This window comes from Ochotona princeps, chromosome 12 (genome assembly GCF_030435755.1).
Source record: "Ochotona princeps isolate mOchPri1 chromosome 12, mOchPri1.hap1, whole genome shotgun sequence".
In the NCBI taxonomy this organism is placed as follows: domain Eukaryota; kingdom Metazoa; phylum Chordata; class Mammalia; order Lagomorpha; family Ochotonidae; genus Ochotona; species Ochotona princeps.
Window position 1 is genome coordinate 10991075 of NC_080843.1, and position 288358 is coordinate 11279432.

The following is a 288358-nucleotide window of genomic DNA, read 5'->3' on the forward strand; positions in this document are numbered from 1 at the left end:
GAATAATTTGTAAAGTGAGCATCCTGAAAGGATTGCTTTCAGAAGCAGGTTGGGCTCAAGGGCCTTAAAGAAGGACAGAGTCAAACGTTCACAAGTAGAAGTAGAAAGCAAGTGAGGAGGAGCAGGAAAGTGGAAGACAAGTAGGAAAACAGTTCTTGCTTGCTTTGTTTGTTATAATAGCTGTTACTGACATGCGTTATGTAAAAGCAGATGGAATTTCAATGCATAAGTATTAATAGATCAATAATATATAAAGATCGTCTTTTGGTAAATAAAAGTATTTTCTCTAGATACCTTTTTTGTACCTTGCTGCAGATAAAAATCTTTTCAATAAAAACCCTTTAAGAAACAATAAGGTACAGATTATTGAAGAGTTGTGACAAGAAAAAACTCCTCATGGATGTGCCAAATGTGAAAGTATAGAAGCAGTGGCAAGTATTGCTAATAAAATTCAGAAGTTTATTAGGTACATGTACTTTCTGAGTAAATATGAGTGTAATAGTTTTTCTAATGCTCTGTTTTAATATTTAAAATTTTATGTATTTGAAAAACAGATTTACAGAGCAAGAGGGAAAAGGCAGAAAAAGAAAGATCTTCCATATGCTAGTTCATTCCCCAAATTGGCCACACTGACCACAGCTGAGTCATTCCGAATCCAGGAGCCAGGAGCTCAGTGTGGGTGCAGGGATCTCAACACTGGAGCCATCCTCCAATGCCTTCCCAAGTGCATTAGCAGAGAGCTGGATGGGGAGTGGAGCAGCCAGGATACAAAACAGCATCCACATGGGCTGCCTGAGATGCTGAGTAGTATTCCATGGAGTAGATGAACCATAGCTTTCTTATCCAATCCTCTGTTGATGGGCATTTTGGTTGCTTCCATGTTTTTGCAATTACTGATTGTGCTGCTATGAACATAGGAGTGCATGTTGGTTTCTCATAAAACAAGTGTTCTGGATATATTCCTAGGAGTGCTATTGCTGGATCATACGGTATGTTGAATTTGAGTTGTTTGAATGTTCTCCATACTGATTTCCATAGAGGCTGGACCAGCCTGCAGCCCCACCAGCAGTGGAGAAGGGTTCCCTTATACCCGCAACCTCGCCAGCAAGTGTTGTTGGTGCTTTTATTCATGTGGGCCAGTCTTACTGGTGTCAGGTGGTACCTCATTGATGTTTTAATTTGGATTTCCCTTATTGCCAGGGAACTTGAGCATTTTTTCATATGTTTATTTGCCATTTGGGTTTGTTCCTTTGTGAGTGTCTGCCCATTTCCCGTGCCCATTTCTTGAGTGGCTTGTTTGTTTTGACATTTTGGTTGTTTTGTAGCTCTTTGTATATACTGGAGATTAGCCCTGTGTCACCTATGTCGTGCGCGAAGATCTTCTCCCATTCTGTGGGTTGCTTTTTTACTTTGTTGATTGTTTCCCTTGCTGTACAGAAACTTCTTAGTTTGATGAGGTCCCAATTGTTTATTTTGGCCTTGATTGCTATTGCCTTTGGTGTCCTTTTTAGGAAGTCAGGACCTACCCCTAGATCTTGCAGAGTATTTCCAACATTTTCTTCCAAAAGTTTAAAGGTTTCTGGATGTAGGTTTAGATCTGTTATCCATTTAGATTTGATCTTAGTGTATGGTGAGAGATGTGGGTCTATCTTTTTGTTTCTGCAGGAAATCAGTCAGTTGTCCCAACAGCATTTATTGAACAGACCTTCCCATTTGCCTGGATTGTCGTTTGTCTTTTTGTCAAAGATTATGTGGCTGTATCTGTGTGGGTTCCTTTCTGGTGTTTCTATTCTGCTCCACTGATCTTCCTCTCTATCTCTGTGCCAGTACCAGGCTGTTTTGATAACCACTGCCCTATAGTATGTCCAGAAGTCTGGAACTGTGATTCCCCCTGCTAACTTCCTGTTCTTCAGGATGGTTCTAGCTATTCGTGGTTTTTTGTGTTTCCAGATGAACTTTTGAATCATTGTTTCCAGTTCCATGAAGAATGTTTTGGGCAATTTGATTGGGATTGCGTTGAATGTATATATTGCTTTTGGCAGTATAGACATTTTAATGATATTGACTTTAACCTATCCAGGAGCATGGGATGTTACTCCATCTTTCGAGGTCTTGTTCAATTTCTTTTTTAAGTAGTTTGTAGTTTTCTTCAAATAGGTCTCCTACATTTTTGGTTAGATTTATTCCCAGATACTTCATACTTTTCTCTGTTATTTTGAATGGTATCTTGCTGGTTAGATCTTTTTCCATCTTGGGGCTGTTCGCATACACTATGGCTTTTGATTTTTGTTCATTAATTTTGTACCCTGCCACTCTACCAAACTCTCGTATAAGTTCTAGCAGTCTCTGTATTGAATCTCTTGGCTCTTCTACATAAAGAATCATGTCATCTGTGAATAGTGAAAGCTTGACTTCTTCATTTCCCATTTGGATTCCTCTGATTTCTTTTTCTTGTCTTATGGCCTCTGCGAGAACCTCTAGCACTATGTTGAATAGTAGTGGAGAAAGTGAACATCCCTGTCTTGTTCCAGATCTCAGTGGGAAGGGTTCCAGTTTTTCTCCATTCAGTATGATGCTGGCGTTGGGTTTTTCATATATTGCATTGATTATGTTGTGGATTGTTCCTTCTATGCCTACTTTGGTTAGGGTTTTTAGCAGGAAGTGGTGTTGGATTTTGTCGAAAGCTTTTTCTGCATCTATTGATACTATCATGTGATTCTTATTTTTCAGTTTTTGGAAGTGGTGTATTACATTTTTGGATTTGCGAATGTTGAACCATCCCTGCATTCCAGGGATGAATCCTACTTGATCTGGATGAATGACCTGTCGGATGTGTTTTTGAATTCTATTGACTAGGATTTTGTTGAGAATCTTAGCATCAATGTTCATCAAAGAGAGGTCTGTAGTTTTCCTTTTCTGTTAGTTCTCTGTCTGGTTTTGGGATTAAGGTAATGTTGGCTTCATAGAATGAGTTTGGAAGGGTTGCTTCCTTTTCAATTGTTTTGAAGAGATTGTAGAGGATTGGGGTTAGCTCTGTTTGGAATGTTTTGTAGAATTCTGTAGTGAAGCCGTCTGGGCCTGGGCTTTTCTTTGTTGGGAGATCTTTAATCACTGATTCAATCTCTGCTTCAGTTATGGGTTTGTTCAGGTCGTTTGTTGCCTCTGGGCTAAGTTTTGGCAGGTGGTAGAAGTCTAAGAATTTTTCCATTTCTTGGTGGTCTTCTGATTTGTTGGAGTACAGTGCTTTGTAGTAATTTCTAATTATGGCCTTAATGGATGCGGTGTCTGTTGTTATGTTGCCTTTTTCATCTTTGATGCTGTTAATTCTTGCTTTCTCTTGTTTTTTCTTTGTCAGTCGGGCCAGTAGGGTGTCTATTTTGTTTATCTTCTCAAAAAACCAGCTTTTTGATTCATTGATTTTGTGTATCTTTTTTTAATTTCTATCTGATTAATTTCCTCCCTTGTTTTGATGATTTCTTGTTTCCTACTGTGTGTGGGGCTCTTCTGCTGTTGTTTTTCCAATTCCTGGAGGTGTGTGGTTAGTTCCTGTATTTGGCGCCTCTCTTGGGCCTTGACATGAGCTCCAGTTGCGATGAGTTTACCCTGTAGCACTGCTTTGGCAGTGTCCCACAAATTTTGGAATGTTGTGTCAGAGTTTTCATTGGTTTCCATAAATTTTTTGATCTCATCTTTAATTTCTTCTCTGATCCATTGCTTGTTTAATAGCATATTGTTCAGTCTCCAAGAGTTTCTGTGTTTCCTGGGGCATTTTGAATTGCTGATTTCCAGTTTCATTCCGTGGTGGTCTGAGAGGGCACATGGTATGATTCCTATCTTTTTGAAGTTATTTAGATTTGCTTTGTGTCCTATCATGTGGTCGATCCTGGAGAAGGTGCCATGCACTGCTGAAAAAAATGTATAATCTGTGGCCTTAGGGTAAAAAGTTCTATAAATGTCTACCAAGTCCAGTTGTTCTATTGTTTGTATGAGTTCTGTTGTTTCTTTGTTGAGTTTTTGTTTTGTTGATCTGTCTATTGTTGTTAGTGGGGTGTTAAGATCACCCACAATTATTGTGTGCATATCTATGTCTCCCCTTAAGTCTGTAAGTAACTGCTTCACGTAGCTAGGCGTGTTGGGATTTGGTGCATATATGTTCATGATGGTAATTACTTCCTGATGGATCAATCCCTTCACCACTATATAATGACCTTCCCTGTCCTTTTTGATGCTTGTAAGATTGAAGCCTATATCATCTGAAATTAAGACAGCTACCCCAGCCTTTTTTTCCTCGTCCATTGGCGTGATGTATCTTTTTCCACCCTTTCACTTTCAGCTTCTTGGAGTCTTTTCTGGTTAGATGTGTCTCTTGTAGGCAACAGATAGTTGGGTCCTGTTTGATGATCCATTCCGTTAATCTATGCCTTTTGATTGGTGAGTTTAGGCCATTTGTGTTAAGAGTTAAAATTGAGAGGTTGCGATTTCGCCCTGCCATACATATGTGTTTTTGTGGGTGTTGATATCTGTGTAATTGCCCCTCCTTGTGTGGACTTTAGTGGGGAGACCTTCCTGTTTGCCATCTTTGCTTATGATTCGTCTCCTTTTTTTCTGGATTTAGTGCATTTCTAAGGAGATTTTGTAGAGCTGGTTTTGTGCAGGCATATTCTTCTAATTTCTCTTTGCTATGGAAGTATTTGATTTCGTTCTCAAATACTAGTGAGATCTTTGCTGGGTACATTATTCTTGGTTGACAGTTGTTCTGATTCAGGATTTGGAAGATCTTTGTCCATTCTCTTCTTGCTTGTAAAGTCTCTTCAGAGAAGTCAGCAGTGATTCTGATTGGTTTTCCCTGTTATGTGATCTTTTCTCTGCTTCGTACTTGTCTCAGGATTCTTTCTTTGTCTTCGTTGGAGTGGAACTTGAGCACCATATGTCTGGGTGAATATCTCTTTGGGTCATATCTGCTGGGAGTCCTCTGACAATCCTGGATTTGGGCAGGGTTCATGTTCCAAGTGTTTTGGAAGTTTTCCTGTATAATTTCGTCAAGTACCATTTGCATTCCTGACTCTCTTTCCGCTCCTTCAGGAAGGCCAATAATCCTAATATTCGATTTCCTGAGGTTGTCTTTCATTTCTTGTATGGTCTTTTTTTTTAAAGAGTTTTACATATCAGTTTATTTTCTTTTTTAATTATTTTTAATTCATTAATTACATTGTATTATGTGACACAGTTTCATAGGTACTTGGATTCTCCCCACCCCTCCCTAAACCCTCCCACCATGGTGGATTCCTCCATCTTGTTGCATAACCACAGTTCAAGTTCAGTTGAGATTCCCCCATTGCAAGCATATACCAAACATAGAGTCCAGCATCTTATTGTCCAGTCTTGTATGGTCTTATTGGCTTTGTTCAGACTTGTCTCTAGCTGTTTATTGAGCTGGGTATGTTCATTTTGCGTGTCTTCTGTTTCAGAGATCCTCTCTTCTGCTGTATTTATTCTGTTGGTTAGGCTCTCAATTTTGTGCTCTAAGTCAAGGATTTTACTTTTCATTTGTTGTATTTCTGTGACTATGTGGTTCTTGAATTCCTTGAGTTCCTCCCAATTCTTCTCATTGTCTCTGACAGATTTTAACATTATTTTTTTGAATTCCTTGCCTGGTAGATCTTCCATGTCTTCATCTCGCATATCCGAAATAGACATTGGCCTTTGATCCTTTGTTGGTGGGGTGCTGGCTCTCTCATCTGGATCATTACCTTTTCTGGTACTTCTTCCCATTGTGTTAGTGTTTCTTTTTGAGGGACCCAGGCACCAGTGTGCTGAGGGGTCTCCAAGCGCTATCCTGCAGAGATCGGAGCCTGCAGGTGTGGAGTAGCAGGGTGCGGGAATTTTCAAGGTACTTTTGGTGTGTCTCTAGTACACTAGACTTCAGGGCGCCACTTCCAAGGCCCAGCGGATTCAAAGCGCACTCTCAGCTTGTCCCCTACACATATGCGACCACAGGGCGTGGGGGAGTGAAGGCACCCTCTGTGTGCGCTCCCTGTGTGCGGGATCACAGGGCACGGAGGATTCTAGGTGCTTTCTTGGTGTGTCCCCAGTGCCAGCCACTGCAGGGCGTGGAGGTTCCAGGTGCTCTCTGGGAACACCTCCTGCACGCGGGTCTGCAGTACCCTCCTGGTATGTCTCCCAAGCGCAGGACTGTAGGGCATGGGGTGTTCCAGGTGCTCTCTGGAAGCGCCTCTTGCGCAGGTCCGCCCACCCCAGCAGCGTGGGACCTCCCACCCCAGCGCTCGCAGGGGACCACCCACCCCAGCGCTCGCATGGGACTGCCCAGCCCAGAGGCGTGCGCGGGTTCCTGTGGATCAGTACCACCCAGCTGTTTGCCAGTCCGCAAGGCACGGGGGAGCATTCAGTGTGCCTTCTGCCCTTCTCCTCAGTGCACAGGACCGCTGTGCATCACCTCCAAGACACAGTTTTGGCAGTTTCAAAGCACTTGTCCTGTGTTCCCAGATGCTGGAATCTCCGGGGGGGGGGAGGGGGAGGGATGGGGAGATGAGCACCGAGGATGTTCAGGCTCTGTGCGTGCCCCTGGAGGGTTAACTCCGGGAGCCTCAACCCACTGCCACCCCCACCCAGCTCACTCAAACCTCAGGTTCCTGCAGTTTGCCTCTGTCGCTGGCGAGGACCTACTCCGCTGGTGCGGCTCCTGGTGGGTGCAGTGGGTGCGGCGGGTGCTGCAGCCGCAGAGTCTGTGGTGGGTGTGGAGGCTGTTGGCGGTTTCTGTGGCTCCTGCATCTTCTGCGTCTCCTGCGGCTGCGGCTCCTGGCGGCTTCACCCAAACGTGACTCAGCAGGTCTGGAGCAGAATGCCGTCTTCCCTGCCTTTTGTTTTATTTTGTTTTGTTTTTTTCCTGGTTGCTCTTCTGAGTTGTGTGGATTTTTTTGGCTCCACAATGTCCAGGGAACTTCACGCTCCTCTCCCTGTAGCTCTACACTGCTCCACTTACGCTTTTTGTGGCATTCTATCCCTCTCTGTCTGTGAGCTCCCTCACAACCATCCTCCTATGTCGGCCATCTTGCTACTCCCAGTGATACTTATTTCAAGCTACAGGGCTGGCACCTCTAATACCGTTTTCTATACAAATGTTAAAATAGTTTTAAAAGGTTAAGCTACTCTGACCGTTGCGGCCACTTGGGGAATGAACCAATGGAGGAAGTTCTTTCTTTCTGTCTCTCCTTCTGTCTGTGGATCTGATTGTCCAGTGAAAATAGATAACTCCTAGGGTCTGGTGCAGTAGCCTAGTGGCTAATGTCCTTGCCTTGCACATGCCAGGATCCCTTATGGGCCCCAGTTTGTATTCTAGTGGCCCCACTTGCCATCCAACTCTTTACTTGTGGTATGGGAAAGCAGTTGAGGATGGTCCAAGGCCTTGGGACCCTGCACCTGTGTTGGAAACCTTGAGGAAGCTCCTGGCTTCAGATCAGCTCAGCTCCAGCCGTTATGGCCACTTGGCGAGTTAATCATAAGACGGAAATTCTTCCTTTCTGTCTCTCTTCCTCTCTGTATATCTGACTTTCCATTAAAAATATCTTTTTTAAAAAGTAGATAAATCTTTAAAAAGTGAAGCTACAATAGGCATATGAACATGTTTTTTTTCCTGGCAATGGCATTGACTACGTAACTCTTTGTGACCCCAAGGGTAATCCTTAGCGAGCTTGTGTCTCACCAGCAGTAGGATGTTAGCACAGTCTTCTGCAGAGCCTGGGGAAAGAGGCCATGATGCGTTCATTTCTGTTTTACCAGCACTTGGTCTTCATACCAATCACTAGCTTCTTAAACGTGATTCAAATATTCTCTGATGTTGACAAGATTGCAGCAATTTTCCAAAATTTGAAGTTGCACACCTCACCTGATTCCCTCACATTGTCTTCTGTTTCTCATACTGTGTTCAACCAGGGTTTAGTGGTGCCTCTGAAGGACAGAACAGGTCACCCATGGCAGGCTCGTATCCAAGTGCTATGTCGATGACAATATTTATCCAAAAATCAATTTCCCTCCTTAACAGAGCAGCATGTCATCTTTTATTATTATCCTAGTTAATGCTTCTCATACAGCCTCACAAAATATTAACTACTTAATGAATAATTAATCACACTCAAATGGCTGCACTAGTTGAAAAAAGATCTTATTGGTTTAGTCAAAGTGCAGTGGCTCTGATGGGAAGCTAATCATGGTCCTCATTTAAATGAGAGAAGTTGGGGAGACACGTCAGATGCAGCCAGTCTGTTTTTGTTGTTGTGTCTGGATGCCTACAAGGTTAAAACTATCCCATAATGCGTGCTGCCTTAACAATATTTTGTTGGAGACTGGTATTTGTTTAAAAATATTTTCGTCATTTTTCCCTACAAACTAATGTTTCCAACGAAAAAGATTGTACAACATATGTAGATTGTCCTGTAAATATTTATCTGCCAACATAATTACAGGAACAGCCATCACTCCAAGATTGAAACTGCACACCGAGAGAGAAAAGAGCTAACTAGACAATTTATGGTATGGTAAGGGTAAGAGTGTGATGAACTTTTTTATATTGAAGTTGTAGAATTTTGAAGTGTTCAGTATTCTGTGTGTTGGGACAAGAGGTTGTCTTCAGCCTAGTGTTGCTTCTTCTGGGTCTAAGGCAGGACAGAAGCCTAGTCTGAGGTTGCGCCCTGGTTCAGTGAATCAGCTGTGGGTGGAAATGAGTGTGTCACACTCCTCATACGCTGGCTCCCCTAGAAAGAAGAGCAAAGGGTGTGAAGTCAGCAGATCACTGCCAGCCTTCTAGATAACACTCCTTTCTTTTATCCATTGGGTTCCAGAAAGGACTAAAATACATTTTATAAATACAACCAATGTAAATGAAAGTGAGAAAACTTTAAAAGTATAAATTACAATGCTCTGTGTTGTTAAATATCTAAGAGTCAAGATCACTACAAGAAACCTTAACCATTCCACAAAGAAGTTTTGATGGGGTCTGTGTTCCACGTTGAAGTTCATTTCTGTGAACAGTTTTTACTATGACCTTCACATTTTATCTTGCTGTGTATATGCCTGTATATGTGTGTGTGTGTAGGGCGTGGATAATGCATAACCCATCTCCAGCCCCCATGTGCACACAGCACTCTGATCAATCAACAATTTGAGAAAGGAAGTTTGGGTATGATTATAATACATAAAAGCCTCTTGATGATTCTGATTTTCTACTAGGTTGAAAAGATTATTTTCACGTAAAAATGATGTGTAATATTAGTGCTGATCCTGAATCTTTCTACTGAGTATAGTGAAAATGGTGATCTACCTCATATCCAGAATTTAGCTCAAATTCTTCTTCCCCATGTGTTCCCACAATGGGGCCCTTGGCATGACCCTCATGAATTATGCAATCTCATCTGCTCCCATATAGAAGTTTTAGAAACATGGTTGAGTATGCTAAAATGGCACTACAACCTACTCAGAACATGATGCTTCTAGGTACCCATATGCCCAGCTTATTTCCGAATATGTTTGAGAAAGATAGAAAATACATGTTCCTGAAGTAAAGACCAACAGTAAAAATGCATGCAACTATTGATAGCCAAGTGTAGGTTCCTTTGCGGGTTGTTGTCAGGCTCCAGAGGACACAGAAATCCAGAGTTACGAGTGTTTGAACTAGAAAGTAAGAAAAAGCTATGCTGGGAAAGTCTACAGAAAAATCTCCAAGGACGAGGTAGATTCTTAGGCAGAGGAGAGCAGCGATGTTTCAGAGGTGGTAGTTCACTTCATGGCTGAAACAGTTCCTCTGTGTGAGGAAGTACAGTTGCATTTTCTAATTTTTGACACATGAGGTCTCTCCTCCGCCCAAGCTTACATGAAGACTTCTTTTAATTTAATATCAGTGAGTTTCTGTTAGTTAAAAATCATATTCTGTTGGAAAGAGTTCTACACTTTCTTTACATTTATATTGGAAGTGAACTGTATCCTACTGTCATTATTTTAGCACTGATTATAAATTATGTCCAAGTACGCAGCACCTAATTGCATATAGCTGATGACAATGGCTTCTGGAGTTGCATGATGGTGTTAGAGGGTCCTGCCAGACTCTCTGGAGGAGACAATTTGTCCTTTGTTTTTTTTGTAAAAATGGAAATTTGGTTCCTCGTGCATTTTTAATAACAGCATGCAGCACAAAAGCCCAAGGCAAGTGCCAGGTCATGCAATGTGAGGCCTGAGATGCAAGTTGTCTGCCAGACCCAGGCAGGGATCCTGGTTCCAGATCTCCTGAAGAAAGGACAGTCCAGGAGAATTTGAGTACTTGCTGTATCTGGTCAACAAATGCAGAAGGAGATGTTTTGCATCAGTTTACCATGCGAGTGGCTTCTATGGAACAACAGTTCTCTGGCTGTCTCCTGGAGAGACTGAAAAATACTGAGGTCATCTTGTTCCCCTGGACAATGAATTCTGCCATCAGCATAAAGTTGCTTTTAATTATTTTATTGATAAAGAATAGTTTGATTGGCTATTAACCAATTTTGCCTGAGCCCAACTTCCTTACCCCTCTAAATATTATTTGGAGAGAGCCATTCCTGTAAGTGTTCATAAGAAATCCAAACTGGAGTATCAGTGGTCATATTTAGAAGTTATAACTGTTATCAACATGCATTGCCACTGTGAATATTATGATTTATCTCATGTGCACCAGAAATAATTCAGAAGTTGATTTTAACCTCTGTTTTATCAATTAATCCTCATGTAAAAAATATAAATGCTGCAAACAAGTTGTAAAAGTGACTGCTTCCAGGAACCCCAAGGGTGCCTATGCATGGCCAGCTGCTCCATTTCCTATCCAACTCCTTGTTAATAGTCTTTGAAAGCAACAGAAGAGTCCTTGATCCCCTACCACCGTTGTGGGAGACCCTGAAGCTTGGCTTTCATCAGGCCCAACCTTGGTCACTGGGGCCATCTGGGGAAAGAACCAGCCAATGGAAAATCTCTGTAACTCTGCCTTTGAAATCAATCAATCAATCAATCAATCAGTTGTTCAATCACTTTTTTGAAACAAAAATATCATTTCTTAATTAAAATCCTAATTTTCAGGTACCAATTAAATCTAAAGTTTACCATTCAGTTATTTTTGAGGAGAAGGTTCTGGATTAAATAGATCTCAGCTACCTTCTAGTTGTGGGTCTGGCAGCTTCTTGAAGTCCCTGGCTATCATCCAGCTGTCTGTCTTCCTGACTAGAGTTGGATATGTGGGAACCATGCATATGTTAAGATCCCAACTTTTTCTCTGTTACCTAGACCTTGACTTTATGCTGGAGTCCTGGGGTTCTCTGGACAACCTCAACTGCAGTTCCCAATTCCACTGCAAGTTTGAATTTCTTTCATTTCTGTAGCCATTGATCTCTGTCTTGTTCTCTAATCTTGGCTTTGATGTAATGATATTTAATGTGCTTTATCCAACATTTGTGCTTAGAATTGGGCCAAGGCTTTCCTTCATTAGTTTAAGTCTTCTGATTTTGGTATAAGTGAGGGTTTTGCTCACCTGATCACCCAGTCTTCCAGAACTCCATGTATAATGTTTATCAGAAACAGAATTGACACAGAAGGAACCAGCATCAGAGTCTAAAAAGTTCAACCCTAAAAAAATATACCAGATTGAAGTCTCCTACCCTAAAATATTTAATATCTTATGTGGAGGCCATAAGCCTTGAACTTGGATGGCAGTGAGACGGCAACATTTAAATGTTGGGAAGGAAATTGAGTTATTTACTTTCCAGGAATAATCACAAAAGTCAAATAATATTTGTGGAGTTTCATTTTGAACAAGAGTATGAGATACCCAAAAGAAGTTCTGAGCACATCAGTTCCTCCCTTCTGGAATATAAGAGCTCACAGCAGGAGGCAGAAAAATCCATGCTTGCCCTTTGAGTGTCAGGATTTCTATCAGTGAGTCACACTGGTACCCTTAACTCTTGGACTTGGTACGTTAACTTGTGTCTCTTGACAGTATCTAAATTGGTGTAAAACCATTCACAAACACAAGCATGCTAAGAGTCTTCTCATTTCTACTTTTCCCTGTAGGTTTGGTTGACTGGTGCCAGTGCTGGTGCAGCCTGAGCAGAGCTGTGCTCTGACAGGGACTGATGAGGCCCCGAGCAGCAGGGATGTGCAGATTCGCAATGGTAGTGCCTCTCTGTTTTTCTTATGGGCATTTAAAAAGTGTCAGATGACATTGTGAGTAAATCCATACTGGAAGGTGATTGACATAAGAAAGCACTAGTCTTCCTTCCAACTATGTAAGTTATAAAATAGCCTCTCCCAGACTACCTAAAAAAAAAAAATCTTCCTGAGGTTGTTTCAGGCTACAGGGACTTGCATCCTAAGAACCAAGTTCTCTCTGTTCTGCTAAATTTAGTAGTCCAAGAGAAGGGCATGGAGTGATGCACAGTTCTACCCTGTCAGCTCACCACAGCTTTCAGCACTGTCTTGTTAAAAGGCAGGTAGGGAAACTCAAGTTTCTATCAAAAGCTCATGAATGAATAGACTGCAGTACTGTATCTCCAAAGTGCGATGTTTGCCCATGAAAAGGAAGGGGATCTGACCATGCTGCTGACCCACACATGGGTTCTGGAAACATTCTAAGTAAACACATCCTAAATGGACAAATACTGTAGGATTCCATTCATATTAAACATTAGGATAGTCATATAATCCAAGTGACAAGTGGGTGTTGGGGGAGGCATCTGGGATGAGCCATGGTCAATGTGCAGAGTGATTCTATTTGGAATGATGAGCAGTCCTGGAGATGGGTGGATGGATGGATGGATGGATGGTGGCGATGGCTGCTCAAGGCTATTAATGTACCTAATGCCAGTGAACTTTATGCTTGACGTGGTTATCAGCAAATTTTATGCTCTGCATCTTTTACCACAGGAAACTCAAAAGTCAAGCTAAAGAGAGTATCACTTCTGGAAACATAAAGTATATATACTTTTCTCCTTTCTTTTACTAGACACACTTAAAAACTGCACATAATATACACATAATACATACAATAAATGTAAGACTCTAACAGATGAGTTAAAGGGCCTGTAAGGGACCTTAGGACCCAAGAACCAATGCAGTTGTGGCTGAAAATCTGCTGGAAAGTTCTCAGACGCATCTAAATTCACCTACAATGCACCCTTACTCAGGCAATACAAAGCCTTTGTTATGGTTTAAATTTACTTAGAATATTACGTTTTTCATTTAAGATGTGTTATTATTATTATTTGACCTGAGTCATTTGGTAGAAGCCATAATACACTGTCTAGTATAATATAATGACAAAGAAACTGTTGGAAAGCAATGCATTACATATTTAAAAGAAGATAAAATGTTGCAGGATCATAAAACAAGAATTTATTTCTAAATTTCAGAGAAAGCTTTCGAAGATCAATTTGATAGTTATATGTAGTGAGAGACTTCTTGGCTATTCAGCTCAAAACAGTGTCTGTAGAAACTTTTGCAATTTCATGTGATTGTTTCAAAAATGAATATAACTATTGAGGAGAATTTTAAAACACGGCTGTCATTTTCCAACATTTTAAAGCAAGGTTTTCTTTTTTAAAAGCTTTATTTAATTGAAAAACTAAGAGAGAGAGAGAGAGAGAAGACTAGAGTTATCTTCTATGCACTAGTTCAGTCACAAACTGGCTGTAACAGGTGGGGCTCTGCCAAGTCGAAGCCAGGACTCAAGATTTCTTCCTGGGTCTCCCATGTGGGTGCAAGTTGAGCCAGCTTCTTCTACTTTGCAAGAGCATTAACAGGGAGCTGAATCAGAAGTGGAGCAGCCTGGGTCAAGCCAGCACCCACAAGGGCTGCAGATGCTACAGGCAGCGGTTTTACTTGCTATGCCACAGCACCAGCCACTTAAACAAGACTAAAACAAAAACCATCATCTCTGGCAAAGATTAGTTAACTTTTAATACGTGAGAAGAATAAAATTTCCTCAAAATATCTCTCTGCTTCTCCATACACATTAGGTCGAGAGTGAGGCTGGGTTTCACTTATATCCCTCCCTGTCCTTGTTGCGCCAGATAAATCACTGACATCTTGGTGCTTTTGTCCCGTCATCTGTAAGATGGAAGTGGAGATTCTGCTGAAGATTAATAGTTGCTTACAGTTCTTGTAAACAAAAACGAAACAAAGCAACCTTGTGAATCCTGGGGAGAAAATCCTTAGGGTATGACTTACTGACAAGACACTGCGGTACTAGTACTCTCTGAACTTCTTAGTACCTGGAAGCTTTGTTATTTGCATCTGGTGACCAGTGATGGTCACCAGTCCGTCACAGGTCATGTCCTTCATGTTGCTGAAACCTAGACATCCTAATCAAGGCTGGGATGTCCCAGAGGAAGGGCAAATGGCTATAGTTTCTTATTAGAAGCCATGAAAAACAATCTCTTGTCTTTTATACTTTTCTTTCATCGACTCTCAGGATTATTTATGATTCCTTAAAGCTAATTGAACCACAAAGCTATCCTATAGAAGAACGGACTTTTTTTTTCCTGTCTTACAAATTGAAAAATTGAGAGAGGCTGCATTCCTCTATTGAGCATACAGATTTAAGCACACAAGGGTACCTCAAAAAATTCCTGGAAAATTAAGTTAAAACTATTACAAAAAGAAAATTGAAATCTGTGCATTTGAGAAGCCTTTTAGGAAGTCATAGAAAATGTTTACTGTGAAAAATCAATGCATGAATTTCATAAGTTTTGCACCAAAATAAATTTTTCTTTTAATTCTATTTTCCATAATTGTTTTTTAAGTGTACTTACACAAGAAGTATAAACATAATTCAACATTTACTCCATACTTTATCCCCTAGGATCTAGTTGACAGGTAGTAAGGAAAAATAAGTTAGCATTCCTTTTCTGGTACCTCTATCCGATATTGTGTAAGTATGTGAGGGACATGAATTCCCTAAATCACTGGGTGGTAGTTTGAAGTTGCAGAGATTACTTTCTGAAAGGAAGATATTTGATCAAGAAAGTCCCTAGTTTAGAACACTTAACACAAATTTTTTCATCTATAGACCAGTACCATCTAGGCAGTGAGTGGCCAAAGTGCTTCCAGAGGACATCTTACGAGTTAATGAAACATGTCGTTTCATCTGCTGTAAAAGGAGAACCACAAACTGTGTTCTTGAGTGTCTTTCTTATTTGTGCGAATTATTTATCTTATGTCTGAAACATTTTTTAAAGATTTATTTATTTTTATTGCAAAGTCAGATATACAGAGAGAAGGAGAGACAGAGAAGGAAGATCTTCCATCTGATGATTCACTCCCCAAGTGGCCACAAAGGCTGGAGCTAAGCCAATCCGAAGCCAGGAGCCAGGAGCTTCTTCCAGGTCTCCCACATGGGTGCAGTGTCCTAAGGCACATTCAAGGTGAGGACTTTAGCTGCTGAGCTATTGCGCTGGGCCCTCACCTCCTTCAACATTTTAAACATTTATTCTGAAGTCTCTGAGAGGTTTCTCTGTTTGTAGTCTCTGACATGCAGGTCAGTCTTCTCAATGCTTTGAGTTGTTGTTCCTGCTCACTCTCGACACCATCGCCTGCCAGAACATCTCTTCTAGGTCACTGACACAATAGATCCTATACAGGTGCTCCAAGAACACAGAACTTGGGCGAGACAGGAGCCCTGGCATGCGGGAAGAGAATCTGAAACAGTTTATTGGCTTAAGTTTGGTTTTCAGATTTACTTCCTGGGAGATTCTGTTGCACCTTTCTATTAGTAGGAGCCATACCATCAGCAATAGGCAACAGTTAAAAGCTGCAAGAGAGGAGACTTGTTCACATGCTTGAACACACAATGTACAAAGATATATATTGTAAGCAGAAAAAGTCCTCCTTCTCCTCCCCCTCCCCTGCCTTTCTATAACGTGGACACTCCACTAATGTATGCTATAAAACTCTGGCAGACCAATTCTCAGGAGACACTTTCTTTAGGAAATATTCTCTGCCATTGTCTTCTCTATTTGTTGCAAACCAAGCTTTCCCAGCAAACAGACCCCTGTGTTTGCTCACACGGGATCTGGCTCCGCACTAGGCAGAGGACTCGGAGGCTTGACTCCAGCACTAAGGGAGTGACAGAATGCTAATTACCAAGGAGTGTCCTGCCTCTGAAGCTGAAAGAATGACTTGTGGTATGCTTGGTTGTCTTTGTTTTCATATCCAATACACCCACAGTTAATCAATGTTTTTCCCTCTTTCAGATAGCTGGTAATATATTAATGTGCCTTCTTTTCATTTCTTTATTTGAAATTCCCTCTTTAGTTCTGGAAAATGAAAAGCATACCTTAAGAGTTCTGCTAGTCATTTGATAAAATCTGTATTTTAGCTACCATCTCCATGTGACTAGATGGAAAGAAGGCATCTCTCAATCCAGTTCATGAAATTGTTCCAAAATGGGAACTCTCCTTCTTTCCTGAACCAATCTCTAGTTTTTCCTGCTGCTAGCTGTATTTCTGAGGCATTCTCTGTGTTCTCTGACCTGTTCCTTCTGCCTGGAAGATCCTCTTCAGCCTTGTTAAGCTCATTGATCTTCCTTATTATAGAATTCCTTCATTCAAGATCCAATATTTCCCAAAATATTAAGGATGTCTGACAAAATCTCTAAACTGGATCAAATCTCCTTCCCTGTATTCTCATATGACATGGTGTCCATTCTTTTTTTTTTTTAACACTTACCCCATCTGTCTTTTATGGAGAGATAGAGCTGTTTCTCCCACCAGACTGTAAATGTTTACTATTAACCAATACATACCTTATCAGGGATGGGCAACAAACGTCTCATTTGAGGGCGCGATGAAATGAACTACCGAGAGATTTTTAGGCAAATCTCACTTTTTGCTACTCCACTTTGTATTTCTCTTTAAAACCCTTACTAATTTTTGTCACTAAGCCAAACAGGAACTGCATCTTCAACTTCATTGACAATTTTGGAGAGGAAATCTACAGATGACACTTCCTTGACAAAGGAAAGAGGAACTGAAGGCCACAAAGGATGGAGGAAGGAAGGGAGGCTTAAGGTCACAGAATGAAAGGAAATCTCACTTTATAATCTCCACAGGATGCTCAAGTGCCTATCTCTCCTGCTGCATGGCAGCCATGAAGTATGTCATGGAAGGTCAGTCGACATTACAACAACTGGAGAGGCAGGTGTGATACAATTACAGTCAAGATGCTCAGTGGGTCTATTTCGATTTTCTCCTATTTCCTTCTTCCAAACAGATAACAGAAAATTGATGGCAATTTTCAAGCAGTTACATACTCGGTATTTACACAATAGAGTGGCATCCATTTAAAAATCTTCCATACTTATTTCCAATTAGCTGACACTCACAAGTTGCTGTTCGTTTATTCAGAGCATGAAATAATACAGAGCACTCATCCCTTCTTACTGGCTCAGGACCGAGTCCATGACAGTTTTGGGTGATAACTGTAAGTTTTAAATCAGCTAGGGTCCCAAAAAGAGAATGTGAGTAGCTGAATGTGGTCTGCAATTGCTAAGCTTAACACATCCTCCTTCTGGCTCTTCCTTCCTAAGTCCGGAGGAGTCACCATGCCCGATTCTTTCTGCATTCTCTTGATTCTCAACAGAAAGCAGCCAAGAGAGTTGGGTGGGGCAGGGGGACTCAGAAAGGATTTCATTACCAGTTTTCCTAAACTAGATCTGCTGTCACTGGACCCCCTGAATAAGCTAACAGAACAATAGAGAAAACTGCAAAACTAAAGATGGATTACACAATTTACAGTTCTATGACTATTAAAGTTTCAGACCTAAGGGCCCAGCATGGTAGCCTAGTGGCTAAAGTCCTTGCCTTGAATGCGTTGGGATTCCATGTGGGTGCTGATTCTAACCCCAGTGGCCCCATTTCCCACCCAATTCCCTGCTTGTGGCCTGGGAAAGCAGTCAAGCATAGCCCAAAGCCTTGGGACCCTGCACCAACGTGTGGGAGACCTGGAAGAAGCTCCTGGCTCCTGGCTTCAGATTGGCTTAGCTCCGGCCTTTGTAGCTACTTGGGAAAGATCTTCCTTCTCTGTCTCTCCTTCTCTTTGTATATCTGGCTCAGCTCCGGCCATTGCAGCTACTTGGTGAGTAAACCAACACTTGGAAGATCTTCCTTTCTGTCTCTCCTCTCTGTGTATCTGCCTTTCCAATAAAAATAAATAAATCTTTTTAAAAATGCTGAAGGAGATGAAACATGAATGAGGGTTTCTACTTCCACTGAATACTTTTTGTGAAAAATATTTTAAAACAATGAGAAAGATATAGTCATTAAGAAAATCAATAGATAGTTTCACTCATATGTCCCATTATCCTGCGTACAAGAATCTATTCAAAATTTAAATTAGGCAATAAATATACTATCTATGATAACTTTGAAATGTCATTTAAATAGCCGCAGAATTTGCAATGTGGGACTTAATGAGATACACAATAACAGACACAAATGAAGAAAAAGTAGTGAAATGTAAAATGTAATAGATGAAATTATATCAAATGAATCAGAGAGATAAGAAGATGTGAATATAAAAAAAAGAAATTATGAGACTTAGGAAATACAGCTAATAGAAGTTACACAAGGAAGAAGCAAAGGGTTCAATGAAGAAGCAATATTAGATGGACTATGGAAAATATGCTAGATTTTTAAAAAAGAAATCCAAGTGTGAAAAGATATAGAACTCCAAACAAGATAAGGTTTAACAATCCTCATCTAGCAAGCTTACTTTAAAATTGCAGAACATCGTTATGAAGAGTCATAAAGTTACAGAAGGCAAGACTGATTTATGTGCTAAGGAGCAAGGTGAACTAACTTTTATGCCACTTCTGTGAGCACAGGTATCAGAAGACGAAGCAGTATTTGAAGGATAGACCTTTAAGTGTACCCACTTTGTCATTCAAGAACAGATAAAATGTTCCTATCGTTATAAAGTAGATGACCGCTCACGGACTCTTCCAGCAAGAAGTGCTAAAGGATCCACTTAAAATAAATGGAAATTGAAACTTGCTTGCAGAAGGAAGGAGCAGGAAGTGTTCTGTCTTCTGTGGAGAACTGATTCATATCATAGAACACTACAGACCAGTGGGTGAAAATGACACTATTTGATAAATGGTTCTGAGTCACTTTGCTAACTTCAGAGGAATACAAAAATGAATTTGAAGTCCCGTAACACTGAATGCACAAAAATTATTCTCAGTGTACTACTTTGAAAAGCAAAATTCTGTAGAAATAAATAAATAAATAAATAAGTCTTTGTGAAATTGCCAGGGTAAAGGACACCTAGCCCATGGGCTATTTACCATCCATGAAATTGTTTGCTCTGGCCCTGCCTAGGTAGCCATAGCTGGCTAAATTCTAAGTTGATAATTTTGCGCGACCTGAGAATGACATTATAAATATCCAATGGCCCTTGACAGAGAAAAAGTTTCCGCACTTCTGCCTTAAATTGTGGAAGAATTTATTAAGCCATAAAAATGGCTCAGTAAGTTTGAGTATAATAATAGTTTTTCAAAAATCCCCCAAAGTCTATTTATTTGCCGAAAAAATAACCAAAGCATATTAAACAAGAGATTTTCTTTTCGATATGTCCCTGGTAATGGGGTCGCTGGGTCATATGGAAGTTGTGTTTCTAGTTTTTAAAGAACTCTCCATGCAGTCCTCCAGAGTGGCTACACTGATTTATGTTCCTACCAATCATGTTTGAGAATTCCCCTTTCTCCATGTCCCTGTCAGCACGTGTTACTTTCAGTTTTCTTTTTATTAACAACCAATCTACCTTGGGTGAGGTGATCTCAATATGAACATAAACTACTCATTAGTAGAATCTGGATTGGATAGAGAGGAGTGAATAACGGGCACCAACCAAGTCATAAGGAATACGTTCTTGGTATTAAACAGACTGTACGATGACTTTAGTTAACAAGAAACTATTATATTTTTCTGAGCAAGCAGAAGAGAGGAGCTCCTAGGCTGCAACTATAAAATAGTGGCACACAGAGGGGAAAATTAATTACCCTGATTTATCAGTACACCTATGTATGGAAGTATCACACTGTACCCCTTCAACATGTGCAATTGCTAATACAATTTTTAAAATGTTTTGAAAATTAGGATAACTACTATAATCAGAAAAAAGCAAATTAACTCACAATGAACTAGCAGACCAGGAAAAAAAAAAAAGAGGAAAATAAACAGTTTGAGTGTTGGAGAAAGCCAGGCATAAAAACTGGAGCTCACCAATGAGTGATTACAATAGTGAGTGAGTATTTCTTGATAGCCACCATTCAGTGTGTAAATTAGAGGGGAATCACACAGTGCAATGCTATACAGTAGTGAACATGAGTAAGCATAACCTATGTGCCTGAATGATCCTGGCATACAAAATGTGGGTAAGTAAAGCAAGTTGCAGAATAGATATTCTGTAACACTTTGTATAAAGTTTAAAACTGCCAAACCATGATCCATATGGTTTGAAGACACATACGTAATAAAATTACGAGGAAGAGATGCTTGAGTACAGTATTGTAAAAATCCAGGAGGGAACATTTTGTAACCAAGGAACATTCACAGGAGTTTTACTTGTGTTATGAATCTATTATGGGTCACCCTGGGAGGAAGGCACATGGGCACTTTTAATTCTGTATACTTTTTCCATATCTTAAACATTACGTAATCCTTCTCTAAAATGAGGAGTAGATCAGACATGAGGAAATGGAGGTGGCAGTGAGGACTTTTTTTTCCACTTTTTTTTCTTCTGGAAAGGGAAGTAGAAAAAAAGGATGTGTTCTATTGCTTAACCCAAAATGGTTTGGAGGAATTTAAAAGGTTGTGCAATTTTATGAGTAAGCTGACATTCAACACTATAGGATTATGACCTCAAACCACATGCTTAACTCATCAACGCAATTGTTATTCTTTTTGTTCCAGGTGCAGGGTCTGAAGCATGACCCACATCAATTTGAATTACCTCGAATTAAACCAGCAGGAAACAAAAATGTCTCAATGTCCTTTCCTCTATATTCCTTTTTGGTCGTTAGCTCTCTGAGAAGAATCAACAGGGCACAAATGGCAAAAGTACCAGTTTGAAATATTGAGTCATTTAAAATATTTGTAATGAACATTCTATCAAAGACACTGAAATTGGACCTGAGGATCTCTTAAAACCTGTAGCCCAAGTGCAGGTTGTTTGTGACCAAACACTGCTCACTGACTGTTTTAATGTCGGACATGAAACTGTTTGTCTTTACATTTTTTTTTCATTTCTTCATCATATAACTATAAATATTTAAAGAATTCACAAGCCTTCATTCTCTTTTTTAGTGATGTGACGTAGATATTTTTGAATGTGTCTTAACAGTTATGTGCTTTAATTGTCTCCCTCTTAAATCATTTTCTGAGTAGGGTACAGTATGTTCTGTGCTTAAAGGAAAAGCTTGTGTGTTGCTGAATAGGTCTGCTGGAGATTTTTATTTCAAAAGCAGAATTTTTTATCACAGGAAATGTGAATCTGAAAGTATTTTATTAGCAGTTAGCTTTTGAAATAGCAGCAGCAACTTTTTTTTTCCACTTGTTCTTGGAAGCTGGACATGGAAGTTGTCTGTTTCTTTTTGACTTATGTGGAAATTAGGTACATTCAGTATTCTAAGAGATGAAGATAATCTGAGCCTATCCTTCACCTGAGGTGGGACCAATGACCACAGGCCAGTTCTGGGGAGATAGTATTTTAACATCTTGCAATTCATCATTATGTTTAGTGCAGGCATTTTGTATACATTATTTTTGTTCATTTATATAAACCAAATAAATTTCATGTATTCCATGATACCCCATCTTTTTCTATCTCTCTTCTCCCACCACTCCAGTTTTACAATGGCATATTTTCATTTTCACTTCACAATCATAAGCTTGACATTCCAACAGTTAAAGGTATCAACATATAGCAGGTAGAAGAAAAAGAAGAGGAAAAAAAGAAAAAGAGAAAATAAAACCCTACTATTCCTCAGGAATATAGATAAGTAGAATGTAAAAAAATAACTGAATCTGAGGATATAAATTGTTTATCATAGACAAGGGAAAGCATGTGATATTTGTTTCTTTGGGATGGGTTTATGTCACTGTGCTTAATGGTTCCTAAGAAGATTCATTTAATTGCAAAAGGTATGATTTCATTCTTTTTTAAATGGATAAGTAGTATTTCATAGTGTATATATGCCACATTTTCTTTGTTCAGTCATCACTTCATGGGTATCTGGGTTGATTCCATATCTTAGCTATTGTGAATTGAACTGCTATAAACTGGGGGTACACACAGCTATCTCTCTCATATGCTGATTTCATTTCATTTGGATAAACTCCTAGGAGTGGGATAAACTTCCGGATCTATTTTCACATATCTGGGAAATCTGCATATTGTCCTTCTTAATGATTGCACATAGACATAGCCAACTATTTTTTGATAAACAGACTAAAGACAACCCAGGAAGAAGCAAGAGTTTGTTCAACAAATGGTGCTGGGAAAAACTGCAGAAACACTGCAGCAAAAACCCATAGCTTACAAAAATCAACTCTAAATGGATCAAGGATCTAAATCTAAGAAATGATATCACCAAAGCATTAGAGGTAAACATCAAAGACACTCTGAAAGACATAGACAAATACTCCTTGGAAAAGACTCCAGAAGCACAGGCAATTATATATCCATACATATCCATAGACACATCAGAATATGAATGGCACCTTCTTAACATTAGTTTGTCAAGCTATTTTTTCATATAGGATTAATATCTTCTGTAATGATAAGAATCTTTGTGAAGAATAGTTTTTCTTCATTAAATGTATAATGTATTCGTACAATTGTTTTTTTTTAAATACAAGATTTATTTATTTATATTGGAAAGGCAGATTTACCGAGAGAAAGAGAAGAGAAAATGGTCTTCCATCTGGCTGATTTACTCTCTAATGGCCAGAGCTGAGACTTTCCAAAGCCAGGAGCCAGGAGATTCTTCTGGGTCTTTCATGTGAGTGCAGGGTCCCAAGGACTTGAGTCATCCTCAACTGCCTTCCTAGGCCACAAGCAGGAAACTGGATGGGAAGTAGAGCAGCTGGGACACAAACCAGAATCTACATGGGATGCCAGCATTTGAAGGTAGAGGATCAGCCTGTTGAGCCATGGTGTCAGCCCCTGATATGTCTATTTTCATAAGTGACATTGATATAATTTTGCTGTTACTGTCCAAGTTGCAAATCAAATAAATAGCTATAGCCTCTTTTATTTATGGTCTTGATACTTTATTCATCATGGACTCCTTTGCATTACTTCTGATTTTTTAAAATGTTATAGTAAATTTTTTTATCTTGAATTATGTTATTGATTTGTATGTGTGTGCATTCTACAGTTTTGAGTCAGACAAGTAATCCTGAGGAGTTGGGCTGCAGAACCAGTTTTCTGCTGGTCTATTTGCCTGAGACAGGCAGGGTTAACTCTTTGTGACTCTAATTCACTGACTCTAAGGCAGAGGCTGATTTGGTGCATGCTTATGGCAAAGTATCACTTTTTTTTTTCAGCTCATGACCATTTCTTCCCTTCTTGATAGTGCCACAGTACTTTTAAAGAAAGAGTTCTTGTATTTTTTTCCATTTGTCTATTTAATTCTCCTCTGGAGATTCATTCAACCGATTTATTCCTTTGTGCTCCAGAAATGGGAGTCTAGAATGTTCATTACTCTAAGATTTGTTGAGCGAGCTACTGCTTGATGACTGCCCTTGGTTTACTTAATTCCACTGTGAGATGACCAGACTCTGCTAGTTAACATGATTAGGAGTCTTCCTGGGCCTGAGAAATAACACACAGAAAGAAACTTGTTGGGATAATAAACGTTTATAGTTGAATATGCTTGTGACTGGAACTGTGACACAGAGGGCTAAGCTGATGCCTGGGGACACTAGCATTCCATAGGGGTGATTTGTGTGCAGCTGCTCCGTTTGCAATCCAGTGCCCTGTTAATGTGCCTGTGTAAACATCAAAGGATGGTCCAAGACCTGTGCCCCTGTTGCTACGTGGGAGATCTTGATGAAGCTCCTGGCTTGGGCTGGGCCCAGCTTCAGTTGTTTTTACCCAATTACAATTCTTTTAACTATTTAAGAGAAACTTTAGAGTGGCCTTCAATAGTCAACTAAGCTTCAAAAGGGGATTACGCCTCTGTAATATAGCACCACCTCTCAGCTGTCAATGCTGTGAATCACCTGGGATCTGATGAAAATACAGACTCTGAGAAATCGAAGATGGCCGACCGCAGAAAGCTGGTATAAGGTGGAGTACGGAGAGAGAGGGACCGATTCAGCAGAGGAACAAGCCAGGAGTCACAGAATTGCAGGGAGAGGAGCAGGAAGGTCACTGGACATCACTGAAGTAAGAACATCCACACAGCTTGGAGGGACAATGAGAGAAAGAAAGGAAAGGCAGCACGCAGCGCAAAACTTGGTGAGTTGTGATCCCAGGCAGGGGGAAGGCTGGTGGGAGTCTCAGCCCATCCAGAGAAGACAAAGGCAGTTAGAAAAACCTTTTAACATACCAGCGGGGACCACAGACCACTGGAGTGCTAGAGACCCTACAGGTTGCTACAGGATTGAACATAGGGGCCATCAACCCGTGCAGAGGTAGAGGACAAGCGGGGTGGCGGGGTCCCAGCAACACACTTCCTAATGGCACAGCACCATTGAGAAAGTGCAGTAGGGACTGGAGCCACACTCTGGGGCCAGCCACAGAATTCCCCGACCCAGCTCGGGACTGTGGACTCCAAGCAGCAAGCAGCTGGAGACTCTGGCGGAATTCCCTGATGTGCTCAGCTCGAGCCCAGAGGCAGTGGCGCCACTCAGCAGGGTCTGCTGATCAGGGCAGAGGAGCAGGCAAGTGGGGACACAGCAGCATGCCTCCTAACAGGAGAACACCTTTGAGAAAGCGTAACAGGGTGAGGAGTTGCACTCTAGGGCTGGGCTGCAGAGCTCCCTGACCCAGCTCGGGGCTGAGGACTCCGAGCAGTGAGCTGCTGAAGACTCCAGCGGAATTCCCTGCTGTGCTCAGCTCGAACCCCAGAGGCAGTGGTGCCACTCTGTTGAGTCTGCCGACTTGGGCAGAGGCACAGGCAAGCGGGGCCACAGCAGCCCACTTCCCAACAGGGGAGCACATTTGTGAGAGTGTAGTAGGGAATGCAAACGCACGCTCTACATCTACCCAGAGCAAAAACAAGAAGCCCAAAGGTTACAAAATCTCTCATCTACACTCTGTCCCCATGAGCAAATGCAAGAAAACACCTAATCAGCAAGCAGCAACGAAACCAGGTTGCAGAGATATAAACCCAGGGGCAAGCAAAACAACCCAACACCCACCTCACTGTTGCCTGCTATCCCCAATAGAGCAAGAAGAATTACGCTTCTGCCTATATTCCATGTAGCAGTAGCTGGATCATACCCTCTCTAGGCTACAGCACTGAGGGCAGTGGCGGTGGACAAGCAAGTCAGAGGTTAAAATCCCCAAACAACAAGAAACTACAACACAATGAGGAGAAGTATCAGAGAAAGCAATGACTCAGAAGAAAGATTGAGCACTTACCCCCAAAACAACCAAAAACTAATCTCAATCTCTGAGATGCGACCTGAAGACATGGAAGAATTACCAGATAAGGAATTTAAGAAAATAATGATAAAATTCATCAGAGACACAGAGAAGCATTGGGAAGAGTTCAAGGAATTAAAAAACCATGTCATTGCTGAAATAAATCAAATGAAAAAGGGAATCCTCGATTTAGAGCACAAAGCTGAGAGCCTAACCAACAGAATGAACACAGCAGAGGATAGAATATCAAAAATGGAAGACAATCAGAATGAAAGTCAGCAGCTCAGCAAACAGTTGGAGACAAACCTGAACAAAGCCAACAGGTCCATACAGGAAATAGAAGACAACCTCAAAAAGTCAAATATTAGAATAATAGGCCTTCCCGAAGGAGTGAAAAAAGAGATAGGCTTGCAATGGGTGCTCAATGAGATAATACAGGAGAACTTCCAGAACACTGGGAATATAAATCCAGCACAAATCCAGGAAGGATAGAGAACCCCCAACAGATTCGACCCAAAGAGATCCTCACCCAAACATGTGGTCCTCAAGCTCCCCTCAAGCTAATGAAAGGAAATTATTCTAAGACAAGTAAGAAGAAAGGAGAAGATTACTTTCAGAGGAAGGCAAACCAGAATCACGGCCAATCTCTCAGAAGAAACACTCCAAGCAAGGAGAGAATGGGGTAAAATATTTCAAATCCTGAAACAAAACAACTGCCAACCAAGAATAATGTACCCAGCAAAGCTTACATTTGTATTTGAGAATGAAATTAGTGAGTTCTTCCACAGTAAAGAAAAACTCGAAGAATACGCTAGCATGAAACCAGCTCTAGAAAATTTCCTTAGGAAGGTGCTAAACCCAGAAAGAAAAAATGAAAACCAAAATCAAAGATGGCAAATGGGAAGACCTCCCCACTAAAATCCATACGAGAAAAGTCAATCAATCAGAGATACTAATAGACGCAAATACACAATTGCACGCTTACACACGCTCATGGCACCTCAAAATCACAACCTATCCACATTATCCCTAAACACAAATGTCCTAAATTCATCAATCAAAAGACACAGATTAACAGAAAGTATCAACAAACAGAACCCAACCATATGTTGCCTACAAGAGACAACCTAACCGAAAAAGATGCTAAGAAACTAAAAGTGAAGGGATGGGAAAAGATATTTCACGCCAATAGGTGAGAAAAAAAGGCTGGAGTAGCTGTTCTAATCTCAGATGACAAAGACTTCAACATGACAAACATCAAAAGAGACAGAGATGGACACTTCATATTGCTGAAGGAAACTTCCAGCAGGAAATAATTAGCATTGTAAATATCTACGCACCGAACACAGGTGCACCCAGCTATGTGAAGCAATTGCTGGTGGACTTAAGAGGGGACACAGATGCACATACAATAATCGTGGGAGACCTCAACACCCCGTTAACACCGATAGACAGATCAACAAGACAGAAACTTAACAGAGAAACAGTAGAACTCACACAGACCATAGACATAATGGACTTGGAAGACATTTACAGAATCCTCCAGCCCACGGACACAGAATATACATTTTTTTCAGCAGTTCATGGCACCTTCTCCAGAATTGACCACATGATAGGGTGCAAAGCAAAACTCACTAATTTCAAAAAAATCAGAATCATACCATGCACCTTCTCAGACCACAAAGGAGTGAAACTGGAAATCAATAAATCAAAATGCCCCAGGAAATACATAAACACCTGGAGGCTGAACAATATGCAACTAAATGAACAATGGGTCAGAGAAGAAATAAAGGACGAGATCAAAAAATTTATGGAAGCCAATGAAAACTCAAATACAACATTCCAAAACTTGTGGAACATCACCAAAGCAGTGTTGCGTGGTAAGTTCATAGCAATCGGTGCTTATGTCAAAGCCCAAGAAAGATACCAATTACAAGATTTAAACATACACCTCCAAAAATTGGAGAAACAGCAACAAAATGACCCTAAAAACAAAAGGAAACAAGAAATCATCAAAACAAGGGAAAAAATAAACAAAATTGAAATAAAAAAATTATACACAAAATCAATGAATCAAAAAGCTGGTTCTTTGAGAAGATAAACAAAATAGCCCACTGTCCCGACTGACAAAGAAAAAACAAGAGAAAATGAGAATTAATAGCATCAAGGATGAAAAAGGCAACATAACAACTGACAACACAACCATTAAGAAAATAATCAGAAACTACTATGAACAACTGTACTCCAACAAATCAGAAGATCACCAAGAAATGGAAAGGTTGTTAGACTCCCACCACTTACCAAAACTTAGCCCAGAGGCAACAAACGACCTGAACAAATCTATAACTGAAGCAGAGATTGAATCAGTGATTAAAGATCTCCCAACAAAGAAAAGCCCAGGCCCAGACAGCTTCACTACAGAATTCTGCAAAACATTCCGAACAGAGCTAACCCCAACACTCTACAAACTCTTCAAAACAATAGGAAAGGAAGCAACCCTTCCAAACTCATTCTATGAAGCCAAAATAATCTTAATCCCAAAACCAGACAGAGAACTAACAGAGAAGGAAAACTACAGACCTATCTCTTTGATGAACATTGATGCTAAGATTCTCAACAAAATCCTAGTCAATAGAATTCAAAAAAACATCAGACAGATCATTCATCTGGACCAAGTAGGATTCATCCCTGGCACGCAGGGATGGTTCAACATTCGGAAATCCAAAAATGTAATACACCACATCCAAAAACTGAAGAACAAAAATCATATGATAGTATCAATTGACTCAGAAAAAGCTTTCGACAAAATCCAACACCACTTCCTGCTAAAAACCCTAACCAAAGTAGGCATAGAAGGAACAATCCACAACATAATCAATGCAATATATGAAAAACCCAACACCAGCATCATACTGAATGGAGAAGAACTGGAATCCTTCCCACTGGGATATGGAACAAGACAAGAATGTCTGCTATCAGCACTGCTGTTCAACATAGTCCTAGAGATACTCGCAGAGGCCATAAGACAAGATAAAGAAATTAAAGGAATTCAAATGGGAAACGAAGAAGTCAAGCTTTCACTATTCGCAGATGACATGATTCTTTATGTAGAAGAGCCAAGAGACTCAACACAGAGACTGCTAGAACTTATACGAGAGTTTGGTAGAGTAGCAGGGTATAAAATAAATGAACAAAAAACAACAGCCATAGTGTATGCGAACAGCCCCAAGATGGAAAAAGATCTAACTAGAAAGATATCATTCAAAATAACAGAGAAAAGTATGAAGTATCTAGGAATAAACCTCACCAAAACCGTAGGAGAACTCTTTGAAAAAACTACAGTAAGCTTAAAAAAGAAATTGAACAAGACCTCGAAAGATGGAGTAACATCCCATGCTCCTGGATAGGTAAAATCAATATCGTCAAGATGTCCATACTGCCAAAAGCAATATACACATTCAACGCAATCCCAATCAAAGTACCCAAAACATTCTTCATAGAACTGGAAACAATGATACAAAGGTTCATCTGGAAACACAAAAAACCACGAATAGCTAGAACCATCCTGAAGAATAGGAAGTTAGATTGGGTAATCACAGTTCTGGACCTCTGGACATACTATAGGGCAGTGGTTATCAAAACAGCCTGGTACTGGCACAGAGATAGAGAGGAAGATCAATGGAGCAGAATAGAAACAACAGATGGGAACCCACGCAGATACAACCAAATAATATTTGACAAAAAAACAGACGACAACCCATACAAATGGGAAGGTCTGTTCAATAAATGCTGTTGGGACAACTGACTGATAGCCTGCAGAAACCAGAAGATAGACCCACATCTTTCACCATACACTGAGATCAAATCTAAATGGATAACAGATCTAAACCTACATCCAGAAACCTTCAAACCTTTGGAAGAAAATGTTGGAAACACCCTGCAAGAGCTAGGTGTAGGTCCTGACTTTCTAAATAGAACACCAAAACACTAGCAATCAAGGCCAAAATAAACAAATGGGGCTAAATCAAACTAAGAAGCTTCTGCACAGCAAGGGAAACAATCAACAAAGTAAAAAAGCAACCCACAGAATGGGAGAAGATCTTTGCACACTACATAGGTGATCGGGGGCTAATCTCCAAGATATACAAGGATCTCCAGAGAAACCAAAACACCAAAACAAACAAACCACTCAAGAAATGGGCACGGGAAATGGGCAGACATTTCTCAAAAGAACAAATCAAAATGGCAAACAAATATATGAAAAAATGCTCAAGTTCCCTGGCAATAAGGGAAATCCAAAAAAAGACATCAATGAGTTACCACCTAACACCAATAAGAATGGCTCATTTACAAAAAACCACCAACAACACTTGCTGGTGAGGATGTAGGGTAAAGGGAACCCTTCTCCACTGCTAGTGGGAATACAAGTTGGTGTAGCCTCTGTGAAAATCAGTATGGAGAACACTCAAACAACTGAAAATCTGCATACCATACGATCCAGCAATAGCACTCCTAGGAATATATCCAAAACACCTGCTACACGAGAAACCAACATGCAAACCCATGTTCATAGCAGCATAATCAATAATTGCAAAAACTTGGAAGCAACCAAAATGCCCATCAGCAGAGGACTGGATAAGAAAGCTATGGTTTATTTACCCCATGGAATATTACTCAGCTATTAAAACAAAACAAAACAAAACAAAATGCAGTTCTTTGTGGCCAAATGGGCCCAACTGGAAACCATTATGCTAAGGTAAATGAGTCAATCCCAAAAGGTTAGATACCACATGTTTGCCTTAATTTAAGTTGAAATGCTGTCAATCTGAAAAATGGTACCTGTAAAATGTAATATTATTTCAACCTCTAACAACCTGTATCTCATGCAACAACATATTGTGATGTAATCAATGAACCAACAATCAATGTGAGGCAGACTGCTCATGATCTACATCAAAGAACTGTAAAACCTAATGCACTTTTAAGACCCTATGCTTCTCAGCAATGGGGAGGGAGAGCAGAGAAATCTTCCATGTCCCTAGAATGTGTGAGGCAGACGTAAAGAATAACCTATCAAGAACATAACAGGTAACTTATAGATAACAGACTCAAATCAGCATTAGACAATAGTAAAACACAAAGACATAGGGGGTATCAAGAGTGACCTGACAACCTCTTAACAGGAGGTCATATGCACAGAGCAGCGCGGGATCCCAGAGTGGAGCAGGTGGACAAGAGGAGACTTGTATCCCAACCCTGGAGACTCCCAGATCCTCACCAAGGACTATCAATATGGGCACCAAGGACTACATCCCAAATGCCAAGGAGACCATGGGGAATTGGAGTGCCTTCGGAGGCTAAGTACTCTGAGGTCATCCACTCCCATTTGAATCTCCCACGTGGGATAGAAGAAGTCCAAATCCCTCCTCGCAGAGCCCAATGTCACCGGAACAACAGCCAGGAGCCTTGAGTGGTCTGCAGAAACAGAAGAACAATAAACTCCCTTTGAGACTAGGGAGAGGATCTTTCTGTGGTCCTTACTTAGTTCTAATACTGGATCCCCACCTTCTCTTGCGATGGCCATCAGGGTCACCCCAGAGCCCCCCAAAAACAAAACAAAATAAAACAAACAACAAAAAAATTAGAATAGACAGAGAACAACAAGGAAAGCTTAGAACAAGACAGGAAATGATCAGTGGGGACTCACACATACCTTACTAGGTAGGACACGAAAATAAATTACTCCTAACTAGGGTATGGAGGATTTCTCTGCACACCTCTCCTAACAGTGTTCTATGCCTCAACTGGTGTCATATGCCTTGTTAAAGCCGTAAGCCAGTTTAGACTATCCTAAAATCTGTCAAGTAAAAATTATGCTTCAACACAATAAACTGCTAAATACTAAAATGAAAATAGACATGAGACAGCCGAATAGTATCCTATAGCCATTTTAAGGTAGATAGAAGCCAGTTGTATACAAACAATAATTGAAATGCTAATGAAGTAGTCACAGGATGTGGTTAAGAACCTGCATTTTCAAACATATCAGTCACTCAATACAATGTTAATTAACCCCATAATGTTGGAAACTGTTGTTGATGTTAAGTTATGGCTTTTAATTGGTCAGAACAATATTCTGCCACCTATGCCTTCAGACCAGAGTTGGTCTCCCCTAGAAACTGTTGAATTGAGCTGGACAATAAGACACTGAACTCTATGCATGCCACATGCTTGCAATGAAAGAAACAAGACTAGATTTGAACTGTAATACTGCAATAAAGTGAAGCAATCCACCATGGGGGGAGGGCACGGGGAAAGGATGGGAGAACATCAGAGCCTATGAAACGATGTTATAAAATGAAATGCATACAGGCTTTGCTTCAGTTGATTGCAGATGGAGCCTGGGATTTTGCATTTCTAGGGAATCCCCAGTTCATTCAGTGACTTACTGAAGAGTTACATGGAGTGAATACATAGGAAAGTGTTGGGGATCTCAAATCAGACTGTGTGGCTTAGCATTCCTACTTCCCTACAAACTTTGTGACTTTGGTTCAATTATCCAGTCTTTTCAGTCCTCCATTTTCTGATTAAAAACTGAAGATAATCGTGACAGAATCAGCTATAGAGTTATTACAGAGATTAAAGAAGATACTTCATTTTAGTAAGCTATCACAATATAGGTTAGATATATCTGTTGTTAGTGTAATTGAGGGGACAACTTGGCTTTCTGATCCTGGATAGTATCTCTGTAATGACAAAGTTTCAGAAACCCGTTTATTAATACATTATTTTCTAAACAGAGCAATCTATTTAGTCCCCCATAGTATTTATTAGGGGTTTTAGTGTGTCCTCCAAAAACGCATTATAGTCCTAACACCCAACACTTGTGAATGTGGCACTATTCAGAAATAGGGTCCATAGAGATGCAAGTATCTTCTTAATCAAAGTTAAGACAAGGTCTTAGGGTGGATTCTAATTCATTGACAGCTGTCCTAAAACATGATGCGAAGACAGACACAAAAGGAGAAGACTGTGTGACAACAGAGGAAGAAATTGAAATGATGCAACTGCAATCCAAGGAAGACCAAGGATCCAGGACCAACACTAGAGCCTGGAAGTGTCAAGGGGGAATCTTAGCCAGAGTTTCAGGAGTGTGCTTTTGAACTTGCAACTTCCAGGGTTGAAAGAGAATGAGTTTGTGGTATTGGAAGCTGCTGCTTTTGCGCTATGTTGTTATGGCAACCACAGGACATTCTTCAGTGTTTCTGTGTTTTTCCTCTTTTGCTCCATAGAAAGCATCTCATAGGCAATGGAATGGACTTGGCTCATGTTTTCGTGCCTCTTCAACAGTTTAACAGGGCTGTGGCAGCACTGTGATCTTTGGTGAAATCAGGTAATTGCAGGCTTCCACAGAAGTAGTGTGGCTCATTATTGTCATTATAAATTTCCTATAATTTAGGTAGGTTGTTTTTTTGGCATGAGTTGTCACCGAGGAACTAGAAGAGGTGGCTCTTGGTTGCCAAGCAATGTTTGCACAGGACAAGGAAAAAACACTTGTGGAGAAATACAAGAACTCATTTTAATATTGTGTTAAGATCTGATACTCACTGAGTTTGCTGTGTTCCTTGTGGTCAGTTAATCCTCATTATGTCTCACAGAAGTTCATCACAGAAGTTTATCCACTAGATAGATCCAGTTTATTGATGATAAAAACCTGTGCTTGGAAGCTGTGAAAATTAGAGCTGAGAGTTTAACTTAGGCAGTGCGACCAGAAACTGTTGTGAACGCAAATACTGATCTTTCCTTTCCATAGATGTGAAAATTCCTCAACTCTCTGTTTATGAATGATTACATATTTAGATTGCTCTCCATATAAACATATGTGTGAGTGTTGAATATATTTTATTATGTAGTATGTTGCATACACACACACGATCAACTAATTCAGATGGATTTTGAGTTTAAGAACCCTGCTTTCCTAAGCTACAGATTACTTTGAGTACATTTTCCTACACTTAAATGCACAAGTGCTGTCCCTGGTCTGCAAAGCGTACTAGAAGCTCACAGCAGTGGAAGGCTCCATGTAGCTGATTCCATTGCTCTTCTGCTTTTCATGGGGGAGCTTTTTACTTGGGCAGGAGTAGCGGATGCCCTGCTTGCAGGCTGTATGAGGCCCACAAATCGTTTGGTTAGGCCCTGCTAAGGCAGTGGCATGGGAGAGTTGAAATTCAACAAATCGTAGTAAGCTAGTTTTTAGTTTGATAATTTTGATGCCCGGTAAATGATGTTATAAATACTCAAATGACACTGATCGCTCTTTTTGTGTTGTTGTTTATATAAACTGTAGTCAGAAAGGCCCATAGTAACGTGAGATTATGGTAATAACAGCAGTCACATCTAACTGTTGGCTTTTCTGGAGACACCTGGGTTTTAGGGAGTCAGAAGAGATTCATTCTCTGTGGCTACTTTCTCTAGACGTCCAGATTGCCTCCTGTTTCAAGGGCTGCAGCAATGCTCACTGATTGCATCATGGCTTTATTTCCTATCACTACTGTAAAGAAATTCAACGGTTTCCTATAATGTATTTCAGCAGAATCCTATGGAATTTTGAAAATAAAGCTCTGAATGAAAAAAAGAGAGAGTTGGTGCTGTGTAACTAACATTTCTTATGTTTTTCTAGTCCTAATAAGTACTAATTTTTAAGATTATTTATTTTTATCAGAGAGCAAGATTTACAGAGAAGGAGAAACAGAGAGGAAGGTCTCCTGTCTGCTGGTTCACTCTCCAAGTGGCCGCAACGGCCGGAGCTGAGTTGATCCGAAACCAGGAGTCAGGAGCTTCCTTCAGATCTCCAAATGGGTGTAGGGTCCCAAGTCTTTGGGCCATCCTCTACTGCTTTCCTAGGCCACGAGCAGTGAGCTTCAAGGGAAGTAGAGCAGCTGGAATACGAACCAGGGCTTATATGGCATCCAAGGTCATGCCAGGCAAGGACTTTAGCCAGTAGTCTGCTGCACTGAGCCCTAGCTCTGCTTTAAATCTAGCACAGTACAAGGGTACTTCAAAAAGTTCATGGCGAGGCCAGTGTTGTCACGTAGTGAGTTAATCTGCTTCCTGTAACACGTATGTCTTATGGAGTGCCAGTTTCTATCTTGACTGCTTTGCTTCCAATCCAGCTGCATGCTAATGCACTTGGGGAAGCAGTGGGGGATGGCTCAGTTACTTGGGTCCCTAGCACTCACCTGGGATAAGCAGTTGGAGTTCTAAGTTCCGGGCATCTGCCAACTGTTGTGGTTATTAGGGAAGCAAGGAGCTCTCTTCCTGTTTCTACCTCTGTCACTCTGCCTTTTAAATAAAGGTTAAGGGCTTTTTTTTGAGCTAATGGAAAATGGATTTGAAATAATTGTATTCCGGTCCAAAAAGTTTGCAGTCTGTGTGTACTACATGTCTTTAAAAGTTTATGGAGAGATGTATATTATGAAAAATTACATTTGCATTTCAAGAATGTTTTGCACCAAAATGAACTTTTACTTCATTCCTCTATGAACTTTTGAAGTACCCGTTAAGAGTTGTCCCTCAGTGTATACATTTGTGAATTGACTGAGCAGGATTGGTGCAGCTACTTAAGGCACATCAGGCAACAGCAGCATCCCATGTTGGAACTCTGGTTTGAATCCCTGCTTCCCATCAGGCTACCTGTTATTCTGTCTGAGAAGGCAGGGCTCAAGTGCTTGGGTCTCTTACGTTCATTTGGAAGACTCAAATGGACTTCCAGGCTCCTGACTTCAGCCTGGACTAGCCCTGGATGTTGCAGACCAATTCAGAAATGAGTTAGCAGTTGAAAGATCTCCCTCTCTCTCTCAATTTCTGTCTGTAGCTCTCTCTTAGTGCTTCTAGTAAATAAATAAATAATTATAATAAATACTAAATAAATCCCAAATACTGCAAACCACTTCTAGATTGCTTAAGATACCTAATATTATGTGTATATTGAGTAGTTGTTATACTGTATTTTTAGAAAATGACACGTAGAAAATATCTGTATATCTTCAATACAGATGCAATTTTTCTTTCCAAATGTTTTTATATGAATTTAGTTGAATCCATGCATGTAGGAAACAGGATATACAGAGAGACGATCGTATTGTGAAGTCCATAGTTTCAAAGTATTTCACAAATCCTATTATGTGGGAGAAGAAAAGCTGTTTATCTTAATTCAGTATACTGACAAAGGATTTTGCTTACTGTATTTTTACTTTAAACCCGAGTAAACCCTTTACTCTTGAGCTTTTGGTCAAATTTTGACCTGAATGATAGCACAAATAAAGCTTTTTTGGACATGACTTAGGACAAGCCAGGACTTGAAGAATACTTTGGCTGTATGCGATCTTGAAAGTTTCACTTTTGCGCGTTGAATTCTCATCTACATGATGATTTTAGATCTTTTGTAAGAATAAGGCTTAGGTAAAATATATGCGAACAAAATAAGTTACTTTCTGTTTACACCCATTCCATGAAAACTGCTCTAGAGTTTAGTGGAATTCTAAAATGATTTTTGCTGAAATTTCAACCAAGTAGCTCAAATGAAATTTCAGTGCAGGCTGGAGCTGTCCTGGGGGAGACCACTTGCTAGGATTATTCATATTTCTACTCTTCTTGCAGGAAGAAAATCAGACACAATAAATAATGGTGAGCAGAGAAACAAGGTTAATATAAGGAGAAAGGCAAAATACTTAAGGAATAAATACAGGCAAATTTGGGAAGGACAAAACTTGGGATAGTCCTTTTATAGGATAAAGGTGGTTCCTGGGACGGTAGTGAATTGAGTATTCCAATGAGGGGGGCATCTTGGGCAAGATTGGTGTACTCCCTCACTTCTCTGCCTCTCTTTTGGAATCTGGTAAGTTTCATGGTGTCTGGTGCATGATGGTGGTGGAGGTGATGGGGTGCATGAGAGAATTGGGTGTGCCAACCACCCACAGCTGCAAACATCATGGAAGAGGATGGGACCCAGGTGGTACCTGGAAGGCTGTGGAGCTCTTGCTGGCAACCCTGAGTTCCTGCCCACTGTCATGTCCATATCAAAGGAACACTTCAAATAGGCAGGAGGCTCTGGTTCTTCAAAGTGTCCTACACAGGAGCAATGTGAAATCACATGTCTTTTGGTCATACAATTAAGATGCTCAAATTTTTTCCTCTGAGCTGTCGAACTCGTCACACAGAGGGCAGATTCTGAAGGATAATAGTGATTTAGAACCTATCTACTTATTACAGGATTTTTAGGTACCTTGGGTAAGGATCCTTATAGTAGTTGTAACTTCTCAGTTATTAGTAATACATGTTACTGACATAGGATGGGTTTGCTAGACAGACTCAAGGTACTTTTTAAGTTTGTACAAAAATGGCCTTAAGTAACAAATTCATTTTGTTACAGAACCTTCTCAAATCCATAGTTTTTTCATACTATGCATTTTCCAGGACTTCTTTTAAGACCACCTCCCTCCCCCTAAAACATGGGTTTCAAACATTTTTTTGTATTGAAATATACCTACCTTTCGTTCATTTTTTTTACATGAAAGCTTTGACGGATTCTCACAGAATATTCAGCACAGAGCTTGCTACCTAAATAACCTCCTGGGAAACATTCTCAATTCTACCCATTCTCATCTCTGCCACCCACCACCTCCACCAAGAGAACAGGGGGAGATTATTACCCTGATTTGTTCTGTAGCAGCCGCACTTACTGATAGTGGTACAGTCATTTGATGTAGATAGGCCAGCATGGCAGCAAAGATCACAGAATTTTCCAGAGACACAAGGGACATTTTTGAGGGAAAGTAAAAACAATAATAAGAAGCTAGTACCTTCCTCTTAAAATTAGGGAAAGATCACACTTTATTTGGTTTGCTTAGCTCTGTACCACTGCAAGCAGACTTTGCTTAAAAGGGAAAGAGTACATTTGTGTGTTTGAATCGTTAGTATTTGTTTAGACAGTTCACAATCAAAATAATGATTTTTGTTTTGGAAGCTAACTATAGAATACTGGATATTTCATACCTAGGTGCTTTCAAAGCTTAAACATTATGACATTTTTAGTCCCCTGAGGTTTAGGTTTTACTTTTTGCTTTTATGTAGTACCATAAAAAACCATTCTACTGATAAAGTTACAGTTTGTGAAACCAGGTGTGAAAATTTTTAAGTACAGTTTTTGACTTTTCACTTAAAATAACAACTTACTCTTGAAAGTCGCCACCTGGGATTTAATAGGATTTTTTTCGGGGGGTAAGGAATTCCTGATGGAATAACATGGTTTATTCTGCATTGCTCAAATATGTAACCAGTTTTACAAATATCCACAGAGGTGTCAAAAGTATTTTTATCCTCAGAAATCATGATGGTACAGTTTAAAAATGCAAGCTCTGTTGTTTGTATTGTGTCCAATGTGTTGAATGCTTCTGCTTCCTGTCATTGTGAGGGACACTGTGAGCACTCGGAAGGCCTGACTTTATGTCAGCTGTGGAGGAAAGCTGATGCCCTCTTCCTGTCCTGCCTTGGCAACCCCACCATGGGCCAGAGTGTTCCCCCGCTGGCGCGTGAATATGGTTGGTCTACTCCACAACTAATGTGGAAATGTAATGACCAGTCGTAGTTGGTTCTTTGGGAGGTGCTGAGGGTCATTAAGAGGGATTAATGCTTGTTTCTTCCCTGGTGGACTTACAGCAGGAGAGTGTGAGTTCTTGCTTTCTCAGGTTAGTTGTCTCAGGAGCAGGTAGTTGTGAAGCAAGGCTGCCTCTCCTCTTTTGTATGCACCCAGTTACCCGTAGGCTTCCCACACAAAATTGAAGCGGCACATGGGCCTCACCAGGAGCAGAAAAGATGCCAGAGCCATCCTCTTGTGCCTGTTAGACTCCAGAACTGTGAAATGACATCAACCTGCACTCCTTACAAATGGCTCTATCTCATCTATTCTATTTAGGCGACAGAAGACGAATATGACACCACTCAAAAGGCCAGTCAGTAGTACTTTCTTGAGAAATACGGTGGATCTCAAAAGACTGAGAAAGAAATTTTGATGTATCCTTCTGTCCACAAACCATCTCTTAGGAAGATCAAGGCCCTGTGTGAGATAGCAGGGGTACAACAGCTGTTCTGATCTTGGTCCATTGGGTTAAAAGCTCTGTGCAGGCGAAAGCTTAACACTATGCTCTACCTACAGCCTAAGGTCTGTGTTGTCCACACAAGCTCTAACCAGAAGCCTGTGTAGGCACAATCGAATGAGACTATTTATTCTCCATTGAGTTCTTGATGCTTCCATCTCATGAATTTCAATCAGAACCAAAAAGAGGCCTGAATGATAGAACTTCTTTTTGTCTGTAATTTTAAGGAGTCTAAAAATTATCATTTTAAAGTGTTTTTCTTACTTTTAAAAAGCCAACTCCCCAAGAAAATATATTGGATTTGTCAGATTTTGGAAGCCCGGAGCTTGGTCTTCTTACACCATTGTGTTTAACTTCACAGCACAAAAAGGAAGAACACCGCACAATCCTTTTAAATGCTTCTTTTATTTCATTGGTTGTACATTGAGTGAGTGAACTGAATATTACAACCAAAACATAGAATTGGTACAAATTAGACTCCTGTTTACACTGTAAGTTAATGGATGAGAGAATTCTTTAAGTGTTACAGAAAGATTTAGTATAAATGTTACCAGTGGTATGGCTGAAGAAATATTTCACTGAAGTGCTGTTACATCCTGAAAACCAAGAGTGAAATGCAGTTCCCATACACGTGGAGTTATTCTCTTAACTACAGTATTTGCTGAATTGATATCGTCATGTCTTGGATATTGGTGATATTTTTGTTTTTGTAATTAAACAAAGCATTTAAGATTTATTCATCATAGTCAGACTTCTGAATATAAACAAACTTTTGGCAAATAATATTTATACAGAAAAATAGTTTTAGATCCTCTCAAATCCCAGAATTATTCTATAAAATTACATTATAAATAAATAAAAAGCAAAATCTGTTGTACATCTATTTGTACATCTATGCATTTGCCTTGCTTCCTCCTTATTGTAAATGGCATATTTATGACTCTTTGCATATTATAATCACAATTCTGGACAATGGATATCATAGTAAAAAATACAGTCTTCTCTATTTGGGGATACAGGTGATGTTTTTGATGCTTAATTACTAAAGGGCTGAAAATAGTTGTGTGCCAGTAAACTTTAAAAACAAAATCATGAAACAGAAGAAAAAAAGAGAATGTTATAAACAATTAGTCTACAAAAATATCTCAGTGATTCCCATAATTTATCTTTTAGTAACGTATACTATGTTTATGATGAGTTTAAATGAATTAACAAAGAAAAAAAAGGAAAAGCAAGTTTGAATGTTTTAGGTAAGTTGTAGCATAACTACATTGCTATAGTTGAAAAAATTGCAAGTATTACTAGTACATAAAAATGAAACTACCAAAGTAATACACACTAGATACAATACTTATCCACAAATTAAAACAAATGCAACAATACAAGCACTACGTTGGATTACACGTAGAATGGAATTTTCTTTTGATACAAGGGTTATCAGATCTCTAAGATAGATAGTAATTAGACTTTGACCAACATGAATTAAAATGTAAATTTGTTTTTTTCTCAAACAAATAATGATATGGTTGGTGCAACTAGTTTTCAGAACAGGCAATGATGCCAAAATTTAAAATATTTTACATTCAATCTCAAAAGTCAAAATACTTCAATTACTAATATGTTCATAAAGAAAATGGATGTTTTAAACAATTACACATAATATCCATTTATAACAGCTGTTTTGTTTCTTAAACAATAATTTAAAAACTATGTAGGTACTGTATAGGCTATGTGCAACATATAAAATGTGAAATATGAAATATTTGGTACGATAGTGCTTAAAATAAACTTTAAAACAAACTTTCTGAACAAAATTTAATTGTATCGCTATTACCTTAAAGATCAACCAAGTATTTAAAAAAGTAAACAACATTAAAATATGTTTCATCCATATATAGTATATATATGTATGTGTATATATAATATGTATGTACTTGTATTAAAGTTTTTTATACTTTTGAGACATAAAATATGCTTTAAGGTGAAAGAATTAAAAGAACTACTTTTTCCATGCTGTAGTCAGTTACAACCCTTTAATCCAACTTTTGAAATGCAAAACAGTAATGGATTTTTTAAAAAGTGAACTATCTACTTTTTTGTTTACATAGTAATTTAAAGTCACAGTCAAATTTGCAGTGACTAAACTCAAACTTACTTAAATTAGAATATTATACAGATCTCCTCACCTACAGCTTCCTTGTTGGACTAGGTTTCTAGTTTAGAAGAGTTATTCTGTAACAGGCAACTGGATGGTGAGTTTGAAAGACTAATCCCTTTAGATTAGACTGTTGGCATGGGCCCCTCATTCCTGTCAAGCTGGATGAAGTCTGGCAAAATCTAGGCACTTCTACAAAGTCTCTCTTATAAAACAACTTTAAAAATATACTTGTAAAATAATACCTTCAAGACTTTGTTTGGTGGGGTATGAAGCTCATACCGTGCAAAAATTTCTTTTTCAATCTATTTAACGTTATTCTAGAATCACATGATTCAATGCGGCATCTTCAGGCAAACCAAATATCACACCCTGATGTGTCCCCAGCACTTGTGCTTGAATTTCCATTCAAATTTTATACCTGCAGAACAGGTATTTATTTACTTACTTATTTATTTTTACTTCACTTCTCATCTTTGCTGCAGCACTCATTTTGTCAAGAAGTGAAACATACCCTTTGCTCCAGGGGATAAGATAAAATGACAGCGATTGGAGTTGGAATTGAACCTGCCCTTGGAATAGGTTTTTAAACTAATGCTAAGTGTTTATTGCTAAATTTGAGATATTTTGAGTCGAAATGAATAAACTGGTTGGAATTCCTGCATCAGCTATAGTTATGGAGATAAGACAATATTCCTAGGACAGAAACTATGTTTAAAAATCATTTAAAAGTAAACTTTATCCTTTATGTCTTTAAACATCACAGCTGGTCTCAGGTAGTTAACTATCTTAGGTTGGAATATACTAAGCATACCATATTTAATACTCATATATGATAGAGCAGCACTAGCTTCTTAGAGTGTGGTCTGTCCAGAAGAACTAAATCTTTATTTAGCATGCAGTTTGTGGCAATTCTATTGAGGAGGAAACAGGATAGTATGTACAGTAACAATGTTTAGTTATTCTCAATGCAGAGTCTTGGCATTCCATTCCATTTCTGCTGATTATTTCAGAATTATCTGTCAAAGAAAAAGACAGGTGTGATTTAGACATCCTTTTTTCTGGGCAAAATAACAATTTTAAGTTTTATTCGCTGAAAATAGACATTTGATAAATAAGATTTTTCATTGTGTCTCATGATTTGATGCAATTATAAGCTTGCACAATCCTTGCTCTTCATGCTAAGATTTTATGCTTAATCATTTATACTAATTGACCACTATATAACATGATGATTCAAAAGCCCCGAATTTGTGTGAAACTGTGACACATACAATATAAACAGGCCCTCTCTCTCTCCCTTTCTTTCTCTCCTTCCTTTCTCCTTTCTTCCTTTCACAATAAATAAAAAACTTATTAACTCACATTTGTAATTCAAAAATGTACTCTCATCAAAAGTAACCCTATTCCCAACACAGAATAACTAATTTCAAATTCTAGGAATGTTTAAATGTCACATATTAAGAGGAAAAAGAAATATAAAGCAGTTAAAACTGCTTCATAAATCTAAAACCATGCTGAAGCACAGATAAGGCAAAGCTATCAAACACAACTGTGCTTCCTGGAGTGTGATTTTTCAAGTTTATTTCCAATTCGTATCTCTGCAAAGCAGAGGAACTTTGGTCTATGTAGTTCATTAAATTCCAAACTTAAAACCAAGTTTTTAATAAATTCTAACATTATATTATTGTTTATGAAGTGCTTTGACTAAACTTTGTATAGAGAGCAAACATGCTTAGTAAACAGCCAACTCTGTGTTTAAGAAATAACTAATAGAAGTTCAGCTAATACTCCTGCATGCTGAAATTCATTCCACAACAGAAGCCTTATTTTCACAGGTTTAATTTATGTTGGAATTTATTCTTTTGGATAATTTTCTCTTTAAGATTTAATACATTCAACTACTTGCTCCTGTGAAACATACATGAATATTTTAATTTCATTAAAATATACTGATTTGCATAGAATGATAAAAATAGATGATGAAATCATTCCATTAAATATGCTACACGGAACCTAAAACTTCAGGTACCCTTTAATTTAAAAAATATTTTTGGAATTTAAAATTAATCAGGAAAGGCAACATTCTTTGTCTCATATACTAATAGACTTGAATAAAAATATAATAGGGTTAATATGCAAATATAATATCAAGTTTTGAATATTATTATCACCATATCTTTGCCCAGTTTCTCTGCAGCCAACTAATATTCAAATTCTCCACATGGTCAGCTAATGACTTCACTTTTACATTTATATATTTATTAAGTCTAGATCTTTCTGTTTCATCTCTTGGCTTCAATGCCATCTATAAGTTCTCCAAATAATAATAATACACTTCAGGGCATAAACCCATGTCTTACTTTCTTCTCTCTTTGGCTTGAACAAGTGACTCTGATACACAGAAAAGAAAATCTTGTGGTTTCTTATACTGATATGCAATAATACATTTTTGAATATATTCTCACTTTTGCTTATTAACTGAAATTAAAATGCCACATAGAATAAAATTCCTAACCACCTGGAAAGAAAAGTATAGCACAGCAGTGGACAAATTAAGAATTTGCATTGCGGAAGTTAGTTGCAACAACGCCTTGAACTTGGGTTTGAAAAAATGAAGTACAACGCTAGCAGTGTTTAGTAGGGCTATAACTCAGTTGCCAAGCCTTAACTAGACTCACGCAGACTGCCTTCTCTCTTGCCCCAGCCTGTGCACAGATCCTCACGTGGAGAAAGACAATGGGAATAAACACTGAACTCTGAACTGTGACAGCTGCCTGAGATCGAGGCCAGGAAACTCTGGCCATCCCTTTGCCTGTGTTGTAGACCAAACAGGAATACGTGGTACAAAAATGTACCACTGCTAGCACCTGCACACCTCCAGAGGCTCAAGAGATTCAGCCTTAACTGGTAGAAAAGCTTCAGGTGTTCTTATAAGTTCCATTTTGATGGCTGCAGTTTTTCTTGAAAGTATCATTTATTATTAAATTTTTATCAGACACATACCATTTCCTAGTCTGAAATGTACTCTGGGGTGAAATTTAGCCTGGAAACAGAGGCAGGACAGGAGTCTAGGCGGACAGTCGTTGGCTGAGTGCCTCTTATTTAACTGCTGCACCTTGGCTGCTGCTGCCGCTGATTTGCAGCTCGTGTCATTACAAACTGTAGGACACTAAGGCAGGGGAGGACAGATCTGAGTGGAAGATCAGCAACTGGTCACTGGGGAGGGACGAGGAGAGGCATGTGTGTGCTGAGGGGTGGAGTGAGGAAGTGGGAAGCTGCTTTGAAGGAAAGCGCTGTCTAGTTTTAGATAGGGATCTTCTTTATTTCAATGTGTTTTTCATTGGCAATGGAGACATAATTTAAAATGAAATGAACAGGTACATGTTGTGTGCTTTCTTGTTGCCTCTCCTCTGACATTTTCTTTTGTACCAATCATATACATGAAACTCTTCAGTCCCTATTGTAATTGTTGTGGCCAGGAGGGTGGCAAGCTTCAGAAGCTGCCTGGATATTTCTAAAGAAGTAAAACCATACATTCTCAGCATTACAGGTTTTTATGTACTCTGGGTACATGGGCTACACCCAATCCTGACGCTGACCATTTTTAAAATGGTTAATTCACATAAAATTAACCAAAATGAGCTCAACACACCACACTGTGTGGTGGCGTCTATCCTGCCCACTGTTTGTTGAGATCTGAGGCTGACACCCAGAGTTCCATACTCAACCTCCAGAGTGAAGCAGTCTGGGCTTTCCGGGAAGGGTAAATTGGAAACCCATGGGTTCTGCCAGAGTACGCAGAGTCAGATCTCCTCAAAGTCCCATCTTAATTCTCATGCCTTTATCTGGATTTTAATATGCAAGCCCTTAACTTCCAGGTGGCTCTGAGGATTTGTATCACCCTCTTACAGGCTAGGCCAGTGGAGTGGCCATATTTTTTTGCAGATATGAAAAAGAAGAATTTTAATTGGCTGGTCCAATGTACCAAGCACTTACTCAAGCCAGGATGTGCTCGCTGCCATGGGAATCTCTTCAAAGGCACAGAGGTGACAGTCTGAGATGAGACCAGGGGAACAGTGATCTCAGAGGCTGTCTACACCTCTCCCAGTTGAGGAAGACACTCAAGCTAAGAGTCTGGTAACACTGAGGCAGGTGAAGCCTGGAGCTCTAGCGAGGAGGCAGAGCTGGCTGCAGGCACTGCTACCGGACTTGGGAGGCAACTAGGGCGCTTCTCCGGGCATCCTGGTCTGGGTGGCGAACCACATCCTGCCCCAAGCTGTGTCTAGCTGCATGGTGAACAACACAACACCTTGCCTAAATGCGGCAGCACTACTGTAGTGTCAGAAAAGCTATGATGATAGGAAAAATAGCAAGCATATTAAGTAAGATACATTTTATTTGTCTCCCTGATAGAATATTCCCTCAGGTAAGTAGGACTTTTATATAACAGAACTGTGGTAGGAGAAAGAACTTAAATTATTAACAAAGATTCTAGGCCAATGCAGTAAGGTAAATCAAAATTCCAAACTGAAAGCATATTTCAATTCTTACTTCTACTAAAAAGAGACTGAACAAAATTGAGAATAGCTGATGCCCGCAAAATCCACTATTCTATTTTTAAAACAAAGGTACACTTTATCTCAAATCATGAGTGCTTTCATAAATCTTTAGTGAATCCTCCAGTTACAGCGGAAACATCTGTGATGCAAAAATGTCAGTTGACTGCAGTAGAGTCTATTTATCAATAAGGAAAGGACATCATATTAGGTGAATTAAACTATTCCCCCATGGCAGTAGGATGTAAGAATATTGATGTGCAACCTTCAGTTACCCCATATGAACCTAGCACAAGTTAAGTCTTCTTTATTACTGAAGATAAAGTATGAATGGCTTCAAAGAACTTCGAAGGGATTGCTTTTTATCAAATATGTTACAAGAAGCCATGCAGTATTTTCTGTCTCCTCAACAAAGTATATAACATTAGCTTATATGCAATGGTAGATGACTTACTATAAAGTAGACCAGGTTATGTGCTGCCTAAATCCTAAGCACATTGGAATCAGGTAGGAAAAGGACATAAATGAAAGGACTTGGGATAATATAGGGAAGCATCTCCTGGGCTCCGGGCAGCTGTTATCTATAGACCCTTGGGCTCCATATTGCTTGGCCTTTCATTTTCCAAAGGAAGCTGGAAATACAGTCTAATTTACATTATGATTCAGTCTATAATTCACATTATAGAAAACAACTCAGTATGAGTCGAATATATCTTTTTGGCTGAACTCAGCTATGAGCTGCCAATTGGTGTCCCTATGAGTTTTATGTTCTCAGAAGAGATGCCCACCAGGTCTAGTTGACTGTCTGCCTGAGCTGGGCACCTGTGCAGGCTCGAGGCAGTACCGTGGGAGGCAGCAGCAGGAAGCGTGAGTAGCATCAGCAGAGGTATGAAGGCAGAGTGAATCCTGCAACTTGCCGATAATGTGGCTTTCATCCAGGGGTTCAGGTTACTTGGCCAACAGGCAATGTCATCTCTGAATCAGAGAAGAAATATGCATGTTGCCGTGCCTCTTCCATATTGTTGGTATGTTTAAGCTGAACCAGCTCTATCCTCTCACCCATGGTATGTGCTGGTTCAGTATAATCTATGTAGAGACACATTCAACTGAAGCCCATGCGCACTGTGAGCTCAACAGCTGAAATAACTAGTCCCTTTAAAAGCAGGTTGTGGAAGAAAAAACAGCAAAGGATTTACCCGGTGTTGCATAGGCACCAAATATTGCTGCTGTCTGAGTTTTCTACTTGTAATCTCCAGGAATCATACATATGAATCACTTTTGGAATTGTGGGCCTCTGAATAACTTTGAGAAATGTCTACACTTCTGGTGTCAAAGTGTCACTGCAGAGATTCAAGAATGTCAGATGCCTTACCCTTTAAAATGACAGCTCAATAGTAAATTCAAATTCAAGAGAACTCTTCTTGCTCTGTTAATTGATAGGGGACATATTTCAATGAAAACGGAAAGACTGTTCCTATGTGCTTAAGCCACAAAAACATGAGAAAAGCTGAACAGTGAATGCTGTGTTCAATTCTCCTGTGAATAGCCATTAAGGACTGTCTTGATACTGCTGAATATGGAGAGGAATATAAAACATATCGTACAAAATATTTCTGTGGCCTTGCTGAAATATGAAAAGATCTCAATGTTTTTTGTTATCACGTGTGGGGTGTGTGTGTGTGGGGTGTGTGGAAAATGTGTGTGGAGTATGTGTGTATTTCTAAGTAGGACTGGTGCATTAACTGTATTTCATAGCAAAACCATACTTGTTAAGGACAAGGGAAGTGTTTCAATCACCTTTGTGTCTCTGTGATTTAGAACAGAGCTGGATCTGCAGGAGGCATCTACTCATTGTCAGTTGCAGAATTTGAGGTTGAATAAATAGAAAGTCACTAAGGATCTGGTGCCACAATGTTGGCATCACAGAAGATACCACTCCATTCATGGGAGGGGTACAAGGGGGGCAGTTAAGAATTCAGAAATATCCAAGACAAAATAAACAGCCTTCCTTTTTTTCCCTCCCCATTGTGTATGAACTAAAGTGAAACTATCCCACGCTGGGGACACAATTCCTGATAAAGAAAGAAACAGCAGATGAAAGAAAATCCAGCTGAAGAAAGCATTCAGAGTCGGTAGGTCTCTTAGAAAACTTTCTGTGTTTACAAGGCCCTGTTCCCTCAAAAGACAAAGAAAAAAGCATTTCACTCTCTCCCTAAATAAAATGTCATTGATTTTAAAATTAGTACTGATCTCTATCTTTATCTGCAGTTTTCTCCCAATTCTGTTATGCCCTTTTACCTACTCTCCACAAGTAGTGACCCTTACTTCTGTCTCCACACTGGCTAATCGCGCTCGCTCTCTCTCTCTCTCTCTCTCTCTCTCTCTCCCTCCTCCTTCTCCTTCTTCTTCCCCATGTGTCTAGACACTATTGTCCAGAATCCCTGACTCCAAGATGAGAAACTTGTGAATTATTCTGGTAAAGCAAACTTTACAAAGAGGAATATTTGTACATCTGGGACCCCTGGTAATGCAGTTCTTCAGCACAGTATGCATTCCTGAAGTCAGGAGCAAATTTCTTTGCTCTCTTGAAGAATGCATGGTGCAGATACAGACAACCTGAATCCCTATGTTTATAGCAGCTCAACTGACAATAGCTAAGATATGGAATCAACTCAAATGCCATCAACTGATGGCTGGATAAGAAACATTTATGCTATTCAGGATAGAATAGTACTCAGCTATAAGAGAGAAAGAGAGAGAGAGAGAGAGAGAGAATGAAACCATGTCTGCCCAACAAAATCAACTGGAGATTATCATGCTTAGTGAAATAAGCCAGTCCCCAAAAGACAAATGTCACATTTTCCCTGTTTTGTGGCAACTAGTATATATAATACTAAAAACGTAATGTAGACAAACAAAATTAAACTTTTTTAGATTTAATTATGTTATAGCCCTTATCTATGTTCTTGGGTAATGATGGTTTTTCTACTTACTACTTGTTGTAATCTATTTTGTGGGGGGTTAATCTTGTGGATATCAAAAAAACTGAAGGTATGTCAACATAAAAATTTTAAGAAGAAGGAGGAGTAAGAGTGATGGAAGAAGAGGTAGGGTGGGAGGTATTATGCTTTTAAACTCTGTATATGAAATAGCATGACGTTTGTTCTCTTTTTATTAATATATATTCTAAAAGCAATTATAGTTATACAGATTAATGTTTTAATTTTCAAGAAGCTTATTTGCCCTATCCTATGACTATAAACTTTAATTGTACAGAAATTTAGAGATACATGTTATTTGTGAAGACTCATCAAATTGGAAGACTATTGTTCTGGGGGAGGACACTGTTGTATCACATTTATTTTCACAATATATTTTTATTTGTACAGTAAAGGCATATATTGGGGTTCTTGGAGGATATTCTTTTTCATATTTTAAGATTTATTTTATTTTTATTTAAAAGATAGAGTTACAGAGAGAAGGAAACAGAGTCATTCTGTCTGTTGGTCTACAACCCAAGCAGCTGCAATGGACAGAGCTGAGCCGATTCAAAGCCAAGAGCCAGAAGCTTCTTCTGGGTCTTCCACCTGGGTGCAGGGTCCCAAAGCCCTGACCCATCCTCTGCTGCTCTTTGGCAGAATACTCTAAAGTATCACAGACACTGTCACTCTTAGGAGAGCAAACTAAACTTGGCTGGAATGCCCACAGCACTGTGCACCTTAAAGAGTAGCTTGGTCCAGATGGCTGCTTTGCTCTTTGTTACTAAGGTAATGTTTGCACTCAAAGCTCTGTCTGCTTCCTCTGTTTTCAGTGACGTAGTATTTTGTTGATGCTCATTTCTGAAACTTTCCAGTCTGTTGTACTTGAACAAACAACTTTTTAGATAAACTTTATAATATATGAAAAAGTGCCATTATAATGTTAATTATGAAGGTTTTGTTTGTTTGTTTTAATCAAAAGCCATAAACTCTAGCCTCACTGAAGGTTACTGACCAGGACCCACACTGACAAGTTAGATCATCTGCATAAAATCCATAACTGGAAATGATTGGTTTGGAGAGGATTCCAGTGCCCACATGAGTCAATGCCATGTGCAGAAACACAGAGATATGTGAGATTCTTGGGCGCGTTCCAGTGCAGCTTGACTGTGGTACCCTTCTCCAACCCAGCCCCAGCCTCTCCCAGGTCCACCCTCCCCGGGGGAATTCTGAGGATCATTTGTTATGTTCACACTGAGATGGAAATTCAAACTCAGAGCATCTAACAATCCATATCCTATACAGAGTGACATTCCATCCTCACCTCCTTGCATGTAAATTAGGAAGGAAGTAAAGGGATATGACAAGCACACTTTTTGTTTCTGGTTCTTTCCCTTGGTGCCATAGTTGAGAATGTTATGTATTTATTTAGGAAATGACCTATGGGATCCCATTTAATCAGCAGAGAAGGGCCATGCAGTAAGACAGGAAAACAGCAAATAGATAAGTCAAACAATCAAGGAAAGTGAGAAAGAGGGTTTTGTGAGTGAGGGTTTTGATGGCTACACAGGAAGAGGTCCCAGAATTTATATCCGTGTTCTTTATCTGACATTATTAATCCCATGCTATACTTCACATTTCAACTCCACTAAATATCCCAACTTCCATTCTAGAAATGGAAGTCATCATGGTTTGTGGCTCTCCTTCCTCTGGTAGGTGTAGGAGTTGAAAGAATTTTCTGTCAGAATTGGTGTAGGGGTTTGGGTTAACTATTTACTATTGAGAGTTTCTTGAATACAGACAGACAAAGACATCCATGAGCAGGGGAAGTGTTTGCCTTATAGGATGTTGTTAGCCTAATGTCATCCATGGACAGTGTCATGCGTTAAACCCTTGTGCACCAACTTAGAGACGCAACTACCAAGTCCATTGTTTTCGTTACAGAAAAATTGTTTGAATTCCAAAACAAGCAAACAAAGAAGGTTCAAACATTTTTCAAATCAGGTAATCTTAGTATTAAAGAATATTAAATATTAAAGAAGGCTGAATTCCTACACTGTATCAAGAATCACTATAATTCTAAACTGTCTGAAATATTTACAGTGAAATATGTCAGAATTAAAGATAGCTGTGAGTGAAAAGGTAGAATATAAGAAAACTATACATTAAACAAGCAGTGTTTGTAACATAATATTAAGGTTTATTTTGTGGGGAAATTTTTTTTTATTTTTCCTTAGTGTATCTAATTTTTCTCAGTCATTTTTGACATAAAGCAACTTTAAGTACCTTAAAAGAAGAGCAGACATTTGATGTAACAGTTCATGTGCTGTTGGACCCTGCATACCATTTTGTAGTGATCTGGGTTCACGTTTTGCGTCTACTCCTGATTCTTGCTAACAGATGCCCTGCAGCTGGGAGGCAGTAGCTGGTGGTTCTCGCCACCACGTGGATGGCACCTTTGTCTCTCTGAATCAGTCCCTCTCTCTCTTTGTACCCTGTCTGATTCTCAAATAAATAAATACTTCACAAATCTTTCAAAGGATATGAATGACAACTCAGGAATTAAGAAGACATTTAAAATTCGAATATACATGCAAAATCACAAAGTGTTCAAGAAAAAATTTACGGCAATGAATTTTAAAAATCAGTGTAGGGGATATCTGAAATGAAATTTAAGAATTTTAATTTCTTTAAGATGGGATTCTATCCAGAGAAATGAACTGAAAATTCAAGTCTAGGAAAAAATGGTAAATACAAGATCCTGTTGGATTTAGCCTGAAGTCATGGTCCTGCTCAGGGCTCTGCTGTTGTATCCACTGCCACTGTGTTAGATTTAGGATCCTGAGCACATTTTGACAGCAGGCCTCATTTTACTAGTGGGACAGAATATATAATTCAGTGTGTTAAGAACTGGCTTTTAAGATATCCTGCAGAGAAAAACAATCAACTGCTGAAATTCAGTAAAAGGAACAGTAAGCTTAACATCGTGTACTGGACATGGAAATGTTTCTTGGTATATTATAACCATTCTGAACATGCAAGGGAAACATCAAATGGGTTCTGAAGGGGATTTAGGAAGCATGTCTCTGCCCCAAGTGAGAGCTATGGCTTTTCTAAACCTTAGTCTCTCACTCTGCTTGGACCAACGTGGGCACCTCTGCCTGGTAGCTAAGCCAGGTGACCATCTGTCCTTTCCAGGAATCCCCAGGAAGTGGAATAATAGAAGACCAAATGCAGGCCAAGGGACAGTGACTTACACAGAGGTGGAGCTCTCCGTTCTTTTAAATGACTTGATTCCACACTGGAGCTCCATGGTTAGACCCGTTATTCCAGCACTGCTCAGTAAGTTTTGACATGATGCTTACCAGCTGACCAGTGCTGGTCCCCTCCCTGTAGGACCCTTGAGAACAGGGACCATTCTTTTTCACTGCTGTATTTCTTACATATGGCACACAATGCATTCTTTATACACATTTGTTGAGAAAGGAGGTGAAGATATGTTGCTAACAATAAACAGTAGGCTTTTGTTAAAGCCCAGCATCTCAGAATAGACCGCATTTCTAACAAACCTGCTTCACTAAGGAAGAATTCACATTTATACTCTTAAACATGGCAACCATATAGAGGGTTGTTTCTTGTTTGTTTGTTGCTGTTTTTGGTGTGGAAACAATCATTTTACTACAAGATTTAATAAAAACAAAAACCTTGGTACAATTAGGCATCTTTTTGTTTGCCAATTCTTCATTCCTTTTTTTTTTTTTAAGAAATGTGTATTCAGATATTTTGCCAACATTCAAAAGGGCTGGTGAAATAGATACAGTATAAAATTTACCTTTCCAACCTTTTTAGTTATAAAATTTAGCATATTAACCATCAGCAGTATCCAAATCCAGAACCTTCTATCTTCCTGAAGTTCTGTCTTCTTTAAGCATTAATTTCCAATGAACTTTCTTACAAAGCCCTTATTCCTTCTCCCTTCATTTTCGTTCTTTCTCTCTCCCCCTCTTCACCCCCTTTCATCCTTTACAGTTTTGGCTTCAAATAACATCCTTTGTTCTTCTCCATCATGCACCTGAATCATCAGTAAAAATCCCCTTCCTGTTTTTTTTAATTTAGCTCTGTGATTTTACTTACAACTAAATTAGGCTTCTGGTTCCTGTCTTCACAGTTGTTTCCTCCACATTGCCCAAAGCATTCTCAACTGGAGATGTGTATGTGCCTGGGTTCTGGGGGGTAGGTAGGGGGACTAGTGGAGAAAAACAGTGTCTCTGTTTTTAGATGGTTGTTATTTTTAAAAAACCCGAAGCCCTGAATGTGGGCACTCATTTCTGTTGACTTCCTCTGCCAGGAGTTCCCTGCCCATTTTCCAGCACGGGGAGGGATGCAGCGGTGTCTTCTCCCTCTGTGTATGGATCCTGTTCCCTGAACTCAAACTGGAATCCCCTTGCCGATTTCTCTAGTCAGCAATATTTTTAGGCTGTTTATGGTACTAAACTGGACTTTGAAAAGTTTTTGCTTCTGAGAACTTTCTTCTTTAATAGGTGAAATTTTTTTTTGTTTAGAATTTATAGCAAGTGAAAATTTTTCGCATATTTCATATTTGTTTAGTAATTCATATTTCATAGATTTAGTAATTCTAGCCTCCCTGCTGCCTGCAATCCCAGCCCACCCTCCTTGTTTCTTACTCATTTTTCTCCTACGTTTTACAATGGTATATTTTCATTTTATTTTGCCATCATGGGCTTAACACTCCATTAGGTTAAGATATCAACACAAAGCAAGTGAAAAAAAAAAAACCCTACTATTTATCAGGAGTGTAAACAGACATTGTAGTATAAAAAATAAACAAACAGAGCCTGGTGCTAAAGTCCTTGCCTTGACTGTGCCGGGATCCCTTATGGGCGCCAGTTCTAATCCCAGCAGTCCATCCAGCTCTCTGCCTGTGACCTGGGAAAGCAGTCGAGGACAGCCCAAAGCCTTGAGAGCCTGCACCTACATATACACACTCACACACACACATATTTTTTATCCATTCATAGATTGATACTCATCTAGGTTGATTTCATATCTTAGCTATTATGAATTGAACTGCTATAAACATGGTGGTATAATTCTCTCATATGCTAATTCCATTTTGGAAAAATTCCAGGAGTGGGATGATTGGGTCATGCAATAGATCTATTTTCAGATATCTGAGGAATTTTCATGATGTCTTCCTCAACAGTTGCTCTAGTTTACATTCCTACCAGCAGCGGATTAGGGTACCTATCCAGGCAACCTCACCAGCATTTATTGTGGGTAAAACTTTTTGCATACCAATAGCTAAACTTAGTGATCAGGTGTTAAGGGGAATTAGGTAAAGAGGTTCATCCCAGTCCTGCAGTGTCTAGAAGCTCCCATCTAATTAAAAACAGAGTCACCTGCTTTTGCTCAGACATTTCCTTTAGCTTTAATCTGACCCAGTTATGCTCTAAGATTTGCTGTAAACTGGAAGACAGGAAAGATAACTCACAGTTACGTGGAATCTTTAAATGAAATAATATATATAAAGTATATGTGTAGTAGTGTTTTAATTTTTTCTGGTACTGTTCTCTTAGGCTTTTATTTTGGGAGCTATATTCTTAAATAAAATTTTATCTTCCCTGATATTTAAATAGGCATTTGACCAATGTTATTGTGGAAGCAGCTGCGTGACGCAATCGTGTTGATGCCAACTGGAATGCCCACATCTCTCACCAGGGTGCCTGGGTTTGAGCGCCTACTTGGTACCCAAATGCAGCTTCCTGCTAAGCTGCACCCCAGGAGCCAGCAGTGCTGGCTCAAGTGCTCAGGTCCTTGCAGCCCACGCGGGAGACCTGGGCCATGTTCCCGGCCCCTGGCTCTGGCCTCACTCAGCCCTGGCTGGTACTGACCTTTGGGAATAAGCTAGCAGAGAGGAGATCTCTCCTTATCTTACAGTCCATCCTTTTAATCTGTCTGCCTATCCCTCTCTCTGCCTTAAAAACAAAACATGAAAAATATTTTTAATTGCTGTTCTGTATAGAATCTATATAATACTCTTTATATGTTGTTAATAAAATTGATTTTTAATGAAATTAAAAATTGTAGAGTGTACTTTCCTTTCTGTGTTTATCTGTATATTCTGACCTACCACTGCAAATAAATACAGGCTGGATTTTTGTTATTTTTCATCGAAGTCTTGAGTATAAATTTCTACCAATCATTTTTTAAACTAAAATCTTAATTCTTACAAATGTGCCAACAGTCATCAGTTCCTGATAATTTGTGTCCTGAGAGATGGGCCCTCTCAAACTTTAAAGTCAGATCTAATTCAAAGCCAGCTTCTAGGTTGAATAAGAGCACTATCGGGCTAAGTTATTCAAAGTCTTTTATACTTGGTATTCTTCATCTTTATAGTGGTAATTAAAAATTGTTGCTAACCCATAGGGTGTTGTAAGGATTCATGCAGGAGTATTTAAACAGTGCCTACTGGTAGTAAGTGTATAATAAATACAATCTTTATTTTATGGTAACGTGCAAACTTATTTTAAGTTTCCTAGACCAAATAAAAAATGTGAATATTTTGACAAGCTGTAGTATTTCTTTGACAACCGCTCATAGTAAATGGTTATTTATGGGTACCTAGTCTTAGTTAACAAACATGTGTCTTTCAATTTTCAAGCCTTCAATCAGCAGAAAAGAGAATTTGCCAGCCTATGTTTAATGACAAAACTTTATCCATCCAACAACTTTCTTCAAGGCAGGGCTCAATGGGATTTCTCCTCCACTCTTTACATACTCCCTCCATTTCTCCTGTCAGCCCCTTTCATTTTGCTTTCTTTTTTTTTTAATAGGGTTTATTTATTTTAATTGATAAGTCAGATACACAGAGAGGAGGAGAGACAGAGAGAAAGATCTCCCATCTGTTGATTTACTCCCCAAGCAGCCGCAACGGCTGGAGCCGAGCCAATGTGAAGTCAGGAGTCTAGAGCCTCTTCTGGGTCTCCCACATGGGTGCAGGAGCCCAAGGCTTTGGGCCGTCCTCAACTGCATTCCCAGGCCACAGGCAGGGAGCTGATGGGAAGCAGGCTACCGGGATTAGAACTGGTGCCCATATGGGATTCTGGTGCGTTTAAGGCAAGGACTTTAGCTGCTAGGCTACCATGCCTGGCCCAACCCCCTTCATTTTTCAAGGCCATCCGAAATGTTGCAGGGGTCTGAGTAGAGCAAAGAAAAGAATATGAACACAATGAATCAATTCAAGCTGTTCTTTCTTTTCTGAATCCTCGTGACAACAGTGGTCCCCGGTCCTTTCTCATCTTTCAATGTCACCATGGCAGATGCTGAAAGAATAATTACTAGAAAAGTTGTGACATTATTACCAGAACAAATGTTTAGAGAAAAAGAAGGAATCAAGTTCAACTTCTCTGATATCTTCTTGATCCTGCAAAGACCTTTTTCCAGTTGTAGTCTGAGGAAGGGGCCAGGGCCTAGGAGTGGTGTCGGCAGGGCTCGACTTCTCATCCCTCCTGTCACTTGGCCAAGTCACTGAACAGAAGATCGGGAGCTGGAGGGAGGCCCCAGGCCTGGTTTGGCCCCTTAGTGGTGTCATCCCAGGCAAGCACCTCCACTTCTCAGAAGTGCAGTTTCCTGCCTGTATAGCGGACATGAAGATAATTCACAGACAAGGCCTAGCATAGCATCCAACATATGTGCTTGACAGACAGTTGGCTGTGCTGTGTATATGTCATGTTTTCCTGAGGCCCCTTCTGGTATCATCTAAAGCACTTTCTTAGGAAGGTATGTGATGAACAGGCCAAAATTTGTCTTCAGACACGACACAGACAACTGGCTTTTCGACCTGCTAGTCTGGGCTCCTGTAACAATTTATTATGAAATTTTCACCACAATGTTTCTTTCTTAGAAGTTACTCTAGAGGCACAGCATGATGGTGTCAAATTTGTCCCTAATGATTTCGTCTACCTTTCATATGTGTGATTATTTGATGCTGGTGTTAGGTCAGAGCTACAAAGGCTGCTGCCCAGGGGGACATGGGTGATGTTAGATAACAATCAGCTTAATGCTGATGCAGCCAGCTTACTTCTGGGATCCTATCTCTGGTGATCCCAGAAATACCTTGTAAGGAGTGAAGTATGTATTTGATTAGAAATTAGAACCTTGCAAAAGGAACATTCTGAGAATGAGTGGGAAAACAAGAGCCGGGATAGGCCGAATGCATGTCCACCAGAACAGGAGCTCTTCATTAATGATGTGATGAAATCAGGGTTAAACCCAAGAAAACCAGGTTTAGAAGGAGGCAGATGGATAATTAAGAGCTATGGAAATTCTTCCTGACCCCTTCTAATCCTGCCATTCAAAGCCCCATGACTTGTCCACTGTGTATGCCCCTTCAAGCTCATTTGTGTCTGACATTCCTAGCAAGTGGCTGAAAGTGAACTCACTGAGACCAGACAACCCCCCTTGTCCCCTTCTTCAGATCTGACACAATCCTAGCTTCTCTGTCATGGGATAAAGTCTGGGATCAATCTTGACATTCCTTTCTAGACCACACATGTTATCAGGGAAAAATAGGATAAGAGGGGAAAACATTGGCTTGAAGGTCAGGCAGGCATGGAGTCAGGCTATGCTACAAATTAGTCGTGAGAAAATCTGTGCTCTAATTTAGTCACATGTAAAACAAAATTTTAGCTCACTGATGAATTTGAATGTGATAGCACACATAAAGTAGACTATTGGTATCTTTATGGTTATAAATTCCCTTTATCACACCCTCATCTCTACCCCTAATTGCAAGCTTGTCATGGCTTCAGGAACAACTTTACCTGTCCTTTATCAGCCTAATTCCTACATATCCTCAGCCCCTTTGGGGATGGGTCCCTGCCACATGGTCTCTTTCCCAGGCAGCAATGCTTGGGTACTGGAAAATTCTGTTGTATAACATGTTCGCATTGTTTCACAGCTTTTTCACTAGACAGTGAGGCAGTACCCTTAACATCTCTCCAGACTGGTGCAGTAGACTCAGATCTGACCTTGGAGGTCCCTGCCTCCAGCATTGCCACCCAGAGGGAACAGTAGGCTGGAAATAGCTGGGAGGCCAGACCAACTGCCAATTTGCCTTTGACACACAGTGGCATTATATTTTGGTAGGTAAACCACACCCAAGTTTGTGTCTCCTTCCTATGCACCCACACAGAAGGGCTGACCAGTTCCCTGAAGGCAGAGAGGTAGAAATGTCAGAAGGTTGGAGCCATGGCGGAACTTGTACATAAATGCCTATGGATAAAAATTTTATTTGGTTCACAGCAACTCTGATTAAGAATGAGATTCAGGCTGGAAAGTGGATCTGGGTTCCTGCATTGCAGTATCTCTCGCTCCCTCTGAATCTAAAGCTAGAAATACATACGCACATAGGATGAACTACATATTCATTCTGCTCAAAGGAGAAAACCTAAAATTAGAGCAGTGGAGCATGCTTTTACTACTATCGACTAAAGCCAAAATACTACCAAGAATATGACTTCTCAAAAAAAGACCACTCCTCAAATTCCATCAAAATGCAAAAGAGAATGGGATTTGAAGTCTATTAAACAGGGAGAGCCGCCAGGCACGGAGGACTTAATGAGGCCTCCTGACATCCTCTTTTCAGCTGCACAAAACTGGAGCTGTTCTGCTGTCAGTAGGTGCTGTATACGACCGAATTCTACCCAAGTTCCTCAGCATGAGGTGGAAATTATTCATGAAGAATGAAAATGTACTAGATTACAGCACTTATATAACAGCCTTTCCTTGGGGAATCTGCAGGTGCATTTATTAATTAAAACCCTTGGTGGTCCTCCTGCAAAGCAGCTCTTCTGAGGCAACTAAATAACAGACACGTTGTCTTCTTAGTTTCTAATTTCTTGAAGAGAAAAATCTTCCTCCTTATTGGTCTCCTGGACCCATGTTCACCTCCAAGGGGCAAAGCTATTCCCCACCTTTATTATTATTATTATGATATTTTAAACCATACTAGCAAGTCTGGGCTCCAATGCACTAGCCACATGATACAATATGGCTATAGCTATAGCTACATCTTTCACTAGTAGCATTAGCTAAATGCAAATTCTGCAATTTTTTATAGTTTTGTTTTTTTATGCAAAGAAACGCAGCAGGCCAGAACAGATGACTTTGCTTTTCTCTCTCTCCTCTTTCTCTAGTTCTTCTCTCTCTCTCTCTCTCTCTCTCTCTCTGTCTCTCTCTCTCTGTCTCTCTGTCTCTCTGTATCTCTCTCACACACACACACACACACACACACACATTTGGCCTTTTCCTACCCCACACAATATCTGTTAAGACAATTGCCTTGTTTGAAGCAACTGGGTTCATCACCACAACTGAACTTCTCTAGAGGTAGACAAAGTGTTCATGGCCTCAGCCTTGTCAGTATGACGCTGAGACAGGTGCCTGTGGCACTCACTCAATACAAGGGCTTGATGGTGACAGTGGCTGTGCTTGCTTTGGTGAGGAGCAACAGACTTGGGGCCCAGCTGCTTTCCGTAATCTGTTCCCAGGAACAAGAGGCTGCGAGAAAGGAGAGTGTCACAGTTGCCTCATGAGACACAGAGGCCAGCCACTTTGCTATGTATTTCAGGAGAAAAATCTGACAAGAGCCTATTCCACCCACACCGGGGCTTCACAGAAACCAAGATTTTTCTTATGAAACAATCATAGGCCTCAAAATGGGTCAAGTGGTGAATAGTGAGGAATGGTTAATGCCTCCTACATTTGTCTGAATATAGTCCTAACAGATGGCATTGAATAATAGATGTTTTATAAAACTTTGAAATGAGAGAGAGAGAGATGAAGTAAAATATCACCTTAATCTTCCCAGTTTTCATGGTTGGTATAGGTTAACTTGCATATCCAAAAACCTATATGCAAATAGCTTTGAAGTTGACTCACATTTGTGAAGTGGAATGATTTTAAGTTTTCTTCTTGCTCCTTAATGATTTGTAGCATGTCATATAAAGCATAGTATTTAAATCTGGTTATATATTATTTCATTTTTCAGGTAAGATCTTTGAAATTGACTATCATATATAGTAAACATATACAAGGCATGTCTGCAAAATGGGATTTTCTGACCTACCAAATATTTAATAAGTCAAGTACTATGTGCATATCATACATCAGCTAAGTTTCAACCAATTCTTGCTATGACCGACTCTCTGTTAAATGGATTTAATCTTTGGTGGATGGTTCAGAAGATGTGAAAAGATGTTGAGGTTGAAATTTTACACTTTGAGAGAAGTGATTCAGTTTTGGTCAGCATGCTCTCAGAAATATGACCTATTTTCATCAGCATTTAAGGCGTGCACTATTGGGGTGCTGCATGAAAATATTCCTCATATCAGTCAGCGTGAGCTTTTCTTGCGACTGTACACTCACACTCCAGGGTGAACTCGGTGTGGGAGAGCCTCCAGGGTCCATGGAGCTCTGGTGAGGAGACAGAGTCACAATGCTGCACGTGGATCTGCAGGAACTCTTTCATGCACAGGCTCTGCTTTGCAGGGTTGAGGAGGGGCTTCGTTAGCTTCAGGATTTCAGGTAGGAAGTGGAAATCTGCTCATTAGGGCTGAACACAGTGGAGGCATTTGACCAGCGAATGTACCAACTGTTGTCCTAGAAGGGAAGGGACTGAATGCTGATTCACTTAAGGCCACCACATCTCTCTGTCACGTGACCTTGACTTAGGTTTTGCCATTGTATGGCATTGTTTTTGTTTCTCTTCGTGTAAAAGGAACACTCCCTATGTAACGCTCAAGAGCAAGATCAAGTATGCCGTTTGCCAGCAGCCCTGTCCTGGTGGCCTCTGCAGACTCGCCTGCTCAAATCCACCTGCTCACTCTTCCGAGTCTTGACTTGCTCACTAGCCTGACTGAAAAGCCTTCAGAGCCTAACAAAGACTGAGCCTTGAAATTGGCATTTAATTGGCATATAGTTATGATGCCTTCAGTGATGTGTATACAAAGTCACTGTAGAATTTAAGACAGAAAAAGTACTTTCAGCTGGGAGGGTATGAGCAAGTTGAGGGGTGTGGGAGAATATTCTAGTTGGACCTTGAAGGAAGTTGTTAAGTAAACTGAGTTGAAGTTAATTTTTGGTTTCTAAACATGTCTTGGCTGCTACATAACTAATATGAAGTTATGTTGAAATTCAGTTCATCTTCCTGGTTAGGATTCACTTTTAGTCTGAGCTACATTTTTAACATTACTTCACGTCTTCCTATCGCACCGGAGTTTGTTGCCACAGGGTCTCAATGGACAAAACTCAATGAATAGTTTTTATTTGTGAAATAAGTATATCTTGTGTATTTGCAGTTATGAAGAAAGGCATCTGGAGGCTGACTTATGGATTTAAATGCCATCTGGAGCACATGTTAATTGTAAGATGTTAACTGAGGTAGTTTACCTCATCTGTATGTATCTTCTTTCATAGAATGGAATAGCTGATGTGATATATAAATATAGCATGTGGTAAAGACCAGTTAGAATCATACCTCATATGCAATAAATGGTTTGCAATATTAGGCTTAATATGTTTACTAAAGTCCAAATACATAAACTGAAATAAGAGTTATTGCTTGATCTATTTATTTATTGTATTTTTATCTATATATCTATTTACAACCCAAAATAGAACCAAACAGCCAAAACAGTATAAAAAGATTTTATATTTTATATTTCTGAAATGTATCAGATTCTGTTCTTACTTAATGTCAAAGTACATGTCCAAATAGAGTCCCTGAGAATAGAATTAGTAGATGTGTTGTTTGTTCTTTGCTCACTGTGGGGTGACTGGACAAGAAGAAACTGTCATAGTATATTGGAGTCTATTCTCCTTTTTTCTGTGAATGATTTATCTCTAATGCAATACTATTCATTTGAAATACCTGACCCGTTCAGCTTACCAGGAGCCCCAGTAAAAGGGCTGCGGCATTTTGTCAAGACCCTGCGGCATTTTGTGTTAAGACAATGGAGATGAGAAGGCAAGGTGCTTCATCAGCCTCACCCTCCATTTTGTTTCCATTGACCTTTATAATCTCACATTTTAGGCCTAGCTTCAGGGTCACAGACCCACTGGGTCAATCAAATGCAGAGACCATCTGCTTCTGTTAGTTCTGTTCTTTCTTTCATGAATGAATGGGAAAACTGAGGTTCATCATGTTTGAGTGACTTATGTAATTCACATGGATGTGATTCAATTTCTGTGTGAGGGATGAAATCTTCACAAGATGACAACTTGTGAGTTCACAGGCATTACCAATCTCTATGTTCACCGCTCCCTGCTAGAAGAATCTCCATCGTCTTCTGCAGACATTTTCTCTTTGAAACGTGTGGAAAATACACCAGTGATGTCATTTCCATAAATTTGTATTTATTGTAATTTGCTTTTCTGTGGGTTTTGTGTGCACGCAAGTTGACTGTCATCAAAAGCTACTAAAAAATTTCTCTGAATTATTTTCTTGCAGTGCAGACCTACAGTAGCTATTAGATTTGATAAGCTACAAAATGCAGACTCTAGGATTCTAGAAGCTTCTGAGAGGCACTCCTTTCATCACATCTCTTTGGATTGATTGAGCTTTCGGCTTGTTGTTTTCTTTAAGACTGTTTTAAAATAATGTGTGGAACCTTCTGCATATTTCATCCTGCCTCCCATCTACATACACAGCTACGCAGATGAATGCAAATGCTTGCTACTTTGAGAGAATCGTCCAGTGTTTATACTTTACACACACTTTATCCCTAAAACATCCCCTGATCTTGACATTCTTTCCTTCCACAGCAATCATGTCTAAGTGTCAGAAACATTGAATCAGCCCTAAGGTACAATGAAAATTTTGGTGTAACAACTGCAACTGTGTGTTATACCTCCAACTTATTTCCATCTGAAGGGACTTTGCAGCACAAACTGGGTCAAACATTACAAGCACCTTCCGGGATCTGACTAAAAACATTCAGATATTCACCTTCCCCATTAATATGATCAAATGAGAAAAGGTACTTGGAACCAAACAGAAGATTGTGGACAGTCTCATCCTTCTCTCATCTCATCATTAAAAACAGAATCAAAAAGCCAAAACCCCAAGCAAAAACACTTTCTCAACTGGACAACTGACTTACTGTGCTGTGTTATGTTGGTTTGGAAAGTGGACTGGCTTTGCCTAGAGGACAGGTTGGCATTTTAGAGCAAAGGAAGAAAGAACTAGAGCGTCATCAATATCTGTCATGGCTGCCTCTGCAGTGCTTAGCCTTTCTTCCTCCTTTCCTCACTCTCTCCTGCTTCATCACAATGCAGAGGGCACAGTGGCAACTACCCCAGGATTGAGTTCCCATTCATGCCTGCCAGTACATCCACATACCTCTCTGTTGAGTCACAAAACCTATAGCACTGGAATTGCTGTGTGTTCACTTGAATTAGGAAAGAAGTATTGAATGAACACCTCCCCACCCTGCCGCCCCTGTAGGATACAGCTCAAAATGGGCTGTTTATGCTCTTACATGATTCTCCCCAATGCCCAACTTACCATTTCTCCTTTAAGCTGGGCCTTTCTCTCTAGTCTCTCTCTATATGCCCTTTTGTCTTTCATCGAAACAGTTGGTATTATTTTAAAAAGAATTTAAAAAGAAAACAAACACAAAACTAAGCACAAAACCAAAATTGTTCTTCTATGATGGGAAGGCATGCACACTTAAGTGGTTTTTCTAGGTGAGGTGAGAGTTTATGCCCGCTCATCTCACACTGGTCTCCTTAGAACTAGGAGCACACGCCGGTACATTGGCTGGCTAGCGTCAGGGTTGCAGTCAGCTGGTGACCACAGAGCAGGAAGTAATCAACTTGCTCTCACATCCATGAAATATTACATCCATGGTCTTCCTGGCACATGCATTAAGCCAACAGATTCAGTTATATCCAGCCTTTGTGAACCCAGTGGAACACACTCTTTCTCTAGTATGCTTTGGTCTCTAAATTCAACTATCTCAACAGACCATAAAGTGATAACCAAGTGACTCTGGCTACCACTGTGACTCAGATGAAATATTAAGACTTACTCAGACCCCAGACTGTAAACATAGCCAAAACAGCGAAACTTAGAGGAGAGTGTTTTTCTTTAGAAGAGATAATGGGGTCTGAATAAACTGAGACAAAGAAGAGCCAGTTTTGAAGCACCTGCAGGTGCATGTCTATATATTTTACATGGTGATTCACAAACCACTGGATAGATAATGCTGTACTAAAAGGAATGTAAGCCTGTCAGGTTAATTACACAATATTAGGTACGAAAACAAACAGTGCAACACAAAACATAGCTACATCATTATTTGCAGTAAATGTTAACTCTAAATAAGTGCAACCTGTCCATAAATGCTTGCTATATAAACTATAATTAAAAAAATAAAATTTGATGGATAAACATGAAAAAAAAATTCTCACCGAGAATTTTTTTTTTAAAATATCAGCACTCATTTAGAGTTTGGGATTTGTGAAAGAAAGCTTTAAAAGGAGCAAACCTGATTGGCTGTGGCTGTTGCTGCGAAGGGGACACTTGTTGCAGGAGTTGTTGCTGCAGAGACAGTGGCGGACGTAGCGCTGTGCATCATGGGTACTTTCAGGAGGGGAACCATGGGAGCAATGAACAGGAGGGTGTAGCATTATGGTAATAGAAGTGGTATTTTGGCATGGTGAATATCAGAGCAGCAAGCCATCATGGGTTAAACCAGCAGATGGCATGCAATCACAATGCAAAGCAAGGAAGCATGGGAGAGAAATAAAAAAGGGAAAATAGCTTATTACAAGTACAATTAAAGGAAGTTTTCAAACATAATCAGTGATTCCCAGAAAGGCCAAAGCAGTTTACTTTGGGTGATGGATTTACAAACATTCTATTTCCAACAATAGATCCATTTCCAATTCATAGGAGATAGAACATGTAATAATGGTTGTTTCTAAAGTTGTGATAGCTTGCGCCCAATAATGCAGGAATATGTGGTATTCGTTTTTAGTCATACATTCTAAAACATCAAAGCTCAACATGTAAGTCTAATTTGGTATAGAATATTCTTTGGTATAGATTAGGGTTAGATTTCTTTTTAAAATTTGGGATTGCTTTATGTGAATCAGAATTGCTGTGGATTCTGCTTTGGTTGGATTACTATATGGTGGAGCAAATAGTGTGACCTTGTTATAAATTCTGATAGTCACACGGGAGTGGCCAGGCACATTTTGCCAGCGTTTATTTTTCTCGACTCTCAGTAGGACTTATCCATATGTCTTAAAGACAAACTTTTGTAGCAAGGCAAAGAAATGCATGAGGACAAGTATAAAGTATTCAATTTTAACACAGGGAATGCTGAGATACAAAAAGAAAATAATCACAAATACATCAACACCTGAAATTTAAAAAAGATAATTGAGTAAATCAGCTTAGACATTTGGTTTCAAAATACATCTATTCATAATTTTTTAAATGAAGAATTCTGGGAAACTCTGATAACTCTAACACACAGCAAAGAGGAGATAAAGGCACACCACTATGAAACTTTAAAACATTGATGGAATTCGTCTGCCTCTCTGACAGAGGAAGCTCTGTTTCTCATGCTACACCCTACACACGGTACAGAACACTAACTAGAAACCATTAAAAAGAAGACTCGTGCTTGTGGGTTTTTTTGTATGTTGTACTAGCACATTAAACCATCATTTGCTAAAATAAATCAAGAACATTTTAAAAAGCCTAGATGTTAACTCTAAAGCCAAATAAACCTTGAAACCTAGTATTTCCTAAAGCAGCTAGACCATCTCTGAAATAAATTTCAAGCAAGTGAAGGTATTGTACATCATATAAAAGACAAATAAAAAAGGTTGAAACCTACCAATACTGGTAGCGGGTGTCATGCACAAAACTGACCCTGATGTCATGCAATGGTGGGTGGAAAAAGTGAATAAAGGGAAAGAAACAGGTTAGCGGTTTAGAGTTAACATTCAAAGTGAGACTGAAGCACAACCAGAAATAAGTAGGGTTAGTTAACACAACCTTTAAGGGCCATTCACATATCAGTAATAGATACAGATACTTCTGACTTATTTTAAGTCAATATTGTTTCAAGCTCACTCTTTAAGGTTACATTTCGCACTTTCTGTTTTTATATAGAGACATGATTCCAAAAAGAATGACATGTGATAATGCCACTGTTTTATCCTTCCTGTGAGACCTCAAAGTATTTTACAGACATTATCAAGTTCATCCTCCCATAACGGAGGGGGTATTTTACAGATGAAAAATCTGAGGCAGAGTAACTCCCCCAAGGTCAGGCCTACTATGAATCAGGGTCAAGGGCTGCAAACAGAATTCCATTCCTAAAGCTAGGTCATGTTTGACATACCCTACACATTATGCTGAACTTACCACATTAAAACCTTATTTGTAAAGATACATCGTGTCAACAATATGAAAATAACCATAATATCTCAGATGTGATGTCTTCCAAATCAAAGCCTACAAGGATAGCTGAAACAGATTATTGTTTGGCAGGCCAATACTGTGGGAAAACGAGGGTTTTTGGATGGAATGATTCAGCCATACATGCTACCAACGCTATCCTATCCTGTGTCCTGTGATATCTAACAATGAGGTGCAGACTCTCCGGAAGCAAGCTGGTGCAGAAGTGGGGGGGAGTTAAGAGCAGAGCTGGGAATTCTTGTCAAGGCTGCTCTAAGGTGATCCCCCACTGAGGAAGCCCTTTGGTGAAACTTCTAGAAGTCTCGAGTTGTTCTTAAGTAGGCAGCTGATGGGCTAAAGGGGGATTTTGCCCTTTCTGGTGGAACAGCTGTCTTACCCATGGGTGATTTTGTTAATGTGCATGATGGTCTGTTACACAGGAAAGGAAATGTGTTGAAAGCTTTGAATAATTACTTGCTACTGGTACAGTTCTTTGGAATAAAAACCAAGGTCATACAGATTGAGATAACTGAACATTGGCTGTTGTGTAGGTCTGAGAGAGGTGCTTTTTAATGAATGTAGATGTAACTACGCAGGATTTCAGAACTGTCTTCTGAGAAATTAGATGAGGAATCTGGGAATTCAGGTCTTTGTTCTCTTGGCTAAGCTGCTCACGTTGGATCAGGAAAGACTTCTGGCTGCATCTAAGTTTTGATCAGGATAACATTTGGGGAAAGTTACTGTTTATCTGGCTACAATTGGATTGTTCAAAAAACATGCACCAGTATATCCAACCTGCAGACACATCCCCCAAACACACCTATCTCCTCAAAATCCTTCTTATGACACAGTCTCTTCCCCTAGCCTCTCACTCTCACGGTCCCAGTGAAGCTTCCGGAAAAGTACACACCACAATGTCCACTTCCATGCTCCCATCTATTCTTCAGTCATTTCCATTTTCACCTCCTTGGCCTAAGTGTGAATCCAGTCACTAAAGAACTCCACCTCGCTCAGGCCGCTGGGAACTCTCCCAGCTCCATCCAACTATTCCTGAGGCTCAGCCTTTTGCGTTAGCCACTCTCTCTTTAATCAATCACTACTTTCTGTTCACACACACACACACACACCCCTTTTGTTCTTTCTTGAACCTCCTTTTTGTTCATGTTGCTGGATTCCCTTCTTTCTCTCACTCTGTATCCCTGTAAGCTGGAGTTTCTCAGGACTTGGGTTTCACATGTCTTCATGGTCTGTTCTACACTTTTTCCTGGATACCTTTCAATCCATGGGTTTAAATAGGACCTAAGAGCTCATGGCTGCCTTATTTACCTGTCCTGCTCAGATCTCTTCTTTAAGCTCCAAGTCCTCTCATCCAATTATTTAACCTGACTGGGCTACTTGGATATTTCACACATGTCTCAAAGTTGGCACGTTCAAGCGTTGATCCTTCACACACCATCTTTTCCTCCATTTTAGGAAATACCTTCTGTGCCTCACCACGTTTGTCAGGCTCTAGCCCAGATTTCAAGTTATGCCGGATACCAGTTCCCCCTCACAGCATTTCCAGGCCCATCTCGTTAATAAGCCAGAGTAATCTCATTTCTAAACTTCAGCTACCAATTGTCTGTCTCCCCATCACTCCTGCCACTTTATCAAGCCCTGCTTGGCAGTGGTCCTCACAAAGTCTGGCTGTGCAACAATGTCCCAGGTCCTCTTCCTGCTTCCGTGCTGGTCTCTCCTTTAGTCCACTCTCCATCCTTTGGCAGTGTCCACTTGTCCACATGAGCCCGGTCCTTCAGTGCTTCAGTGCTGCTCCGTGCTCTTACTGCCGAGGGTGAGGCCCTTTGTGCCCCAGAATGCCACCTCCCCACTTTTCTCTGGCACCATAATCCAGATTAACCTTGTATTGCTATTAACTGAACACAACCCAAATTTTGTCCCAATTTTTAAGCTTCCCACAAGCTGTCCCCTCTGCTGAGAATAATCTTCATCCACTAGTTTTATCTTCTGGGTCTCTAGGCAAACGCCATTTCTTTTGACAATTCTTTAAGTGTTCCTGTACCTACCTCCCGTGCCATTGAAATTAGGCTTCTATTTCTAATCTTTGTGAGCTCCATACTGATCATTCATTGTAGTCAGTAACGATTTTAATGACATGCTTAAATATGGGCATTCGTTGAACTTGCCTTATCTCTCCTCTCCTGTGAACTCTTGGGAGGAAAGAGATCTTATCTGTTTTGTTCCCTGGGGCACAGACATAGTTAGTATATGGTCAATGGGTTGAACGATTATTCTTAACCATTAGCAAGAGGTGTGTTGGGAGTAATCTGTTAAAATACCCAGTTTGTGGAATAGTTTCATTTATCCATGGCTGGATTCAAAGCTGCCCCTCTAACATTTGCTTTGTGATCTCTCGCTTTGCGGTGTGCAGGAGTTACCTGGGAGGGCTCTCCTGAACGGTGCTTGTGACTGTCATGGTGCTGCACTCTGGTGGCGTCACTTGGGCTTCAATCCTGTGTATGGTCAAAATGCTCTCTCGGTGGCGTAGTGACCTAAGTGGCAGCAGCACCGCCTTTGCTGGGCCTGGCTCTTTTTTTTTCTCAGTGTCTCTGGTCTGACCTTTGCAAGACGCAGCTCAGCTTTTCCACCCCACTCCCTCTGCCCCCGTGTAAGGGCTTTCCATCGTCGCTTCAGTGGTCAACCTACTGTTCCCCATGGGCACTTTTCCCATCCACTGATGTGGCGCTTTTCCCATTGCTGGAGTGTTGCTTCTTCTTCACAGCCCTAAGTACATTTCTCCTACTTTCCCCCAGATCCTTTGCAGCCACCACCAGATGTACATGCTGAAGGCAGAGCGTACCGCCCTCCTCTCCTTCTCTCTGCTGTCTCGGCTCGCATGCTCAGTAAGTCCTCAACACCGTGCATTGTATTTGCTTGTCACCTTGCTCTGAATTTCACCGTATTCTCATTACAGGCTCTGGAATCCAAAGCATAATATGTGTTCAAGGAATGTTTGCTGGACGGAATAAAGTTCTGTTGTGGTTACACTAGCAGCATTGCTACTAAACACTGATACACCTTTGACTCAGTGGTGTGATAATCTTAAGGTAACTTTTATGATATCTCTTTGTTAAGCTATGCTTGATGCTTCTGACGCTGTACTTCTAATACAAGCAGACAAGTCGGAGAAGGATACTGTGGCCATCTGAGGCAGTGCTCCCGCCGGGGTTCTGTGAGCAAAGCCTTCTGCTGCACTATAGTATCTGTGATCCAGAAATCTGCTGCATGGTTTCCTTAATTCTGTATTCCCCTTTGCAGTGTAGATACAGCCTCAGTTTTTGCATCTACAAGATATGGACAACTGCACCTGCCACTAACAGAACCGCAACATCTTGAGGAATAACGAGACCTTGTCTATAACAACGCTTATGGTAACTCAGAAGAAGCCTGCCACAGAAATGCGAAGAAAAATTATATTGCTATTTTTGTAAATGTGTGTGATTTTGGCACTTTCTTAACATAGCAAAGAGAGAGGATAACTCCCTGGTTAAAATAAAACCCAGAAAAAGTGGAACTCTAAAAACAAAGGAGGAAAATTCCCACCCACTGCAAATGTCCTAAGGCATCAACTAGGGTGATAATTATCCTAGCGGAATTTTGAAGAAGAACTACATGTTTTGCATAATATTTTATATTTTATATCTTTGCAGCCTGGAGGCAGAATTCCTGAAATCCACATTCTCATTGTGTCCGTGGAGAACCGTCATGGGAAATCCACCGCTTCACTTAGCGTTACCTTTAAGCAAAGGGCATTCTCCTGGAGAACACAGAATGCTTATACTGCATATTTGTGATAATTACGAAACACTTCCATAAATATAAAAAGTTATCCACTGAAAAATCCACCATTACTTTTTAAGATTACCACTTGATCCGTAGAGGTTTAAAACCAACCATGATTATGGCAATGGATATTATCATTATCCTTTAAAAAATAAGGTTGAAACTGTTTGTTAGTAATAAAGCCAGAAGTGAAAAAAACTCTAGCTAAAATAAACGCTGAAATTTATGCTACAGATTGAAGTGGGAGAAAGATTATGCCAATTTCTTTTTCATACAATTATTTTTGCTCTCATTAATTAAGAGGAATGTGGAAATTTCTTAAACGTTGAAATGTCATTTTGGAATATAGGAGCCACTTGTTTGTCCACCGTGCTATTTATATTATGTAATAGATACAAGCATTTCTACTTCGCAGTATTAAGTAGGCCACAGCCGGCTTTTCCTCCCAGAGCCCACTGTGTTGAAGGTTGCCAGACACACTTGAACTGTTCCTAAAATATCCACCAGAGGGCGGGCGTACACAACCACAGCAGCCAATACCTAGTATTGGTCTTTCATGTAATACATTTCGTCAACAAATCAGGTTATTGCATAAGGGATGCTATTCATCTTTAATTTGGAAACATGTAAGAGGTTTCCAGGTGAAATTTTTTTTTGAAGATTCATTTTATTTTTATTACAAAGTCAGATATACTGAGAGGAGGAGAGACAGAGAGGAAGTGGAGCTGCTGGGATTAGAACCAGCGGCCATATGGGATCAAGGCAAGGACCTTAGCCACTAGGCCATGCTGCCTAGCCCAGGTGAAATATTTTAAAGTGCGGATTCTTTCAATGACTTAACAGATATGTCATTATTGGATGGGAATGGTAAATATGCATTTAGAGGGTTTTGGAACTTCTTTGCTAGGCTAGTAATGAAACTTTAGTAGGTTTTCCCAGGAGATGTTAATGATATTATCACCATTCTTCAGAAATGAACAGTTCTTTTGATGTGATTCCCTTCAGTAGTTCTTTCTAAAGTTTTTTTTTTTTCCTGTCTTAAGGTCAACAAGTCTAACAGACATTTAGAGAAAGCACATGGACCATGAGGTGAATCTACCTTCTAGAAATTAACTCACAACATGTTATTTCAAGTGACTTACAACCAAACATTGGTATGCTACAATGGCCTTGGAATGTCACTCAGGTTGTAGTAGCGCAAGAGTGAAGTCCTAAAACGCAGTGCATTCGATTTCTCTACAGAACCGTGAGGTGTTGTGATAGGTGCAGAGCTCAAATAAGAAAACTAAACACTGAGAGTCATTTTGTTTACATCATTGATGCCTTTTTTACTAGATATTGTTGTTCACAAGTTACTAAGGCAATTCAAAATATAGATTTTATACAAAGAATGTCACATAAATATGTAATTAGCTCCCTGAGAGATCAACTTTTGATATGCTGTAAGATTTAAGGAAATGGTTCGTGAACTGGAAAAGTCCAATCATCCCGCTTAGGTTCAAGAAATTCTTTTGATGTAATTTTTCTTCATCTCCATTTGCCTTCAATTCATTTACCATGGGATGAAGAGTCATGATTGAGAAACAAAAAATCCATTAGTGGTCTTCCCCAAAGCAACTGCTTCTAAAACACACTGCAAGGTGAACACTACAGTCAGTTTATGGTGGTCGTGTTTGTGTGTGGGCTGTAGAGGTAAAATCAAGAGAGCTGGATGCACTATGTTTTCATTTGGTTTTCATCTTACTTCTACTTTCACAAAGTGCAAGGTTTTCTAACATTTTAAAACTCGGTGGAATACATATATAGAGGTTGGGTAACGCGCAAGGCTATGTAAGTGGAACTGGGCGTAGGGAAGCAGGCTCAACAGCTTTCCCTCACCAGCTGTGCTGCCTTGGAAAGGCACTTCTCATTGAGGGGGCCTCAGTTTTCTCATCTGTAAAACAATTAGCTGCATGAGGAGATCACCAAGAATCCTCTAAAGACTGATTCTTGCAGCTGATCTCCTGGTGGGCTGGGTTAATGGCCCGAGCGCGCCTAACAGGGTCAGGCTTAGACCCCCGAGGAGAAGAACTCTGCATACTTGTCCACCAGGGGAAAGTTGAGAATGATGGAGAAAGAGATAGAATGGACATATAAACATGAGTAGAGGATTTCTTTAATTTGTATAGTCTCATTTTAGTGCTCTGAATAGAAATAGGAACAAAAGGTTAGTATTGGCTGGAATTTCAAGATCATTCAGAGTTAACGAGAAATTTCCATTGTGACACAGAAGATGTCTTATGTACATCAACAGTTTCAGAGATCTTGTGTAAACACAGGAAACCAAATACCTTGACTGTTCTGCTGCTCACGGATTCCATCTGTCACTTTAACTGTCAAATATTTGGCTTTAGAATCCTCACGGTCCTCGGCTACCGTTTAAAGAAAGGTCAAGGTTTCTAGATAGCTAGCCTTGTGATTAATTTCAGGCTGTATTATACCTTTCCATGTGAGCCAGGTGCCACCAAACAGCTGAAAGGAATGAGAGGGAAGCACATGACCCAAAGGACACAAGACACAGACATGGACAGTCAAGGCACGCACCTGTTGGAATGAACGCCGTGTGCTGCTGCAGCTGTGCGCTGGTCAGAGCCTGCTGGTAGTGCAAGACACTGGGATTAAAGACCGTGCTGGCACCGTTGCTTTTTTCAAGTGCTTGTCTCTTTGGTAAAGGATGAAGAGCACCGGGGGGAAAGGCCTAGAAAGGAAGAATTCGATACGATATGTCTAAACTTGAAGCAAACACAAGTTCCGTGTCCACAGAGATCATCAATTGCAAACATTCTTTTTGTTTGTTTGCCTGTTTTTAATGACAGCTAAGGAGATGCCTCTGCCATGCACAATGTCGAATGAGTGAGAATTTGTTATTGAGAGCAGAAGCATGATTTCTGTAACCCAAAAACAGTAGCATCTCAACTAAGGAAAAGAACAACTACCAGGCAAAACAACAACAACAAAACGGCTTGAGCTTGCAAAAGGAGTTCAACTATTCTAAGGGAGGAGAGAAGCATTTTGTTATTATCAATACCTATTCTTTCCTTTAAATGGCAATTCCTTGAATTTAAAGGTTAATAAGAATTATAAAGTGCCAAGTAATTTAAATTTGCTTCACTCTTTTGGAAAAGGTATTAAAATTTGTAAGGATTAATTTATTTCACAGATTACATATGAAAATGAGATGGCTAAACACCTTATTGGACTTTTTCCCATAAATTAATAATAATGATTGGCTGCAACCAATATTTTACAAATAATACAAATCTCAGATGGTTCTCTGAAAAGCTACATGCAAAGCGAAAGGTGAAAGGTCAAAGTACCAGGTCTACAGTTGCTTCGAGAGGTCGCTTCATTGCTTTGGCAGTCGACTGAGTCTTTTAATAACAGGCAGCGAGCACATGATGGCAGTGGGCCAATGGGATTCAAGCGAATTAACATACAGGTAAACAGCAAGCAGAGGTGCATCATGGGAACGGCATTGCATTGTGGATAGGTGAGAAGGAAAAAAATATTCTGAATGCAATATACAACGTACAAAACACTAGGCATGCACAACAACAAAAATGTTCTCTAAAGAAATGAATATTACACCTTAAATTAGTATTGAAGCAAAAATGCATCTACCATACCTTAGTTAAAAGCATATAAGAGAGTAAAATATAGATGTTTGAAATTCAGGAAAGTTAATTAAAAACAGCAGCTTGCATACACACCATAAGCATTTTTTATATTGCTTCAGAAAAAAAATGAAAAAAAAATAAAAACTTCTCAGGGTCATCGGTTTGAAGAATTTCTGATAAGTTAGTTTCCAAATATAAAATAATGAATGCCTCAAGTAAGCATATAAGTTGAAATTTTTCATTGGAATATTTTAAAATTTAGATCTAGCCTAACAAAATGAAGGGGCAAACTGAGACAAAAAAAATTCAGGCAAAAAAAATATTCAAACACAAGATTTCTTAGGCAATATTGTTTGGGTTTGGATCTTTATTTTTTGTCTGAATCATGGATAATTGTCTCAATTCTTTTCTTCACTCTGCTAGTGTCTTTCAATGAGTATTATGGTTCTGAACTTGATCTGTTTTGAATTTAGATTCTGAGTTTCCAAGATTCTCTTGGATTCCACGATCCTGTTTCTGATGACTAACTTATCATCCATTCTGTTTCTACTTCATCTGAAGCTATAGTTTATTTCAAACAACTTACCAGATTATGCTAAGAAAATACCTTTCTAAAGGTATTTATTGTTTTCAATATCAAAATATTGTATTTGGTAATTTTATTTATACTGTTAGCTACAATCAGTGACCAACCCAGCAACTAGGAATTGGGACTCTTGGTTAAAACAAGTTACAGCAGCTAAAAATAGCAAACAGCTAAAAAGAGTAAAGAGTTGCTTGAACGAGTAGAAATAAAATAATATCTTTAACTTGTAACTATGCATTGGGGAAGATCGTTTCCTTTAAACAGCTTAAATAATAACAGATGTGGATTGATTTAGAGCACAATGAAAAATTTTCCTGTTTCTTTTAAATTATTGGGAAAAACCCTAAAATATTGATGGAAATCTATGAAAATAAAGAAATTTGAAAGAATAGCTTTAATGCAAATAAAAAATGAAATACCCCTTTTCTATGTTTAGCACAATAGATAAATCCCTCAGGTTTGCTGAAACCATAGAAATGCTATATTCTAAGCTTTTGAGGTAGAGCTATGATATTTGACATAAACTAGGATATTACTAAATTCTCAAAATGTGAAATAATTATATTTTTTCTTGGCAAACAAAGAGTGCTCATGCCCTGACGAGTCAGGTCAAGGAGCTGGATCAGGAGCGGTAGGGTTGGGACAGAGAGGGAGGGAGATTAGAAACCAAGAAGCAAAGAACTCAAGCAGAAAAGCATTTAGCTGGCTAAGGGAAAGGGAAGTGTTTAGGGATGTCGTTTTTATAGAGGCCATCAAATAACATGAAACCGATTTTATCAAATTAGAATTGTGAATATTTAAAAAAAACCAACCCAATGACCTCTACAGTAAGCAATCCTTACTACACTGAATATACTTTTCTCAAATATAAACCAACGTCATGTAACGTCCACGTTGTTTTGTTTAAAATCTTTCAACCTGCAGTTTCCTGATAAGTGTTGCTGGGTTCTGTCTAGTCTGGAAGCTTAAGCTAAGAAAGGCTACAGAGCCTGTTGTGATCACATGAGAACTAAGCTGGATGGTTCAACTGAAGATCACCTGGCCTCAGCCTTTTGCACTCTGTTTTTCCTTTCGTTTTCCTTGTCCTTAAGTCTCTGCAGGATCATGCTACTCCTGGGAAGATGCTGGCTATACGGGCGACTCGTCTCCAAAGGCCAGTGTCGCTGAAAAACAATTTGATGTAACAAAGCATCATTTAATGGAGACTGAGTAGAATAAGAAATGCTAGTGGTTTCTCCTTTAAGAAATGCCCTGGAAGACTAATGTTCTCTCTCTCTTTTTCTTTTTTTAGTTTGGAATTTATTCTGTTATGTAACTTGTAAAAATCTAAGAATGTAAGGAAACTGACAAATTTATAGTGAGTGAAATAGTGATTATATGCCTGTCTTTCACACTCTTTTTTGTAATAGATGAAAATACCCTCTTTCCATGTAAATACTGAGATGTTGGGCCTTAGGACACACATGGCTGCATCTTATACCTATACACTGAGAAGCACATGTGTAGGGTATTTTAAAGAATCATGTGACTAAATAATAATGCTTAAAAAACAGCTTTGGGGCACACAGATTTTTCTGTTTTAGATGAAAATGTTTGATGGATGATGTATGTTTAGCTGTGTTGAAAGATCTTCATGCTAAGAACAGACGATAGAAATCGCCAAGTGTTTCTAACAGCTCCCATAAGCACCAATGCAAAGAAAGTGCCTTTTAAAAAATGAGCCACTACAATGTGCTGGACTCTTGGCGTCCATTTTTGCTGGCCCTGTTCTTCCTGGACACATTACTTCGTGGTGTAATTGAATGGATGAATAGCTGGAAGCCTTACATACATCCAGGGTTTTCCTTTTCTGGGTGAGGAAATAACTCTAGAATATGTCAAGGCATTTAAACCAAGAGTCCATGCCAAGGCTTTGCAGGAAACACCAACTCCATCGGGCCAGAAGACCCACAGCTGACACTTTAACATAGAAGAAAGGGATGTGGGCGACCAGGATGGAATGCAAACTTCCAGGTACGTCGTTTCTTAAAGAAACGAAACTGATCTAGATGATGGAACACTGTTCCATTTTTCTGTGCATTCTCCTATTTTGGTCCAAGGGAATGAAAATTGCTTGCATGAAAGTTCAAACAGCCCAGGGACGCTGTGTCTGGCTGCTACATTTGAACAATTCTATAGAACATTTTTAGATACTAAGAGGAAATATGAAAAACTAATTTTCTGCAAGAAGTAAACTTCCATTTTTCTAAAGTTAAAACCTTAAATTCTTATTTTTTAAGATCCAATTAAAGTAAAGAAGGAATTCACAGGTCATCCATGAAAATAAAAACTGTACTACAGAAGTACACTTGGTTCAGATGTGAGAACCAGCTGAATGGACTATTAATCTCCTCCAGCTGCAATGGTCTTTACCATTGTGCCTTTTGCTTAAGGAGAAAATAGCTATTCTTCAATGTACCGTGTAGTCTCACCATTAGAATAAGGATGCTTTGACTTCATCCAAACACACCTTGACTGGTTTCAAGTGAGCCTCTCACTGCAACTAAAAAAACATGACAGTTTCAGTAATTTTCCTATCATTGTCAGAAAGACACTGGCTTTTGTTCTGGAAGTATTTCCTTGAGGTTGTCTTTAAGACACTGCAAAATCGTGTGACTTAGCAGAACTCCACATCGGGCATGGTATATAATCCAGAAGCTGTTGTAACTAACTGTCCTGGCGTCTGCTGCAATAACCTTGGAGCTTCTTCGTGAATACAATGTGAAACGAGGGGGCAGGGCCCACACAGGACCACAGCTCTGCAGGATGACCTGTTGGCATAACTGGCCACCTGGTCAGCTTGGGTCATCTCCCCCTGACACAGCCGAGCTGCAGTGTCCCCTTAGTGATCTAAGCATGGGCTAACTGAAGACGTGAAACAGGCAGCTACTATCAGGGCTCAGCACTTGAGGTCACTCTTGGTACTCTGGTGTCTGACACACGGGAACTAGCCGTGTGCATAGTGTTGGAATCTCATCCCAGCCTGGGGAACTCACAGCTTCCCGTCACTCTGACCACAGGCCCAGTCACCACAGCGACTGCTCATTGCCTTCTTCCCCCTCACTGGTTACAGCGAATGTAGAAGATGCTTTTTTTTTCTTGTCAGAAGGTGTTAAGAATATGTGACAACATATGTCCAAAGCATGGTCTGTGTCATGTAGAGAGGACACACCTGAGACATGGGGAAGAGAAAGGAGACAGACTTCACTGGTCTCCAAGTTCCTGGACCCAGGCATTTCTGAGCCCCGTCTACCTCTCCCCTCCTTGGCAAGCACCACGAACCTTTCCCTTTAATCTACTTCACCTCGTTGGACTCTCGACTTCTGTGGAGTTCTCCTGAATATGAGGTTTTGAGTCATAATATGAATTCTACAGAAAAAATGCATTCCTATTGCTCAGCAGTCAACGCACTGTTCAGCCTGAGTTGAGCTGGCCTAAAAGTAATCTCACTCCTCAGAGGATGACTCTTGACCAAGGAGGTGTCCAGATGGATCCCACACCCGTGAGAGGAACACGGGATGGCACTCACTCTTTATAGGAATCCATTTTCATCAGCACTAACTTGTGTCACTCCTCTCACTTCCTTCTTCTACCTACTCCCAGTGAGATTGGATTTATTTTTCTGACCCTCTTGTGTGGATACAAACATGCTGACATGGGTGGAAATCCACCCGCTCACAAAAATCAGTGCTGTGTCCAATGGCATAAGGATGGGAAGGGCAAGGGCAGGAAAGGCATTACAAGAACACTAAAGATCTCTGAGGAAAAAAACAACAGTGAGATGGACAAAAGACCCGATCTCAAACTGCTTGGAGATAAGCTTGAATTAGAAAGCTCTCTCTGACCACAGATTCCAGGCAGGCTCTGTACCTGTTTCATTACAAGCCAGTGCTTTTATACATGCTTGTGAGAAGAAGTTTGAGCAACCATGAACTTGCTGATGTGTCAGCCACTGTTGTATTTCAACCAGCATTCCCCGTAGGAGATGGTAGGCACCAGAACAATGTTGTTAAGCAATGACTTCCATCCCAGGCTATAGTGTGTCCTTCGCAAGGGAAGCGTGGCCACCTGTGTCTCCTTCCCAGCCTTCTGGATCCCCTGTGAACTTCCATCCTGTCACTGAGGAGTGCTGTTCCTTCTCGTCCAACTCCAAGTTCCTTGAGGACAAGAAAACTAGCCTAAGGCATGTCTCCTACTCAGCAAGTGCCCAATACATGGCAAGTTTCATTCAATGATTTGAGCGAATGAATCCGCCATGTCCATCATGGATTAAAATAGACTTGTGAAAAGTCAGATGTCCCATCAAAACAGGGTGGTTCTCAAACTTTGCTGTACATGGAAAAAAATGTTGAATACCGGGATCTAGGATATACTCAGGCCAATTAAGGAAACGTGAGGTGAAGGAATTCATCCTGTGAGACCCTCTAGACACCTAAGCCCTCCTCAATGAAACCTCCCAAAGTGTGTCTGAATTCAGGAAGCGGAGTCCTCGGGTGGTGCTTCTGGAATGTTGATGCGCACCCAAAACACCTAAGTGTGTCCTGAAGTTCAAATTTCGATTCCAAAGCTGGGAAGGGAGGCCAAGTTCCTGGAGGCTTCAGGGGCTCCTGGGTGAAGACGGCGGTGGTGCTTGTGGTACCCCCAGGGGCAGTTTGACTCCCTGAGCATCTGGAACTGTAATGGGATCCCAGGTGGTGGTAACCAGCTGGCTGCTGCTCTCCAAGGGCAGCCGGTGATTAAGGGAGGAAAGCCCGGCTCCAGGCCTTTTTTTCTTCCCCTTTGGAACCAGCCAGTGTACCTCTATTTTCACATTTCATTTAGTGCCCTTCTGCACAAAATGTCACTGGAAGGGGAGAGTGGAGTTGGACAAAACTGCCCTTCAGACAAGTATGAGCAGCAGGGAAAGGAAGCCAGCAGCGCGCTGTCACTTGTTGCTAGGCAGCCCGAGTCTCCACTCTGCTTCCCCACCCCTGCTGTGAGAAGCCTGCTGCTATCTGTTGGTCAGTTGTGGCTCTGCAGCTTTCCTTTTGACTCTGGGAAGCTATCCTGTCTGTCTGCTTGTTCATTACAACGCCCCGGACCCCTCTCTCGCTAAGACCAGCCCGTGCAGTCTCCTAGCATTTAGCGGAAGGGGTGGGCAGTACTCGGAACCTGTTGGCTTCCCTGCACCGGCCTGAGGGATTTATCTATTGTGCTGAAGAAGGGAAGGAAGGGGGAGGGGGGAGGAGGGTGGAAACAAAACAAAAGGGAAAAACAACAACAAAACTTAGGCAGCGGAGCAGCAGGAATAGCAGCCTTCCACGGTTACGGTTCCCAATTGCTTCGAGGAGCATCTACGTCCTAGCCCTAGAAGCAGCCGGCTCCTGGCAGAGGGTGCAAAGGCGCACAGGTCGCCACCGCACTTACCATGACTGTGGCCGCGGCCGCGGCTGCCTGGGCGGCCACCGCGGCTTGGTTCGCTTGGTGCTGCGCCGCTTTGATTTTGGCCTGCAAGTGTGCAGGAGGGTGAAAATACTTGCATTTCTCCCTCATGCAACGCCCCTTTATGTAATCCATACAAACGGTTACGGTGTTGTCGTTTGTGTCGATCATGGTGCTGTCTGCGGGGTGTGCAAAGCGGCAGTCGGTCTCTCCGCGGGCACAGTTCCCTCGTTGGAACTCCCTGCAGACCTGAGACGGGGAAGAAGAGGGGGCGATGCGGAGGAAAGCCCCAGGCCCGCGAGCTCCCTGGCCGCCCAGGGCACTCACCGAAGCTGAGGCAAGGAGGCAGCACCACAGGGTCACTGACAATCTAGGGCTAAGGACCCAGAACCCAAGGAAACCGAATCTCCCACACTTGTTAGCCGTCCGTATTGCCCCCCTCCCTTGTTCCTGTGAAAATCTGTAATGAGGAAATAAGCGGAAATCTGCAGTGTGGCTCATATCAAGACAGATCAACAACGTCTCCATTGTCCGTGGGTGACACAGTGCTTGCTTTGTCTGTCTGCTATCCTGACAACTCGGGACATTGTGCATGCGTGTGCACACCGATGCCCATGTGAGAGGGGAGAGTCACCCCGGACTATGCCACCAGGCCACAGCTGTACAACCCCAAAAAGAACCCGGAGGAAATGACAAACTTGCTCCTTCCCCGTCCGAGCACGGGAACGAAGCCAAGTAGCTGTGCACACCCTGCCTCTTCCCTTCCCCCTGCTCTCATCATCATAAACAGAACTACATTACGTAAGAGGTAAAAACCTTCATTTTATAAAGATTTATGTATTTGAAAGTCAGGGTTACAGAGAGAGGGGGAAAGACAGACATCTTCCATGCATTGGTTCACTCCCCACATGGCCACAAGGAAGCCAGGAGCTCCATCTAGATATGCCACATCAGTGGCAGGGGCCCAAGCACATGGACCATCCTCCTCTGCTTTCCCAGGCCATTAGCAGGGTACCAAATCAGGAGAGGAAGAACCAGGACCAAACTGGCGCCCATTCGGGCTGCCAGCCTTACAGCTGGCAGTTACGCTGCAAGCTGGGCTCCACTGTTTTATTTTTGACAGTACAGGAATAAAACACATAGAAGAGGGAGACAAATGTGGAAAGAGATACAGAAAGATAAATGGAGGGAAGTAGAATAGAGATGAAAGTACTGATTTCCTTTTTATTCTTTATTCTTGTATTATCTAAAAAAAAAAAAACCAACTAGAATTCCCCATCTAGTAGCACAAGTGTTTCCTATTATCAGTAGAGCTTTTGAAAACATTTGAAGAGTATTGTTAATTTTTCCCTGAACATAGGCAACATGAATCATGTGAACAGCATGTGTATAGTGCTTTTATGTTTTCCCCTGCTTATTAACATCATTATTTGGAAAAAACTTTCTATTAGAACTGTAGATTCCTTCCTTGGGGACCTCCAGTTCCAAAGTCATTACGTGTACTTGGTGGTTCACACTATGATCATTGGAGAAGTTGTATGACAGGCCATGGGCATAGAATTCAAATCTGTGAATTCCTTGTGTAACACTGGCTTGCTGACCAGCGGGCAGCCGGGCTGAAGGTTAGATAGGACACATTGTAAGTCTCTGTTGTTTCCTTGCCTCCTCTTCTGGCCCTTAGCCAGCAGCTGATCTGTGCAGAAAAGGCACAACACGCAAAATCACCCAGATTCTGAGCAAGTCTCACTCTCTGCCTGGGATGAGTGTTCTGTGACAGCATCACAGGCCAGCAGGCCAGTCATCAGGCCTTGACCCAGGGGCTCTGTGCAGCCTGGTTCCTAGCTGGTTGAAAAGAACCTGAGGCTCTTCTGCTATAGTTGTTATGAATCACTTTTATATATGTCTTGTCTACCAGCCCTTTGGGGAAGGACTGTTTGTTCCTAACTCCACTGATTTAATTTGTTTTCCACAACGCAGTGACATCCTGAGCACTAAAGCTCCTTGCGTCCAGCAGGTGGAGCCCCAGACACTTTCCCAGTCCAGTGTCGGGCTATCCAACATAAACAGGGAGAGGCCTGATCTTTCTCCTCAGGAATGACTGGAGTTCACAGTCGAGAGCTGTTTGCAATTTGAACTTGGGAATTCTCAAACATTCACAGGATTATTGAACAACAAAATTTCATTTCCCTCAAAGCTTACTGGGCCAATATTTAAATGAATGCAAACTGAAAGAACATTCTCCAGCAATACAATATAAAACACAGTGTGTATCCTAACAAATCGACAATTGAAATAAAGAGCTCTTTTACGAATCCATCAAAATCTTTATATCACCTTATGAAATTCTCTATTAAATATCTTAAAGATACAGAAGTCATCAAGAGGTGAATTTTCTGGTTTTGGTTAAAGAGAAATTTGAACCAAAAAACATAAGGGGTTGGCTAGATTCATAGTTTCAGAATTGCTTTATAAATATATTAATTTGTTTTCTTGAATTTTTACAACACTTGAATTTAACTTTAAAGAAAACATCTCAGTAACTAAGTTTATGCAGTCACGGATTGACTCCCTATCTATCTGAAACACAGTCGAGGCTGGTATTCTGAAGCAAACCAGAGCAGGCAGTTTTTAAACACTGGTATCTGAGTACACCCACAGATAAGCAATTAGAGTCACACCACCTGCTCGCAGCCTCTACCTTTGTCCCACATGTCCTCCTGTCGTCCCTCCCCCGACTGCTGGGTTCCTGATCTGTGCATTTATTTTCCAGGATCCAGCCAGGGCTAATGCCTGCCTGGCTCAGCAGGAAGTCTTCAGGACATGGAACCATCTCTACAGTCTGCACCAGGATTCATTCCATACTGTCTGGGTTGTTGAATATTTGGCTTTTAAATACATATTCCAAAAAGTTAGTGTTTGTTTACATTAAAAATATTCTTTTCCCATGGGCTACTTTTCTTCATAGTTGGCTTTAATTCTCTTAGCTCAGAAGCATGAGCACATGAGCTCTGGAGGAGGATATGTAATATGTGCACGTGTGTGTCTGAGCATGTGTTCAGGATGAATTAACACCTCGTAGGCATTCACTCAGAAGTACACTTTGCCCAGAAATACCTCTCAAAACACAAAGAGAATTGAAGTACCTCCAGTTTGTCAGTCCTGAGAAGTTTCTGAGTTGCAGTTGATCCCGGAACAGTGACGGGTGGACTTCCGGGAACAATAACAGGTGTGGTGGGTAGAATTTCCGTTGGGACTAACCCAACTCCAGGGGTTACAGGTGCTAGGTAAGGAGCAAAGCTAATAGCCGTGTTTGTCCCTATTGCGGGACCTACAGGAAAAGTGGGCTGTGAAGGAAGACAACATAAGAAAAAGATTTCTTTAGAATAAAACGCTTAAAAATCACTAGCAAATGTCATTTGAGAAAAATTTATTCATCATTGACCACACTCATTTGTTAGCTACAAAAATCATTGCTGAACCATGAAACTTTGTCAAACTTTCCATTTTTGTTTTCTTAAAATTAAAATCCATATAGATGCTTTCTTCCTAAAACCACACAAAACATAGGAGACCATCACAATAATCTAATCATGAGGAACAGAAAATAATAATTTCCACTCTAATTACTCATCATTCCACATGACTGAATGTGATAGGATTGAGGTAGTAAAACCCATGGAATGCTGTCTGATAATCTTTGATTTTTCTTTTGTGTCACTGAAAGGGTGATAAACAAAGAAATCTGATGATGATACCCTAATTTTCAGATTGATCAAGTTTAGACATTCAAGACATGATGTTTACTTGGGATTTTACTTCGCTCTGACATGCCGGTATGTGTTCGTGCTACATCATCAACAGGCATATTCCGCCAAATCCACAAAGCTATATGCAGGCTTTGCTATAGGCCCTTTAGTTCTGTTTTGTTTTGTTTTGTTTTGTTTCATTTTCCCTCAAGTTTCTGAAAGGCAGGATAGATGGCTTACACGCCTCAAATGACCAGTTTCTCAAAGAGCCATTAGAAGTTGGTTTTGTTTCTTAGGTCACAGAATTAAAGCCAGAGCATCCAGTACTTCAAAAACCGTGTTCTTTATCACTTCGTTCATCGTCTGAGAGATTAGTGGGATGATTGTTTTTAAGAGATCATTTAAAATATGTAAAACAAATCATGTAAACAATGGAGAACAGCAAACCTTGCTTCACCCTGAATGGGCCATTTTTTCTTTAAAAAAATATTAAAGATTTCTCTTAGAATATATATATTTTTGTTTTTACTAGATTGGATTGGAACGGTTCTTGTTTGCTTGGTCGCTTGGCTTTTACTTACAGACTTTTTTTCCCCCCAGGGCAAGGCTCCAGATACTTGAAATCACAGGTTCATGCAATTTTGCAACACTGAAATAAGCTGTTGATTGTGTCATGCCGTTTTTCTATTTTTACACTGGGCATAAGATTCTTGTTGTCTATTTATGATTCTGAATGAATTGTTTAACATATGGGAAAAATAAAATCTATGTTTAGCGAACACATTTTTTTTTTTTTTAGTTTGAGGCAATAAGAGAAAAAAAAACCATAAATGGTTATGTTAGAAAACAGTAAATTATTGATAGTTTGTGTAGGAGGTCTCAAAGTGACTGGAAAGCCCTTATTGAAGCGGCTGGGACTAAAAAGGTGATTCTACCAGCTGAGAGGGCTGCTGCCTCAAAACTCCCACGGGAAGCTCTCAATCTTTCTGGCTCACACACGAAATTCGCTTTGGAAGGAAGTTGCAACATGAGGGTGCAACATGCGAGATAGACGGCAGAACTTTTTTCTTCCTTGACTTTCTGCACAGTTCCCCACGTGGATGTTACCCATTTGAGTAACAATTATAGAAAACTGCAGAAAGGAACTGTAGTTTTTGTAATCTACCACTCTTGAAAACAAGCCAAGTGACATTAATGGCTTAGGACTCGGTAATATTAGGAACTTTTAAAAAATCAATTCTGAATCATAACACATCACTGTTTTCAGTGGACCAGCTGCACTGGCAATGCCTGCGGGTGGGGTGTGTGCAGATTTTTAAAACAGAAAGAAACTGAGTCCATAGGTCTAGATAAAGACCTTGAGATTTGCTTTGTAAAATATTTACTCAGTGATCTGACCTTGTGGCCAAGCTTAAAGGCCACTGTGGCAGCCGTGCCGTGAAAATGGGTACTATAGAATTGTTCTAATTGTTTAATTTAACCCAGGGACTAATTATAAAAGTCAACTTTTAGAAAAATATAACACTTCCATACACATCCTTTCTTATTTTCTGTAGAAGAAAATTCCCAACCCTGTTTTCCACCCCGATCATCCTTCCCACAGGGTGCCGGGGCCAACATGGTTGTTTGTTCCTTGCCTGTTTATAGAATGTGAAATCTCAAAATTCATTTCCTAAGACCTGTTGGCGTCAACAGATCTACTCCAATCAGATGTGTTTTTAGTGCCAGTGATATGTTACTTGCTCATCGGATTTTGTGATTTCTGCTGCAGTATGTCTTTCCTGATGATAATAGCAATACAACCCACCCAGAGAGGATTATTGAAAACTACAAGGCGCAGCAAGAGCCAAATTCAAATCCAGGGCTTGTCGGTTACAAACCTTCATCCTGAGGAAGAAAGTGACCTCTCCTGACTTTGACTTTCTAATCTGCAGAGATAAAGTCAAGCTCAGAGGTCAGGCTGAATAAGGCGCTGTTTCTCTCTGCTTCTCCACATCGGAGCTCAGCAGCTTTCATTAATAGTGAAAAAAATCAGCAATGACAAAGGTGATGTTTTTTATTTATTTATTTATTTTGCTTTAAAGCACCTAATGTGTTACAATGGGAATTTGATTAGTACAGCAATACAGAAATATCAGCGATCTAAATTTGATTTTATAATTATAAATTATAGCAAATATTTTCTTTTTTTAGAATATGGGTTGGAAAGATAAATACTTCTGTCATGTAATACTGAAATTTAAAAGTTCCTCAGGTCTTACGAAGACAAGTCCAACTAGATACTTTTCTTTTTAAAAATAATTTTTTCGTTGGAGTTGATTGGTTAAAAAAAGTTCTGGTTATCTCCTGAAATGAGCACTTGATATAATTATTAATAACATTGTGGCTAGTAATATCTTGTGTCCATGAAAGATTCTGGCATTTTGGGTTTTACAACTTTTTATTAATAAATAGAACATATTTCATAGGTGCAGTTCTCAGAAGATAACCATACTTTTCCTCTTCAGCTTCCCCCCCTTAATCCTGCTCCTCCTTCCTTCCTTCTTTTTCCTTGCTTTTCATCACTTCAAAACATTCTCTCACATGTTGATTTCCTTTAATATTCTGAAATCCACAGAAGCAAGTGCAGCAGCAGGAATGTTACAAGTTCGCACGTGAAAGCACTTTGGAGCAGAGCTACTCTACAGATAACCCAAATCAGTGTGGGTGTGGCCTGTCCCAAACAGTGCCTATGTTGGAGGGTTGGTATTAAGAGACAGTGGAACCTTTAAGGGGAGGAGCTTAGCATAAAGTAATTAGGTCACTTGGGATGCTGCCTGCAGAACAAATTAGTATAGCTCTTGTGGGACACTAAATCTCCTGAGAGTAGCTGTTATAAAAGAGGGAGAATGGCTGTCTCCCACTCTCTGGGTTTTGCCTCAGTCTGTGCACCCTCCCTCTTCTATTGACTCTCACTTCTACGATGCCATCCTTAATCATCCATACCAGAGATGGGTTGTGCCAGTACCCTTGAACTTTTGGAACTGTGAAGTAAATAAATGCCTACACTAAATAGAGTACTTAGCCTCACTTATTCCATTATAGTAATGGAAAATGGACCAATACAAGCATTATGGACTCCTGGTTCTAAGTCTAGGGCTTTGGCCATTCCTCTACACTCACTAGATTCTGTTGGTATTTTGATACAACAAAAGAGGAACAAATCCTGGGTGTTAGTTGCCTGCATATCTTTCTTTAGAGTGTATAGAGGTTGCTGGCAGAGCTTTAACCTGGACCTTCTCACCATAGGACAGATGAGGCTACTACAGGGCCCTATTGCCTAGGCTAAGTGGTTCTCAGATCTAGGAATCAGATTAAACTGCTGAAGTAGAGTCTAGGCTGATGAGGTGTCTTGGTGCCTGCATTCCATTTTTAGCCAGCAGTTGAGCAAGAGAGGGCAGTGCCACTGAATGATTCTGTTCCTGGAAGCTCACCAGCTCCAGCTTGGAGAATTAGCCCTGCAGTCTCTCCACAAGTGTTGTTGCCAAGATGTCTGAGAAAATCTCCATTTGGTTCCCTCTTCTCTCAGTGCCAACCCAAGGCTAACGTGACTGGAGTAGGAGATCCACTGGAAGTCTTACAGAAAAGTGATTCTAGAATGCTGGTCTTGTTGCTTCCCCTGTATGTCCTTCACTCTACACTGACACATTTCCTCTCCAGTCTTGTTTCCCAGTATGTTACATCACTAGATCCAAGTTCAAAAATGATAAACTTACATTCACACAGCACTCTAAACACACAATGCACAAGACCCCCACACACATAGCACACACAGTTATTTTGTAGTGGTAAGGAAGGAACGATGTTAGGGCACCTGGGGTATTTTACGGCTCTAAAGTTCAACCCAATGTTGTTACCTTCAAACTGAAAATTTAAAGATGACATTTTTTGGGCCTCCTCACTGTACTATCAAAAGCAGTTCTGGAGGGCAGAAGGTTGAATACAAAAACCTATCCCTAAGGATTGGGTTCTTGAGTTCTTCTTTTTCCCCTAGGATTTCAATTTACTTAAAAAAAAAAAATAGAGTGACAGAGGGAGAGATAGAGAACTTCCATCAACTGGTTCACTCCCTAAATGCCTCTGCCATTGAGGGCTGAGCCAGATCTAAGTCAACAGCCAAGAATTGTTTGCCCACTGGTGTGGGAACCAAGCAGGTGACCCATCATCTGCTGCCTTCCAGAACCTGGAATAGGCAGCATGATGGGAAGCAGAACAGCTGTTCTTGACCCAGCACTCTGGTGAGCGATGCAGGTGTCATAAGCCGTGGTTCAGCTTGCTGCCTGATCTTGTTGTGCTTTTAATTCTATCCCACACTGAAGTTACCCACTCTACATCTTATGCTCTGCGTCTCTAGGTATATACAACACATGGGATTTTCATGTTCTGAAAAGGAAGATAAAGAAGAACTACTGTTATATCCTACCAGGAATTAGGGACATAAATACTGCTAGGGGTTAGAAAGCAAAGAGAGGTTCTCATACATAGTGATTTTGAGACAGAGGGTTGAAAGAAGATAAAATTGCTTGAATTTATATCAGTTTCACTAATTTAGTATTTATTGCTATAAACATGGTACCAGAACAGTATGTGCATTTATGAAAGTTTAATGGGAAAGAACAAAACAAACAAAAATTTTATTTATTTGTATGGATAATCAATGAAAGAGGCAAACTCACTGATAGAGACCGCTGGCGGCAGGTTGTAGGCAGAGATGTGCAGTCCCTGACAATGAGATGAAGTTAACATGTGAAGGGAAGTAGGATCTCTCAGCAAGAGCTTTGAGTTACTGCAGAACTGATGCTCTCTTTGTATAAGGGCGTCAATCACCTCACACAAGCCAGGTTTCCTAATTCTCACTTTGGAGATCAAACTTCAACATAGGAATTTCAGGGTACAGAAACATTCATACAACAATGAGGGGGAAAGGTGACTGTTGATAACAATGGAAGATATCGGTAAGAGGAAGGAGAAAGGGAGAGAAAATAGTGTTGATAGTGCTTTACAAAAGTTTAGCCTGGGAGGAAATGTAAAATTGGAGTGGTTGTTGCTACTCTGTTCAGTTGATTGGTCTTTAAGCACTCCCTCTATCTGTTAGCTTATGTGGCTGCTGTTAAAAAATCAACACATTTGTTCATCATTTCATAGTTTCAAAGACTAGAATTCCTTTTTGTTTAAGATTTATTTAGTCTTTTTCATTGGAAAGATAAATTTACAGAGACCTGCTGGTTCACTTCCCAAACGTCCACAATGGCCGGAGCTGAGCTGATCCAAAGCCAGGATCCAGGAGCCTCCTCCAGGTCTGCCATGTGAGTGTAGGGTCTCATGGCTTTCGGCCATCCTCTACTGCCTTCCAAGTACACAAGCAGGGATTTGGATGGTAAGTGAAGCAGGCAGGATATGAATGGGGCCAACCTGGGACTTCAGCACTAACTTGAGGATTCAGCCATTGAGCCATTGCACAACGCCTAAGATCAGAATTCCTACATCAGTCTCACTAGGCCAAACCAACTTGTTGGCAAGACCTATTCCTTCCTGAGACTGTAGGGGAGAATCCATTTCTCATTTGTCCCATTTTCTGGTAGCTGTTGGCATCTTTGACCAGTGGTCACATCACTCCGATATCTGCCTCTGTAGTCACTGTGTTTCTCCTCTTCCGTCTGTGCCAATTCTTTCTCTTCTTTCTTCTTACAAAGACTCTTGTGTAATCTAAGAAGAATCCTTCCATCCAAAGATTCTTAACCCTATCTTCAAAGACCTTATATCCATACAAGGTGACATAGATTCTAGGCCCCTCTCAGGGCCAGTGTTCAGCTGACCATCCTGCATGAGGCTACTAATTCATTTCTGAGACCCTTAAGTGACTTGTTTGTACAGTTACTGATTTCTAAACTTGTCACATTATTTAGTGTTTTTTGTGCTTTAAACATGTCTATTACAATATTTAAATGCAGTATTCTCTCTTTTTTCTACAGAGACCATAGTGATTATTAACCTTTAACTAACATTTTAGACAATACCCAGTTCCAAAATAATTCAACTAATAGTTAACAATAGGAATGTAATTTCCTTGCTAATACTGCCATCATTGAGTGCCAGGGTCAGACCTATCTCTTCTGAATAAATAGGAAGTGTATGATTCAAATGAATGAGACATACGATCCAGCGTTGACCTGGCTCTAAATTTATTGTCATAGACATTACTGAATATGTATAACTAAATTATCTTAGTAGTTAGATAATTTAATGAAATAATTTATGTGTGTGCATCAATAAAAAGAACTATAAATTATACATGTGTATAGCTTTAAATAAGGTCATTGAAATGCCTATTTTTGGAATTGCATGTGCTCAGAACTCTTGCCTATGCTCAGTCTTTACATCTAGCCTAGCTTCTGTTGAGCCTGTCAGATAACACTGATTTGGTTAATACCTCCTCCAGGCTGCCTTTTCTCATCTAAGCTCATCACAGTATCATCACTGTAGGTGCCTAAGTTATGTTTTTCCTTTCTATGTGTCTGTCCAGCACTGAAGTACTGAAGAACTCAGTAGTTCTCTTTTTTCCCAACCACCCCCCACCCTCTCCCTCATTTCACAGGAGCACAGTAGGAAAACTTAACTCCCTGGCAGGTGTCCCTTTTAATTTTGGCAGCTTTCAATCACACAGGCTTTGCTTTACAATGAAGATTGATTTTTAAAACAGTTGTCCTTTCCACATATACTTTCTTTAAACATAAGTTTCACCCCATTTTGAAAATTTTGGAATTAGCTTGTTATTAACAAATAATTCACAAATCTAAATGAAGCCCACTAAAGTGAAATACACTCATTTTCCCCCAGGGACTCTTTTCTGAAACAATTTCCAGACTTTTAAAGAGATAGTTTCAAGCACTGAGAAACGATGGAGAAAATATTACACAATACATATTCATGTGCTTCACTCCCCTGGGCACCGAATCTTGGGCTCCTCATCAGGCCTGCCACAACCTCGGCAGACCTGTGGGAGACAGAAGACTGAGTGACTCAGACAGGGCCCCCGGCACGCTGCCACCTCTGATTCCTCCTTATAGGGTTGCTGTCAGCTCTCTGTCTGTTTTCGGTCTGGGCTAACTCTTACTCATCCTGCAGAATGAGTTGCAGATTGCAGAAAGCACCCTGGCTGAGACGCCCTCGTTCCAGTCTTGACTATACAATTTATGAGCCGTGTGACATTGGGGAAATCATTGAAACTCTCTGGTTCCTCATTTTCCTTGCCCTTAAAAATGACGCCAGTGGACTAAATAAACTAGGTACTGCCTTGCTAAAAATATTGTAGGTTTCACAATCTCTCCAACACCTAGAAAGTCACTCATACTCTAACTGCAAATGTAGAACCATCTATTTCCATTCTAACATGACTCAGGTATGGAATTTACTGATGGAAAAGAGTCAAACTGGCATGGTTTACCCAGAGATTGATTAGAAATTGTCCTGCTTCCGCATGTATTTTTCCATTGAAATAATAATTTCTCAAAGACTTACTTTGCAACAGCTACTGAGCTGCAAAGCTATTTGCTCTAATTATGACCAAAATGACAAAGTAGAGGGAGCTCATGTTAGGTCCCTGTGGCATTGCTCATACCAACCCTTTAATCATCCTCCCATCATTAGGTAAGATGTACTCACCACTGGATGAAGTGGTGTTCCTGGAAACATCAATTGCATCTGCTGGGCAAGCATCGCTGCTGCAGTTTTTTGCTGGATCAAATTGTTTCTCCCATTAATTTCAAGTTGAGTTTTTAAGTGTGTTGGAGGGTGAAGATACTTGCAGTTCTCTCTTGAACAACGGCCCTATAAAATGAACATTTGGGATTTAGCATTGATACAGGTAGCTTGCTATCCCAACATCAACTGTTGCACAACTGCCCCTTACATACAAAGACAAATAGTGTGTGTGTATGTGTGTGTGTGTGTGTACACATGCATGTGTTGGGGAGAAGTGAATCACACCTTATACGATTATTAACATTGTTGGAACTTATTAAGCAGAAGAATTCCCCAATGTTTTTTCTTTCTTCCTCTGATTTTTTTTTAATGGATTCAAACCTTAACAACAGATTGCAAAGGAATGTGACTGCCAGGAGTGAAGAGAAAGTGCCTTCTTATTTGCAAGAGGAAGGACAGTCAGGAACCATGTTTATTTTGACCCATTGAAAGGAGTCTTTCAACTTGCTATACACTGGCTTAAACATGCCTGAGTGATTCCAGAATATGAATTATGTGACAAATTTGTGTAGCAGATACTGTACTTAGAATCTGAAATATTTGTTTCAGGTTAGCTTTTTGATGAACAGGTAATGAAAATGTAGCAGCGAGCATTTCTTAGTTGATAGGTACATAGGTGAAATTCCCAGAGGAAAAGTCAGATGATCATCTGCAACTGATGATGCTGCCACACAAGTGCATTTTGTGTTATAATACGAGACAGTGAGTACTGTTTATAGCTAAAGGAACATTTGGATGCTAAAACTGGCACAATTTTTTTAAATTAAGTGACAGATGTGCATAAAACCAGTCTTGAAGAGTAATTGTATATGGTGGTGTTTATAATTAATCCTCAAGCTTTCAAAACTACCAATTGAGAGAATCATGTTGATGTGTGAATTATACAGTTTCTAGAGAAAGAATAGCAAACTGTGTTAACCACTTTTGAGCATTCTCATTCCCTAAAAAATTAGTCCATTTTCAACCAAGGAAAGAGAATAAGAGTTTGTTTACCAGATACAAAAATAATTTTACAAAGCAAGCATGGTAGATCTGGGGAAATGAGGTTGTTTATAGTCAGCCTAATTCTAAACATCTGGAGTTCTCACTCTGCTCCCCACTAATTTCAGCTGCACTTTTGACAGCCCCAGCTTGCTCTCTGGAGCTTGATCTTCCCCCACTGCTTCAGGAGAAGGTAGACTAGGGCCCTGTGAAATGTTGGGAGTCTGTGTTGGTCACCTGACGGCATCCTGAAGTTCTACTCTCATCAGCATTGGGAGGTGTGTCACCCTCTTCATGGAGGATAGCAAAGTGGGAGCCGAGGATATAAAAAAGAATATGTCCCTGGTTACCAGTGATTACATACCTTTAATAAGAATACAACAAGAGCAGAGTTTCATAGTCCCCAGATCACATCATAGATATTGCATTCAGCAATTTTTAAATAGACATCCTCAGGCAAGCGTTGGAGGAATTTTCCTAAAGAATATAGATAACCTGGGCCCGGCGGCGTGGCCTAGCGGCTAAAGTCCTCGCCTTGAATGCCCCGGGATCCCATATGGGCGCCGGTTCTAATCCCGGCAGCTCCACTTCCCATCCAGCTCCCTGCTTGTGGCCTGGGAAAGCAGTCGAGGACGGCCCAAAGCCTTGGGACCCTGCACCCGCGTGGGAGACCCAGAAGAGGTTCCAGGTTCCCGGCTTTGGATCGGCGCGCACCGGCCCGTTGCGACTCACTTGGGGAGTGAATCATCGGACGGAAGATCTTCCTCTCTGTCTCTCCTCTGTATATATCTGGCTGTAATAAAATGAATAAATCTTTAAAAAAAAGAATATAGATAACCTGGAACAGCGACTGGAGACTACTTTGAATAAAGGCAGTCTGAGACTATGTGTGTCCTCTATCTGCTTCTCTCTGAAAACCAGAGTTGACATAGCCTTAGCCATTGCTTTGTGACTTCCCAGGGTTCCTCTAAACCAATAAGCTTGCTTCAAGCATTCCTTACTTGACTTTTCTTTCTTCTCTCCCTTGATAGTTGCTTCATCTCTCGATTGTTGAAATCCAACTGTCAAGACAGCATTTCCTATGAGCCCACTCCTACATCATAGGCTTGTGACTGCTTCTGGATTGGCTGCCTTTATGTCAGATGCTCAACTACGATCATGACATCTGTGATGAGAGGTGGCCATGGCATCGAAATCATATTTATCATGCATCAGCCAGGGTATAGGATAAGCAGAAAGGCATGTCTGTGTAGAGGATAAGCCACCCCAGGCTTATCTCTGACAACCTCAATCCGAACTCTCTTTAGCTACAAACACAGCGACAGCTGGTGTCCAGAAACACTTATGTGCAGAAGATGCACTTGTAGACTGACAGACGCAAATGTATAGCCAGGTCTAGTGGCAGAATTCCTCAAAATGAGGATGGAAATAAAGAGAGGGTGACACATTTACCAGTTGTATTAAACGTGTTCACTCATGAATGGGCCAGTTTGATTACTAATCTGCTCACATAGTGCATTGTAGCTGCATATACAAACTTGGATGGGAAAATACAATTTTCTAATAAATGCTGTTATCTCTTCATACAGCTGGAACACTTAGGAGCTACATAACCTATTTTCAGCTGATACAACATGGTTTTATGACATCAAATTACTAATTTATTGATGGAGCCTTTACAATTTCATGTCCTTACTCAAACACTTGGGTCAGAATATTATTGATCACCTATGGGCCAACCAATTCACATAGTACATCATATTTTCTGCTACAATAACCATAGTGATTCCTACTTCACCAAGTGGCAAATGGATTTGCAATATTAAAGAACTTCACTCAGATCATTTCCAGACAACAACCTCCTTCATTCATTCATTCATCAAATATTTACCAACATCTCAGTATGTGCCAGGTATTGCTTTCAGAACTAAGCAAAAGTGAACAGAAACAAGACAGGATATCTCTTTTCATAAGACCAGCAATAAATCATAAAGATGGATGACAGCCAAATTATGCCAGAGGTGTCTGTCACCCACTGTGGGAGGTGACCAGTCTGTGGGTCAGAGTCCATCACCCACTGTGGAAGGTGACCAGTCTGTGGGTCAGAGTCCATCACCCACTATGGAAGGTGACCAGTCTGTGGGTCAGTGTCCATCACCCACTATGGAAGGTGACCAGTCTGTGGGTCAGAGTCCGTCACACACTGTGGGAGGTGACCAGTTTCTGGGTCAGTGTCCGTCACCAACTGTGGAAGGTGACCAGTCCATGGGTCAGAGTCCACCACCCACTATGGAAGGTGACCAGTCTGTGGGTCAGTGTCAGACACACACTGTGGAAGGTGACCAGTCTGTGGGTCAGTGTCAGATACACACTGTGGGCGGTGACCAGTCTGTGGGTCAGTGTCCATCACCCACTGTGGGAGGTGTTCTAGAGTAGCATGTTGAGAAGCAGTACGCGAGGACTCTACTTCCGCTATAGCTTCCTGCTGACGCATACCCTGACATTATTGTTTCAACACTTGTGTCCTTGCATCCATGTGGAGGATCCAGGTTGAGTTTCTGTGTCCTGGCTTCAGTCTATCTTCGTCCTAGCTTTTATGGGTATTTGAGGAATCAACCAGTAGCTGGAAGTATACTCTCTCTGTCTTTCAAAAATAATCAAAATAAATGAAAATTCCATCACGTAGATACCTGGCCATAAAAAGGGCTCTGCTGAAGTGACATTAAACTGAGAACTTAAATCATCATTGCTGGGCAAGGGAATGAGTGGTGGCCAGCATATGCGTGTGCACCTCTTGTGCTGTGTGTGTATGCAGATTTAGTGTTTGCTGTGTATGCTGTATGTTTGCTCTGTATATTGCTAGTACACGTTTATGTGGTGCATATGTATGCTGTGTTTTATATGTGCTGTGTGTATATTGTGTATATGATATGTACGTCATATGTATTTAGATTATAGATTATGTATATATAGATTGTGTTTTGTATATATGTGCTCTGTCAATATGCTGTCCATATACATCTGTTTTATGCAAGTTGCAACCTGCATACATACTGTATGAGTATATGGATGTGTGTGGTGTGTATTTGCCTAGGGTGATAAACATTCAGAGATTACCCATTTGGAGACCTGAAAACTGGTTCTTAAGATACAAGTATAGCAGGATGTGAGGCAGGGGTCAGGCCACGAAAACTTCGATGACCCTTTTAAAAAGAATGAACTTCATAGCTGCTGGCAGTTTTCATGCAGGAGAAAAACAAGATCGGATTTATACTTCCACATTTAAATGTTTCTCTGGTTGTTATGTCTTCTATTTCTAATTTCATTGTGATTTTTTGGAGATCGCTTGTTTAAAAACAATGACAGAATTCTGAAGGCATTTCCAATGGCTTTGTGCAATTTATTCTACATCCTAAAGTAATGTCTACGCGAGGAATATTTAGATTATGGAAGATAGTTAGAATCTAGTTAGAATTTCATGCTGAATTAAATTTATTAAAATAAGTAACCATGGAAGATTATAATACAGAATACTCATGTTGATTCCCAATAGGATGAAGATGCTAAACAAGTATAATATGAACTTGGCAGAACACATATAAACACGATCAGAGCTACATAGCCAATAAATTACGTGGCACAGCTTTAGCTAAGAAAAGAATGCCGAATCAGGTTTGTAAGAGAAAGAAAAAAAAAAACATCATTAGCAAATGAGACTTCCTAATTGCTTATTTTAAAAACAAATATATTTTAGAATCTTTTCCTACTATGTTAATTGAAAAAGTCTACTGAAATACGGGAACACAAAGAAAACAGCTTAAATGGGGAGCTTGCTAAGGAATTTCCCAGTAACAACAGGAGCTTTGGCTCACAGGAGTAGCTAACAGGCAGCTCCATCCCATTAGTTTTCCTTGGGGAAGACCATGTAGTTCATATGATCTGAAACTCTGCGAATAGCCCCCTGCTGCATGTAAGTTAGATATCATTTGAGCTGTGTTTGCACAAGCAGAGTTGCTGGCCATCTGCTTCGGAAGAGGCTCCTTCCAGGGGAAAACTATTGCAGTTGACAGCCAGGCTCAGGAACAGATCTGTGAATCCTGCCTTCTGCAGCTTGGCCCAGGCAAGAAGGCAGCCCAGGCTGTGGGACGGCTAAGGGCTCCCTCAGCCATGGCGGGCAAATGGTACATGCTCCAAGGTTGGCCTCCAGGGACACTCTGAGCCCTAGAGCCTGTTCTGGACCCCACAGTTGGCTATGGGAGAGCCGCAGAAGATCCTCTCCGAGTCCTCCCATCGCACCTGCCTGAGACCAGTTGAGTGACACTCCAGTGTTATAATTGATGCTCTTGCTGCAGGGTATGTTCTGGAAGCCTGCTCCATCTTGGAGCCTCTTAGAGTGGCAGTTTCTACTAGAACTGAAGAAAACCATATTGGAACTGGACTGCGAGGACACAAACTCCAGCTCTGCTGCTACAGCCAAGGCACTGTGGGCAAGCAGGGCCTAGTGGCTCCAGCTGCTGTCTCCATACAGATTCTGTAATTGTTGTCTCATAGGCTTTGATCAGGGCCCAGTGTTCATACATATAAAGTAGTTGAACAGTTCCTAGCATATAGTGAGCATGCTCTGAGCTTCGCTGCTAACACCAGCATCACCATCATCATCATCATCATCATCATCATCATCATCACTGTTAACGCCTCTGTGTGTTCACACCATCATCGGAGCAGATTGTGCTATTAACCCCTTCTGTCTTATAAGAAATTTCATGGATTTTATTTTTTTTTTAAAGATTTTCTTATTCTTATTGGAAAGTCAGATATACAGAGAAGAGGAGAGACAGAAAAGAAGATCTTTCATCTGATGATTCACTTCCCAAGCAGCCACAACAGCTGGAGTTTAGCCGTTCCAAAGCCAGGAGTCCAGAGCCTCTTCCGGGTCTCCCAAGCAGGTGCAGGGCTACCAAGGCTTTGGGCCATCCTTGACTGCTTTCCCAGAACACAAGCAAGGAGCTGGATGGGAAGCAGGGACCCTAGGATTAGAACCGGGGCCCATACATGATCCTGGCAAGTACAAGGAAAGGACTTTAGCAGCTAGGCTATCGCACTGGGTCCAAACTTTTTTGCACCAAAATAAGCTTGTTTTCAATTCCATTTTCCATGGGCATTTTTGCAATCTCCCACATATACTAAAACAGTCTCCCTACTTATTCAATTTTTCTGTCTCCAGGCTGGCCTCTGTCTGGTCTTTCTCCCAAGCTGTTTAACCCTTTTTACCCTTGTTCTCACGATCAGTGCCAGCTTTGGTCACTTATCTCTTCAAAGAGGCTTGGATCTGTTTCTCTTTGATATCTCCCCTGCTGAAACTTGCCAGGGCTGGTCCATATGGTCTGACTGATCTACAGTTTATGAGGCAGCTGAGTCTCATAGTTGGAAAATCCTGGAATTCTTGTTGTGACTCCATCCTAAGATGGTTATATGAATTATTACACATAATTTATCATAGTCTGTACTTTTGCATGCTTCTCTGCCAATCGGGGGTGATCATATTTCCATATCTCATTTTCTTTTCATGACAGAGCCCAAGAGATAGCAGAGTTGCTTTAAGAAAACAAAGGAAAACAGCAAGAGCAAGAATAAATCAGCACATATATGTATCCACATCTATGTTCTCCTTGAATGTTCCTATTCATGTAGAAAGGGAAGCAGCATGAACCTTCGGTGACAGAACACAGTGACACAGGGGATCTACGCTGGTGGATGTCCAGACACCTTCTGAAAACTAAGAGACATCTGTGTGAGCAGGAATGAGGAGCGCTGGCAGAAGCAGCACACGTAATCCAAAGCCATTAAGTCTGGGAGGATTTAAGTGCCCACAGTGTACACAGCTTGGAAGTGGAAGACTCCGTCAAACAGAGTACCATTTTGGTCCTCAGGCCATGCAGTTGTTTAGTGGGTATTTTTTGAGTGACTGGATGATTGAATGTATCAGATGCTTATGTCCTCAGTTTCCCTACATTATCAAAAGCTTTGGAAAGTGGGGCAAAAAAATGAAGGATGTGACTTCAATAGGGGGAGTTGAATTCTACTAGTTCATCGTTACATAAGTCTCAGGTAGGTCAAGGCATGGTTTAACAAACACCGGGGCTGAAGCTCTCCTCTTCCCAGTCCATGTCCTAAAGGATATGTGCCAGGGGCCGTGCAGGAGAAGAAAATGGTTATTTAAAGCCTGGCTTAATTTATAACATTAACTGTGGGACTGAAACAGCTCTATTCCATGGCAAGTGACAGATTAGGCTCTCAAGACTTCTTTTGAATTTAAATAAACCAACTGAGCAGCAAGAGCTCCTCCTATTATCAGTTCTAACTAGATTAAGGAGCAATTAAATAAAGCGATATAAGGGCATCAGTATTACAAGAAAGCTGAAGATTTGGGGAATTGTTAAAAGCAAATGATAATCAAAACTTCCATCAAAATGAATAATGGCCTATTATCATTACTATTATGGATGGATTCACAACGGGCCATTTTGTTTATTTGGTTCAATTTATATTATAATTCGTCTTTTAAAAATTATTTATTTTTCATTTTATTTGAAAGACAGAGAGACAGATATTTTCCACTTGCAAATTCACTCTGTAAACGTGTTTAACAGCCAGAACTGGGCCAGTCCAAAGCCAGGATCTTAGAACTGTATCCAGCTCTCTCAAATATTTGAGCCATAATCTGCTGCCTCCCTGTGCATTAGCAAAGGGCCGGGTTGGATGGGAAGCAGGCACTCCCACAGGCGATGTGGGCATCCCAAGTCATGGCTGCACTGTACGTCTGCCCCACAATTCCTTCTTCCTGGTCTATTTATGCAATACATAGTATAAAGTGGCTGTTAAGAGACAAAGACACAATATATCTGATCTTTTCTAGGCTATGTTCTTTTTTCTCTCTTGCTTCCATGTCATGAAGGGAATGTGTGGGAAGACTTGACAGGGAGGCTCAATGGGGAAATCAAGGGAAATCACAAATAAAGGACAGGCAGTTTCCACCACTTGCAATCTGATCCCCAACCAGGGACAGCACAGCTGCTACTTTAGAAGGGGATGAGAGAAGTGGGAATCAGGGAGGTAGGTAGATGACTAAGCCAATTTGCATTTACTTCCCAAAAAAGCACACAAGTCCGAGTAGGTCACCCACTGCCTTAACTGGAGGGACACTATCCTTGGGGTCCTGGTGTATCACCCCCTCCTGGAGGGAGTTACAGAAGCTACTGGATGCTGTTCTCTGTGGATCTGCACTGAGGATGGGTTGCTAGGAAAACATGGGGAATAGATGTAGGACTCATTGTTCTAGTACTTCAAGTATTATTGGCTTTGACCCATGTCATTAATTCTGTGCCCATTTTAAACAAACATAAAAATTAATACATGAGAGAGGACAGAGAAGATCAAAATTGTTTCTAGTTTCCCAAGCCTGTTTTGGTCTTATTTATTGGTTTTTTTTTTTTTAAATGAATTTAGGCTGCCAGGGAAGTTTCAGTTTCTTCTTGTGTCTCATAGCTGTGCAGAGGTGTTCATCTGCTTGATGGGCAGCCAAGCCCTGTGCTTACTAGTAAGGATTGATCATCTTCTTAATTTTACCTGTTAACTGATTTGGGCCAGAAAACAGAAGTTGGCGACAACAAAAATCACCTCTTGATTCTCTAGAAACTCAAGCAAACACACTTCCAGACACCAAATACTTCATTTAAAATGGTTTTACTAATTTAGAATAGAAATGTCTTCGTAGTCACAGAGGTCCAGTGGTGAGTGTGGATGACAATAATATATGTTCTTATCACAGAACTATCCTGGTGGTATATGACTTCAGAGTGTCTGAATTTTCTGACATCATGCTTCCAACTGTATGCAGCCCTGGGGATGAACTAGATGCCACATCAAATATTAGTAACACAGACTTAGGACTTTCCTGAGGGGAGGGAAACCTTTCCTGTCTACTTCCGGCACTTCTGTTGAAAGCCCACAGTGCAAGGACCATCACACCATGAGACTTGGTGTCCAAGATCAAATGAGTTTCCTTCCTTCTTTCAACACTTATCAAACCCCTTGTATGTGCCAAGATCTAAGGAATCGATGGGTAATAACTATAGAGTAATAGACGCCATCACAGGGGAACTACTGGGTCCTGGGTGAGCATCCTGCAGGCTTGTCCTCTGAGTTTAGGAGATATGGTGAGGGAGGAAAGGACATTTGCTACTTAAGCTGAATATCTATCCGATCATTTACTTCTATGCAGGAGTGGGAAGTGAAGAATAAGAGCTCACATTTTGAAAATTAAAACAAGCCTGGGTCATTCACAACCAATCCATGAGAGTAATTGCTTGACAGACACCGGCTGGTAGTCATATCACCAATCATCAGCAAATCTAGAAGGTTTGGGGTCTAGCCAAAGACACAAAAGTGCCATTACACATCTTTTGCTATTGTGTAGTCTTTCAAAATCTGATTTGAAATGTGATGTTGAGAATCACCTCCCCTCCCTCCCAGAAGGCTTCCTGGAATTCAGCTGCAGACCTGGCCTGAAAGGGCCCACAGTAAGTGGATGTGCTCCTGTGAGTTCTTCTACCCCAGGTGGAACACAGGTGCTTTTCCCATTGCTCTCACCACTTAATGCCAGCATCTGTCCATCTTGAATTCCAGAGGTCAAAGAGTGAAGCCTAGAGAGGTAAAGGACCCCCATGACCCAGCTCTGATACCTCGTGACCCACCAGGGCATAAACTACTTTGAATGGCACACTTGATGGGAAATAGAACTTTGAGGACCCCAGCATGCCCTAGAATCAAGAGGGCTTCCAGGAAGAAGTAGGAGAAGGACTGAATGCCATGTAGATGGAGGGAGGGAGAAGGAGAGGACTGGGAAGAGAGGGAGGCTGAGAAAAATAAGCAGAAAGGAAGGCAACTGGGATAAGCACTAGTTGAAAATGAGCAACTGGGGGCATCCCTTAGAGTTGCTTTTACTTGGAGTGACACAGGAAAAGGATGCTCCTCTCAAGCTGGTTTGGAGTCCTTGGTGGCTTTGGCGTGAACTGCAGACTGAGCTGAAGCACAGGAACTTCATCCAGAAAAGCCAGTGTGGGAGTGTTAGCTGCCAGCTCGTCGCTCCACTGCACAAGTACGGGTGCAGTAGTTGTAGGGCAGAGATGGGCCAGGGCACATAGGAAAGGTGGTGGTGTCTTCTGAGGGAAAATGTGGCATTCTTCTGTTCTCACAATTTTTTTAAAAATTTGCTTTTATTTATTTGAAGGAGTCAACAGAAAGAGGAGTAGAAACAGAGAATCTTCCACCTGCTGGTCCACTTCTTAAATGGCCGCAACAGTCATAGCTGGCTAGTCGGAAACCTGGAGCCTGGAGTTTCCTCCAGGCTTCAAACATGGATGCAAAGACCATCCTCCACTGCTTTTCCAGGCACATTAGCAGGAGCTGGAGAGGAAACGGGACAGCTGGCACCTATTTGGGATGCTGATATCACAGAGACTTTACTTGTTATGCCACAAGGCCAGCTCCCTGTCAGATGATTTTGTAGCAGAAATGCAGCAAATTGCACACAGTGCTCTGAGCCTTCAATAAACATTGCAAAAACTTATATAATTACTGTAAAATTCTTGTACCAGGTGGCTTCTCCATGCTTTTCAAAGATCATGCCCTGTTTAATCTTCACTACAGGAACTTAAAAGAGATACTATTTACAGCCCCATTTTACAGGGTGAAATAGAGGCAAAGAGAGGGGAAATAAGCCCCCAAGGTCATGCAGTTAATAAGCAGCAAAGCTGGGCATCCATTCAGGCAGACTGGCCTCAGGGTCCAGGCTATCACCTCCACATAGAGAAGAGCTGTTCTAACAAAACTCACAACGGAACATTCACATCACACCTCCAAAAGCAATCTTCACACACAGTATCTTATTGCAGTTTCACAATAATCTTGTAATATGTTACCCCAATTTAAAGGTAAGGAAAAGGAGGCTTACAGAGATTTAAAGGCACACTCCAAGGTCGTGTTGTTAAAGCCAGCCAGAGCCAACTAAACTCTGATTCTGCTAATGCACCCCCTAACTACTGTCCCTGTCAGTGGGAGAAACCGGCGTGACAGCTTTTTCCCCCTCAACAAACCACAGTTCTGTTTAATAGAATGAGTGATCTTGTATGATTATGAACTTTCAGAAGTTGACAGTGGATCACCAGGGTTCTAGGTTGCATTGTGTTTATCCACAAAGACATGTTGAAATGCTATTCACCAATCCCTCTATATATGGCCTTATTTTGGAGGTAGGCCTTATGAATGCAATCAAATAAGAAGAGGTGGTTAATTTCAGCCCTAATCCAGGATGACCGGTGTCACAGGACACAGGGACACAAGCTCAGGAGGAAAGATAATGGAAAGAAACATGACAGACAATGACCATCTATAACTAAAGAATGCATGAGGCAATCAGAGACAGGACGCTCTCTTCTTGGCTCCTTGGAAGGAGTCTAGCTTGGCTGAGCTCTTGATTTTGTACCACTGTCCTACAAAAGGTAAGAGAAAGAATGTCGGCTGTCCTAAGATCCCTACTTTATGGCACTTGCAGCGACAGTCCCAAGAAACTACAGTCCCTTGTGAGCAATGCTAGACAGCATTTGCTTTTCCCCTCATGAAATTGGAGGTTATATCAGCAAAACATTCAGTATCTTCTGACCCTAGGATTTGATTCCGTGAAAAGGTATTCTGGGGCCCAGTGCAGTAGCCTAGTGGCTAAAGTTCTCTCCTTGCACACACCAGAATCCCATATGAGCACTGGTTCTAATCCAGGCGGCCCCGGTTCCCATTAAGCTCCCTGCTATGGCCTGGGAAAGCAGTTGAGGACAGCCCAAAGCCTTGGGACTCTGAACCCACATCCAAGACCTGGAAGAAGCTCCTGGCTCTGGGTTCCTGGCTTTGGATCGGATCAGCTCCGGCTATTGAAGTTACTTGGGGAGTAAACCAGAAACCAGAAGATCTTCTTCTCTGTCTCTCCTCCTCTCTGTATATCTCACTTTCCAAATAAATAAATAAATAAATAAATCTTTAAAAAAAAAAAAGGTATTCTGACTCTTTTATTCATAAACGCAGGTAATAAGATCTTCCCAATTTCCTCAAAAATAAATGGTACCAACTCCCCAAATCCTGAGCAAGTGCAATGATTTTCCAGTGAGAAAGCCAGTCAGCTTAAATGCTGTCAAAATTTTCATATGGAAGATTTAATAGGAGAGATTTATTTTAGTAAAAGACAAAATGTTTCACTAAGGAACTCATTAGTAATGCATAAAGGCCTACTGAGTCTCTGAAGATCCATTTTCAAAGAGAAATGTTGGGATAATTTTTATATTCTGATTACAGAGAATGGCTTGATAAAAATTGTCCTTGATATTAAAATTTCATGGCAGTCAAGCAAGAAGGCAGCCAAAGAAGATGGGTAAATTTGGCCAGCATTTTGCTGTTGCTTCTACAAAGGTTGAGACGCATTTTTGTAGCTTCGTTCCTGAAGAGAGGCCACGCTGATGGGCACATTGATACGGGGGGAAGCTGTGATGGGATGAGAACAGAGTCCTGCTCTGTTCAGCCCAGGGTCTCCCATCACCACCCTCCCATACCTTATCCACCCTTTCTTTCTCTTGAGGCCAAGCATTTAATCCCTCCTGCTCCCTATAGCTAGAGCATGGCAGAGCACCCCCACCCCCCACTGCCCCAACTGCACACTGCCGCAGATCCATGCTCCCAGGACAAATGCTGAGCCAGAATCTGCATTGGCTGTCTGCACCACAGTGCCCCGCGGAAGCTGCTCTGTTCTAGATCTTCCACTTGATTTAGTTCACCAACAGAGTGCCCCAGGTCTTACGTCTTGTGGGTTACACAGGCTTCTTTTCCCCTGAGTTCCAGACCTGAGGGTCATCGGCCTAGGCTGATAGCTGCTCATTTTTCTTGGGTCCTCTGCTACCAAATGTCTCTCCACACATCCCTTTGGAAGGTTGAGCATCTGAGAAAACATACCCAGGCTTCACCTCATCATGGGAAACTACATCTTTGGGTCTTGAGAACAGAGCTAACTCCAGAATCCGGGGTGTCTCCCATCGAACCCAACAAAGCAGGGAGAAATGGCATTCTCTCTTCTCCCTTTTAGAAGCTCTCTGACTATAACAAGGACTCTCCCTTAGTAAACTTCATATGTTTTCTATTTATTGCCACTGGTTGGAGGCTTAAGCTCCAAATAATATAGAAACTGTTGGTCAAATTTATTGGTAAATTGAATCGATCCGTTTTTCTTTTTTTTTTTTTTTTTTTTAACAAGGTCTGATCTGGAAAAAAAACATAATTACTAAGGCCAACACTGTGGCACAGCAGGTTGTCTGTAATGCTACCTTTCCATATGAAAATATCGGTTCAAGTCCTAGTTGGCAAGCTGTACGATGACCTTTCTGTTAATATACCTGGGAAAGCAACAGATTATATCCCGGGTACTTGGGCCCCTGCAACTCAAGTGGGAGAAGATGATGGTATTCTTGGCTCCTAGATTTGGCTGGCTCAGATCTGCTGTTATTGTTTTTTGGTGAATGAACCAACAGATGGAAAATTTCACTTTCTTTCTTGACCACTCTGCTTTTAAAGTAAGTTAATACAAGTTTTTAAAAGTGGATAACTGTGATAAGACTCACCAACACAAATGAACACCAGTATTGTCGCATTTGAATGTTTAATCTATGGCAGGCATAGTGGCACTGCTCCATATGCACAATCACAGGCAGGCCAATAAGAGAGGAAGGCACCAGTAGATCTGCATTGGGCGTTTGAGAGGAAGAGAGTGGGGAGACTAACGATAACCTTGTAGGGCCTGCAGGCATCAGGAGCAGGCGTTAGGATCTGATCCAGGACTGTAACCCCTGAGCCACTGCTCTTAACCACTGCCCTTCTTTCACAGGTTTGTGTAATTATAAAAGATTGCATTTGTTGAATTCTCATGATGGGCCAGGCATGGTGCTAAGTGCTCTACAGAAATGATCTCAGAATTAACAAGAGGCCTCTTGCATGGCTCTTATTTTGATCTCTGTTTTTGCAAACATGGAATCCAGGCCATAGAGAGGTTAAATACTTGTCCATAGTCACACAGATAAAAGGGAAGAATCCAAAATTCATAGCATCTCAACCCAACTCCGGACCCACCACAGGCTCCAGATATGCGTTAGGGTTCCCACAGCCTCTGGCTGCTGTACTGGCCCCATATGTACACAAAGATGGAAGGAAAATTATTCCCACCTTCAACAAACCCTAGGATATGGATGTGCAGTGCATTTGCACAGCAATAGAAGACAGCAGAGTAATAACTCATAGTTAATTCTAACATTAGCCAGAAGAATCCTTGTAATGTTTCATAAATCATAAAATTGTACAAACCCAATTAAAGTGATTGAGTACATTTTAAACATATGGTTGAATTTTAATACATCAAAGTAATAATTGAAGCAAATATACAGCATCAGCCACTCTTAGCCTTTTCCCATCTATGAGGGCAGAAGCAGAAACTCCCAACAGCAAACTTCCAGAATCTGCAAAGATGCAGGCAGTTACATGATTATCCATACAGAAAACTGCAATTTCAGAGCCATGCACACTTGTGGTATGCATCTAGCAACACTTTACATAGTGCAACGGCCTAAAGTCCCAGTGGAGGCCCTTTTTCCCAGAGCAGCAGGCTGAAGCACAGGGGGCTGTACCCCTTTTGAGACGACTCCAACATGAAACACCTGCCCGTCCTATGCACGCAGAGTCTGTCACTGTGTACATCCCTCGAGAGGACATGCAGTTATAGACTCTTTTTATGTATCCATATTTTGTTCATTTCTTTATTTAACCTTGCCATTTAAATCATACTGTGCTTCCTTTTGCAGTGATGTATTAACACAAAGAGAACAGATTCCGTGCAGCTCATGGATACAATTCTAAGATTATAAGCTAATCCCGTCCTCCACCCTTCCTTCACTGTCTCTTTCCGCTCTTCTATTTTTGTTCTCTCTCCCTCTTCTCCCCTTGTTTCCCCCTCTCTTCTTCCTTTCTTTTTCAGTTTTTAAGATAGTATATTTTAATTTACATCTTCACCAAAGGCTTGATGCTCCACTGCCTTCACAGCTCCCTGCACCCAGTAGAAGTGCACCTCCGATGGAAAGCTGACAGACACTGCCTGGGCCTCTGGGAAGCATCGTGCCCAGCATGTCTGAAGTTGAAGTTCCCAGGGAAAAGGGAAAAGGATGGCTGAAAAGTACCCGAAACCTGATCAGGACCTCGGAGGCTTGTGCCGCCTTGGAAGGGCATGGGCACTTTGAGCAAAAAAGTAATATGACTTTGGTCTGGCTCAGTAGCCTGGTGGCTAAAGTCCTTGCCCTGCCTTGCACATGCCAGGATCCCATATGGACGTCGATTTTAATCCCAGCAGCCCCACTTCCCATCCAGCTCCCTGCTTGTGGCCTGGGAAAGCAATCAAAGATGGCCTAAGGCCTTGGGACCTTGCACCCACTTGCAATACCCGGAAGAAGCTCCTGGCTTCTGGCTTCAAATCAGCTCAGCTCCGGTCATTGTGGCTACTTGGGGAGTAAATCCTTAGATGGAAGATCTTTCTGTCTTTCCTCCTCTCTGTATATCTGACTTTCCAATAAAAATGAATAAAATCTTTTTTAAAAAAAGAAGTGATCTGACCTTGGCATTCTAGAAGGATGGCTTTGGCCACTGTAAGCGTCAGCACTGACACAGGAAGAACAGTGAGTGAGGGTGGAGCAATCATCCAGGGTAGGGATGGCCTCGGCCAAGGCCAGGCTGATGACAGCAGAGGTGGAGCTGGGCAGAATGGATATATTTGGAGAATACAGTCAACAAGACTGGATGCGAAGGAGACCTGTCCAGGACAATTCTAGGTTTTGGGCCAGAGCTCCAGAATGAAGGACTTCATCAGCCGAGATCAGGAAGGCATGGTTGGAGCAAGGTTATGGGAAAGCAGAGGACTTGAATTTTGGCCCTATGAAGTTTGATACGCTTGCAAGATAATGAAGGAAAAGCAGCCAGCAGGCAGTTGGCTATAGGCAATTCAGACTGGGAAGAACAGCGTGGAGGAATACGCTAAGAAGGCTTAGGAACTCAAAGAATTAATGGCCACAAACACACTTCCCCACTTGCAGTTCTGGGTGTAGAGCTGAGCTCAAAACTCTCAGAAAACCCTCATCCCCTCTCGTTCAGAGGTCTGAGCCATCACCAGGCAAGTATTTCCCATTGGTGTCACATTTGCTGCTTCGCTTGCAAGCCCCTGGGACAACTTAAGGCTTAACGCCTTCCTCCCTCCACTATTACATTTTGCTAGATATTTCCACTCTTATGTCTGTCTGCATATGGGGGTTGTGCAAATTCCACATCTCTTCCAAGACCCAGCTTCACTGCCCTCCCCACTGTCAATGACATTCAGAGGACGCCTCAACTTTCCTTGTAAAACTGGTGTTCTCTCTCTATTCTAACATTCTGATGCCTGCCTTTGTCATAATCAGTGTCCACATCAATGTTAGGCCTTAGTTGCTCAGGTGCTCATGGGCAGAAGCTTGCTTCCACCTGTCAGAACAGCAACCAAGCACAGTGCATGGGCTCAGCCGATGCTTGTTCGACCAACAACTTTGTGATGACCGAGGATAAACAAATGTGTTTTGAAGATGGTTTTAACTGTATTAGAGGCTATTTCTTTCTGTTTTTGGATCTTTAAGTAGTACAAATCCATACTAGCTTTTGATAAAAGTATATATAGGAGGCTTCTCTTGTCTCATAAGGCAAAATGTACTATTTCAAGGAATTTTTAAAAATATTCTGTTTCCTAACATGGTAGTACCAACATGTACATGAATTCCTACCCCTGCCAATTAATACAGATTATTTACATCTATGAAAAAAAGCTTCACTCTACTGAAGGTATGATACATGTCCAATGTTTTACATACTTTGACCCTGATTCTTACAACAGGCTTGGAACTTTATCCCATTATCTCTTTTATATATTGAGTGAACTGAGTTGCAGAGGACTAACCAACCTATGTTAAACAGCTTAGGTCACAAGAGTTAGTGGTCACAGAGCAAGTAGTTGACAAATTTAGGATTCTAATTCAGCTCTCTTACATGGCAAAAATGCCTCAAAGTCTGTCATTTGCTCTCTTCCCTTCTACTTGGAGATCCTAAAATTCTAGAATTGTTGACCTTTGTTTTCAAGCTCCAGTTTATCTCAGCAGAAAACACAAATGCAAAACAATTCCAACGAACATGTCCTTGGAAAGAATTTATTAGCATTTCCATCATTAATCCATTCATTGCATGTTTAATGGATTCATTTCTGTTACAGAGAAAAACGTATTTGAGAAAAGGAGGGAAAAATGAATGAATGAAGAGCTCAGTAACTTGAGGGTGAATGAAAAAGTAGAACTAAGAAGGTATCATTTGAAATATGAAGCAGACAGGCAAAAAGGCCAGTGGGCTCCCAGAAAAACAAGCAGGGGGTGCAGTGGTCCTGTGCAGGAGAATGCCTAGAGTGTTCTGGGTTCATCACTAGCACAGTGAGGATGCAGGAGTGAGCAAGGATAGGAGACGAGGATGATGGGACCACATGGTGAAGCTTACTGATCACAAGGACTTTGGCTCTTACTCTGATTGAAAGGGAAAATCAATGGAGGGTTAATGCACTGAAGCATATTACTGAGAGATTTCCATGTTCTTCACATAGTTTTTAAATGTATTAGCAACTTTAATAAATTATGAGAAAGTGCATTATGTCAAACTCCCAATCATTAAATGTTGCTGATCTCATACACATCTCCATTTAGCACTGCCCTTGTGTTCAGGGAGCAGGTCAGAGTCTCAGAGAGCATAGAGGGCATAAGCACCCAAGTCCACTGTGTCAGCCCTCAGCCCTCTCCTGGTTCCCACTTAGAGGACCTTGCCTTACTTTAGCAGCCTCTGCCTCAGCCTAAAACTCCAGACAGCAGGGCCTGGATGTGGTTGTCTCTGTAGCTAAGCCATGGGGAGAAGCCATACACCAACAGCTGTTGAATCAGCAGGCTGCAGAAGCTCCTCTCAGAACAGCAGCAAGACACATCTCTATGACCAAACAGGCAAAAGTCCTGGCTAATCCAATTGACAGTTTGAACAGAGTAAGCTTCAAATTTCATTTACCTCGATTTCATCTTTACATTCATGCTAATGTGATGGGGTGTCCCACAAAGAGAATGACTAGTGAAGAGAGAGGCCTAATGTGCTGTGAGAAGCAAAAATGCAGTGAGATATATGGAAAATTAGAAATGGGACAAATGTCAGAACTTTCCTTGGAATAATCAAGTAGCCTATTTTATCGGACTGCTGTGTCTTCTCCTCCCATCCTACTAACGTGTATAGCAGAGATTGATTTTTGTGTGTTTTGAGGAACTATAGCACTGGGCAATTCTTTATATGTGCACCTGTACATGTTTGCTATGAGCATCTGTCTTCAAGCTATTGCCTAGCTTGTCAACTTCCAGAATATTCCACCTGTCATGGAAATTTGTGAAGCTGAAACTGCTCTGTTTCACTTCGACATCAAGAACTAGTTCTCGGTCAGACTACTTTTTATTCAAATTAATACCAGGAATGGAAGTACTTTTTCAAAGAAATAATCAGATCAGGAATGGCACAGAGGAGGATTATTTGGAAAGAAGAACGGAGTAGGTCATGCCAGAAGAACACTGGTGCGTAGGTGTTCACGTGAAGCTATTTAACCTAAACATGTAGGCCAACAGACATACGGAGGATGGAAGACTACTGAGCCCTAATTTATTGCTATTCCCTTACCAGAGTTATGTATGTGTGTACTTTGGCCAGCTGGAGTGACCTGAAGGCCTCCTTATGACCACAATGCACCCACACATGCTTGGCTAGGTTTTAAAATCAGTTCTAACAAACTGAAGCTATTGCATGAAACCAATCAGCAGCTCTTTCCAAGTAATACAATTTCAGTTTGCTGTTTTTCCATTTCTTAAAACGTTCTGATTTTAATTTTCAAATGCACTCCCATAAAGTGTAGCTAAGATGTAGAGCTTAAGAATGTGAGCCAGTTCATTCTCTTAGATAGGATCATAAACTTTATGCAGAACTGGAATAGTGGGGCTTCAGCCTGGAGAGTCCACACAATCACAACTTGGCTGGGAGGACGCTTGTTTGAGATGTTTAACACTTTTACATATTACAATCCTGCTGTAGAAATATTTTTCACTCATGATTATTCTCGCTGAGCCTATCATAAACCTGTTTAAGTCTGCTGGCAAAGAGTCTTATTGTTTACTATGCCTGTATTATATCCACTTGAATTAACCTGCTGCAATTAACTGTTCCTCCAATTTTGGGTCTTTACAGTTCTGCGGTTTCATGAACAATTTTGTGACAAGTGTTTTCACACGCATTGTCCACCTTCCCTTTCCTTTCCACTCTCAGTCTAAGTGGAATCACTGGGTTAAAGAGCATGGATTTTTGCAGGGCTCTTAATGTATCCTGAATGGGTCTAGTCTTGAATGTAATCTTATCTGAGCACTCAGCATATCGCATGTTTTTCTCAAGAACTAATCATATTACACTGATTTTTCTCAGACAATGAGCACATGTTTTTTCTTTTTACCTTAACTGCCAGGAAACTCAGAGCTAAAGTTCAAATCCAAAAATGAGTTCATCTCAGGTGACCTGTAATATGTTTCTCTTTTCTGTTGCGTCAATTTTCTACTTTCTTATTCCTTTAAATAAATAATCAAGTTGCTTAATTTTAATAATAATCTAGTTGCTGAATTTTAAAAGGTCTGTCACATTCCTTTTACAGATAGGTGGGCTATATAAGTCTCACTCATTTACAAACATGTATTTATTGTACCAAACATAAAACTTCATGTAATTAACATGGTAAAACGAAAACATTCTTGGGTCTGGAATATTATAGATTGTGTGACCTAATATAATTCTCTCCTTTCATGGCATGGACACCAAAACTCAAGTGAGAGCATGGCTTATCCGGGAACATTGAGGCTAGATCCAGAACTACCCAGAGTCCAGGCCTTCCATGTCCAATCGGAACCCTGAACAGAGCATGAGGAGGCAGTTACCTTTTCACACGGACAACGTCACCAGCATGCACTCAGAAAACATCTCCCTCCAGGGCACTTTCCATCTGTTCATCATCCTTTGCCTGCCCGTGGCTACTGCCCTCAGTACGGATTCCTACAGCACAGATTCTGCCCACTCTAGTCTGTTGCACATCTTAATGCTATAATAACTTGTTTAGGCTGCCATAACAAAGAATCCCAGGCTGAGAGGCTTACAGTAGACAGAAATGTACTGTTTGGGATGCCAAAAAACTAAAATCAATGAGTCAGCAAAATTGGCTCCCACTAAAGGTGGACAGCAAGCCCCAGTCCAAGCTTCTATCATTGGTTTAGAAAAGTTCATCTTCTCCCTGCATCTTTGCACATCATCCTGCCTCCTCTGTTCCAAAATTTCCCCTTTCTTAATGATATAACTTATATTGGATTACAGCTCACCCTTTGGCTTCACTTTTGATTGTCTTACTAAGATAATGAAAGAGAAAAGTAAGGGTTAATGCTTTTTCTGCTTCTGTATCCTGCTTGGCGAGATCAGATTAAAGGTAGGGGAATGGCCATGCTGGGCCTGACAATGGGAAGAGGGCCTAAGTTTCTATCTCCTGATAAGTAAATCCTTAGTCCGAGGAAATGAGGCTGGAGGGCCCTGAGCTGGTGCCAGACTAAGGTCATAAAATTTGTACCAAACCCAGCAAGTGTGCTGAGCTCGCAGTATAAAATGCCTGTACCCCTGGACATCGGGGCTTCTTCTCCTTGCGGAGTGGGAGCCCGTTCGCGAACGTCAATAAAATCCCTCTTGCTTTTGCAGCCTCTGACCTGGTTATTGGGAGCTTTCGGGCGGCGACTCCTGGGGCCCGTACCTGTTAAACCCCCGCGGTTTAACATTTGGGGGCTCGCCCGGGATCCGGGGGTCGTCTTTCGACGCTCTGACCAGACAGAGGGAGGTAAGTCCGGCCGGTTCATGTAGTGTGTGTGTTTGTTATATGTTGTGTTGATATTTGTAATTACTTGGTACACCGGTGAATTTGAATTTTGTATTTTAATTTTGTTTGTGCCTGGAGGACGCTCCAGGACTAGTTTGTGCCTGGAGGACGCTCCAGGACTTGTTTGGAATTGGGGAAGAGCGAGTTTATCTCATCCCTGGAGGTCGTGTGGAGGCAGGGTGCCCCTCCGACCATTTGTATTTGGAATTTGTATTTGGAATTTGTATTTGAAAGGAGAATTTGATCGCGCGATAGTCTTGTCTTTCGTTAGTTTGTTGTGTGTTTTTGTGTTGCTGCCCATTGTGTTTAGTGTTTTAAGTTTGATAATGGGACAAGCTTTAGTTACTCCCTTGAACCTCTCGATTGATCATTGGCCAGAAGTCCGGGGATAAGCCCGAAGTCTATCTGTGGAGGTAAGCAGGCGCCTTACGACACCCCTTAGTTTGATTCCTCACCCTTGGACTAAAAGTTAAGGATAGGGTTCACAATCTCTCCCTCCAGGTTAAAAGATCTTGGCAGACTTTCTGCTCTGCAGGATGGCCCACTTTCAACGTGGGCTGGCCAAAGGAAGGCTGTTATAATCCTGATATTATCCAAGCAGTTAAAAAAAGGTGTGTGAGAAGGACCGGTCCGAGTGAGAGCTGGTTTGTCTGGATTGCTTGGTGATTGCTTAGCAGTTTGTGTGACTATTGTTAAGAGTGCTTTGTAGATTATGTTGGTAGTTATGTGTGTATAAATATTCTTTTAATGATGAAATTGATTAAAGTCCACTTTTTCCAATAGCCCTGTCCTCGTCTTGAGTAAATTCTGTTTTTATTCTTAAATTGAATGTATGTGTGAGAAATCTCTCTTCTGAAAGAATATCTAGCAGAACCTGACTGGACCAGACTCCTCCACCGCTCCCTACTGGAGAGAGGTTTGACTTTGTTAACCCTTTCTAGCCGGAAAAATGTTTTCTTTCTTTCTCTCCGTTGAATTAAGGCTTGTTTGTTAAACTCAATTGAACCTTTCTTATTTACAAAGAAGTGTTATTTCTGAGATTGCCTTATAGGAAGATAACGAATTCTTAAAGGATGTGTGGTAAAATTGCTTATACTGTGTACATTTTCTGAGTATTTAACCTTTAAAGCAATAGAATTAAAATTGAACTTTGATCTCTTGTCAAAAAAACCAGCGTTTTAACATCTTCTAAGCTATTTTTCATCTTATTAATGAGTAACCTGCTGACTAGGTTCAATAGATACTTAGGCAGCCTCCTAAGACAATAGCCAAACTGGAGTTCTTCCATTCCCTCGACTTCAACAAAACAGAAGATAAGAAGATGCTCCAGGGCTTGGAAAAGGGAGGGACATGCTTGGAGCCAGGGCTTTGAAAAGTTCGGACTTTGTCCTTGCCATTGGGATTCTCAAAAAGAAAAAGTTCTCAAATTAGCTAAAAGGAGGTAACTGCTTCTGGTTTCCAAGAGGGTTTGCATTTTAAAATGTTTTTATAGATTGGCTATATATGAAAGATGATTGAAGATTGCCTAAAACAATTGTGTTTAAAATTTAACCTGTTTTTATTTAGCAAATGTTTTGGTTTGAAGTTTTAAATGTTTCAGAATGTAGATCCAGAGAATTGGCAGATGAAGGATGGTTGCAAGCCTGAAAATGTGTTTTTAGTGAGAAGGTTATAAAAGGAGAATTATTAAAAAGAACATTGCTGTTAAAATATTTTGTCCTACAGGAGTATGGCTATCATAAGATGCAAAGGAAAAACCCATAACCCCCTTTCTCGGGATCCCCAGGCTTTAACAGGATTAATTGAGTCTATTTTGCCAACCCATCAGCCCACGTAGGATGATTGCCAGCAGCTCCCGTGGACACTACTCACTACAGAGGAGCGGCACCGAGTACTTTTGGAGGCCCGGAAGAACATTCCTGGAGCTGATGAGAACCCGACTCAACTCCCTAATGAAATAGACGCTGTGTTTCCTCTCAGTCGACCGGACTGGGACCACAACACACCTGCCGGTAGGGAGCGTCCCCGTCTTTACCGCCAGACTCTGTTAGCGGGTCTCAAGGGCGCCGGAAGGCGACCCACCAATTTGGCCAAGGTAAGGGCAGTAGTACAGGGAACAGAGGAAACCCCTGCAGGATTTTTAAAAAGGTTAAGAAAGTTGCAAGAAGAGAGGGAGGACGAGAGAGAAAAACGGCGTAATAGAAAGGTTAAGAAAGTTGCAAGAGGAGAAGGAGGATGAGAGAGAGAAAAAAGGTGTAATCAGGAGTTAAATTGAATCCTGGCCACCGTAGTGCATGGCAGACCAGAAACAGGGAGGCAGATCAGCAACCAGGGAGATGAAAGGTGCCCCAGTCGAGCCAAGATCAGTGTGCTTACTGCAAAGAAAAAGGACATTGGGTCCGAGAATGTCCCAAGAACTCACGGAACCCCAAGAAGATGACCTCTGCCCTGGCCCTTGAAACTTTAACCGTGGGGGGGACAGCCAGTCACCTTCCTGTTAGATACGGAAGCACAGCACTCCGTGTTGACTAACACAAGAGGACCTCTCCGATCAACCCATGCCAGATGCTGAAGTAATGTGGTTCATCGATGGGGGTAGTTATGTGGTGAATGGAAAGCGGTGGGCAGGGGCCGCAGTGGTGGACAATGAAAAGACTATTTGGTCAAGTGCCCTGGCACAGGGCACTTTGGCTCAGCAGGCAGAACTGATAGCCCTAACCCAGGCCCTGAAGCTCGCAGAAGGGAAAAAGGCTAATACACTGGTAGCTGCTATGCCTTTGCTACTGCGCATGTACATAGAGAAAAAATACTGGAAGAGAGGACTACTGACGTCGGAAAAAAAAAAGAGATAAAGAACAAAGATGAGATTAAAGGACTCTTACAAGCATTGTTTTGCCCCAAGATCCAATAGCAGAGGGGAACCAATTGGCAGACGAGGGCGCTAAACAGGCAGCTGAAGAGACTCAAACTTTAGTCGTGGTAGAGACCATTGTTCACAAGGACTTGGAAGTGCAGAAATAAGGTCGCTCTGCCTCTTAAAAATTCAATGGAAATAGTAAAGCATCTACATCAACTTATGCATTTGAGTCGCAAAAAAGAGCTTGCCTTACTAACTAAAGGAGAGTGCCCCTTCCACATTCCCCATCTGCCTGGTTTAGTCCAAGAGACTGTAGATCTTTGCAAACCGTGCACACAGGTAAATGCAGGGAGACTCAAGCTCCACCACCCCCCCCCGGGGTGAGAACACGGGGTCATCGTCCAGGAACGTGTTGAGAAGTAGACTTCACTGAAGTTCGTCCAGGTATGTACGGTTATAAGTATCTTCTCGTTTTTGTGGACACCTTCTCTGGGTGGACGGAAGCGTACCCCTCCAAGAAAGAAACGGCACAGGTGGTAGTAAAGAAGATCTTGGAAGAAATATTTCCTCGGTTTGGACTGCCACAGGTACTTGGGTCTGACAACGGGCCGGCCTTTGTCTCCCAGATAAGTCAGATGATGGCCAGGGTTTTGGGGATTGATTGGAAATTACATTGTGTCTATAGACCCCAGAGTTCAGGACAGGTAGAAAAAATGAATAGAAGCTTAAAAGAGACCTTGACCAAATTAGCTTTGGAGACTGGCGCTAAGGACTGGGTGCAGCTCCTACCTAAGGTGCTTTTTAGGGCCAGAAACACGCCGGCCCATCATGGACTCACTCCCTTTGAAATGCTGTATGGGAGCCCGCCTCCCGCGGCTTCCTTGTGTAGCCTTGACCCGGTCCTGTATCCTAACCCTCCCGCTTTACAGACTCATCACCAGGCGCTCCGTGTGGTGCAAGATCATATCTGGAAGCCCCTTGCGGAGGTCTATCGAGACAAAGAAGTGCCGTCTTGCCCACATCCCTTCAAGGAAGGTGACCTCGTGTATGTGAGGAGACATCAGTCAAAGACCATCCTTCTCACCACTCCCACCGCCTTGAAAGTGGACAGCATTTCCGCCTGGATTCATGCGTCGCATGTAAAGAGGGCACCGCCCCGGGATCCAACTGACTCCCCCTCCGCTGCAGAACCACTGCTTGGAGCCTGGAAAGTGCAACGTTCCCCGAGTCCACTTAAGCTAAGACTTTTAAAAGTTTAAATTTTGTTTTAATATGATGCCTGTTATTATTGTACAAACATTTTTTTATCCTATGATACTTTGTGATTTTAAATGATAGGGCTCAGGCACGGCTTGATAATCCCCAGACGGCACACATTCTTCTTCAGAAATACCAACCTTGTGGGTGTGCAGGAGGCAGGAGGAGTGGGACAGTTCTAGATGGGTTATCACCAACACATAAACAAGACTGCGGGAGTGAGATAGCCTACCTTCCCATTCACAGGGATGGTGTGGGGAACAGCCAGTAGATTTGTGTTCCAAAACCTAGGCCGAGTTCCCTGGGGCCCAATGAGGAATGCCCTCGAGAATGCAACCAAACTGCTTATAGCTCTGTACATTCTGCATGTTACTCTAGTTGGAGCACTTGTAAACTAGGGCCCAGACAGCTGCTTTATGTGGCCATTACTGGAGAATAGAAAGGGTCTTTCGGAAGTGAGTTATCACCTTTTGTGCAAATTTTATGGCTGTCTCCACACCCTTATGGACGGCATGGAATGGTCTTTTACCATACCTGTTACCCCTTCTAGGCCCCCTCACCGGACTATTAATAGTGATATCGGTCAGCCCCTGTATTTTTAATCGGCTACAGCAGTTTGTTCGGGACCGACTTTCAGTCACCCAAGCTTTAATATTAACTCAACATTATCAAGCTTTAAAACAACAGGAAGAGCCATACCCAATGCCTTAGTAAATTTTAAGATTAAAATTCACAAGAAGAAAATGGGGGAATGAAAGAGAAAAGTAAGGGTTAATGCTTTTTCTGCTTCTGTATCCTGCTTGGCGAGATCAGATTAAAGGTAGGGGAATGGCCATGCTGGGCCTGACAATGGGAAGAGGGCCTAAGTTTCTATCTCCTGATAAGTAAATCCTTAGTCCGAGGAAATGAGGCTGGAGGGCCCTGAGCTGGTGCCAGACTAAGGTCATAAAATTTGTACCAAACCCAGCAAGTGTGCTGAGCTCGCAGTATAAAATGCCTGTACCCCTGGACATCGGGGCTTCTTCTCCTTGCGGAGTGGGAGCCCGTTCGCGAACGTCAATAAAATCCCTCTTGCTTTTGCAGCCTCTGACCTGGTTATTGGGAGCTTTCGGGCGGCGACTCCTGGGGCCCGTACCTGTTAAACCCCCGCGGTTTAACAATAAGATAATAAATCATATGCTAAGGTACAGGGTTTGAATTTCAAATTTTTTTATTTGGGGAAGTATAATTCCACCTCTAATGTAACTTTTCTAATTTCCAACACCCCTATTGAAAATTTTTCAGTGTCTTGACTTACTAGAAGTTCAAATTTCCCATGTTGACAATCAAAATATTGTTTTCTCCCAACATGTTCTGTACTTGCAGCCCCATTGTGTGGCTCCAAGATTCCAAGCACATCCCACACTTTTCTGCCTCCTCAGCTACACTCCTGTGGCTGTTTCTGCCTAGAATGTCCTACTCCATGTCGCGGTCCCATCTCGATGCCCTTTCCTTTGCGAAGCCTTCCTAGTCCCCCCTGCAGTGTCTCCTCTTCTATTTGCTTTGCTTACATTTATTGCAGTTAATGATTATGACTATTGTTATTAGCATCACATGTGTGCTTCTTTCTTCTAGATTGTGCCCTGCAAGAGTAGAGACTTACTATTTTGTATCAGTCTCCATGTCTTTTCTCTGTAAGTTTCCCATAAAGTGATTACTTATACCCTCTCTGACCACATAAGCTGGTCAAGAAAACTTCTGCTATGGAGATTCATAGCATAACTTTTAGATCACATATGACAGCTCTTGTCATAATCATATACATAATCCCATAATCATATGGGATCCCTGTTAATGGATAGTAGAATAAACAAAGTAAGCTGTATGTAAGATTTGAGACATTGGTATGTGAGCATGAGCAATGTCAAACGACACATAATAATCATTTTCACTAGGAAATTCCCTTTGCCCTCCTCATTTTCACCTCCCAACAGAAAAATTCCATGAAGTGCATTTCTAAAGAAAAGTAAACATCCAGATGGCCAGAGGGATGACCTTTCTCCAACAGAGGGGATGGATTTGTTAGCCAGCCAAATGTTTGAAATTCCTCCACCAGCATGCATAATTGAGAGGGATGTGTTAATTGCCCTTATGTGACAGCTGGTAGAACTTTCTAGACAAACTTGGAAAGAGTATTGATCTTCAATCACTGTAGTCCACACTGGTGGGTCACAGGAAGGCAAGGCAAGCCCTTGCAGCCGTTTTTGAGTGGGCAGGTCAACACCCAGGGTCTCTGTGAACTGGGCCTGCAGGCATATGGCAACCAGCCAGGGCTTGTCGGGCAACAAAGGCACTAGTGTAGCTCTTCGCAGGGCATTTTAACGGGTGACACAGGGAAAACCCCAAAGATGTACTCCCTATTATTACAGTAGCCCTATGGTTCAAAATGGGTTGCATCAAAGAGAAACAGACTTTCAGCAAGGGAGGATGCGATTTGCTTCTCACCCACTACAGCTGTGAGTGCCTTGATACACATTCTTGACCATTAGTTAAGGGAACTGAGAGCACAGCTTTTGACTCAGCACTGCGGACATGTTGAAGACGGAGCAGGAAATAGGATCCTTGCCCTAGAGGGGTCATTGTCTTGGCACTGGTTTGAACATAATTTAATTCTCTAAAGTCTGTTCCAGGCCCAAGATTTTAGTATTCTGTAATAAAGAGAACGATTCTGTCTCTATACAGCAAAAGCAGTTATGAATATTCCTTTGTCTAAGAGGCAATTCGTATTCACTAATACAATTTGCTGCGTTGCTTCTACATTAAATTGTTCAGTTTTATAACACAAATATACACAGGGGAGCTTTCAAATTTGTTTTTCTTTTTCTGTTGCTGATTAAATATTTTTTATTTCACCTGGAACACGTAAAATATTGGATGACTTGTTGGCTTTTACAAAATCAAATATAATGGTATTTCCAAAGTACCACTTTGTTGTTCATTTATACATTTCTGGAAAAACTATCTGGTTTTGGTTTAGTCTAGGAAAAAATACATTCATGGATTCTTCCCCCTTAATATGTGTAGAAGAAAAATATACATCTCTTTTAACCAACTGGAATCAATTTAAAGCTTTGGCACACTCAGTGGAAAAATCAATGGAAGAAAATGTTGAAAGCAAAGTTTGTTTCTGCAAGTGTCATTGAACTTTTATCCACCAAGAAAACTAAAAGGAGGGTCTCCGACAACCAACTAAGATCATATGCCAAAAAAAATACCAGTCAGTTATTTTTGAAGATATACTATATGCTAGATTCTGGGAGACGGCATCTCTAAGATTTGACATTGCCTGTCTATTATCCAAAACATGTTTTCAAGTAACTAATTAGATAAAAGGAATGTGCACAAAACAATAATGAAGAAAACACTGTATTGGTAAGAACTAAGATGCTGAAGTCTGGGCATGCTGGAAGACCTTGCGGACACTGAAAAGTCTAACCAAGGTCAAATCTCTGCAAATTCCTGAAATTCTATTAAAAATTCACCCAAATTTACATCCCAACTAGACAAGAACTTCAGGTCCCTAAGCCTGGTTCTTGTTGCTTGGCAGCCAACATCAGCCTCTGCTGAACCTCAGGGGGCCAATGCCCAAAGGCTCTGTACTTCCCAGGCTTGCTTTCTCCTATGGAAAATAAGCTCATAAATAGGACGACTATTTGCATCAATTCCCCCTCAGCTTCCAGGTGGTGGAAATCCCTTAAGGTTTTTCTGGGAGTATTTTTTTTTCTCCTTTGTTCTTTATTCAAGTGAGGCAAGTTAGATGAGGATCACATGGTGCCTTTTGCATTTGTTTCCCAGTATTCAAACTGGTGACCTAACACTCACCTTTTAATAGTCTCATCAAATCCTCTGCAATGTAATGAAGTATGTGTTATGTAAGCTAGAGTGGCAGTAAGAAGATAACATCGTCCTTTGGCCTCCAATGGTCATAAAAGGCTTCAGGAGGAAAAAAAAAGAAGAAAGTAAGACAGAGTGCTTGACACAGTCAAACACTGCTGAGAGATTCAATGAAATCAAGAGTTGCAAAAATGACCACAATATATGGCGAAGAAATAGCTATTAGTGATCTCATCAAAGGCAGCATTGATGGTGTGTTGGGAACAAAAACCAGACTGTTAGCAGTTGAGCAAGGCTTGGAAAAGGCTGGACTGCTCTTTCATACAAAATGTCTTATTGGATTAGGTCTTCAGGTTGGGAGCATTTGGAAACAAGATGATTTTTAATGTGAGAAATTTTCCCACTTTTTTTAACCCTTTCTCTGTGTGAGTAGTAAAAATGGAATATATATATATATATATACACACACACACACACACACACACACACACATATATAAAGCAATAGAAGCAGCTCAGCTAGGGCAATGGTTTTGGCATGTGCCTCCATTCTTGGAACAGGAAAAGCCCCATTGGAATCTGTTTAGTTTCATTTTTCCTTTAATCAGAGTGTTTCTGGCTGCTCCACTTCCCATCCAGTTCCCTGTCTGTGGCCTGGAAAGACAGTGGAGGACAGCCCAAAGCCTTGGGACTGCACCTTCATGGGAGACCTGGAAGAAGCTCCTGACTCCTGGCTTTGGATTGGCCCAACTATGACCATTACGGCCACCAGTGGAGTGAACCAGCGGACAGAAGATCTTTCTCTATCCTTCTGTCTGTATTCTGACTTTCCCATAAATAAATTAAGAAATAAATAAAAAGAATCTGATAAAAATATAGAAGTCCTGCTTAGATATGATTTGGGATTTTGAAGCAATGGTTTAGATTTTCATGCAGGTAACCTAAAATTTGGTGACTCTAATGCTAAGTAAGCTTTAGGGTCTGGAATGTTTCCTGATTTGCTCATATATGCCTGGTAAATGCATGCATGGTAAGTTTCATCCCCGCCCCCGCCTCAGGTAGTGGATTATACTTAAGAAATAAGGATTCTTCTTATCACTGTAATGCCTTTATTATGTATAAGGGATAACAGAATGAAACTTTGAAAATAACAGCAATTCATCTACAGATGTACTTTAATAATCAATTTTTAAGCTCCACCAAATAATTTAGCCAAAATTCAAGATAAGAAGTCAAAGTAGGAAGCTAAGAAGAATTTTGCCTTTTTAAAATTTATGCACAGGTAATAATGAGCACTTCTGTACTAAATAGTGGGTTGCCATTAAGAGAAGAGAGATTATAAGCAGAAAGCCAAAGGACACAAAAAAGCGAATTTCAACTTTTATATCAAGCAGCAGATTTTCAATGAACTTTTACGCAGAAGATCAATACATTAATCAGATATAGGACACAAAAATGAAACGAAGCTTCTCTACATAAAACCAAACTGGTGTCTCTCCCTGGAAACATACAAGTCATCATTATTTTAGTTCCCTGGAGTAAATGCTTACAAGTACTTAATATCATTCTAATTCTTAATATAATTACTTTTATTTAGCAAACAGTTGCAATGATTTAACTGGCTGAAAACTATTATCACTTAAATCATTTTATAACTATTATATCAGCTAAGCGGACCAGATATTGCCATAATTATTGCACTTGCAAATGACTTGCATAAGGTCATCTGAGCTCTAAATGCCATACAGAACCACAAACCAGATCTTCTGAGGTTCTGTGTATGTTGTGTATCATTTATTTGAAATGCCTTGGAGTTTGGATTTGGGTGTCTGTTATGATGGAATATTTGCAATTATAGGATGAGATATCTTTGGGATTGGAACATAGTCTAAACACCAAATTTATATATGTTTTACACATTCCTTATGTTTATAGCCTAAAGGTAATTTCATACAGTATTTTAAACAGTATTTATGCCATATTTTAAAGCTTCATGATAGGGAGTTTTTACTTAGTGTCATTCAGAAAGTTTCAAATTTTGGGGCATTTTGGATTTCAGAATTTCAGAATAGAAATGCTCAACCTATCCTGTAACATTTTCATCAAATCACCACAGCTGTATTCAGGTTCAATTTCTAACAGAGAATCTGGGCACAAGACCAAACAATAATGGCAAAAAACACTAGATTAAAAATTAAAATTAAAAAATATTAAAAAATTTTAATATTCCTAATCTACATAAAATATAAATAAATCCTTTAAATATAAATTTTAACTTACGCAAACAGTGTAGGCAATGATCAAGTAAATACCTTCCTCCATTTAGTCATAGGAAAGTTAAAAATGGATAAAATACACAACAAAGGTGTCCTCCCTGAATCACATCAATACAAGATTTCCTTAATATACTTTTTAACTGAATTAATCAGAGAACTTTCTAGAAATGCAAATTCCTGCCTCTTATATTGAAAATATAAAGCAATAGGCCTGGATTGGAGCTGTTCTTCAGATGCAGGTTTAGTTTAGAAAATATTGTTACAAAGTCATACAATGGACTCAACCTCCCTAGTTACTTCTGAGAGTGGATTAGAACTTTTTAGAGAGCTTTTCAGGCCAACAGTATGATTTATTCAATCATTGCATTAAATTATATCCCAGTGACCCGAAAGAATCAGTGCATACCCAATTATACCTAATTTATACACTGGGACGTGTTGGTTCTGGCTCAATATAAAATTCTAGTAGAATCGCAATTTAACAAGCTTGACAGGACATCAAAATTGCTATGTTGTCTCCAAACCTCATTAAATGGAAGCCTACACATTCCTATAATGTTCAGAGGGAGTAAACACTGTCATTATTTCTCTATTTGTTTGTAGAAGGCAAATGTTCAGCAAGTACTTCGCTGGGAAACAATTACCAGTCAGGGAGCAGCTGAGAAAAGGGGGCATTCCGCCTCCCAAAGCAGAGACACTTCAGAGAGGAACTGCTTCATTGTCCGTCATGGTTACAGTGCTTCATGGGATGTAATATATTATTTATAAACTATATATGATTCAAAATGTCTTGGAGGCAGCCTGGGCAGCTGGGAGTGGGTACATAGCCCCCTGGGTGAGGGACACCAGGATTTCCAGGTTTTCATACATGCCCCCCCTGGCTGTGACTCCGATCCTGGCTGCTTGTGAGTGTAGTACTGCTATCCGGCCCTTCTCCAGGTCCTTCGTGAGTACTGATAATTTTCCTTATGTTGTCTTTACTTGCGGGCATCCCCCCTTCATCCTCTTGTCTGACTCCTGGTGCTCTCCTGGCTACATATTTTCCACTGTTGGCGGTAGTGTTGATGGTAGAGTGTCTGTGTGTGTGTATAGAGAGGTGTAGACACACAGGTATCTGTCTCCTGCTTCTGCTGCTCAAATCTTGATTTCCAGATCCTGCCTCCAGACACTGAAGAAATTTCTACTCAGATTCCTGCACCTTACTCCCCAAAAATTTACCCCCATGCCCACCCACGTCCCCATAAGTTTCCCAATTTGGGGGAGTGGGAATTGTGACTCTAACTCATACTCAAGGCTTAAAGTTGGAAATGGAACCATATTAACTGATTAGGAGCCAGATGGGGCCAAGTTCAAGGCTCTAAACCTTGAACTTGGTCTCCTCAACCAGAAGGGAGCAACTTAAGGCCAGTTCCACAGTGGTTGTAGTTGTTGGTAGCATGACCGCCTGCAGACACCTACAAGGTATCCTTACCCCCTTCTTTGTCGTCCTTTGGCGCTCCTCCTCCCACCTTTCCTGCTAATGCCTCTTGCCTTCCTCTCGGTCTTATTCCTGGAACCAGAAGTCTGAGCCATGATAAGGTACTTACTCCGCAACAACCTCCAGGAAATGTCTCTGTCCTTACGCTGGTGACGTGTCTATGCTGACTGCACTTGGAGTGAAATCCCACTGCCCCTGTGCCAGCTGCTGCTTTAAGTTTTAGCTGCTACATCCACAAAACGGACACAAGTTCATTCATGATTGTGAAGATTAGGTGACCATTACAAATGCTTTAAAGATTTGCAGTAGTACTAGACATACTAACAAATTGAGGCAAAGCAGTCTCTACTTGGAATTAGTTCTGTATTCTGTGACCAGATTTATATGATAGGTGACTGCTTCCCTGTAGTCTTTCTGCTCAGAAAACTTCAGGGTTTTCCCCATCACCTACACTCCACAACCCAAATACCACTGGGAACAAGTGCAGCCCACTTCTCTTGGCTTTCAGGTTCTCCATCTTAAAGAATACTCCCAGTGTATCTTGTTCACTGGGATTGTTCACTAGGATTCTGCTTTGGATATTTTGATCGATCTGTATGATGAGTCATTTCTGCAAGAAAACTATTTTAAAAAAGACATTTTGGTAATGAACTTTAGACCTGAGCTGGAGACTAAAAGAAGGGAAAAAAAACCTAGAAAGAGAACTTTTCTTGTCCCTTTCCAGAGGAGAGAGGCTTCCTGGGGATGTGGGAAGGGCAGGTGGCTGCAGCACCAAGCGCAAACAGCATGCTGCAAGTGAGGACATGCTGAAGCACTGCTGCAGATGTTGGGAGGCACCATAAAGGGCACGGTCCTCATGGACACACTGGGCACGGTGGCCTTAGGAACAGCTGAGAAGGAATCCAACCAGAGCGCATCTGAGAGGAGGAGCGCTAACTTTAAGTGGCCCTGGGAACACAAAACCCTTCCTGCCCTCATTTCTAGCAAGAACAAGTAACCCAGAGCAACGGCTGCTCACGAGACAGGAAGACGGCAGGATGCTGCCGGCACTGGTGAATTAATAGAGGCTTTTGGTGGTTTTTGTTAACTAAACATCCCATTTAAGCTGGTTTGTGAAACTGGGTCAGTGGCGCTAGCCTGACTTGTGTAGGGTTTCTCTCCTCGGGACTGGGGGAGAGCTCAATGCCAAGTGAAGCATGACACAGTACTTCCTACAAGTAACTCAGGCCTCTCTGACCAGAGCTTCTCAGACATCAGTGTGACCTCAACCTAAAAACACACAGAAGGACACCCGGCACTCAACCTGCTCCTTCCAGCCCCACGCACAGCCAGCATTCAGCTCCATCCAGTCCCATTGTTTCGCTCTCCCTCCTGCCTGAGATGCTCTAAGTAATTACAAACCATCTAGATCTAGATCCATCTAGAAAATAGCTATGGATACAGTGCCCGCCTCTTCCACTTACCAGCCAGGAGATCCTTCATCACTAACAGTCTGTCTGCTGCTTTTTTCGTTATTTATAAAATTAAGGCACCCAGTTTAATGATACAGTGTAAGGATAAATGGAATAATGCACGCAAAATGTCTGGCACCGTGTACAGCATCTAGCAGATAATCAAGAAACGTGTTCTGCACCCCCTAACACATGCTGATGTCTTTAGGTCTCAGCAACTTTCACATATGCCTAAGGGACCAATTCCAGACTCATCTTATTAAGGAACTTTCACTTAAACTTCCCAATCCTGGTCATCACATCCTGTTCTGACCTCTACTCAGCTTAACAGCTTTACTGCTAATTGTCACCCATCTATTCAGATGAAGATGTATTACTGGATCAATTAGGAAGATGTTTCTGAAGAAGAAAGCCAGTGTCAATGAACGATAATTCTGTCTCCTACTTCAACTTCCTACTTTATCTATCACTGTTGAAAATGTGTGTAAGGAAATGGAGTAAATGAGCAAATGTCAGAGAGAATAAGGCCAGAGACAAGCTGACTTTTTAATAAAATGATAATCATGTAGGTGTTTGAGCATTCAGTTCCCGAGCATTTCAATCATGTTTAGTACAAAAGGGCTAAATAGAAAATATTGTAGCTGAAGAGGAGGATGAAGGAAAAGACAGTGTTGCAGGAGTTATGAGAGGTGAGATGTGGGATCGAGTGGGCTACGTATAGCTATCACCCACTCTTGAAGCAGACAGATTAGGTCACTGAAGGCTTGTGACCTCCGTCATAATCTCTCCTAGTCACATTAAATGACTTCAAGAAATCGGAAAAGGTAGCCCCATCCTCACTTTAAAACAAAACTCGACGTCCCCCTTGTCTTCTATTTGTGTTCATATTCTCTGTGTGACGGAGGACACATGTCCGTCCAAATCCACCCCTTTTACTTTCAGGGTAATACAGCGATGACTGGGTCACGGTCATTTCGCCAGGGCCTGCATTTCCACTTGCCTCCCACATACTGAAAGAATGACTGATCAAACTTCTACCAGCAGCTTTGGAGTAGAACTAAAATGTGCAATCTGTAAGTGGGGCGCGTGGGGTAGTGAGTGAGCCAGCCCCCTATTTTCTCCTTTACTAAAAGGATTATTCTGATTTGATTCTAGTAGTGACCCAACCTGACCACACAAGTCTTAGGCCTTCAAGAACTGCAGGGTCAGCACAGGGAAGGAACTAGGGCCTGAATGACTGCGAAACACCCACGGTAGCCTGCGATAGAAAAGAAACAAGCTTGTTTTTCATTGGTCATGCCCTATGATTAAAAGTCACATCATTGTTGGATTTCCTATTTCAGCTTAGCTGTTGATTTCCAATTAACACATTCTACGTGTACCTGTATGTAGATCTCTCTGCATTTTAAATATAACCAGACAACAATGTATAAAATAGTGCATTTTTAAAATTCCCACTAAATAATATGTTTAGATTTTTTTAGACACTCATTTGTATAAATAAGAGAGTGATAGAGAATAATTCTGTCTTGTTTAAGAATTATACACCGTGTTTCAGATACCAGTGAATCATAGTCCATTTGACTAATTCTCACCCTAGATGATTTTATGAGTGAGTTTTGTAATTGGTTTTACTTTCCAATATTGTCAGTACTTCTGACATAAATATCTCTGTATGTTTCCTTTTGTGCACATGCGCTTTCTTCAAAGTAAACATCAAGGGGTTGAATGGCTGAGCTGTTGAGTGTAAACATTTAAGACTGTTGAATATAGTCATGAATTTTCCTGCAAAAAATTCTAAGCTCGTTTATATTTCCATAGTAGATGAGAGCGTACAATTCCCTATACCACTAACAACATTCGCAGCCTTTAAAATTCAGCCAGGTAATGGGAAAGACAGAGAAAGGAAATGACTGCAGGAATATCAGGCAAAGTCAGAAAAATGAAAGTATCTGAACTTTTCCACGAACTAAGTCCATCGATGCCCACGCTTTGTGACATTCTGAGTCACTTGGATTACTCAATCACAACCATTTTCAACCCGAATTCTGGAATTCCTAACATCCGTTGGCTTTCCTTCTGTCTTCCTCCCAGGCCAACTAGGCACACTGTGAGTCATTCACCTCACTATGCTCATTACTGCAGTTTTATAGTCTGCCTGCACATAGCAGGTTACCATAATGACCTTAGATGATCATGGCATGAGCTTAGCGCATCAGTTTGTCTTGACATTATTAAGATGAAGCTTGCACTGTCTTCAGAGATGAAGCTGCAAGGCCGCTGCACATACTCTGCCTGCACATTCCTCTGGAGGCCCCTAAGTACAAACAAGAGTCCTAAAGCTTATGCATCCCTCCCAGCTCTAATAGGTATAATAGATACAAGCTGTATATTCACCAGTGCACGCTATCATGCTGAGTCCTATCCACAGAGTATTACTGGTGATTTACAGACATGAGAGTGTATGTGGAATAGGGGCAGGCCAGAGATAATTAGAGCATGAAGTGGAGAGGAAGAAGGAAAATGCCAGGCCGGTGTTATACAGAGGGCAGAAGAGTATGGGTTGACTTGAGGTGCAGTTGCAAATCTTTCCTGTTTATGTGTCATTTTACAGAAAATACTGAGTCTTATTGGCTCTCAGTTTGTCTTATTGAGAAGGCAAAGTCATCAAACACCTGTCTAGCAGCAGTCCCCATATTCCAGGTACTTGGAATACAGTGGAAGTCAACACAAGATCCCTGCACTTCAGGAACAGATGCTAGGCGAGTGAAGGGAGTTTGGACTCCAAGAAAAAAACATGCATTGGCTCACTTATTCCAGAAGTGGATGCTAAGTTTCAATTTTGTTCTAAGGATTATTCAAGAATTTGGGTTATCGTTTGATTGATTTTACAAAGCTTCCTTCTAGGATTGTCTTAACAATTATATGCAATGCACTGAAAAGATCAGGGTCAGTCCATGGTGTGAATATTCTCAGTAAATGGCAGCTGGTGTTACAATTACTGTTTTCCTTCATTTCTCTCCTCTCAAGAAACATTTTATTTGTTTATCTATTAATGTTTCTATTTACTTATTTATGTCTTGTTTGCTATTCCATCTATAGTACAGCACTCCATCTTCTCTCTGCCAGTATTGGCTGATTGAGGATAGCATGCAACACCACTAGAACTTGGTCTCCAATGCAGACAGACCACTTGGAACTTGTATGCAAACCATAGCAGGATCATAAACATTCAGCCTCCTTTATCAACCTGCAGCCTTCTTCACCCATCAACAGGTTTTCTATCACCATGTTTCATTCTTCATTGTGACACAATGATTTGACAGATGATCCTCACAGAAGCTATTCTTTTGTTTTTTAAAGATTTATTTTATTTTTATTACAAAGTCAGATATACTGAGAGGAGGAGAGATAGAGAGGAAGTGGAGCTGCCGGGATTAGAACCAGCGGCCATATGGGATCAAGGCGAGGACTTTAGCCACTAGGCCACGCCGCCAAGCCCACAGAAGCTATTCTTAAGGAAAATAGTAGCCCAATAAGATGTGGAAGGAGCAGAGACAAAAGGATTGAGATGAGAGACTGAGAAGACAGGCGGCCTCATGGAGAAGGCAGTGAGTACGGCCTCCTCGGAACTATTCTCACCTTCATTCTTCCATCTGCACCCCTAGAAGTGAGCGGGCTAACTCCCATTCTAGAGCACACACCACCAACCTCACTGTACTCTCAGGCACGGGGTCCCATTCCTGTGCTCTTCACGCTGCATGGAAGCTGCCCTACACTGGCCTGCATTCCGATCAGATAATCAACAACTCAAAGGCACTGCTGTCACTCCCTGTCCAAGTAAGAACCTGATACACAAAGCCAGTTCCCCTTACAGGAGTGAATAAAGACAGAAGTTACCAGGACACAGGCCCAGAGTTAAGGCCCTGGCAGCTTCAATCAATCCATGATAAGAAAGTACTTTGACCTTCAGACAGTAACTCCTATTCAACAAAACTCCAGAAAAACCAGTCAGCAGCTTGGCAAGAAAGACAGGGACACAGAATAAACTCCCAAGTAGGATGCCCTTCCCCTAAGACAAAGCAATTGGGCTCTGTCTTCCAAAATCCACTTATCTGGCTCCCCTCTAATTTAGGTTCAGCCATTTCCATGGCCATCTAGGGGTCAGTTAGTCAAGTCGACATCATACCTTACATTCAGAACCTTTTTAGTCCTTGAAGTCAGATTTGATGTTTGAGGACAACGATCTAGAAATCTTTTAGTCTAACCTTCTTTATTTTCCAATGTATATATGGAAATATTCAAAATCCTGCTCAATTATTAGTAGTGGCTTTTTTTTCTTTGCAGCACGTTTTGCAACTAGTTATAAATTTAAATGATGAAGAAAATTGGTAGCATCATCTCTACTATCTTATTAAACTATGCTTCTATTAATGACAGTTCACTGTCAAGCACCAGAAATAGGTACAGGGAAAATGTCTCTATTAATGGGATAAGCATCGTACCACGCTCAGCTCTTGATATAATTTTAAGTTGCCTTTGAGAGAAAAAAAAATAGCTTCTCTGGGTTCTTTTTATAAAAAGCACCTTGAAAAAGCTTGCAGATACTCAGGCATGGATCTTCTGTTCCCTTGTGTATATCTGATTTAAAGGTTAATAAGTAATTAGAAAGAACGCACTTTCAAATATTACCAATTAATGTGCTATCATTTTCATTAAAATACTATTAATTATATTGCAGCACAAATGTCTTAGAGTGGCTAATAAAAAAAAGTTACCTAAAACAGTTCTAAGTCTTTTGGGGGAAAAAGGCAAAATTAATCCAAATCAATCACTTTTTTTAAAAAAAATGATGATTTTAGTTTTCTGGATCAAATAAAGAAGAGGAAATGAGTGTTTCAGAGTTTCAGTGTGGATAGAATCTGCAAGGGTCCTGTGGCTCATCTTATGTCCTGAGTCATTATTACTAAGAAAACCTAATAAGATATCTTGGCAGATGTTTAATGTAGAATTTTGACAAACAACAGTTCTTTGTTTTTTATAATGTAAAGCAGCCCTGTATAAATAAGATCACACTTTTAAACTATCCAGATATGTTTTATCGGTTTCCTAGGAAACCATGAAGACAGAATTATTATTCAAGTATGTTATGTATTTAAACTTTGTTCTATACCTTAAGTTCTGGTATTAGTCAACTATCAAAAATTCACAGAATTCCAAAGTTGAAGAGTTCATGATTAAACTTGTAATATTACCTGCAAAGACTGTCCAGGATTTAACGATACAGAACAATTTTACAGATACCCAAATTCATTCTTTTCTCACGACCTCATGCTATCATGAAACACCTATTTCCAATGGGTGTGTTATGGCTAAGCTGGGTAGCAGGGTAGTGTTTGATAAACATTACAACTGTGCAGCTTGTATGCGGCTCAACACATTGTGATATCTAACAAATTCTACTGGGAAGACTTGCTATGGGTGAAATGAACCACGTGTGGTGTTAGGAATTATACAATCAACTCAGACACAAACTAATTATTTTATGACACACTTTTGATATTTACTGGTTGTTAGGCAACCAACTACAACAATGACAGAGGGGAAACTATTACTGCTAGGCCTGAACAATCCGTTAGTAAGTCTGGTGTAGAAAGAACGTTCAACTTTAAAGAACGAATCTAAAAACTAATCTTGGGCTTGCATCTACCTTTGGTTTCTCAAGGAATGTTTGTGAGCTTCATCCTCGTGTTCAGGAAAGATGGACCTGCTCATTCCATAGAGCAAGGTATCTTGCTCTCCAACACGCCAACCCTAAATACGCGGAGTCAGCTATCATGTCTTCTCTGAATCTCTTTCTCCAGAATAAACATATCCAGCTCATGCATTCATTGTCTTTTTGTTGTTGTTAATTTCAACCCCCACCACCCAAGAGAAACACTGTAATACTTCAAAGTGGCAATAACTGGAGTTGATCACTTTTTAGTTTACATTTCATCACTTACATGTCATTTCATTGTTGGACACTGACGTTAAAATTGGCACAGGAATAAGAAGTGTTAATGGCACCATGTTTTTTTATCCCGACTTAGTAAATGTACTCCAGAATTATCAGAGCTTTTGTGCCTTATTTGAGTCTTGTAAGACAAATGGAAACTTTCAGTAAGACCATCAGGGATGTTTAATAGACTTATGTAGCACAAGAACAATTACAGATTAGGTGATGAGATCACTCAGTGTAATGTTTTCTAAATTTGGCCATGCAACTGAATCACTGGAGAACTTTTAAAATGACAGATTCCTGAGGTCTGTACCCAAACTTGGTGGTCAGGTGCCTGCAGAAGTCCTCAGAGGAACAGCATTTGGGAAGCAATGCTTTGGTGCCTACAGCATGAACAGCAGGCCTTCCTTTCAGTTGTGTGCTACCTACCGTTTAATTTCCCTACCATAATAGGTTTGGTTACCTGTTGCAGCTAACACGTCTCTCTTTTCTAAAGAAAAAAAAATCTGCTGATAATTAGTAACAAAAAAAAATAGTGTGGTATTTGCTACTTTTGCACGATTCTGTTCCCTAGTTGGTTTTTAAAATCCCTAAAAACAAGAACTTAGTGTTCACTTCCATGTTTTTCCCAGGAGTACGGCACAACATTGAACAGTCACTGGTTAATTCTATATCTGACATCATGCGATAATGATTGAGACTGCCAGCCCATAGGACACTTTCAAAACAAGGAAGGAAGGGACCTCCAGAGGTGATGTGAAATATAGCTATCTCTATATATTCTATAAAAGCAATATATAATATTTCAAGGTTAATTCAAACTAAATAAGAAATCCAAAGAAATGATATTTACCTGAGATAAAAATGATATCATAAAGTTAAAAAGAAGGACGATAATACTGGAAAAGCATGAGGACAAAAACTAGGAGAGCTACACTCATGTAAAGCACAAACTAGGTAAAAATCTTAACTGTGAGTTGATGCACACAGAACTACAATAAAGCCTTGTAAGTTAGGAAATGTTAAGTATGAAATAATAGTACCAGTTTGTGAAAAGCTCAAGCGTGAGACTCAAACATGTGAGTAGTGCTAAAATGTCCTGCATTACTGGAACTCCTTAGCAGGCCAAAAGACACAAATAAAGACATAAAGCACCTGAATTTTACAATTTTTAAATAAAAGTCTGTACAAGGACATAATATTATTCCATAAGAGCAACAAATGTATCTTCTCAAATATGAACATGCATGATAACCTGAACCCAAGAAATATTTCATGTCATTGGGGCCGGCACCATAGTACAGTAGGTTATGCCTCTACCGGTGTTGCCAGCATCTGATAGGGGCACTGGTTCAAGTTCTGGCTGCTCTACTTCCCATCCAACTCCCTGCTAACGTACCTTGGAAAGCAGCAGAGAACAGCCCAAAGATTGGTTTCCTTACACCCATGTGGAAGACCAAGAAGAAGCACCAGCCTTCTGGCTTAGGATCAACTGGCCTAGTTCTCATTGTTGTATTTGGGAAAGACTTAGCGGATGCAAGATTTCTTTCTGTCTTCCTTCTCTGTGTAAATCTGCTTTCTAAGTAGAAATAAACAAATCTTTAAGAATGAAATAGACCTAAATGTAAACACAATAAATCAAACAGTACTGAGAGAAAATAAGGTTTTTCTTTGTAGAATTGATAGCTAAGACCAAGCATAAGCTGTTCAAATAAAATAGATCCATCTCTGGTAAATTTACTTTTAAAATAAGAGGAAAACAAAAAATCATATCTCTTCAATAATATTTATAGAAAAGACTGACTCATTACAAGGTAAAATGAATTATATTACATGAAAATTGAAAACCTTGATGAAACACACTAATTCTCAGAGAAAAATAAAAATCAAAACAAAATTGAGAAGATAATGTATGGGGAAAAAAGCAGAAATTTAAAAAAAACAAACATAGAAACAGATGACCAAATAGAACTTTCTACTTAAAATGACAAAGAAAATATTAATGAGATTCAAGCCAATTTCTCGACTTGATCAAGAGAAAGTCAAGAGGAACAGGTGCCTCAGTCGTACCAGGTGCATTTAGAAGGCTTTCTATCTCAGCTGTCTAACTGCATCTGCTCAGGGAGCTTGGAGCTTGGCTTCACACCCAGCTACTGTGTGATGATGGAGAGAACCTGTCTCCGCGAACACAAGTAGGGCAAAGATGGCCAACACTGAGGCCCCTTAAGAGGAAAAGAGAGCGCTCTCTTCAATGGGTCTAGATACACAGAGGAACACAAATGGAGATAGGGTGCGTTGTAGTTGACCTTTTTATTATCCTGTCGTGTACATCTTTCTGAAAAGTCTACCTCCAGAACTGTCATCACCTCAGCCAAGCAACAGTGGTCTGGATTTGCCAAACTCATGGGCTCTAATACCTTGTCTGCTGTCCCTACTGCCTCCTGCAACACCTCCTCCAGGTAGAGTGACCACTCCATTAGACAAATCCGGGCACATCAAATCTTAGCTCAACTTGGAGTGTTAAGGGCCACCCTCCAACTCCTTCCTAGATTCTCTCTTACTCATTATCTCAGGCAATGTTGTGGGGAATTGACAAAGCACTATCATGTCCATGCCTAGAGCTTTCTTTGCCCATTTTTGCTTCACTTGGCTGCCTCCTTCTCCCTCGGGTCTCAGCTCACAAAGCAGCTCCTTGGAAAAAGCCACCCACATCACCCTTTCTGTATAAAGTCTTCCCCAGTCTCACTGTTTCCTGTTGAAATACATAGTAATTGTACACATAGAGTGCAGTGTGACATTTCAATATGCATATGCCGTGTCTAATGATTAGGTAAGGGTAATTACATATCCATCTGGCATATCTCACTTTTGATAAATAACTCACTTTGGGGAGAGGAGTAAGAGGAAGACTATTTCTCACAAGTTTGTTTTGTTTTGTTTTGTTTTATTTTTGTCACTTTCATTAGAGGAAAAGCCCTAATGTCAAAGAAATCTTGTTTCCTTTAAAAAAAAAATCACATTTTATTTCTAGTGCCTGACCCAATGACCACCATAACACTTTTGATAAACTATGATTCTTTTTATTATATAATAAAGTTTTAAAGAGATTATTTGAGCAGTGTTTCATGCATTGGGGAGCTCCAAACTGTATGTGGGTCGGGAGCTCCACTGAGAACAAGCAAAAGGGAGGTTTTTATAGGACAAACAGGAAAGCAAAGCAACTACGAGATTGGTTACAGTTATAAAACTGCTTTACTTGGTCTATCCTGTTGGGGATTCCCTAGTTACATAATGATTATTTTATTTCTTTCTTTTGCTTGGTTGAACTTGAAGTCAATTTTTCTTTAAAATAGGCATTTGCAAAAACCAGATCAAGGTGCGTTTTACTTTGGTTTATAAGTCAAGCAAGGGTGAGCTCATCAATGAGGCCTAATCAGATTTGTTCTCCCAGGGATTCTTCGAGACTCAGTCTGCATCTTAATTCACTTTAACCATTTGTTGATGAGAGACTGAAGGTTTTGGGAAAACAAGGTCTCTGTCTAGTGCTTAGGCATCAAACATAGTACTTGGTACTTGATAGTTGTTCAGGGACTACTCAATAAACAAACAGTATTTCGGACTTCTTAGGATGGGAAATTGCTCTTTTTAGCTTTGTAAATCACCCAGAAAAAACTGCACCTATTCAAATTCTTCCTTAAGAATTCTGCGATCCCAGTCTTTCCCAGATACCACAGCTCCCCTTAACAGCAGAGTGCCCAGTGAGAATGGAGGAGCAGGCCTGTGAACGGGATGTCCAAAGGAGGGCTGCTGCTGATGGATCCCAAGCATCTGGGTGGAAACGATCTCTTTAGTGTCATTAAGGATTGTTACAAAGGACTGACAGCACTTGAAGTATTCCTTCAAATGAGATTTGAGAAATGGATCAGGTGGATACCTAAAGTTGTGTGTACTGAATTCCACTTTCAACAAATACATTTTATGTTAAGATCTATTACAAATGTATCTTAAAAGCCACTTCTATGTGTTGCAAAATTTGGTGTGGTATGTGTTTTTTTTAGTAATAAGAGACACTTCAGCAAGATGAGAATATTAATAAACTATAATCATGCCTAAAGCTGAGTGAGGCCTTAACGCCAAGAAGGCCTCAACACCACTACCTTTTTCCTGTGCCTCTGGCAATATCTCATTTTCCACAAGGGCTTGATCCAGTCATCAAAAATGGCCACATGCGTCATATCCCCAAGATACTGGCTGGGCAGACATGTTTGTTAGGTGTGTTTGATCACAAATGCACCTGTCAGCATCTACTCACTCCCTGAATTCCATAGCTTAGGTGCTCATGGAGGAGCTCTTTTCAGGGCATCAGTTTCATTCTGGAACCACACCAGTGCTGTTGAAGAACTGACACTGGGTTTAACCTTGGAGCTGCAGATCATGGAATCAAACCAAGTAGAAAGCACACACTATCTTTTAGGATCAGTTTACGGTCAAACAAGTGAAAATGATCATTGGTGTGGCACCTGCAGATAAAGTCTGACCTCCATGCCCCCACGTGGCCCCGGCCATGATTCAGAACCTGACTTTGTCTACCAGTTGCCTTCAGCTTCTGTGAAACCTGCTCCTGTACACTGACATACATGCGTTCTAGCTCTCTGGGTCTTAGCTGGGCTCCACCCTTCCCAACCACACATGGAAATGAACAATCTGATGGATCAAGTTCTCATTTGAAGAACATCAGGCTTCCTCTTGAGTAACATACAGATTTAGCAGTGACTTTCTTGTGCCCAAACTCCGTTAGTGTGCAGAACTCACAGCAGCAAATCTGACAGTGTGGTACATCAAGGTGTATGGGCAGGTAGATCACTGCCTTTGGGTTGTACAAAGCAGTAAAATTTTATATGGAAAAGTGGCAGACTGGCATAGAATTTCTCTGTTTCTCTTTTGTCAAGTAAGGGATTAAGGAAAAAGAACAGCAAATGTCACCTAGTAAGATAATCATTTTATAAAAGAAAGGAGAATTATGGTTGTCAGAGAAACAAGCTCAAAATTAAAAAAAAAAACATCCAAAATTGAATGAATGTACTTTCATAATGTATTTGTTTTAAAAAAAGAAAAATGTGTTTGGTGTCTCTTCTTTGCAACAGACTGCTGCAAAGCTCTGGAGATAGCAGCCCCTGCGTGAGCTCAGGCCTGTGAAGACTTAGAGTCGCCCACGGTAACCCGACAAGCCACTCCGAGGGTTTTAACACCTCTCAGCTGACACTTGCGGGCAATGTGTTACACAATGTGTCTGCCAGGACAACCATAAACATGAACACGGCTCATAAACATCTTTTGGGTTGTAAACTGAAGAGCCTTATTTTTTACAAAACCTTTAACATAAATGTGGTTATTTTTGTCCACAAATTGACAAGAAAAACTGAGTAACAGATATTCCAATAAGCTATTGATTTTATCAGAACACTTACATCTTAAGATTTAGGATTAAAGGATACGTTATTCATTTACAAATCTGAGCGTGAATGGAATTGCTGCCAGGTCCAGGGATACAGAAATAATATTCCTGTCTCAGCTTTATATTTTAGTGGAGAAAACAGGTAATGAAGAGATACATAGAGAATATCACTCAAGAGAAGCTCCAGGGGTGGGTGTAAATGTGACATTTAAGCATTTAAGCAAAGACCAGTTTAAAGTCAAGAGCTGAGACTTTCCATTCATTACCTGGTGGAAGAACATTCCATGCAGAAGGAACAGCCATTGCAAAGATTCTACAGAACAAACAGGCCACTATGGCTGGAGCAGAGGTAGTGAGAGAACAGTGGATATATAGGGACACAAATGCAGCAGAGGCCAGATCAGAAAGGACTGTAGGGTCCTTTGGATTCTACAAACAAAATGGAGAGCTATGAGAAGGTTTTGAGCTAACACAGTAGCATATTGTGACTTATGTTTTAAGTGTTTTTCTGGGCAGCACTATGAGTTAACAAGCTAATCTGCCTTGCCGGGCTGGCATCCCATATTGATGCTGAATTATGTCCCAGCTATTCTGTTTCCGATTTAGCTCCATGCTTTTGGCCTGGGAAAACAGTGAAGGATGGCCCAATGTTTAGGGACCCCGTATTAACGTGGGAGACACAGAAAAAGCCTCCTACTCCTGGCTTCAGCTCAGCTCAGCTCTGACCATTGCAGTATTTGGGGAGTGAACCAGCAGATGGAAGATCCTCTTTCTCTGTCTCTCCTTTTCTCTGTGAATCTGCCTTTCAAGTAAAATAATTTCATAAAAGATTTTTTAAAATAATAAATGCATAAATGTTTATTCATTATTATTTTTATTATTTATTTTATTTATTATTTAAATGTTTTCTGTTGAGAGAGGTAATAGACAATGTGAGAGCTCCTGTGTAGGTTATAACAACCCATACGGGATATAACTGTAGCCAGATACGAGTGATGCAAAATGGAGGTTATAAATGAAGAAAAGAATAGGATTTTTGGCAGATTGGACTTGGGGGTAACGACAAGAGAAGAATGGAGCTGAGTTGCAAGGAGCTTGGTCTGATCAACTGACTCGAGTGGGATCCTCTAACAGTGTGTGCCGAGAACCACAGAGTCACTGGGGAGTTAAGTTGTGATTGGCTATGTTAAACTCGAGGTGTCACTTAAATCTCCAAATGCAGATGTTAGGCATGCCACACCGAGTCATGAGTTTCGGGCAGACAAAAGGCTCTGTGAGAGGAATGGAGAAGCATTCAGCATGTAGAAGACACGCAGCTGTTGGACTGCGTGAGGTCTCCTAGAGCCAAGTTTTGGGCAAGATGGGCCAAAAACTCAAAGCCTTGAAGACAATAAAGTGCTCGGAGAGTTTAAGAAGAGCAGGCTGTCCACTGTGGAAGTAGGGAAAAGGAAAGCAGATGCCAGGGACTGTCCCTGCAGAGACTCTGGCCTGCAGATGTCAGCAGGACGGGAGCCGAGGAGGGGAAGCAGGAGGAGCAGTCAGGGAGGCCAAGGAGACCTGGGTGAGAGAGAACCACAAAGAAGCAGAGGGGGAAAAATTTGGAAGGATGACAAAGAGCAGTGTGCAGGTCCACTGTGCCCTCAGTGATCACTGATGGAACAAACCAGGTATACTGTCACGTCCCCCAGTGTTAACAGTGCCCGTGGCAAGACCAATATTGAGATGTTTATTTCAGAAGTTAAATGTGACAGTCTACTGAGTGAATCCTATAAATATGCTTTGTTTGGACTGTAAAGCATTAAAAATATTCCCATGGATTGCCAATATTCAAAACTCAAGAAACTTCACATGGAAATTTGGATCCTTGAGTTCTTGCTACCAGGCAAGTCGCCCCTATCTGTTGCCGAGTGTCAGCTGTCATCTTTATAGAGTGGCTGCGTTCTCTAGAGCTAATCTTCTGCCACTTCTGAGACGAGAATACCCATATACTGGTTGTTTCTCAGTCTGTGCCTCTTGCTAAAAGAATCAATAAATGAATGAATGAGTTAATAAGCTTGTGAATATTTGCTTGTGTGGCACCCGGAATGCAAAGAGGGGAAGGTTGCAGGCAGCCAAGACAGAGCGTAAATGCAGGTTCCCAGGTGAGGGCTTTTATTTAAGATCTTTTCTTCCTATTTTATCATTGTATTTATTTATAAGACTTAAAAATAAAAAAAAACCAGAGGTTTAAGCAAAAGAAGGATACTGACAACAATGCTATTTCCATTTTTTAAGAAATAACAGAATATGAAGCAAATCTTTGAAGATGACAAATGCCTTCTTTCTAAGCTTTAATGAGGAACAGTTCTATAACAATCGACACAGACTAACAAACGTTAGTCACAAGTATAATTACTGAAGATTGAGTCAAAATTAAAATTGATATTCTATTCCATTAGTTCTTAGGTGAAAATACGTTCTGTCATACTTATCCAGGAATTATTTTTACCTGTCCTATATATTTTAACCACAGAAAGTTACAAGCATAGAACAACACAGTGGTTCTCATCATTCCTTCTGATCAGTATTTAAGACACTACAAAGTTTTCATAAGCTTTCTTTCTCTTGTCAGTTCCAATAATTAGACTTACATTTAGACCATGGGATTTCTAGCATTTTCTGAAAGGGAGAGCAGTGTGGGTATAGATACAGGGGACCACAGACATGTGAAGTGGGAAGCAGGCACTGGAGTGAAGCGGTCACCAGCCAAGGAACACCTGGGGCCCCTGCAGGTGGAAGAAGCAAGGAAAGCTACCCACTTGGGGCTGCGAGGGGACGTGGCCCTACAGCACTGTGACTCTGGATGTGTAACATTCAGGACCAGGAGGGGGAACATGCCTTGTTTTCAGCCACAGGGTTGTGTTTCCTTGTTACAATAGCTACAGGTAGTGACCGCAGACACTAGTCTCTCTCTTAATTTTGAATATGTAGAATGTAGGCAACTTGCTGGTGGAGGCTGAGTCCTTGTGTCATACATGTATTCACCCATGGCGTGTACATGCTGTTCCTAAGTGAGACATGTAGGCAGCTGCCTACCGACCCGCAGCAGCCTCACCCTGCTGCTCACTGAAGGCACTGAAGCTCACTTCACCGGCCATCCAGTACCAGTGGTTGTTTCCCACCTGACCTGAAAGTGAAACCTCTCCTTCTTTATCATACATTAGGCACTAGGGAGAACTGGATTCTGATTTTGGCTCAAGGACAATTTGTGAAAAAATGTGTTTTTAATGACTGTCCAGTTAGGGAGCGAGGGATAATTACTGCTCTGCTTCCAATCCACTTCCTGCTAAAATCACTCTGGGAGGCCACAAGGACTCATGTCCCTGCCATTCACATGGAGACCTGGATTGAGTTCCAGGCCAATGACTCATTTGGCCCCATCTTGGATGTGGCGGGCATTTGGGGAATGAACCAGATGGGTGGGAAGTCTCTGCTTTTTGTAAATCATATTTACCTCACAGAGTTATTGAAAGAGATAAGTAAGGTCTATAAATGCTGGCGTACAGTAGGTGTTATAAGACTATAATGTCAATCACTATTTACAATCCATTTTATCTGCGATAATTTTTGCAAATTAAGCCAAAATCAGGCATATGGTTTTTGCAAATTATTAGCTTCTGTTTTTACATGTCAGTAACAATTTAAATTCACGAACTTAAGTTGCTCAATGCCAATTACATATTTTCATACTTTTTGATATACTTTTAACAACTGTACAAAATGACCACAGCTCTAACTCTTTTTACTTTGAAATTATCATCCACAAACATCAAGACTAGGGGCAGGCTCAAGCCACCAAGAAGGATTACTGCATTCTGTATTAGAGTGTTAGTTCCAGTCCTGGCACCTTCACTTCCTATCCACCTTCCTGTGGATGCATCCCAGGAGGCAGCAAATGCTGGCCGAAGTTCCTGGGCCCCTGCCACCCACATGGAAGAACTGGATAGAGTGCTGGGCTCCTGGCTTCGGCCTGGGCCAGGCTATTACAGATATTTGGGGACTGAAAGATCTCTCTTTCTTTCTCATATTTCTCTGTATGCTTTTCAAGTAGATATAAATAAATAGGTAAATAAATAAGTAAATAAAGCATTTTAAAATGCAAAGATTAAATTCAATTTTCATTTAGTCTCTGGTTGCACCTCATTTGTAAATAAGCAAGGTTGACTGTAGAGGAGAGTAGAAAAAAACATTCTCCCCGACACAAGCAGCTTGCATTGCCCTGCAGAAAAAACGAAATGATTCACTTGCCAAGTTTTCACTCTCTTTTGATGCTTCCACAGTCATGCCTACATCTTAAAATTCCCACAGAGTTTCCTGATATAAACGTCTGTTGGGATGTGAACGAAGGGCCACAGGACATGGCGGCACAAGTTGTGCACTGTGCCAATCCCAGGGGTGTGGGTCATGTGGAGAGGCACCCCTGCGGTGCAGAGCACCCCCAGGTAAACATAGACAACAGGCTTGCTTACTTGCCTAATGAAAATCCCCTACCACTCAAAAATATTTTACTGAACATCATTATTTGTGGGGAACTGCTATAGGCTTCAAGAGACAGAACAACGGTGGTGACAAACTTCTTATGTTCTGTAAGAGAAGAGTGGGAAGATAGATACTAAGTGAATAAAAACCTAAGTGAGTAGTGTATCAGGTGCTGGTAGATGTTAGGGAACAGTAGGACAGAATGGAAATGGGACACGAGCAATAGTGGAATTAACATTTGAAATAAGGTTGACAGGAAGATTTCACAAATAAGTTAACAATCAGAATTGTAAGAAAATGAGGGTGCAGGCTGTTCCTATCACTTAGCCAAGAGTGTTGCCAGTACAGCAAAGAGCAATTGCAGCCACCCAAAGGCAGGCAGCAAAGTTGAGGGCTGGCTGGAGAGAAGAGGATATCAGACTAGGACATAAACAATGTCTCATGTCTGGGGTGGGAAGCAGATCTCCGGGGCACGCCTGTCTCTGCTTGGTTGTTCTTTTTCTCTGAGTGGGATGGGAGGCCATGGAAGGCATGGAGCAGAGAAAAGCCACAAACCAACTCACATGTTGGGAGAATGACACTGTCTAAACTAATTTTTATCATGAAAGATTATATCTAACTTTCTATAAAAATGTCAATTTTCCTGATTACTTTGAATGTTTTAAACCAAAATTAGCAATATTTTTTAACATCAGTCCATTTTTTTAAGCTGGATTTGAATTCAAATGTCTAAGCAAATCAATATTTAATGCAAGTGGCAAGCAGGTACTGAAACCTTTCATTTCATGAAGCATGAAGGTTAATTCATAAATGCCTTTCTGGATGTCTCAATGTACAGAATCATCCATACTTAGTCCTGTCAGTCACAGAAAACAGAATCTGAAAAGTGGCAAACATCTTAACTGCAAGGGAAAGTGCTTTGTGGATCACAGACATGGAGTTAACTTGGCCAAAACCTTTGCTACAGCATTTTATTGAGTTACATGACTTGTGGGACACCATGTTCTGTTCTGGAATGCAACCTGGTGTTCCAGAGACTAAGTGTTGTCAGTGGCTCATATGAATAGTGGAACTTCAGGGGAAAAAATAAGCTACCACAGCTGTTGGCATGTGCTTCCCATCAAGTGAGATGAGGTAACACTGGTGAAAAACATGCAAATGTCAGTGTAAGGATGCTGCTGCGATTTCTAAAACATCTTTTATAAAAGCACTTATATAGGTGCCACTCTCTCTCCAGAAAACCCAGCAAATCTCTTACAGACATGCACACATGTGTTTCAATGTGCACATATGAAAAGTTTATCTCTATATACAAAAAGCTTGTAACAAACACAATTCACAAATTAATTGTCTCTAGGCTGAGGTCAACAGAGTCCCTTTACTGTAAGAAACATCAGTAAATACCCCATAGAGTGCAGAAAATACATCATTATCAATCACAACCAAAGTCATGTCTGTCTCAAGTCTTGACTAATTTAACACCATGCTAATTCAAGGGGCTCTGGTATTACCAGTCATAAGAGTTGGAAACATTTTGCTCTGAAATCCAGACATCAAAATGAATGACCATAATGGGATACCCTGCTATGAAGGAAAAGAAGCTAACGTTTCCAGTTTGTGACATGGCTGGTCCTTGGGCTTGGTGTGTGGGATGTCACAGTCCTGTAGTAACCTCTTGAAGTAGGAGTTATATCCATTTTATATAAGAGGCAACTTCAGTCACAGAGATGAAATCACTTGCCTCATTCAAGGCCTTTAGCCATTTTTTTCCCATTTTTTTCCCAATGAGCAATACCAACTTTAAGAACATACAAGTTGGCTACCCTTGGTCTTAAATGCCTGGGCCCAAAAAGAGATTTGAATTGCAGATCTTATTTTTTCTTTTTTTGTCTTTCTTTTTTTTTTTTTTTTTTAACATTTATTTACTTTTATTTGAAAGGCGGATATACAGAGAGGAGGAGACACAGAGAGGAAGATCTTCCACCCGATGGTTCACTCCCAAAGCAGCCGCAACGGCTGGAGCTGAACCAATCCGAAGCCGGGAGCCAGGAACTCTTCCTGGTCTCCACAGGGGTGCAGGGTCCCAAGGCTTTGGGCCGTCCTCAACTGTTTTCCCAGACCACAGGCAGGCAGCTGGATGGGAAGCAGGGCCACCGGGATTAGAACCGACACCCATACAGGATTCCAGTGCATGCAAGGTGAGGACTTTAATCACTATGCTATTGCGCCGGGCCCTGGCTTTGGAATATTTGCATAAACAGATGTCTTGGTAGTGGGATTCTGGCATAAAAGCAAATTTTACTTATGCACATATATACCTTATGCACATAATTTGAAGTCAATTTTAAGCAATTGTCACATAGAGAGAACAGGTGTGAGACTTTCGACTGTGCCATCAGCATGTGGGCAGTTAGAAAGTTTCAGAATTTACAGCATATCAGATTTTTGGATTAGGATTGCTCAACCTCTGAAATCATGAAATGAAATGAAATCATGGCAAACAACCTTGTCGCCACCCATCATCATCATTACCATGTTTTTAGCTGTCATTTTTTGTGTTCTTTGAATTTGTCAATTCTGATTTAACGGCTTATAATTCTCACAACTTTGCCTTTGCAGTGTTAGGAACTTCACGTACTTCAGCCAGCTCCACTTGTGCATGTTCTTATTTTAATGGAGAGGTGAATGGAGTCCGTCATCAACCACCCATCAAGGCCGAGTAGGAATTTGTCTTACCCTCATTCATGCCTGAGATTCTTTCCATATTTTTTTAGTTTTATGTTTATATATATGCACATCCATATGTTTATACAGCATAATTCTCAAATAACCTGGAATTTTAGAGTCCTGAAAGTGAACTGGTAACTTAAAGCAACAGACGCATGACTGTTGACAGTGGCTTGTCTAGACACTTCTGGAAAAAATTTTAAAGCTCTTTTTCCCTGGTCAGTAATCACCGCCTGGAGAACTCGGACAGTTGTGGTCCTGGGGATGTAACAAATTCTAAGGATTCGGGAGTTACTGCCCTGTCCACAGTTGACAATGTCACAGTCGCAGAAGGGCATCTATGGACTATGTCGAATCTGTTCTCTCTGTATTCACAACACATGAACATGAGACTTGAGAGTTGTGTTAGTGTAATTATCAGGCATTGGCTGTGACCCTGAGAATCTAGTGTATTAACAAATTCATTTTAAAAAGAAATACTTGCTTTTAACTTAGTCAGGAATATTTTCTCCAAATTTGTGGGTAGTTTAAAGAATGACATTTTAAGAGACTTATGAGAATGATGAATATTAAATATCTAACTATAGAAGACTTGGTTTACTAAAATGCAGGGATTTGGAATGACCTGGAAAATTAATTTCTCGTTTCTGACCTCTTTCTACACCTTGAAACTGCTATGATCTAGTTTTGAGTTTGTACATGGGCTGTTCCCATCAGTGATACTCATAGAGACAGAATCAGATCTGCTTTATTTACTTTTTCTAGGTGGAAGTAACAAACATGCTTATAGTGCTTTCTATGAATTGTGGCTTACCAATCCATCCATTTCCATTTTAAAAGAAACAATTCATAATTTTAAAGGTATGATAGAGTCTAAGAAGCTGTTTCTTACAAAAAGAGAAAATCAGGATAACTCTTGATACAGATAATGTATCTAATCTATTTTGACTTCTGCCAGATTATGAGAGCATTCTTCTGCTTTTAGTGTATATACATATATGTGTGTATATATATATATATATACACATATATCCCTTTAGATATATTATACATTAAAATACATGGTTTGAAGTTAAATGGGTAAGAGTCAAACATTTTTTTTGACTGGAGCTGGCATTGTGGCACAGTTAACACTGCCACCTATGATGCAAAATTCCATTTTGGTGCCAGTTTGTGGCCTGGCTACTTCACTTCCAATGCAATTCTCTGCTAATGGCTTGGGAAAAGTAGTGGATGATACTTGGGCTTGAATCCATGGGGGAGACCTGGATGAAGCTCTTGGTTTGTCTTGGGCCAGTACTGACTGCTATGGCCATCTGGCAGGTAAGCCAATGGATGGAAGATTTCTCTCTGTCTCTCCCCCCTCTGTCTTTTACCCCTTCAGGTAAATAAGTACATCTTATGTTTTTTTAGTTGTTGCTCATGTAAGACAGTTTTTTACTTAAAATGAAGTTTTCCCGAAGGACAGACTTAGTCCTTTCAATAACCAAGAACAGGTTAAGTCCATGTGTTGTAGTCAACTCTAAGGTTTCCCAAATGATTTTTTCCTCTATTTGGTATGCTTACTGGAGTTTTGCAGAATTGCAATCCTTGAGGTCTTTTTAAGCTATGTGTCTTCCTTCTGTTTGTAGAAAACAACAGTATTACCTTTTCAGACCAGTCCTAGGGAATCTGGGCTCGGTGCACCATGATATTAGGGTTAAGCGCCTCAAAGTGCATGGACTAAATCATCCCAATTCCTTTACCTGAATTTTTCAGAAAACCCCCATTTCTTCAAGTCCAAACTCCATCTAACTCAGCATTAAACTTCGATGCCATTTCCTGAAACATCTAGAGACATATGCTGGAACAGTGGCCTGGGAGTCAGCACCCTCCGATGGACTCTCAGAAGAGTGTCCCTTCCTTGCTTTCCTGGAGCACATGTCCCCTTCCTCTTATACTGTAGTTCTTTGCCAATGTGCTCTATGACAAACAGCGAGGGTGTCGTCCAAATGCCAGTCTCTCCTTTTGTTCAACAAGTTAGACATGGTATGTTCTCCAGTATAGAGTATGGAGTGGGTACTTAATCATTTCTGTTAGGCATGACAAGTAAGTGAACAGTTTATGAAGAATAAGCTAAGGAAGCGACTGGTCCAGAAACAAAGCTCCAAGTACAGTAGTTTTCAAGAGATGATGCCGAGTCCCTGGCATGTGAAATGGACACATGCAATCCTTCACCTTTATATAACCTCCTGAAAATCAAACATTAATAAAATATTTATCTTCAGTTCTCACAAGCCAGACATTGATTGAAAACTCTTGGGTACATGAGCGCCATGCCAGACCAGAAATATACCATTATGTATTTTTAATTTAAACATAGATGTGTAAAAAATGTATGCATACCTGAAATCAAAAAGCTTGAATAGAAAAAAAAAAGTCTCCAAAACAGTCACCACAACCCAGAAAGCAAATTCTGAAAGTGATAGTGAAACTTCTGTAAAAGTTCAAGGGAAAGCATTTAGCTGGAGGCTTCATGTAAGACAGCCTCTTAGGAGCACACTCTCTTCCCCAAGGAGCACACTCTCTTCCCCAAGGAACACACTCTCTTCCCCAAGGAGCACACTCTCTTACCTTAAGAGAATCAAAGCAGGCAATGACCCTTCCATTTTCAACCTGGCAGCTTTTTGGGGGATGAGCAAATTTGCATTCTTCGTCGGAGCGTGAGCACGTCCCTCTTTGGAACTGTCTGCAGACTTCCAATGTCAGCCACTTTGTGTCTCTGACCGGGGCAACGTTCAAAGCCATGATGCCAGAGGATTGGACTCTGTTAGTTTCCGTTAAACGATGCTATCAATCCACTTCCAATGACTCCAAGGCTACTGTCGCAAAAACTCCCACATGTAAGTTGGACGGTAAGTGGTAAATTGCTTAAAGAAGTCCAATCCAGAAAACAGAGTGAGGAGAGAATTTATCGGAAGGCAGTCACTCATCAATCAGTATGCGCCGCTTGAAGATGGCGGGCCACGATGAAAACATGCTCAGTGTCATCTCTCATTCCGGAAGTCTGCAGGTGCAACTGTTTTTAATAAAGTGACTTCACTATCATGGCACTCCTTGGTAGAATATACAATTCTGATGTCCACAGCTACTGATAATGCTGGAAAATCAGCCACTCAGATGTTTATATTTCAGCCAAATTTTTTTCCTGCCTCCTTTTTAAACTCTAAAATGAAACAATTGGCAATGTCAGACAATGAGGTATTTTCATCCACTCAATGAGGTTGGGTAAACGTGTATTTGACAGAACAGCAAGACCTGAATCCGGAGCTGCTGGGCTGCAGTTTCCAGCAAAAGTGACTTCACACAGGCACTTTTAAATCACAAACCTGGAAAATATAAATAAGATATATCTTACCTCCCTGCGCAGTAAAATCAATACTTTAGCAAACTATTTAGCTCTCATCTACAATTTGCAAAAGGGTGAGGCAGACCTTTGAGCTTTTGAGTACAGTGAAGAAAGTTACATTTTTTTTAAGGAATACACAATTGAAACTGTATTGCAGAATAGTCTAGGCAGCAGTCCAAAAGTTAGGAATGACTCAAACAGATGAGTATGGCAGACACAACAATTAGGCCTCTGAAACAATTCAATCTAATGTGCTTAATCACCAAAACAGTGTATTAGAACTGTGGCTTCCAATTAATTTCACATTTAGGCTATTGATTTTATTGTGGGGAGTGATACAAACAATTATTTGGGAGGTGTCCCTCCTATGTAATAACGACATTGACATGTTGGATGAAACGTGTGGCTCTCGTTCTTATTATCTTTTCTGGTTTTCAGAGATCTGAACTTGCAGAGTAGGTAGGGGCAGGTAGGAGACCTTTGACATTTATTCTGAGCTCAGCACTTCTCTCTCCTTTGCACTTGTTTAATATTTGTTTCCCCTTTTGCCCCATAAAGACACTTCAGCCTCTCAAGGCAGGATTATTCTTTACAGTCACCATTTCTTCCTGTCGTGCCTTAGTTTATGGTACCTAGGAGGCCCTCAAGCAACATTAATTGGATGCTTGAACCAATGACTGAAGAAACGAATCAATGAAAATTTGTTTCAGTTTAGCTCAGTTCAGTTTTTACTGAATCAAAATCTGAAAAAAAATATTCTCTTTTGTATGAAATGCTGAGGCTAACACATGTCTAAAACAAAATATTATTAAGTACAGATTTCTAAAATCATCCCACTGTATCATTTTTATTTTTTCAATAAATGTTAAAATGTAATATTCCTGGGAAAGGCCTGAGTCAAGTCCTAAGGCCTCAAAGTTGGTCATTTTCATGTCCCAAACATGCCCGGATGGCGTTCTGAAGAAATTAATGTGTAAAAAGGACAGAAAGAGTGGAAGCAGATTACAGCCATGCTCCACATGATGACACTGAGGGGACAGGACACGCGTGTCCCGTAAGCTGTGATGGTGAGAGCAACAGCCCGGTCTAGTGACGTCAGCCCAGCGCCTTGTGACGACGTTCACGTAAACACACGACCGCCCTGCCTGCCAGTGGCCACAATCCTCCACAGAGTGCGTAACACTTGACAGCAGAGACTCCTGCGTTCCTGGTTTACGTACAACTCTACTGTGCTTTTTACCATGACGTTAGGAAGCATCCCTTCTACTTACACAAAAACAAAGACACCGGAGAAAAAGCTTCCTGGTTTCCAGTAGAGCAGCCTTACATATCTTGTGTTGAGTGTGTCTCATGAAGAGGCCGTGTGGTTGACGCATGCCCCTCAGGTTCGTGTACTCTATGGTGTTAGCGCAGGATTAACTTGCCTAGCAACACATTTCTTAAAATGTGTCCCTGTCATGAGGCAATGCCCAACTGTGTTTAAAAGGGGCAGGTACCATGTCAATCCAGCCAGCATTCTTCCCGAAGCCGTTCAGGAAGTGGGTCCCTGCCTCAATGAAATTGCGTTCACTCTGGACGTACCTAGTCCAAAAAGCTCACTTGTGGCAAGATTAGAGCTTGCTGCTCCACCAGATGCCAGAAGGAGGCGCTGCACTGGCGTCTCTTGCTCATCTGGTCAGACAGTCTTCAATGAGGAAAGCATCTCTTGGGACTTGTGCGAAATGCCTCTTCAACCCAATAGTCCTGTTCCTTGTTAGCAAAAGTGTTTCTGTGAATTAAAACTGTATGTGCCTTTAAGGAAACTGGCAGCCTTGCAAGCTACGATACATACCTAACCCCAATTATAAAATATCTGAAGGAGCCAGGCAGGCTCCTGCCTGTCTCTTTGGAAGCCTTGTGTTCTCAGCAGCCAACATCAGCGAGCTGAAGTTAGGGCACTTAAAGAATATGAGTTTCATAGCCAAATTTACTCTGGGTCAGGTTTCACAGACCAGCTGGGCCTCCATCCTCATTAGCTCTACCCCCTACCTCCAATCCCTTGGAGAAAGAGGCTGCAGCAGACAGGGCAGGAAGGAACAAACGTTAATGCAAGGGGCTGAACACACTGAACTCATATGTACAAAATATTATCTGGTGTCTCTTGAGTTCTGTGTCCCAGGTCCTGAGGAAGCAGTAGGATCACTGGAGGGATTGGATGCCCGTCCTCAGAGGCAGCACAGTCTCCCCCTGGGCTTCACATGCAGTAAGGAAAAGGGCAGCGGGTGCATTTCTATATCCATGGCATTAACAGCTACTCCGAGAGCCCTAAAAATCATCCAGGAGCAGGACTCTCCACTGCTGTCCTGCAAATGGGCACACACTTTGCTTATGCTTTCGGATAGGAAGACATCATTTTCCCCTTGGAGAAAGAGATTCCCATTTCTGGTTATTATAAACATCCAATCAGCCCAGCAGTTGCAACAGTGTTTGGGACACTCACATGCTCATTTCACAGTGCCTGGGTTTAGCCCCTATTCCATTCCCCCTTCCTGTGTTCACTGATGGCGCAAGTGGCTGAGTTCCTGCCACCATGTGAGAGATCCCTGCTAATGTGCCTGGGAAGGCAGCAGAGGATGGCCCATGTACTGAGCCACGTACTGAGTTCCTGGATCCTGGCTTCAGCCTGGCCCAGCCTTAGCTGGTGTGCTTTTGTGGCCGTTTGGGAAGAACTAGCACAGGAAAGATTTTTATCTCTTCTTTCTCTCCTTCTCTCTGTTTCTGATACTCTGCTTTTCAAACAATTAAATACATGATCTTTTGTTAAAAAAAAATTTGAAATGAAAGGTTACGTCACACAAAAGCTATATTGCCATCACCTCTTCCCCCAGCTTACTCTTAATTTAAATTTCACTTAAAAACTGACACCCTGATTCACTTATTAGAAAACTTTTAAGTATGACTGAACCAACTTGAGTATATCATTCCACTTAAATTTTTTTTTTAATTGGAAACTCAGGTTTTACAGAAAGTAGGAGATACACAGAGGAAGATCTTCCATCTGCTGGTTCACTCCCCAAGTAGCAGCAATGGCTGGAGCCAAGCTGATCTGAAGCCAGGAGCCAGGAGGCTCTTCTGGGTTTCCCATGCAGATGCAGGATCCCAAGGCTTTGGACTGTCCTTGACTCCTTTCCCAGGCCACAAATAGGGAGCTGAATGGGAAACAGAGCAGCCAGGATATGAACCTGCACCCACACGAGGTTCCGGCACATGCAAGGTGATGACGTTAGCCACTAGGCTACTGCGCTGGCCCTCATTCCACTTTTTGAATGTAATAATTAAGGGCTTGAAGTGAGCGCCCAAACCGAGGTGTACTGTATAGTATTAACTTAATTTGAAAACACAGCATGGAGAAAAAGAATGTGAAAATTATGTGTGTATACACACACACACACGCACACACACACATATATATATAGAGAGAGAGAGAGAAGAGAGAGACCATTTTAATTTATAGGGCTAAACATTGTTAAAATGCTTGCTATCTGCTTCTTTTTACCACTGCAAAACTCAGAATCTTATAGGTGTCTCAGGAGCTTTTGCATTGCTTTTTTCGGCTGACACAAAACTTTCTGGTAAGGTACCTTGTCCTAAGCACCAGTTTATCATCCTCACTTTGCCAAGTCTCTTCTCTATTTAACCTTGGGTAGTTCCATTTCTGAGATCCAGCTTCTTTATCTGCAAAATTCTGATCACCATTCCTGCCTACCTTTACATGGTTGCTTCCGTGAAAGACATATTCTAGAAGAAACACAAAATTACTTTGTTAGCAGGAGAATGTTGCAATGAAAGGTTGTACAGAGTTGCTCAATACTAATCAAGAAAACCACTTTCAGCCTTCCTCTTGCTCCATCCTCGTTCTTTGCTATAAACATCGATTTATTTATTGAAAGGCAGAGTTAAATAGTAAGAGACAGAAACAGAAAAACAGGTATTTTCCTCCCACTGGTGTATTCCACATTAGACTGTCTGGAGCCTGAACTCCATGGGTCTTCCAAGCCATTTTCTGTTGCCTTCCCAGGTACATGAAGAGGGAGCTGGATTAGAAGTGGAGCATTCAGGAACCCAGCGCAGTAGCCTAGTGGCTAAAGTCCTTACCTTGCATGTGCCTGGATCACATATGGGCACCGGTTCAAAATCCGGCAGCCCTGCTTCCCATCCAGCTCCCTGTTTGTGACCTGGGAAAGCAGTCGAGGACGGCCCAAAGTCTTGGGACCCTGTACCTGCATGGGAGACCTGAAGGAGGCTCCGGGCTCCTGGTTTCGGATAGGCACAGCTCTACCCATTGTGGCCACTTGGAGAGTGAATCACTGGATGGAAGATCTTCCTCTCTGTCTCTCCTCTCTGTATATCTGACTTTGCAATTAAAATAAATAAATCGGTAAAAATGAAAAAAAAAAAGTAGAACAGCCAGGACTTGAACCAGAGCTAATATAGGATACTATCATCATAGGTGGCGGTCTATATTGCTGTGCCACTGGCTCTATAGGTACCACCAGGATTGAACTTGGGATGAATCTATCCAAGCCACAGGTTTGGAGGACAACATGGTACCTCCTAGATCAAGGCCTGACTACTCAAGACATCCAGAACTCCTAACCTGAAGCAGGCATGGCTTCTGGGCTTTTATTCTGTAGCCCAAGGAGGTTTCTTCTAGTGTCACTATAAATGCCTTCAGCAGCTTTTAACCCCAAAGTGAAAAGACACTATTGTGTAAGTGTGGCCCCTATTACCGTGGAAGCCTCTTTGCTATGAGAACACAACAGAAGTGCAATGTCTGTTTCTTCCCTTGAGCTCTGGATGACTGGGAAGAAGGGGTGGGGTTTTCAAGTTCACCTACTCAGAGACCCTCAGGTAATATCATACCAGTCTGGAGAGGGTACTTTCTTCTGATGCTCACAGAGGTCTCAAATAATTGCCCACTTTGGCCCTAGCAACGCACAAGGCACTATTTTGCTTCCTGGGAAGTTCCTGGGCTGTGCTAGGCAGCCGGGTCTCTACCTTCATCCATTCCCAGTCTCTTGTCTCAGACTCTGTCACTGGTCTGTTGGTGCTTCCGTTTTCCTTTCTCCTTCCTCTTGTTCTCTTTTAAAAGGGGTTTTATTGTTTACTTCTGAGATTGGCAACATGATGTCATGGGATCCACTAGGATAGGAAAATGGTTGCCATAGTGAGGCAGATTGGCATATCTGTCAGCTCACATAACTGTGTGTGTGTGTGTGCACGCGTGTGCACCAAGAACAGCTGAAACCTACTTAGGCAACAAAAATCCTACAATGTCATTTGCCCAGCGTTAGTCCTCATGTTGCATGTTCTAGCTCTGAATGTGGTCACCGCATCTGGCATCCTTCAGCCTACCTCCTGTCTTTTTCACGCGCAGTTCATTTTCCTTCCCAAATATGAACAATCCCATTGTAATCAAATCCTTCTGCACCAGGGTGTAGAAACAGCTTTATTCAAGTATTTTTCTGGCCTTTGGTTGCTCCTTTTGTATCATCTTTCATCTTTTCTAGCCATTCAGAAACTTCTCCTTTTCCAAAGTCATGAAGAGGAGCTTGCCCTTGGCAAAGAGGCGCCGAACCCTTGGCAAAGAGGCAAGCCTTCCCATCCCGCACCCTGACACATCACTCGCTCCTCCCTTTGCCTTCAGCTCCCAGATCCCTCCTGCTGGACCCCATCTTTTAACTCTGTCTGGTAATTAGTTTCAAATAAATGTCATTATTCCTTAATTCACAGGAACTGTAAATATTGATTTATGCAACTGCCTATCTCCCAGTATAAACTCCTGTAGGGCTTGCCTTGTGTGGATAATCAACTCTGCTATTATTTTTGAATCTCCAGGGTTCCTTTAGTGCCTGGTGTGTAAAATGTGCTCCACAAATGTTTGTGGAATGAAGTCCAGATCCTCCTCCAAAGATCACTTGCATCTGAATATGGACCAAAGTCTGAACTAAAGGAATTACACTCTAAATAGGGAATCCCAGTGTTACATGTAAGGGAAATTCTAGCAGGTACCCCTGGCTTGCCTTGCTGCTGCCGGTTAGGCTGGGGGCCAGCTGCCCTAGGGATGAACTGTTCAGACTCAACACCAAGGTACCTGAGCCCAGTGATTTTCCTAAGTGTAGTTCTCAGCCACCAGCAACAGCAGTTCCTAGCAGCATGCTAAAAATGCAGATGACCAGAGTCAGAGCCCCTGGGGGCGAGATCCAGCACTCTGGAATCTGGCAGGCCCTCCCAGGGCTCCAGGGGAGTACTACGGTCTGAGAATCACTATCCGAAGCTTTCCTCTTGCTCCTCTGTGTGCAAGCATCCTGCTGGTGGCTTACAGAGGTCAAGGTGACCTCTGGGTAGACTGCCGGTTCTTCATTTCCTGGATTCCCACTGAATCAGTGGCAGGAGGGACGGGCAGGAGCTGTGTTTCTGATCATAGAAACAAGACAGAACAAAACAAAACTAGACTAGCAGAAAACACTGAGGGATTTTTTTCCCCCCAGCTAAGACTTCATTCTGGAGAGTCTACTTAGCATGAAGCCAGCCTTTGGGGGCACAATTTGTTTTGATGAACATGTATCTGAGAGAGGGGCACTCAAAAGGGACCCCCTCAGAAGTGGCTCAGTGGTGCCTCATCCTCTCCAAATAATGCATGCCAGAACTAATAACCAAGTTCACTGTGTAATTCACCTGTAAGGCAAGACAAGATCAAAGTTCCAGGGTGAAAAAAGGAAACACCAAAAAGTATTTCCTGGAACACAGAAAGACTTGTGACTCGACTCTACAAAATACTCCCAAAATACTTTTTGGGTCTTTACTTAACATGACACTTTATTCTTTAAAATGTATTCGAAATTCTTCTGTTAGATTTCCAGGAAGCTGTGACTTCTGATTGTACAAAAGCCTTTGCAGCTGAGGTTCCTATACCGTCCGTGGTAGCCAAAGTATGCAGTGGAGCCAGTTTAGCAGGCTGGGTTTGCCCTCTGCAGAGGCAGCCTCTCTCCATCCCACCCTTTCAGACAAGCCTGGGCTGAGGACCTCACATGTCTGCACCAAGCCAATACTTTGTGGATAGTTTGTATATTTTTGAAGCCAAAAGCATCACTCATGTCCCATCTTGAAACTGAGATTGGTCAACATAGAAGCCTGCCTCAGGGGAACCAGCTCCGCAGTGCACAGCTCTACTAGCTCACTTTTAGTCTTCCATGGTCTTTCAGCTGCAGGCCAGCCATTGACCTCCCAGGGAGCTGATTAAAGGATTCTTGCTAAACAAACCCATCTCTGAGTCAGACAGGCAAGGACTCATTATCCATTAAGTAATTTGTAAGATGCCTTTAATTTCATCTTGCACAAATCAAATTATAACAGCGAAACCTCTGTCTCGTTGATTTTTTTAATTTTTAAAATCTTTGGACTTCTTACTTTTAATTTTTAAATTCGTAAAATACATTATTTAAGCAAATAATTTTAACTTCCTGGGAAGCAACTTGATGTTTGCACATGTCCACCTCTATTTATGGAGCCTACTTTGAAACGGCTCTCAATGTATTCTCTCCATTGATCAACGACTTGGCCACATCCTGAGCCTATCAGATGTGGGCACCCAGAGAGGGCTCTGGAGGAGCCGCCAGCTGAAGTGCTGGGGCTGAGAGCCACTTAACGTCCAGGCATGCGGCCAAGGACTGCCCTGTGATCACAGGCAGGAGAGGTCCCTTACTGGAGCCCTCCCGCAGGAAGCTCAGGGCACCGAGAGGAACAAGGAAGCATGAGCAGTTCCAAAGCAAATAAAGAACTCACCAAAGGAAAAAGGGAGGAGAAGTGATGGTAGGTTAACAATTTTTCTTTCTAGATACCTCTCCACTTTTTTTTTGAAAGTATAAACAAGAACAATATGCTACTGTGAGTCCTCTGCTTGGATGAGGGATAAGAACTAAGGTCTCCAGCTTCGATTCCAGCTCCTGCTTAACCTCTCATCCGAGTTTCAGATTCCTTGTTTGAAATAAAGGGAATCCTGACACCTAAAGCCACGCGGCTGTGTACTGCCAAAAGACTTTAGCATGTCACTTTATGTGATGTGTGGTCTGTATCAACAATAGTTCTTATAAGAGTTCAACACACACACACACACACACACACACACACACAACTTTTACTCAATAGAAGCTATAATTTTCTCTGAAGTCAAATATAGTGTAAGTGAAAGAAAGTTAGAAAAGCTCTATGAGTGTGGGCCAAAGTATGACGTCCTTCCTAGGAGGTGACTTAGACAAACTTTGAAAAGTAGAGCTAATTACAGTCATTACTTCTAAGTAGGGAAAGATCCAAGATTGGCAATAACATCTCTTGTTGTTTTGAATATATTTTCAAATCTATTTCTACAAGAGAAATAAGCTCAGGGACAGACACATTCACATAATGAGTCAGCTAAATCCATGCTTTATGATGAAGGTAATAAGAGAAAATTTCAAAACAAGCTACATTCTCATGCGTCTTTCATCTTAAAGTATAAGTGAAGAATTCACACAATTTAGGGCTCATTTTCACAGGTAAAAATGTCCAGCCTATTTTTGCAGCAATTTCCAGGAATGCTAAGACACAGATATCCTATCTTCCATTAGAAAAGGGAAAATGTTTACATACACTCTTGAAACTGCAGCCGGATACAATCTATTCAATATATATTTGTATTCAAATTATGTTTTCTCACTGTGTCTGTTTTTCTATCCAAGTACTTATAATCCAGTTAGGAGACACTCTTATTAGAACAAGAGCAATCATATTAGGTAGCATTTAAGACAGAAATAGCACTTACCAGTTTCCTGGACGTCCAGGAACCAATGGATGTAGCCAGACAGGCGATCATTGAGTTGCAAGCTGAAATCTAGCCCTGAATTCCCAGAGAAGTCTTTACATAACTTCCAATTCCTCCCCCGGCACAGCCTCCTGGCTGATGAGACCGCCTTTCAGCTGACCTTCGTCCTTTATTCCCTGCCCCACAGACACCAGCCTTGTGGTCATATCATCAGTCTGACCACTTTTTTTGTGCAACTTTTTTTTAAATAACTTTTAGTTCCACCAAGTGAAGATAATAGTGTAGTCAAAAACTACACTTAAAAAATACATGTCATAACTGTAAATAACCAACGTAACAAAAGGAAAAAACTAAGAAACTCAATAAATACAGTCTTGGAACTCAACATTTAGCTACACACATCTGAGAAGGAAGAACGAGGCGATCAAAAGTTGATGCCTCCGTGCACACAGCAGCATTTGGAGTGTGACAGGTAGGCCAGCAATTCCTGATAACATTCATAATCAGTGAAGAAACAGTTTTGTCTCACTTCATGTAGTGTTGTATTCTAGGGAAATATAATTATACTAAGACTGTCAAGAAGTTAAACGTTTTTGAAATGAATCTTAGTATAAATCTGTAGAATAGAGTTAAGATCTTAACTCTTGGCACCATGAATAGGCTTTTTGTTGTTGTTGTTGTTAAAGATTTATTTGTTTTTATTACAAAGTCAGATATAGAGAGAGGAGGAGAGACAGAGAGAAAGATCTTCCGTCCGATGGTTCACACCCCAAGTGACTTCAACGGCCGGTGCCCGATCCAAAGCCGGGAACCAGGAACCTCTTCTAGGTCTCCCACGCGGGTGCAGGGTCCCAAAGCATAGGGCCTTCCTCAACTGCTTTCCCAGGCCACAAGCAGGGAGCTGGATGGGAAGTGGAGCTGCCGGGATTAGAACCGGCACCCATATGCGATCCCGGGGCGTTCAAGGCGAGGACTTTAGCTGCTAGACCACGGCGCTGGGCCCACCAAGAATAGGCTTTTAAGGTATGCCAATGCCAGCAGAACAGTGTAAATTCACATAAGCCACAGGCTAATTCTTCATTCTCGGGGAGCCATGCCCTTAAAAGACACCAAAATCCACTGAACTCCAGAGTCCTTTAAGTTTCTATAGTGCTTCCTTGAAGTGGCAGAGTTTCCTCTGCAAATATTGATGTTGGGTTTCCTTAATCTAAGCAGATGTGGGAGGAACACATCAGCAAAAGGAGTGTGGGGGGCACTCGGGAGCACTGGAAAGCTCTAGACAAGACCCCAACTGGAGGAAGTTCTCTTGGGAAGCAGATCACCTAGGACACAATAGAATTGCAAGAGGCCACATGGTTAAGGATTTACCCATGGTCCCAGAGAAAAGTTATAAACCCAGGTGAGAATTTCTAATTCAGAAGGGCAAAGACAGAGGAAAAGATGCTTCCAGTTCATGATGGTGGTCAGTGCATTCAGCAGGGAATGGAGCATAAGAAGTAGAGGAAAGAGATTAGTCAAAGAAAACTGAAATGGGAGCCTTGTTTGGTCAGGACGTGGCTGCCCCGCCCTTGAGGAACATGTTTGAAACAGGGAAGACAGTTGGAAGTGTACAAGTCCGTGCATACATAGATGGCTATTCATCTGTGTGGGGATGGCAGCTTGGTTAAGAGAAGACAGAGGCGCAGAGGGAGGGTAATTTTTGTATGTATCTAGGAAAGAGAGAGATTTCAACAGAGTCAAGGACAATTAGTTTAGTCACACTGAGGTGGCAGAAGCAAGGGGAGCAGGTTAAACTCCAGAAAAAAGAACAAGAGGCAGAGGGTCCTGTGAGCAGTGAAGTATCAAGGGAAAACGGTTTAGAGCTTCAGACAGAGGAGGAACAGCCAGGAAAGCCACAGGAGACTGAGGTGTCTGGACAACAGTGATGGCTCAGAGGTGCTGCAGAGGTTGTATCTGCTGACATGGGTCTGTGCTGTGGGGTAAGAGGAGGGACAATTGAGGAGTGAGACGCTGAAGGACTCCACAAAGCTGCAAAGAGCGTTTGTCTTTGCTCTGAAGTCTGACTGGCTGTGATTCCTATAGTACCCTGAGAAAGTTATTCTTTTCAAAGCTCAGGTTCGCTCAGAGAACCATCAGGATGTACTATGTGCAGCACGTGGAAGGATCATGATCACCGGCTTCTCTGGCACCCTTCCCATGTGCCTTCTTTCTTCTCAGTGAAAGAAGAGAAGCAAGACTAATGTGTGAGACAAACAGCCACCACTGTCCTAGAGAAGGCAAGAAACCGCTCTCTTGGAAGCAATACTCAAGATGCTCACCTCTCACAGGATGGAAAGAGCCAGCAGGTGAGGCTATCTAGAAAGCATTCCAAATCCGCCCACCCCCTCGTGCCTCATTTTCCCTTGAGAGTCTGGTCACTTCTGACAGCACCATGTGAGCCACCCGTGTCTCCAAGCTGTATTAGTGCCATATCCCCTAACCATTATGACAGTGAAATTGGGGAAGTTGTCTGGTTGACATTGCCCTACTTCATATGTGTTCTCTACACAGAGCAAAGGTGGAGAGCCTTCCAGAGAGTTCATGAAATTAAAACATCCACCATGGACAGTAACAGAGGGTTTTAGAAACTAGTAAAGGCACATAGTGGTCACAGAGGCGTAACTTTAGCAGAAGAACATGTGTTTGTTGGGAAGTGATGAGTAGAGCTTAGCCATTTCCTCCAACTATCCTTTGGATGGCCAAGAGGAGGGAGCAACAAAGGTCCATTTCAAAGATCAGGCCTTGAGAGGCACAATTTCAGATATCAGAAAAGCTTGAGGTCTGGCAAAAGTACACACAAGGCAACTGTGGCTGAGGAGATGGAGAAAAGGTTGTTTCCTCCTGGGTGGAAAGTATATGTGTTAGTACGTCATGATTTCTGAGTCAGCCATTGAAGTGTGAGCACGTGCGAGTGTGACAGTGTGCATTTGCCAAGTCGTAGCAGTAAGCCATGTCAGAGTTGAGCATGGCTGCTCCCTCTGATCAACAGGGGCTGGACTGATGGAGGGTCAAGCATGTCATATTCACATGCGCTCTGCCAATGGATGAACAGCCAGCTGCTTCCCCCCTATTGGAATAAATAACTGCATAGCAGGTGCACACCACTGTCAATAAGAAAATGTTAGGTGCCTGACAGTGTTGGAGAAAACAGTGTGTAGAGCCCACTGAGAGATTACCAGGATGATGACTCACATTGTGGAGCTAGCATCTTTCATCGGGAGAGAAGACCCTGGTAGAGCTTAGAACTAACATTCCATGGGAAGCTATTTGAAATGATGATAAAGATGAGAGCCATCAGAGTTTTAGACCTGGCTGCTGGTGTTCATGGAGACGGAGGAGTTTTAGACCTGGCTGGGAATTGTGAAGAGGAAGAGGAGGGCCTGACTACACAAAACTCAGAGGTCTCTGTGTTATACTCTTTTGTTTAGTCCTGTGGTTTTACACAGGATGTGTATCAAACTCTTCCCTTTCTCTCCCTCTCATTCTCTCTCTCTCTCTCTTTCTCCCTTTAACCCCACCTTCTCCTCTCTGTTTCATTTTCCCTCGAGAATTTGGATACTTCTCATCACTTGCACTGCTGGCCCATGAGGTAAGCCACCCGTGTCTCCCAGATGGATTAGTATCATGCTTCCTAACCAGTATGCCGATGCTTTTGCCTTTGACCTCCCTGAAGTCACATCTCAGAAAACGCTCTTGAAGCATTCTTGGAAGATGTCATTATATCATGTCCTTTATCTTCCCTGGAACCTCCAAAGGTGTGCCACCTCCCCAGTTATGAAAATCAAGGGCCTTACAACAGCCAAGAGTGAACTCCTTGAGCAACTCCTTACCTCCTCTGGCCACCTCTGTCCTTGCTCATTGCCCAGCACCACCCTGACCTGTGGCAGGGGTTCGGGCAGCTGTACATGTCCTGCCTCACTCAGAGCTTTGAGACCACTGCTCTTGCCGCTGGGAGCACTCCTCTTTCGGAGTCGCACAGCTTGGATGTCAGCCTATGGAGAGATGATTTCTGCTGTAAGATTGCATCAGTCTTACCTCCTTACTCTGGCTTCCCCGGCTTTATTTCCCTCCAAAGACATCAGCATTATATGGCACTTACATTCTTACTTGCTTCTCTGTTCACTTCCTCCCCCAGTCAGACTGTAATGTCTATGACGGCAGGGTCTGTCTGTAGCTTAGACAACTAGAGCAGTACCTTACTCTAGGACACAGCAAACCCTCAGTAAGTCTTTGTTCAACAACTGGGTGGATGAATGGAAATGTGAATGGATGAATGAATGTGCTCCATAGCTCATAGCCTATGCTGCCTTCAGGGTTTGCTTTGTTCCACCTTCATAATATGACCTGAAATATTTCCCAATTGTTGCTGTTCTTGCTATTATTTCAGTCCCCTGGGACTCTGGCTTCTGAGCTGTAAAATGGAGGGGGGGACCTTAGCAACTTCCAAAGGCCTTCAGACCTTAAAGGTCTGTAGCCGTCTAGTGATTGGCTTCAGGAGAAATGTATTCTTAAAAACTCTTGTGGAAATCTTAAAGCTCGACTGGGTTTGGCCTAGATTCATGAGTGGTCGTTAGAACTGAGGTATAAAACAGAAGCCACTGTATTAGGGAGCAAGGTGAGCATTTGTGGGGCATACTCTGTTGTCGATCCAGAGTCCAGACCGAAGTGAATGACACCAAAGGGGATCCCCGAATGGGAGAGAGATGGCAGGGGTTCTGACCTGAGTGCTCAGCACATGGGACGCCGCGGGATTAAAGCAGGCAGAAGATGGTAGTGCAGGAGAATTTGAGGGTTGCAGGATGACAGCACTGCTGGACGCCAAGACCTCAGCAGCACCTTAGAGGAGGGTCTGGAACTTTCTGAACGGGAGAAGGGCAGGCTTCAGGGGTGGGCCACAGTACTGGCTGCTGAGACAGGGACTAACTGGGAAGATATTCCACAGTGATACTGGCTTCCAAAGGACCCCATCCTTGGAACTCAGGGATTCTCCAGGAAGTCATGTCCTAAGTTTTGAGCCACAAGCTCCCTCCTCACATCATTTGCTATGATCAGCATCTCTGTAGTGGTTGCAGAGAACTGGCAGTCTTCCACCGGGTCCTCTATGGGTCATGGTCTCAGTCTCCTCCATCTTGGGGTTTATGGCATAGTGCAAGAGGTCATCCCAAGGTGCTCTCCCAGGAAAAAACTTCAAGCCCCAACCTCATCCACTACCAGCCCCATTCCATCACCTTTGCAGGACACAGAATACGACCTGGAGATTCCAAGGAAAAGGGGACCCACAGAGCTCCCGGCTTATAAACACTCAGCAGGGTCAGCCACGCTGATGACCTCATCGACATCCAACCAACTGAAAACTTCCCTCCGCACCAACTGAATTCACCAGAAAAGCAGATCCCAGGAATTCAGGATCGAGGGAGGTCAATTTAATAACAGAAGAGTTTGTTTTGTTGTCATTTCACTCACCCTCAAAGAAAAAAGAAAATCAATTTCCTGTCGCTTTTTTGTTAATCGCCACTGACAAGGAATGACTCAAGCCACATGCATGGAGTAGGCTACAGAAATGAGTTTGCACCAATGATTTCTCTTATCTTCCAGGAAATTGAGCTAACTGCCAGATATCAACATCAACAACAAATGTTTACAGTGTCTCAAGCCTGCAGCTCTGGGCAATAAAAAAAAAAAAAACCTCCTGGCAACAAAGAATACATTCTGTGAAGGTAGAAGCCCAGTGACATCCAGATGTCACTTATATTAATGACAGGCAGTTATGGGGGAGGCATCCTTGCAAATTGCTAGCTGTGGGTAACCTTATGCACACACATTTCTCCCTGTATGTTGCCAGCAGCTTCTTGTGTTACCTGCATCCCTGCCCTGCCCAGGCACTCCTGAGAGCCTGATCACCACCCCACCCCACCCCACTCAGCCTCCCTGCTGCCCCAGCTGTCATCATTTCCAAGCAACAGCACCCTGTGCTGTGTCACCATGGTAACAACGGCCACCACTTTGAGGAGCACAACAGAGAAAGGGGGAGGAAGGAGGAGCCATCATCACACACTGTCTTGCCTATAGCAACACATGGGCAACAGTGAGCTAGCAAAAAAACGCTTCTTCCCATTTTACGGAAGGAGAGACTAAGGAACAACCCAGTGCTTCCCTAAACACTCTTTCTAGAGGAACAAAACGCTAAAGATGACAGCCCACGGTGCACATGGGGCTCTGCTCATCATTCACATGGTTTCGTGGCCTCTGGCATGAGCATCCAGAGAGACTTAGATAAGTAGAGGAAGACCAGACAATGAGGATCACTGTGTGCAAGGACTCCATCTATCTCTTGCAGGTGTCCTGAACACTGATTTCACACATTCTCTCCAATACACAGTTTTTATTTAAAACCCAAGTAGCATTGCTTTTCCAGGGCTAAGGACGCATGGACTTCAGCCTTGTAATTCCTTTCAATCAGTTGCATTTTTTTTCAAAATCATATCCATTTCCCTTTAAGTGTTTTTTTTTTTTTTCGAGAGGCACACCACTGACTTGGAAAATTAATAACCTGGCATAACCTGCAATACCACCCTCAAGACAAGCTCTCCAGTTACTTCTTCATTATTTTCCAAAACGATTTTATCATCAGAGTTCCCACATGTATACTTCAATTGCTCTGTTAATGCTCCTCAAACTGGTCTGACCTCCTTCTTAAGGGATCCAACAGTTTTGAATCAAACCAAATCAGACATGATATAAGAAAGAGAGATAAAGAGAGAGAATGAAAATAACTGAGTAATACCTGTTTCTGATATGAGGATTAACACCTGGCTACCAATTTAACATGCTCTTTGCACATTCTAGTGACTGAAAGCTTTTTGTCTTCAGTGCCATGTATGAAAAAGAAACTTGACCATGCAGGAATACTTCCATGTTTAAAATAGAGAAATATTTCCATGTTTAAAATATTATTTTGCTAACACAGTCTCTTTTCAACTAAGTATGAAATACAGCCCACTTGGGAGACTCTAAGAGAAGCTCCTCCTGTTGTCAAGATTTGGATCAGCCCAACTCTGGTCATTGATGTCATTTGGGGAGTGAACCAGCAAATGAAAGACCTTATCTCTATAGCTCTCCTTCGCTCTCTGTATAATCTGCCTTTCAAATAAAAACAAACAACTCTTTAAAAGGAAAGAAAAAAACCAAAATAATTGTTCAGATTACAATAAAGCTCTCAGTATGTGCCGAAGCAAATGATGCTTTGCTTACTGAAATGTGTCCGTTTGGCAGCCATCAAAATGGCTCACTTCAGACTGAACAAAGTGTGCCTCTCAAGAAGAAACAGATTGTTAAGAGGCAGCTTACAAAACCATACACTCCTAGACCAGCCACTGGGCTAGAAATTCCAGTTGCGTCTCTTTTACCAGCTGTCCCTGGGGCCCTGGTGACAGGCTACCTGTGGAAGAACTTGAACACGAAACACAGAAGAGAGCTTTTAGAAAGCAGTGTCATTCCTGGCACTCATGGTGGGAGGATGACAACACTGATGGTGGGAATTTTGGTGAGGCCTCTGGTAATCTCTGCAGTGCTTGGCGGGCACGTTCTGTCTGCTTCACTTTTTCCAGTAAGCATGACTCACCAACAGCAAATATTTATGAAGTCTGCCTATGAGTCCTTCATGATGTCAACTGCCAGGACCAGCTCCCTGCTAACCAGACTAGCAGAAATCTCAAGGTCTCATCCAGCTTTACAAATGGTATTTTCAATATTTTCAGAGAAAACCAATCACAACAACGTATGTGCACAAGCTGACCATTTTAATAGTTCACTCTCATATTGATGTCATGGGCTTCTCCAACAGTTTCCTTCAAACAGAGAAGCACATTAGTTACCAGGAGTGCAGGAATATGTGAGTTCATGGGTAGATTAATGGGTGTTTGGTTCAAAACTGACTTGGCTCTCCTTTTCCCTCACCAAGAACTCAACTCAGTGAGTCGCAAGCAGTTTCTGGAACAAAAGAACAACCAGCATTTCTTTTTTTAAAATGGAAAAGTGGTAAAAGTAAGAGCCTTCTGAAATACACTAGGCTGCACTTTGGGAGTCGCCCCTCTGATCAATTGAGTGTGAGAAAATGGACAGGACTGAGAGTCAGGGATAGAAAAGCTGTGCACTAGCTCCTCCTGCATAGTCACATGCTAGGCGGGACTTCCAGACTGGGCATCCCTTCTCTCTCATGAGTGAATACAGTCCAACATGAAACATGGTTCAGCTTAAAAAGTTGTAGAGGTGGAAACTCAAATATTTGATGTGACAAGTAATTTAATTTTTAAAAAATATTAGAGCAAGTCTATAGAAAGGAGCAGAAAGCAAGATGTAGATTTTTTTAAGACAGAAAAGGAGACTTTGTCTGTTGGTCCTTCTAACCTCTCAGAGCCCAACTCCTCTCTCTGCTTTTAAGGATGCTTCAATGGAGAAACCTAAGAAATACTGAACTACAGAGTCTCCAGGGATCAGGTTCCCTGCCTGGCAGAGGCAGGGCTCTCTGGGTGGATGCTTGGCCCACAGGGCTCTGGTTTGTTAACCCTGCAGCAGGAAAGTGGATTCATTACAACTAATGATTCCATCTGAATCCCTAACCCTCCAGGGGGAAGGAAATTATGCTTTCCCAGATACAAATGCAAAGACAGTCATGGCACACATTTGTTTCTAGTGACATCCTTGAGGCTGGGAGATGCATTAATTTACTGACTGGAAAAAAAAAAAAAAATAAACTGGTCATACTACCGAAAAGTAGCAGCCATGGAATTTCAATCCTGTTTGCTCAAACTTGACAAGTCAATCTTACTCTTAAAAATATCCTGTTAAGAAATTTATACCGTGACTAACTAGGGACATTGTAGCAATTAAGTAAATTTAGAATCACAGAGGATTTTATATTCCTACAAGTATAAAGGATGGGAGGAAGAGCTAGGTTTAGGATCAAGTCAAAAGCTAATTTCAAATCAGATATCTACATGAAAAAAGAATTATTCAGAATAGAGGCAAATGCTTTTCGGAGGTTATTCTAGAGGAAGACGAATTTAACAATTTTTATAAGCAGATGTTCATTTTCTTCAAGTTTGAACCAACTATCTTAATTAAAGAAAAGGACAGTAGCAGTAAGTTGCATCTCACAACTACTTGCAAATATGCCTTTAACTGGAGAAAAATTTCAATAAAATAATGACTAATCCAGTCTGCTGCTGTTGGTCCTCTAACTGTGGAAGGTGTATCCAAGATTATATAATTCTTTGTTTTTACTTAAATTTTTGTTTTTACTTAAATTAGTTACTATGATTATAAGATAGTATTTTCATGAAATAATTAACACGTGATATTTGCACATTTTATGGTATACACGCAATACTCCAACACATGTAACCCATGTAAACTGATCAAACCAGGCCATTGGCATTTTCATTTTCTTTTCTCTGTGACTGAAGCTTGCCAGTCCCTCTCTCCTAGCACTTCAGAATATATTACTGTGAACTACAGTGACTCCCTGTGCTGTGCAACTCAAGATCTTTTTTACTCTAGCTAACTGTGTTTATATAAGGTCAGGTTTTAACCCAAAAGCATATAATTAGAATATAGTAAGGACATAATAAATAAATATGCTTTCACTTGATATCATTTATTGAAATCATGAACAGTTGCAGGCTCATTTATGAGAGTATTTCAAAAACCTCATAGCAAAACTGTGATTGAGAGATAAGTCTGTTGCAAATTTTTTTTTTTAAATTCCTGCATAGCTTCGGCATAATACATATTTGCCATGAACTTTTCGAAGACCCTCCTATTCCTGGTGTGTGGACAGAACTGTGTATGCCTAGCTAGGCCAGATGGAGAAATTATAGGTGGAATCAGATGTTTTCAATTACTGGTCTCAAACAGTATTCAGTAAACACAGGGTCTTCAGGAATTTCACAAAAAAATGTGTGTTATGCAAAAAGTGAGTGAGGATTCCAAAACCATTTTGCACCAAGGTAAATGCATCTTTTGGTTTCAGTTTTCCAATAACCTTTCTGGAATACTTTCATATTTTTGAAGTAGACGAATGGATGAATTGATAAGTGGACAAATGAAACAATGCCAAAAAAGTTACTTGTTTTCATTTTATATACAATCTAAGTTGTTGTTCTTACACAGCAAGGGATTAGTGTGAAATTAGTCTTAAATGTACTACTCCAAAGTTTGTTTATAATATCATTAAACTATTATTTATGAGATGTTTAAGTGACAGACTTTAGTTAGCAGGATGAAAAGTATGTTGTTGGTGGTTGCTATAATTTGGTTAAAATTCTCTAGAGAAAACCTACATTCCCAAGGCAATATAAAATACAAGAGATTCATCCATCACTAACCATTTATTTTTGAGAATTTTCAGAAAGTTAGCTATTCAAAATTTTCCACAAGTCGGTAAGTCAATCCACTCCTAACATCAGAAATATTAATGGAGTTATTGGAAAAAAGGAGAAAGTGTTATCACCATCTTTAGTAGATCTGACTAGATTGCAAGAAAATTCAAGACACTTAAATTTAATTCTCACAAGGAAGGAGTTCAGTTAAGCTGTCAGAAATGAGATAGTTATATAAAGTTGAAAGGGCTCAATAGTGTTGTTTTCTAACATTAATCCAGACTACATAACATAAAAATAGAAAACCATTAACATAAAGTGTAATGGACAAGCATAAGCATTAACAGACTTAGCACAGAAATGTAAGGTAGGGGTGTTGGCACTTTTGGCATAGCAGGTAAAGCAGTTGCCTACAATGTTGGCATCCATGTGGGCACCGGTTTGTATTTCAGCTGCTCCACTTCGGATCCAGCTCCCTGTTAATGACCTGGGAAAGCACACAACATGACCCAAGTGTTGGGGTCCCTACCATACATATGGGAGACCCGATGAGGATCCAGGCTCCTGGCGTTGGGCTGGCTCGTTGGGGAATGAACCAGAAGACGGAAGAAATGCTCTCTTTCTCTCTAAATCTGACCTCCAAAAAAAATAAATCATAATATATATGCATGTTTTATTTAAATTTTATTAAATTATAAAGATAAATTTTATTAAATTTATTAAATCTCTTATTTATTTAAACAAGAGATATTTGTAAACAAGCATTCTTGCATTTCAAAAGTTCTAGATTCTATCATAAATCACCTGTGAATTCAATACAAAATTAATATAGCAGCAAAGGGACTTTTTACTTGTTGGTTGACTGTTAGGAATATAAAGGACTTGGCAATTTGGGCATTTCTCTTGAAAAGGAAATTGGTGTGGACAGAACATAAGTTTCTGAAAAGGAGTCATGAAATACATGATCGGTTTCAGTACATGTAGCTCATACACTAGGAATCTGAAACAAAACAGCAATTGGTCACACTGGAGGAACACACAAATCCGTGGAATTGATACAATAAACCATCCCAAGATATTTCAAAATACACAAAAGCTTAGAATGCAAGATCATACATATTATACAAGGATAAAGGAAAATGAGAAAAAGAATAAATTTGTTAACTCAACTTGCACTGTTCATCAACTTATTTGGTTCAGAAAGATAATCTACCAATGAGGAACAAACAAGTGAATCTTTGCCACATCCAGGCATGGCATCCGCCAAGGAATTAGAAGGACAAGAAGAGTGTCATCTTTCAGGGCTGCAGTACATGTTAATTACAAACTTCAGATCTTTGTACTTGTTGACTCGGGCACAAGTAGCTGTCTGCCTTTTCCCACAAAAGCTCTCGTGAAAAGAAAAATTTAAACAGAGTTAGAAATAAATAAAAAAAACACGTTTCTCAAAGTCTTCATGCTTCCAAGGATCCTGACAACTCCTAACTGACACTCATGTAGGAGAGAATGGAGTTCCTGGCTCCTGGCTCCAGTATGACCCAGACTTGGCCCGTGTGGTCACCTGAGGACTTAATCTGTGATTGGAGGATCTCTCTCATACACTGCCTTTCAAACTGAATCAAATGAACAAATAAGCAAGCAAATTAATTAATTAATTAACTTAAAAATAAAATCCAGAAGATTTCCATAACCTGGGAAAAGTCAAAGAAAATCCCTGTGAATCTAAAAGCATCATGACCGCTAAATCATGAAGACAGAGGGTGACTACTAAAATCACTGAATGCCTCTGTCCCCTTCCCCCAAAAATCTGATTGGTGTTCAATCTTTGTTTTGCAGCACACAGCTCTAGAAGACAATAGAAACATGCCTAATAATTTCAAGGGAGAAACTTGATACTCCATAAAGTGCATTCACTCATCATACATTACCTTCAGCAACAAGAAAAATACTATCAGATATGCAAATAAAAAACATAGGAGTTCCAAAGCATCTCACTTTGAGGGCTATCCTAAAGGAAAAATGCAGGAAAGAAATTAAATATTCATGTGCTGGGCTGCTAATCACAGCATAATTATCAAAATAAACCATTAGAGCCAATGTAAATATTAAGCAACAGGAACCACCAGAATAAATTTTAGTAGTTCCATATCATTGGGCATGAAGCAGCACTTTTAAAACATGTTTTCGGACCCAGTGCAATAGCCTAGCAGCTAAAGTCCTCACCTCACACGTGCCGGGATCCCATATGGGTGCCGGTTCTAATCCCAGCAGCCCTGCTTTCCATGCAGCTCCCTGCCTGTGGCCTGGGAAAGCAGTCCAGGACAGCCCAAGGCCTTGGGACCCTGCACCTGTGTGGGAGAGCCAGAGGAGGCTCCTGGTTTTGATTGGCTCAGACCCAGCTGCTGCAGTTGCTTGGGGGAGTGAATCATTGCACGGAAGATCTTCCTCTGTCTTTCTTCCTCTCTATGTATCTGACTGTCCAAAAAATTAATGTTTTTTTTAAAAAAGCATATTTTCTAGCAATGTTGTGTGATCTAACTGTTCACCATATGATATTAAATATTCCATATTTTTTATTAGGAAGTGAATATTTTATCCTCAGAAAGTAAATTCCAACAAACAAACCAGAAAAGTAAAATCCATCAAGACAAAAATTCTACAAATACCCTGTGGACTTTCAGGCTGGGAAACACAGAATTTCCTCATTTGAAATGGAACAATAGGTCAAATGTGACTACAGTTTAGGGACAACAATCTGTTCCATATCAACATGCTTTTCAGACTGAATATCCTCATATTCAAGCAAGTAGAAAAATAGGATTTTACAGTATGTCTTTCAGTCTAGACACATTTTTGTTGGGAGCCAGGCCTATTTAGATGATTCAACAGGTGTATTATATATCACAGGTTGCTTTGCAAGCTGTGTAGCAGAAATTACAAGTATTAGTAAAAACAAAACAAGTCACAAGGTAAAGTACAATTTAATATTTAAATGACTCAATGTTAATTTGAACCATTCCACCCCACAGTGAGCAGGCTGTGGTGGGGGCGGAGCTAGTCAACTTTTAAGAAAAGGGATTAAATAAAAGAACAAATAGAAAGACAATGGCTTGCAAATTGTAGCTTTCTAATAATAGTTAAATTTGCATAACACTTTTCATAGACTTGGCATAAAATGTTAAATTATAACTGCTTATTATTGCTACTAATAATACATAACTAATATAAAATTAACCACTGTGGTGCCATATCTGACAGTTTGAAGATTGCATTTGGTATTTTTTTCTTCACAGGTTTGCCTCCTTTGGCTTTCCAGGATTTAAGAAGAAAAGGGTAGTTCTTAGGAAAAACACAGAAAATGAATCCCAGCTTCGGTCCTGTGAACAGCACTAATGAACACTGAGTTTCTACCTTACCTTATTTTTAATGATTAGAGTTACTGTGCTATGGGTTTGTCACTTTGGGAACTCACTGCAAGCATGTGTTGGTTAGCCAGAGTTTCGAGTTGAAGTCTGAGTTTGTGGCAACATGTATCTATGGCCATTATCTTGCACCTTAACCTACTGAGCCATTCAGTCAGGTATAACAGCCTCCACTACAACTGTGAAATGTTTGAAAATTAAATGGGGTATAAGGAATAATTACATGTTAAATCCAGGAGTAATAAATATGGGAAGGAATATTTGCCTGAAAACATCATTTCCAGTGTAGTGTTAAAAAAATACAAAACAAACAAACAAACAAACAAAAAACCCTAGACTCGAATGAGGTTGCCTGATGGTAATTTCAGTTTAGGATATGTGATAGAGGATTTGCCATGTGTGCTTTGATTCAGATTACATGTATTCTACATTTGGGTAAATTTGTATTCTGGGGGTAGAATTCATGGTAAAGCAGCTAACTGGCCTGCACATTTAGGTGGCTGTTTGAGATAAAAATGGGTTGAGTTGGACTTGTTTCTTCCAAACTCACACCCTATACTGGAACTCTCATGTCTTAATGATTGGTGGCGGAAGGATGGAGACGTGATAAGGTATCTGTGGGTTACTGGGGGTGTGTGGGTTACTGGGGGCATGCCCCTGAAAGTGATGAGTTCAAGTTCTTCCTAGCTTCTCTCTCTGCCTCCTAGCTCACAGTGTTATCCTTGCTCCACACCTGCCACACACATCCCAATCAAAGGGCCGATCAAGAGGCTGCCTCGTCCTGAATGGTGACCTCCAAATGCAGGCTGAAACATTGCTTTTCTTTCCCAAGAAGCTCTTGGGTGTTTCAGACAAAGTAATGAAAAGCAAGCTAGTACTTCATTTACTCAAAGTGTGATTTAAAATATGGAATAAGCAACACTGTTCAACACTCAATTCCTTTTTGGCTGCTTAATGGGTGAAATGAAGCAGTAGATGGAAGATCTCTGTCTTTATTTTGCTTTTTGTCTCCGTCTCTCTGCCATACAAAATGTAATTGATTAATTTTGAAATGATACATGAATTTATTTTTTTAAGAATCTATTTTTTTTTTTAATTGGAAAGTCAGACAGACAAAGAGGAAGAGAGACAGAGAGGAAGATCTTCCATCCACCGATTCACTCCCTCAAACAACCGCAACATCCAGAGCTAAGCCGATCCAAAGCCAGGAGCCCGGAGCCTCTTCCGAATCTCCCACACGGGTGCAGGGTCCCAAGGCTTTGGGCCGTCCTCGACTGCTTTCCCAGGCCACAAGCAGAGAGTTGGGTGGGAAGCAGGGCTGCTGGCATTAGAACCAGTACCCATATGGGATCCAGGCACATGTAAGAGGAGGACTTTAGCCACTAGGTTACCGCACCGGATTTGATGCATGATTTTCAAGCATCTTTTATTTCTCTTTTCTATGAACTTTTTGACCATAGCTAATGATACTGGAGTTGATACAGTCTTCAGTGCCATATTTTGTGCATCTCTACTATTCTGTTTGGCTTTTAAAAGTAATCAAAAGGCCCAGCACGGTAGCCTAGTGGCTAAAGTACTTGCCTTGTATGCACTGGGATCCCATATGGGCACTGGTTCATGTCCCCACTGCTCCACTTACCATCCAACTCCCCGATTGTGACCTAGGAAAGCAGCAGAGGAGAGCCCAAAGTCTTGGGACCCTGCACCCGCATGGGAGGCCCAGAAGAAGCTACTGGCTTCAGATCAGCTCAGCTGCAGCCACTTGGGGAGTGAACCAGCAGATGGAAGATCCTTCTCTATCTCTCCTCCCTGTAACTCTGACTTTCCAATAAAAATAAATAAATCTGTTTTTTAAAGTGATCAAAGGACAATTCAGAATTTTGAAAAGGAGAGGTGCAGACCATTTTTAAAGGGGGGAAAGTCTATTCTGTGTAGGTTTTTCTGTAATTAACATTAAACCAGGATTTAGTGTTTGTTCTTGTAAATATTCTTAAAAATAAACAAAGTATATTGTTATTTTTAATGAAGCATCTTTTAAAGAGACATGCTGGTTAATCTTGAGGCTCTCATGTGTCTTAATTAAATTTTTTTATACAATTGCCATTAATATTTTCAGCTGGCATTTACATGGAATTTTTACAGTGAATAAAGTGCTTCTAGAATACAATATTTCATTAACTTTCAAAGGTTGATAATGAATACCGAACAAATTGGTCTCCAGACTGTCAATCTGTAAAGCAAGAAAAAATTCTAATTACTCATTGGATTATTTAGGCGACTCAACACTTTCTCCCTAAGATTATCAATATCTGCCTCATTGTTGACCCCAGAAGTGACTGAGTTCATGATCGCCTGTGCTATTTACAGAACAGCAATAAGTAAATGAAGAAGATCTGCAGGCTTTGTGATAAAGCCAACGGTAGCCGGCTCCTAAAGCCCGTATCTGTGTCCTTCAGCAGGAAGGAAAAAGCCGTTTGGCAGAATCTGTGTCGTGCTGTGGCTCACTACAATAGTTCTATTTTTCTGCACAGGGTCAAAAATTCAGCAAGACAAATTAATAAAAACGGAGACGCAGAGAGGAACCTTTCTCCACTGTCAACCTCACTGCTCTCCCCCACCAAAGCACAGAAACTGAGGGTTTGGGAAACAGGAATCCGCACTCAGTGGTTAGAAGCAGACCCTCTCTGAATCGGAAGTTCAACGAACTTTAAGAAATGTCACGATGGCATTCTACTTCCTTGCACACATTATTGATCGAATTATACACGTCCCAGTCTGTGTCCCTCTTTAAAATTCTCCCCTCTAGATTGCAAATATTTTCTACTTCTAAGAATAAGCAACCACATTCTTTAAGTAGAAAGCCAAAATGGTTTGCAATAAGCATTTGCTATTCATGCCCATATAAATGTATATATGAAGGAATTTCAAAACGTTCATGGAAGATGGAATGAAAAGTTAAGTTCATTTTGGTGCAAAAAATGTTGGAATGTTTTTATAGTATATATTTTCCCTGAAGTTTTTAAGGATACCCTGAATGCATGGTTTTCAGAATTTTTGTCGCTTAAAATAAACTTATCATTTAATTCCATTTTCTATAAAATTTTAAAATATTTATTTATTTATTTTTATTGGAAAAGCAGAACTAGAGAGAGAAGGAGAAACAGAGAAAGATCTTCCATCTCCTGATTTACTTTCCAAATGGCTGCAACGGCCAGGGCTGAGCTGATCCAAAGCCAGGACTATCAGAGGTTTCTTCTGGGTTTCCCACATTGGTGCAGCGTAAGGCTTTGGGCCATTGATCACTGCTTTCCCAGGTCACAAGCAGGGAGCAGATTCCTACTAGTTAATGCATACATTGTAACTGCCAGTGTCCTGTGTAAAGGTTGGCATGGGACAGGCGTTGGGCAGTGACTGGTAGGAATGCCCACATCCCACATCCAGTTGCCTGGGTTTAGGTCTCACTGCTGCGTGCAGTTTTCTGCTCAGATGCAGCTTGGGAGTCTCTACCACTTGGGTCCCCGACACATGGTAGACCCAGAACAGCTTCTGCCTCTTGCCTTCGGCCTGGCCCAGCCTTAACTGTTGGAACTATTTGTAGAGAGAACCAGTAAAATTTGAGATTCTCTCTCTCTCCCTTTCTCATAAATCTATATAGAAATAAATAAAAGAAGAAAATTTAGCGCTGATGGCATCTGTTTACCTTCTGAACTCCAGACAGAACTTTCTGATGTTTTTAAAGGCTGGTTGCAATTTAAGCTCCAGACCTTATGGTCAACCTCTCTAAGCCTTTCCTTATTAGCTAACATGGCACAATACTATATACCTCTCAGACGGTATTAATTTAGAAAAAAAAAAGGTTTTTGAAAATGGCCATCAAGATGCCTAGAACACAGTGGGTGCACTGCGGCTCCAGTCCCTCCCTCTGTCCTACTCATTTCCTGTGATTCAGCTCTGCAATGAAAGAGGGTGTGGACATGTGAACACAGATCCTGAATCTGAGATTCATTTTAATGGAAGAAAATAAGCATTTACTCACTCTCTTTCAAAAGCTACAATTGTAATTAAAGCACAAAATTAAAATAAAATATTAAAGTTCCATTTCAAAGGAAGGTTCATTTCGGCTTAACAGTGCTTCCCACTGCCTTAATATCACATGCAGGAGAAAGAAAGCTAAAATGATTCTGTTCTTAGAAATTAATAAAAATAAAAGTGTCACACACTTGCACTTGGTAAATGCAAATGATTTATTATTATTATTATTTTAATTTAAGGGCCAGACATATTCAGATGTTACACGATTTCCCCTCTTGCAGAATGCATCCTCCACAGCTGGAGAAGGAGAAACCCCGGAGTGTTGCCACAGCATCACAGAACTTGCTGCTGTTTTCTGGAAGCTGAGAATGACCTTGGTGAGAATTTCAGCCATTTGGAAGGGCCTGTGTTCAGGGCAGCAAATGTCTACCATCCAGGTCTCCCTCCATTTCCCGTCCACACCAGGCATCACTAATTGATCCCGGACTGTTTTCTCTGTGTGTCTAGATCTGGCGCGTAAAAACTCCTCCTTAGCAAGTTTCCAGGCCAACAGCCATCACCAACGGCTCAGAATCCTCTTGTGTGACGCTCGCCGGCAAAGTTTACCTTGGAACTGTTTATGAAATAAAAGGCTGGAGGGGGCCTGCTTGCTGAAGAAATTAACAGTCCTCACATAACTCTGAAGGGAGTATTTACCCTACTTATGAGACCAGATTTCTCAGGACTTTCATTACCATTCATTAGCTATAAATACCTGTAATACCACTTATAAATCATTCTTATCTCTTCATTAATAAGAGCTTCTTAGGGGTCATTATTAGATAAAATACCCTTGGCCAGTTCAAATTACTGTATGTCATTATAATTAATAAAACTGTGCATCTTTATGAATAGTCTATAATTCAGGCTTCTCAGTAATTAGATAGAAATGAAGTTTTATTATCTTTCAATTTCATTTTCTAGAGTTGTGGGGAAATGCAAGCCTACCCCAGTGCAGAGCTGGTATGAGACCTCAGACAAGCCTGTGTTTTGCTGCTCAGTGTAAAGATGTACCCAGAACTGATTTCTTCAAAACAAGCCCTGGGAAACAAATGTCTGATTCTTTGGCCCGTGTGTGCCAGCAGCAAAACAAACAGGCCATTATATGTGTGGCAAAGAATGAGATTACAAAGTCAGTGAGGAACAAGGCATGTTATCAGTTGATCTACATTGTAAAACAAAGGCACAAAAGCTCTGTTAATTCAGGAAAAAGTCAAGGTTGTATGGTTCTCAGTCAACTTGCCTGTTTTGGGGAATCATCCTGAATATAAGTTGACCTGTCTCTATTTGCCTCGGTGCTTTCCTTAGTGCGTGACACATTTTCCTTAACTTTCCGGATCAATTCGCTGGTATTATTGGACACTAGCTTACTTTGCTTTCTGTGTCTTTCAATTTGTTGCTTTCAAAATTACAGCTTGAGTTGATTAAGGACAGCTACACAAGTTTAAATACAAGTTAGTGTTTAAAATACAAGAAAAAATTAAATTGATTGCAAGTATTTCACAAGTAGGTTTCTCTACATAGTGTATTGTAAATTTCAAACAAACCAGAAAGAATCAAATAATCACCCTGGAATTTTGTAAGCATTTGTATAAGCTAATCCCATAAATTAGTCTTTGGACCACAAAGAATCTTGAGACCCCACAATTCAACACAAGAGTAGCCGCAGGACAGAGTGAAGTCCTGTCTCCCTGAGCCTGGGAACAGGGTGTGTCTGCTTTCCTGGCCTCTGGTACCGCCGCGGAAGACAACAGTGTAAGTGGAATAGCCTCTGTCCAGGAATAAATTTCTTTCCCCTGCCCCCTCTTCTTTTTCTCTTTCTTATCCTGTCGCTTTTGATGAGTGAAGACAAAACAAGACAGGTGCCGGAAGACAGAAGTCTCCGTTGCGCAGCCTGGTCTGTGCTGAATAAAACAGCCTGGTTTCCGTGCAACTACATGAAGCTACTGGCTTGCAAATCTGACTCTTCATTCATGGGCTATTCCCTTGAAGGGGAGACAGGAGAGAGCGAGCTTGAAGGAAAGACCACCGAAGGAAGCCTATCAGTTTTTCTTTATGAATGAGACTGGATATGCTTCAGAAGCAGCTAATTAGAAGAAACATGCTAATGAGGAGAGAGGCTGACACCCTTTCTCCTTTCTTGGCTTGTTGTTAAGTGCATCCTCAAAGCAAGCATTGGAGCAGCTCTTCTTTGAAAACCATTCCCAACACTCACCTCTCTCTCCTAACTGCGGCCCTTCTTGACCACTGTGCCCCCTCTAATTTCTGTCCCTCTCTCCTGGAAATGCATTATGGACTTTGCTGCTGCAACTGGCTAGAGCTAGAACCGAGCCAGCTGATTCCAGCAGTCAGCCTAACATGTCCTTGTAGTCTAGAACCCAGAACAGCATCTGGCAGATGCTGGTTCCTCACTGTGCATTTGGTGATTGACAAACAAGTAAACAATCTAAGAGCAACCTGTAAAAAAAATCTAAGATCTTGAGTAGTTATCCTCCAGGGTCAACAAAACTGCCATGAAACTGACATATCCACAGAGCAGGGTTTTGTCATCTGCCTTCTTTCCTGCATCTACTGTCCATGCCTGCCACTAGCCACTGCAGCAGGCGGTCCCCAGGGACAGAAGATGGGAGGGACTGATGGGGCTGGTGATACTTGGAGCTCACACCCAGGCTCTAAGAGTGGAAGTAGAGTCAGAGGGCAAGTCAGTGACACCTGTGGCTGTGCAGAGGCGATGGGCAAGGGCCACCTGCTCAGAGCCCTGCTTAAGCTGCTTGCATTTTACCTTCCGTTAGCACCAGAGAATGACATCACTGCAAAATGACTCCATAACACCTGCCAATTACAGGAACATGCCCACAGATCCCAGCTTCACTGTACTCAAACTGTCAATCAATCAACATAAAGAAAAAAATAACAAGCCTTTCGTATTGCAAGATGGCTTAATGACTGTGTGGTGCCTTGTTCTCAGGGCTTCCACAAACCCAGAGAATTCCCATGCCTAAATCCGTCCATTGAAATGTATGGTCTCCTTCTAGACCCTAGAAGGGTCTGATAATTTCTCTGGGTTTCCTGTGTGGTGCAGGACAAGTACCAGGCCCCAGGCTATACTCTGCAAAATCAAGAGTCATGGTCAGGACATGAGAAAGTGGCAGATAATGACTGCTGAGACTACTAGAACCGCTGCTGTCTAGCTATGGGGTCTGGGTGCAACCTCGTAAACGTGCGGATGGAACCTGGACCCCGTGGGCCTGACCTTCACCAAGCAGCCAAGAAGGGCCCTGAAAAGAGTAAAACTCCAGGCATCAGTTGTGTGATGGTGGACCCTGAGGAAGGGGTGACCCTTGGCTATAGAGAGATCAGGACAATTGTGCCAAGTGCCTGCTCCTCGCCTTGTTTTCACCCTAGGTCCAAACACCTGAAGCATAAGGAAGAGATTTAACAAAAGCACACATTTTGTAAGTGAAGGTTCTGGAAGGTTTGGAATGTGGGCAGGTTTGCTAAGATCTTACCCATCTCTTCCACCAAAACGGGGATGGGAGGTGGGGAGGGCACCTTCCCTGGGTTTTAGGAACACAGGCCCAATCGTCCCATGTTGCTTTAGGAAACATCGGAAATTTCTTTTAATCAAGTAATTTCCTTTCTGAGGAACACCATGTGTGCACACAATGAGAGCCCATTTCCTCCTATTTGCTTTTGTTTGAGCAGTTTCCTTTGCTGTGGAATGTATTCCACTCTTCTTCACAGTTATCTAAATCCTCACATCCTTCTAGACTCAATGCAAGACCCATTTAGCTGGAGTCAGGTCCAGCTGGCCTTCATCCGATGGCCTACCCCTCCTTCCTCTCTTAGGTTAAGCCTTAATTATTAGGGACGAATCCAAACAGGATTAGTCCCAGGGCTCTCCATTGGCTTTTGCCATCCATTCCTATGACCATATATGGATATATGCATGTGTGCATGTATGACTGACAAGTGTCTTCATGTCGCAAGACCATGAAATGATCTCAACACTTGTCTCGCGCTGAAGAATTTCCACAAAGGCAGCGACAGTGAGCAAAGTGAGATTTACTGAAACCAAGAAACCTCTTGCCACAGGAGTCTGGAAGGAGACTCCAAGGGAGGAGTTGCCAAAGAAGCTTGCCAGGGTTGATGTTTTATATACAAAATGGCTGTTTCTGATTAGCCCCTTTCTGAAAACTAAGCGATAGTGATCTGATCAATCAGAAGATGAATAGAATGACATCTAATCAGAGGTAGGGATAGTAGTGAGCAACCAGGAGGCCAGAATAACCAGAGAGGGCAGGGATAACAACCTATCAGAATGCAGGCATAACAGCCAATCAGAGGACTGAAAGTGTAGTCAGCCAGGCGTGCAGGGAACTGATATTGGAATAGCCTGTTTTGCATGGAAGTGTGGAAAGTTCTCAATCAGGTTCTTCCGGCTCATTCAGCAACGTCACCAGTCTCCCCTTTCCTCAGGGCTCATGGAGAGTTAGGGCATGAATTTTTTCTTTGCTGTGCTTCTCCTAACCAGAGGCCCCTAGACTCAATATTATTAACTCCTTACTTTGATGACTGGCTACCAAACACCACTGTTTCACTTTCTCTACACAGCACTGGTGTATCAGGGACATGGTTGGACTTTCACCAGTACCCTCTGGAGGCAGAGATGGAGGCAACCTTTTGAAAATGATTCATAATCAATCTGAAGATTTATAGACAGACTCTGATTCAGAAAAACCTAAAAATCGTTCTCAAATGTAAGCTATACCTGAGACTGGTATATCCCAGGGTATCATACATTTCTCTTTGTACTCCCTCTTCTATTTTTTGAGTTTCCTTTTTCAGTTTTCTGTCCTTATTTTTCCCTGTGTGCTGATCAAATGGACTCTGTACAACACTTCTTTCCTGTTTGTGTGTGACCCAGATCTCATGACCTGGAGCTTGGGCAAACACCTAAACTTGTGAAAGTATTTCAGTGGGGGCAGGGAAGAAGGCAAGGAACATGTGATACTGAGTCTTTGCACACAGTCAACTGGGTCACCATGGCCAGGAAGGAAGGGCAGCCTGGCTCCAGGAAACACCTTGAAGCAATCCCTGTGTATTCATTCTCCAAGCAGCGAAGAAGATGACCTCCTTCAGAGACCAGAGCAACAGAACAAACTGGCAGCTGTCATAAGAATATTTTTTTTTTTTGCCCCAGAGAAAATTCATTCACTCATTCATTGATTCATTTAATCCTCAAAGTTTAAGTTCAGGCATTTGGTCCCACTGCGAATCAGTTACCATCTGTCAGAACAACCTAAACACAGCCTGGATGAGGACAGAATCACTTTCAGCTGCGCCCAAACAGCTCACGGCATGGTCTATTGTGGAGCTCTTTCAGGTGCTCCATTTTCAAACACGCACTACACAAAATTTTCCAAATGTAGCACAACCTTCCTGTCCTCCAACCACCGCTGTGTTGCAATCATCCCAGAAACACTATGATGCTCCAGTGTCTCACCATCCCACCAATTGCAAACCTTTCCAAAAGCCTGGAATAAAAATCTTTTGTAGCACATAAAGGCTTCTTGCATTTTGCTAACACAATGAGGCCTCTGTGAGTGACAACATGATATTCTGAATTTGTAGAAATCATCATCATGTTGACATTCCAGTTCTTTCTGGAATTGCTTGTAGGGTCTGTAGCATTAACTGGTGGGTTACTGTCTAACAGCTTCATGTTCCCTCTAGAGAAGCATTTTCTTAATTATTAGGTACTAGTTGTTTATTCTGCATATTATATGACGTTTTCTTTATCCTTGTTTTAGAAATGTGAGTCTTTAAAAAGTGGGTCTAAAGGAAGTTGAAGGCAGAATGGTGGTTATCAGAGGCCAGGGAGAGCGGGACGGAGAGCAGCATAGGAAAAGGCTGGGTCTGGGTGCTGAGTTACAGGGAGACAAAGAGGTAAGTCCCCGTGCTCTGCTGCACATTGGGGTTACTGTGGGCAGGACGATGTGCTGGACACTTCACATTCCAGCAGAGAAAAAGAGCTGTCGGTGCTTTTGCCACAAAGGGCTCAAGAAGACAGAGAACGTTTATCTGCATTTGACTGTCGCACCAAGTGTGCATGTATGGAAATGTCATGCAGCACTCCATGCATACATATGATTCACATGTGTCACTCACGGGGAAGAAAGCCCTTTGAATAGGTGACTTCATCAATGCCAATCATGATGCAGAGAATTGGGATTTTTACTGCCATTTTAAAGGGGGAAACTGAGACCGAAGTCTGTGCAAAACCAGAAGTTGAAGGGTCTTCCAATCGCTGTGCCAGGAGCTCTGGGAACAGTTTGTTTCTCCCCGACTGGGCATTCTTACAACAATTTAGATTCCAGGATCCACCCTTGACTGCCTAAGAATTTAATGTCTAGGAGCCTTTTTTGTAAAAAACAAGTTTCCCAAGAGTTTATGCAACCAAGGAACCAGCTATTGGAGTAACAAGTTTTATAGTGGGTGTAGAAGCAAAGTATATATAACTCGTTCTCGTCCTGGGGATGCAGAAGGGTAGAGAAATGAATATAATACTTTCTGTGACCTTGTCCCAGGAGTTACAAATCTCCTGGCTTTGGCTGTGGGTATGATTGTCTCTTATCGAGTTTTCAAGTGGGCCTCAGGGGTGAAGAAATAGGTCAATCCATTTTGTGAGATGCACTGTATATTTCATGCAGATGAACATAACCAGAATCTATTTCATAAAAATTAGCAACTGAAGCCTCTTATAAGTTAGGGTTTTCCAGACAACACCGAGTTCAGGGATTTCATACTTCAGTCTCTCTCTGCTCATTTCCTCCATCAATCAAACTTCCCCTCTGAAGTTTAAATAAATAAAAAACAAAATCCCTGGTTGAAGGGACTGGAGGTTAGATAGCCTCCCTTTAGCACCAAAGTATGACATTGCAGAAATATGTTTGCTCCCAGGGAAAAATTGCATTGTGTTTTTATCATAACAGAAACTTCTAGGCTTATTTGGGTGGATGCTGGACTATGGATTTCTGTAAGACTCATGACTCTGCCAGTTATCAACAGCAAAAGAACACTCCAATCATTCAATCATGCTGCACAAATATTTATTGAGGATCTACTACTTGCCAGACACTGAGTCAAGTTTAAAATGCATGGGGACTATTACAACAAAGAGACATTTAAAATATTCCATATGCGACATTTCTATTGGCAGTTTTTGCTATTTAAAAGGAGGGTGCTAGGCTCATGAATAACCCTTTGCTGAAGCTCAGTGGGAGGAAAGAAAGAAGCTAAGGGAAGTAATGAAATAACGAAAGTACAACAAATAATATTTGCATGGCACTTCGGAAAGCAGCAGCACTTGTTGTCTTTTAGTTAAGCCTATCATGGTGCAAAGCTCAGCTTCCATTAGTAATGGAGATCGATGAAGCACACTGGTCTCTTCTCACGGCCATTATTTTGACTGCAGCAGAATTCATGCCAAGGCCAAGGCCTCTGGGAGCCTCCCTAGAGAAGCATTTCAAGATGAACTCACCAACTTCCTTTCAATTGGTCTCATGTCTTTCACCTTTCCTGTTGCAACAGAATCAGCCCTATTCTTTCTTTTTTTTTTTTAAAGATTTATTCATTTTATTACAGTCAGATATACAGAGGAGGAGAGACAGAGAGGAAGATCTTCCATCCGATGATTCACTCCCCAAGTGAGCCGCAACGGGCCGATGCGCGCCGATCCGAAGCCGGGAACCAGGAACCTCTTCCGGGTCTCCCACGTGGGTGCAGTGTCCCAAAGCTTTGGGCCATCCTCAACTGCTTTCCCAGGCCACAAGCAGGGAGCTGGACGGGAAGTGGCGCTGCCGGGATTAGAACCGGCGCCCATATGGGATCCCGGGGCTTTCAAGGCGAGGACTTTAGCCGCTAGGCCACGCCGCCGGGCCCAATCAGCCCTATTCTTACAAATTTTCCAAAACCGTTTCTTCTTAGTGGCCCCAGTCCATCCAACTCCAGCAGCCTCCAGGAGCTTCAAGGAGCACCAGGTACCATCTGCCAGCCCAGCACCCCTTCAAACCTCAACAACCTTACATTAATCCTGCTTCCTCTCTGCTTCCAGAAGCAAAGGAGAACCCATCCCTCCTTATATAGCCTTAAACAGTCATCATTTCCCTTCTGAATGGTTTCACTTTCCACTCCTCTTGTGTCTAGCAGTGTGGCTTCCAGCTCAGTACTCTTCCAAAAAGCCTTCCCCCAATGACCAAGGATGCCATGTTAATCATGGCGCATCCTGTTGCCAGGCCATGTCCTCAACTTTACTGAACTTTCTTTGGGATCTGGTATTACTTCACCTGATCACCTTATTTTGGGAAACTCTAATCTAGCATCTCGTAAAGAACGTCACTCCTTCTCAGAGATCGTAAGTCCTGAGAGTGGTCACGAGGCTAACAATTTCTGCAAAGTGAACTCGAAAATCCCTTGGTCTTCTCTGTGCTGTCAGCACATGTTCCCTTAGAAAATACCTTTGAATGTAAGTAACTCTCCCCCCACCCACGCCTGTGCCATCAGTCATTCTTTTAGGTCATTCTTGCTTCCTTAGCTATTTCAACTCCTTTTACTATTTCAATATCAGTCCTCCATAAAGGAAATCCCAAATATATGCCAGATCAGCATACTACAGAGGCCCAAACCTGCACATGGGCGAGGACAGTCCAACTTCACATCTGCATCCTAATGACCAGAACCAAACTTAAACTCTTCCCCTACCCTCCTGCACCTTACTTTGGGTACTTTCCCCTAGGCGGGTCAGTCCTGATGCCCTCCCTTTCCTGTGGCCTGGATAAACCCAGCCCACATGTTCAGGCAAGTCGCTCCTTGCATCTGCAACCCCCAAGGTCTATTCTCATGGCCACCACTGCAGCTCAGGCCTTCATCAGGCACCTGAGACCTGTAGTTCTCAGGATGAACTCTTCACAGAGTGCAAGCAGTGTCTATCCTCAAGCCTCACGTGCTCACAAACATGTCATTGCTCCCTGCTGCATTCTGAATGGAGTTGGAAGTCCACTGCATGGCCTTCAAGTCCATGCACAAGTGCATTAAGGCCAAGTTCCCCTAGATCACACTCATTGTTCTCCATGGAAACCCACAAAGAAACATGGCAAGGCTGCCCAAGAGCACACATTACAATCAGGCTCGTCTCATTCTGCCTTCTTCAGGAAGCCTTCCCAACAGCAGTTATCACAGGGCACCCGTAGACACCTTGTGGCATTGTGATCACATGGCACCCCTCACATAAGGCATTATTTTCACAAGGATGAAGGGAACAGAGAAGGTTTGAAAAATACTTTCCTGCTGTAATTTTTTTTTCCAATAGCCAAAAATATCTTTATTAAGCAGAACACCTCTTCCCTGGCAGAGAACGTCAGAATTCAATGGACAATATTGTGGGACTCTTCCTGTCAAACATCGGCCCCTCATAGCACTTTCACACTTCCTGCACTCTGTCTCACTAACGCTTCACAAAGCAAGACCACCTAGACTAATGCACACGGGGGAAGCACAGCCCTGAGCCACTGGGTAGCTTTGCCACCCATGGGAGCCCAAGATAGAAGTGGCTTGATGACCTGTGAGCTTTGGATTGTCACCACACTTATCCCCCTAGCCCTCCCACTCACCCTGCATCACTTCATTATTTTCAGGTCTGCACTCCCATGAGTTAAAAGGACTAACGGATACTTAGGGTCTACATGGCAAGAAAGGCAAAGGGAGATATCATGTGAGACCCAGGAACCTGCTTCCTTCCACCCACCTCCATTGCCAAAGAGCCACTGTAAATCCTTTAAGCAAAACTGCCCTGCCATAGAATGAAACAAAAACAAGAAGAGAGATGTTTTGCACACGTTGACAAAGCAACCATTATCATTCACCATCATCATCGCTGTTATTAAAGATGGATGATTTCCTCTCCTTTCAAGATTCAAGCGTGACACATTAATGTCCCATGGGCAGGATGCCCAGCTGGCTGTTGGGATGTTGAGTGGTGCTGGGCATGGGTGGGAACAAAGACCCGCTGGGGGACATCCAAGGGCAAGGAGAGAAGCATGCTGTGTTCCCACTAGCTTTCCCTTTAGGTTGTATTGTGTCCGGTACTCAGCTAGGTTTTTAATGATTTTTATTAATATTATTATTAAAGATAGAAAAGGCCACAAAGTTTCAGTGTCCAGCCCACTGGAGTTTGACAGAAGGAATCCGACTGAGTGTCCCGACCCCTAGATGAATGAAACCTGAGCGGGGCCAGGGAGCTCCCCCAGGGGCCTTCTCCAGCCCTGCTCCAGGCCCAGGCTGCTCCCCTCCCTCAACGGCCACATTTTCCATCAGCTGCTTCCGTTGCTCTGGCCCAGCAGCCCAACAGAAACCTCTCCGGCTGCAAATGCCATTTCAAAGCAGAGGGGGTGGAGGGAACACGTATGTGCGGGGAGTCATTTTGGGTGTAGGAGGAACGTCTCTAATTTCCAGAGGAGGGGAGTTAAGTCCGCCAGCGGCCATTCCCTTGCTGCTTGTGCGGCTGGGAGCTGGAAGGATTCCAGCCGCAGCCATTCCGAGTGTGGAGGAGGACGCCATGGCCCTGCTTGGGCCTCCTCACGCCTCGGCCAGGACTGTGCCGCCCCGGTTCCCACATGCGAGGCCTCCGCCGTGTGAAGAGTGCCACGGTTATTCTTTAATAGCCACATGCTTGCTAGACGTTTGATACTGTATTGAACATATGGTTTTGATTTTCCGTGGCTTTTTTTTTTCTTTTCTTCTGTTTTTAACCAGTGAGTAAGATGGAGGGTTTCACAATTCCAAGATGTGCTGGCTTCTGCCAAGCTGTGAGGGAAACGCACACCACCCTGGGTGTGGCCTTCCTGTGCCACATCCCTTGGGCCCCCAGGATAGCTGGACTGTAGCAGCCCTGACCCCTCTCGACAGAGGGACTCTGTTGAGCTGCCCGGATCAAGTGCACCAGGCCCCGTCAGCACTATTCCTCCTTGTTCCTTTGCTAATCTATCAAACTGGAAGGAACACATCCATCGGAACATCAAATAACAATCCACAGCCACAGAGCAATTAACTCAAGACCCGACGTGGAGCCAGCTAAGAGGGCTCATCTGGATTCCAGTAACTACATGGTTTTCAAGGGCCGGGTGTTATCCAACTTAAAGATTTCCAAAAATACTCAACACTACCACCACCCCCAACTACTTTATCTGATCCATTATGTAGTGGTTCTGGGTTACACAACATATATTTCACCCCGAGGTGAGGGTGGAAAAATTATGCTCTTTAGTTATCATCTGGAAAATCAGCAGTTTTGATGAAAAAGGTAAATTTTCACATGACCAAGAGTGTTGGCTGGGTTCATAGGCCATTAATAAAACTAACAGTGGAAAGAGTGAGCAAGGAGGACAGAGTCTGATAGAACAGGGACCTGCAAATCCGTTGGTTAACTATCAACCTGAGAGTTCTCCCAACAAGGCCAGGCCACCTAGTAGGGGTATGGCTCACTGCCCTTCGCACCCTCCCTTTGTTTGCTCAAGATGTCCCTGAGCAGGCCTCAAGGAACGGAGGGAGAAAAGCCTTCCTGGACTCTGGGCTCCGAAGGAGGAGGGCAGGGCAGTGCAGCCCGCTGGGGTAGAGCTGGGACTCATTAGCTCCTTCAGCAACCTTGGCATCTGCTGGTGGCTTTCTGCCTAGAGAGCCCCGAGAGAAACCAAGGGCCCAGCAGTGCAGCTAAAATGATCCCCCTCTCTGCTGAAGCCAAAAAAGATAGAAAAGGAATCACCAAGCAGGTCGTTTGTCTCTGAGAGCTACCTGAGTGTGTTACCCAAACTGCACAAGTATGCCCATATATTTTCATCTATCCATCTCTATAGGTGCGTTTACACACACACACACACACACACACACACACACGCCTAAATCTTGATCTGTTTGTCAGACTAGGGTCCTTGTGAATCATTTTGGAAGCCAGTGTTCAACATGGTCATATTTGTCCATCTACACTCTATGTGGTCGTAGAAGGTGGCTGCCACTCTCCCTCAACTTCAACTTCATCCATCACCTTCCCCTACTATGCCCAGGCCCGGTCAAAGTTGAAGTAGATAGCTTCACTTCTATTTTCATCCTAGCTGGATCAAAGTTCAACATGAGTCCACCATGGGTTAACAACATGGCAAAACTATCAGGAAACTCAAGGGTGCCTTTGGTGATATAAGTAAAAGTATTGCTTTCTGAATAAGGACATGCTAGGCTGGTCTTGTCAGAGGAAGCTTGACACCATTAAATATACTAAGGGTCTTGCCTGCCGCAGAGAACTTCTGCCTGCTCAGAGATATTCCAAGGCCTGAACAAGGATAAAGAGTAAAGGTCATGGGAGTCACATTGCACTTTGGCATGAGGCAGAATTAATTTTCTATCAGCGTGCTATGGCTTGTGTTTGTCACATGCTCACAGTTGTTGGGTCAATGGGAAAAGACATATACCAGCTCAAAACTGCCTATCAGGCTGTGGGCAGAGGAGTGGACAGGAACCATGGCAGACAATCCCCTGGAGGCCTGCACGTTTGTGACGTTTGTGGCTTGGATGGATCCCAAACAAGGGGCACCATCAGAATCTTGTGTAGTGGAAGCAGTCCTTCCACCAACTCCAGAGTATCTTCCCATGCAAACCACTCAGCAAGTGCTTGCTTGAGTTCCCAGGGCAACTGAGAAGCCACTGAAGGAGCAAGTCCATGGGAAGCAAACAGTTAAGACTCAAGCTCTCTGCTGTCCCAGCAGCCCCAGAGGCAGCTTCTTTCTTTGATCCTGGCTCTTAATTGCAGCCTGGTTGCACCAGGCAACTTAAAAGAAACAGGGAAACTAGAGATAAGGTTTGTTTTGTTTCCTGAGGGGGTGGGGCTTTGTGGTGGCTGCCAGGAAGTTGAAAGTTTAGGGTTCTAGGATGGCTTAGGAAGGAGAAAAGAGAGTTCCTTTCCCCCACCACCCCAGCCCACTCTGAGTCAGATCTGCAGAGAACTCCAGAAACAGCAGCCACCAATGTGCACTATTACATCCGGATGGCAGGTACAGCCTCAGAAGACAGATCAGAATGTGGGAAAAGAAATCAGGCAGAGAAAGAACTAAAGGGAATTGCAGTAAGAGAATGATGGGGGAGCTGACAGCAAAATTCTTGAGCAGCTAAAGAAAAGAATCACTGGACACTCAGAAGAGAACGCAGAGGTCCCAGTGAAAGAAGCAATACTGCTAGGACCTTCATTGTTGTGGAGTGGTTAAGCAGCTCTTCGTGGCACTGGCACACCATACCAGTGTGCTTGGTTCAAGTCCTAGCTGCTCTGCTTCCTGTCCAGCTCCCTGCTAACACACTAGGGAAAGAGCACATGATGGCCCTGCTACTCATGTGGGAGACCAGAAGGGGATTTTTGGCCCCCCCCACCGCTGTCTTATTGTTCTTCTGGTAGTGAACCAGCAGACGGAAGATCCTTTTCTCTGTCTCATCTCTCTCTTTCCTTCTGTCCTTCAAAAAATAAAAATAAAAATCCTATAAAAGAAATTAGCGCAACCCAGGAAAAGAAACTGGAAGAAAAGGGATTTCTAAATATTCTAACCAGGTAGCAAAGTCACAGAGTACATTAACAATAAACTCTGACCTATGATAACTATTCAAAGTACCCAGCAGCTGAGATCCACACAGCTTTGTCAGTTACATCCAACACACATATTGGTATACACTCAGGCATACACACACATGCAAGATTCAAGAATCAGGGAGAGGCCAAGAAATCATGACAAATGATGGATACAATGCCTGCAGCATCCCTTCTCAACTTACGGAGTCTCCTTTGAAAGGAGGGACTTTTCAGCTACAGTTGGATTCATGCCTGCACAAGATGCCAGTGATTGGATCTTCCTGTTCTGTGTAACGATGTAGCAAGTCTTGCTTCTAGGACTTGCCACTGGGGGAGGTGAGGGGGGGGCAGTTCATTTAAAGCAAGTGTCCTTGGGTTGCAATGGGAGTCCAGCTCGACAGGGTCTGGGGGACTGCCTGCTATAACCACATGAGCCTCACTCCCTGTGCTCTCGCTGAGTGGCATGTGACTTTGGCAGGGAACTTGATCCCTCTGAGCTTCATTTTCTTCCGGAAAAGCTTTCACTCCATTGATGGGCATAAAGCTCTTCTCAGCAGAGAGCTTGCCATATAGTAGGCGCTCAATCAACTCCATAAACATTTGTTCCTTTTCATTCCTAAAAGGTTATTGGTGAATTAAAAATGCATAAAAATACTGACCATCTGTGAACAGACTAAATGGACATCTGAACAGGGACAACTTCCTCTAAATCAGTTTAGCTCCGCTCCTGCCTCTAGGAAACGGGGTACGTGTGGTGCACACAGACAAATGCAGCACCCAAGGGGAGGACAGATGGGGGAACACCAGATGTGAGACTTGCCAGCAGGGTCTGGGTTGCCTACCATCAGGCCCAAGCATCACACTGGAACGAACTCTTGTAATAATGCCTCCATTTAGATGATGTGCCTTTAAAGTCAGCATTTTTAAACAAATGCAACAGTTCCTTGGGCCTCTTCCTGTTCTCTGAAGAGAAGAATAGAAGAACAGCAAATCTGCATGTAAGGGGAATGAATGGATGGGTGAAAGTTCCCAGAACTGATGCTTGGAAGATGTGAGGATTGAGGTGACTCCGTCAAACTCCTGTACTCCAGAGAGAATCACTACTAAGGGGAGGGGCAGGAAGAAAAGGAATACAGGGTTGTTTTAGATCACACATATTTCCTAGAAAAAAATGCTTCTCTGCAACAGATGCATAAACAAGCATGCCAGCTACTCCTAGGGACTACAAGCCAAGCATCATGGGGAATGTGTAAAGGCCTGTGTCCACGCAGAAGTTACAGACCCGCGGCAGGGTTATGGGTGGCCACTCAACTGCAGGACACTGCTGCTGTCTCTGGCTCTGTGCCTCCCACTCAAGTAGCGTTGGTGTGAGACAGGCCTGCTGTGCTCAGAGATGGGTGCAGGCCACATCCTCACAAGAACCTGCACCTGCTGGATTTTAGAGCGTTCCAGATGAGCCCCTAGCATTTTCACTCTTGAGGGAGCCTAGTGATAATGTTTCAAGTTACTGTTCTAACCAGAAACATTACTAGTCTATGTACTTCGAGACGAATGTTGAAGTCTTGATGATCATTGGTTTCAAATGTTCTGCTTGGTTATTAGTGAAAATCTATTTTTAAAAATCAGCTGCAAATAAGATATTACTACGAAGGTTATTTTATCTCCCTTATATTTTGTGGCTCTCAGCATGACCCTGAATCAATATCTGCCTCTGAAAGTATCATTGCCAGAGACTTCTGCCAGAGAGCACAGACTATAACCAGCAGAATAGTCCAATGGAGGAGGCTGTACTATCCTCCCATGGAAATCATGAAGGTTTGGGACATGATGTATGTGAGATTAGTTACTCATTGTAAAAATACTTAGTAATTAGTTACTCATTTGGACCCTTTGTGAGTATTTACTTTCCTGTTTCATTGATAACTCTTATTCTCTTCCGGATGAGCCCCTATTTGTCATCTTCCATTTGTATTTGGACTTCTTTCTCCCATGGGGTCATGCACTCCCATGGTTTTAACTGCAACGCACATAGTTGTGTTTCAAGCTTACCTTTGTTGCCCAGGGCCTATACTCCACATTGTCAGATGTCCAGGGGATATTTCCATCTAGATGTCTCATCACTGGTAGGAACATGAATTGCAGAGCTAAAAGCTCATCACCTCTCTCATTTCCCCAACTCTCTTCTCTTTGGTAGATCCCTTTTGAGTTTACTCCCAGTTCTGTCTGAATTTTCTGAACCTCTCTCTTGCTAGATGCTCTCATGTCACTTGACATTGTCATTTGACATTGTCACCTGCTTCAAGATGCCCTTGAGATTCTCTCTGTGACCCCCATCCTCACACAGCCATGCTGATCCGACACCTTTCTATACCATAACTGGAATACTGCAGATGTTTTCCAATGGCTCCCTCATCTCCAATGTCAAGTCTCTCACTATCTCCTATACCACACTTGACATCCAGACTTCCTGGACACACATTCCCATCAGAAAAAAATACATATTTTTAAGCAGAAACAACCATTATAAGAATGGTTATTTATTTATAAATGGTATACTAGCATAACATGGGGTTTATGCTTTACCAAACATACATCAAAATCGACATTTTAAAAGGATATGCTAAATAATATATAAGCTTAAAGATTCCCTTTCCTTACTTTGTAAATAAGCTTGCCCTTGGCCTGGGGTGTAGACATCCCACATTAGAAATGCTGACCCAGAGTTTATCCACTGAGAACCACAGGAAGTATCTGTCCCCTCACAAAGCCTTAGCCCATTACATTAACCCTAATGCAGTTCTACTTCCCTGAACTCTCTGAACATGTAAAATGACAGGTAGTAACTCATCTGCATAATATATGCCTCACCAATACTTTTAGTGTGATTCTGGAGTAGCCTGCATTTAGGACACCAGAAATTCATAAATGTAAAAATAAAACAACCAATATCTTAATTAGTATAAACTATTTTCCCAAAATTGCTAGGGTTCGGCTCTATTTGACTGTGCAGCATCCATTATGAGAAAACTCCAAGGGAGGCTGCAGTGTGACCTCCTTCATTTCCTTAAACATCACAGGCAGGAGTCCTGCAGGCATGAGGCCTAACTTTCTGTTTGGCTAATGACATCTCTTAACATCCTCTGACTCAGTTGTAACTTATGTGTAACATGGGGGGTAAGGGACATTAGTGAATATTTAAAAAGATGATACAAAAACGGAAATGACATGTGCAGGTAAGAAGTTACCACGAGTATCTAATTCCATGTAAACTAAACTGTATGAGCGGGACTTCCAAAGTAATTGATCTGCTGCCCCCTTGAGCTGTTGTTTATTTCTTCAGATGCATAGCTTTCATTTTTACATTTTATTTGTTCACTTGCAAACATGACATCCCCTGTCCACAGCATCTGGAGCACCACGGACCTGAGTGTGGACACTGCTTCTGCCGAGTGCAGTGGGGGGCTGTTCGAGGGTGCTGTGCAGCCTTTCAGAGTGTTCCTTTTTTCTTCAGACCAGCTGGGGGCTTTCCCGTTCTTCCTAGATTCAAACTGATCTGTGTAAAGCACCAGGTACATAACACACAGTCTCAAAAATGTTAATTTCTTCACCCCTGTTTTATTAGCCTTAAGCAAACTCCATGAGATGATGGGAAAATGGAATCCTTGGAACTATAATTCATTATTGACCTAGATTTATCCCCAGGCCTTCAGATCATTTACAATGATTAATGAAATTTACATTCTTGACGTACCTCACCGCTGTGTGATAGTCTGGGGTGTGGGGTCAGGGCAGAGTTGTGTCCCCCAATTCCTTCTAGGTCATCGAACCTCAGAGAAGGATGTCAACCAGCCCCTCTTACTCTGCCTTGACATCTTGGTTACCCATGGGCCCAAAGGTCCGATCTAAATGTACATGGGGTCCTGTCTGAGAAAGCTTTTGGGGACAGGAGATGAGCATCCAGACCATGTCCCCAAATTTAAGTCAACTAAAAGCTGAGCAAAATAACTGTGCAGAACTTTTTACAGCATAGCTTTTAACACACCCCCTAGTACACCCTTGCCAGAGTACCCTAATTTTAGGATCCCACTCTGGGTTTGAACTCTTCACCGAGATAAAGCCAGAGAAAGGCCTTTCTAAAGCCAACAGCAGGAACCACACATATGTTAATGAAGCCGCTCTAGGCATTAAAGTGCTTACGTCTTTTCTTGTTGATCAGTATCTTGTTTTCTAACAAACTGTTAGGGATAGGGACCAAACCAGCTTCCCCAGCATCACTTCTCTCCTCCCCCTTTCCACTGCCAAAGGACAGCAAGTAACTCCCTGAACTTGTCCATCTGCTAACCAAGACCCAGCCCCAAAAAGAATCCCTTAAGCCACCCTCTCACCCTCTTCTTTCTGCTAAATGGGCCCAGAAAAGCCATGCTAATTGTGATGCACGGAAAAAAAAAATAAAATCAGAATTTCACATTTTATAAAAAAAAAAAGGATTTTTTTTTTAAAGTAACTGCTTTCAGGAAGAAAAAGAAGGGAGCGTGATCCTGCGGGGTCAGGAATCGGGTTTGTTTGTGCAGTTGGGGACTGTGAGAAGATCTCACTGCGGCTCCCAAATGTGGGAGAGGACTCACACTTGCTTTTGTTACCCAACGGGCACGTGAGGCCTTCTCAGCGGCTGGCCCGTGTTCCCCAGCCACTCCAGAGCTGCAGCTCGACTTGCTGAGTCTCGCTAATTGCTCTCAGTCATCTTTAACCTTTTTAGATTTTGTTTTCATCGTTCTCTCTCTTCTTGCATCTTTATATTGTTACAAACACACACACACACACACACACACACACACACACACACTCCTAATGAGAAACAGAACAGACACGAAGAAAGTATGTACGTGTAAATATCTGAAGCTCAAAATTTATTTTCTTGTTTTTCTCTCTCACAAAAAAAAAAAAAAAAAAAAAAAGCCCAAACTGTGGCAAGCCTCATCTGACTTTGGTGATCAACAGTGCTAAACACCTGTTCACCAATAGTGTTGCCATTAAAGTCTGGAAAGACAGAATTTTGCACTGTTCAGTTTTGCACACATGCACACTCACATAGGCAGGTATTAGCCAACAGACTCAATGTTCTAACAATACAGCAAGAATTAGAAAACCCAAGAGGTGCAGAACAAACACTGGTTAACTGACTGATGGACTATACCAACCCAGCACACCTTACACAATGCGATGTGTCCCAAAGCGCTAAGGTGAAGCATGAATCCACTCTCATTATCATGTTTTCCTGCCATTTTGACAGGAATAGGCCCGTTGAAAACCCGTCCATCAACCTTGGAGCCCAGCTTCACCACAGCAACCCTGGGGCCTTACCTTGCACACCTGTTTCCACGCTGAGTGATGGAGGCAGGGACTATTGTGCATGAACAGCACTGTGCGCTGTGCAGTTGGGATCCAAGCTCTGTGGCAGCCCAGCCGCATGTCACCTTTGCCTCCTTGCTATGAATATTATCACAGCTGTGGCGAACAGTGTGTGCGCAATTTCAAAAAGAAAAACAAAACTCAGCTAAGTAGAAACTGGAGGAGGGGAAAAAATGGAGTATTGTAGCAGCTTTACAAAGCCTGGCTGTCTTCCTGCCTCGTTCTTAGCAGAGGAACCAAAGCAGGAAACACAGAGCCCCTTGCCCCATGCAGCAGGGCCATCTCTGCCCACCAGCTGAGTCCACCATTCCAGAAAAGTGAGCTGGACTCAGGACCCCTGTGGGTCTCTTCCCATCTGCTTCCTGTCTTTACTGGCTACGCTGGGGGTTGGGCCTCAGGCAGACTGTGTGCCGGGGAGGAATGTCCTCTCCTGTCTTCTACCATGCCCTTGGGGTTCTGTGCTCACCTGGCCAGACTTCTAATCTACCACTGCCTCTTGACTTGGATGCTCTGACCTCTCTACCTTTCCCTAACAGCCCTCACCTCCACTGCCCACCTGCCACCCACAGTTGCCAGCATTTTAAGCCTGACTCGATAGTGACAACTGTTTCTGTCCTCACCAGTTCTGATATGCACCTGTACTTGGAGATGTCAAAGACCCTTAAATTATATTTTCAGCAACCAACATGTCTCGCAGTTATAACAGCTTTTCATTAATCAAAATCCTTTACTCCTTGCCACGTCCTCCTACCTACTTGTACACTGACAATGTGCTTCATCGTTCTGGCCAATGTAAACAAATCCTAAGTCCTCCTTCCCGTGTTTTTTTTTTTTTTTCCTTGTTCCCAGTACCAACATGCAGGCTAACAGGAAGAGAAAAAAATGCATGCTGGGTTGAATCTACTCATTCTAGTATAAGGAATTCTCTGAAGTGCATGTTGAAATCCTCTTCTCCACAATTCTTGCCTGGAATCTTGAATACCTGATCTTGAATTTCTATGGCGCTCCCTAAGCGCGGGACTGGCTGGTAGCCATGTGATATTGATTTGTTTTCACCATAGCAACAGCAAATTAAAACAACTAGCCAAGAGAAGGCAGGCTGGTAACCAGGAAAACACATAACCACTGTAATTTCACAAGCACGTTTTTCTCCCTTGTTCTTATCTTATCCATTCCACTTTCACAAATACATTAGGAAAGTCAGAGCAAAAAACAGCACTAAATGTTTCGGTCACTGCAAGGCCCGTCACTGCAGTGGTCTGCCTCTAACGTCTTACAGTAGATTTACGGCAAAAAAAAAAAAAAAAAAAAAAAATGGAAACAATATTGCTGCGATTTCCTTGAACGTGATATTTGTTGATCTTAGGACAAATATCCCTAGCAAATGTACATGAGCAGAAAACAGGGCTTAGGGCTTTAGCTCCCAGACTATGTGCCTATGTCAACACCTGAAGGTATTTGCAACAGTTTCTTAATACCAAGCTTTGAGCTCTTTGTACTTTAAACAGCTCATTGTGCCAAGAGACAAACAACTTGTGTTTTTCAGTGCAAGGTCAAGGTCTCTCCAAATGCTAGAGTGCTAAAGGTGAGTGGAGCAAACATTTTTCAGTTCTGGGAAGAGGTAGAAAAATGGAGAGAAGCACTTGTTCAAAGCTACGTAGGAGTCAGAGGGAGACACAAATCAGCTTTGGAAACTCCCAAGAACTCTCGTGTTTTCTGACCAAAACGCTTTTCTCCAGGCTCCCAAGCCAACAGCAACCTTCTCCTCATCTTTCCGCCCTCTGTTGCCACCTGTGACACTGAATGCACAACCTATCATGCTGTAATTTCTTTTCCAAAGACCATCTGTCCCAGGATGAGGGGCTTTTAAAAATATACATACAAAAGCAGCTATTCCCACCATCCACCATCGCTAGCCATGAACTTGGTAGCATAACCTGGATCTTCAGTCAGACCTCTAGGAGAATGAGGACTGCGACCACAGGGACTGTTCACTGGTGAATCAATGCTGGGCTGCACCAAGGGGAAGTTAGGCCAGAAAAAAAAATTAAAAACCCATGCTCTTCCCCTTTCTGCTTCGGGGCAACCCTGCCAGATCCGAGTGCTGACCCAGTCGTCCGAAACGCAAGTTACAAGATGTCCTATTTAGGGGCGGTGGGGGTGAGGGCTGGAGAGGACTTGTGCAGGATTCACAAACGACCAGCTGAAATATGAAGACATAACTCCAGTCCTGCCAAGCAGGAGTGAGAATGTTCCTGGCCTGCTCGTAAAGAAATATTCCTCTCCACCAGCTTGAATAAAAGAACACACAGCAGAAATAGTTGGGGGATGACGTCAGAAGTTCTGGGCTAGTGTCCTGCACTTCTCCTTGAAAGTAGAAACAGTGAGTCTAGAAGGATCGACGTGGCACGGCCCTTGTAGAAAACCAGTGCTTCTACTGCGCCTCTCGGAATAAGCAGGAGATCCCCCAGAAAGTTCCTCTGTTTGAAAGATTACAAGACTCTCCCCCGCCCCCCTTCTCTTTCCTTCTCTCTCTCTCTCTGTATCTCTCTGCTTTATTGTGCCCCAAATACATATACCCCCCCAATCAACAAACATGTTTTCTCTCAACCTTTGTCTCGGCAAGGGACATGGGGGTCCCTCCACGCATACTCCAGTGGTGGTGGTGGCGGTGGTGGTTAGGCAAGTTAGAGCTTTTTCTTCGCTTCAGTGCTCGCTAACTATTCTAAAAATGTTACACATTTATTGTAAACACATGCTTCCGAGGCCTAACAAAAAAGCACAGTTCCCTCATGCCTGGCAGAAATTTACAACGGAAAAGGGGGCAGAGAGAAGTCTTTCACAAATGTATCTTTTTCCTTCTCCCTGGGGCCAAGTGTGTTAAAAATAAATCCCCTCCATCATTTCTCGGCAAGAAAGTTGATCCGGCTGGGCAGAGGGAAAACTCGGGCTTTCCAAGCCAGCCTGCTGGCTCCTGAAATCATTGTGCTGGCCGTGTGTTCTCATCAAAAATGCATGGAGATCACATCATTGCAGTAAGCATTCTTCACCCAGCTTTACTCGGGGCGGACAGGTCCACTTTGAAGCTGCAGACAAAGGCTCGGACATGCCAGAAGAGGAAATGTAAACATGGTACCCCGGGCTGGAAAACTTGCCAGAAAGCTCCCTCCTCCCCAGGTCGGTAGTGTGCTGTGGAAACTCGGCCATGGCACTGCAGAGCTAGGGGGCTCCTTCAGTTCCAAGAAGTAGACATATTTTCAGCCAAACCTCCAAACCGTGAATATTAAACCTTTTGTTTTGCTTTGCTTTTGTTTTTTCCCCCCCCCTTTCAGTCTTAATTGGAAAGTCTGTTTTCACATAATCGGATCAAGGTAAACTTTTTCTCTTCTGGAGCTAATGACAGATAGCAAAGTGAAAAAGATTTTTTTTTTCTGGAATAAGAATGCTTCGAATATTTCAAATGTGTGTTTCAAGATAATACATGAATCTATTCTTCGAATAAAAACTCCATGTCGCACCTCACCCGGAACAGCCGGCATTGATTCTAGCTTTGCCATTGCTTTTTTTTTTCTTTTCCTGAAATCCAAATGTTACGTAAAACTCTAGGGTCCCCAGCAAGTCTCACATTTGAATTAGTGGATTCCAGTTCCCCTGGCTTCCCCTAAGCAACACACAAGGAATGCAGCACACTGCAGCAAACTCTTTAAACATTCAAAAAAAAAAAAAAAAAAAGACGAGGGGGGGTTGTTGGTTGGTTCTCCTACCTTGTTTAGCTCTGCCTGTCTTTTCCACGTACAGTAACCCCAGGAACATCTGGCAGAACCGAGCGGCCGAGGCTTCTCCGCCGCATCACGAGGAAGAAACGTCCGTGTAAATAGTTCCCGTCCCCTGTTTATTGTACTCTGCGCGCCGTTTGCCGTATCTGGAAAATTTTACCTTCAGATGATGAAGCAAAGACAGTCTAAACTCTGTTGCTGTAAGCGGCAGCCCTTCCTTCAGACAAATCCCTCCCCGCCGCGGCCGGCCAATCGGAAGCCAGGTCGTCAGCCCTGCTCGCCCGAGACCGGCCCTCATAGGATGACTGACACAGCAACACAGCGGCTGGCAGTGCCTGAAAACAGTGCATCCATACTGATGAAAGAGGAATTTCCCTCTCACAAGAAAGCAATCATAGCACCAAGACAAAGTGGCACGTAATTGGCAGAGCAGAGACTAGAGTGGTTCCACACAACACCCCTTGGAGCCAGCCCGCCCCAAGCTGGTGGCTGCGCTGCAAATACTTGAGGAAACACAAAACTCCAAGGGCCCCCAGGAAATCCAGTTTGAGCCTGAACCTGGAGTGCTCAGCCTATCTGATGACGTGTGTGTGTGTGTGTGTGTGTGGTGTGAGCACATGTGTGTTTGTGTATGTGATGTGCTTATTTTGTTTTTAAAGGACAAACAATTCAATATCTGCCTTGGAAACTACTACTTTACAAAACATTTACATACGATTTCCATGATTGAGGGCGAATGTGTTAGCCCAAGTGCGGGTTTAAAACGCAAACACGTTTACACTCCGAGCAGGCACAGTTGGCCTGTAGAACATCTGTTATTGCGGTGGTGAATTACTGGAGCCCATGTATTCTGCATCTAAGTTTTCAGACCACCAGGGACTTCAGTGAGGGAACAGGCACAATGCAGTCGGTGTCTATACATTACCCTTTTTGTGCTCTTGGCAAACACCCACAAGAGGATTAGGTGTGCCTTCCCAGCCTTAGATGCCATTTGATAAATGCCATGCATTGGCCCACATTGTCACTAATGAAGCAGTAATCATAGGAGCTGTTTACTGCTGAATACACATGGCACGTGATCCGAGGGGCACCAGGAGGTGCTCCTCCAACTGAAGATCTTCTGGGAGGTGCTGGGGTTCCTGGAGACAAAGCAGGGACAAGAGAAATGGAGAGGGCGGTAAAGGGCGAGGCATTTCCTCCCAGCCCCCCCGTCAGTGTTTTTGCATGCTTTGAAAACAAAAACGAAAACATATGGCACTTAGAAAACACAATAAGCACATATTTTCCTTCCACTGAAAACAAGATTTTAAATTAAAAAAAAAAAAAGCAATGAAATATGATGGTTACATGAGTAGACCAAAGCAGGAACAAAGCTCCCATTCATCAGGAAGGTTGAAGCCAACATACTAGCTGCTCAATGCCTCAGCAATGAAGCTACAGGGCGAAACGTAATGGTTTTATTTTGGCAATAGCATCATAAAGATTCAATAGTTCATCTGTTTCTTTGGATATATTCTCCACCAGAACAGCATACTTTAGTCCCTTTCCTTTTTACACTTTGCAATATATTTTTCATTTCCATGTAAATGTATCAAACATCATAACTTTCAGGCTTTCACACATTGTAGGTTTTCTGAAAATTTCAATTAGCTTGGTTGTCAAACAGGTAGCAAATTATTTTGAAATACCAATGTGCTTCGTGTTACATTGCATGTGAATACGTGATCCACGTTTGTGATCTCTTCTGCATCTCCCTGTGGTTTTGACTTTGAAACTACCATTCCCTTGAATCTCATCCAATAAAACTAAGTTATGTTTTATTTCCCAGCCTGTCCAGCATACCAATCTATTACCTGGATAGTACAAATGCTGGTAAGATGGCCCCTGGAACTCAGCCCTTCTCTGTTTCACCTTCCTGTCTTGTCAGACCGGCTTTCCCGAATCGTGTAAAGTCATGTAAGTCATGTTGCTTTCCCATTCCAGTGCTTCTCCATAAAATCCAAATTATAGACTTTGAAGACTAGAAGGCCTTTCCCTTTCTACTTCTCCTTTTCTCCACTGTTGTCCTAAAGAACTTTTTGGTGGAGTCATGCTTATTCCTCCTTACTCAATCTTCAGACAGCTCCGACAGAGAGAGAGAGAGAGAGAGAGAGAGAGAGAGAGAGAGAGAGAGAGAGAAAAGATTTTCCATCTGCTTGTTCACACCCCAAAATATCTTAACACCCAAGGCCGGGCCAGGCCAAAACCAGGTGCCCAGACCTCAATCTGACCTTCCTGTGTGTTTCCCATGTTCCCATGTGTGTGGCAGGGAACCAAGTACTGGAGCCATCACCTGGACCTCCCAGGGCTGGGATTCAACCCAGGCACTCTGACATGGGAGGTAAGAGAACCAGGTGCACCACAGCTACATCAAACACCAGCCCTCATGTCCCTTTCTGCTGCCATGCCTTCTCTGTCTGTGTTACCATCTCCGATGTTTCCTTTTGCAAGTATCCTATCCTGCTCACCCTTAGGTTGTCTGAGTTGGTCATTCCATCTCAAAAGTCAAGGTTTATGTCAACAGTATGTAACAAAATGGCAGACTGTCTTATTTGGCATATGATAAGTGTGCACTGGATGTCACATATTGTTATTTCCATATCGATCATTGCATTTAGCAAGATGTCATGGATAAGCTTGTGATTTCATGAATCCTACATCAAAAATTGGTAGTGTACTTGTCCAATTGCACAAACCAAAACCTTTGGCATTCTGTTTCGACCCTTCTTCCCAAACACTCTTTAAAATCCATTATCAACTCTGTCAAGTTGAACATACGAATATTTAGAAATATTTCACATGGTTACATCTCTATTAATTCAGGCTTGTCCAAACCATTTCTAGTTGGTGTCTATGACTATTGAAATAGCCTCTTGGTGGGTCTTCTGAAAATATTCCTGGCCCGCTGCTAGCCTTTTTGCATACTGCAGCCATAAAAGGAACTAAAAAACAGAAATCTGATTTTTCCTGAGCTTCACATTTTTGCTGTTGACGGAGTTGTGTCTCCCTGAAATTCATTTGTTGAAGTTCAAATCCCCTCCACAAGTGATGGTGCTTAAAAATGGAGCCTTTGGGAGGATATAGTGTTAGGTGAAAAAGGAAGCCCATTGGTGAGGTTAGCATGTTATAAGAAGACACCGTAACTCTAGATCTCTTCACTCCTTCACCCTGTAAGGACATGGGAAAGGTGTCTGAAAGCCAGGAAGAGAGACCTCCAAGTCTGACTATGCTGGCAGCCTGATCACAGATGTCTAGCCTCAAGAACTGAGAAATGTGCTTCTGTTATTTTTCTAAGTGACACAGTCTATGGTATTTGCTATGACATTCTTATCTGACTAATACAACCATCAATCTCTTTGGGTTTCTTTTAAGAAAAAAGGTGGAAGATTAACATGGCCTCAAGCTCTGTACCTGCTAGCTTCAATTACTTCTTCTGCCTAATTAGAGGTCCCCCTTTACTTTCTTGGGGAACCCTTCCATGACTCACAAGATGAGTTCATACCCACCTGTTATTTTCTTTCCAATCCCGTGAACTCCAGGGCCTTGCTTTTCCAATCTGAACATGCATGCAAATCCTCCAGGGAACTTGTTAAAATGCAGATCCCATCTCACTGGCTCCTAAGTGGATACTGAGAGTCGGCTTGTCTAACAAGCTCCCAGGTGAGGTCTAAGTTGCTTGTCCATGCACCACTCTTTAAGTAGTGAAATTTTACAGATGCTGTTCATTTCGTAGTAAACCCACTCCAGTATATGGTTATACATTGCATGGGTTAATTATTTACTAAATTTCTACCTTTCCAACCAACTTGTTAGTACCAGAAGTCCCTGTTGTTGCACTGGCATCTATTCCAGTGTTTTGCCTGCCACAGGAAAGAAGATGGCCAATGAAATGAATTTCACAAGTTTCTGCACTATAATAAACTTATCTTTGAGCTCCGTGCTGCAATGAACTTTGTGGACTACCCTCCGATGTTAACTGCGTGAGTTGACTGATGTCATGCGCTACTTGTCTGAACTGAACTCTGCTTTCTGCACCTTCTGATTTTCCTGGTTTTTTTTTTTTTTTTTTGCTTGCTTTTGTAACTCAGTGCAGATTTGTTGAATCTGCACTCTTAAAGAAGATTAATCTTTATTGAGGTGATATTGTGTTTTTTTTTAAAAGAATGAAACCATACACAGAATTAGTAACAATAATGTGATCAATTAAGTTCAAGGTAAAAATGATGGCCTGAAGAATAGTGGGGAAAAAAGACACATTTGGGTTTATCCAGTGAAAGTTATTAGTTATCTATAGGTTGATAATTAGAGTTACAAAAATTTTTTTGGAAAAATCTTCATTTCTAGGCTCAATTCCTTACTTAAATATACCCGAAATAACTAATTTTAGTGTTGAACTAAAGTAACTTTTTATTGTTGGATTATGTTTATGTTATGGTTGTCCTTTCAGTGAATGAAGCCTGCATTGTTGATGTCTCTTTCTCATACTCACACCCAATATCCCATATCCTGTCATTTTCAGTCTGTTGAGTATATCACCTCTCTCCATCTTCACTGTTTTATCACTAGTTTAAGTCCACATTGCCTTTGGCCTATTTCTCATCTCTCTGATTCCAGTCTTGCCCTTGACTTTCCACTCAATTTGCCACATCTCAATCAAACCAATCATTAAAAAAATCTCATAATGCCACACCCAACATAGAATCAATCCATTTTTCCCTATTGTCTTCTAGATAAATCCCCTGTGGGTCCACACCTTGGTATCACAACTCTCCTTGAACTTGCCCTCTGCCTGTTTGGCAGTATCAGTAAAGTAATTTTAGTCTCTTGGATGTGTCACATTCTTTGTCCTTTAGATTCTGGATTCTAGGGGACATTTTCATTTGTTCCACATCTGTTTAACATCTTTCCGCCCAACACTACTCAGTGCACATCGCTTACTTCACGAAGCCTTCTCTGACCTTGTGACTTCCGTAATACGCCTCTTGTCATCTAGCTCACGGTAACAATGACCGCAGTATGGTGAACTTATATCTAGCTTATTTATTCACCTCACTCACCCTTACAAGAAAGGTGATTATGTCTTCCTTCACCGGTTTATTCTTAAAACATGCAGTACTATAACAGTAATTATCACAGTACTGTGCAAATACATCTAACTTGTTTATTTTACCTCACTAACCCCTACAGAAAAGCGATTATGTCTTTCTTCATCAGTTTATCCCAACATGCATTAGTGAATGGCTAAATGTAAAATATTTCTAATAATAATGTGATAAGACAGAAGCAGGGTTCGTGAAGCTTTAGCGACACGGGCCCAGTCTTCCCATCCCTGGGTCTCTCTCATTATGCTGAACTAGAGAAGAAAAAACTAAGTAACATGAAAGTTGAAAGATACTTTGGAGTTATAAGATCATCCCCTTTGTTGCATATACCAAGGTTAATAAACTCAGCAGCAAGGAAGATGTAATCTTTTATCATGTTTAAAGTGGTGGTGATTCCAGAGAAACAAAGCTTTCCTTTGAGTGGAAATGAGAGTTGTCTTGGGATAGATAGAAGTGTCTGAACTATTAGAAGGAATGGCTAGAGAAGAATAGCTGTCTGTTTGTGAAAAGTGAGAAATAAGGTAGAAAGGCAAGCTGGACATGAGCCTGGCCAGCGACTGTTCAGTTTCAGGGCTCTCTCAATAGCTTAGTGGACTTAATAAATTCATATATTCTTATGAAAGACCAATATTTAGTTTTAGCCCATTAGCATATACTATTGCTGCATATATTCATTTAGTATATAATGTTTTCATTCTTCCTCTAGCTATTTCACATATAAATCAGATAGAAAGCCCTCAAGGGAAGAGATCAGCAGTTTTTCTTTTTTTTTAAGTTTTTATTTTATTTCTATTGGAAACGCAGGTTTACAGAGAGAAGGAGAAAAGGAGAGAAAGATCTTCCATTCACTGGTTTGCGCCCCCAAAAGTGCCTGCAACAGCCGGAGCTGAGCTAATCTGAAGCCAGCAGCCAGGAGTTTCTTTGGGGTCTCCCACATGGGTGCAGGGCTCCAAGACTTTGGGCAGTCCTCCAATGCTTTCTCAGGCCACAAGACGGGAGCTGGAGGGGAAGTGGAGCAGCCGGGATTAGAACCAGCACTCGTATAGGATCCTGGCAGAAGTAAGGTAAAGATTTAGCCACGAGGCTATCATTCTGTGCCCAGCAAAGTGGTTTTTTAAAAATTAATTTTGATAGATTGGTTTCTACTTCTGATTCTAGAGCAAATGTACGTAGCTTAGAAGAGATTGACATTATTTTAATGTTTGGGTTGAAGCTAGAGCAGGGAATATAAAGCTGGCTTTATAATTGTCAGAAAAAGTTGTAGTATTTTCTATTGAATTTATCACAAGCAATGTTAACTGCTTCCTAAATGTTCTCTGATGAAAATTAGGACAACCATTTTTAAGGATTTAAAAAAATAGGATGATATAAATTATATTAACCATGTAAATCAAATACTGTCTGAGAATTCCTCAGTATTGAACATGGTGTGTAACAATGTTCAATTTTTCTGGCTGTGATTAATACTAACAGTGCTGTTAGCAACCTTAACATTATCAACTTCCTTGGCTCTAGGGTCCCAGTAAGAGAGTACTGTTGTCATTATCCCAGAGTTACAAGTGAGAAAAGTCAAAATCAGCACAATTTGGCAGAAAATGTCTTCATAAACTAAAGCAGAGATTTCCACACTTTCTTGGGTCATGGCAATATTTGTGTTCAATAATTATTTTTTCACTGTATTCCTTGCCAAAGAAATAACTTGATTGTTGACTTCTTAAATAGGTATATGAAAACAGCTTAATTTTTTTAAAAATATTTTTTTTAAAGATTTATTCACTTTATTACAGTCAGATATACAGAGAGGAGCAGAGACAGAGAGGAAGATCTTTCGCCCGATGATTCACTCCCCAGTGAGCCGCAACGGCCAGTACGCGCCGATCCGAGGCCAGGAGCCAGGAACTTACTCCAGGTCTCACATGCAGGTGCTGGGTCTCAAGGCGTTGAGCTGTCCTCAACTGCTTTCCCAGGCTACAAGCAGACAGCTGGATGGGAAGTGGAGCTGCTGGGATTAGAACTGGCATCCATATGAGATCCTGGCTCGTTCAAGGCGAGGACCGCTAGATCACCTCGCTGGGCCCAAAAGCTTAGTTTTTATGTTTTAACAATCTTTTAGCTGTAGGAAAAGTTTACATAAAATATTAAAATTTTTTTTTTCACTTTCTTCTTAACTCCAGTTAACTATTAATGGATTGTATATGCTTGTTAGGCATTGCACAGAATTCCCAAAGTCTTAACTCAGATTGGAACCACTATTTTCATTCCTGTTTCACAACTGTTGCCTGATACTTTGTTTCCATCTTATAATCTGTTGAAAAAAATCCATCTTCCAAGGATGCAGAATGCCACAAAGTAGTACCAGTTGGTTCTTCTGACAGTGACAATTCGGATTTCCTTCGAGCTGGTAGAGCAGGCAGGGTCTGATAGATATTGCAGCCGCAGACTGTCCCATGGAACCCCTTGGGTTCATTACGGCTTCCAAGGGTACATGACAGCATAGCTGGCAACCATGGCACTAAGACAAGGGTCCCAACAGATTTGTCAACAGCAACTTTCTCATTGGTTTCTCTGCTGTGAGAGATGCATAACCTCTCCACGCACAGGCCCAGGGACACTTGGCATAGCAAAGATGAGGTTTAAATCATAGGTTCCTTGGCATGTCCATTCTCGAAGCTGAGGTCCTTTGAAAACTTTAAAAAGTAGGTGAACCCGAAAGTTCTTCAGAATGTAGTGACCCGTGGGCCACAGACAAGAGCGTGAGGCAGCAAGAAGTAATCGGCTGATTCTGCTTGCTACTGAGGACTTGAAAATGACCTTTAAGAATGGTGACTTGTACAAATGAGTGCAAAGACACAGCTGCAGTGAGCATTTTTTTCCCTCCTCATTGATCTTCAACAGGACCAAGCATAGCATTTTCTGCACATCCCTGTGGAACTCAGGTGGATTGAATGAATCATACAACATCCCTTGCGTTTACTGCGAAGATTCCCACTCACAGCTCAGGTCTCTGGGTACTCTCAGACCATTTCTGAATGCTTATGTTAACGTGGAGCTTGTGATGCAGAGGAGACTCTGCTAGCCTGAGACGCTTCAACACACTATCTGCCCTTGAAAGATGTCTCCACCATTGCCTTTTAGCCACCTTCTGCCTGAGGATCCAGCAAACAAGGGTCCTTTAGCCATGAGATGGAGGATAGGCATTCACCTCGCATTTCCGAAGCATTTGCCACCTTCTGTCTTTCTTCGAAGAGGATGTAAGCACCCCAAATACAAAGGTCGCCCTGGTTGGTTGGTTGGTATATTACAGTACCTGGCACATGGGAATGACAGGAAATATTTGTTAGATCAGTGAATAGTTTGGGGGGAAGGATAAAGCTACAGCACAAGATGAGGAGGAGGTTGTATTTGAGACCCAGGGCTAACATCAAAGATGGAACAGCACTCGCTAGGGACCTTCCAAAGGTTGCTAGAGCCAAACATTTCAAAACCAGGGAAGAGTCACAAGGTCAACAGTATGATTTGACAGTGTGTATTGTTTATTTGATATTAGAGAAAAGACTAAGGCCTGGCACAGGAGCCTAGTGGCTAGTCTTCGCCTTGCATGTGCCAGGATCCCATGTAGGTACCAGTTCATGTCCTGGCTGCTCCACTTCCCATCCAGCTCCCTGCTTGTGGTTTGGGAAAGCAGTCGAGGATGTCCCAAAGCTTTGAGACCCTGCAGCCACGCAGGAGACCCAGTAGAAGCTCCTGGTTCCTAGCTTTGGATCAGTTTAGCTCAAGCTGTTGCAGCCAATTGGGGGAGTGAATCAGTGGATGGAAGATCTTCCTCTGTCTCTTCTTCTCTGTGTATCTGACTTTCCAATGAAAGAAATCTTAAAAAAAAATACACAGAGAAACAGTTCAACTCCCCAGAAAGTTCTTTAATGGAATGGGAATAACTTTTTCAACTATGCATTTAAAGTGGATGGATGTTCAGAGAAAGGTAGTGGTGAGACTATTGGGCAAGCCTATTAATAGCAGAAGATGCAAATCCCCAAGTGAGAATATGGACAGGTGGAGGAAATAGACAAGGGCGACATGTGTGAAATCACAGTTGTGATGTCCAGCTTGCTTTTACACAATAAATGAATTCGATTTATTACAGTGGAATACACACTGATGGAACACATCAGGCTCTCATTGCCATCTCCTTCACTTTCTGTTCCCTCTAGGGTTACCACTCTATCTCAACCTACTTGGTCACTCAACTGCCTGGAAGCAATCACAGTTGAAATCTTCATGATATAACGATAGTTGCAACCTGACCTCATCGAGCTTCCAGGATTTTCCTAGTGATCTGCACATTTAAATCTATGCATACTCATCTCAAAATGTTCCTGAAGAAGAGGAGTGACAGCTGGGAAGCTGTTAAATACGTGTTTGTACTGAAGGACGTCTCAGAGTTCTGATTGTGTGGGAGTGTGCTCTGTGAATCTCCAACAGGCTGTGGGTATACAGCTCTCTGTGTTTGAGAATGTATTCTATTCCAGGCATTTCTACTCAAAATGAATTAGCTGGTACTGTGGCATGGCAGGAGGGTGCGCTCTGGGCAACACTGATCCAAACCAATCTCTATTTTTCTTTGCTGCTCCTTCTGCCATGTTCGTCTTCGCTTTCTCCATTCAAGTCAACATCTTGTGTTTGATGCTGGAATTTTCTTACTTTAACATTGAGCTTTGCCATTAGCCCATGAGGTATCTGCCAATGCAATGTTCATCTCAACGTCATGTTCTCTTCATTCTCACAACAGAGTTACCCCGGAAGTTCCCATGGCTCTGACATGTGTCATACAGATCCAGTCTTCTTGGCTGTTCTCACCAAACCTTGTAGACAATGTACCCAGGATTTTTTGACCAGCAGAGGGCTCCTGGTAGCAATTCAGTAACTTCTCAGCATAACTATCCCTCCCAATGTTGACCTTGTCTAAATTCCATTTTCCACCAAGAACATCAATTGCTGAAAAATGTGTTACTCATTTCTTCCCTCCAACAAATGCTACTCATTACTTCTGGTAAACTTCCATAGTTATTAGGGACACAAAGAGATAGTTCATTAGTTCAAAGCATATGCTATTGTCATTATCCCAGAGTACAAATGAGAAAAGTCAAGCAGGCCACAGGTGATGGAGACCATTTGTCCCCCAAAGCAGGCAGACGTTATATTCCATATTATTGACCATGATACCTTTCCAGTATGTAAATATAAAAGAACAACTGCATGACAAATTAGAAAGTGTTCATGTTAAAACAAACAAAAAAACAAACAAAAAACAGAAAAAGTAAAGGGAGGCCTGGTGAGGGGAAGCTGGCTGTCAGGTGGGCTTGGGAGGGCATAGCCAGGACAGCCCTGGTGGCAAACATGTTCTCCCACAAAGAGTTGCCTGAAGATGAGCAAGCCGGTGTGCAGTTCCTAGCAGGAGACACCGCCCCAGAGCAATTGAGTGCCACTCCGGGACCAAGGACGTTGCCACGTTCTGCTGCTCTGTTGTTAGGCATCCCTTCTTCCCAGTGTTCCAGCGTGGCTGAGTGGTGCCCCTGTAATCACCGCAGGGCTCTGCCGTGATAGCTACTGGCTCTGCTTCTCTACACCAAATACTACCTTGCTGAATCCTCTCTGTCAACAGCCACCAGGTTGCGATCTTTCTCCTTCACCTCTCCATCTTTCCCTATATATACGTTTTTTGCCATTTCAACTTCCTGCTTTACAGGCTGATTCAGCAAACCATCTCATTTAGGTCTCAGGGTGGATTCTTGCTAAATGTTAGCTTCAAACTTAGGAACAATGCTTGGACTATCCTCTCCAGGTGTGTGTGTGTGTGTGTGTGTGTGTGTGTGTGTGTTATGTCTTACAATAGCATTTTGTGTCTTTTTAAAAAAAAAAATGATCTTTGCAAAGAGGAAGCATCTGGTCTTGTGTTATCTGATACAGAAAAGCAATCATGCCATGACTATAGTCTTTACCAGAAATGGACAACTATTTTGCCTTCTGGCTGGATTTGAGAGAAAGACCAGGTTCACCTTAGCAACAGCATCCTGGTACCGATGTCATCACCTTACATCATTAGGCTCCGTGTCACTGTGTTCTTTCTCTCAAATCTCAGAGGGTATCTTTATAGATCTCTGCGTTTAAAAGGTTTAATGAGAAAGAAAGAAATAGACACATTTAAATATTCCCTGAGTCATTCTCATCTGGAGCTCTGCATGCAGCTTTCTTCTTTACAGTGAAATAAAATAGGAATTGTTCTCTCTCCACTTACTCCAATTTTCTCTACAGTGTCGCATGCACTCTGATCTCTTCCTGGCTGGTGCCCACACACTCCTCCCCTGCACTTCTAGCCCACGGGGCCACCAGCTGCTCTGGGCAAGCCTGATTATTTACAAATGTGATGATTTTATTTTTGCAAAGCATTCCTCCAATCCTGAGACCATTGTGGTGAGATTGCAAGGGTGGTTCGTAGATCTAAAGAAAATTTTCCTGTTGATCCAAGTCCTAGCCCCTTGATAGTAGGCAAGATACCAGAGGGCTACATAGCATCTGACTTTTAGGAAGGGCAGAAGTGATTGTCACTCCTCAGAACTTTGTAGCTCCTGTAAAACTCAGTGTCACCCTCCCAAGCTTCCCTCAGTCTCTTTTATACTTGAAAATTCCAGACACTCAAGTGCTTGAGTCATAGTCACCAGAGATCCTTCCTGAACCAGGAATTGCACTGAACTGGTTTACTTACAAGTTTAAATGTTGGCTTTGGTCTTATGATGAGCAACATTTCAAAATTCATAGTTGTGTAGAATCAGTTCAGTTATGTTTATTTGTAGTTGTAAACATGTGTATATACTGACATACGAAAACTCACTTAGCATGAATAGAAATCTCCATGCATATTACATTTTGGCAAGACGTGGCCCTCAGTTTTGAAAACCACAGGTTCTGCAGGAAACAAAGGCTTCTTTTATGAATTTTCATCATACATGAAGTTTCAGTTCCAAAAGTACTTTTGAAAGTTTTGTTTGCTGGATCCCTAAGAACCGCAGATGATAGTTTTCATCTATTTTAATCTTCCCATTATTTTTAACACAATTGAGCATTTATAACCTTGCTTTATAGACACACTTGAGTTACATAACATCATTGAGCTAATATTGTGGAGTACTCCTTAAAACATCTTCTCTTCTCAGATTCTACATTTAAATGTAGTGAGTATTTTTCTTTTTAGTTGGAAATGCATGGCTTTCTTTTAAAGGTTTATTTTTAATACTAACATTATCCAAACGGTACAATTGCAAAAATTGTAGAAATGTTATCAGATGGTCAATTAGTACGTGTTTTCACATTGGATCAACTGATAAGGATAGTTTCTTTAGTTAGACTTACGCCTGAGTGAGGCTTCTGCCATTGTTCTCAATGGAGACAAAAGAGTTGTCTAATTTATCTCTAGGTCTTTATTATTGGAAAGATGATTATTCAGCTTTCATTTAGCACTCCCTCTTAAAAAGCACTTTACAATAACTTCTCACTTTCTACTCGCTAGGCCAGAGAGGTCATTGTCTTTACCTTTGTCTTACAAGTAGAGAAATTGAGACATGACAGGTTGAGGACTGACCCTGGGGTGCTACAAGGAACATGGTGGCTTAGGTAGGTTCACATCAGGGGTGTCTCTGACCAGTTGTTTGACCTGAAACCCCAGCACAGGCTTGTGTTCAACTGACTTGCTGTGGACAGGAGTTGGCAGTTTTCAGTGGGTTCTCTTTTGACATAGAGGCAAATCATGAGTGAGTTTGTCTTGGAAACACAGAAATATAGAGAACTTTCTGAAATACTTTGGACAAAACATTGAGATTTAACTTGAAAACATTATTATTATTTTATCTATGTCATATCTTAGTGGGATTTTGAATTTATTTCTTGTATCCTCTTAGTAAATTGAATATTCATTTTGGATTTTTTTTTTTTTGTCTCTAGTTTTAAGAACTCTGCTTAATGGAAAAACTAGTTACAGTTTGACCAAACAAACAAAATCAAAACAAACAAAACATACCCAGTCTCAATCAACTTAATTGCTAAGGTTAATGTCCAGGGCAACTTTGTATGACCATAGAGGCTGTGCATGGCAAATCTCCTGGACCTTATTCAGATAATAGTTGTCATACTACACTCAAACTCTGCTATACCCTTTAAGTGGTGCAGTACACAGCCCACTCAACAGCACATGCCTACACAGTTAACGCCTTCAGACTGAAGCTGGGGTGGGCAGACACTGTTGGAGGCTTGCCTCAGGTTTAACGTGTGCAAAACCTTTATGTTCTCTTGGTTGTGTTCCATGTTCGCATTTACTCACTCAAGTCTTTCTCAAGTCCCTGACCCAAATGCACCGAGGTCTTCCTATGCTTCTTCTAACAGTGTAAGGCCTCATCATCAGCCAGGAGATGGAGGAGATATGTCAATGAATCAGCTTTTGTTCTAGAGTTCTAGGAACAATCCAGTTCTATTGTGCAATCTGGGCCACACTGCAGGTGCTTTAAAAGGCTCAGCTTCCAGCTCTGCAAAGGGAGCTGATGGATGTTGTCCCAATCCCTAATTCACAGAAATCACGTCTCACAGTGACTACTTGCTACCACCCAAGTCTGAGACTTTCTCAGAGTTTTTTTGTTTGTTTGTTTACTGTTCAAATACTGGTCTCACAAAATAAGAAGATAAAAGAGGATTCTCCTCATTGTCTGTGCCAACAGAAAAGAAAGTTGGAGTCAAGACTACACCTGATAGACTATTTTACTACAAAATACAGGGGAGACTAGAGGGGATATATATATATATATATATACATACATATATATATATATATATATATATATATATAATGTTTATATCGATGATTAGGGTGGGAAGGGTCAAAGATTGGGGGAAAGTGGGTGAGACCATTGTTTCTAATTTTTTTTTCTTCCTCCTGTATCTGGGGGAAGGGGAGGAGATAAGGGGAGAAGTCACCCCTAGCCTCCCAACCGCCTCAGTACCCAGGGATGGGGAACAGCCTCCTGACGTCATCACAGAGTCTCTGATGTGGAGCCTGCTTTGAGGGTTCTGTTTAAGTGGTTTCAATTGTTCTGAAATGCTGTTAATTTCGCAGATGGAAGGATAAGTAAATCCTTCCAAGGTCCATTGGCTGACATAGTCCAGCTTAGAGTTTCCATTCGTCCAGATATTTACTACAAACACTTAGCTAGGATTGTTATCTAATTTTTTCTGTCTTCCTACCTCTGCTATGGTACTAGATGTCCTCTGCAGTCCTCAATGGACTGCCAACTCTTCCATGTACATCTGGGCATGCCATCTACTACTCCATCTTAGCCACTTGAGGAGGCCCAGCTCTGACACATACACTCCATGGCAAGTCCACAGATCCTATGATTCTCTCCATGGTTGGAGTTCTGAGCCCACTTTGTCCATGGTGATCCCAGACCTGACTCTTTGTGTGCTTGACAGTACAGGGTCAGGCTCAGTCTGTTACCCACATCTGCCTATTGCATACATGTAGTTGCAATTGCTGGGTTATTTCTGTCTTTATCCTCATCTCTTATGCAAACCAATGGATGCTGCAGCAGGCTACCACACACTCGGCCCTCAGGTATACCAGCAGGAGCTATAGCCTAGTTGGAGTGACAATTCCCAATAGTCCCCACCACGCCCACCCCTCATCCTTGGTTCCTGTGCTTACCAGTATTTGCAGCAGACTGGTTTAGTCTATCCCACATCCCATTCAGCTCTCATATACATCAGTGGGCACTGGAATCCATTATCCAGCTGACCCCACTATCCAGTTCACATTCATGCAAACGGATGCTACCACCTATCTAACCATGTCCACACCTAGCCCTGGTTCTAATGGTTACCTGGGAGTTGAAGCCCATCAAAGGTGTCCAGAGTTTCCCAATGGGGCCCACTCCCAGTTTTGGATCTTGTACTCTTCAGGTGGTTCTGCAATCTAGCTTGACATGATTTGCTCCTAGTTCCAGCACTTGCCAGCCAATGCTGCAGCAAAGCCCGACCAGCCTGCACCTACACTGACCCATGCATGCACCAGTGGGACTAGCCTGTTAGCCCAGTCTGGCTTTCCCCTCAACCCAGCCAATATGCAGGCCAACAGGCATTGTAGCCCTGTCTGACCTGATCTCCCCCAGTCCCAGATCGCACACTTGCCCGTGGGAGTAGTGGCCCAGCAGGGGAGCCCATGCTGCCCCAAGTTACTAGGCTTGTACCCCCTCTCCCCAAATCTCACGTGTGCTGGTGGGTTCTGTGGCCCAGTCTGGCATGGTCCACCTGACCTTAGCATTTGCTGGCAGGTGTTGTTTCCTGGCCTGATCTGCATCTGGTTCCAGCCCATGCTGATGGGTGCTGCAGCCCAGCCCAGCCCAGCCAGTCCCCAGTCCCCATTCCCAGCTCTAATGTGAACTGGCTGGCATTGTGATCAGAATTGGCCTGTTCTGCACCTTGTCCTGGTTCTCAGATCTGCAAATAGGTGTTATGAACTGGCCCAGCCTGACCCATACCCAGTCCGGACCCACAGGTATGCTGGCAGGTACTGTAATCTGTCCTGGTGTGGGCAGCTCCCAGTCTTGGTTCTTATGCTTACCTGCAGGGGTTACATCCTGACAGAGGAGTTCCCCAAGCTTCTCTGCAAGGTCTCAGGAGAGAAGACATTATAAAGGCCCTTTTCCCTACATCTCATGGGTTCTGATATTTTTGTGTTTATATTCATTTCTTCAAAAAAGTTATTTTTTTCCTTACTAAATTTTTCAGTGACACATAGGCCACACAGTAGCATTGCTTTCTTCAAGAAGGTTTTTGGTTTTCTTCTTCAATTCTTCAGCTACATATTGGTCATTCAGCAGCATGTTATTTAACCTCATATTGTCATAAATTTTATATTTCTTTTCATGTGGTTGATTTTGTCTTAAGGATTTTCATTTAAGGGGATGTAGATTAACTGTGCAATAGAAACTATCATAACCAAATGTGAAGATACCATGAAATAGCATCTCTACTTCCAAGTCAAAGATGAACTCCCAAAGAAACTGTGAAATATACATTGACAATAGGATGCCAAACTCCCTGCCATTGCCTACACCCAATGTAAGGATATACTTAAATGGCAAAATGATGGGCCTGTGACTGTTTATGAAGGGCTATAATACTGTAATTATGTGGGGGAAATCAGTGGGAGAAAAGGGAATTTGAGGAAAAGAGGGTGAATTCCAGAACCTGTATGATTTATTACTGTAAACTGATAGTAATAATTTTAAAAAAAGAGGTTCTTCTGTGTTTGGAAAACCTTGCCCACTTGGAGACCAACATCTATATGCTAATTAAAGGCTCTGAGAAGTCCTGCAAGAAATAATTGTTGGGTTTTTTTTTTTCTCCCCAAACTTTTTCTTTAATTTGATATCTCTTGTTAATATAAAAATTCACTTTTGGGGGCCCGGCGGCGTGGCCTAGCGGCTAAAGTCCTCACCTTGAAAGCCCCGGGATCCCATATGGGCGCCGGTTCTAATCCCGGCAGCTCCGCTTCCCATCCAGCTCCCTGCTTGTGGCCTGGGAAAGCAGTTGAGGACGGCCCAATGCATTGGGACACTGCACCTGCGTGGGAGACCCGGAGGAGGTTCCAGGTTCCCGGCTTCGGATCGGCGCGCACCGGCCCGTTGCGGCTCACTTGGGAGTGAATCATCGGACGGAAGATCTTCCTCTCTGTCTCTTCTCCTCTGTGTATATCTGGCTGTAATAAAATGAATAAATCTTAAAAAAAAAATTCACTTTTGGAAATACAGACATACAGGGAAAAACCAGGTTAATCAAAAATAATTGTCTATGTGATTTAAGACTATTCCCTGCCTTTGCTATCTTGATTAGCTAGCTTGTAACATCCACCACAATTTGCACACTGCAACTGACCACTTGCGGGGTTAATGTGCCCTCTAGCTGTATAATGAATTGAGTTTCACAACAACCTGCAAGCAAGTACAGAGAACAGGGTGATCCTAGGCTCAGAGGAAGAAGTGGAGAACAGAGGGGATGGATGAAGAGTACTCTTACTTAAAGGACAAGCCTGTAGCCCGAGCTTGTTTGATTCAATTCATTTTTACATGTGGAAAAGTGAGACATAGGTGAACAGTTTCTTCAAGGTCACACTGGTGGCACAGTTTTAACTTTGACCCCATATTGTAGACTCCAAGAGTCATGTGTTCACTGGCCCTTTTGCCTTCACTGCACTTGGGATAATGTCACCAGATACGGAAAGACCAATATTCCTGTTACTGCAGAGGCTTCACAACGTACCGCTTGAACATAGGCCCTCCTCAGAACTCAGGTTCAAATCCCATCGCTCCCCTATGAGCTGGTTATTCTGCTCCGGTCCTAGGATTCTTTATTTCTCCCATGGAGAAACACTCATCCTCATTGGATATTAGGAGCAGGTGCTCAGAAAATAATAAATACTTAATCGATGTTGCCAGTTGTTTTTATTATAATTCACAGCTTAATTCTCACATTTTGTAAGTCTCACAGCTCATGCCTGATTATTAACTGTCAGGAGCTACTGGAATGAAATAAAATCCACAACCTAATTCGCTGCTGCTCTTCCACTCCTACAAAGCTGAAGGAGGGCCAAGAGATCTTAATAGATGAAAATGAATCACAACCTCATCATCTAAATTGTGTGATAATCTCAGCAATTTGTGATGAAAGACAAGTGACAGACATGGAAGTTGAAAACAGAAAATATCCAAGTGGCCTGAATGTGTAAAGCACCATTCAGGCGTGGGGAAAGTTCTGCTGGGTCAAATTCTTTCTTGCTGATTCATTGTCAGGACACAACTGAGAGAGACAAAACGATGTTTGCTGGGAGCATCATCCGTTATTATTCATTGATTGACTTAATAGCTTTGATCTCTAATCTTAAAGGTAACTCCAGGTTGTTGTTTCTGTTTATTCATAACAGCGAGGCTATTAATCGTTTCCTGTTGGAGTGGACTGAACATTACATCCTGATTAGAAAGCAAGGGGAAATGAACCCAAAATGTTTTTCAGTATTTCCAAGGTTTTTTTCTTTACCTTTTTTTTTTCGCTTTAACAAATTTTATTAAATCTGAAATGAAAATTTAGCATGGGCAGTTCTTTAATACGTCAATCCATTTTGATGGCACATTACTGTTGTGTAGGGTTGGACTCCACATTCTATCTGGGTCAGCTATTAAAATCAACAACATTAATGAGCTTTATTAAATCATCTTAGTAAAAGCTCCACTGTCTTAACTGTTTACTTAATTCCATATCCAAGAAAAACATCTGTCGCCTTTTGACAGGTTTTATTTCAATGAGAGCTTTCTTTTTCCAAGGGGGGTAAATGGATGTGAACTGGAACTCAGCAGAAATGTCCTGTTTCGTAGGCTGTGCAATGCAGCACTTCCAGACCCCAACTGATTGTTAAGCAGGTACATCAGTGTCAGGAAGAAATGCCAGAGGAACTTGGTGTTGCTACTTACACGCTGTTATTTACACAGAACATGTTCACTCTGTGGGCACCACTGCATCCCTTTGTAGGCATCTGCATTGGCTTGGAGCACCAGCACCCAAGGCTGTTTAGTTGGGGGTGGGGGATCCACTTTCTACTCTTGAAGAAGAAAAAAACATAAGTTGCTCTATCATTTAACCACTACATAATTAACATATTTTTAAATCATTCCTAAGAAAGTAGAGTCTGTTTTCTTTCTTAAATTGTAAATTTAAACAATGCATGCAAATAGACCTACACACACACACACACACACACCCCATTTATATGTTTAAGAAAATAAAGCTATGGGTTTCTCATCTTGGTAATACTTTGCTAGCAGTTTGGGTTGCTTATACTCATTTAGGTTTTGTTAAACACGTTTTTTGAGTGTATTTGAATCTCTGTATTAGAAAAGCAAAGGGACTGAGACAGAAAGAAAGAGAAATTCCATTCACTGGTTGATTCCCCAGGTACCAACAACAGCCAGGTCGGATCTCCCATGGGGGTAGCAAAGACCTGGTTTCTTCAGCTATCACTTGCTGCCTCCCAGAGCATATCTTAGCAAGATACTGGACTCAGTAACAGCCACGATTCAGACCTAAACACTCCAATATGTGATGTTGGTGCCCTAGTGGCTTCTTAATCACTATGCCGTCTGCCCCAAATCACTTTAAGTGAACCTTCTTCTAAGTCCTGTAATAACTGATTAGAGTTCTCTATTCAAGGCCAGACCTTCAGCTCTCTTGCAGACAAGCCCCAAGACCCTGTAACACATTTCACTGCTCACCTCACCTATGCATCCTTCACATGAAAGTGGCACTTAGTGTGTTGAGAACATAATCTACAGAAGTTCACACATGGCATTTGTCTCCCAGAAAGTATCACTGCTATCAGCGGCTGGGATAAATCCGAAGCCGGGAACCAGGAACCTCTTCCAGGTCTCCCATAGGGTGCAGGGTCCCAAAGCTTTGGGCCGTCCTCGACTGCTTTCCCAGGTCACAAGCAGGGAACTGGATGGGAAGTGGAGCTGCCGGGATTAGAATTGGTGCCCATATGGGATCCTAGCACATTCAAGGCCAGGACTTTGGCCGCTAGACCACACCACCGGGCCCGAAATATCACATCACTGTGTTAACAGACATTTCAGTCGTATTGGTAAAAGAGAAGCTTAAAAAACAACCATAATGTTGTCTTGCTATCACATATAGAAATATTAGGAATCATGAATTCAAAGTCTCCAGTGTAAAATGCAAAGCCTCAAACTGTGGTTTAACTACAAGGCTGTAGTTTTGTAGGTGTAATATGATTTGATGCATTGAAGAATAACTCTACCAACTCACTAATCACATCATTTGTACCCCACCTTTAACACGTAAATAATATTTGATTAGATGAGACTGTTTTGCTTAAAAGTTGTTTAGGTTTTTATATTTCCCATTGGCACAATAGAAATGGAAACTTTAAGCTTTGGCCCTGGGCCTCAATAGATAACCTATGCAATTATGTGCGATAAAGGCTTCAAATTATCAGTGATTTATAATTCAGAATTTCCTAATTTTAGCACTTTTTGAATTTTATAGCTCAGAAATGATTTTATATACTTAGTAACATTTCCTTAGTGGACAAATTTCTACATTTCAGAAAAAAAATAGATATTGATATTAAAAGGAATAATAGATGAAAATGATTAAAAAAACCTGCATTCCTCCCTGATGCTCAATGTGTTATCTGCCCATCCACCATCCAGCAATCAATTTATCCATCCTTACAGTCATGTGCCTACCTTTGTGTCCGGCAAGATGTATGTGTGAAGTTGTTTCTAAATAATACATGAAGAGAAACTATTACTTTTTACAGAACACAAAGCATAGTTGAGCAAGTGGAGTGGAAGTGTGTAAGTGTGATTGATTTGCTGTGTAATACGACGAAAGAAGAACTAATCCGATGGGAGGCCTTAACATTTCTGAAGCAAAAGTGGTCTTTTGAAGTCCCACTTATCCGCTGTAGGTAGGTGACTCTAACCCTCACTTGTTTCACCAAGAAGAAAGCAACAGATCATTAAAAGCTCATCACTCAGGGACTCAAGCAAGGGGTAGCTTTCCAAGAAAGTCTCTCTCTCTCTCTAGTCCATTAGCTTAATGAGTGAGGGAGGGGAAATGATTGTAGACAGAGAAGAGAGTCTGAGGTCGTAAGTAGGAGAAAAACCGAAGGATGGATGGTGACTAACGAACTTGGATAAACAGAAGCAGTGCTGCAGGGAGTGGCAGTATTGCATATTGCAGGACCTTGGGGGAATGTCAGGCAGCACTGGTTTTCCAAGGGGAGATTTAATTCACCTCCTAAAGCAACTAGAATTTATTTACATGAATGTGGAGTACAGCAAGGTGCTTCCTAAGCACATAACAGTGCAACAGTTCTACTCACCTTTAAACGCTCCACATTTGCTTTATTCATTATTTGGTGAGGTCAGTAGGTGCTAGGATATAAAATACGATACTCAAATATTAGTAACAGTAAAGAACTTCAATTGAAATTTCTTTAAAATTATTTGCAGTCAAATAATAAAAATGTAATCAAAGAGGCTTCCTTGTTTTTCAATATCTATTAACATTCTATACAGGGTGATGATGTATAAAATGTAAATATTATGAGTATAAATTCTTACCAGCATGGTATGTCAATTTAGCCAAGTGGGAACTGTGCTTCCCCAGATTTCTTTCCTTGTATGGGTCTGACTTGGTGCTGGCAGCAACATTTGATGTGCGGTGTGCAGTGGACCAGCCGCCATCTCTCCTGCACTCTGATGTCACAGCAGAACCGCAGGCACTGTGGCAGACTATGCGTATCTCCAAACCTCCTGATTGGGGTGATTATCTAAGTAACTCAACCAATTGCTTCTCCAGCTCCCAACAGATCTGCACCATCAGCTTCTCCAAGGCTCAGTGCAGGGGCCCCGAATGGTGCCAGCTTACAAGCAGATCCCCTACAGCACCAAGGTTCCAGCTGCGGAGAGATCAGTTTGGATTCCAATTAATCTCACGGGTTCCAGGTGACATTCTGCAGCTCCAGTTCACCAGTCTAGGCTCCTGTTTGCCTTTATTCTCCACCACATCCAGCTTTCTCCGCCATTCTGGGCAAACCCTGAGTCTCCACACTTTAGGTTCAGTTGTTTACTCAGAGTCAATGACACTTACAGTTGCTTAAGGAACTTTGTTTTAGTTTTTAACTTTTTTCAGATTTCTTTTTCTTGGAAAAGCAGATTTATAAAGAGGAGAGACAGAGATTTTCCACCCACTGATACACTCCCCAAATAGCCACAATGTCCAGAGCTGAGCTGATCTGAAATCAGAAGCTCTCCAGGTCTCCCGCATGGATGCAGGGGCCCAAGGACCTGCGTCATCCTCCACTGTTTTCCTGGGCCATGAACACAGAGCTGAATTGGAAGTGAAGCAGCTGGGACCCACATGGCTGCTGACACTTGCAGGTGGACACCTAGCCTGTCGAGCCATGGTGCCGGCCCCTTAAGAAACTTAGTTAGATCATATACAGCAGTTCTGATTTTAGTCAAACCTTGACTGACATAATAGTGCCATGAGGTAGAAAAACTTTTCTTTTTTTTCTTTCTTTTTTTTTTTAAAGATTTATTCATTTTATTACAGACAGATATACAGAGAGGAGGAGAGACAGAGAGGAAAATCTTCCGTCCGATGATTCACTCCCCAAGTGAGCCGCAACGGGCCGATGCGCGCCGATCCGATGCCGGGAACCTGGAACCTCTTCCTGGTCTCCCACGCGGGTGCAGGGTCGCAAATCTTTGGGCCGTCCTCGACTGCTTTCCCAGGCCACAAGCAGGGAGCTGGATGGGAAGTGGAGCTGCCGGGATTAGAACCGGCGCCCATATGGGATCCCGGGGCTTTCAAGGTGAGGACTTTAGCCGCTAGGCCACGCCGCTGGGCCCGAGGTAGAAAAACTTTTCTAAAACCACACTTCATTCAATTCTTGAAGGAAAAGGAAACTCTAAATTTAATAGTCTGAGAATTGGCCAATGATTTGATTACCAAGTATGAAATTGTATCTGATCTTTCCTGATGTGCCACCATAGTAACAAAGCACTGTTCTGCTCATTAAGACTGAAGGGTCAAACATTAAACAGTTCTGGAGGTTTTTATTTTATTTGATCATTACAAGGTTAACAGAAGATAAATTTGACACTTAATGAAATCCAGCATCATTGATTTTGAGCTTTGCTGTATATTTTTACTTTACCAACAATAAACAAGTTCTCAAAATTACAGAAATAAAAATGAAAGGGAAATGTTAAAAATATGAAACTGTCATGTAATACAATGTAATTAATGTATAAATTAATTCAAAAAATGCAATAGAAATATTAAAAAATCAGCTATTTCATACACTAGCAATATGCATATTAGAATGCTTTACCCATAGTTCCATTGCTAAACTTCCAAGTCCATATTTTCTTTAAAAAACATTTTTTTTTATTTGAAAGGCAGTTTTGCAGTGAGGAGAGACAGAGATAGAGAGAGAAACCTTCAGGCCCGGCGGCGTGGTCTAGCGGCTGAAGTCCTCGCCTTAAACGTGCCGGGATCCCATATGGGCGCCAGTTCTAATCCCGGCAGCTCTACTTCCCATCCAGCTCCCTGCTTGTGACCTGGGAAAGCAGTCGAGGACGGCCCAAAGCTTTGGGACCCTGCACCCTATGGGAGACCTGGAAGAGGTTCCTGGTTCCCGGCATCGGATCGGTGCAGCACCAGCCGTTGCAGTCACTTGGGAGTGAACCATCGGACGGAAGATTTTCCTCTCTGTCTCTCCTCCTCTCTGTATATCTGACTTTGTAATAAAAATAAATAAATATTAAAAAGGAGAGAGAAAGAGAAACCTTCAATCCACTGCCCAGCAGTTGGAACCAGGTAAGACAGGAGGAAGAGACTGAGGTTTTAGAAAAAATAACTTTCTAGAACGTGTAGAGCTGAGGCATACACTACTGGGTTGCACATGGTTATCTTAGTCCTCTCTTCTTTCTGATTAGAGTCAGTTGAGTCCCATCCTGTCATTACAGCCACACTTCCTACTCAACACTTTCCATGATTTGTTGACACCGCTTGTGGCTGCCACTCAAGTTCTTGAACAGCCAGGCTGCAACCCAGTTTGCTTTCATCATCCTCTCATTTTCCCCTCTCTGTGACTCACAGTTTAGAAAGGACAGAACTTTTTGCCCTCTATAGGTCTCATTCTGTGCTTTCCCACCTCTTAGGGAGTTGCCTTCTCTGATTTCTGTACTGAAAATGCCACTCCCAGATTTTTCCTGCTTAATGAGAGATACCGTGTTAAGGCTGCTTCATGTGAGAGGTCCCTGCTAAACATGATGCACAGTATTCCTTTTGGTACAAACAACAATCCAAGCAATAGACAGTATACTCATTCAGTCAGGTGCTACATAACATACCATTCAGTGATGGGCCATGTGTATAGCAGTGGCCCCATAAAATTATAACAGAGCTGAGACTTTCCCCACTCTGGTGGCACTGGAGACATTTTAACATTAATACTCACATTACATTATTTCCTAGTGTGTGATAATGCTGGTATAAATACACTTATTGTGCTACCAATTCTAGAGAATCACAGTAGTAAAACTAAGTGTAAAGTACATAATACTTCATACTGATAATAAATGACAAAATAATTGTTTATGTATTCACCATATTATGTTTTTCTTAAAGTTGAACATTTATTATTTACTGGAGATGCATAAAGACAGGGAGAGGCAGACAGAGAGGTACAGCTTCTGTTTGTGGAATCACTGTCCACACGACTGGAACAGCTGGGGCTGGCAAGGACCTTATGCAGGAGTCAGGAACTCAGTTTAGGTCTCCTAAATGGGTGGAGGAAATCCAGCTATCTGCATCATCACCACTTCCTCCCAGTGTCTTTAATCCTGGGGTGGCAGAGTCAGGAGCCCGAACCCAGGCTCACGATATAAGATATAGCTTCCCAATCAGCATCTTAACTGTTGGGACAAATGCTTGCCTTTATACCATCATTCTAATCACCACTTTAGAATGAGTTCCTTCTAGTCTTAAAGCAGTTCCCTGTATAGTCCCATGCTGTGATATGCATCTCGTGTTCATTGCATTAATTATACCAAGAGGTGATGTGACTGACCTGAAGCATCTAGGATTGTGTAAGTGCACTCTGTGATGATCACATAATTCCCAGAACCATCTAAAACTGCATGGCTGCATTTCCCGTTATGAAGAAGAGGTCAAAGAAAGGTGAGGTGACTTGCCCAGGATCACCAGACTTGTAAGTGGAAGGGTTAGGATTTACATCCAAGGAACACGAGCTTTGAACCACTGTGCGATGAGCTTTTCAGCTAATTCTCCACTACTGAGATCGAGTGTGTGAGAACTCTGACTAAAGATCAGAGTTTCCTCCAAATGAGCCTTCTTTATCTCTCCAGCCAGGAATCATTTTCTCCAAAGACACAGTATTTTCTCACAAGTCTCACAGTAAGTATGCATTCTACACTCAACAATACTGGTCTATGCACAGCTTACTAGTCATTTAGCAAGTGTTTCCTAAGTGTCTACCACATACATGGATGCTCAGGGTCCATCAAGGAGCACAACAGAGAAATCCCCTGCCCTGTTTGCATTTTACTAAGGAAGACATAAAATCGAAGCACATGTTTACTTGCATAATATGTGAGGAATGGGCAGCTGCTACTGAGAACACACGGCAGATCCTGTGAGGACGGCGGCCATTTCCAGAAGGATGATTAAGAAAAGGTTTGAATAGATTCACGAAAGAAACAGAGGATCTGGTTAGCTGATCTCTGGAGGATGAACAACCAGAAAGAGAGACAATAGGACACCCAAAAACCTGAAACAGGAGGGATGCCAAAGAGACCAGCATGACCAGCGCACGTGGGCACAGGGCTTGTGCAAGTGGCTAAGGTCGGAGAAGCAGTGGGAAAATCATAGTTGACTTCTACAAGCAACTTGTAAAATTTTTGTTTGTACTGATTTACAATGCAAGGAGACAACAGAGAACCATGGTGGGAGCAGAAGCCGCTGGGGAGGCTGTGGATCCTTGAAGAAGGTGAGTTGAGTCAGGGAAGTAGCAGGGAAGGTGGCAATGAGTGGAGAGAGGCTGTTTATATTTTGAGCACAGACCCAGTGAGTCTTTCTGAAGTGTTGTAGAATGTGATAGAAAGAGAGCTAAGGATGGCTCTAAGGAAGGATGGAATTGCCCTTAGTGAGATGTGGAGTAAGTGGGAGATTTGTGGAGAGATTCAAAAATTTGATTAAAGACTTGTTGTGTCTAAGGTGCTGTATTATAGTTCTCCACAGAAACAGAGCAAATAGTGTTTGTGTGTGTGTGTGTTTGTGTGTGTTTACACACATATACAAAAAGATGCACTATGGGACTGGTGTGGTGGCTCATCAGGCTAATCCTCTACCTGCAGCTGCTGGCATTCCATAATGGCACTGGTTTGTGTCCCATCCAGCTTCTGCTGATGGTCTGGGAGAGCAGTGGAGGATGTCTCAAGCCCTTGAGGAACCCGTACCCATGCAGGAGACTATGTAGACATTCCTGACTCCCAGCTTTAGATCAGCTTAGCTTTGGCCATGCAGCCATTGGGGGAGTGAGCCAGTGGATGAAAGATCTTTCTCTGTCTGTCTCTCCTTATCTCTGTAAACCTCCCTTTCAAGTAAAAATAAATACATTTTTTTAAAAAGCTGCACTGTAAAGAATTGCTTCGTGCGATCATGAAAGCACTTTTCAAGCTTTGCAGGATAAATCACACACTGGACATCCAGGAGAGCCCAGGGTTTGCATTCAGTGTACATCTCTGAAGGCCTGACGACCAGGAGAGCCAGTGCTGGCAATTCCAATCTTCAAGCCAGCAGGCTCGAGGCCCAGGAAGCACCCTTGTTAGAGTCTGAGGCCAAGGCAGGGAGAAAACCAATGTTCTCAGGCGCAGAGCATCATTGGGAGCTTTCCCTCTTCCTTGAGCAAGGCCAGTCTCTTTCTGTTTAGGTTTTTAACTGATTAGATAAAATCCACCTACATTGCAGCAGACCACCTGCTTTGCTCAGCCCACCAACATGAACATAAATCTCATCCAAAGTCACTCTCATGTAAACACCAATAGTTGGACACATGGTGGTCCAGTCAAGATGACCAATACATCAAAGATGATCCAACATCAAAGATGCCTCCTTGATGCCCAAAGAAAGGAAGCTTGACAAGTCGGAGTTTCAGCAAAAAGGTCTGGGCAGGAGACTTTGTGTGCATTATTTATTCTAAAATTTTTCCAACTACAGGGTCTGAACTTGCTAAACATTTGTAGCAAGCATAGAAGTGGGGAATTAATACGCGAATGAGAAGAAAAAAGAAAAACTCAAGCTAACTAGAAGCCAAATACTTTAGTTAATAACCTTAACTAGCTTAATTGGGTCCTGGTAGAATCCAAATAACCAACAATATTTATTCTCCAGTGAAATACCACATTACTAAAACAAAAATTAGAAAAATTATAAGTACTTCAAACAAAGTAGCAGTAAATTTGTAGATCAAAGAACACATATTGTGTGTGATTTTTATCAAGGGAGCTAAGTTCTAGAAAAAAGCAGAGAAAATAAAAACAATTCATTGGAAAATAACAGTTAACCAAAAATTGCTTGAATGAATGAAAAATGATCTCTGTGACAAATGAAAAGAAAACCAATTGTAGCAGAAAACTGTCAAGAGATTATCAATATTGTTCCAGGAAAATGAATAAATATGAAGCTGAATTTGAAACACTAACGGAGTAAGACATGCAAACTCAATAACTGGGAACTGGAGATCATCTTTTAGCTCAGAATGTGTAATGCAGAGTTTCACTTACAAAATCCAACTATTGCGGAGATTATAAATTCATTCTTCAGATTGTTCTGCTTTAGTAAAAGGGTAGGAGAGAAAACAGAATAACTGCGTATGCAGAGGACAAAATTTAAAAAAAAATGAAACTAGAAGCATAAAACCAACACAGCTTATCTACCTATAAAATAAAGTGCATGTTACCCAAGCTAGAGAAAACAAAACAAAACCAAAAAGCACTTACCTGAATTTGCAGGTTGTCAAGTTAACACACGAGAAAGCTGACTGCCCTCTTCAAGTGGCAGCCTGGATAATCAATGTCCTTTGAGGTTCTGTGACTCTGCTTTTTAATTTGCAGTATCACTGAAAGTAATTTCCTGGCATTCCACATTCTAGCTTTAGGGGCAAAGTAATTGGTGACCCTTGGTCTGTGTAACCAATTTGGGTAACAAAGATCACAAGAGGGATATTAGAGGGACATTCAATTGAAATTGCATCTTTCCAGGCCTGTTCAGAACCTCGTGGGGGCCAGGGCCATTCTGGAGGTGGAGATGATTCTGGACACGATATACAGGGGGTTGTCATGGCTTGGAGATGGGTCTGAATGTTTTGCAAAGGTCCAAGGGCTCAAGGCTTGGTCTCTCACATCTTCTGTGGGCACTGTAAGTAGTTGTGGAGTATCTGGAAGTGGGGACTCTGGGAAGTGATGAGATTGGATTATGATATTGGGGAAGAGCCCCCAGAATTAAATTATGGTGGACTTGTCAGAAGAGAGGTAAGCAAGCAGACATGCTCTCTCCGTAGTGGGATGCTAGCGAGAACTCTGTCATCAGAAGCCAAACTCAGGGGTCTGCCTGATCCGAGGATGTGGACTTCCTGAACCAGGATCCAAACTAGACCTGCCCCTTCTTCATAAGAACCTGGTTCAAGTGTTTTGATTCAGTGATACATTGCTGACTGTTACAGCAATATCATAGTTAGAATTGTGGGATTTTGCTGCATTTTGCTTTTCTTTGTCCTCCCTCTGTACCCAGAGGTTGACACTTGGTGGACTGCACCACTCTGGACACACAGGAAGAAGTCTGAGGTTGGGGGAGGGGAGGTTTCAAAAAGTTTGTGGAAAATCATTATTGTGAAAAGAGGGTGTATAGCTTTCAGATGCATCTTGTGTGGAAAATAAGTTAATCTTTTAATTCATTTTGTCCATGAAATTTTTGAAGTGCTTTTGGATTTCCCATCTTCTTTGGATTCTTATTTGTCCAAGTTGCTGAGACCCTCCTCCTAGCTCTAGCTGTTGCCATGGATCTTCATCCATAGCTCCAGCAACTTTGCACGTCTCCCACTCCCACCCTTCAGACCTAAAGATAACGATGGCCTCCCTGTCTTGCTAATCTCTGTGCCCCAATATTTCGAACAGATTGCCTTTCTCCTGCCTACACCTCTGTAAATAGTAACCCCTGCATTAACATTTTATAAACCACTGAAATGAAATTTTGCTTGCCTAAATGACAGAGGAGTGCTAAGTAATTTTTAAGTGGCAATGAAACATTGAAAGATAGGGATTGTATAATTTTATTACCTCCAGAGTATCTTCCTAAGGTACTAGGTTACAACCTTCATATCTCTGCATAGAAACTGTTGGTGAATCATAAGCTCATTGGAGAGATGTTTGTGACTGACTTGCACTGCATCTGCCTCCTACCAGTCCCACACCCCAATCATAACACAATTTTTCCTCTGTCTTGGAGGTTTTCTATCTATAGAGAAGTGTAGAGGAGCAGTGTTTCAATCTGGCAGGGCACAAAAGATGGTTTACATTTGTTTATGTTTTATTGAATTGATATAAGACACAGCAAAGGAAACATTAATGCTGAAATTATTTGAAAATGAATGTTCTCTAGGCGGAAATGAGTACAGCCACTTGCACACATTTGTCTTTCTGGAACTAGGGATGTCCTTGGAGATTATCCTCCAGTTACCTTTGACTGATGGTGTCCCATGTAATGAACGCAGAAAGCAATGCTTGCTGGGCCATTAGCGAGAAAGCAACATGCTGCTGAAAAGGAGGCTCTCACAGCTGAAATGAATCTTCACGAGTCACGTGCCGATTGGCAACATTAAAAATGTCCAGGATTACCAAGCATCAACTAATAGTGAAAATGCACCCTAAACCTTTTAAAGTCACTTATCATATCTAATCATCTGATACCGAGTATAATTATGCCATTATTTATAATTTTAGTACTATGGCTTAGATCACACTAATTCACCCTGTATGCCATATTGAGTTTCTAGCATAAAATTATCAACATATTGATTGCAATGAGTTATCTTAGGCAGTTATTCTAAGAGGTTTATAGAGAGGCCCATTTATTCATTTGTCTGTTTATTTGACAAATTATTCTGAGCACTAATTATGTGCTATGTAAGTTGCTAGATTCTGGTGATACAGTGACAATATGTCTTTGAGGCACACACAGAGGATTAAGCTGAAAAGGGAGAAACACAGAATTTCAAGTAGAAAGCTATGACATATTGGAATAGATATGAGGGTGTGTGAGTATGTGAGCTGGCACCCTTGGGTGGACTGGGGACTGTTGACACCACAGACAAAATAATAATTCCTGATTTATTCAGAAACACAGCCATATGCAGAATATTCCAGATAAAGGTCATATCCTGAGAGAAGCTGTCTCATTACAAGTTATCTAGGGATTGGTAATAGTAGCAGTACCAGGATTATAGCAGTAGATACTGGAAGAAGGTGCTGGATGGTTGAAAGAGGCCTTGCGTGCCAAAGGGCTTGACCTGTGCCAAGTCAATTGAGGAGCTCATTGAAGTTTTTCATTAAGTTTAATTCTTGTGATTATGCAGCAAGGAGTCTACCAATGTGCAAGGTATCATGATAAGCTTTTGAGATGTAAAGGTAATAGATAGGACCAGTACTTTGGCTGCAGTTTGGGCTACTGGCTGAGATGTTGGAATCCAATATGAACACGAGTTTGAGTCCCAAGTGTTTTGCTTATAATCCAGCTCACTGCTCATATGCCTGGGAAAGCAGCAGAGGATGACTCAAGTGTTTGGGCCCCAGCCACCCACATGGGAGAATCAGATGGAGTTTTAGCTTTCTGGCTTTGGCCTTGGCCAGCCCTAACCATTGTGCCATACTGGGGAGTAAATCAGTAGATCGAGGATATTTCTCTCTCTCTCTCTCTGTAACTCTGTCTTCCAAATAATTAACATCAATCTCCAAAAAAGAAGGTAAGTCATATGAAAGTTTTCTTTATTTTCCTAGAACTTAGACTCCGAAAGTCAGAGTGGACTTTGAAAGTATGACAATGTTAAAGAATTAGACAAGTTGCCATTAGTACTACGAATATAATAAAGTGCTGGCAGGGTCCAGAAATAAATTTTGGATGGGATGATTACAAATATATCTCTAACAAGTATTGTTGGAAGAAAAAGCGGAAGATTGATAAAGATCTACTCATACAAAGAGTAGGGTAAAACATGGCCGGGCAGAACAATGTTCCAGGAAACTGTTCTCTGGAAGCTTTCCCACTAAGATATGAAACTAGACAAAGATGTCCACTTCTACCACTACTATTCAACATAGTATTGGGAATTCTCACTGGGACTATTAGACGAGAAAAAGAAATTAAAAGAATTCACATTGGAAATGAGAAATTAAAACTACTCCCCATTTGAAGATGGCATGATTCTATACATAGGAGAATCAAAGACTCAACCAAGAGACTATTGGAATTCATAACAGCATTTGGCAGGGTAGCAGGGTACAAAACAAGAGAACACAAATTAAAGGCTGAAATACACACAAGCAACTCCATAGCTGAGAAAGAACCTGTAAGAACCAGTAAATCTGCCTTCCAAATAAAAATGAACAAATCTTAAGAAAAGAAGATGTTAAAAGTTAAGTTTACCTTGTTTCTGGATCAGTATAATAAACATAATCAAAATGTCCATTCTATCAGAAGTAATATATAGATTCAATGTTACCCCAATGAAAATCCCAACAACATTCTTTTCAGAACTGGAAAAACTGATGCAGAAATTCTTCTGGAAACAGGAAACCACTAATAGCCAAAGCCATAATGAAAAATTTCTACTCCCCGTGAAATAGTTAAATAATGTAATGTTAGATTTTCTGCTTTGTCTATATCTACAATTCCGTGGTGCATATGGGTAGCAGAATGTTGAACTTGTAACTGTTTCTGGAGAAGGAAAGGTGGAGAGGTGGAGAGGAAAAAGGGGGATCCCTTTATCTATAAAACTTATCATGGAAAATAATAAAAATAATGAAAAGAAAATAAAGTTAGCTTTTATGGGATGCAGACACAAAGACATAGTAAAAAGCCTGATGTGTTTATTGGAGGATGATTCCTGTAAAAATAAAATATATGTGTCAGAGTAGCCATGAGACCCTGCTGTTATTTTCCTACTTATGATCTCTGCTGACCTAGCATGGGAGTTAGGGAGAGCCTGTTAGTGTAGACACACTTTGGATAGAAATGGTATGCCCACTGCCTTGCTAAGTCATTGGTTGAAGCACACGAAAGAAGCCCAGAGTCTTGGCTGAGTGCTGAAGACATTAATAGGTAGAAGTTATCTGGTAGGCTTGTTTAGTAGAAGAATAAATATGTCGGGATTACTAGGCAACCTAGATGCTTTACCTTTCAGCGTTTGTTGGTCATAAATTTAAAACAAGATCAACAGAAAAGGATCACAAAGAGGAACAATTACTGAAACAATTGGAAAAAAAAGTTACAGAAACTTGAATCACTGAATCATAGGTCCAATGCCAAGAAAAGTAGAGGCCAATGGCTAGAAATGATATAAAGAGAAAAAATTAATTTAAGCATTTTTTAAAAATACTAACAATCAGTCAATGAAAACACATTTCATGTAAAGGAACAAGAATCATGCTGGAATAATATTTTTCCAAAAAATCAAATGTTAAATATCAGGAGATTTCTAGCTCCATGAAATTGCAATACAATGAGGAAAAAATACACAGGCTTATTATATCAATAATATTTTCTAGGTTATTTCTGGAATTAGTTATTATAGTGGAATTACTTATTATATAGTGCAGGTTCTTTCAGTTTTTAAAATGGTTTATTTTGTTTTTGTTGGAAAGTCAGATATACACAGAGGAGGAGAGACAGAGAGGAAGAGCTTCTGTCTGTTGATTCACTCCCCAAGTGGCTGCAATGGCCAGTGCTGTGCCAATCTGAAGCTAGGTGCCTAGAGCCTCTTCCAGGTCTCCCACACAGGTGCAGGGTTCCAAGGCTTTGGGCAATCCTCGACTGCTTTCCCAGGCCATAAGCAGGGAGCTGGATGGGAAGTGGAGCTGCCAGGATTAGAACCAGCGCCCATATGAGATCCTGGCATATGCAAGACGAGGACTTTAACCGCTAGGCTACCGCACCAGACCCGATTTTTTCTTTCTTTTTATATGTTGCCAAGTTCAGAGGAAGAGTCAAGTCTCTAGTTTGTCATCCATCTTCTTGTCTATTAAGTAGTCCTACAGCTGCAGGTAGTTCAAATACACATGATGATATGAAGCAGAAGAAAGATCTCTCTGGTTAAAATTGTGTCAAATACCTTATTCCTAAACCAGTCATGCTCAAGGGGAATACAATTGGTTTGGCAAAATGTATTGTTAAGCAGAGATGAGTTGACTGACAAATAAAATAAGAGTTTTCTTAATAAGAAAGAAGGAAAATGGTTGTTGAATAGTACCTCTTTCATGAGAGGGTCAAAAAACCAAAAAAAAAAAAAAATAATAATAATTGGCTAAACTATCATTCTTCATGATGGTACATCTCAAGCATAAACATACTCACAAACAACACTACTTATATGTTCTGTCTGAACGTTTTCCTGGAAATATTACAGATAACAGAGCATTGAATTGAAACAGTTGAAAACTGAAAATTATTATGAAAGAATTGGTAGTGATCAATGAATCCAATAAGCCAGTTAAATACATTAAAAAAAAAGCCGAGTCAATCTTCTGAGATATTGGCCAGTGCAGGATGACAGGAAGCAGCAGCAGGGTGAATTATGGTGCAGATATGACAGGGTGGAGCTGAGTCGCTCACGCTGCTACAGTTTCGCAGGAACATTGGGCTGGAGTGTGAAAATGGAGCCTGTCTCAGCCTGTGTGTGTGTGTGTGTGTGTGTGTGTGTGTGTGTGTGTGTGCAGAGGAGTGAGTCAGCAGCTGACGAGCACTGACAAGGCAGGACGTGTTCCCTGGGAAAGGGCTAGGAGGACAGAGAATGAACTCCTTAATGTAGCAGTGGCTTTCTTGGGTAAGCTCTACCTCGTTATTGCCAGTCCCTTTACCTTGATGGTCACAGCTAACACCTACAGAAACTCAATCATTAAAACCTGCAGTCATCCCTGTCTTACTATGAAAACACTTGTAACTCCAGTATGGTGCCCGTGAATATGCCAGCCAAGAAGTGCTAAGGGGAAGCAAGCTCAGTTTAGCTGCAGGACCTGTTCTCTTTGCATTGCCTAGTGCTTTGTTTCAATGTGTCAGCTTTAATCCCAGTGGATGCCAACCAGTCCACATGGCCCCGTTAGTTTAGACTCCACCAAGCATATCCTTCAGTGTCCTGCCTTTCTACTCTAGCTGTATTTTGCCATTCACAACTGGAGGGTTTTGGGGCTCTAACAGCCCTGAAGACGCAGAACCTACTGGCTGGGATACCTCTGTACCACAATACGGCATGTTGGAAGGAGACCATCTAGGTGCTGCCATTACTGTCTTGTTGGGATTTTCATTCTCTCCTTTTCTATCTCCTCCTAGAAGTCTACTTTCAGCCTGACCCACCACACTGTATTCCTATTCACGTCTCTTGTCTTCTGCATAAAGGGCAGCCATGATGGCACAGTGGGTTAAGCCACTGCCTGCAATGGCAGATCTCTTATGAACATTACTGACCTAGTTTCCTGTGAATTCACCGGAGAATGTCCCTGCCACCAATGAGGGAGACGCGGAAGAAGCTCCTGGCTCCTAGCTTTGACTTAGTCCACAACCTGCCACCGGTGTCATTCGGGGAGTGGTTGAACATATCTCTCTCTGCCTTATCCTCTCTATCTCTGCTATTCAAGTAAATCCATAACAACAACAAAAACCATGTCATAACTCTTCAGATCTAGCTGGGGGATGGACAGTGATTTGGAGAGTTATCACATCAAAGTATCCACCAAGTCCTTCTGCGTGACTAAAGCCAGGAACTGTAAAATCATTTCTACTCTTCATCTGCTAGCCTGATTGACTCACTGCTTCTGGTTAAAATGTTGATTGATATCTGACATCAACATACACATTAAGTTCCTCTTTATTTAAACTGCTTAAAAAACACATTTGTTTTGTTTACTTGAAAGGTAGAGAGAGAGATAAAGTGACAATAAGAACAAGAGCAAGAGAGGGATTCTGTCTGCTGGTTCATTCCCCAAATGGCTGTGACTTTGAGTGCTTAGCCAATCTAAAGTCAGGAACCAGAAATTCCCCATGGGTCTCACACATGGGGGGCAGGGGCTCAAGCACTTGTGCCTTCTTCTGCTGGTTTCCAAAGTATTTTTGCGGGGAACTGAACCAGAATTGAAGCACCCGGGATTTGAGCTGGCACCCATATGGGATGCCGTCATTACAGATGGCAGCTCAATTTACTTTCCACAACACTGGCCCCTGAACTGACTTTGCAGGTGCTATAGCCTATCTACTTATCTGAGAGTGAAAGCTAGCTGTATTGCTTAATACAGCTTTCCAAAGTATGGGCCACAGAAACTGAAATAGCATTTCTGTAGTGGAGACCCTGGCCAGTTCTAAGCTCTGATATCAAAAGGCTCCAAAGGCTCTTCCTATCTCCTTCTCAGGATTCCAGCTCCCTGATTGCCAGGCTGTTTATCAGTGATCTGGCAGCCAAGTGGCACTCACTAAACTTTTGACTCAACATTTCTTGGCCACGCTCTCCATAGTGCGGTGGCTCAGTATCCCTTGCTTTTCAAATGACCACATCCTTGGAGTATTATTTCCTTAAGATCTGGTGTGAGTTCAGCCCTAACCAGTTTATGAAGTCTCACTTCTACCTCTGATTGCTTTGTTTTGACATATTCCAGGTAGTTCAGGACTGATCTTACCTCCTGCAGTGATGACTGGAGCTCATATCCATCCTATTAGCAGTGAGACCATGGGACAGGGAGGTGGGTGGCTGGTATGTATTTTGTGAAAGCGTGACTACTGAAATTTCCTTTGTTTTGATGATGCCTCCCCCCAATAAATATCCTTGAATATATTTCTGTTCCAGTTTCTGCAGATGGTATTTTCTTGCCTCATTTTCTTTTGTTAGTGGATATCATATGAACCAAAAAAGGGCATTCATGCTGCCATAGTAACACGGTGGTCCTCCTGGGGCCAAGAGACACCTCATCTGTGGTTTAGATGCAGTTGTTACGACTATTTGTCTTACATGTCTAATGTGGAAAAGGAAGACCAGGATATGCATCCTTGTCATTCCCTAGTTCATAAACACCTCAGGTACGAATGACCTCAGTGTAGGGATGTTCTGAGCCCCAAATAAAGGAGAACTGTTTTCTTCTTTTGTGGGGGCTATAGCAAGTACAGGGTAGATAATCCTTTTGGTCGGGCTCCAAATGCCCAGCATAGCTGAGGAGGATTTTGTGCTGGACTTGGCATCTTCTTGGCACGGTGGCATCTTCCCTAGCTGTTCTGAAAATGGGAATGTTGACTTTCAGCATCTTGAGTTGCCATTCATGAACACATTTAGTTGTAGGAACAGTAAATAAAAATCCACACAACTTCATAAAGTGCCTTAATTCCAAAGCACAGTAGAAATATCATTCTTACGTTTTGTCCACAGTATAGATAAAGGGAGACTGACCTAACATGGGTAATAGAGCTTTCTGTATAATTTGTTAAAATTGTCAAGCAACCAACTTATAAGTGAACTTTTAAAACACAATCCTCATGCAAACTGAAACATACCCAGACATAGGCTGCCGTTGACAACAATTGGTGACACAGTTGCACACACAGTGACATGACCAATGCACATATAATTTTCAAGCAAATGCTTTTTAAAAAAATTTCATTTGACTTTTAATGAAAGTATTCATCTTTCATTAAAATTTTGAGTGTCATATCTTTCATCAAAACAATAGCTGTTTTATCTAACAGATGACAAGTCACAATTAAAGATGAGGTCAGTTCCCAGTTTACAGCTAGATAACCTGCTCCTTGGGTGGGTGGGAGCTGGCGCATTCCTGTGATGTTGCAAATCTAGCTTTGGGTTTCAGTCCTGTCCCAGTGGCCTATGAAGAAAAAGAGAAGATAGTCACTTGGGACTAACAGGAGACTTCCCTCGCAGGAGCCAGCACTTCCTAACTCCCAGTGACCTTTCATGCCCACCGTAGTTTTTGGCATGCAAAGGGCAGTGTTTCCATTTTTATTGATCAGGTTCAGAGTAAGTAACCTCGGGTTACTCTAACTCTATGTCTGTGTGTGTCCCTACTGTCCTGCCCTAGTAGTCTGGATAGAATATCCGATCTGTAATAAGCAAGGCATTTCAAAGCTTACCAGGGCTAATCCTGGGAGATTAACTTCACCTCTCCAGTCTCATTGTCTTCATTTGTTAAAAAAAAAAAAAAAAGGAGAGAGACCCCCCCCCGCCCAACCACCACCAAACATACACATACTCTATCTTCCTGCCTCTGTTGTGCTAGGGGGCAATAAAAACACCATCCAAAGGCAAGGGAGTGTAATTGTGTCAGTCTTCATAAAGTTAATGGGTATCACTGCTGAGGACTGCTTCTTTTAAAACATCTATTTACTTGGAACAAGAGAGCTAGAAAATGTACCAAGCGCATGGTCAGCATGAGGGAGGGCATGGGCTACTTACAGGAAGGACTGAGCTTCAGCCCCTGTCGCCTACTGTGACCAGTTGGAATTTGTTCTGTTCTGTGCTAACAGGGCACATGGACACAATGCCAGGGACCCGCTGCGGCAGGTGGCCAGAGCCCCAGGCCATCGTAGACACTGCGGACACCCATGGTTTGGACTCTTTTACTCACATACACACTGAATAATAAAATACGTATCAGGTGGAGCTGTCTGGTGTTTTTCTCCCTTGTCTTTGGTAATCAAGCATGATTGAAAAAGCACTAGGTAGCAGGTGGCCCACATAGCGTCGCCAGCTGCACATGCTGTGCGTGTGGTTCTAAAAGTAAACATCAGTAACCATTTGCTGAAAACTAAAAGTCCTTATCTGTCCCCTTGTGTTGGGATCATATTAATTTCTTCTGTGAGTACTGTTGAGTTCTATAGATGGGCTGATAGATGTGACAGGAGGAATAGAATACATATGAGTATTTTTAGACATTGTGTGATACACGTATAATTGTGAATACACACCCACGTTTACATGACTAAAGGGACTTCAAAAACATTCTTGGGTAGATGGAATTAAGGTAAAAGTTGATTTCGATGCAAAAAATTAAATTCAGTAATAGTTTTTTCCATGAATATATACACACATTCATAGATATGTATATGCAGTCACACATATATGTGGATAACAGCATACTTGATCTATCTATACATACATACATACATACATACGTCGAAGACCAATTTCCTTCTCCACAGAGACAAGCGATTATTTTGGTTTTTCTCCTGTCAAAACATTCAATTGAATTTTAATGAAATCCATCTTGTGTAAGTGTAAAGGTGTGGGTGTCTGAGAACGAAGGATTCTTTCAAAATATAAGATGTTTGTGTGTATACAAATATATGAGTGCATATATATATTTGTATTACCTTTTAAAAAGATTAATATGTATCTTCAAAGATACATACACATAAGTAACATTTACAAATATATACTTATATTTTTTTCCTAAAAAATAAATATATATATATCTATCTTCAGGCACACACGTACACATTTCCCTTGCCCTTTTATTTTCTGCCCGGTTGTCACATGGGTCAGTGTTGTAGGGAAACTATCTGTGTATCAGTCACATGCGCATGCTTGGGTCATTCAACTGGTTGATCCAGAAAGCTCCACGAAGCAGGTGGTTATGATTAAGGTGAGCCACTGCATATTTCAACACATGTGTGGTCCCTGGGGATTGTGTAATCTGAATAAAAGTGCCATGGGAGCAGTGAGAGTGTGTCCCCCAGCGACTTTCCACACTAAGTGGATGGGTATGACCGTAGCTCCAGGAAGAACAAGAATTCCTCGTGTTTTTGAGCAGCTGGACTTGTCGAAGAGTGCCTTAGTCTCCACTCATGGGATGTTACCAGGGAAGCACCTGTTAGGTGTCTTGAATGCAGCCCTTTCGCCACGCCACACAGAAGCCAGAGCCCAGGTCTGGAGATGGGTTGGACTTTTCCTGTCTCCTGGATGATGGCAGCAGCTGGACCGTTTGTCAGCTCAAATGGCTCCTCAGGATTCCCTCATCTTTTCTGGCTCCATTTTAATGACAATTAGTCTGTGGATAAATTTAGGGAGAGTATTCCCCCTAAAATCTCAAAGAGCCTTGCTCTAAGTGTGAACATGTCTGTGGTGGTGCTAGGACACTAGAATGTTCCCCAGCAGACTTGCTCTAGTGACTCAAGGGCAGCATCATTTCTCCATGGTCTGAGGTCTGCTGGCCCAGTCCTCAGTGCACTTCAGGAATGATGTTTTTTCTTTTTTTAGCTGCATACTTTGAGAGTTCCCAATGGCAGAAGGAGACAGATAGTTTTGGCTTCCTAATGACATTAGGGAGTGCTCTGTATGGCTCTGTACTCTGGTTCCTTATATTTTCTATCACAGCAAAAATAGAAGCTGGCTTTTCCTATCATTGAGACTTAACTTCTCTGTTTAATTTATTCTCCTCTGGCACAAACCAAACCTCTGAGTTCCTTGCTCCTTAGACAAAATTCTAGAAGAACATAAATTAAATGTAAATAGTGACTAAGAGTGAGTGTTGGGCTTAAGATGGAATTTATATAATATCTCTTTGTTTTTGCTTATACTTATTTTTTCCTGATGAGTATATATAAGGACGCTTCAAATGTTAATGAAAAATGAAATTAAAACATGCATTTATTTCAATATAAGAATTTTGACATTCAGATGTAGTTTTTTTCATCATAGACATTCTTTATGAACCTTTCGAATATCCCCTAGGCTTCATGGATTTCGTTTTTTCTGGATCAGAATAAATGTATGATTTAATTCCATCTTCCACGATGGTTTTGAAGTAGCTTTGGATTTATTTTATAAACAGAAAAACCATACTTGCAGAAATAAAAATTATATCCTATCTAGGCTATGCTCCAGAAGGGACATGGTTTATACATTTTCATATTACTATACTTTCTAAAAATTCATTTGCTGGTAAAATTCAGGTAGGATTTTTTTAAGAGTTATTCATTTATTTGAAAGTAAGAATTACTGATAGGACGATTAAGAGGTGGAGAGAGAGAGAGAGAGAGAAAGAGAGAGACAGACAGAGAGAGAGATGGGGCAGAAAAAAGCCTGTAAATAGACCAGTGCAGTGTTTTAAGTTAGTATGGATGGATGAGTGTTGTATGTCTTGGAACTTGGGCATTTCTTATCATTGAACAGTCACTCTGGCCTTCATAGGCTGGTAAGCTATGCTTAATATATGTGCTAATATGTAATATATGTGCTGTGCTTTGGGTGCTAATCTGAGTGTCCCCCAAAGGGTATTGGGAAGCAGTGAAACCTTTAGAAGACAGGGCTTCAGTTGAGATCCTTGGTCACTGGGTGGTGGCAGGGGTCCCCTCTGGAACTAGCAATGTGACAGGTTGGTTCTAAAGCCCATTCAGCTTCCTGGCTCTCCACTGCACATGCTTTGTCATTGCCATCTCCTACCCTTGATGGGACAACGGAGTGGGGCCACCTGATTTTGGACTTGAAGCTCCAAAACAGGAAGCTAGATAATCCATTTTTCTTTATAAAGTTAGTTTCTTCAGGTATCTTGTTATTGTAAGAAAAATTGACTACAATTATATATAGTTGTGTGTGTGTGTGTACAAATTAAAATATAATGATAGGGGATGGCATCGTGGTATGTCATGATAATCATCCACCTGTAAAGCTGGCATCCCATACAGCACTGATTAAAGTCCTGGCTGCTTTGCTTCTCATCCAGCTCCCTGCTAATGTCCTGGAAAAGCAGTGGAGGATAGCCAAGGCCTTGGGCCCCAACACACATGGGAGACTGGGAAAAAGCTCCTGGCTTCTAGCTTCAAACCAACCCAGCTCTGACTGGCAGTTGCAGTAATTTAGAGAGTAAACCACTGGATGGAATCTCTCTCTCTCTCTCCCTGCCTCTCTCTCACTGTAACTCTTCCAAGCAAAATAAATGAATCTTTAAGAAAAATTTAATGATGCTTTAGTTAAATTCTGCTTTGATCAAGGTCTTTGAAGGATAGTTGAACTGTAAATATCCTAAAATAAATGACTGAGAAATTTTCCATATTGTAGCATGGAAATAGAGGACACTTAACAAGAATATACCCACAACTGAGATTACAGGAGAAAGAGCAGGATTTCAGGACATTAGGAGTTCAGTAGACATATTGAGTTTAAGCATCTATAGAAACATTCAAATGGAATATGGCCCAATAAATGACTAGCTATGTAAGCCTAGGCCTCAGGAGAGTTCTGAGAATAGGGCAAATTGTCCATATGTTGTAGACAAGGTAAATCCTGCTCCTCTTGGAAAAATAATGCACTCAGAGTGCTATTGATGACCTGGGATTCTAAATCCTAAAGACAGACATGGAAAAGACTAAAGTTGAGTTTTCTGGGGGAGATCATCTGTGTCAGAATCAACCTGGTTCCCTGATCCCAATATGAAAAGGCACAGAGCAGAAACTTGGGCATGAGGCATGAATCACAAACACGGAGGGAACTGCAGCAACAGGTGGGAGGTAGTGTTCCAACAGAGACTCTGCATCAACAGGCAAAGCCAGCCAGGAACGTCAGCCTTCAGTCTGGTGTGGCTGTGCAGGAAGTTTCTCATCACTTCTCAGCAAACTACCACAAAGTTAGTGGCTCAAAGCACCTAAAATTTCAATGCTAAAATCAAGACATTGGCACCCCCGACCTCCTTCTGCAGGCTCTGGAGAACAGCTGCCCTTTACTTTTTCAGTTTCTGCAGGCTACCCACACCTCGGACTCATTGCCTTTCCACTTTCAACATCCTGGTCCCCAACCTCAGCCTCTATAGTCATTTCTCTTCTCTTTTACAAGGATGCTTGTGATTTAAACTAAATGTAGCATGGACAATCTAAAACAAGCTCCTGGTCTTGAGACCGTTAGCTGAACTTATACAACTTTTTTCACCATGCAGGACAATGTAGCTGCAGATTCCAGGGTTCAGGACATAGGAATCTCGAGGGAGATGCCTTTTTTCAACCCACTAGAGGGATTAAGAGGTAGTCTGGAACACCTGATTCTCACTTGCAAAATACAGATTTAACAAGTACAGATTTCCTTCGATTTCTGAAAGGCCATGTCTCAGTATGCCCATTATAAGTTGGAAATTTTAAGTCAACAGAAAATATTCTAGCTTAACAACACAACACCTTCTACAGTGCATCTGTGTTTCCCCCTGGCAACCAGGGTGCTGACTGGAAGCTGCAGCCCACCATTGGCAGAGACCATTGGACTGCTTATCTTATCTCAGAAAAATATCCAAATTCTAAATGCTCAGTATGACGTCTATTGATTACTTATTCTTTGTGAATCAGCATAAAATTTTAAAAACTTAAGTTCAGATATAGTAAACTGTAGGCTATATTTCTTCTGTGAAATTATTATTTATTAAGTCAAAAATTTTTTTCAGGTTAACTTCAGGCCACCATAAATTTATTGTTAACTCCCATTTTGGTCCTCTTAGAGTAATTCAGGTAGCATGTAGGAATTTGATTCCTCACTTTGGGTATCAGTTATTATTGTTAAGATGTAAACACTGAACATTATGTTACCATTGAAAGTGTGTGAAGTGAGGGAATCCAAAAGACAATTGATATAACATATGAAAAATGTGAAAATGGGCCAAAAGGAAACATAACAAATGAATAATTGCTGTTTCATTAACAGCCGTGGAAATATACATCACTCTGGTTCTATTTTCTAATTGTCAAGTGTTCTCCATTTTTAAAGATTTATTTATTTGTATTTGAAGGGTAGATTTACACACACACGCACACACAAACACACAGAGAAAGATCTTCCATCCACTTGTTCACTTTCCAAATGACTGTAATAGCCAGAACAGAGCTGATCTGAAGCCAGGAGCCAAGACCTTCCTCCTGGCCTCCCATATGAGTACAGGGTCCCAAGGCTTTGGGCCATCCTCTGTTGCTTTCCCAGGCCACAAGAAAGAAGCTGGAAGGGAAGGGAGCAACCAAGTCATGAACTGGCACCCATATGGAATGCAGGTGCTTGCAGGTAAAAGATTAGCCAATTGAAATCATTGTGCTGGCCCCAGGTATTTTGTAGTTTTTTTTTAAACATCTGAATAATAAAACTGTTTTAAAAATGATGCATGAAAGAACTTTTATATGTCTGCTTCAAGGAGAAGTTTGAGGAATGTACCATTAACATAAAATTGCAGAAAAGTAGCCCCAACTCCACAACAGCCATGAAAGTGGGGTGAGATTAGGAAACAATGTCACTGGTGATCGCTGATAGAGGAGCTGTGGTTTTTGAGGAGTGAGAATTCAGCCAAGATGATGAGGAGCTGTGCTGGAGAGCACAAGGACTGAATTGGGCATCATTTCCTAGGGAGCAGAAGATGAAGGCAGAATGTTAGGGAAGCCAGGGAGCTCTAAGAATACGTTCGTATTTTTGTTTTGTTTTGCTTCTAATTATCATTATTTTTAAGAAAAGAGAATGCTTCCCAAACCTTACCAAAAGCAGTAGTCTGATCTGTGCTATGAGCTGGACTGTGTTGAAGACACACCCACTTTGCTTAGAGAATGTTCTCCGCATCACGTAGGGAACACAAGTCATGCCCGATAGGGGAATGTATGTACGAATCATCGTTTCTCTGCCTGATGAGCTCTGTGAAAGATACTTTCATGTAATGAGCCTGGGTCTGGCTTGAGTCAGACCGCTTGCAGCATTCACCTAGGCAGTACTACTTTACATCCATCTTTGGGACCTCTAAGTTCAAAAGTCGTAGTTCTACTGTCCTCAAAAAATGACAGCAAAGCACAGTGGGAATGGAAAGAAACTGAAGCGTTGCTTCAATATTCCTAACCAGGCTCAACAGTCAGCTCATTTACCTGGAAGCATATTTTTTTTTCAAGCAACTCAGTAACTGAGGAAAAAACAAACAACTGGTAATGTCAGAGGAGGGAGGACAGCAACTTCTCCCTCTCTCTGATATTAGAAGACAGGGATCCCATATGCTATCCATCTAAGCAAATGACTGAAAACCACCAGTAAGAGAAAATTTAAAAGAGGAAGTAAACAGTGTACCACTTGGTCAGAACTGGTCAGTGCTTACAATGGTGAACCCACTGTAGCATAAAGTTTTCTAACAGCGAAACATCAGGTGTTTGCCAGTATATGCTTAAGAGGGATGCAAATGGTTGCCTAGGTACAGTCAGGATCTCACTGGGTATTTGGCAGAGGTGATGGTCCACTGGAGGGGCTCAGAGCAAGACAGAGGGAGACATCAGAAGGATGGTGAGCAGGCAGTTAATGAACTGCTTATTCCAAGGACGGAGCCCTGAGTTAAGAGTCAAGTTCCCTGGATGCACTGGAAACAAAGGAAATTTTTAGAATCTACATAATTTAAAAACAGAAGCAACTAGAATTTGAGCAACGTAACTGCTGAATTTTGAGTATCTGTCGTGAGGGGATTTATTGCCATTTTTACTAGGCATAAAATGTAGTGGTTAGTTGAAAGAACACACAGAGAGCAATGATACTAAACAATAAAGCAGAAAAGGAAACCAGATTTGGGATGCTTCAAGAAGCGGTAAGCAGATTAAGATTTCCTTAATTTCTTGTTGAAAATATACTAAGGTTGGTCATAGAGTCCTCCCCTGTAGTGTTGGATTTTGATATACATGTACTCACTTAATTTTATAATAACTGTACAGTAAACTCTAAATAAGTTCATTCTATGTTAGTAAAATTACACATTTTAAAGACACAGTAACAATCCTGAGTTTGTTTTCTGAGCATAACAACTGTCTGAACTTTTCTGAGCAAGAGGCCATCTATACTTAGACTTCACATTTGTCCTTTTTGGAGTGGTGCCAGCATTCATTCTACTCCCAAAGCCAGAGAATTTCTGAAAGCAGATACACAATGGAGAGGAAGAGAAATAACTCCCCAAAAGAACTCAAGATGCTCTTGGAAACCTGGCGGACAATATGCCAAAAGATTGTCCGTATGTGTCCCAATAGTTCTAAATTCCACCACATCTGTGTTGCTTTCTCAATGGTTCAAAAAATGCTACAGACCAACTAATGTAAGTTAATTTCCTTAATGCCTCAAAAAGAAAAATACTTTCTCAAAAAGGAAAAAAATTCAGTCTTACTGCTTGGCCCGCCCATATCTATATCCAGATGACCAGAACAGGGCTCACTTCTCATTCCATTGGGCTCTCTCATCTGTAGACTCCTACCTTTGAGCTAAATGAGATGAGACAACCAATGTGCACTTACTTATATGAGAGTGGGGGCAAATCAGTTAAAACACGACAATATGCAGAGCCAAGTGGAAAATGTGCAATAGCTGAAATTATTCTTTCAGTACTTTGCCTAAGTTCTAAGTGAGCATTTAGGATTTCTCTTTCATTCCTTAGTGTGGCTGCCTTCAGGATTTTACTGTGCATTTATTTTTGAGCCCTAGGTGAATCTGTTTGTTTTTTTAAAGATTTATTTATTTTTATTACAAAGTCAGATATACAGAGAGGCGGAGAGACAGAGAGGAAGATCTTCCATCCAATGATTCACTCCCCAGGTGAGCCGCAACGGCTGGTGCTATGCCAATCTGAAGCCGAGAACCTGGAACCTCTTCCAGGTCTCCCACGCGGGTGCAGGGTCGCAAATCTTTGGGCCGTCCTCGACTGCTTTCCCAGGCCACAAGCAGGGAGCTGGATGGGAAGTGGAGCTGCCAGGATTAGAACTGGCGGCCATATGGGATCCCGGTGCGTTCAAGGTGAGGACTTTAGCTGCTAGGCCACGCTGCTGGGCCTGGTGAATCTGTTTTTGTGGCATGAATCAGCCAGTGGGCATGATATTCCACTGCAGTGTCTTTGGGATTGCTTGAGTCCCATCCATGCATCCTCATTACACCTCTGTGTGGCAGCATGCTATTATACTTTGCTCGTCTGGGTCAAGTGAAAACATCCTGGTTCCAAGGAAGTCCTGCTCTGGGACCATTCCAAATCTCCTGATGGGAGTAGAACTCCCTGGGTAGAGAAACTACTCAGAGTTACGAGGGCAGAAAACAAAGCTTTCAAGAACACCTCACTGAATATAGCTGAAAGCTAACTCCCACATTGTGACTTCGAACTGTGACATTGAAGCTATGACAATGACTGTAATATTAGTATAAGTACACTTCAAAATTTTGTTGGAAAGTAGAATCAAAAGATTGGTTTATTTTGTGTAAATTATAGTTAAAATCCTGTTTTCACAATTTAAGGTTTTCATGGACTTTTTTTCTAGACCCCTCTTTAAAATAAGTTTAGCAATCTTTCTTTCTTTCTCTTTCTTTCTTTCTTTCTTTCTTTCTTTCTTTCTTTCTTTCTTTCTTTCTTTCTTTCTTTCTCTCTTTCTCTCTTTCTCTCTTTCTCTCTTTCTCTCTTTCTTTCTCTCTTTCCTTTGCTAAAGGAGGTGGAACACTGTGCTGCTGACTCTCCAGGTGCAGCGAGGAGCCACGGACCGTGGAATGCAGGGATCTCTGTCTCTTGAAGGCCTCTGTCCCTTGGGAGCTTCTGGGAGGCAGGGAAAGGCCAGTGAGCAGAATCTTCCTTAGTGTTTTCAGAAGGAAGGCAGCTTGCCAGCATCTTGATTTTATGAGAATTGTATGAAACCGTTTTGGACATCTAACCTCCATGAGTGTGCGAGAATAGAGCTGTATTGTTTAAGTCACTCACAGATGGACTGTGACAATTTGTTGTGATAGTGGTAGGACCCTGACACACCATGTGAGATTAAATTTTTACTCTTACTATTTTGCATGTTTAGTGCTGCACTTTTTTTTTTTTTGTCTGCCAACTCAGATCATAATTCTGTGCTTGGAAATTGTATATTCAACATCTTCTTTTCTGAAAGACTTGTTTATTCATTTGAAGGGCAGAGTGGCAGAGGTAGTAGGAGAGGCAGAGTAGTGTTCATCTGCAGCTTTGTTTTTTGAAATGCCTGTATTGGGAAGGATTGCGTTGGGCAAATCCAAAGGCAGGAGCCAGAAACTGCACCTCAGTTGTCCTGGTGGGTCCCAACTATGTGAACAATCACCTGCTCTTTCACAGATGCAATAGTAGAAGGCTGGGGCAGAAGAGGAGGCAAAACCTCATTTCAGATTCTTTAATGAAAAAATGGACAAGCAGGAATCAGGTTGTTCAACAGGTGCTTCAAACAGTGGTTTAACTTTCTGGGCAATAACACACCTCCAGACCTTCTTAAAAATCACTCAGGGGCCCAATGCCATGGCTTAGCAGGCCAAACCTCTCCTGGTTTGTGCCCAGCTTCTCCATTTCTGATGTAGCTCCTTTCCCAGGAGCTGAAGATGGCCCAAGTCCTTGGGAACCTGCACCCACATGGGGCGCCCGGAAGAAGCTCCTGGCTCCTGGCTTTGGATTGGCCTAGCTTCAGCTATTATGGCCATTTGGGAAGTGAACCAGCACATGCAACGTCTCTCTCATTGTCTCTCCTATCTCAGTAAAGCTGCCTTTCAAATAAAAATAAATAAACCTTAAAAAAAAGCACTCAGCTATCTTAGATGCATAATGCTTAAAAGCACATGACTTCTTCCCCAGTTTTGGTCTTCCTCCAGGATTCAGTTTATCTATGAAAGGTTCCATTAACTTTTCAGTTCATTCAGGCCAGGAGCCTAGAATGGGAAGCTTCTTTACCACTTTCCTTAATTGTCTCTGACCAAGTTATGGCTAAATCATGTTGATTTTTTCTAAGCATCCTTTCTTCAAATGCATTTCTCCATCTCCATATTACCACCTTAATCCAAGTACTATTATCTTTCATCTGTACCATTCATACCTGGTTCACTTTCATTCCCATTTTATGCTTTATCCAAACTCATTTTTGGGAAAATCCAGTCACAATTAGTGCATCCTCCCAACAGCTGAATGCTTTTCTATTGGTCTTGAAGACAAAAATTTATGAAAAAGCCTGAGTCATCTGGCTTCTGTGCATTTTCCTCAGGATTATTCTACTCAGTCCCCTTCTAGCTCTCTAATCTGTACTTACTCAGGATTCGACTGTCCCTTTAACGTATCTTGTTCCTTCTCTTGCTTGGACCACTTAGAACAAGCAGGAATCAGGTTCTGCAGCCCAGGAGACTTTTATTTATTTATTTATTTTATTTGAGAGGAAGATAAGAGGGAGAGTCAGACAAAGAAAATTCCGATTTGCTGGCTCAGTTCCTCAGTTGCCTGGTTTTGGCTGGAACCAAAGCCCAGTTCTTGGAACTCAATCCAGGTTGAGCCATCACCATTGATATAGACGTCCCAGGTCTAGAGCAGCAGGAAGCTGGTTTCAGAGATAGTTATGGAGCTTAAGCACTTGGATGTGGGACGCGAGCATCTTGATCACTAACCTAAACTGCTCCTTATTTTAAGTAACTTTCAGTTTCCCCCAGTGTTCTAATTTTAGTCATTGTAGAAAACAGGGAATACGTTCAGATGTTCACTGGAGCCCCTTGCTTTAGACCAGTGTGGACTTGGTGTAAAGTGTGGACCATTTATAGATGCTGTGTGCCTCTCCTATCTGCAGCTCCCTGTATAATCTATGCCTTTCGCCTCACTTTCCTTTACGCTCGTCTCTGTCCCCTTGATCGTTGTTACCTCTATTTTGTGTACCAAGAATTTCAAGAAATTTTGATGCTGTCCAGAAAGGGGTAGAAATGTATTAAAGACTTCTCAAAAACACATGTATTCCTTCAACGTACGTGTGTGTGTGTGTGTGTGTGTGTGCCAAACACTCTTTTGGGGAAAAATGGAAAGTATCTATGTTTGCTTTGTTTTGTTCTTAGAAAATTTTCTATACTTTACACATAAGCATAAAGAAAAAAACTTTTCAATCAATAGTCTAATGGCTGAAAAGTCCAAATCTAATTGCTCCCTGGCTATGTCACCCAGGGCAGAGGAGTAGAAAGGGGAATGGCTACTTATGGGAGGAATCAAGCGGAAAGGCTGACTTTGCTTTGTAGTAACCTGTTTTCGTGGGTGCCAATGCATCCAGATAGACCAGCATTAATTCCTTCCAAGGCAGTGAGTGGCTCCATGACCTAAGCACATCTTAAAGGTTTTACCACTTAGTGCACCACTGTGAAAAATAAACTCTCAGCACATGGATCTTGGAAGACAAAGGACAGTCAAATCCTAGCAGCATCAAAGAGGAATGTTCCCTGTCCTCATGGAGTTTTAGAAAGGATGAATGACATCCAGTTACATATTGACCTGTTTGGGAGCTCCTCATTGATGTTAATGAGGTAAACAACAGGTGTGAAGGATGTCTCCTTGTTTTGCCAAAGGACCCATGTTGTCATTTAATTTTTAATTCTTAAAATTCTACTCTAGGACTGGCTGACAACAAATTCTCGTTTAACCATGGTGCAATAATACAGGCAGATTGCCTAACAGTCTGCATTTCTGAGTCAAAAACGAACCCAAAATTACTATCTTCCTTAGGATTCAATGCAGATATAAGAATCTGTCTTCCTATAGTGGGACAAGACTTGTCACAAATAGTCTGGATTTATGGATATTACCCTGCAGCAGAAACCGCTTCACCTTTTGAGGTGACCTTTCCAGAATCATAAAATCGATCAGTTTTATTTGACATCCAAATCAGAGTCTGCCCTAAATAGATTGCTAGTACTTCACCTGGAGAATAAAGCAGAAGAGATAGAAATGTGCCCAGAGCTAGAAGGAAAAGACGACGAGAAGCATTGCACTATTAAGAGTCCCTACACCTGATTCAGCATGAGGCAGTTCTTGGAGATCCCACTGGGACTGAGATCTCCCGGTTTCCCTCCACCCTCCACTTTGAATCCAGGTGCATGCCACAAAAACTATCCTTGAACTTGTATCTTGCAATGGGCTGATGAAAACAAATTGGCAGATTACATGAGTCACATATAGGTACATTCTGTTTTCTCTCCTGTTTGGTTAGGTGAACACAGCCATTTGTGTAGATTGGTTGGATGGAAAAAAAGAAACAATTGTAGATATATATTTTAGCAGACAAATGGGATACACTTGGCTCAGTAAGTCTCAAAGTCTTAAGTGGTTAACATGGAGAAGAGATAAGAAAACTGCACAAGGTATACAAATGTCTATAGTGTAGTGTATTGGATATATGCATGAAAATCTTTATGTGGAATTAAGGAAAAATTTACAGCTCAGATGGTTTGAGAAAATAGTATATATCATAGGAGCTATATACAAGGCCTTTGGCACTAGGCTATCTGATTTTAAATTCCAACTGTATAACTCACAATCTCTATGTGTGGGCCAAATCATGTACCACTGCGTTTCCTCACCTGCAGTAATAGCACTTCCATTATTTATGACTTACTAAATGAGCTAATACAAGACAGTAATAATGCCTGGCTCACAATGACTGCTATGCATTAATTATTATTCTTGTTAAATGGGCATAGTTGAGCCTTGGAGAAAATCCTAGGGTTAGAGTGGAGAGATAGCCTTGCAAGGTTGGAGACTAGATGAGTTTGCTCCTGAAATTCCAGCACTACCACTGTGGCACTTTGATAAAGGTACTTAGCCTTGGGGTACTTATGTTTTATAATTATTGTTATCAGGTGTTTGAATGAGAAGTTCATCTGATATTTCTACGGTAATTACTGGTTCATGTTGATTGTCAGTAAATGGAAGCAATCATTGTTAGCATCACTCAAACACATACACATGCTTTAAGTATCATCATAAACATGTGTGTGTCTGAGGGGGAGAGAGAGAGAGAGAGAGAGAGAGAGAGAGAGAGAGAGAGAGAGAGAGAGAGAGAGAGAGAGACTATACATACAACTCTGAGACATCTCCTAGTATTTGGACTGGAATTGGGATGAACTACAGTGAACATGGAAATGACTCCAAATGAAGGAAACCAGGAAAACCCTATATGATGCAGTGTCAGAATGACAGGAGTAACCACTTGCAACTGTAAGAACTTCAGTCTTGGCGTTCCAGTCATTAAAATATGGTTGTTGTTAACATGCGGTTGCAGCATAAGTAAAGAACGACCAGCTGTTTGTTTGTATTAGTTTTCCAAAGTGCATTAAATTAAAGCCATCTCATTGAGCTTTAATTTGTGAAATCAAATTCACCATTGTCAGTTGCATGCTGCTGTTATCTGAATGTCCGCTGCCAAATTTATGCTGAAACTTACTCCACACTGTGATGGCATTAAGGGGTGGTACTCATGAGGGAAAGATGAAGTTATGAGAGTGCCATCCTCATGTTCAGATGAGTGCCTTAGAAAATGGCTAGCAGGAATTAACTTAGGCCACTAGGTGAGGATGCCACCGAGAGATGATGACCTGGATAGAATAGGTCTTCATCAGGCACTTCAACTTACTGCACCTTCATCTTGACTTCCCAGCCTCTGGAATAAATTTCTGCTCTTTATACATTACCTAGGTTTGGATATTTCATTACATCAGCATAGCTGGACACATGCTAAATAAAGGTCCACATCAAATAATGTAGCAGGTTAGAAGGGAAAAAAAAATCTCCCATTAGACCACTGCCATCAGCAGTCAAGTAAAATAGGGGAACTCTGTTTTTTTAAGCATAGACATTAGAGAAGGTTTGGGAAGGGTGGCTCCAGTTGTGGGGCACAGCAGTCGTGCGCAACTCTTAACTTGACTTCTGCACACACACAATCAAATTTTGGCAAAGATGCAATTCTTTAAAGGCAAAAACACAGTTACATATTCATTTGGAATTTATAAGGTTATTTAGGGACACCGACAATTTTCATAATACACTAAAACACTTGGCTTTGACCTGCTTGAATCTTCTCATAAAAACATGAGAACAGACATATCTGATGTGTTTTGCAGAATTTCCAATCTCATTTGCCTCTGGTGGAAGACATTTGGAAAAATGCCCAAATATTACTAGGTAGAAAAGAAACCCTCATTTTTTTTAAGCCCTTTTCTATCATCAATGTATGTCCAGTGTCTTTCAGGGTTTCTGACACATTATTGAATCATTTTGTTCTCAGCCAGCTGTTCGTGGATGTGAATACAATCGATGAAACCACCTGAGGTAACTGGCACCTGCTTCACGGGGGACATGGTGGGAATTCAGAACAACGAGAACACGGCCTTCAGGTGAGAGCTGCCCTTGATGATGGTGCCTTCATCAGCCCGTCCTGAACACACTCACGGGACAGGTTATGGGCTCCTGAAATGACTGCACAGGGCAGCTCTGGGCACAGCCTGTGCAAGCCTGAATGAGAATTGGAGATGCAAAGTCACTGACTGATGAGAGAAGACACAAACTCTGCCGTTCAAGGACACACCTTTGTGTCTGGCCCCTAGAGATTTGGGATAAATCCTTCAACTTTTCTGAGCTGAAGCGCCCTCCTTTATGACATTCTAAGAACCAGAAAATGAAGCTTCTGGAGAGATTCCTGATCGACCCAATGAGTGCATGAGAAAACACTTTGTAAGTGGCTAAAGCACCACAGAAATGTCATTTAATTTACTGTATCTATAAATCTTGACTTGGTGGTCATGGAAGGAACTTGACAACTAGAAGGTGCTCAACTGTTTTAAATAAAGCTTGCTGGAACTGGGGACTCTGCTTTGTGGTCATTTGTTTGCTTTATATCTATAGTTCTTTATTATGCTTATTTGATTCAATAAATACGAATTAAGTGCCTGCTATGTGTCAGGCACTGTATAAACACTGGGTATGCGTTATAAAATAAAACATGGCAAAAATTCATGTTCTCATGAAGTTCACCTTCTGCAGGGATATATAAAATTTTTTATATAAAATGTTGTAAGACAGTGAGTTCTGTGGGGGGGAATAGCATAGGGAATAGAGGTAGGAAGGGGTTAGCATCATGGCATAGCTGGTAAAAGCTGACACTTGGGGTGCCTGCACTTCAAATGGGCACTGGTTTGAGTCCCAGCTGCTCTACTCTTGGTCCACCTCCCCCTAACGACTTGGGAAAAGCATCAGAAGATGGCCCAAGCATCTGGACTCTTGCCATCCACATATGAAGCTTCTGTCTCCTGGCTTTGGCCTGGCTCAGCTCCAGCCATGGCGCCATCTAGGAAGCAAACCAACAGATGAAGATCTGTCTCACTCTCTTTTTCTCTGTCTTCTCCTTTCTCTATATAATTCTTTCTAGTGAATAAATAAATCTTTGTAGGAGAAAATATTTATCCAGAATTTCTAATATCTCTTGCTTACATAGTATCTATTCTTTATTATTTGTCATTTTTTTATTGGTTTGGAGAAACCACAAGGTAATCAAAATTTAATTTGGGAATTAAATGGATTGGCAAATTTTGAAGCTAGTATGTTTAAGCTTCTAGACCACTTAAAAATTAAAGTGTGTACAAGCAAAAAAATTAAAGTCTCTCTTTTTTTCCTGGCACAACATGTGCTAAAGTGGCGAAAAATTTGTTAGTTTCTAGTTTGATAAATACATTGATTAGACAAATACACAGATTATATGTACAGTTATAGTTTTTCTGAGGTGTGGTGCAATGTGTTCATTCCTTTGACTTCATTCTTTATTTGCTGATTGATCTCTGCTCACAGGGGCACCAGAAATCGTGGAAGATGAAAACATGTGACTTCGAAGGCCTCTCAGACTGAAAACCATCTGGATGCTGAGCTTCATGGTTAAATATAAAGATTCAGCCATAATCTGTCTGAACATGTTAAAAGAGTGATTTATAAAACAAAATATAATACATGAGTAACATTTGAGATCAATTTAAAAAAACTGAACATACTCTCATATTCGTTTTCTTTATTTTGTTGTTTCGATTCTTGAGTCCCATTCCTGAGATTTCAAGTGAAATAGATCCGTGTTATTTGACTGCATTGATTAGTATTCTGAATATTTGTATGGGAAGAAAACTTTCTAGCTTCCTAATATTCATGTATGCATTATTAGAACCATTTCAACTATTAATTTATGCTCATTTTATTTGAAAAGCAGAATGAGACAGAGAGAGTGAGAGTTGCAGATAGAAGAGAAATTTTCCATCTACAACATTCACAATTACTCCACAAAGGCTGGCAATATCCAGGGATGGGTCAGGCAGGAGCTAGAAGCCCAGAGCTTGGTCCAGGGGATTCAGGCACTTGAGCTGTTGACTGAAGCCCACCAGGGTGCTCATTAGCAAGAAGCTGCATGGGAAGCAGAATAGCCAGGACTGGATCCATGGGGTGACTTTGCTGCCATGTTGAATGCCTGCTTCTCCAATAAGGATTCTTCAACACTTACTTTGTGTTGAGTAACACCTATAGCATTTAATATTCTCTATCTCAACTTTATTACTGGGAGCAGAACTCACTGGACCTTGGGGTAGGGGGAAATCAGAGTTGAATAAGACCTTGATAGTAGTGCAGTCTGCTGGTTTTGGGGTGCTCTTCCAGCTGCCTGTTGCAGATGCAGAATTACGCAGAGGAGAAAAAGATCTGCCAGCTCTCTTGGTGGCTAGCCAATGCCTTATAGACCTGTCTCACCCATGCCTGATGATGACAATGAAAAGCATCTATGACTGTGAAAGCATTAATATGTGAACAGACTTTTAAAAAAGTTTTTCCATTTATGTGGTTCATATGCTTTCTGATAATTTACTTAATTCAGGAGGAAACATCCTAAACAATACATTGCCTAAGTTTAGAAATTTATCCTATTTGCCCAGATTACCATCTTGATCATGAAACATTATCTTTATCTTTCGAAGAGGTATGTGCAATCTTCTTTCCATTCCTGTTAGATCTCTAGCAAACACTGTGACTGTACTTGGTGTGCATATAGCAACTGGGCCCTGATCAGAAAGGGCTTCTGCCTCCTTGCCAGCAAATATTGATCAACAGCAGCCACAGGCGAGGCCAGCACTGTTCTGTTGCAAACAACAACTCCCCAAATAACAGATCTTGCCCATTAGACTTGCCCTTGGGTCATGGGCAGAATGAGTTCTGTGAAGAGAAAGTAGGAAGATTATATATAATATGTGTGTGTGTGTGTGTGTGTGTGTGTGTGTGTGTGTCTGTGGTGTGTATGGCACGAAAATGACAAAACTGGGTTTCCGTGAATGTGGCATGTAAGGCTGGTGTTGCCTGAGGAGAGTTAGCTGGATGGAGGTGTTCTGCCTGTGGAACACCGCTGCTGTGCCTTGGGAGATACTATACACACACACACACACACACACACACACACACACACACACACATATGTTCAAGTCCCAGAATCTGACAAGTGCCATCCTTCCTGGGGGGTGTGCTAGTTGCTAAAGAGTTGTGATACTCAAAATTATCTTTGGTGTATCCTTCTTAATGATGTGCTACACTGTACTTTGCAAATTTGTTTTCTGAAAGTTTTTTTCTTTTGCTAGCAATGAATCTACATTATAATGTTCATGTTATTTTCCAAACACACACCTAACACCTTCCAATTGAAACTCTGATTTCTTTTCCCTTCCTCTAAAAAAATAATTACTTCAGAACCAGAGGACTCACAAAAGACACTGGGAAAATGATGTTAGGAAGTTTTTTTTTTTTTTTAGAAAAAGTAGCTCATTTTGGGTCAGAGCTTTAGATAATAGAGTTTAATTGTGTCACCAATAGAGAAGAAATTTAATATCATAGCTCCAATTAGATTAAGGTGACATTTCCCCTTTTAAGAGATTATTATAAAAAACATTCATTTCTCCTCAGCTCCCTCAGGGGATTTTTTTTTTTTATCGTTTCTTACAGTTTGTTTTGGAAATAGAGCTTGTTGTCCTTTTCCAAGGGAGGGAATATCATGAGAGCTGCTGGATTCCCCCAAGAGGTTCACACGGGATCTTTCTTTCTGCTTTTTTGTTTGTTTGTTTGTTTGTTTTTTAGAGAGAGAGAGAGAGAGAGAGAGAGAGAGAGAGAGAGAGAGAGAGAGAGATTAGCAGGCACTAGATCAGGGAAAATTCCTGACTGGATTTCCCTAAAACTATGAGGAATTCTTTTCCTTCATCTTTATTGGGAAGACAGAAAATTGATCACCTGGATTTTAGTTTTTTTTTTTTAATAAAAGCTGTCTAAATTTGCTTTTTCTATAAGAGAGAATGTTAATGCAATACAATGTTTTTAAGTATTTCTAAATGTTGCTCTTCTTAAAAAGAATCTGATGTAACTTGGATTCTCACATTCACCTATTTGGAGATATGGCTCCTCGCTGCTTATTTTTAGTTTCAGTTTGCACATTTCAACACACACTGTCTTGATCTTGGATCATCCTCTTGTCCTAGCCTGCAAGTATGTCAGCCCTGGGAGGAAGGGACAGCAGAAGGGGGACACATCATGGAAGCGCCTACCATTCAAGCCACGGACCCTGCCTACTGATTATGCTGCATTCTTTCTGATCATCACATTGTTTTCTCCCTAGCCTTTAAGACCACATCATGTTCTTTGCTGTTGATGGTGCCGGTGGCCTATAAATTTGATAACTGCAGCTGAAGTTAGGTGCCTACTTAGGTTGGCAAAGAAAACGATATTTTCTAACACCTCATGTTGGGCCCTTCCTCTTTCTCTGCTCTCCACAATCCGGTACTTAGGAAGCCAAAGATTTTCAAGAGCTTTGTTTCTTCCTATCATGACTCTAAAGGCCCTGGCTCTCCTGTCTCCCTCACCCAATCTCAGTGAGGTATTAAAAATAAACTTGTTTTATGTTAGTTGTCAAAATGAATTATTAAAAAGGCTACTTTGCATATGTCTCCACTCTTGTGAACAAGATGCAAAGATGAGTGTGTTAAACTGCAACCACCTTCAGTGCTGCGGGAGACTGAACTGGATACTGTCCTCTTCATTTTTAGTGCTAGTCTGACTTCTCTTGAGGACACTGAAGGGACAGTAATGGTGAGCATTGAAGTGTCTATCAACTCCAGAGCTTCAAAACCTAGTCTCTCTCTCTCTCTCTCTCTCTCTCTCTCTCTCTATATATATATATATATATATATATACCATATATATATATTTAAATAAAATTTCCTTCAGCTGTAAGCAGCAGGAACTATGTTCAGAAGTCAAAGAAATCTACATATATGGGTGCATATTTTAAAAACAGTAGATGTGGGGGCAGCATCCCATATGGGCTCTGGTTCACATCCCAAATATGCATTTCTGATCCAGCTCTGATGCAGCTAGACAGAAATGAAAAAATTAGGCCAATGCTATTAGTTTTTAGTAATCAGGAGGCACCCTGGGCAGGTGACTTCATGTGCTGGTATCTTGAAGCCAGGGTTCCCTTTTATGACAACACTCTAAGCATTACCACAGAGGGTTGTTTCTTACCCTTTGAGGTGAACAAGAGAGAAGCCAGTCTAGTTGGGTGAGCTAATTAGAGCCTGAATTCCCTTACAATGTTGCTGAAAGCACACATCACTTGAGAGGCAGCCATTTCTCTCCAGAAGCCTCAGTCCCCCTAGAGTTAATATGGCAACAGAGATCCTTCCCCTGACGGCAAAGGTGTATCTTCAACATAAGGCCCAACTTCTCTTGTAGCAAATATAAGGTTTTTGGAAACAGGCAGGATGACAACAAATGGAGAAAAGACTTGCCTTTGGACAAAAACTGCTTAAAACCTGAAACTGAAAATGTATGTTAACATGGCTTAAAGAGAACAATCTGGAATGAGAGAATAGAAAATGTGTTTCCAACTCAAATACAAAGAGCTAAAAAAAATATCCTGTAGTCCATGTATGTGATTAATCCTCCCGTTCCCTGAAATCTAAAGCAAGGAAACAAAAAGCTCTAAAAAATGAGCCCTTTCTGAAACAAGGGCCCCTGGGAGTCTGTGCTTGTCTTAAGATTGATGGCCGCTGAAAGGACTGAATTACTCATGTCCTTACTCTCCAGGAACTATGGACTCAGATATGCCCCAAATATTTCATTGTTTGGACTAATAATGTCTCCATTGCCCTTAGAATCACCTACTTACTGCTAATTACACTGGCCTCAGTGCTGGCCCCTCTAATCTCAAAATCATCTCCTGTAGGCCAGGTGAATTTCAGATGAACAGACTTGTCCATCCATGCATTCACCCATCTTTACACCAAGAATTCATTCAAGAGATACCCACATACAAGCAATCCTGTGCCAGGTCGTCCACGAGGCATGAGGAAGAAAGCAGAACAAGACACCCATCTCTGTGTTGCCTTCCTACTACATCCAGACAGATGTAATCATTCCCACTTCTCTGGGGCTGATGATGGTCCATGTGGTTAAAAAATCAGTGTGGTGGAAAAAATGGGGCTGGAATCCGCTTGTGAAAGCTAACAACCTTATCCAAGATTCTGCTGGGAATGAGCAGGTCAGTCTATCTTCCTTCTATTTTTTTTAGACATCTCATTTCCTTTTATGACTCTGCACCCCAGGAGGTAGAAATCCTGCTCCCTTAAACTGATCAAGTTTCCCCAGCTTCCAGACACAAATGGTGAAGGAAAGAAGGAAAGAGTGAAGGCCTATCGTTCTTGACCATACTGCACAGACTGACGCTGAATATATATACTGCATAAATATTTACTGCAGGAAATCCAATTCACAGAGTCAATGTCCAGTGAATGAGATAGATGTCGACATTGATCATTAGGAGAGTTTTGGCAAATTTCCTCTTCAGAGGTTGAGCTTAATGGTAGTGGAAACATACAATAGCTATAACAACTTAACTGAAGAGCCAGCACATCGACACATTCTCAAAATTTTATGAAATCCCACAGTAAGAAGGAAATAGTCAGATGGCTGCTTACTTCATCCTTTCCCAATTATGGATAAAAGCTAGTCTTGGAGGCTAGGCATCGTGCTTTATGACTTGTCCCCATTCCCATCATTTAAAAGAATAGTCAGACATTTGGAGACAGTTACAGTCTTGGTCTATTTTGTTCGGGGCTATGTCTGATGGATAGTTGCACGGTGAAGAGATTGACAGAGGCATCAGTAGGAGCGAGTACAGATAGATGCTGCAAGGGAGCAGCAAGCAGGAGTCAGGAGCCACGTGTTCCACAGCCCAGCCTTCCAATGGGGTGCACATGTGTGTGTGTGGTGGACATCTCCCAAGAACTGCATGCACTTTGGCTTTCTTGTGATTCAGTGGATTTTTTCAGTTTGGAAATGTACTCTTCTGAGCAGAGCTGGGAAGCTTGCACTGCTGTTCACTAGGGACTTTCCAAGCCAGCAAATTGCCCCATGCAAGTCTCCATGTAGTTTATGTTCCTTTATCAGGATACCTGGCTTGAGGAAACTTAAAAAGCCCAGAGATGTATTTCTTAGAGTTCTGGAGGTTGAGATATTCAAGATCAAGATGTTCAAGGTCTGGTGAGGGTCTTTTTACTGCATTATCCCATGGTTGAAGACAGTGTGTGTGTGTGTGTTTGTGTGTGTGTGTGTGTGTGTGTGAGAGAGAGAGAGAGAGAGAGAGAGAGAGAGAGAGAGAGAAAGAGAGAGAGAGAGAAAGAGTGAGAAGGGAGAGAGTGCTTTCACATGCTGGCTTAGTCCAAAGTGCCTACAATAGCTGGGCCAGGCTGAAGCCTGGAACCCAGAACTTTGTCCTCATCTCCCACCTAGTGTTCAATAACTTGAATCATCCACCATCTGCTACCTGCCAGGAGGTCAAACACTGGAAACACATTAGGTGAAAGTTGAATCAGAATAGGATTAAGGATGGAAGCCCAAGCAGCCGAGATGCAGCCCTGAGGGCTAGAGTCATGTTTCCTTATTAGTTCTATGTTTGCTGAAATAACTTGTTCATACTAATCTTAACTTTTTGATTTGTATGGACTTTCATCTCCCCCTCCCTCCCTCCCTCCCTCCCTTCCTCTCTCTCTCTCTCTCCCTCTCTCTCTCTCTCTCTCTCTCTCTCTCTCACACACACACACACACTCACACCCCTCCTCCCATATTCTTCCCATGAAGTTAGATTGTGATGTTTGCCAGGGTTGGTTCAGTGTTTTAGATTGCTGTGAGGTTGGAAAGCATATTTTCAGCTAAGCTAAGTAGTGAATTATTACTATATTCCCCTACACTACATCTGTATATTTCTGGGATTAGTGATTTCCCCCACCCTCCTTTTGAGGAGGGAGGGTGGCTTAGTTTTCAATGTATTGGATCATAAATGTAAAGGCAAATCTCCTTACAGACACATGGTAGGTCTGCTGCTGAGTTTCCTTTTCTGTCATTGCTCCTGAGCTTCCTGCTGCAGACTGGGTTAACATTCCTCAGCTTCACTGCCAAGTTCAACCTGAGGCCAGCCTCGGAACTTTCTTCTCCATCTCCCGGAGATTCCTTCAGTTGCTGTTTGTGTTTGATTGCTTGCTTCCTGGATCCAATGTCATTTGAACTAGTCTCTCCTTGTATTAGAGCAATTTTTCAGTATTCTGAGAAAAAGTACTAGTGAGGGATATTTTGGGACCTCTGAATGTTACTTTATTTTATTCTCTCACTTCATTGATTGTGTGGCTGTGTGCCCCCTCACTCCAAACTTTGAAGGCCTTTATTGATCACTTATCTCTAGTGACCAACATGGTATTAAGAAGGCCGGCATATACTAAATGTTGATTGTTCTTGTTTTTGGAAACTTGATGACATTTTCTTTTGTCTCCAATGCCCTGAAGTTCAAGAATCATGTGCTTGGTCTTGGGTCTTTTCTGTTTTTTGTTTCTACAGTAGTATTTTTGATGTGGAAATTCTTGTCCTTCAGTTTTCAATTTTATTTTGGACATTTCTTATTCTTCTTTTTTTCCTTTTTGTGCGTTTCTTTTTCTTCATCCCTCCCTCCTTTCCTTCCTTCCTTCCTTCCTCCATCTTTCCTTCCTTTCTTATGAAATTCCTTTCTTTTGAACCTCCTAGATTATAACTTAGCAAATGTTTTTCTGTCATTGTTTTTTTATTAAATTTATTCATTAATTACATTGTGTTGTAATTACATAGAATCTGGGATTCTCCCCCCCACCCTCCCCCCATGGTGGGTTCCTCCACCTGTCATTGTTTATTTATTTACCTTTTCACCATTCAGGGAGGTTTCATGAACCATATCTTTCAATTTTTTCAAGATTTATTTATTTTTATTTGAAAGGCAGGTTTACAGAGAGCAGAGACAGAGAGAGATATCCTCTATCCACTGTTTCACTCCCCAGATGACTACAACGTCCACAGCTGAGCCCATCTGAAGCCAGGAGCCAGGAGCTTCCTCCAGGTCTCCCATATGGGTTGCAGGGGCCCAAAGAATTTCAGTCATCTCTTGTTGCTTTCCCAGGTCATAAACAGGGAACTGGATTGGAAGTGGAGCAGTGGGAGCATGAATGTGCACTTGTACAGGATGCCAGTGCTGCAGCAGAAGGACCACCTGTTGAGCCAACGCTCTAGCCCTTGAACCTTATCTTTCAACCATCCTATTAATATTTTCACGTTTCCACTTTTCTGTCATGCCTATGATTCTTCCCTGCACTCTGATCCAGCCCTTATGCATTTTTCATGAATGTAATATTTCTCAATCTTTCTGAAGTGTTCTCTCTACATTGTCTCATTTATTCCAAGTTGCCTTTCCTCTTATTTGTTTTCATCTGACTTTCCAGCTGGTGGACTTCCTAAAATTCCTAGTTGTCTTTGAATATGTGCTTACGTATGAGTTTATGAAGTGGCCTTGGAAGATCTGTGTGAGGTGGGCTCATTGCTGGATGGAATTCACAGCTGACTAATCTCCCTCCGTTTCTTGGGGGCACACTGACTGTAAGTACTTCCCCAGCCACTCATTTTTTTTCCCAGGAAGTCAGATTAACAGTCATACCAGCCTCTCTGTGGCTGCCAGAATATTGGTATCAAACAGAAAAGGGAGATGAAGACCGAGGCTTTTCCCAGCTCAGTGCTCCCACCTGGTCTCTGTTTTCAGCATATTCGATGCTCCTAGAGCCAGCTTGTTCAGATGTGCTAGAAGATGATCATCACTACTCTTCAATACTTCATGGCCAGAGATTTGAGGCTATTAGCTTAATGTAACTTTGCTGGGAGTGTTTGCAACACTCCCCTTTCAAGCTGATTGTGAAACACAACTCCTGTACCAGTGAACACACCAAACTGCCTGCAGGTTGTCCCCCAGAATGTGTTGTTGGCCCATGCTAGAACACCCCATCAAGAAACAGTGTCTTAATCTTTGACTAGGATTGGGGAAAGAGAACAGGGTCATGGGGTTCTGTAGAGTCAGGAAGAGAAGGCAGTTCTTTACTGATTCTAAACAAACTTTCAAACAATTTCTGCTTTAGGTAGCTTCATTTCCATCCCTCCTTGGAAAAGCTTCTGGTACTGCTATTCCTGGATTTCTGCTTTGCCTCCCAAGCTCTGGGATTAGAGTTCGGCTTTCTGGACTTGTAAATTCAGTGACAACCTAGGGACCTGCTTTGCAACATGCCAAATAAAATTTCTCTTGGGTTTCTGTCACCTTCTCTCTTCTTTATGGAGAAGTTAGCTCTGTTTCTTAACCCTTCACAAGCCTTTTAGTGGTTAAGAGAAAAATAGTGGGCACAGCACGATAGCCTACTGGCTAAAGTCCTAGCATTGCTTGAGCCAGGATCCCATAAGGGTGCCAGTTCTAGTCTCGGAGGCCCTGCTTTCCATCCAGATCCCTGCTTGTGGCCTGGGAAAGCAGTTGAGGATAGCCCAAAGCCTTGGGACCCTGCACCCTGCACCTATGTGGGAGACCCAGATGAAGTTCCAGGCTCCTGGCTTTGGATCGGCTAAGTTTCAGCCATTGTGGTCACTTGGGGAGTGAATCAATGGACAGATCTTCCTCTCTGTCTCTCCTCCTCTCTGTATATCTGACTTTGCAATAAAAGTGAATAAAAATGAATAAATATTTAAGAGAGAGAGAAATAGTGTAAACAGAAGCTCAATCTGTCTTCTTTATCCAAAAATCTGACTGGGGATTTTGTGATTTGTTATAGGTAGGCCAGGAGACATGAAAGACTCCTCTCCTGCCCTGAGTACCCCCAAAAGTTACTCTAAAGAACCTGATTAGCCCCATAGCTTTGGTCACTTTCCCTGGTGCACAGTTGGAGATTTTTAGCTTTTTCAGGCCAGAAAAAGAAAGAAATCTGATTATTGGTCAGGACAAGTTCAGGACTGTATTAAGTGAGAAGTGAGTCTTCATGTCTGGTTGACTATTTGCCAGACCTCACCCAAGACTTGGCCAGTTACTACAAATTTGGTAATAATTCTCTGACTTGTTGAGAATTCACACGAACTAGTCTTTGTAAAATATATATATTTTTCCCTTCTCCTGGAAAAGTTTCCAAGTGTCAGGACAACCTGAAGTGATCTTGTGGATTTGAGTCATTACTCTAGGAATATAAACTGGTTAGAAGGTATGTAGCAATTGAGAAATGTTCATCTTACTCGTGCTTCATGCAGCCTCAACAGTTCCACCATTCATCTTTTTATATTCACATTCTCAATTTCAAAAGTGTGAGGAACCTTGAATCAATGGTGCTAAAGAATACATGGTATTTCTGGGCAGATTTCTCGGCACCATGTATTCCAGGCAAGCAAAAACACCTTACTGATCCCTTCCATTCCATGTCCTATGTGCCACTAGCTGGCAGGGCAGAATAACTGATGACTGTGGATTGGAAAGACTCCACATGTTTGGTTACACAATTGGCAACCATTTCCAAGGAAAGAATTCTCCCATTCCTGCATCCAACCCTGCAACATGAAGGGATAATTGGAATATGAGCTCTGTATCATTCGCTTAGACTGCCATGTGAAGCCATTCACAGGAAGCTGGTGTGTGCTGGTGTGTGTTTTGGTGGGGTTCCGCTGGCAAATCATTTTGGTGGATTTCTGAAGTTCAACCCCTGAAGCGAGAGGACTGAAGGGCATCCAGCCTGTTAGGGAAGAACTTTCAAGGGCGGGGGACCACGCGAAGACTGATGGTGTTGGGAAAAAGCAATGCCTTGTCGGGCAGAGGAAAGAGCTGCCTGTGTAACACACAAGCACACGCATTCAGAATTAGAAATGGGGAGGTGTTAGCCTCTGCTCTACCAAGTGAGGGCCGTTTGTCCTTGAGCAACTGACCTTGTCTAAACTTCGTCCACCCAGTCTGTAAAATGGAGGGAGTAATCCCAAGTCCCCGGGAGTGCCTCTGAGGATTAGATAAGAGGCAGATTGTCCTTCATGCTTACTCACAAGCTTCCTAAGTGTTGGCTATTATCTGCCACTCCCGTGGGAGGCAGGTCTGCCCCCAGCCAACTCAGAATTCCATTGAGGTGGTGACATTGATGTGAGGGCTCATGGGGCAAGACCGGCTTTCGAAGGAGACCTCAGGACTGCTCCCTGAAAAAACAGAATGACTTAGTGGACCTGAGGAAGATGCAGGACTGACATTAAACATTCACCAACCATGCAAGACAGGAACACCTCACTTCTGTCTGAATGTCTTGTCTAGACATTCAACAACACCTGAAGGGAGATGTTTTCTCCTCCGATCTCTATGGAGAAGGGACTTTCGACAGCAAAGCATTGTGTCCCTGTAACTCCTGTCAAGGCTGAATATTGTCTTATCTCAAAATTGAGCAGAAGGTACCATAATTTCCCATATGCCCCCTGTCCCTCGTGTCACAGCTTCCCTCATGACTTACTCCCTGTGTTCTGCACCACCACAGGGATCCATGTGTCACAGTTAGGGACCCCACTTTGACACACTTTAGGGTTTACTCTTGGTGCTGCACACTATGGGATTGGGAAAATGGACAATCCCACATCACAACACGTTATTTTTACTATGCTGTGAGTCTCATTGCTTCGAAACAACAGGGCACCAGTCTGAAGATTTTTCTTCCCAGGTTTTATCAGTTAAAAAACACAAAACCACCTCCCTCCTGTGAAGAGGCTTTGACCTGGTGCTGGAATCGCCTTCCCAGAGGTCTCAGTGGAACAGTGACAGCAAATGAATGCATTTGTCAGGAACTGGACCGACTTGGCTGTTCTTTTCCTCTTATGTAACCAGCAGCCTGTTTCTCAACCTTTTATTCTGTGCTGTGTAGACTTCTCTTCTTTCCAAGGTCAAACTTGCACATTAGTGCTTTAGACTGAGCAGAGCCCTGCCTCGTGCTTGCTAATACCATCCAGCTCCCTTCCTTCACTGTCCATGGCCCAGGAGTCCTCAGCTTCCCTCTTGCCATGTTCCTCCTGCTCTTAAACAGTGCATTTTTCTTCCTTACTGCCCCTTCCCTCTGTAACCCAGGCACTCCTGATTCACCATCAGTTACATTTACTTTCTCTAAACCATGGTCTATGACTTTTTTCCTCATGAAAACAAACCCTAAACATCAAGCAAACCAAGATCTGTATTTACTCCTTGTTAGTCTAGTGCCATTCTCTAGGTATCTAAGTACATGTTACAATGTGATTTCTTTTCACTTTTGATATAAAGGGAAGAGGAAGCCATAGTTTTCATTGACTCTGTTGTATTTTTATACTGCCAAGCATCTCCTAAATGCCAACCAACATGAGAAATGGATATAAAGTGGACTATTTCATCTGCAGGTTGAAGAATCAGGTAAATATGAACATTTTGTTATTTAGTTATTGGAGGAAAAAAAATCATTCCAAATAGTCACCGTGAAGCCATCCCTAGCCACTGGGGGGCTATTGTTACACACTCAAAGTTGGGTGGGGGAGCAATGAGGATGGAAATAGAGTTAGGGACATTGCTAAAATGAACATGCATTTTACCAACACAGCATAAATTATCTTCATACATTTTGAATTTTGATGAAAGCCATTCCTCCATGTATCTTAGTCCGGGATGATGCAAACTGAACAAATCATGTCTGTTGTACTGGAAGTACTGCTTCAGACAACTCACGCTTGTTGTAACTTGCCTCATCTCAGCAGAAACTCAACTATTCATTTGGCCTTCCGAGTTTTCAGATGCAGTTTTTGTTTCTGGCTGAGTCTGCTTAACCACCACGATATTCTCCTCTAACATGATTCAGTGTTTAACACTCTCTTCTTCATGTTTCTACCATCTCCAATGTTCCAGACTGTCCCATGTGGACTGGAACACAGCAGGACCCTACATTCTATTTGCAGACAGACCCAGAGGAACTTGTCCTAACTAGGAGACACAGAAAAAGAAATATCCACACCAGAATCAGCCTCTTGACATCATCTTCAGATATCAACAACCCCTGTGAGGGGCTGTGGAGTCCCCGGAGCAAACATACCCTGCCCAGGTGGCTATTCCTGGTTTGGGGCGGGAAGGGACGTTAGCCATGCATTCTAATGAAAAGGCCAGAATGGGGCTTTGGAGTCTGAGCACGGGCAAAGAGCTTCAGGCAATTTTCCTATTACTATACTCCTGATAAGCTAAGGAACTGCCTCATGTTGTAACCTGTGGGTAAGTTTTTCATTTCTTAGATTCCTTAGTGACCATCCTGAGGATCGGCAGATCAAATGCGATCCCAGCCAACAGTAATCTCCCTGCATGCGCTTTTCATTCATAAATCCTGATCGTAATTTGTAAACCTCATTTCATTCTGAATGAATAGATAATTTCACGTGTTATTTTCAGATAGAGGACTCCTGAAGTGCTGTGCTATCTTGTTCACAGAGTTGTTGGCGATCTTTTTTTTTCCCCCTATTTAGGAATGGAACCATTTCTTCAAGTAAAACTGTTGAAAGCCTGCTGTACATATCTGATAAAAACGCAGCTGCTCAGGTGAACAGCTAGCCAGGGCAGTGGCTTGTCTGGCCAGGCTTTGCTCGGGGAGCAGCCCCCGAGATAGCCCTGGAATCCTGATGGCACCTCAAGGCATCCTAGGAGGAATGCAGGCTTGTGTGCCATAGCAGCCTCTTTTCTACCACAAACTGGTTTCACAATATGGTCGGATGGCCCTGTTTCAAATGCCTTTTAGTTTCTCTCCATGTAAAAATGTTGCTGACCTCAAATCTACAGGTAGAAGCATAAATAATTGAACATGAAGTAAGAATAAGATGAGACAGTTTGCAGTTCATGTCAAGCTCCGTGCACTCGCTCGGGCCCAGCTGTCACTGCACCAGCCGGCCCTGTCCCTGTGGCCTTGCTCAGTTTTCCTTCAACAAGCTTTCTTCTCTTCTCTCTTATATTCCATTTTGCTCCTTCTTTTCCTGTGTATCTCCTCTAATCTTTTCCTTCTCTCTGTTTCCTTTTCACCTTCGATTCTTTCACTTTCTCACTTTCCACGTTGGCTTTGGACCATTTCTCAGGATCTGCCCATTCCTTCAGTATCAGCTGGGCCTGGCCAGGTTACACTGCAATAATAAACATCTCCCAACTCTCACAAAGTACATTTTTGTCATTCTCCATGTCCACAGGATTCCTGAAAGAAAGGAGAGTGTTTCATCGCATGCTGTTGGAGTGAAAAAAAAATAATTCAAGAGAATTATTTCTTGAAACTTCCTCCCAGACATGAAAAATGCAGCATTTCCCACACGCTTTGTTGCTAAAGCTCTGACATTGGTATGTTCTTAGTGGCAGAGGCTTGATTTGGCAATACGTCTGTAAAGTTAGAGCCCCCACCTGCAAATACTCTTGGTGAATTCCACAGCCAGGACTTAAACTCTGCACCTCTGATTCAGATCCCTTCCCAATACTCCACCTCTAACTTTCATTCCCTCTGCCGCCAATCTGCTGCTTGTCCTTCTCTTTGTTGGAGAGCTGTCTTTGTTTCAGCCTCATTTTCAGGTTCTCTATGACATCAGCACCCAGAATAATTATAAAAAGTATCCCTTAGAGGAGCTGATAGTAGCTCTTGGTTTTTAATGCCTGATGCCTGGGACAACACGATAAGGATCTACGTGGATAGAATGCTCTACTGCTGTCTGACTCGAGGCCTGGCCTCTCCCTCACTGAACAAGGCAGGCCTGATGGCCACTGCACTTTTCCATCTGCTGCTGCTGAGGCCATGTTGCCCAAGCTGCTCAAGGCTCCGTTGGAGTTCACCTTCCCTTTCCCACTCAACATGGCTCCCCATTCATAACCCTTCAAGCTCTACTCTCTCTTAACTGTCCCTGAGCTGCCACAAGTAAGTCAAGGTCAAACAATTCTCCTTGTCTTTTATAGAGTAAATAAAGAATACTAAAAGGATTACTTAATTTTAATTATAATTAAAATAATCCCTAAAATAAATGAATAACTACATTTAACAATTTTAAGATGTGACAGGCATTTGATGCTGTGGCTGTGCCTGGGATCAAGTCCCAACATAAATCTAGCTCCCTGGAGGGTGCAGTGATGCTGGCTGCGCTTGGGTCCCTGCCACTTGTGTGCAAGGCCTGGACTGAGTTGCGGCCTCTGACTTCGTCCTGTCCCAACCCATAGCTACTATAGGAAGGATTTGAGGAGTAAATAAATGGATGCAAAATCTTTTTTCTCTTTCTCTTTCAGCTCCTACAATTAACTTAACAAAAGAAAATTCTAGATGTAATAGAAATCCTAAAATTAAATCTTAGCTATCAATGAAACATTATCTTAGAGTTGGAGAAAGGCAAGTCTATTATTTTGAGTATAAATGGGAATTATTCCTTTTATACCAAGCATCTGTAAGCCAGAAGCCACGTACCTGCTCTACCTTTCCCCTAGTCTCCATATTGCTGACAAAACATCTATAGCTTTGCATGCCAGACTTTTTTCTTGGGGGGCATTGTGATGGAGAAAAGAGGGCAGAGGTGAGTGCCCAGGGCATGGAGAACCTTCTAGTTTCACAGGTGCGGGTTCTGAGGAACTGAGAGCTGAGCAACGTTGAGTTTCCATAATAGTTCTGAAGACACTCCAAGTATGAATATTTTAGACAATTCAGCTTGTGTTGATTCTAATTGCAACTGGGAAACCGAGGATGAATACATTACCTCAGTTTGATAAGCTAAGTTTCAATCTTTGTAGGAAATCTTGTACTATCAGTTAATGAGTGGAAAAAAAGTTAAATTAACACCTTATTTTCACTAAGCTTTCTATTGCTGAACACACGCCATTGGTTTCAATACGGATAATAATACACAAGTATAGCTCTAAGCTGACGCCTTTTTGTTTTTGAACTCTTCCCTCCCCCCATCACCAACGTTCTGCTTACAGATGTGGCAATTTTTTTTTTTTCATTTTATAAGTTGGCTTTTTCTCTGGCTTAACTCATTAGGTAAAAAGCCCTAGCAGTACCTCATGTTAAGGAACCAAGAGCTCCATGATATGAAGTCCAAAGGTGACCCAGCTGTGACTGGTCTTTGTTGCGTGAGTGCTTCACTGTACACCACATCTTCCTGGCTTCAGTGGCAGCTCTGCCTCCCAAAAATTAATATGCAAAGGAGAGAAGGGAGGTGGGGAACTTGGCAACTCACTCACAGCTGGCTCTGCCTGGAGGGGACCTCATGTCACCCAGAGAGTGAGTCGTTGGGGGTCAGGGGAGTTTCCACTCCAGCTGAGCAGAATCATGGTTTTTCTGTGAAGCGTCTCTTCCTGAGACCTTTGAGGACTTTGAGCTACATTAAATGCTCATAAAACAATATAATACACAAGTCACAAAGCAGTTTATAGTGGTTACAGACTCCCGAAGTGTAGGCATAATGCATGTACATTTCAAGATGGTAGAAAAAATGTGTGTGGTATTTTTAAAAGAATATTCAGTATAAAAAGCAAAAAAAAAAAAAGGCTTCTAATGTATATTATAGTCCCTAAATAAGGGCTACTTCCTCAAAAAGAACTGGCATCGTTGGTTGGTTTTGGCGTGGGGGAGTATTTTCCTCCTATCAAGATGGTTTAAAACTGATTTACATTTCAGATTGTGTGTGTGTGTGTGTGTGTGTATGAATTACTGAGCATCCATCCTGCAGTTAGACTCACTTTATAAAACTTGGTCCTTTACTGTCTTTCTGGACACACATTTACACATGAGACTATAGGGACAGCCTGAGCCCCAAATGTCAGATATCATAAGGGCCATCACCTTGGTCACAAGATTAGGTCAATTGGATCGACTTTGGGTTCCTCTCCTGCAACTGTCTCTGTCCAGAAAATCTGTAGCTCAAAATAAAGTTTATTATTTGTCACACAAGGGAAAGTGCTGACTTTGTGCAATCTAAAGATATTAAGGTAGAAACAATATATGTTATTAGAAGCAACTATAATTTTTTCTATGAAAGACTACAATAGCCTTTATAGACATTTATTGTGTTTTTTTTAATCTACCAGATACAGGAAGAACGAAGGAGTAGGGCAGAAAGGAAGGAAAGAGAGAGAGATGGGTGCATGGGTATTGCTCAGAAGCCAAAACTAAGAGAAAAATCTTTGCAGAGACAAACATGCTAGTTTCTGAAACTTACTGATTTACATTAAATAGCCCATCTGTCCCTGAAGACCAAATGCATCAGATGAGACCTTGAGGAATGCAACGCTTTGTAAGATTTTTGTAACACTGAATTTGTTCCCCGTAGCCCAACCTCATAACAAATATGTTACCCAGATGTAAATTTAGAAGCGTCAGAATTTTGGCTGCCTGAAGGAAGCATTTCAATTTAGAAGAGGTATCATAGAATCTACCAAGGGAAGAATGGCTGAAAACCGAAATCACCCCAAACAAACCAAGATGGGACGTAAGGGAAGGAAATGGATCATTTGGCAGTGGGGGAAGGTGATTTCGAGCTGCTCTCATTGCTAGGGGTGGAATGGGAAAGGGAATACAATGAGTTCAAGCCAAAGCGAAACTTACCAACATGATCCAAATGCTGAATACATGATGTGGTTTTGAAGAACAAATCACTCTCTTTCCCAAGCATCACTTGGTGGATGGACAAATCCAACTATGACACAACAGCATCAAGGGGGCCGTGTACCTGGTTTTTACAAGTCCTCTGAGAAGAGGCAGATATCTTTGGGGGAACAAAAGTTGTCAAACACAGAGCCACAGTATAAATCACTATAAAATCCTAAGAGGCATAAGAATCAGACAAGAAAGATATATAAGAATTCAGAAAGGAGAGCTCCAACAAAGGAACAGAGGGAGGAGGAAAAAAAAACGCAGGCATTTGACGAGCTGGGAAAAAGTAACTGGTAAAGATACCATCAAGAGTCCACTTAAGTGTAAAAGAAGCAAGAGCATGAATTCGGCCTGTATATAAAAAGAGATGAATGTAAGGCCCATTGTGACAATCAGAGAAGTCAGACAGCCAGGACGGGTACAACCAAAGGGCAGAGGGGACAGGGCATCTTTTCTTTCTTCCACGGCTGCTGCTGCTGCTGTCTGCTCCACAGGACCTCAAGTTCAACCATCAGATGGTCTGTCCAGCCTCCCACCATAGTCCGGTTAAGGCCCCCTAACTGTGGGTGTCCTCGATCTTCAAACAAAGTCCCCCATACACATCTGAAGCTTGACTAGGCCACACAAGAAGTTTCTTTCAGTCCATGTACATCAGCATTGAGTGCACTTGAACATAACACTTTGGGAATCAAAGGACTCACCAAAACGAATCTGACATATTCACAATATGCCTAATAGCCATTGTACATGCAGCAATTATCCCTAAATAGGTCTTATAAATCACTACATTGCTTTTACACTGCCAAAGCAAGACTGCAATTTTCCATTTCATTGAATTGATCATAGTCACGATAGCATACAATAATGAACATCATACACTCCTTGGTCAGCATTTAAAACATGACCATTTTATTGCATATGCTTTGCTATTACTTTAGTTTTTATTTATTTCCAAAGGAGAGAGAGAGAGCCCATTCCACACATTCATTCCCAAAATGCCCACAAATGGCGGAGATGGGGCCCAGCTTCAAACATCTAGGTCTCCCAGATGAGTAGCTGGTAGCAATTACTTGCACCAGTTCTGCTGTCTTCCAGAGTCTGTGTCAGCAAGGAACTAGAATCAGGAGCAGGAACAAGAACTTAAACCCATGTACTCGGGCGAGATACGGGCATCTTCTAATGTTAAAACAGTTTCCATGTCTTGTGGTTTCCACACTAATGACAGGTAGTAGAGACAAATGGGGGTTTTACAAAACATCCTTCCTTCTGAAATTGTCTTACTACTTGCTCATCGAGTCGTTTACCTTAGTTGTCTAGCCCCTGTATTTCCTGTGAACCATAAATTACATACAACTCGGTTCATTCCTTTGGCCAATGACTTCATAGATGCTGCAGCTTTCTTCAGAGCAAGTTGCACCATGACACACAGGTCCTGCTTTTCCACGATGTCAAGTCTGGTCTTTAACTCAGGATGCCAGCAGTCCCAGCTGCACTGCTGTGGCAAGACCACACTCCTTATTACACTACCTGTTAAATCCATTGCCCATGGGCTGGGTCTCGATCTTCTGTTCTTCCAGGAGACCCATAGCCCAGGCTAACGTCTCACTCATTTCATTCTTTCTGCACCCTACTTTCCCTCTTTCTTGGCACGCTGTCTTGGAGCTGGACTAATAGATTACTATTTTTTTTTGTCCCCAGTGCTTGTCACACGATTGTCAGGAGTAGAGAATGTGTTCAAGTATTGGTAGATTTTCAGCACCTAGTGTGCCAAAGCACAGGTAGACTTAAAGATAAATGAAGGAACATGAGTCAATTTTGGAGTTGATGAGAAACTGGAGGGTGTGTCTCCCACTAGGTTCCTGTGCTGACACCTTGTTCCCAGTAGGATGGTATTGGCTGGTGTTTCCTATGGGAGATAATTCGTTCCTGAGGGCTGGATTAGTTCCTTTATATGAGAACCCAGGGAACATTGTTGCTCTTCACCATGTGAGGACACAGAAGGAAGGTCATCTGTGAGTCAGAAATCTCTCACCAGATCCTGAAATTGCAATACCTTGGCCTTCTACTTCTCTGCTGCCATAACTATAAGAAACTAATTTCTGTTATGAGCCACTTAGTCCGTAGTGTGCGTCACAGGAGCTGAAGGGGACTAAGACAGAGGACATCAAACAGGCAAGAAAATACAAAGGAGAGGGACTTCATATGAACTAGAGATTTGACACATGTGTGTAGATGTGTGGAACAGTGTCTTATGTGGCCCTCACACTCCAGCTGTCGTATTTTCTAGCTGTGCATTCTTGGGCTCCTAAAATAACATCACTGGATGTTTGATTATCAGCAGTCATGGGTAATAAGAGTATGTCCTTAGTAGGATTCCTTGAAAAGTTAACATATGTGAAACACATAGCAGAATAGGCACGCAGGGAAAGATGAATATACAGAGGTTGCGACTATTGGTAAACTCTTCAAGGAGAAAACCAGTCATTTCCTTGTCCTCAATTTTCACTTAAACTCTTTCAGGAGGCTTCCTAATGAAGTTCAGGCTGAGGGAAAACTGTTAAGACCAGAAGTTGTATGGAGGTCAGGAGCACTGCTAAGTTCCCTAAATCTGACCCCAGGGCTAGAGGACAAGCAGAATGTCTCCTTCTTCTAGCCATTCCACTGTGCTCCATGGAGAAGCAGAGACATTTGCCCTGGTAGAGACTAAAGTGAGAAATGGGTAAATATTTGCTTTGCCTCAGCTGGATAAATGGATTTTTAATAAAGAGGCAGTGTGAAGCATGTCATAGAATGTACAAACAATTCAGAAAACAGCTACCCCAGAAAACACTGGGTTGGCAGGTGCTGTCTTTCAATGGGCTTCAGGGAAAGACTCTCCTGACACTTAACATATAAACAAACACACTTATATGCATGCCCACATATACAATCCATTCACAAAAGTGCACACACACTCAGATGCACAATCCACTCATAAGCATACACAAACATCCACTCCATTCTCAAACATACACACACGTGTATATCCACCTGAATACACACACACAACCCACTCACAAACATATGAACACACTCACACACATATCCAATAAAAATACACATGCACCCATGTACATACATACATATGGGGACACTTCAAAAAGTTCTAGGAAATAAAGTATTTAAAAAGAAATTTACTTTTAGGCCCGGCGGCGTGGCCTAGTGGCTGAAGTCCTCACCTTGAACGGTCGGAATCCCATATGGGCACTGGTTCTAATCCCAGGAGCCCCAATTTCCATCCAGCTCCCTGCTTGTGGCCTGGGAAAGCAGTCAAGGATGGCCCAAAGCCTTGGGACCCTGCACCCATGTGGGAGATCTGGAGGAAGTTCCTGGCTCCTGGCTTCAGATCGGTGCAGAACCGGCCATTGTGGTCACTTGGGGAGTGAATCATCGGACAGAAGATCGTCTCTTCTGTCTCTCCTCCTGTCTGCATATCTGACTTTACAATAAAAATAAATGTTCTTTTTTAAAAAGGAAATTTACTTTTGATGCTATATTTTTTAAATCCATGGAATTCATCATACACTTTTTGAAAGCCCTTAGTACACTCCAAATACACACATTCATGCACACACACATACACAAATTCACCTCTGCACCAATATAACAGTACTCACAGATACACTCATGCCATACATACTGTGTTTCCACTGGTACAGGTACCACTCTGTCCCTCTGTGTCTCACAAGGTCTTCTGAGGACACATTGGTCTGGTTCCCACAGTCATCATAGCCTGCAGCAAGAGTGTTCCTACAGAAGTACAGGCTGCTGGGCTGTGATCACTGGAGACAGAGGCTCAACCAGGCTGACCTTTGTGATTCTCTTCCAATGGAGCACACACTGGCACCTGCAGAAGGCAAACTCCTGAGCTAGCCCATGCTCTCTGGCTCATGCAGTTATGCCCTGTGTGTTTATTCAACTCAAAATGGGGGCAGGGTTTGGATTTATTTTCAATCATTGCAAAAGGGCAAAGATGATGGGATTCCAATCTTGCAATTATGCAGAATACAGGACATGTAGCAGGTGTTCATTTACTAATTTTGAAGGTCAAAAATCTCATAATCTGAGGACCTGCAAAAGGGCTAGATGGCATCAACAATGAGTAGTCTCTGCTTCATGGAAGGGTCCCCCAGAGAACAGCCAGCAAGACAATGGGTGTATCAGTCCCTCAGCCATGAACGTATGGATTCTGCAAGTGACTTCCCTATTCAAGCTTCCAGATGTGAATGTACCCAGCCTACACCTTGACTACAGCTTTGGGAAATGGTGACCAACTAAGCTGAGCTGTGCTGGGACTTCTGATTTAAAGAGATGGTGACAAAATAGCCACATTAAAAAAAGATATTTCTATTTTTATTGGGAAGGCAAATTTACATAGAGAAGGAGAGACAGAAAAAAACTTCAATCTTCTGGTTTTCTTCCCAACTGGCTGCAACAGCTGGAACTGAGCCGATCTGAAGCCAGGAACCAGGAGCTTCTTTCATGTCTCCCACATGGGTGCAGCGTCCCAAGGCTTTGAGCCATTCTTGACTGCTTTCGCCCAGCTCACAAGCAGAGAGCTGGAAGAAAAGTGGAGCAGCCAGGGCAGGAACTGGCACTTATATGGGATCCTGGTGGGTGCTAGGGAAGGATTTTAGCCACTGAGCCATCCTGCTGAGCCCAGCTGCGTATTTTAAGTTTGCAGTAATTTGCTATAGGATGATGGTTGAATAATACAGTGTTCATCTTTCAGTCTTACACAGGAAGCCTAATAAAGCATTGTGATATTTGAGTATCTATTGATTCTTCCAACAACCGAGAAGGAAGGGCCTTGACATTGTGTTAAATATGAGGAAGCAGGGTCCAAGTACAGTCACTTGCTATGTAAACATGGCTGAGGCATTTTGATTATGTATAGCCCAGTTTTATCTTCCATATTTTGATATAATTATGTGAGATGGTTTCCAAGTTGTCTTCCAACTGATGGCTGAATAAATTTAATGCTTGTGGAATATTTCCTGATTAGGCATGCTGAAACATTATTTCGTACTATCACACTTAAATTTTTTTAAAAATTGTGTTTTTGGGTTGTTTGTAAATTTAAATGAGTAGAGACTTAAAGAAAAGTTTAGTAATTCGTACAAGACATGAGGACTCAAAAATGGGAGAGAAGGGAACCTAGAATATTGTCTTTTTACTGTATTATGCTGGACCAAAGTCCAACAGAAAGTCTGTCCAACTATTTAACTAGAAGCAATCAGAGAAACAGACAGGAACCTTAGAAATGGACTTAGAGTTGCAATAATCAGGTGAAGGATCATGTAAGTGGTGATTTAAGCTGACAGCTAAGACAGAATAGATTCTCAGTGATGGCTTTGAAAAAGTCAAATCATCAAGGAAGTTCATTGGAGGTCATCTCATAGAGGAGAGAAGGGAAAAATCAGGAGTTTAGGAGAATGTCTTCCCCCAGGTCCTAAGCGTGATGGTTCTAAATCACTTTTTGTGGCTCCAGACTTAGCAAAGCCTTCCGGTGGCTCTGGTTTCCAATTCAACACATCCAAAAACCCAAATTACGCTTATATCCAAAGGCACCTTTATCATGATTGGGTCCCTTATCCTGGTAAAATTATTTCTTACTCTCCCATTATCAGGTTTTCAATCCCAGCAACTCTCTTGGTTTATTACTTGCAGCTTAGTAGTCACCCAGAACAGTGAATTTCACCTCCCACCTGTCTTACATGGTCAGTGTCTACCTCATCACCCTAACTTAAAGTCCCATCACTTGTTTGCTGTGCTGTTTCAATAGCCACCTAACTGATCTTCATCTCACCACCACTTCCCTTAGAAGTTCATCTTCTATGCTGATTCAGAGGGGGACTTGGTTACCACCATAAGCATATATTAAACCCTTGATAGGCTCCCCAGCATTAACTGGGTGCATTTTCAATCTCCATCATACATGTGCAGAACGTTTTCTGTCTCATTTCCACCTTTTTGTGAATCCTCATCGCCGACCCCCCGGCCCCCGCCTATGCTTCCTCTCGCCTGCTGGACTCTAGCCTGACCTGCTTGTCCATCTGTATTTTGCCTCCTTTCCTGGGCCATTCTCTGCCATTGTCCTTCTATGCATTGCCTACATACTGATGGTTTTGGAGTTGATCTCAAGTGACTCATCTAGGAAACCTTTTTTTTTTTTTTTTTTTTAAGCCCTCTCCTAGCAACCACATCTCCAGGGGACCATTCTACATTGTACTCAGTAGCTACAGATCACAAAGAAAATCATGTTCACGTGTTCCTGGACATGTGCGACAGAGCAGCACCACATGCCATCTAAAAGGAACCATTTCTCCCAATATGATACCATTGGATAACATACACAGCTCCTCCAGACATTAAAGCAGGCTCAATGAATACCAAGATGATGTCTCATTCATCTTAGATTTCTTATTCCCCAACATAGTATCTCCACACATGGCCACCTCAAATGAAATCTTTGCTGAGTAACTGGCAGAACCAACAGGAAGGTGAAGTCCTTACGCGTTAAGTGTGAAACTACAAGAACAGAATCTACACATTGACCTTTAGAATCCAGGAGAAAGGGCAGGATTCCTAGGCCGGTTTGAATTGACCTTTCAAATTATTCAAGCCAAAAAGAGCAGTGCCAACTCACTGACTGGAATGCCATTGGAATTCTGATACTGGCACAGAAAATTTAGCTAGTATTTGTATTAAAAAAAATTAGCTTGTGGGCCAGCATTGCAGTATAGAAGGTAAACGTTGTTGCTTGCAATGCTGCATCCTATCTAGGCACTACTTCATGCCTTGTCTGCTATGCTTTTGATTCAGCTCCCTGGTAATGGCCTGGGTAATGTAGCAAGTGTTTGGGCCCCCATCGCTTGTATGGAAGACCCAGATGGGACTCCTGATTCCTAGCTTTGGACTGGTCCAACCACCTGGCAAAGTGAACCAGGAGATGCAAGGTCTCTCTCTCTCCCTCTCTTTCTCCGTTAACTCTGACTTTCCAAATAAATCTTAAAAAGTAATTTTGCTTATTTCAAAGGGAAACTGACAAAGAGAGTGGAAGAGGCAGATGAGGGAGAGAGAGAGAGATTTTCTCGTATCAGTCTCCCACAAGTGTGATATAAGGCAGAGGCAAGCACTTGGGCAAGCACCTGCTATTTTCCTAGCGACATTAAAAAAGCTGATTTGGAAGCAGAACAACCGGTACTTCAACAAGTGCTCTGATGGGATTCTGGTATTGTAAGGCACGTTTTGATTCTCACAGCAATGTCAGCTCCACCATATCTTTTTTTTTTTTTAAGATTTATTTATTTTTATTGCAAAGTCAGACATATTTATACAGGAGGAGAAAGAGAGAGGAATAGCTTCTGTCTGCCGATTCACTCCCCAAGCAGCCACAATGGCTGGAGCTGAGCTGATTCGAGGCCAGGGGCCCAGAGTTTCTTCTGAGTCTCCTACTAGGGTGCAGAGTCTCAAGGCTTTGGACCGTCCTCAACTGTTTTCCTAGGCCACAAGTAGGGAGCTGGATGGGAAATGGGATCACTGGGATTAGAACTAGTGCCCATATGGGATCCTGGTGTGTTCAAGGCGAGGACATTAGCTGCTAGGCTACCGCGCCAGACCCACCACCAGATCTTTACAATACTTTTTGATGCATATACAATGCAATTTTGGTTTTCATTAAAAATCTCAGTGGACCTGATTCCAGCTACATGTAATGGATTTCCTCCCTCGCTCACTTATACTTCTCTCTCTACCTTTTCCTTCCTACCTGCCCTACTATCTTCACTCCTTCCTTCCTTCCCTTATAGCTCCATCTCTTCCTCCATAAGTTCCTTTACTTTATTTCCTTTTTCATTAATGTGGAAGAAACTTGGCCACTTTAGCACAACCGAAAACATTGGTGTGTAAAATAATGTGGTGCCTTAGTAGCTTTTTCGGGGAACGCAAGTATAGGCTTAGATAAAACATCCAAGTCTGTAGGAATGCTCCATTTTTGTTTGCTTCTTAAAAAATTAGGCTTCCCATCAGTATTGTTTCTTCCAGTTGAAAAGCTGAGTGCATGGCTTTTATGAGAATGTGTGACTCTTCAAGGGATTTCAACTCTGTCCTATAACCTGACACACGGTCATAGATGTCACGGGAAATTGAAGCGTTCCAGCCTTTTCCAGTTGTTTCATGTGCTTTTATATGTGCTTGTGTGCATACATGGTGTTTATGTGTGTTCATTCCAGGCCCATTAACTGCTCTGCTTTAAAAAATAATGACACATGCTCTGGTCCAAAGTAAACATGCTGTCTGGAAAGAGTAGCTTCAAAATTGTAGGGTATATATGAAAATATTTCAAAAAAGTTATTTATGTATTATCAAATAAGTACACATAGATTTCAATTTGTTAGAACAACACTTCTCTTAAATTCCATTCTTCTGAAAAATCTTCAATAGCATTCATTTATTTATTTTGAAGGAGAGATCAAGCAAGCAATCTTCCATTTACTAGTTTTTTTCCAAATGGTCATAGTGGCTAGTTCTGGGCCAGGTGGGGCCAGGAGTCAAGAGCCTCTTCGAGGTCTTCCACATGAGTGGCAAGGACCCAAACATTTGGGCCGCCTTCTGCTGCTTTTCCCAGGCCATTAGCTGGGAGCTGGATTAAAAGTGGAACAGAGACACATGAACTGGCGGTAATATGGCATCCTGGTATTGCAGGCAGGGGTGTTGTAACCAACTATTACATAACATTAGTATCTGAACATTCCTTAAGGTACCTTTATACAGCTTCTGTATAGTTTTTTTTTAAGATTTATTATTATTATTTTTTTATTGGAAAGGCGGATATACATAGAGGAGGAGAGACAGGAAGATCTTCCATCTGATGATTCACTCCCCAAGTGACCACAATGGCCGGTGCTGCGCTGATCCGAAGCTGGGAACCTAGAACCTCCTCCAGGTCTTCCACGCGGGTGCAGGAACCCAAAACTTTGAGCCGTCCTCAACTGCTTTCCCAGGCCACAAGCAGGGAGCTGGATGGGAAGTGGAGCTACCGGGATTAGATATGCGCCCATTAGATATGTGCCCATATGGGATCCCGGCGCGTTCAGGGCGAGGACTTTGGCTGCTAAGCCACACCACCGGGCCCCTTCTGTATAGTTTTAAACCACAGGCTACATTCTCCACTTCTCTCACTTTTCCACCATGGAGATTTAGAGTATCCAGGGAAGGCCTACATTCCAGCTCCATAGGTCAGTGTGTGTCTGAGAATCACGAGCTAATCTGAGACTTTATGGAGGCAAAAGTTTCTGTGTCAGCATTATCTCCAAGAAGAAAAATCTCCACTAAGGAAAATGTTAACTTCCACTCTGGGGGTGTCCATTGCCTGGGACCTTACGAGACAGGATTAGCGCTCACTCTCAGAGGTTCTCCAGGAGCCTCTTAGGTCTCCACAGAACCTGGTCAACACTGATAGGTCCTACTGACTTGGTCCTTTGGACCAATGCTCTTGGGTCTTTTGGAGAAAAAAACAACAGTTATGGTTTTAGACAAATTGAACTAATTTACAGATATGGCCAGTTGTTTTGGTTTATAAAGATTGAGAGCACTGTATGCTGAAACAAAACATGGTCCAAACTTCTGCTCACTGTCTGACTTCAAATGGGACCAGCAAGTGCTGGTAGGTATTGTAACCTTGGGTGGATTTGACAGTATGCCCAAGAGGCAAGTGTTCTGCAGGTGTAACTGTGATGTTGACTGGGTTATCTTCAAACAGTGCTGTGCTGGGAAATTCCATCATTCATCTCATTTACCTAACACACCATTAGAGCAGAGCTGACTCGAGAAACTCTTATATACTGCAGGTACCAGAAACAGCCGATGCACTGGGAAATATTAAGCCTGGAAGATGAAAGAAAAGGATTTTAATCTGGTTCTGGTACTAATTAGGAGAATTGGGTACATCATTGAAATGTGGATATTTCAGTTAAATTCTGTCTCCTATTTGTTTATAATGAATAAAACATTCTGTAGATTACTTCTAAGATTGCTCTCAGCTTTCCCCCCTTGTATTTGAAAGGCAGAGAGATAGAGAATGAGAAAGAAACATATCTATAGAAAATGGGGGGAGGGTGTGGGGAGAATCCCAGTTCCTATGAAATTACAACACAATGTAATTAATGAATAAATTTAATAAAATAAAAAGAAAAAAAAAGAAATTTTCCACGTTTGGGTTTGCTCCTCAAATGCCCACAATAATTAAGGTTGGCCAGACAAAAACCAGAAACATATTCCAGGTTTCCCATATGGATGGCTGGGACACAAACACTTGAATCACCATTTTCTTCCTGGCAGGGCACACTCTAGAAGGACGCTGGGTCAGATGTTGAGCACCTGGGACTTGAGTTGTCCCCAGTTGTGACTAAACCCCTATGTTAAACCCTCCCCTAGTTCCTGCTTTTAGCTTTAAGTTTGGTTACTAGCTTCTATGGTTTGAATATGTCCCTGAACTTTCATGTTTGGGAAACTTAATCCCCAATCATATTTGTAGGTAGGGCCTTTTGAAATAATTGATATTATATTATTTCATGGCAAGGGACATGATGGCATCAATGGTTTTAGAAAGAGGCAAAGCAGAGACTTGAGCCAAGCACATTTGTAATTCCAAAGCCATGTTAAGATGGCCTTCCCAGGATGCTGGCACTATGCTTCTAAATGTCCCACCTTCAGAACTGCAAGCTAAATTCAACCCATTCTGTGGTATTTAGTTACAGCAACATGGGTTGGGACATCAGCTGATTTCCTATTTCCCTGTATTCTATGTTGATTTTCCCCTTTATAAAAAAAGGAGAAGTGGGAAGGTTGGCTTTTTCTAAGTAGGAGCAGTATGGAAGGGCCAATAGTTTGGAAGGGTCAATAGTTTGCCAGTATTTAAGTCAAGCTCCTAGGGAGTAAAAGCTTTTTTTAATCATCAGTTTATTTTGAACTCCCACAGCAGTGCCCCACAAGTGCTGAAAGTCAGCAAATGTCCTCAGTGGAAGGATAGAGGCTAAGAAGAGTTCCATAGCCAAGAAACCCATTTTCTCATCTCTTTTGCATCTAAGTGGCAGCAATGAGTCTAGTTTTCCACCAGCTAAATAGGAAGTTAAATGATAGTTGTTCTTCCAAAGAACCTTCACTCTGTCTTATAAGTTGTGAACCAAACATGACCAAGTTCCTGGACCCCTGATTCTCTATATGGAGTAAACAGAGAATTCCCCATGTATATCAAATTTCCAAGACTGAGAAACAAACTTTTGCTATATCAAGCCAGTGAATTTTGGGGCTGATTTGTTATGGCAGTTGTTTTATTTTAATGAGTACACAGAGAGTGGAAATTGCTTGAATGCCAAAACACATTAGATTTGCAAGAGATGGCAGAGAGGTGGGGGTGCTGGAATGTCATAGAGGCAGAACAAACCTGGTCGAAAACCATGGTTACTGCCTTCTTCTAGGGAAAAGCTATGGAGTTTGATGCTGTTTTCATGTAAGGAATGCCATCTAATAACAATCTCTCTTTAATGAGAAGGACACTGAGGCTGAGGAAGACTAAGCAATTTGCCCCAAAGAAACAGTGAACAACCAGCATGGCTAGCATTGAGCCCAGCCTTGACCCAAAGCTAGTATTCCTTTCCAGCATACACAATGTGTTTCTGCTTCCGTCTGTCTGCAAAGGGCTTAGGGATATTGATGCCTGTCCAAAGTTCCACATGGAAGGGAAAGACTGTCCATGACTCGAGTCTCAGGACTCAGACTGTGGTGTCTTCTTGACTTTCTGCTAAAGCGGAAGGCTGGTGGGCCCGCAGCCAGCAGGACCCAGTGTGAACATGTGTACCCTCAGCACCTGAGGCCGGAATTGGTCACTTTCTGCCCTTTTGTACAGAAAGATCAGGACAGGTGGACGGGAGAGCCGAGGCCGTTCTTGGGAGCACAGATGGATAGGGGTTGGGAGTCCTTCTTGTGTGTGTTGAGTTACATAATGGAACAAAGAAGGGGATGATTCATCATTGCCACGAGTGGCGGAGCATACACACACCTAAATATAATTTACAAGTGGCTCCTCTTGATGGTATTGCACAACCAAATTAGCTCCTTTAAAAAAAACACCCACTTTAAAGCACAACAGATGATCTGTACTTCTGCTCAAAACATAAAAGTTTGCACAAATGGCTGAGACAAACAGGACTGCGTTTGTGTTCAGCTCTAAGCAGTCTGTTTGGGACTGTCCACCACTCCACATTCCAGACAACTTCCAAGACCAAAGTCCGGATCAAGTTCCCTGTGGTCAACATTTTGCTTTCCCAAGACAGCTCGTTCATAAGTGCACTGCCTACTCCAATTCCCTCCCCACCAACATGGGAAGACTGATCATGACTAGTGGAAGAGGGGGAGTACAGAGGGTTTGTAGAAACTAGGATCTGGAATGGGGGGAAGTCTCAACAGCATTTCAGAAGAATGGATTCATCATGCAGAGCATTGTAGCTCTCAAGGACACAGGGAGAGGGACCTGGCTCTGCAAGCCTCAAGGGAGCTGCTGTGCTGGGCCTGTCTGTTTTGCATTTCCAGTGCTGCCTCTTTAAGAGGGTGTTCTAGGATACCCTGCCAACCAGCCAGGGCTCCAAGTAGCTTTTGTTTCTGTACTCACACAGATGAGGAGCTACAATCATTGAGAGAGTGACCCAAATCCGTGCCTCTCCGCAAGTATCACCACTGACCTGAATTTCTGCAGCCTTCGCATACAGCAATCTTCACGTCCATTTGGAAGTTGCTGCTGGAACTCTTGCTAAAGATCTCACCTACACAGGATCAGCACAGAAATCAGCAATTTCTCTTTTCTATGGCAATGTTGCAGGGTCCTATGAAGAATATTTTCAGGGACTAACCTGTTTCATAAACTTTTGTTCATTGTAAACACAGTTCAGTACCAGCAATAATGGCATTCTGTCTTTATTCAAGAGCAGCACAGTGCACCTTGTGTTCTGATAGTTTCCCTTGATTGAAATAATCTGGATGTCTTACCCTTGATCTCTCCAAGGTTGTCATAGAATGGGGTTCACTAGATAGTCCTGAGTCTTCAGCTGTTTTCATTCTTACTCCTCCAAGTATATATACATTTTTGGCAAGAGCCTTTCAGGACATTCCTTCAGTTCCCCCGTATTACGCACACAGACATGGGAGAGGGATTCACAGCAAGGGACAGTGGTGCGACTCTTCCTGCCTTGTGCCTGCCTGAGGATCTGCATGGTAATCGGATATTTTCTGTGCAGCTTGTAGGTCTCCTTCTTTCCCTTCCTTCCCCCTCAGCTCTCAGTTGCTTTCCTGACTAATAGACGTGCCAGGAAGAAGCTGCTGCTGCTTCTCTGGAAATTATGCTGATCCCAGAGAGTAATTGTGAAAAAAAAGAAAAGCAAGTTGCATAGAGAGTGTGGGCAAATGCAGCTTGAGAAATGTAAAGGAAGAACTGTGGGGAAGATGCGTGGGTGCCATGCACAGCACTGTGGGTGGTGGGGACAGAAGGCTTCAGATGGAAACAGGCAGCTCTGGGCTCTAGGTGACACATTCACCCCATGCAGCAGGTTGCACAGGGGTCCATTACTGCTGCACCTCAGCTGCTGACCAAATCCAGTCTCCCTGTGTTGTTTTTATTTTTTCCCTAAACAGAATTCAAATTGAGGTGTGAGAAAGGTGTGTTATTGTACTGCATGAGGACTGGTAGGGGTGAGAGGAAAGAGAAGAATCAACTACTGAATGGTAACTCCAAGATGAAGAACATTTTTATTAGAGGAAGAATGGGAGGGTGCTGAACTTGCTACGTACTCCTCAGCGTGCGGCCCACTGGGAAGCAGCATTGATGGCCATCTGGTGCATGCTTATTATGAATGCATCATCTCTGGTCTGCACCCGGACCCTACTAAGAAGCCATTTGCATCTTGGAATGGCTCTGAGTGACTCCTATACACAAGCAAAAGACAAGTGTGGAAGCAGGGCATCACCCAAGAGCTTTAAAAGTCACCTCTAACCATTTGTATCCTCCATGCTTCTGAGGCCTCAAATGTAGAGTAGAGCACAGTCCCCTTGGATGACATGAATAGGCATTCAGATTGAGAGTGAACAGTGCACAACACAACAACAGTCCTTAAAACCTGCTCTCCAAGGACTGGTGTGGTGGTCAGCAAGTTAATCCTCCACGTGTGGCTCTGGTAGTCCATATGGGAGGCAGTTCATGTTCCAACTGCTCCACTTCTGATCCAGGACCCCGTATATGACCTGGGAAAGTAATAGAGGATCGCCCAAGTGCTTGAGCTCTTGCACTTGCATGGGAGACTGAGAAGAAGCTCCTGGATCCTGGCTCTGGATCAGCACAGTTCTGAATGTTGCTGCCGTTTAAGTAGTGGACCAGTGCATATAAAATCTCTCCTTCTCTCTCTCTCTCTGTTTCTCTCTCTCTCTCAAATTTGCCTTTCAAACAAAAAATAAATCTGAAAAACAAAAGGGGCCTACTGAATCAGAAACTAGGGTCAGAGGCCAGACATCAGATTTAAACATACTTTCCAGGTAATTATCAAGGTCTGAGAGTTATGGCTACAGAAGGATCCAAACTTGGAATAAAAGTGGTAAGTGCATTTGGTTCTGTAACAAAACCTTTGTCCTCAAAAGCAGCAAAACAAACACCTCTGGAAGAAATGCAGCATTGAAATACAAAGTCACGGCTTTTCCAACAAAATTTCAGGTTCTCCATAAATTAACCCAGCATAACTTTCAAAACATATTCCCCACTTTTAATTTACTTTCACAAGTACCATTAAAATGGTTGGGTTGGATTTCAGGCTCTATCCTAGCTATAAAATGTAATGATTCTGTGCTTCCAAAGCTAGAACTTGAACCAAATTAATTGTTTCCTTGAGTATGGCAATGCAGGTGTGTAATTTTACTAGCATGTACAGGCTGCTCTATCTTCCCTTCCTCTGAGGTCCTCTTCTTTCTTCAGGTATCACTGCTATGTTGTCCACTAGTTGATTGTCCAACTAGAATGAACCCTCCTGTATTGCCCATGCCACTTGCTCATTGTTTTATAGGAGTCATTTGCTCATGCTTTGGCTCTTGCCATATCCATTGTTCCTCACCACTACCAGCCTCCCAACATCTAGCTTTATCCTCTTCACACAGAAAGGTGGCACATATCAATCGCTTTGAGATGAACAGGCCAGAGAGTTCTCAGGATGATTGGAACTATGCAGTGTTTCATGTCCTTTTTTTTAAATATAGGAAGAAGTCAACATAAAAAGGAAAACTAGTCTAGAAGAGTTCACATATCTTGAGTCTGATAAGGGCAACCCTCTTCTAGCAGGTTCGTTTCAAAATAAGTCTAAGCCAGACTCAACTGAAATCAACACCAAAGAGAAATGATCCCCAGTGTTACACAGGCTGATGCATATGAGTCAATGATTTTGTTGGCTGAGTTTTTGGATGAATATTGATAGGAAAGATCTAGAACACCAAAAATATCTTCACTTTTCACAAGCGTGTAGGAAAGACAATATTTGCTGAAATGGAATTTGGCTTAGTACTCTCCCAGATGTTACAAATGTTACCTCATAATCTTTACAAGTCTACAAAGGGAATATTTCTTCTCCTTTTTCTGAGTAAACTTAACTACTTGAGGGCATCAAGTTGGATGCTTAAGGAAAGATGCCTGATATTTCAAAGATTTTCCAAATATCTGCTCATCTAAAATGACCCTATAGATTGTGTGTCCATTTCTCCTCTTTGTGTTTCTGTCATTAACTGTAGGTCTCCTGATGTAAGGCCATGAGAATGCTCACTAATGAGCTCTGTTTATAATGGGACTGAAGTGGAGTAGGGGAGACCACCAAGGATGAGAAGACAGAAGAAATGAAATCTGCATTCTCAGTGGAGTGTGAAGGGCCTGCACTGAAGTGTCTGCTGTTCCTCTGGGGTTGCTTCACAAAGAGGATCTAATCCACATCTGGCTTTAGGTGACACAAACACTAACACCAGTGACCCATACCTGCCACCATAGGACAAGTGCGAAAGGCTTCACAGTGGCCCGGTCACATGACATCCCAAGAAACTGAAGAAATGTATGAAATGTGTGATTTTTGCCCTCCAGCCTCCATGTAACAAAAGCACCCAGATCATACAAGGCGCTCTTCCACTCCCTCACCCTCTAACATCCTGATGTTTTAGGAACATCTCTCTACAAAATCCTCTCCCCATCTTTTGGTTTTCACCTTTAAAAACAACTCTCCTTCCCACTTCTCTTCGGTCTTTGCTCTTATTCAAGACTCTGGTTTGTCACTGGGTAAAAAGAAAAGGTCATTTTATGCTAAGGGAAAAGCTCACTTGAAAAAAAGACATGTAATACTGAATATAAAGGAAATGGTGATTATTTGAGTTTTCCATGGGTTAAACATGTGAAGTTATTTTGAAAAGTTCCTTGTATGTGTGTTTCTTTATTGTTTGTAGGCGGTTATTTTTGTCAGTTTACTTTCACTATTTTTTATCCAATCCTTGTTTTGCAGGGTGGACAATTTATAGTCACCATTCTCTCTTTTTTAAAAAGATTTATCTATTTATTTTATTGGGAAGGCAGAAATACAGAGAGAAGGAGAAACAGAGAGAAAGATTTTTCATCTGGCTGGTTTATTCCCCAAGTGGCTTTAATGGCCAGAGCTGAGCTGATCTGGAGCCAGGAGCCAGGAGACTCTTCCAGGTCTCCCATGTGGGTGCAGGGTCCAAAGGCTTTGGGCAGTCCTCTACTGCTTTCCCAGGCCATAAGCATGGAGCTGGAAACAAAGTGGAGCTGCCGGGTTAGAAACTGGCACCATATGGGATCCTGGGCATGCAAGACGAGGATTTGGCCGTTAGGGTATTGTGTTAGGTCCTATAGCCACCAATTCTAAAAGGCAGAGTAGTAATTAAAGATATCTTTGATTCTGATGCTGGATGATGTGAGGACAGATGTCAATATGGAAACTGAGCTCAGAGGTGCTGGGATGAAAGTCACGTACAATGTAAGAATGATACAGAGCGTGGAAAATGAATCAGGAATGCTCAGGCCTACCATGGAAGCAAGAGCTCAGTGCCACAAAGGAAAGATGAAATGGTGTAATGGAGTCAACAATATCACAAATGGAAGTTGTCATGGAAACCCTTATTGGAAAGAGAGCAATTGGATTTTGGAAACTGACTGAAGCAAGACTTCACGGTAAGAGGGGGTGGGGGAAGGGAAGAAGCCCTAAAATACAGACAGACCCTGAAAGGGTGTGGAATCATTACCGTGCCTTTGTGCCAGTGAAAGGGCACCTGACTGTTACAGGACTGAGCATGACAGATCTGTAGGGCTGATCTGTCCAGCCAAGGGAGTCTGTGAGTAAATGTGTTAGAATCTTCCTTTTCCCCGTGCCTGTGACTCATCCTGCAGAACAATGGGATGGGTGGGTGGAATCTCTTTTAAATATTTCCAAGATGAACAGGTAGTATGGCCATTTCTAATGTTTCACAGAAGTTGTTTTCCCCTCAAATACTGAGAGTACAGGCAGGTAAAACCATTACTGTTATGCTTTTTGCACTAAACACTCACTCCACTCTGAATGTGAACATGAGGATTTTACAGGCATATTGAAGATCAATTTCCTTGTATTATGGCTGAAACAGATCCTGAAATTTTATGATTACATGGACTTACAACATTGACACTTATAATACACATGGATTGGTTTTCCATAAATTACCTCTTAAAGAAGAGTCTGCAGTGATAAATCTACACATATGGTTATAACAATCTTCTAGAAGAAAAGTAGAGAGAGTGCCAAGGAAAAGTAAGAACCCTCTCAACCTTTCAGAGAAACAGTGCAGGGCTAATTCAAGGGCAGAGTGTTATCAGCCTAGTTCCTCAGATATGAAATAAGAGACTCATCAGGGCAGCATATAAACTCTTAGAAATAGTGTGCATGAAGAAAGAGTAGAACAAGTTTCTGTGATGTAATACAGCAAGGATAAAGAACGGTTGATTTTAGGAATTTGAAGATCTGTCATTAATAGGCCAGTGTAGTGCTTCTATGTTTTAAAGCATGTCTTGCTTTGGGTCCCTGCCAAGTGCCTTTTGTACCTATAACATAGCAACTTGAAGCTAGGCATAAGAAGGACTTGAAGTGTATAGAAAAGAAAGTCCCAGGCCTTCGTGCACATTATCAACCTAACGTTACCAGCATGGCCAACTCAACTGAGGAGTTCACTGAGACTTTAGCTCTATACTAGCAATGAAAAGGAAAGAGACTAGAAAAAATAGGGATGAGGCAGGAGCTACCATGGTAGAAAACTTGGTCTATTATTTGTCAACTGGAAATATGAGGCAATATTTTAATCATTACCAAGCACTGACTAGGGTTAAAAGGCACAGTAAAGCAAAAAACTGAATATACAATAACAGCAAAAGTTTCCAAACACCGGTTAATATCGAAGTTGGGTGATAGCAACTGCTTGTTTTCTTAAAAGGGTGCCTAAGTCATACCACAACTTCAACAACCAAAGTGGACAAGGAATCAAGGCTAAGTTATCTTCTATGATAAGCCAACAAAATTGAGGAAAGATACCAGGAGCTTACACCAAGTGGGCTAGCATTCACCACAATGATTTAATTCTTGGTAAGGATTCAGCTTGGGAACTGAAACAGAAGTAGATTCTTATAGATTTTTACAACTACAGATGGGGAAAAAAACTGCACATAGTGAGCTCAAAAAAATTCAGGCTTAGCTTAAGCTCATCGCCAAATCATTGCTAACCTGATTTGTGTTACTCAAGGTTTGGTGAGGAAAACAGAAGCCATTGCAGGTATTTTCAGAAAAAACAAAAGATGGACTGTAGAGAGTTCAAGGAATAGCACAATGGTCAAAGAGAATCTCTTAGAATGTAGGAAAGCTGAAAGCTCTGCTTCACCAATTTGCAATAACTAAAATAAACATTAAATTAATTTAGGAAACCAGGAAGTTTAGGAATTGCAGACAGCTAAAATCAATCACCATGGATGATCTGCAGAACCTTCAGGAAGCCACAGTCAAATCTCACTCAAGCCATCTGAAGCAGCCTGTCAACTTGACTGTTGCTGCTGCAGGGACAATGTTATTGTCTGGTTTGCTTTCACTTCTTTTTTTCATTTTTTTCTTTTTTTAATTAAATTTATTCATTAATTACATTGTGTTGTAATTTCATAGGAACTGGGATTCTCCCCACACTTCCCCACACCCTCCCCCCATGGTGGGTTCCTCCACCTTGTTGCGTAACCATAGTTCAAGTTCAGTTGAGATTCCCTCTTAGCAAGCATATGCCAAGTATAGAGTCCAACATCTTATAGTCCAGTCAAGTCCAACTACTTATTGGGGAGACCCTCTCTGGTCTGAGGGCAGAGCCAGCAGAGTATCATCCCGATCAAATAAAAGCACTAACATATTATCAGCAACAATTAACATCGTTATGGAATTAATTGACATAGTATTGAGCAGCCAACATGTTAAAAATAAATGCGATTTCTTAACCCCATTCTGTGACCACCCCATTCACATTTCCATTTTAGTTTATATACTACATATGACATAACATCCATAACATAACATGTTATGCATAACATCATATCTTCTTAAATTAAGGCAAACATGTGGTATCTACTTCTGACTCTTGCTTGGGTTTTTCTCATTGGCAGACTCTGAGCAGGAAACTTCTGATAGGGATTCTGGGAAATGTAGTTTCCTGACTTGTCAGCTTCTGTGATTCAGGGAGAACATAAAGGGGCAGAGAAAGACTGGCACAAGATCTAAGTGAAAGATATTAATGCTATTCCAATTACAAGTAGAGATTTGACCCTAAAATTATTCTGTAAAATGGGTCAGTTGGAAGCAGAAGTGCAGGAGATGAACGCTTGGGAAGCAATGTCCAGTAGTTAATGCTGTAAAAGTACTTGGAAGACAAACTAAACATGAGTATTGGACCTTGTAGAAAAAGACAAGTCAGATGGAGGAACACAACAAGTGCAGAGCCATGATCCCCCAGAGCAATCTGATTTATTTCATGTTTTAGGACTTTGTTGGAAGGTAGAGGATGAAGGGAAGATATAAAATACAACTAACGGAGGACAAGACAAGATTCTACAGTAACCCACTCTTTTAATTGATGCTTATTGAAAGTGTTCTATGAATAAAACATTCTATCAGACTAGGCAAAAATTAAA

General features: G+C 41.6%; 1 protein-coding gene and 1 long non-coding RNA gene across 13 annotated transcripts; one reads left to right on the forward strand and one right to left on the reverse strand.

Annotated features, from left to right (window-relative positions):
- Positions 1-39217: 39217 nt before the first annotated feature.
- MBNL2 (muscleblind like splicing regulator 2) lies at positions 39218-197361 on the reverse strand. 12 transcript variants are annotated; one of them, XM_036493444.2, is made up of 10 exons: positions 197122-197361; positions 146764-147518; positions 91013-91177; positions 82709-82909; positions 79551-79814; positions 73220-73273; positions 72447-72600; positions 65458-65493; positions 64096-64190; positions 39218-42005 (listed from the first exon to the last, which is right to left on the reverse strand). In XM_036493444.2, the coding sequence occupies exons 2-10, from the start codon at positions 146935-146937 to the stop codon at positions 41991-41993; spliced, it is 1158 nt and encodes a 385-aa protein (XP_036349337.1). In that variant the 5' UTR covers positions 146938-147518; positions 197122-197361; the 3' UTR covers positions 39218-41990. The 12 variants fall into 12 exon arrangements, with proteins under 12 accessions (XP_036349337.1, XP_058526504.1, XP_004577447.1 ...); XM_058670521.1 differs by lacking the exon at positions 197122-197361 and adding an exon at positions 156378-156504; XM_004577390.3 differs by lacking the exon at positions 65458-65493 and having other exon boundaries at positions 197122-197359.
- On the forward strand, positions 157717-170225 carry LOC131481509 (uncharacterized). Its single transcript, XR_009246364.1, has 3 exons — positions 157717-157776; positions 158595-158722; positions 170089-170225. It is a non-coding gene; the product is annotated as an uncharacterized LOC131481509 (long non-coding RNA).
- Positions 197362-288358: the final 90997 nt, after the last annotated feature.

Bases quoted from the DNA above. Each gene is read 5' to 3' on its own strand.
- MBNL2 (XM_036493444.2), bottom strand. From the start codon at position 146,937: ATGGCTTTGAACGTTGCCCCGGTCAGAGACACAAAGTGGCTGACATTG. The intron at 91,178-146,763 runs GTAAGAGAGTGT...TTCATTTTATAG, and splicing joins CCTGCTTTGATTCTCTTAAG to GGCCGTTGTTCAAGAGAGAA. The intron at 73,274-79,550 runs GTAAGTGCGGTG...TGTTATTAAAAG, and splicing joins CGGCCGCGGCCACAGTCATG to ACTCAGTCGACTGCCAAAGC.